General features: G+C 38.6%; 5 protein-coding genes and 1 long non-coding RNA gene across 10 annotated transcripts; 1 reads left to right on the forward strand and 5 right to left on the reverse strand.

Annotated features, from left to right (window-relative positions):
- Positions 1-13,991: 13,991 nt before the first annotated feature.
- On the reverse strand, positions 13,992-22,623 carry LOC121907120 (high-affinity choline transporter 1-like). The gene is made up of 8 exons (XM_042426499.1): positions 22,472-22,623; positions 21,854-21,967; positions 20,895-21,050; positions 20,642-20,790; positions 19,505-19,648; positions 19,074-19,227; positions 16,750-16,967; positions 13,992-15,978 (listed from the first exon to the last, which is right to left on the reverse strand). Exons 1-8 carry the CDS (start codon positions 22,521-22,523, stop codon positions 15,325-15,327), a joined length of 1,641 nt encoding a protein of 546 aa, XP_042282433.1. The 5' UTR covers positions 22,524-22,623; the 3' UTR covers positions 13,992-15,324.
- A 4,011-nt stretch (positions 22,624-26,634) lies between these two features.
- On the reverse strand, positions 26,635-29,918 carry LOC121907123 (claudin-14-like). 2 transcript variants are annotated; one of them, XM_042426502.1, is made up of 4 exons: positions 29,467-29,918; positions 28,447-28,510; positions 27,738-28,007; positions 26,635-27,617 (listed from the first exon to the last, which is right to left on the reverse strand). In XM_042426502.1, exons 3-4 carry the CDS (start codon positions 27,969-27,971, stop codon positions 27,111-27,113), a joined length of 741 nt encoding a protein of 246 aa, XP_042282436.1. In that variant the 5' UTR covers positions 27,972-28,007; positions 28,447-28,510; positions 29,467-29,918; the 3' UTR covers positions 26,635-27,110. The 2 variants fall into 2 exon arrangements, with proteins under 2 accessions (XP_042282436.1, XP_042282438.1); XM_042426504.1 differs by lacking the exons at positions 28,447-28,510; positions 29,467-29,918 and adding an exon at positions 28,299-28,440.
- A 1,762-nt stretch (positions 29,919-31,680) lies between these two features.
- LOC121907122 (F-box only protein 47-like) lies at positions 31,681-39,622 on the forward strand. Of its 2 annotated transcripts, none has more exons than XM_042426501.1 (11): positions 31,681-31,964; positions 32,456-32,659; positions 33,550-33,711; positions 33,914-33,990; positions 34,774-34,848; positions 35,541-35,649; positions 36,589-36,762; positions 37,037-37,186; positions 37,511-37,653; positions 38,686-38,845; positions 39,145-39,622. In XM_042426501.1, the coding sequence occupies exons 2-11, from the start codon at positions 32,470-32,472 to the stop codon at positions 39,243-39,245; spliced, it is 1,341 nt and encodes a 446-aa protein (XP_042282435.1). In that variant the 5' UTR covers positions 31,681-31,964; positions 32,456-32,469; the 3' UTR covers positions 39,246-39,622. The 2 variants fall into 2 exon arrangements, with proteins under 2 accessions (XP_042282435.1, XP_042282434.1); XM_042426500.1 differs by lacking the exon at positions 31,681-31,964 and adding an exon at positions 31,996-32,242 and having other exon boundaries at positions 39,145-39,621.
- A 166-nt stretch (positions 39,623-39,788) lies between these two features.
- LOC121907124 (ADP-ribosylation factor-like protein 6) lies at positions 39,789-44,969 on the reverse strand. 3 transcript variants are annotated; one of them, XM_042426506.1, is made up of 9 exons: positions 44,030-44,969; positions 43,784-43,834; positions 43,600-43,661; positions 43,401-43,469; positions 43,201-43,295; positions 42,518-42,647; positions 41,709-41,764; positions 41,558-41,570; positions 39,789-40,433 (listed from the first exon to the last, which is right to left on the reverse strand). In XM_042426506.1, the coding sequence occupies exons 1-9, from the start codon at positions 44,150-44,152 to the stop codon at positions 40,400-40,402; spliced, it is 633 nt and encodes a 210-aa protein (XP_042282440.1). In that variant the 5' UTR covers positions 44,153-44,969; the 3' UTR covers positions 39,789-40,399. The 3 variants fall into 3 exon arrangements, with proteins under 3 accessions (XP_042282440.1, XP_042282439.1, XP_042282441.1); XM_042426505.1 differs by lacking the exons at positions 39,789-40,433; positions 41,558-41,570 and having other exon boundaries at positions 41,631-41,764; XM_042426507.1 differs by lacking the exons at positions 39,789-40,433; positions 41,558-41,570; positions 43,784-43,834 and having other exon boundaries at positions 41,631-41,764.
- A 171-nt stretch (positions 44,970-45,140) lies between these two features.
- LOC121907099 (ephrin type-A receptor 6-like) lies at positions 45,141-236,744 on the reverse strand. Its single transcript, XM_042426471.1, has 17 exons — positions 236,095-236,744; positions 223,077-223,141; positions 183,975-184,638; positions 131,847-132,002; positions 128,222-128,557; positions 84,302-84,426; positions 83,239-83,401; positions 78,976-79,084; positions 65,422-65,492; positions 62,772-62,897; positions 62,095-62,280; positions 57,294-57,355; positions 56,575-56,784; positions 55,707-55,856; positions 49,888-50,081; positions 49,391-49,540; positions 45,141-47,597 (listed from the first exon to the last, which is right to left on the reverse strand). The coding sequence occupies exons 1-17, from the start codon at positions 236,171-236,173 to the stop codon at positions 47,483-47,485; spliced, it is 2,961 nt and encodes a 986-aa protein (XP_042282405.1). The 5' UTR covers positions 236,174-236,744; the 3' UTR covers positions 45,141-47,482.
- Positions 215,758-218,073, reverse strand: LOC121907100. Its single transcript, XR_006098798.1, has 3 exons — positions 217,989-218,073; positions 217,383-217,564; positions 215,758-216,948 (listed from the first exon to the last, which is right to left on the reverse strand). It is a non-coding gene; the product is annotated as an uncharacterized LOC121907100 (long non-coding RNA).
- Positions 236,745-288,358: the final 51,614 nt, after the last annotated feature.

Below are 288,358 nucleotides of genomic sequence, written 5' to 3' on the forward strand. Positions count from 1 at the left end.
GAAACCAAAACTTGTGCTCACCCACTGTATCGGGCAACCTTCACTGGATGCTGCAAACCAATTGTTGGCAGATGATAAAATAAACTTCCTACTGTTATAATTTGTAGCATATTTTTTTCCCCAACCTTAAAACTCAGCACTGATGTGGCATGGAGAGTGACTGTGATAAATGACACTGCATGTTAGTTAACTCAATTTAGCCATGTGATATTATCCATGGCCCATTATCCAACCTGATACCGTACCTGTCCAAAGGTATTGTCCAGAGTACATCCAGACCACAGGCCACAGGCATAATTTCATTACATTGTCCGAGGAAAAACTTCTTTTGGCAGAGGTATATTAGACATTAACAACCATGGTAATGATGCAGAGTATAATAAAAATATTTACAACCGTCCTGATGTGACTAATTCTTTGAAATTTGACATATCTCAGGAAAAATAAGAGAATTTGCTAGAAAGTATCTTTAATTTTATGAAATTACCTTTCTAATGTTGGGCGAAAGAGCCACGAGGGATAGTGTTTAACTGTGTGTGTGTGTGTGTGTGTGTGTATTTGTTGTGGGTAACTGTCTAATATAAGACTCACTTGGGACTGAAAGCAGACTGCTAATGACACAGATCTGAGCTCCTTTGAAACACAAAGAAATCAAGAAAAATGGAAACTTTTCATTCCCAGGGCAGCAGTAATCACCAAAATGACAGAACGTGATATCAGGAGAATCCGGCAGGGATCTTATTATCTTTTATCAAAGACAGTCTGTAGCATAGTCTTTCACAGGCCAGGTATAATGAAAGTCTAATTTGGCCATTATGTGAACAAGGCAGATTCTAGGAAGGAAGGGAAGGAAAATGAAAAGTGATATGGATAATGAATGGAGATCAGTACCTGCCCAGCTGTCTCAAAAAGCAGGATTACTCAATTATGTGGATAACTTCAGTGAGTAAAGTTGACACTTGAATATGCTTATTTATGATGATTTATGATTACCACTGACTGTATCAGTTAAGGAAATAGTTTGACATTTTGGGAAATACACATATTTGCTTTCTTTAGTTAGTAGAGATGATTGTGACCGTTAGCTTAATCTATCTTATCATAAAGACTGGGTTATGTAGCTGAAGTCTCCTGTGGATGGCTGGCAGCCTCACAGTGACTCCAACAAGACACCACTCCCGGCCAAGAAATTGTCTGGCATATATCCCCCATAAAAACACAATTTGTTGTTTTTTTCTACACTTCATTTCAACAAACAAGATATATTGTGTTACTTAGTAAATTTTAGAGGTCCTGGTAGGCCAGATGCGACTAAATACGTTATTGACCATGTGCTCCAGAATGACGCATAGGAGCATTTTCTAATCTGGCGCCCCTAACAGCAGTAATCAGCAACAACAACATCATTTGTCTGTGCTTTCCAAAACTGTTACAAGTCACTATTAAAAATAATGATGTTTTATGATGTGACAAGACCTGGTTTGAGTTAAAATGGTCACTTTTGTAAGGTTAGAGAAACATGGTGTGAGTTAAAGTTACTACTTCCTCCAATAATGTCTAAAATAATAACCATGTGTTTAAAGGTGCAATAAATGACATTGAGCCTCACTGGATGTCAGCAAACAACTATTTGTTATGTTAAGACACAGTGGAGTAATGGCGACCTGAGCAGTGAATGAAGTCACACTCCCTCTACGTGTGTTGTTATCCGAGCTTCTCTGTTCTTTGTTTAGGTAGCCAGTCCGGCTGCGCAAGCATGTTAGTGCATGTGAGTCCCTCTGTGTCCTCCATGTCCATTTCCAAGATGGCGGCTGTGTCACAAACGAAAAGAAATAGACAATGCAGTAACAGAATCTTCAGCACTGCCTAGTTTGACAGTTTGATTTGAGTTCATGAGCTGTCGCTTCAAGGACCGCTTTCTTTTTTTTTTCCAACTTCATTGAGTAAACGACACACATTTGTTTTGGTCTGAGATGCTGGTGCTGTAGTGTGACATCTAGTGGCTGAATGTTGTGTATTGCAACGTTAAGGTTAGGGGATGATTCTTTTTCACATTTTTTAAAAAACTGTCACAGTTAGAAGCAGGAAATGAATAGCGGCCTCTTGTGGCAAAGTCCACTGCTGGATTAATGCCTCACACCACCCCTCCTCCTCCAAATGAGGATATTTGTCTACATATAGTACCAGTCAAAAGTTTGGACACACTCTCATGTTACGATCTATTGTATCATTTTTCTTGGGAGGACAGTCTCCTTTGGACAGAACCAGGCTAGCTGTTTCCCCTTGTTTCCATTCTTTATGCTAAGCTAAGCTAACCTACTGCTGGTCTCATTTAAGTAAGAAAGCGAATAACTGTGTTTCCCAAAATATCACAATATTCCTTTAAGTAATCAATATCAGCACATAAAAGAATCACAACACTACTTCAATAATCAACAGTATTTAATTGTAAAGTTCAGCCAGTTCAATTCCTAGAGCGTGTATCTATTGCCTTTTTTCATGAAGAAGGAATATTTCAGTGATTAATTATTCATAGAAACAATGTAAACTAAGATCTGACTGATCAGTTCATTGAATGCATTTGAAGTTTGCATACATAACAACTGTACAGTGTGTGTATTAAGTGGTGCATATCTGTTTTCCAGTCTCTGTTTCGTATGGAGCTGTAATATTTTTCCCATAACTCCAGCTGCAATAAATTCTCCCTTAATTTATGTTCCTATCCACAGTGTTGCAAGCATTAATAAAACGTGCCCTGGGGACTGGAAGGCAATGTGTGTGTGTGTGTGTGTGTGTGTGTGTGTGTGTGTGTGTGTGTGTGTGTGTGTGTGTGCAGTCCCTTAGTATGACTACATATCTGTGTGGACTATGAAAAATATAAATTGAACAATACAAAAAAGCAGTTACACAAGAAAAGAAGCATTCACTGCCATGTACCATTGTCTGGAAGGTGTATAATCTTGAAGTGAACATTCTCAACCTGCTTACTTTAGAGTATCTGTATAGTGTACAATTTTAAGAACAATTTTTAAAAAATGCTTCCCAAAAGTCTGTCCTCTTTTATCTTATGTTATTGGAAGACAGTGCTGCTCTGTCTCCTCACAGTTTGTCTTAAAGGGTCCCCTTACATACAGCGTGGAATATAACTGGGAGGAGAAATGGTCTCGACGTGATAGAGAGTGTAAGGTTGCATATATGTACTCATGGTTCTGAGTAAAGAAACTATCTCTCCAGCTCTGGGAAGCTGAGGGCTGCTTTAAGACCAGAGAAACTCAGGAAAAGTTCATTGTTGACGAAAGTTGTTGGTAATACTGTATGTAGACCCAGATCTTCTTAAGAATAAAATGGCTCTTAAATGGTACTCACAAAACTTCCATTGTCCATTTCACTACAGCAGAGATCTACTTTGGAATAGCAGCATTTATTTATTTGATTTTTCTGTGTGCGATTGGCCTTAAGGGGCCCAATATACTCCATTAGAACTGCTTGTCAGATGGTCGAATAACTTCGGAAACTCCCTTCCCTGTCGCCTTTCTGACGTTGGATTAGGTGGAGCTCTGTATGGCCATTCCTGTAACTTCATACCGGGATTGGCCAGCTGTGTTGAGGTGAGAAATGAGCTTTAACTTCTCTTATTTTTCATTCTATACACAAATATTTCTGTCACTGTGTCAAAATGTCTGCCGTTATCCGTTATGTTTAAACAATATCATACTTCCCCCCTCTCTATGGCGGCCAATATTTCACTCCACCTTCAAGTGTAGCTTTTCAGAACAACTAGAAACACTTTTGATTTCCACTGTTGAAACTAACTAGTTCCAATCAAGCATAAACCGACCCTTACATTTGGGTACACAAATGTAAGACCTACATTATATTAATAAGAAAAACCTAAAATCAATCAATAACATCACAGTGCTAGATATAAAGTTGGATTGCAAGTCATCTGTGGGAGCAAAACAAACTATAATTATTATAGACTGAAAGATAGTCACTTCTGATGGCCAAGAAATCCTGATTTTCCTTGTTTCCCACGAGATCAACTCTTAAATGGCAAAGACAGCAGAAGGGCAGAAGCTGGTGGGTGGAGACTCTCAGTCCAGTCCATCCCTCATATGAGCTAAGGGTGCCACAGTAAATGTCTGGCCTTCCCATTCATTTCACCCTCCTTCATTTTTCCTCCTTCTATCCTGAGAAGTGGAGCACTTAGTCTTAAGTGAATAATGACAATGACTGTTTTCCAGGCTAGCCCTGATCCGCTGCCCTTATTGAAAAAGCAGTAAATGGGCCAAGATTTATTGCTACAAGTTACATCATCCTGCTCTCTTCTCTTTAGCCTGCCTTTGTTCCTCTTTTAATTTAATGTCTTATTATTAATTTTTTTTTGGTTCACTTTCTCTTTCCAGTCTCCTTTCTCTGTCTCTCAGAGAAATTCACTTCACTTTGCTTCATGGGTGAAAACATGAGATGGATAGTATAGCCAACACACCTAAATAGATTTTTAAAAGTTAATGACAATAAACATGTTTTCCACTTGTGCTACCACAATGTGCTGGGTACTGAAAATGATTTCCCACAATGCCTTTTATTAATCAAGGACATTATAAACCTGTACTCAGTTGTCAGTCAGTTTCAAGATAACTTAATTTTTTCTTCTCTAGTTCTTAGTTCGCTTCATTTCAGCTGCGCCTCTTGGCTCATAGCCATTTATTCATAGCCATTTATTCATTGGGAGACAGTCCTCCCAAAAAACCTGTCAGTTCATGACGGGAGCAAAGGAGGAAATCAGATGACGTTATTATGGAGCGACAAAGTCTGATTCCTGTTCAGTTCCTGTTTCCAACCAAAAGTCCACATTGTTTTTGTAAAACCATGACCATGGTCATCCCCTAACCTTAACCACATGGTTATTATTGTAACCATGATTACAAAGGTCTCCTAATCTTAAAGAAGTAGTAATTTTAACACATACCACATTTCCCCCAATGTGAAACCATATCGTTGTCACATATTGTCTCTTGCTGATAATTACCGGTATGGACGCTAGATGAGAAAACTGTTTGTGTTGTTTACTTTGGAGACTTGCTGTCATTATACTACTTCTTTCTATTATCCTTTCAGTTTAAAATATAAGAGGCTATACTGTCTCTTGGCTCACACTGCCCCATAAAGGAGAATGGATATTTTACTCTGCTCTAACCAGTCCGCCTTATTAACCCAAGCAGCTGCTCCTGTAGCTTGATACCGGTAGCTCAGGATACTGATGCAACATCAAAGTACTACCTTCCCCATCATCATCAGTGCTCCATTGGTCAAAGTGAAAGCTCCATCTGAATTTGGGAACCATATATCTCCATAGATCATATTCTTTCCAAATTCAGCTAGTCAGTGTTTCCATATACAGTACCAGTCAAAAGTTTGTAAACACCTTACCATTCACTTGAATGAGAAAGTGTGTCCAAACTTTTGACTGGTACTGTATATGGATGTCACTGTAATTTAACATCCAAGAAGACAATTTATACCATCTGACGGCGTAGAAAATAATTTTAAATCTTAAATCTTAAATAGCTGTTATAGAAAGTTATTAAAAGCTCAAAGCTTTTAAAATGTAGGACAATATACAATCAATAAATAAAATATTTAAGGCTTGTCCAGGACTATATATAATGTCTCTATTCATCAGTACTTCCAACTGCCCTCCTGACTTTTTTGTCATTTTAGAGAGAATAAGTCATGAGTAGTGCTGCAGGGCTGAATGTAAGTGTGTGTTTGTCTGTGTGTGCATGTGTGTGAAGTACATGCTACCGATGACGTTCAGGGAATTCTAAGTTGTGTTAAACACAGAGGAAGCTTCAGTGAAGGCAAAAAATTGAGCGTTGAAGCCTGCGGCTTGGCTTTGGGGTTGAGAGAGATACACAGAGAGAGTGGAACTATTTCAAACAGAAAATGTTTCACTCGACCAGCGGAAAGTTCAATCAGAGGATTGTGGTGATAAACACATGACGAACATACTGTAGCTCTTCAGATGTTGTGTGTTTTCTGAAGGATTATGCAGGGGGCAATTATACATTAAACATAATAAGCTCCACTTGAGAAATATAAGACCCACAGTTTGTTTATTTGAACCTCAGTGGGGTATTAACATTATCATGCAAAAATAATATTCTTGCTCTATACATGCTGCTTTGTACAACACATTGTTTTACTTTCCAGCAGACTGTGCAGCTAAGCCTTAATGCTAGCAGAGACTGCGTATGAATTTTAGCATGTCCACCTATGCTTATTGATTCTGATCTTGTCTAATCCTGGCTCCAATTATTGGCGTATTGTTTGAGTAACAAAATGAACTAAAATACAGCACATTATAAGCAAAAAACACCATACAGCATTATTTTCAGCAAATTCAGGCTGTAATAGGTGGTCATTTATGATAAATGACAATGTAATTTTTATAAATTGTTTGATTACAAGGTCAAAAGACAAAAAGACATCTAATTATTCTGTGTTAATTAGTATTCATTTGAGTCATAGTATTAGCTGACTGTGGGGTATTGTGACTATGACAAGGGACATAAAAATGCTGCAAAAAATACAAACAATTTTATTGTTAAAATGTTAAAGTCCAACATGCATGACCCCATTCCAAACACAAGTATATGAAAATTAAGATAAGAATATACTTAAGGTCTTGTATGAGACCGATAATGTATAATGGACAGATGTCTTTCCAGGTTGTCACAGGTTTTATTTCACATGTGTGACTTTTTCTGTACTTGCTTTATAACTGACTGGAAAAACCTTGGCCTACTGGTCTCCTATCCACCAGTTTCTCAGTAATTTCATTCTTTTTGCTTAACCGCCTGCTACTTGTTGAATTTACATGAATCTTGTTGATACTTTAGATCCATGCAATACAGTATAATGCCGTTTCAAGAGCTGTTATATCAATGTACAATACATTTATGTGTCTCTGACCATCCCCAGATTCAGCATATCTGAATGAATCTCTGCCCCGGAGCCTTATCACTCCATACAAAGATGATATGATCACAAAGGAGAGATATTACTGTTTTTGTGAGGAGTGTTTCTGTGAGATTATAACACACTTAACACGCTGCTTTATACATGTAGTTTTGATGACATTAGACCAATCTCATGTCTGTCACCTGCAGGCAAATCACTTGACAATGGCAGGTTTTGTCGACAGTTACACTAATAACTTTTATATCTGCTCCCATGCCTCAATCTCTCTCTACAGACTGAGTAATAGCTTGCTGTTAACTCTTGGTCTGCAGGTGTGGAAGGTGCATACATGATTCCTACAAAATGAAGCTCTGATATTAAAAGGTTGAACATCTACAATTATTTCTGTGACCTCTCTTTTCATTTTAGAGCTTGAAACATGATTCTCTCAATGTGTTTTAGACGTAGACTTAACAGTGACTGTTAGTGAAATGGCTCCATATGGAACCATAATGACTCATTGAACCTACCCGTTAGTTAATGAGGAAAAAAAGGTGAATCTGGTACGAACCCAGCGTGGAGCATTTTCAGAGATTCTTTTATGTCTCTTTGTAGATACAGAAATCCTCATTAAGAGGCAAGAGAGAGAGAGAGGCGTAAATGAAGAAACGAAAATGAACAGAATGTAGTCATGTAAGAAGTACTATGCTTTGAAATAATACCCTCATACTACATTAAGGTAAACTAGTTAGTTGAACTGAGGTTACTTTTATAGATCCTGTACTACGAGAGCTAAACATCTTAACCTCATACATAGATTATTTATTTTTGCAGAAAAGGCTTTCCTATGAAACTTACTTCTTCCCTATTCTGCAATTTTTGTGCGAATGACCACATTGTTACATTCTTTCATGTGCACTGGGAGTTCCCTGGTGTTACTTGGTTTTGTAGACAAGTATTTGACACTCTATCCCATTTACTTAACATAACCATTACTACTGAATGAGGATTCTTCTTTGTCTTTATCAACCCAACAACAATGTATTTTATTTGCTGGTTTGACTGCTGCTGCTACTGCAAAAAAGTTAGTTATACGACTGTACGACCTCCACATTCTCTTGACCTTATATGATGGCTTCATCATTTTCTTGATATACTCTGTATGGAAATATTAAGAGGGAGAATGTATGTGACAAAAAATGTATTGTCAACATGTTGACTTCTGTAGTTCTTCTTCTCTCTTCTCAAGTCTTACATATATGTATATATCCTTGTTATTTATTTCATTTATTTATCAATTTATCACATAATTTTTGTCTTTTCTGTAATCTATTTTGAAGTATTACATTCTTGGGGTGGGGGTGGTATGTTGGTTGGGAAACATCACCAGAGTAGGAATTGGCTGGAAAATAGAGGACTCACTGTAGGAGGACACACAATATATACTGTATGTAATTTGTATGTGGATATGCTATACCACTTTGCTACATCTATATACTGGTTATGTTTGAAATATGTAGTAAAAGCAATAAAAAAGTTGATCACAAAAAAGAAGATAAATAAATCAATCTTCACATGAGGTTTACAAGTTTAAAATGACATTTGGTGCATAAAGACTTGTTTAGGGCTAAGAACTCAAAGTTTAGGACCTGGACTTGACGTGAAATTACTTGCAAAACAAAAAATCATCCCACCTTTGCTTCTGTCTGCCAAGGCTTGTAAGATTTTTCTTGTGGTATGAATTTCATCTGAGAAATGAACAGGGTTTCATCACTTTAACTCCCAAATATGTTTTAATTGTGTGTTAGTAGTTAGCTTCTAACAAAAAATCTGCTACTTCAGATCTCCCTCACCTCATCTGGCACTAGTTTGAACCTTATGAAACGCAGATTACTTCAGGCAGAACATTTTTTCCCAACCACCAGATTTCAATCTTAACACCCTCTGTGTTTTTTCTACTTGGGAGGTGGAGCGTAATATTAGAAAGAAAAAACACAATTTGAAGGTTTCGTCCATCAGCCAGAGGTCAGATTGATGTAGTCATGCTGGAATCTAAGAAGTATGTGTGTGATTGCAAATGTGTGTGCAGGGTGTAGACTGACTAGTGGAGGCCAGTGGTTGCCGCCTGTTTGGCTGCATCAATCAAAATGCCCACCTCAGAATCTTATAACTGCCAAAACTGTCAGGGCTGTCAATCTCCCTCACTTCCTCCATCTCTCTCGCTCTCTCTCACACACACAGAGGGTTTTATCCATCTTTCCATAGCTCATTAAATAGGTAACATTTTACAATATGGTACACAAAATGGTAAGTAGTTACCTTGGAATGAGTGAGGAACGAACCAGGAATGACCTGATAATTGATCAATTGTTGATAATACCTCCTGAATAACTCTAGTTTGAGGACTACAGTCTTTAGTAGATAATGATGAGTTTCTAGAGAACAGACTGGGAGATACTACTGAATCATTATGTAATGATTAATTCATGGATGTATCTGTGAATCGACACACTGACTATTTTCTTCATGAGTTGCTCCTGATTAACGCTGAACCAGCCGCTGAACAAAACAAAACAGTTGTGACTCATTAATTAATTAGTTAGTTAGGAACTTTATTGTCCATGCTGTGCAAAATTATCCATGACTCATTAACTACTTAAACATTAGTTACTCTTTTTGTGCCTCTCAAATAAAGTGATACATCATACTGAGTAGTTACTAAGTAGCACCTCATTATTTCATGATTGCCTTACCAGTACCAACACTTTTTGTGCCCCATCAAGTAAAGTGGTGCATTATACTGAGACGTATGATGTGTCAACTCTCACCTGAATCAGGGTCAAGGAAAACAACGAGGGAAATGTGCATCAGCACTGTTTCTCAAATTAACAGTTTTCCATGCAACTATTTTCACGCCAGTTCCATTAACACCAGGTGCTCTATGTGTGGTAACCATGGAAACGGCTTCTGTGCGCTACTTTATCCCTGCAGGTACAATCATATTTTCTTCATAGGCTATTAAAATATATCTTATAGAAATATTGAAAGAAAGAGTCTACAACAAAATAACATAACTAACTACCAACTTTCAAATTAGTTCAGTTAGTAAGTTTGCTAGTGTAGTTGAGTACGCTAGCTAGTTCTCTGTGAGAAGGCCTAGCGTTTGGTTTAGCCATGGACCCGGTGTTGAAGAGTGCTGTTTCAGCTTTCTGATCTATCTCGAGGAACTCACAAATGGCAAGGATCAGTCTCTCATCCATTGATTTACACTGCATGTCGCATAGAAAAAATTTCAAGGCAATTCCTCTCTGGCAGCAGGCAGGCGTGTGCATGAGACATGCACGACTGCGACAGTTTCATGGGATTGTGCCCGCTTGTTGCTCTGCTTGTTGCTCTGAATTAGGCTACTTGGATGTATCAATCACTCCACGTCTGAAAAGACCATAATCTGCTGTAAGGACAACCTGAACATGTGGAAGTAGTGGACCTGAAGCTTTCCACAATATACAAACTTGACAGGCAAGTGTGCAGTGTGGTAGCTAACTGCAGGCCAGGTAAATACCCAGCTAAATACGTTATTTCTGACACCTGAAATATAACATAAAATTCTTAATAGTTGCTTGGGGGCATCGGATGCACAAGTTTAGATTTTTTGATAACTGATTTAGACTGAGCTCTAACTGTACCACAAAAACTGGTGAGTGGAATGTACCCGCACATATGTGGCAAAAAGTTAGCATTTCTGCTAACAGCAAGCATGCTAACACTACATGATGCTACGTCATGTGTAATCATCTGGGGGAACTAAAGCGACCTGATATGTGATGCTGTGCTGGAATGAGGCTTTATTTCTGCTGACATTTGGTCAGCAATGATAGTTTTCTTTGTTTTGTGGAATATTCCCATTGATAAAATACAATAAAAATACACTTAACCGCTGCTTGTTTGCCTAAACAACTCTGGTGAGCCCCTACTAACCCTGAGAGTACCAACCAACAACTAAAGGACCCAAAAGGAGTAACTAATGTTTAAGTAATTTGTAATAATTCAGAGTTAATCAGGAACAACTCCTGAGGAAATTGGTCAGTGTATCAACTCCCAGATACTAAGCATACTAATTATTACACAATGAATCATCAATATAGTATTTACCCGTCTGTTCTCAAGTGAATTATTCCCAAAGTACTTTTCTAATTATCAGGTTGTTCCTGATTTCTTCCTCACTTGTTAATTAGTAACTACTGAAAATGTTGTGTACCGTTAAGTGTTACCACAAGACTATAATTGAAAGTTGTGATGTGTAAAACAGAATCCATGTAATCTGAAAAGTATAAAACATGTAATACTGTGAGTATGTGCATATGGAGAGAGAAAACCAAATTGTGAGTCTGCTAAATAATATAATTTATTCAACTGACCTCACATATGTTTACAACTATACTCTTATAGACACTGCATGGATAAATAAATATCTGTAATTTCACTGTCAACAAACATCATTTTCAATGCTGCACTTAAAAGTAGTCTCATTTGTTCCTGTTTTTTTTTTTTTTTTTGGTACACAGTATACATTTATCACACAAAAATACAGCATCATTGCAATTTACGACATAGAGCCACAAATGTGTCAGTCCAACACCTGACACTGATTCTTTTCTGCATGTATTCAGGTTTGTGAATGAGCCTTATCTACAACACACTCATTATGAGGCTTATCTGATGAGGAAGAAAGTTTACATTCACATTTAAGTCCAATGAGATTGCCTGACACTTTGCATAGCATCAGACCAGCAGTCAGCCCATCCAGCTTGAAGCTGTCATCTTGGTGGCACACCATCAATCCCACAACTGTTATTTATATTTTTAGAGAAGGGACAAGATCAGGACTGGAACAGTTTGGGGTTTAGTGTGTCTTACTGCACCTCAGCGGATATGGTTGCATAGGGGATCAATCATCCCCCCTTCACTCCTCAGCTGTGGCAATGACTGCATCCTACCACCCTGACTGATAATGACTTTTGATAAATGTCATCACTTACACATTTGTGAGTGTTTCTTACCCAGTCATTTTCCACCACTGACTTTTTAATTAAGGCGAGTCTAAAGATTGAAAAAGACACCAATAAACCATAACAATGTTGACAGGAGATAAACAAAGAACAGATAAGTCAACTGGACAATAGTAACACTTAACATTGCCTAAAATCAAATCATAAACAAACAACACCTTTGCTTGATCCTCCCTGCACAGAGCAGCAGTTTACCTATTAGTTTGAAAAAGCCAAACCTGGGGAAATGTGAGGACTGATATTGGGGGATTTATGTATCATGTAACGCTTAAGCAGTAACCATATTTCAACTTTCATCACTGTTTGTAATACCCATAAAACTAACTTGTATAAACACTAGTTTCTAACCGTTTTGCAGGATTAATCAAATGTCCTGAGGGCTGATCGACTGGGGATCGGATCAATAATGACCGGTGCTACTGACATGAGTCTGAGAGGAACAATCATTTCCTGTCTCCACTAACCTGCTGTGGCTGGCCAGTCAATAAAACACTATCTACACACACACACACAGTCACACACAAAAATATTTCAAAATAGCTTCTGTGAGATCATTTTAAAGGACCATACCCTCCCTTTAAAATGATCTCAATTAAAGGTTCTATTTATAAGAATCAGAAAATCCTTCTCATTAGTGACGCCTGTGGCCGTTAAATGAGCTGCATGCTCGCATGCGTGTTCGTGGTGCGTGCTTGTGGGGTGTGCTCATGGCGTGAGACCATTGCAGGTGATGTCTTTTTCTTTGCTTACACTTCTCATAATTACATAAAACATCTTTAATGCTGTATTTTGCACCATGTTTCAACAAAGCATCACTCACTCCCAGGCAATCAGCTGCTGTATGTATGTGCGCTTGCTCGCTCACCGGTAGACACACACACAGAACAAACACACAAAGGCCCCTGCTGCGCTGTGGCTGCTGGCCAGTGAGAGCCAATTCACACTGCCTAACTCACAAAAACATACAATAATCAACCACCTCAACCAGATCAACCCGCAAACCGCCAACTTTTTTTACCAACCGTGTTTACTAAACACCGATAGGCTCAGTGAGCTGTGGCCGGGGAACAACGTGTTGTGGTGATTCTAGTTGGATAGCACCATTTTTGTTGTGTTGTTGTGTCATTATGCCGGTCATTTGTTGACGTTAGCGGGAGAGAGCCAAGGCACTCAGGAGTGCGCAAAAACGTCAAATTCTTTGGATTTTTGCAGAAAATCCGGCCTGGGTCCCTCATGTAGAAATCAGTCCACAGGCTGCTGAAAGTGGGGGAAGGGCTAATTTTTTACGATACATTACTACCCGTTCACTCATTGGCAATAAAAAAAGTTCAATAAATGTAAATTGTTTCACAATGCTACATATAGAACCTTTAAGTATACTATACATCAGTGAGTCCCAACCTTGAGGTCATTTCTCCCAACAAGGGGTTTCAGGATAAATCTGAGGCATTGAGAAAAATAAAAAGAATACATTTCTGCTGTGTTATCTATACTTTTAAGACTGTCCTATTTTTACATAGAGATGGTTATGCAATCATTGCCTCGATTTAAGGGGAAAACAGGTTGGGAACCACTGCTTTACATTAACGCCAACCATTTTCAAAATTTGCTGTAGTGGTTTATATTTCTGAATTGCAGCTATACTTTCCAGGCAGTCATTGGGTTTAATTCATTTAATAAACAGTATGTAAATCAACTTGCCACATATTTAACATCATATCTGCTTTCATTGATGTAAATATTTCTGCTGAGTGGTAATGCAATTAGATCAATGGGTCAAATGTTCATATTTAATGTGAAAAGGGTCGCTTGTAGTGATAAATCTGACTCTGCAGTTCCCCATTAGCTTTATGGAGCTTTTTAGCTTCTTTAAGCTCATTGTTTTGGTTTTACGGCAAGCAACGTAAATATTTGGTTCAGTCTCATTGCTCTCATCAACCTGTTTTCATCAAAAAAGCTTTAAAAAACGTACATATGCTGTTCTCCCAGCACCAAACAGCAGAAAGACAAAAATAGAAACTAGTTAGTGTAGCATTTAGTGGAGAATTTAGCGGCTAAAGAGCCAGATATGTCCCTCAGAAGTTGGTGGAGAGCAGAGTTAAAAGAGTGAATATTGGCCTTACATTCATCAGGTCGTCAGAAACATGTCTCCAAATGAATTCTAATGTTGCTCTGTGTCTGCTGAATGAGTAAATAAGCTACAGTTTGAGAACACATTCGCCATGTCAACTTTATGAGGTCAATGTTGTGTTTGCAGTTTATTGTGCTGCCCCTAGGTGGCAAAAAATCAATTACAACAGCTTTAACGCTTAATTATTACCTTAACCATACTGCAGTTACAACATTTGGATATTGTAGGAACAATTAATTTAAAAAACTTTTGCAGTTAACACTCACTGAATGTAATTTGGGGTTTTTGCAGAATCATCCAATATCAACCCTCTGATTGGTGAGTCAAGGGTTTGGTATGAGGTCTTTCATTATTAAATTGCTTTCTAGACACATACAGCGTCTGGAATTAACAAAGTGTGACAGGAGGATTAAGAGCATGGTGAACACACAACATAAAATCAGCAAAAAAAACCCAGATTTTTTTGTAAGTTAAAAACAATGACTATGACTTGCAAACTGAGTACGATGTATCTCTATACAACACAGATCCTAAAAATATTATTGCTCTATTCATAAGTTTACTCTATGCAAATGAAACCTTGAAAGTCAGGAAAAGTTTCTGGAGCATTCACTTGACGCCTCTTTGTCAGCAGGTACACATATATGCATGTACATGAACACACATACACACTGTTATGTAGACAGACACAATACCTTGGTTAAATATTGCACTATTCTCATCACCCACAGCAAACTCTTGTAGATTTCCTCACACACATGTACATCTCCTGTAGAATCCCATTGATTCCCCTTGAAAGTCTCTCTGATCACTGTAGCAGCACTTTACAAAAAGAAGTTGTAGTGGGGTTTTTCCTTTACAAAGAGATTCACAGAGTCATGATAAAAAACAAAAAAACGAGACTGAGTATGGTATGCTTGACACAGCTGATTGACAGTCAACTTCCTGGTTCTAGGCAAGGAATCTCAAAAAAGAAGGAGGCATCATGTCATTAGCATAAAACAAACTACTTGTGGAATCACTTGAAGCCAAATTTCTGGTGATTTGGCATCCAGTGTGGCAGTAGCAAGTTTCCTGAAGAATGTCTATGCCTCTTTGACTATTCCTTCTTCTTCAAATTCCTTTGTTTTACTGTAGTTTTCTTTGTGCCTTTGTCGTCTAGTTTTCATTGTGAAAAGCCTCAGGACTAGACTCCTCATTATCACTGAGGACCTCTGTGTTGATGAAGGTCCCTGCGAGTGATGCACCCAGGGCTTGTTTGACAGGTGCCATTTCTGAAAGAATGATGTTATCATGGTTGTTCACCAGCGTGGCTTTGTCCATGATCTCCTTGCTGTGCTTGGACACCACGGCATCAAGGAAATCATACTTGTGTGACAGCATACCGCTTTCAAATAGGTACTTTGTCAGGTAAGAAAAGGCCACATTTGCCAAGAAGGATGCCAACATGGACACAGACTTGAATGGGAACCTCTGCTGGACAAAGTACTCTACATCCCCAGTGAGGTGGTGGATCTTCTCCTGGTCCACCCAGCCGGGGTAGTAGATGAAGGGAGGGAGCTTGAGGTAGGGCTCCCCTCCACCAATTCGTAGCAAAAGACCAAAGATATAGCCAGCCACAGAGCCATAGGTATTAGTGCCCTTGACAAAGAGTACACTGAGAAGTTGGGGAAAAATGATGACATAAACCAGGTCGGAGCTCAGGTACCACAGACCATACACTGATCCTGTTAACAATGCCATAGCAGTGGCGAGAGCTCCGAATACAAAGATGGTGAAGCGCATCACCCAAACAATCTCACGATCTGAGGCCTAGAGGAAAGAAGAAAGGGATAACAAAATGAAAAAGGAAGCATAAAATGTATAGAAGACAAGATCAAGAATAGGGAAGTATGATAAGGGAGGTCAAATTAGAACAAGACTAACAGTCTACAGCCATGGTAGCAGCTCTTTGAGGCTGTACTAAGACACTGTGGTCCTTTGAGCTAAATGCTAACATCAGCATGCTACCATGATTTGTTTTGCAGATATTTGGTCATAAATCAAAGTATAAAATTACAATATTTTACTTAATTGAGGAACATGAATATTTGAGCCAAATTTCATGGCAAGTCATCCAATAGTTGTTGAGACATTTCACTCAAAACCACAACTGTCAACCTGATGGTGGTGCTAGACGAAAAGCCAGGGGATAATGAAAGTCAGGGTTCATCATCTGGGGACCATGAATGTCCGCATCCATCTAATAGTTGTTGAGATATTTAATTTTGTGTGGACTGACTGTCAGACCATCATTACCATTCCCTGAAGCCACACTGGTAGCATGCCTAAAATCAAACTAAACATCTCATAGCTATCGTTTGTTTGAACGTTGTCTAAAGTTTTGGAGTCTGATTGTGTATGTTTACCAAGTACAATAAGTGTAGATGAAATTTGTGCTGTTGTTTTTTTGTTGTTGTTCAAGACAAAATCAAACACATTTTAAAACCACTGGGACGGAATTAAAATAGATTTATTGATTGGTTGACTGATGCTTGCAACCATTGGTTCAAACTGAGTTAGTATTATTGTTTGCACTCTTACCGACTGCCGAAAGGCGAGGTTATAGATGTTCCTAGCAAACATGGAACTGGCTGAGAGAATTGATGAGTCTGCTGATGACATGACGGCAGCCGACACCGCCCCCAGACCAAAGAAGGAGATGTAGGGCGGGCAGAGGTGCTGAAGCACTATGGGAAGGATCATGTCTGATTCATCCTTATCCTTCGGAGGGCGGCCCCCGTAAGTCGTCTGGTTCCAGTCTGGAACAGGAAATGGGAAACACAGTTACAAATGATCTGGATCATTTTAAAAGATGAAAATGTGGAATTATTTTTTATCTGTATTTATCACATGACTCAACAGTAGTTTCTCCCCCCAATTTTGCTACACTTATACATTATAATTGTTAAATATTTTAAGTGATGGGCACTGCAAACACATCAGAGTAAATTGGTTTGTAATCAAGAGCAGAGCCACTTCATTTCGAGACTTTAAGGGCTTTAAGGGCTCTTCCATTATAAACCAATCAGTACTAGTCATTGTATACAACTATCAAGATTATCTATATCTACCAGTTTTTGTCTGACTTACGACTTCTGTGAGGCAATGTCATAACATAACCAAAGTTGAACAGGCCGTATGTTTTTAATCATAATGATGCTTGGCATATGTTCCTATGTTGGGATTAATAAAATTTTAAGTGGACTGATTACAAGATTGCAATTTTTCCACTGATCCCTCGGCTTTTCAGACAAAGGGTATGACTGTGGCACCTTATTATAATGCCCCCCTGTGAATACACCTGTTTTAGTTGCTTAGAAACAAAAGGGCTTCACATGTCTATGTGCTGTAATACAACACAAGCCACAGTAATGATGATATGTAAGAGGAATAATTGAAAATATGCCATCCATGTAATATTAACTGTTGCATGGTTAATACACTACCAGTGGTCCAACGAAGCATAAAATATGAGTCAGTGTTGAAGAATGCATTATCTAAATTTATTGCATTTTAATTGTTAATCTGATTAATAATCATTTCATCAATAATGATTCATGTCTGTGGGAAGCCATTGATTGTACTGAGACATTTTGAGCTGATTAAATACAGAAGTATGCATTAATGTGGCTTTTTTATTTTTTCAAGAGGAAACACTGAATACTTGCAACTTCAGGAATTAAAAAAGTAATATTTAAAAAAAAGAAAATTGATTAAAATATTGGCAAGTGTTTCATCCAATAAGCCATGAATATTATCAAACTTTGGCTGAAGCTTTGAGGTATTTCAATGCTCAAAGGTGTAAGAACAGTTAGATTACTGAAACTAGCAGGACTAACTCCATGGTGAAGGTGTGCAATCCATGTGCAGTTGGTGTTCGTGTCTCCCAGCCAAATTGTGAATAATGTCTGCACTTTCCTCTATTCTCCACTCCACCGCTGTCACCACCTTCCCGTTCAGTGGGGCACCATTTGTTTTCCAATCTTTTTTTTCCTCTTAAACCCTCTGACATCCCTCTTTTTTCCTTTGTTCTCCTTCATTCTCCTCACCCTCCAGGGGTATACAATCTGTGTTTCTCTCTCACTCCCCTGGATATTCAGAAGCAGTGGTTGATTAGTGCTGGTTATACATGAAACAGCTTCAGACGGACCAGATTAATTAGCTCCCCTTCAGATGTAATATTCACTAAATCTGCATGGTCTGATGGCTCTCTCCTTTGCTCGTTGTGACAAGATCCGTCTGCCGTTGTTTACCCTCCAGACACCCTATTGCATCTGCATTTACACATCTGAAAAAAAAGCTGCTGTGGTGTAAACAACCCAGTGAGTCATCGTGTTCCCTTTGATCGCACTTTCCTTTTTAAATAAAGGATCAGATTCCTGGATGTTTCGATTGTCTTGTGATGTTTCATTAACTGCTTAATCAATGTGTGTGTCTATGTGTATGCACATGATTCGTAGATCAGTGTCTGATATGTGTGTGTTCATCTGGGCAATCTGATGTAACAGCTGCAATCTTAATATTTCTGTGTATATGGATTAAAGATTAGAATAATATACTGGCTAATACTGCAGTTTGTTCATTTTTAATCAGTACTGAGTCAATACTTGGCTTACCTCCATTTACAACCTGAAGACAAGGATGTTAATTCATTTGAAGAGCATAGAGCTGACCATTAGTATATGCAACAATATTTAATCAAATAATGAAATATGATGTGGCAGGCTTGAGTTTCTGTACATTTGTCATCTGTCATCTGTTACATTTTGAAAAAGTCCATGTAAAGGTGATTTGCCAGATTTACCAGTATAGAGTAGCCTTAAGTTTAGTGATGGCCCCGAGCATAAGAGTGTGTGTATATTTACCTGTGGAGGCCCCTATAGCTCCTATGAGGACAGAGGGGACGGCCATGACCAAGCAGCCGAAGGCGGCGAGGAAGGAAAGGACCTGGGCATAGGTAGCTGAAGAGGCAGAAAGAACCCGTTGAAAATAGACTTGCCAGGGAATCCCCCCCAACATCTAGAAACAGAAACACCATAGTAAATACAGACACCAAACCAATGCATAACAGTCAGCTAGACCACCTCTGACACAGCATTGAGCCTTGTTCTTACAACAAATGTTTATGTTCAAACAACCCCCCTTTTGCTGCAACCACACCATAAATGCTTCACATAAACCCCCAGCCTGCAACATTTGACAGATAAACTGGCTTTGATGTGAAATAAAAATGTGTGTGCAATTTAATTTACTTTACTGTCTCATGATGAATCCTCTGATGAAAGGTCTGGCTTACCAGCAAAAAGAAGTTGTCCGCCCAGAGCCATTTGTCTTCAGGCTCAATCTTCCCCAGCCAGGGTGACTGGTAGATTGCCTCCTTGGCTGAAACAGTGATGTCCGACACAGCAGGATTGGACAGGGCAAAAGGCACGCTGAGCCACTGATGGTGAGGAATCAGAATGCAAATGTTATTATTGTGATATACATATTTAGTGACATGTTTAATATGCTTCCACTCTCAAAGTTGTTTACTCATTGGATCCAAGTTTGGTCAAATATTTGTTTCATTTAATACTAGCAAAACAGTAGACTGATGTCTTTTAAGGCATCAGTTAGGTACTAAATTAGGTACTGTATGTTCCCTCCAGTGTGGCCCACTTCTGATATGATGCATATAATTAATAGATTTTAATCACCATACATTGTAATCAGATTCCACGTGTGCATATATATATGAGTGCTTAGTATCGTTTTTGGCATTAAATTGAAAAAGATCAAATCAATCAGATCAAAAACACATCAAATCAAATTTTGGCTCATGACAACTTCAGGATTTAAGCTGAAAAATACATTACAGGTATCTGATTTGACCTCAAGTCTATACTGGTCAGACTGTACTTAAATGGGACATATTAATGTACATTCCCAGGTCTATATTTTTATTCTGGGGCTCTACTGGTATATCTTTGTCTGATTTACAGTTCAAAAAACTCCTTATTTATCTTATATTGACACTTTACGCAGCCCCTACGTTCAGCCTCACACATGTGCAGTGACGTCTGCCTTACATGGAACTACTCTCCAGAGACTGAAAACGTGATTGCTATTATTAGTCTTTGAAACTGTTTCCAAACAAACTATCATGACCAAAACTCCTCATGAGGAAGGAACATGTCACCCAGTGCAGCAGTGTGACTCACTGATGTGTTTCAAATAGTTTTTGGTCAACAACGGAGGTCTATTGCGTGGAGGAATAAGATGTATCAAACTTTTAATTAACACACAATACTTGTAAGTGAGATCAACTCATTGTTGGTTTTGCTCTGCACATGAGATTTGTTGACAATAGGAATATCTCCTTTAATCATACTGCATTCATTGCCAAATATAGAGTCCTAGGCTGGGTAGATGTTGATCCCACAGTGAAACTCACCAAGCCCAAAAAGATACAGAAGAGTTGAACCACATCTGTGTATGCAACAGAGTAGAGTCCCCCCACAAGAGTGTAGAAGATAGCTATCAGGGCTGAGATCACCACTGACATGTTTATGTTTATGTCCACGATCACGCTCAGAGTGGCACCTGCAAGCCAACACATTTCAGTAGATACAATCAGATCAAAGTGAAAGCATATATTTAATCTGTAGATGTTCACATTTAAGAAATCCCATCCGATAATCACCTACCCAGGGCAGATAAAATGGCCGCAGACCAGAAGATTTCTCCCATGAGTGCGGGGATGAAGAGCAGACCCCCCATCCTTTTTCCGTACAACTGCTGGAAGGGATCCAGCATGGTGACGTATCCACGTGAACGCATGGGTTTGGCAAAGAAAAGGCCACCTGGATGATGCCAGATATTATGGCAAAACAGAAAAACTGTGTCAGAAATCATTTTAGGATTTGTATTTTACAATCTGAATCAGTAAAATTGTATAACATTCCTAACTCGACATGAAGTGTAGTAGCTTAAGTAGTGAGTTTATAGTGACCCCACAGAACTTTTTGTTTATTTGAATTACTTTATGATAAATTTGTATTGTACCTATTTTAATTCCCTTTAATTCCTTTTAAATAGAACTTATTGTACCAATGTTTTTTACATTTTATTACTACACTGCCACATCCTACATTTGCTATATTACTGCTAATCAGTTTTTGAAGCATGCTAGGTCACATTTTTTTTCAGGCAGGCCAGTTTCCATTCATTTAACTGTCGTATGCAAAACAGTAGACACTTGAAATGAGCTTCAGTTTAGTAATCCAACACAATGACTATCATCTTGTCAAAGTAAGGTTATTATTGAGTGGTATGACAGCTGACTGGAAAAATCTGCACTGCATCGCCACACAACAATCATATAACAATGGCAAACATAAACAAATGTTTTTGGTGACTGATTATCCATCACCATACTTGTAATGCTACCATAAAATGAATGGATATCAATGGCTGCCTTGAAAACAGGAAAAGCATGTTCAAGTATAAGTGAAGTGATTTGTAGCAAATGCTGTAAAACATGTAAAATTATACTACTCTCTATAGCACTACACTATAAATGTCTATATAGAAACAGTTAGGCATGATGAAATCACTGTTGATGTTTTTCATTGTACCATTAACGCCTAAAGACATTGGTTCTTACCTACTACCAGACTCAGAGCGTACCCAAAGGGTGCCTGTGCCCAAGCCAAGCCGTAGTCTGGCAGGTAGACATACTCTGCTGTCCCATTGATGTAGCCCCCACCCACCCAAGTGGCTGAAAACCAAGAAAAGAACAGCAAGTAATGTTTATAAAAAAGGACATACTTTATTTATTTTTTATTTTAACTAGTCATGATTCATACATTGATTCTATTCACAAGACCAATACGTGTCTATTTGGGATGGCAGTTGTGATTATAATTAAACGAAGATCAAACAGTTTTGGTTTATGGAAAAACAGAGCTGCATTGTGGAGTCACCCGAAATTGACAACAGGTTGGGTTGGGATAGTTAGGTGATAGTTTGTACTATAAAGCGCATAATTTAATGCTTGATCGGGTGCCATAAAATCACACGAATGCAATTTAATGAAAGTTGGGGCAGAAAATTAGATTTGCAGTGCTGCCCGTGCGTAAAAGGCTGATTTATAGAATTGTCAGTCTTTCTCTGACTTCATATGACATCTATAAGTGACAGAATAACTCGACTAATGATGAATACCTACCAGCAAACAAGAATTAAAAGGTGAGACTCCTCGTGGTTGACCAACTCAACTTACCGGTCATTGTGAATCCACCCACGAACAACCCGATGTCTCTTCCCCCGACCATGATACTCTCGCTCCGATCTCCGCCATCACTGACCCCGGCGTTCTTGTTCTTCCACGCGGCCCAAATCCCCACGAAAAGAATCAGGACGTAAAAGAGCACGATAGCCACGAGACCCTCGGCGTGGATGGTCATCTTCCTTTCGTCCGCGTCCTCCCGCCGAGATCAAGTGTTATTGCGCGCGGAGGACTGGAAAATCATGGAGAGAACTGAAAGAAACAAGGAAACAAAAAAATTACTAACATTGTTTTTGTCTTTGATCTCAGAATCAATCAATTTACAGAAGCCTTACTAGTGTCACACCACTTTTATCAGTTCTATTAACCGCAGACTGTAATGACATTGCTTCCATACGAAAAAGAACTATTAAACCTATCACCAACTTTAAAACACTGATCCAAGCATTTCATTTGAGTCCACCAAATTCTGAAAAGATACAAAATTCAATTTTTAATCAGTTGACGGTATATAGTGAGTACCCACGTTATGTAAAATGCAAAGTAATCTAATTGTCCGATTATTCAATGCAAAATAATGCATTAATATCCAATCGTGACAATTATAAAATCCCCAGTTGACCAAGGTAATACCAACACACACGGACACATAAGTTTGCCGGATGCTCTCGCCGATTCAACTCTCAAAGGTGGAATCACTAAAATACAAAATGTGACTAATTAATTCCAATTATCCACATTTCCAGTTGAAAATCCTGTATTTTCCACATTATTTTTTGTTAGCAACTTCTTAGAGGTGAAGTTAAATTACTAGAGGAAGGTGTGACGAAGTTCCTGCCACCAATACTATAAGATTCAAACAAAAAATATAAAACTGCCTGTTGACCGTATCTTTGACTCAAAGTCAACACAATAAATTATTGGACAAACGACCAGCTGGAGCTGAGATTTCTAAAACGAAGATTGAAAAATACTTTCTGTCATTTTAGGTCTAATCTCAATACTACAACGACAAAAGATAATACTTGGACTCATTTGGTAAAATCTATGGCTATACCTCATCATATCCAACTGACGCGCACAGCAGTGGAAGAGAAACAATCATCACTCCATTATGAGGCATCAAATCAAAAGATATGAAGTGAGAAAATATAAAATAAGACCTGGTGGTATTGATGAGATGAGTTCACAAGTAATAAGTGTTGCCTTAGTTGTTCAGCTTTAAATAAAGGGCAGTTTTGCGCGCGCCTTACTGTCACACTCTAATTATTCACTCAAGCGATCGTGCAAGTTTGCGCTCGTAAAGTCTGCCAATTTACCATATATTCTGAAAAAAGTGTACAGGCTGCTGTGTAGCCAAATATGATTTAAAAATCTGGACCAACAGGCTTTTGTTTCTTGTAGTGCCGCCGTGCGTAAAAGTCATTTAATGCTTCCAAAATGTGACGCACCTTAAAAGAAACTGCGAACCATTAACCAAAAGAGACCTAAAAAGATGCATAAGGGTTTTATGTCTAATGTGCTGCATCACTAGAATCAAAGCGAAGGTTTTCAGCTCAATTTTGCGCTGACACCATAGTTCCAGGAGGCCAGTATTGAATTATTGATCTCTCTTTAAATCAACATCTGTCACTATGGTCAAATGACGTTATATTTGGCTAACACATATGAGTTAAACAAGAGTATCCAAAACTGACATTATCTTACCTTTCCTTCAGAGAAACAGGTCCAAATAGATTACAGGAGCAGGACCTCCAAAAGAAGATTAAAAAAGAGTGTCAAGGATGATTTCTGTTAGTCAGGTGTCAGGGGTATAAGGTACAATGTAATCCTCTTGAACGTCCAACCACAATTCTCTTATGTTGTTTTTTAAGTCACCAATGCTCGTCGGAAAGAGAGAGACAGAGAGAGAGAGAGAGAGGGAAGGAGGGAGACAGCGAGGGAGGGGGAGAGCGGGTGGAAGGGAGTGAAGGGGTGGAGATGAATGGGAGTGGTGGGTTTATTGGGTGCTGTCAGGGTGGGTAGATGGTGGATGAATGTCTTCCAGGGCAGGACGAAAATAGCACCTAATAGAGAGTGGCATGACGCACAACCTCTCCGGAAAAGCTTTCCAATAACATAATATCATATTGGCAATGGACAGAACCTTTACTTTGCCAGGTTACATTTCAGGCCTGATTTACGATCATTGCGCAGGCCCCGCTTGCTCCACGATTAAAGCATCGCTTTTATTCTGCAAACACTGGCTGTATGGTGGTAATGTCGAGGATGGTAAGCACCGCACTCGATTACATTTCATTTTATTACCCACCTTTTCGTTCAAGAGCATCAATCCATTCCCAAGTCCCTTAAATTTAAACATCAGAACTGCCATATCAACTCGTATAAACAGACGTAGTTAAGTTCTGGGAACAAGCAATGACTGGTGGCACACAGGACGATTTTGTTTGATACACCTGGTACCACTTTTAGTCGTATGTTACCAAATATGTATGAATTTAAATGCATCAGAGTTTTAAAATACTATAGCTGTTTTTATTATAAAGGTAATTACAGTGATCTCAAAACTTTAAAATCTGAAACTTCTGAAATCTGAAAGGCTATGTATTGCAAGTATTACAGCCTGAGTGACTCACGTTTACCTGTATTATCTGTTTATAGGCTGCCTTCAAACACAGCTGGAACCAATAATAATGAAATTACAGTCTCTACAACAACTACAGCCGCTGAAATCATAGTAAATGTGTTACTTCAAACACTTCGTTTGTGTTGTAGAGGTTTCTATAGAGCGGCCACGTCGCTGTCCATGGTGCTGAAATGTAAAAAACAAACTGGAACCCACAACACAAACATTTCCTCATCAGAACTTCATCGTTTTCATTCAGTTTCTGTATTTAGGCTATAACGAGTGAGTCAGTGGTCCTCAATATGGAGTTTAGTTATAAACTAGATCATAATTGATCATTTATCTTGGTATGACGACATTTCTGTCTCATTATATATCTACACTGAAGGAACTTCACTTTGATCTGATATTTCTGTAGTATTTTTCAAAAATGTATTTAAAGCACTTTGCTAGAGCAGTTTCCCACCTTAAGTTCCCAGAAGCAATTGTATAGCAATTGTCTTTACTTAATTCCAAATGACATGAAATGTGTTGTTCTGTTTACCAGTAATATACAGTAATGTAGTTCCCTGGTGTAAATGAGGATGTTGATATGTTATAGTCTGACTGCTGGAAATAAGATAAGTGACTTGCTTGAATTGTCCTCTAATTTAGTGCCTGTGCAGCTGACAGGCTGCTAGACAGAGGGCAGCTCTAATTGGAAGACTTTCTCCCAAATAAGCCCCAGAAATACATCACACAATCTTACAGTTAGTGATAGGGAGGCAGCCCAGCGAGGAATGCCTCACAGGAGTCACAAACAATCTTGTAACCAGCATCCACGAAGGATAATAATTTGAATGATTTAGACTCTAGTTAAGTGCAATTTATAAAAGTACTAAAAATCTAACCAATTCAGGGCACACATGGCAGCTTCTAACATACAGTATCTACCAAATGATGTGGTCTAAATGGATACAAGAAAGCTTTTATTTGGTGCTTTAGGCTACCTGCTCAAAAGAGCTTTGCTGCCATCCAGTGGTTTTCTTAAACTTTACTAACATCTCTGCAGAGGGTTTAAAAAATAAATCAATAACAAGACAAATTCTAAACAGAGCTCCACTGGCAAGTGAGGTGCTCCTAAACCACAGCTGGGTTTCCTGAGTGTTTAACTGAAAGCAAGTCATTCTTGATTTCAGTCAACAACAAGTGTCACTTATCACCTTTCTTTCTTTCTTTTTTTTTTTTTTTTTTTACCAAAAATTAACAATAGGCCCTTTTCACAGTGGACATTTTTGACTTGTCATAGTGGGAAAAAGCACACGAAAGCACACATTAACAATGGCTCTGTTTCACATGCCTGGCCAGTGAGTGAGCATGAACAATACAAAATGTAATGTAAATGTTATGTTGCCATCAATTAGTGTTTTCCTACTATGACCTGTCATTGGGGGGAATGGCCTGTAAAAACAATTTTATAAAAAAATATCAAAAATATTTTTATTTTATTATCTTTTAAATTAAATTACTTTTAAATTATTAGTGACTGATATTAACAGATTTTTATTTTCTTTGGTGTGAAAAGTACTTAAAGACTGAATACTGGCACAGAATATGTTTTATTTGAAAGTGCTGATATATTTGTATTGGTTGTTTTTCAGAAAGAGTTAATCCCAACGAGAAAGTGAGCTACGACAAGGAAGTGACAGAACAATTGGTAATACATTAACAAGACTGTTACAGCACAGAATATGGTATCAGAGTTATGTAGTAGCTTCTGTGGCTATGTGCTGTAGTGTGTTGCCACCTTCTGGTCTTTCAGCCACATAACAGTAGGTCAACAGGTTTGAGCTCTCAGTTCTTTTTACACACTGTGGTTCATCTTCCCCTTTTTACTACTTGTTTTGTGAGTATGAAAGCCATTAAAATATATCTAAAATATGTTGGAGAAGTGTTCAGTTGAGTGTTTTTGGATCCATGCACAGTACTTGTGAGTTTGCTGTTATTGTGTTAGAACTTTTCCCAGTCTTAAACATAGTTATTCAGTCTGTAGCCACTGCTGGACATGGAGCAAACTGAAGGAGCATGATTGCCCTTCAGGGCCTCAGGGGGCCTGTAGGGGGGAGCAGGGGGGCATGTGTTTTCGAAGGCAGGGGGAGGTGATGATGGTTGATTCCTCTGCCTATGGAGGGACCTCTGTGGCCTGTCACCACTGCTGCTCCAGCACAGCACCAGTCCTGCAGTCAGACTGAGGCAGGCTGAGGCATAACCCAGATAAACAGCCAGGCCGATCTCGTACTTCATCCCGCTGGGAAGGAAGGGGTCATAGAAATCCATAATGACATCGTTGGTGGTCCAGGACACGGTGACCAAGCAGAGAATGCCAGCACAGAGAAAACAAATCCCCCCGCTCAGCACCAGGGGAGACTTGATGAATGACCCACGGGCGAAACGGGTGCACTTCATCCCCATCACAGAAACCATAAATGCCAGGATTGAAGTGACGCATGAGAGCACCATGAGCGCCCGGGCAGCCTAACGTGGAGGAGGGAAGACAAGCATTTTAAAACTGGGATTTAAACAGGAGTCTGACTGACTAATAATTTCACCTCTACTCATGATAAAATACGGTGTTTTGAATAAAATGTTTAGTACCTGCAGATCACGTGGCAGTGCCAGAAGAGATCTGTACATCTCACACTGGTAAATGCCTGTGCTGTGCCATACACACTCCATCCACAGGCCTTTCATGTAGGCGGTGGCTGTGATGATGTTAGAGCCAACATAGGCTGTGCTGCGCCAGTGGGGGAGCACAGTTGCGACGACAGTTCCCGCAAACCCCAACAGCCCTAAGAAGAAGCCAAGGAGCTGAACCGCCATGCTGGCCATGATTGGCTCACTTTCTCACTCGCACAGATGCACAAACTGTAAAGTACAAAGTTGTAAAAACATGTAAGCACACAATTAAGAGCATTTGGAGGTCTTAAAAGTGTGTCTGATCTGGCAAAATGCAAAGATAAACATAATGTAAAAGATGTAACATAAGACAAAAGGAAAATAAACACACAGAAACAACTTAAAACAACTATAAACCGCCTTATAAAAAAATATACACTTTCACAAAAAAAACTACAGTCCCCCAGGCTGAAGATGTGGCTGGATTCTCCTTGTTATCTGCATGGTCCCCAGTAGTACAGTAAATTCCACTGAGCTTACATCCAGTCACAGATTCTGAGTCATTCCTTGTGTGTCTCTGGAGTGCAGGCGGAAAATAGCTGCGGAAACGTTCAGTATTCCGGCATCAGTCTCTGGTGAGTGGCAGGTGACTGCATCTGTAACTAATGAGAGCAGTGTTCAGCTTCACCTGTTTGACGCTCTCCTCTGGAGGGCAAACCACAGCAGTCTATTTGTTAGGCTCCCCGCCAGCCCTCAGGAAAACAGAGAGAGAGAGACAGAGAGAGAGAGAGAGGAAATTAAACATTTACAGAAACCACCCAAGCTGAGAGTACTGTTATAAACCACTAACTTTGAAAATGTTCACAGCTCTGCAGGGTATTTGAGAGAGAGGGACTGAATGACTTTGACAACAGAGTTGTAGTGGCTGGGCCGCAAACTGTGACAGAAAGAGATGGCAATGACTGACGTAATAGTTGGCCAAATTATATAATGTCTGATTTAATCTCAGACATCAGTTTTATATTTACATATATAGCAACAAAAAATCCACATCTGTCTAGGCCACGACTCAAGATCCCCCTCCCTCCACAGAGAGAGAACATGTGAAACACATACACAGTAGTTAAGCATTTACTTTTGTTCACTTCTCGATGTTTTGAACAAAATGTTCTAGGAGAAAAGATCCTGACTCATGAGCTGCCAATTTCATAACAATGACAACCCAAGACTCTTAAATATATGTCAAAAGTAAACATATTTTTTAATTAACTGACAAATAATACCGAAACAGTAACAGTAACTTTAAATTTCAAAGCAAAGACCCCAAACTGTGCTTATATCGACCTATAGTTCGGACTTCCTCAGAGAACAGATGCTCTTTATAAAGCCTGATTATTGTTCAATGTTAGACCTGGCACTGTTGGGGCCTCTTAAAAAATCAGAGATACAAGCCTCATTGTGCTCACTTAATGATTGACTACAGTGAAGGCACGACAAGCGAGCAACCGGAACCAGGGAACGGCTGTGACAAGCATCTTGTTTCACTTTTGTTTGCCTCTGAATTAGCCCACCTAAGAGCAAAGTTTTTTTTTTCTCCACTTGAAAACTGCAATATCCACACTATGAAATACTGTAGATGCAATGCTATCAATCATAACCTTTCACTTAGTAAATAATTAGTAAAAACTCTCCACATTTGAATACTTACCAATGAGGTGACCCCAGGATTAGAGAGCCATGGTTACAGGAGTCCAGACGTAAGAGAAGTTGGAGATAAACAGGGCCATTGGCACTGATGCCACACTGACCAGCTCCTTCTGTCTCTGATTCTGCCTTAACTGACAATGTGTGACCGGCCAGTGTTAGATATCTCCCTTCATCAGCAGCAGCATTATCCCTGTCGGCGTCAGGAACATCATGTCAGTTATGACATTAGTGACAGTCCCGTGATGGCTTGTGGCTCCCGACAGATAAACAGGACCGATGTTGACCGTGGAGCCGGAGGCAGAGCGCTGTTACAAAGCAGAGACAGACAGAAGAGATATTGTCCTCACTGGATGTGTTGTTTTTGTCTCAATACTACAGATCAGTGCATCTCCGGATGTGTTGATGAATGAATGTGGACAATAAAATGAAAATAATGTCTTAACTGTATGACAGCCTTATCATCTTATAACCAACTTGTAGAAAAACATTAATAGTAATTAAGGTTAAATTAGCAAATATTTAAACAGTAAAAGTCATACTACATTCAGTCAACACTGCAAAGCTGATAGCCAAACTGTACTTGACGGTAAGTTTACATTGTGTACATGTGTACGTGTGTATGATTGTGTGTGGTACATACTGTACGGCATGCCAGGTAAGGTCATTCAAAACTGCAGTTTTATCTCTGGATTCCTCTCGGGACCATCATCTTCCTCCAGAGTTCTCCTCTGTCTCTCTCCCTCTGTGGCCCAACCTAGCGTGACATCCTGTTGGTATACAAGGGCATTTTCCCAGCCCTTCCCCCGGGGTCCCTCGTGTAGTATTCAGCTCTCTGTAAGAGCTCTATAGTGAGAGGGATGATCCTCTCCAAGGTCTGCCTGTGGGAGACGCCATTTGAATGTGGAACACTTAATAGTCTTAGTTAAACTCAATAATCCTGTGATTAGCAGCTGAGCATAGCTGGTCTGTTGTGCATCGTGCAGGAGTATAACACAACCATGATGATGTGTTTGTAGCATACAGACTGTCACTTTTTGTTTTTGAGGCCATTTCTGAAAGGCCTTTTTTTGCACTACACATACCTTTATTACAATATCTATCTATCTATCTATCTATCTATCTATCTATCTATACATACATACAAACAATATATGTATACACACACACACACACACACACACACACACACACACACACACACACACACATATAGTATTCACAAATCTCAATACAAACAAGCAGATCTTAAGAGACTCTGTGCACCCAAACAGGTGTTTTGGTCATTCTGGCTGAGTAGACCTCTGCTCAGATTGAGGTCAGTTGGAGCCATGATGGGAGTTATGTGAGGTCACCAAACGTCATGAACTAATAATGAGGACAAAGGTCGGAGTTGCCCTGACCTAACAGGTGCAACAAAACTGCCAGGAGAGAGGGAGATGTCAATGACGCACAGTCTGTACATGCCCACACAGTCCTGAGAAAAGTTCTAATCAGCAACAATAACAACTGAGAACAGCTGTGTAAGCTGCGTTACTCATTTATAGTTCTACATAGGACTGGGCAATATATCAATATTATATCGATATATTGATATGAGACTAGATATCGTCTTACATTTTGGATATCGTAATATCATGATATGGCATAAATGTTATCTTTTCCTGGTTTTAAAGGCTTCATTACAGTAAGTGATGTAATTTTCTGAACTTACCAGACTGTTATATTATTTGTCTTTATCAATAATCTCATTGTGTAAATATTTTGTGAAAGCACCAAAAGTCATCCCTACAGTATTGTTGCAATATCTCTATCAAGGCATTTGTTCAAAACGATCGTGATATTTGATTTTGTCCACATTGACCAGCCCTAGTTCTACATTTTGCATATTTAATCTGAATCCCAAACCAAATCTGGGTTGTACTGTAACTTTCTAATAAGTACTACTTCTTCAAAAATATTTATATCACCCAGAGGAAAATACTTTATAGGGGGTGGCGGGGGCTTCTGAGTTCTTAAGTACTAGTAGTACTCAGCAGTATTTAGTTGTACTTATTTTTGTTCATAATAAAATTAGCATTATTCGTTGTAAATTTACACTCCATATATTACACATATTTTTCTTCAAGACATATAAGAAAGATGCTCCTCACCATCATCCAATACTCCCCACGTTAGTTTCTCAGCTTTATCCAGACAGAAATAATTAATATCTGAATATATTACCAGTTTAGTTGTTGCGCCCTCTCAAACAGATGATGATCGGTGCGTTCACGGACAATCCGTGAAAAAGGGTTGTCTTAACCTGGTTATGCTCAGCGCCTCAGCCCGTCTTAGCCTGGAAAAAAACTAGTTTCAAAAACTAAATTTCACAATTTTTTTTTACATGGAAAGCGTTAGCATGAATAAAGGCATGTGTGGCGTGAGATCTGTGTCAATGGCGTGAATCTCAGGTCAAAGTGTGAGACTTGGCAGCTCTGAATGTTAGCAGAAAATCAGAGTGTAAGTATTTTTCACAATGGATAATTTTAATATAACTTTTGCTTCACTTTATTACTACTTGTCTTGTATCCACTGCTAATACTTTCTTGCTTTCAGTGACATTTTGATGAATTTTTACCCTATAGCTACCTCTTTACGTTTTTTTTCCGTGTAGACTCAAACATAGCGAGCTAGTTATTGATTATTTCGCGCCGTTCACTGTCATCAAAGAAATGTAACACAGAACAACTGAACTATTGAGTTACTACTAATAACTTAAATAACTCATAACAATACTGGTAGGATACTCTTTTATTGTAACATTAACACGTATTCCTTTTATCTGTATAAATCTGTGGTTAGTTAAACCTATAAGTTTAGATTAATATTTAGTTCACTGTCACATTTTTTGTAGTTCGTGGCTAACTAGCTAGTTCGGTTAAGCTAGCTAGGTTAGTTTTCAAGTTTATTGGTGCTTTAAAGTGAATTTTGCTTTGTCTTTTTCAATACAGTGGGTTCAGTGGTGATGATGATGGTGAGAGCAGCTTCCACAAATATTGGAAAGTACACTTTGACACATAAGTCTCAGCGTTATAAAAGGAGTCTTCACCGGCCCGTCGGAACCATCATGACCCGCAGCCGAGTGAAGAGCGGCGGCGACTTCTTCCAGAAACTCCCGTCAGAGGTGTTTCACATGATCCTGGACAGACTGTCTGGTAGGTGTAGACCGGCTTGTCTTATTATATAAAGTCTGAATTTGCTCTTCAAAATGTGCCTCATTTCAACACATTCATCTTTAGCTATATTTAAATAAAACTGTATAAAATATCCCCCCTATGAAAAGTAGCTGTGAACCAGTGGAAGATATTTAAACAGGTAGAAGTCAAGTAGTCAAGATTGAAATCTTCTACATATAAATTATATTTAAATAACACATCTTGTGCTAAAGACATTTTGTGAAGACTTTTGCTGACTGGATCCCTTTGAACTACATTGCATAGAATAAGAAATATAACCCAGAATTTTAAAATTAGGGCTGCAACCAATGATTATTTTCATTATTAATGATTAATCTGCAGATTAATGTCTCCATTTAGTCAATAAAAAAAAAATCGCTTTTTCCCAAAGGCCACGATACCATCTAAAATGCCTTGTTTTTTGTTTTTTTTACCACAACTACAAAGAAATTCATTTTCATGTCACAGAGTTCTAAAGAAACCAGAAAATATTCACATTTAAGAAGCTGCAGTCAGAGAATTTTAGTATTTTTTCTTGAAGAAAAGACTCAAAATGATGAATTGACAACAAATAGAAACACAATATTTTCGCTCATGATATCGCCAATATGAAACCAAAAGTTTTGCATGTGTGTACCAAACATTATATCCATCTCTTCTGTTTAAAAACCACCTTTAGGACATTTTCTAAGTTGTCCCCTCAGCTGCTCTCAACGGATAAATTTAGTAAAGCAATCCCTGCTTTTCAAGTCCTGATTACTTATACTGGAACAAAATATGAATCAAAAATACATTTCAAGTTCAGATTTGAACTCAGAAAGGTTCATTCATACACATATTTGGTTAATGACGCTGTATGTGTTTGCCAGTGCTGGAGATCAGCGTGTTCAGCATGGTGTCCAAGGAAATCACTCGTTATGTTGTGGACTATATCAACACCCTGGCGTGGAAGAATAAAATGATCATCCAAAGCTTTCACCACTCCACCTGCCATGAACAGACATCCACTATTGAACACTACAGAGACCTGGGTAAGCTGAATGTATATTCTAATGAATATTTTGCTCTTCACAGTATATATGAGGAATTTATTACTGAAAATCTGTTGATCTGTGTCAGTCACATTGCTGATAACCTCTCCCTACACTTTAATAATCACCACACACTACCAGGGATAACCTGGCAACTGTTTTCCATTTTTTTGGTAATGTGTTTTTCTGTTCAATGTCTCAGGTTTACTGTTCAAGAGATGTACCCTGTTGCTACCAACAAAGGACAGGTTAAAGTTTATCTTTAGCAAGTTTTCACAGGTAAGAAAATGACAGGTGAGAAGACCAACAATAGTGTGATGTGTTTTAAACAAAAAATAATTCCTGATTTCTGATTAAGTTAATCATGCATATCTTATGTTTCTCTATATTTACAACTTCATTATACATATTTTGTAGGGATAGACAATAAAGGAAAAATGTTGCAATATTTTGTATTTTTGATATTCATAAAAAGTTGCATAACTGCATATGTGCAACTTTTAGCTTCTGTTGTTCCAACTAGACAGAAAGACAAATACTACCATTTAAAAACTCCATCATCATCATCATCTGTTTAAAAACCAAATACTTCCAAACAACAGATGTAGCACTTGTTCCCCCAGAAATTATTTTGTCTTCTTCACTCATTTTGATAGTTATTTGAAAAGACACAGTGCTCTGTAGCATGCTAAACAGATCAGCTCATTTTGAGATTGATCATGATTGGCCATTTTCTGTGTTGGTACAGTAGAAAAGTACCCAAAATGAAACCAGGCTAAATAATTTTATTTATCATAACAACCAGGCTGTTTGTCTTAAGACTCGTAATAAAATAGCTAAATTATTTAATATTATTTTATTTTTTTACCAAGCAGAAACACATTTTATATAGTGCACCATGGTGGATCTTATCTGCCTAGTTGTATGACATACAGTACAGTGACTGTTGCACATGTGTACATTGCAGTGTTGTTGCTGTAATAATATGTTGTTAAGTCCTAATATCTATTGACCTTGACACATGGTATTGATCTCATGAAATTGTCCATTGATCTCTTTCAGGTCCCCTGCTTCATGTTAGAGCAGTGCTCAGCACCAGACTGCATTGGCTTCTCCAGCTACGGAGTCTTCCTCCAGGTGAAAGCCCTCGTATAAAGACTGAAAATTACATAAGAAAGTGAAATTAGAAATCAGCCACAGCTAAGGGTAGATGAACACAAAATGATTGCTTGCAGAGTTAATGGAGCTCAAACTTAATTTCTTTCTTGAAAAGATCATCTTTTTAGTAAGAAATACTAACAACCTTTAGTTGCAGTCTGGTAAAATTACACGATGAAGATCAAAAGCAGTGATGTAGACTGTAGAAAATGCTTTTAAATCTATTTTACTGACAGATGAGTTTGCTTCGGAGTGTCTGTTTTTGCCGTGCTGCCAGCCAAATTTCCCAGCGGGGACAATTAAGACAGAACTACTTTTCTATGGCTCTGTGAAGTTTGCTCCTTACAGCTAATCTTTTATCTGAATTTTGGCTGCATAATGCTGCATTGCACACTCAGTCACACCTTTATAATATGTAATCATGTAAGACACCTGCTGTATGCAATAAAAATATGATCCTGAAACACTTAAAAAACTAAACTTCAGCTGGAAACTATTAAGCTTTTGTCACAAGGTTGAGAAGTCAGTAGGCATATCACTGACCTAACATTTTTCATTTTCATTTTAGTCCTTGTATGATCTTTCTGCCTCATCTCTGTGCCTTAGCCAGGAAATATGAATCTTTTCTGTTATTAAAAATTTTAACGTATGTTCTGTTGATTGCTCTACAGACACTAATCGCAGGATGGGATGAGCTTGAGTGCCACAGAGTGTTCATCTTCCTGTGTGACCTCACAAACCTACAGCAAAAAACGGAGTCAGTCATCAGTGGAAAACCAGGTGTTTGTTGTTGTAAAAAATGTTTCCCTCTATGTCTACAGGATATTTTTCTTTCTGTTAAAGACACCATGTGTAGTTGAGCTCGTAGGACTTGTTGTTATCCCTTACAATAATCAGCACTCCCTTCATTTCTTGAGCGGCGGTTGATAAGCCCACAACACCTCCAGAGGGCTCAACGGCTACACCTGGCATCCCAGGTGTGACCCCGTAGGGCCCGTCAGTAAACTCCCATCTCTTTCAGGGGTCCGGTGGTTGATTTGGACACAAAACCTCTGCAGCCCGACTCTGCTGGGAGCACTTGTTTCACTGCTTCAGCTGCTACGTGTGTGTACTTCAACCTTTTTCGTTTATACACTTCACTTACTGCAGCCTCCCAAGGCACAGCTAGCTCTACGATGAATAGGGACCTCTGTAAGGTAGACCACAAGACCAGGTCTGACCTGAGATTCGTTGTCATGATCTCTGCTGCTGGTCTAGATCCACCTGCATCTTCCAGTCATGGGCTTTGTCCAGCAGGCTTGATTCCTTCCTTGTAGTTGGAAGCTTTGGGAGTTGTCCTGCAGTTTTTTGTGGTTATTGTGTATTTCAAATCATTCTGATGGTAAATGTTTTTGTTTGTAGAAAAATTAGACAATCCCAGTAAAAGTTGGTGCAGTCTGCATTGCTTTTAAGCTGTTTATTTTAGTTTCCGGTGAGGTTAGCGACATGCATGGGCCTCTGAGATGGTGTCATGTCCGAATAGTTACAAAAACCACAACAAAGAAGAGAGTGGGCTGATAGCAGTGCAGCGGGCTAAAGTGGGAGTGACTATCTAGACAGCCTGTTATTAACTCAGGGCCTTTTACTGTAAAAGTCTTAAAAGACACAATAACAATAAACAATAAAACAAATTAAAAAAAACATTTGGTAATTTTCTTGTTTGTCTCTGTCTGTCCTCAGGGGTGAGGTGGTACCAGGAGCTGCAGCTCCGTCTTTTCTGCCGTCAGGTATTCTTGGACCCTTGGCCAAACCGGCCGGATTGTCAGTTCTGGCTAATGCAGCTCCTGAAGCCTTGGCCGATGGTCAGCCAGGCACACTTACTGTTCATCCTCTACGGACCACTGCTGCCTGAGGGTAAGACAACTTTTATACATACAGTTAATAAAACAATCACTTGATAATTTGATAATGAATTTGAAATTTGATTGAACCGTACAATGTAAGACTATCGATTTGTACAACTACAGTACAAGTGTTGAGTAGTTAGAAGTAAAGCATAGAAACGGGTTGTATTATGAGACCAAAATAAACCACCTACATGTTGGCTTGAATTTCCAAGTGTTCTGCTTGTTTGTTTTTTTTATAGAAATGAGCTATAGTGTGACACAGAGTTCTCTCCTCCATGCAGGCTCCATCAGTTGGCAGGATCTAGTGGAGAGGGGGCTGCCTCACAGTGCTCTGTGGGACCTGGCCAGGGCCATCCTTCTGCTCTTCAGCAAAGTAGAAGTCAAAGGCTGGACCACTGACTCGATGCTGGCAATTTTGGAGGAGCTTATTGGTATCATTCTTCAAATGTCAAAACCCCCCAGATAGACACATAGTGAGAATATAGACCCCCAGGTGGTTGATAAGAAGTTATGAAACTTAGACAAAGAGTCCTCTAGGGAAGAAGATTTCTTTGTTAATGATTTAGTATTGAAGAACTCGACAAGTCTTGAAACATTTTAAGCTAACTAAGCTAATAATTCTCACAAACAAGCTGAGTGGTGCTTATTTTGTCTGGATGAAAATACTGGATGAAAAGCAAGCCAAGAAATTAATGTTGTAGATTAACTGAGCTGATTTTAGACTTGGTTGTCCTCCTCCTCCTCCTCATCCGCAGTTATTCCTCAGCCCTGGCATGTGGAGAATGTGGCTCGTCTCTTGGTGCTGTGTGGCAGCAATCTCTGCTACACTGTTCTGGCCAGCAAAGCCCTCAACGGACGAATCCTTGAGATATCGAGACTCATCGTCTACATCATACTGGTGAGAATACTAGTTTTTTAATCATCACCTGACTTCAGGTTAAGCCTCATTATGATTTGGTATATCGGGCCATTATTGGCTTTTATTTGAGAATAAGATATTGGTGGGCAAATCTAATTATAGATTTTATGTAGATGATGCAGTTAGACAACATATTTATTGTACAGTTGATTAATATTACATTAAACATAGATTCAGGACAAGTGTGCTCGAGGTGATTCCTATTGCCATGTCTGCTTATTCCTGTTAAGTGTCATGGAGCTGGAGCCTTTCCCAGAATGCATTAGGCAGAGGGCAGGGGAAAAGGTTGAATAGATGACCTGTCCACAACAAGAAAACATAATCTTTTTTTGAACAATGGGAGAAAATAAAATTGATTGTTTCTGAATTTCCAAATAATTGCTCTAAGATGGAATATAAAAATAATGTAAATAAGTTTTTAGTTAGCATTTTGATTCATGTTGACATTAATGATTCACTACTAAAAATCTTGTAATCGGCCTTGTTACTGCTCCTCATGTGTGAATGAACATGAGGAGCCACTTGTGCTGTCCATGGTGCTGATTTTGATTCATTATTCTGTTATTTAATTAGAAATGTCAGCATCAGCCTTCAAAAACTGCAAAGTGCTTGATATAATAATGGAGAGAGTATTTTCTCTCTATCAACAGTGTGTGCAATTGTTTCCCCTAACTGGATTTTATTATATGCTTCATTTCCTTGATCTTGTATTGCAGTTTTTTTTTTTTTAATTTTGCAAATTTAAGCTTAATTTAATCAGGCAGTTTCATTGAGATTAAGATCTTTATTCAAGGAGAGACCTGAGAACAGCAGACAGAAACAACACAACTACACAATAAACAAGGGATTAATAAAAACACTTACAAGAATCACTGTGCACAATATCAGGGCCTAGGATCTGACACACCTTATTAAAATGATTGTTAACTTATAATTGTATTAATTAAAGCTATGACAACCTTTGCTCTGTGAAAAAGGTTTTTTCTGTACGGCTTCATTCTTCATTCTTAGGTGTGTGAGAAGGACGGCTATCACATGAGCTGGGCGGTAAAGTTAGTACAGCAGATCTGCAAAGTCTTCAGCACGGCTCCTGAAAAGTTCTGCTTCATCCAACATCTGGAGAACATGTTTTCAGAGGTCACCAGGGAGATCTTTGAGTTTTCCGTCACAGGTAAATTGGGGCGGCTTTCTGGAGTGTAAATTTAATTTCATAAACTTTTTTTAGTCTTGTTTTGACACTAAAAAAAAATCATCTTTACACGGGCTGGAACATGAACCTATGGGGAAAATGGTTCTTTGCATCAGGTAATATAATACAGTAATATTGTGATATTATAATCATAAAAGTATGAAGAAACAATAACTACAGAATTTAGATGGTGAACCAAAACAGCTCTCTGCTTACCTCCAGGGTGTCTCTGATTCTAATTAAATAGAAAAAAAGTCATGAATACCATCATGTGTTTCCAGGAAACCATCTCGAAGACAGGGAGACTTTCCAGACTTTGTGTATCCTCCTGGACTCCAGTGCTCGCTTCCATACTAAATTCCTCTACATGTTCCTCAAGTAGGAATGATGCAGATTACAAGTTACAACGTGTGGAAGACAAAATAAAGAGATGTTGGGGAAGAAACAAAATGTCAATAATGAACAGGGTTAGCTAAAGAAGTGAATGAGAGAGAGTGTGATGGAGCTTTGCAACAAGAACAGGATTAACAGACACGGTAGCCTTTGGAAGTTCAGAGAAATCCGAGGACGAATGTGGTTCACTGCCTGCTATAAATATCACTTTGTTGGTTGAAAATAGAGCTGTTTAATTGCCACGCTTTGGTTACACAGCTTGGTTATTTATACACATTTTATACTGTATTTTTCTCAAAGTTTTAAAAATCTTGTTCTCCCTAAACCATTTTGGGTGTAATTTTAATACTAACAGTATTTAATATTTATTCATTAATAGCAACAATATACAGTATTTATTATTTATTCATATTGAAGCTCTCTATGTAAATGTAGTTGTGATACAATATGGTTGTTTTTGTATTATTGATTAAAATTGATATTTTGAATTTACACTTTTTTTTTTGTTGTAAAGTTTTGGAGATTAAAGCAGTATTTTGTGGCTGACCTCTTACAAAAACACAAACACAGCACGCACTCAGCAAATAACAAGCTTTTTATTACCTTCCAGGTATTACAACAATCAGCATTGACAGAATTTTCCCCACAAAATGAATATAACGTGACATACAGTGGAATAAAAAAGAAGCAGGTTAAAATAAAAATGTTTAAACGTTACTGTGCGCAGAGCAGTGTTAAGGATATTTTCAGGTTAGAGTAGGTTGTTCGAGCTGCATGTTATGGAGCCCCCAAAGTCTCAAAAAGATATATATAGATAATATTTTTTTATCTTGTCCAAACAAGATAAAAAAATATAATTTTTCAGAACTTGTGGGGCTTTGTAGTGTTTTCACATTTGTGTTCATAACGATGTATCACATGGCTAACTTACTGGGAGCTTTAAATAATCACTTTATAGAGTAGTCATATACAAATAATACTATTAGCAGGATTTTTTTTTTAAAGAAACAAAGTCGGTAGCACGCGATGAAAGGACTAGGCTATTTGACATAGAATTTTAAGGCCTACAACATCAAGTGTGATGAACACAGGTGACGAATCAGATCCAGTTATCACATCCCTCTGTCCATCGTCACAGGCGCTTCAGTCGTTCATGTGGTCGCTGTTTTGATATGATCTGGTAGAAGAGAAAAAAAAAACTAAAAGATGTAAAAAAAAAAACAAAACAGAATCCAGGAAGTCTTGCTGAATATTTGTCCTAAAGTGGCGCAGACAACCATGGAGAAAAAAAACTAAGGCACAACTGTCTTCACTTGAAATAATACATTTATTCTTTGAGCATAGGCGATCAAACAGATCAAACAGAAAAGATGTATAAGAATCATATAAGATATATAATTTAATCTGTGCTTTACTACCTGATCTACAGTATAAAAGGTTTATATATGTGTTCAAACTGTACACACACATGCAAGACGATGGCAACTGTTGATTCAGTTCAACTGTGAAAACATTCACTTTTCAGTAAAGTCAGAGTAGGTTCCATTTACACAAGCTTTAAATTTAAATGGGACAAGGGAAGATTGAAAATAACTGAACAATCTACAATATATGGAACACAAGACCCTATTTGGACAGGAGTTATTTCTGTAGATGAGGTTGAGATGAAGATTTTAATATTATATGTTTTATGGCTAGGTCCAGAGCGCATAAATGTGTGATTTTTATCTCTACCAACTGTTTGACATGTTCAGTCTCTCATGATTTAAGTCCCATCCAGAAAGACACAGAAGCTGCGTCCCAAACATTACGAATATGTAGTGTATTCACACTGGAAAAATGTCAAATACTCAGAAGTGTTGCTATACATTATAAAAAACCCTAAATTTGTTAATTGTCTGCTGCTGTTGCACACTTTCCTCCCACAATGCAATGCACAAAGGAAATGGAGGAGCTACTCATAGCTGAACAAGATGAAGTAATAGTGGATGGTGGTGAAACGGCACCAGGAACACCTCAGAAAATGAAAAACAACTTGAATTTTGATTAAACATGTTTTCTCTCTTTGTTAGGTTGGTATTTTGAAGTTGCAGTTTGATTGCCTTTGCACGGCGCACATATTGCATAATTTCCTGCCTGAGTTTTTTTTTTTCTTGTGTACTAACTGCAAACAAACTTTAACAATTAGTACATAGTATATCCTGTATACAACTAGTGTGTAACAAGGAACTGGGACAGAGCTTACAATCTACCACCACAATCACTTCACATGTTGACATGACAGAGCTTGATGATACTCACTGTGCAATTTGTTCTATGAGTATGAAAAAAAGACAGGATGCAGTGAGTCACTGAAATTGTAATTCTCAGCACAATGACACATGACACGCCTGTTCTTTCTTTTAGCCCAGTGTGACATTTTTATTAAAATGTACTAAACAGACATATTTACCATGTAGCCAGTCCAACCCCTCCTGTAGGCCCTCTCCTTTGATAGCATTGCTGGCGCTGAGAAATAAAAGGAGATGTCGAGAAGTTAATCTCTTTGTGGCCCACATTCACTTTCTCATGACTTTTCAAGGAGCCCGGATGACTAAACCAGTCTATCTCTTAATCCATCCGCCTTCCGTCTGTCTAATGAGTAAACAAGGTGAAAAACAACAACTGTGTAGATATTTTAAAATAACTCTTGCTGTGCTTCCCAATAATGTTTAACCTATGAGCTGGGGAGAAAGACAAATAAGCAGACATTGGAAACAGACCAGGAGGTAACCGACGAGTAAACACACCTGGTCACGTCAGTGTTTATGTTTAAGACTTTAAGCTGTAACTTTGTACAATTCAATTCAATTTTTCAATTCAGTGGGCTGTATTGGCATGAAAATTCGAGAACAATGTTGCCAAAGGAAAATATAATTTGTCCAAATATTTGGACAGTATAAAATAACAATAATATGAACATTAACACAACATTAAAATGTATATATGTATACACAGTATATCCGATGCATATGGGCTTGGCTCAGTTCAGTCACTTTAATTCAAGTGTGGTTCCTTGAATGATTCCTGTAGCAAATGACTTTACAATGCTTAGACTTTGTCTGCCTTTGCTTAGATAAACATCATCAGGTGGTCACATGCATGTAACAGCATTAGTGCAGGATTGTATGTGTGACCAGAGCATTGTAAATGAGAAACACAGGAAGGATGAAGAAAGGGACTGTGTGCAGTCAGTTTAAAGAAATCTGACAGATATATTACCAGATGTGCCAGGGTTTGTCTTTGATGTTCTCCAAAGACAACATCTGTGAGACCTTGACAGTAGACATGGCATCCTGCAGATCCATCTTGTTAGCAAAGAACAACACTGGTATCTTTTTGCTGCTGATATCTGGACAGTAAAACAGGACCGGCACATCATCAGCCAACAATATAAAACAGATAAAAATTTGGACTGAAATATCATCAGATAGTTTGTGTAGATATATAGTATCTTTAAATGTCATTATTGTCTTAAAATAATACATCAAAAATTAATTTTGGACCATGTGCCATGATGGAAGGCTAAACCTAGTAGGTTTTCATTCAGGTATGCTAAACTAATGTAGACTTTCACTGGACAAAACACACAAACACTTCTGTGCCACATGATTTAACATGCCTAATTAAGACAATGTGACTGAAAACCAGAATCTCTAATACTAATAATAATGCCAGTAAAATGGATTAATTTGTATTTTCATGGTATCTGATCCAAATGTTTACTAAAACAGCAACATTTCTATCATTTCACAGATGAACAATATGACCCCTGAAGACTTTACCGATACTGTTATAAAAGGCCTTATGTCTTTTCATTTTGTCATATAATATTTTTTACAGAGATTAGAACGAATAGTATCCTGTGATGTCATTAAAAATGATGAAGACACTATTGCAGTTACCTTCATGCTTGAGAAGAGTATCTAACTCCTCTTTGGCAACAACCATTCTCAGTTTGTCACCGCTGTCAATGACAAATATGATGGCATGGCTTTCTCTGAGGACGACGAGAGAAGAAGTTTTAATTCAGACATGTTTACATGTTTTAAGTCGTGATGGGCATGTTGTGTGTGTTGTGTGTGTGTGTGTGTGTATTTCATACTTGTAATAATGCTCCCATAGGTTTCTGTATCTGCTCTGCCCAGACATATCAAAGACTGTAAAGGACAGGCTGCGTGCAGAGAGAGAGAGAGGAAGAATAGCTCAGAATGATACATACTGATACATGAGCCATTTGAATTTCATAACTATTAACTAGTCAAAAAGTGATAAACAAAACATAAATATCTATAAAATTCTACCTTGAACTCTTGAACTTTTCAATGTTGAAGCCAATTGTTGGGACTATTTCTTGTGCCTGGGTCTGCATGCACCCACACACACACAGAGACATGCATGCACACACAAACACACAAAAGCAGACAAGTAGCGGCAAAAGTATGTCAAAAAGGAAATAGTGTAAGGAAAGTATGATATGGGCTTTACCTGACTAACATGTTTCCACTCCTGTGACAATGGGCCTAAATGATTCGAATTCTGAAAACAAGCAATCAGTAAATGATTGCATCCCAAATCCCCAAATGTCAAGGAACAAGAACATTTCTGTTTAAGCGTGTAAAAAAGTTTGTATAACCACATGGCAGCACTAGATACACAAATCCCTCTCAATTCAACAATCATCTTTGAACAAAATTAAAAAAAAAAACCTCACAATCAGCCCCGTCTACTTACATTCGTCGGTTTCAGTTGGTTGATGATGGTAGTTTTGCCGCTGTTGTCCAGTCCCAAACATAAGACGTTGACCTCTTTCTTCCTCAGGCCAAGCCAGCTCGTCAGTTTATCCAGCAGTCCCATTAGACTCAATTCACACTACACTCATTTAAATACTTAACACATCACCCCATAGATGGTCTGATTGCGGGAAATTAAACCTACTAGATTTGAAAAATCTCATGAAAGCAAACAATAAAGATAAACATAGCTGCGAATAGTGTGTCTCCAGTAATTGCTGTGAATAGTGCCGCCTGGGCATCGCAGCTTGTGACAGGTAATCCTATTAGGGAGATTTAAGCTCTGTGAACCACCCGGTGACCTGACCATGGAGTATGGAGCTTCCCAGGCCCCCCATGTTGATGCATTTGATTTATTACTCTAAAACCATACCTCTCTGAAGGGCCCCCTCTTGCTTTGGGCTCCTTGAGGGCGCATACACACATAAACACAACAGCAGCGGCAGCAGCTTATCCTCTGTATCTTCTGCTCCTAAAATAATTGGAGCCACTCTCTCAATCCGTTGTACACACTAATTCAACCCATCTGTGAAAGAGTGTTGTTGTAGGTCTAAAATTAATTGGAAATAAAATGCACAAACAAAAGTGACAGCAAAATAAGGCAGAGGTTGTGGTCACTATAAACTCGTATACCAACATATGGTAAGCTCTGGAGATTGAGCTATAATGGGGAAATGTGTTTTAACAAGGGAGTTGAGGCAATTGTCTTTGAGAGTTGTTTTTGCTGTCTCAGGTCAAATTTGCATAATGTAAAATTTTGAACTTTTCACTTGGCACCTCTGGAGATGGTCAATGGTCCAACAGCTCCATCTTTTGGTATTAGTCATGTGTACAATGTTATAACAATAATATACATTACATTTTAGTTTTATCACCTTGTTAAGCACTTTAACATATGTTTTTAAAAAACTGTAAGTCAAGCTTATATTATTATTATTATATTTTAGAGAACAGAAAAACATTGACTTTCTACGATGAAAGAAGGCTCTGATCAACTTTGGTGATGTTCCCCTATAATTTTAGTACTCAAAACAACATTTCATAGCCTAAAAGATGTAAGATAGTCTTCATTTGAATCATCTCTGCTTTGATTCACTTCACTGTTCCTAAGTTAAAAATCGAAACCATATGAAATGAGCAGTCAACCACCAGAACTGTTCATCTTTATTTGCAAATAAATATTCGCTGTAACTGCCTCTTACAGTGTGCAAGATCTACAACATCTCTTTGGAAATTATAGAAAAATAAAATTAATAAGAATAAGAATTATAAGTATACTTGTACTTTGTACAAAAGAACGTTCTAACATTGCTCAGCAGTAGAACATGCTAAACAAACAGCATCTGATATTCTCCATATCCTGTAGAGGGATGGTGACCGTGAGCGGGTGTGTGCAAATATATGCGTGTATGTGTGTGTGCTTGGATTTTGTGCGTGCACCTTTTCTACTCCCGAAGGCCTGGATGCATAACTACACTGTGACCGAAAGTCACAGTTCTCTAGATCCAGTTTGCCTTCAACATTTATCACCGAGCCTGTTTGTAATAAAAACATAGCTGTAGTGGGCGGTCGTTCTCTTGAATATGGATTACAACTTAATCTAATGGATAGGTCCCTTGATTCCAATGAAACGTATGAACTACTCTAATGTGTTTCCGTATTGCCTGATTAACGGACTGTAAGGCATTCTGTGTGTATGTATGTCTGCGTGTGTGTGTTACTGTTGATGTTAGAGTGACACATGATGAGTTGTGATGCTGCTGTTTATGTTCACTTTCTTTCTGCCGCCCTTTAAGTTCTCTGCCAGAGGGCTCTGTCCTAAACACACAAGACTACTGCCTTTCTCACCGGTTTGCATCGACCGGGTTTTAGCTACTTCTGCTGCCTCGACTAACTAGTTATATCCTGCAGCACTGCCTATTCACCGTTGACTTAGAGAATGGAGAAAAAACATTGATTTCAATGGCAAATGTCTGGCAACATGACATCAACTACTGCAGATCCAACAGTTTTCATTTCAGACTACATTTATGTACACTTCATTCCCATACTGCCACAAATATTGTGCCACAACCTTTACATGATCACACTGTAAGAACAGACTGGGCTAGAATAACTCAAATCCGTCTCAGATGCTGTCCTGCTCTGACATCTTGGATGAGCTGAGACGTCCCAGAAGGTCAAACCACTGCCTGTATTAGTGTGTGTACAGCCAAAGAAACAGTGAATGCATACAAAAGGATTTCAACTATATCTGAAGAACCATATAAGTCCATGTTACATTTTTAGACAATTTCAAACATCTCCTATCTATATCTAAGTTCTGTGAACATTCATATGTTAAGACAGTGGAGGTTGTGTACTGTCAGGCAACGTATAACATTCACAATCCAAATAACTCGAGCTTATTATACAACTGTGAGTCCACACTAGCTGTTAAAAACTGTCAGAATAGACTTGTATGGTTATTCATCTGAAGGCAACGGATCCAGTTGTACAAGCTTAGCATGTGACAGTAAAAAACAGGTGGATGGTGTGTGAGCCTCATGTTTATAAGTCAATCATTGCACAATTCTTCGTCTCTCTCTGAGATACTGAGGTGACTGCATAATACTGTATTGCTGATTTGGATAAAAATCTTAAATAAATAAAACATTTTAAATAAGATCCAAATTTACTAGGGCTTTCACAAACAGGACTGCACATATATAGATATTAGGTTATGATAATAATTATTGATTAATTGTCTATACACTTAAACATTCAAGAAATCTCCATAACTTGCTTCACACTTCTTTCTTCAAGTATTAGTGTACCAGATTCTCTGGAGAGAGGGTAACTAAAGCAATGCAAATAATACCTTTGTAATAAATTATCAAACTCCAAAATAAAAAATAGTGAGGATATCTTTTCAAAGGACAAAACTTTTCGATTGCACACCCAATAGCAGCTACATGAGCACATAACTCAGAGCGAGAAAAGAACAAAGAAAAGAATCAAAAGATTCAGTAAATTACGTTTGCAAATCTACATCTCTAGATATTTTTGCTCCACACACAAAGTACTGCTGCTGCAACAAGGCATTACATTCCCCTAAGTGAGGGCCTGGGCCAGTCTTTAAAGTCTATCAGGCTGTCTTGTAATAGTCTGGCAGAACCAGGTATACTGGGTAAGGGGTGTATAGTAGAAAAAAGTCTGTTACTACTTGATGTGAGGGAGACCAGGGGGCAGTCTGCTGTGAGAGTCTGTCCGATGACCTCCTTAAACAGACTTTACTGGCTGTATGACGGGTTAAGACTCAGGCACAGGCTGTAGACTGTCTGTATTATGGTCTAGACTTCACTTCCGTCTTGTCCATCAATCTGTCCATCCCAGGTTGTGTTAAAGGGTGTCCTCATACATGGAAACCCTTCTCCTGTTCGTGCATTAGCTGAAGACGAAGGGTCTGTACGCTGCTGATGATCCGCCTCTGGTGGCCGATCAGCTCCACCCCAATACGCCTCACATCTCTAGGCCAAGAGGGGAAACACAAACACACACACACAAGGCACACTATAACTACTATAACTCACTGACTACATTCATTCCCCAGCTCTCCTCAGAGACCACAGAGTCACATAATGAGTCACTCATTAAAACAGCTGAGTGAGGACGATCAAAATTAGATCATTGAAGTACTTCCCTCATTATGTAAGAACATGTGAAAGAAAAGGTTGGGAATTTGACCTTTTCACACACTGTCACGAGTTAATTAGACACAACTTTTCAGTCACAGGCCTTCATCACAATGTGAAACAACACGTCCTTATATTAAAGCCACAGGCTGTATGAACCAATCAACCACAGGAGGGTAAATGGACTTACCTTGGGAGGCAGCTGGTTTCGCAAGATCACTATATCACAAGATCACGTGAGAATCCATCTTGTCAGGCTTCAAGCTATGCACTTGTATCTGAACCATCGGTGGTTTGGACCTATGAGGATTCTTGCGTGATCTCCCAATCCAGCTGCCTCACAAGTTAAGATGGTGATAGACGGTGATCGACAGATGGTTCATCCAATCACCTGCCAAGTATTTGTTGAAAGTGCTTGCCCTTTCCAAACAGTTTCCAAGGACGACTTCTCAGATGGTTCTGTGTAACAAACCATCTGGCACATCAGGTTATAAATGGACAATGGCAAAAAAAAAGGATAAGATGTTTTTAATTTTATATACACATCTACCTAGCAGGTGTGCATTAGAAAACACCTAGTTTGTAGGTAAGGACGTTCAAGGACCTGATGAAGTCATGTGTACACTTGAAATAGAATCAAATAATCCAAGTAATTATTAAAGAGGACATATCATGCACATTTCCAGGTCTATGGTTTTAAGCTGGGGCTCTACTGGAATATCTTTGCATGATTTACAGCTAAAAAAACTCCTTATTTATCTTATACTGGCCCTTTATGCCACCCCTCAGTTCAGCCTCTGTCTCAAACAGGCCATTTTAGCTCCTGTCTCTTTAAGCCCCTCCTCCTGATGAGCCCACTCTGTTCCGATTGGTTAGCTTCCATTACTTTCATTTCACTACTTTTCCTCATTCTTTACTCAAAATGTCAACTTCTCAAACACATCTCGACATGTTGAAGCCCAACTACGATCTAAAATATGAGGACAAGCTGACGTCAGGTCCCAGTAGAAAAACTAGAAAAAAATGTCACAAACGAAGCCTTCGAGGCAGGTTGTAGCCTGGGTCTTTTGACTTGCAGGAAGCATTTCTACATGTGTTAACCTCAGGTTTTGGAACTTTGACACAGATATCCGACATCAAAACAGTATATAAATAACAGAAAACCAAAAAAAGCATAATATGTCCCCTTTAATGATTGTAGTAATCAGCAATTCTGTGGCTTGTGAGGGACAGATTCAAAAAAAGAATAGTCACAATTGAAGCAGCAGAGGCCAAGATGGGTCAAACTCCAAAAAACTCGATCCTACACTCCCTACAATTCAACTTGGCAGTGTTTTTCATTTTATTTCATCTTCAGACCCTCCCTACTTGTTAAACACCCACATCTGGTGTGGAAACGGAGTGGTATGGAAGTATAGTTTCAAGGTGAAACTGATCACATCATCAGGGTTATTTTTTTAGACTTTAGAGAGCTCCCTCCAGAGCCACGCAGGACAGTCACAGGCTGAAGAGTACTTCACAGTACAATTGGTTGAGTATATTTTTAAATCACCACTCCTGCTAAAAAGATAAGTCCTGTCTGGTTTCATGCCATTTCACAATGGTTATATTTTGGCTCCTCTACTCACTCAATACTCATCCTCGCCACAGAATCCAATGTGTTGTAGCCTGCTGCCATGAAGTTGCTCTTGTACTGACTCATCTTGATGGAGTCCAGCCAGTCGCCAATGGAGATGAACATTGGGTAGTCTATTTCCTCCCCCGGAGACTCTGGTAAACTGATGCAATCAGAAACCCAGTTAATGCCAGATTCTGCGAATATTTTCAAAGCATCTCAGAGTTGGAAAACTGGCTTAACTGGTCTAAAGTTCTCAAACTGATACATATTTGGTCCTGCTTTCAAGCGTAGGAGTAAAAGTCTTTATCATCTTTCTTAACCTAGGGAAGTCTCATTATGTTTTATTCTTTAATGTAACTAAAATAACTCTCAAGTCCTACTGTGAGTTAAGAGTACTCTCAGTTTAACTTTGACATATCCTGAGATGCTTGACAAATGGTAATTTCAGCTCACAGTGCATCTACATTTCATGCATTAAATCATATAAGCAACTCTTGAGTACTGTACCTCTGAATGTCCTCCACCAGTGGCAGCAGGCTGCTAGGATTGCGGATCAGTTTATCCAAGAAGGAGACAACATCGGTGAATTTGGGCCGATGACTCCTCTCCTTCTGCCAGCAGTGCAGCATCAGTTGATGCAGGGCGACGGGGCAGCCCATTGGCGCAGGTAGCCGGTAGCCTTCCTCAATGGACAGAATCACCTGGTGAGACAATGCAATGAACGTGATAAAGGACAGCTGCTGTGTAAGAATTTAATTCTTTTGGAAACTGATCTATTTGCCTATAAAGCTGGTTAGAGATCTGTATTGTGTATCATAACACATTTACTCATGATTCAAAACCCTTTCAGCAGCAGCTTTAGCTTCCATTAGAGCAGCTACCCACCCAAAACCCCATAGAAACTGTGTCTGTACCCCGACCACTTAAATTAATTAAATCAACAGTAAACAGAGGAGGAGTTATACATAAAAAACCTAATAAAAAATAACACCACCACTGCAGTAGTAAAACAAAATATGAGAATTAAATGTGGACTCTTAAACATTGGATCTCTGTCATCTAAAGCTGTATTAATAACAATCTAATATCAGATTATCATATTGATTTATTTTTATCTTACTGAAACCTGGCTGTTTCATGAAGAATATGTCAGCCTAAATGAATCCAACTCCCCCCACTCATATTAATAATCACATTCCTTGAGACACCGGCTTAGCTGTTGATTGCCTGACACAGGCATGCAGCACGCTCTCATGCACACACTGAATGATAGGCAGACAGAGAGGGCCAGTAAAAATGGATATGTTTTGATGGTCCACCAGCCCAAAACGTATTTTTTGATGGCCCACCAGGATTTGCCCAAGTATGCCCATACACCACTGGCTGTAACCTAGTGTTGCAGCTGTAAAACGGTGGATAAAATGTTTTGAGCATCACACAACCCCTGCGAAATGACTGATCAGAATTTGATCAGTTTGGTCCGATAACATTTGGAAAGTCTAAAAGAGCCACATGATTAACGGCCAGCCAGCGTGGGAATGTTGTGTCTGATTTAAAAACTCTATACACTGTGAAATACAGAGAGATTTATCTGTCAGTGATAGGCTTAATCAACACTGTGTGAACTCATTTGGCAAGGGCTTGAATGTAACAGACATTCATTTATATGTAAAAGTTCCACATTGCAGGTTTAAAGTAGCTGTAATTAAACCTCTTCTTAAAAAGCCTGCTCTTGATTCAGGCTATTTAGCCAATTAGACCCATATATTAACTTCCTTTTCTCTCTAAGATCTTTGAGAAAGAAGTTGCCAAAAAATTGTGTGACTTTCTACATAACAATAGTTTATTTGAGGACTTTCAGCCAGGATTTAGAGTGCACCATAGCACAGAGACAGAACTGGTGAAATTGCATCGGACAAAGGACTTCTCTCTGTACTTGTCTTGTTAGATCTTAGTGCTGCATTTGACGCAATTGACCATCACATGCTATTACAGAGACTGGAACATTTAATAGGCATTAAAGGAACTGCATTAAGCTGGTTTAAATCCTATTTATCAGATCGATTTCAGTTTGTACATGTTGACGATGAATCCTGCATGCACACAAAAGTTAGACACAGAGTTCCACAAGGTTCTGTGCTTGGACCAGTACTATTCACTTTATATATGCTTGCTTTAGGTAATACTATTAGGAAGCACTCCATACATGTTCATTGCTATGCAGATGATACGCAATTATATTTATCAATGAAGCCAGATCAGTTAACTAAACTTCAAGCATGCCTTAAGGACATATAGACCTGGATGACCTGCAAAACTGAAGTTATTTTGCTTGGCCCTAAACACCTTAGAAACACATTATCTAATGATATAGCTACTCTAGATGGCATTGCCCTGGCCTCCAGCACCACCGTGAGGAATCTGGGAGTTATCTTTGATCAGGATATATCCTTTAACTCCCACATAAAACAAATTTCAAAGACTGCCTCTTTTCACTTATGTAATATGGCAAAAATCAGGCACATCCTGTCTCAAAAAGATACAGAAAAACTAGTTCACACATTTGTTACTTCTAGGCTGGATTATTGCATGTCTTTATTATCAGGCTGCCCCAACCAGTCTCTAAAGACTCTCCAGCTGGTCCAGAATGCAGCTGCACATGTACTGACAAAAACTAGGAAAAAATTCAATATTTCTCCCATTTTAGCTTCTCTGCACTAGCTCCCTGTAAAATCCTCCTCACCTACAAAGCCCTTAATCATCAGGTACCATCATATCTTAAAGAGCTCATAGTACCCTATTATCCCACAAGAACACTGCGCTCCCAGAATGTAGGCTTGCTTGTGGTTCCTAGAGTTTCTAAAAGTAGAAAGGGAGGCAGAACCTTCAGCTATCAGCTCCTCTCCTGTGGAACCATCTAGATTCGGTCCGTTTAAGAGTAGGCTTAAAACTTTCCTTCTTGATAAAACTTACAGATAGGGCCAGCCCAGGTTTGCCTTGGACCAGCCCCTAGTTACGCTGCTATAGGCCTAGACTACCGGGGGACTTCCCATGATGCACTGAGGTCCTCTCTCCTCCTCCCCCTCTCCATCTGCACACATTCATGTACCATTAATGCATGTTACTATCTTGACATCTTCCCTGGAGTTTTGTGCTTTTGTGTCTCACAGGAGACTTTTGGCTGCGGATCATCTGCTGTTCGCTTTGTCCAGCTTGACCCCCACTGTTACTGCTATTATTATTAGTCATATTTCCATTATTATTATTGTTGTTATTGTTATTATTGTTGTTGCTGTGCTTCTCTGTGTCTCTCTCTCCCCTCTCCCTCTCCCCCCTCTCTCTCAAGCCGACCGGTCAGGGCCGATAGCTGCCCACCTAGAGCCCGGTTCTGCTCAAGGTTCCTTCCTGTTAAAGAGGAGTTTTTCCTTGCCGCTGTCGCAAAGTGCTTCTGTTGTGATTTGGTGCTGTATAAATAAAACTGACTTGACTTGATTTACACTGCTGTTTCCCTATGATCTTGCAGACTGCAGCAGACCAAGACGAGATGTGCAGAGCAGACAAACACAATAAACCCACCGAATAACATAGCATTATTTGGCATTATATGGATTTGCATGTAAAGTCTGAGTATCAGGCTGCACTCACAAAACTCTCTAGGGCTGTGAGGTTGTCCTACTTTTGAAATGCTGGAAAAATTCTCAGTGTTATGATGTTTTCTATGAATGTTTCACATAAAGTGAATGGTAAGTTGTAGCACCAAGCATCAGAATACTGTAAATGGTGAACTTGAACACTCAGTTTTGAAAAATTAAACCAAATTACAGCAATTAATTGTATACTTCATACTATAATTTATTGTGTATTGCTTTACACTTCACATATATCTGCTAAGCAGGGGAGATTTACAGTTATATGCAGACTCAACTTGTAGAATAGTGTTAAAACAATAGAATGACAGTGTCACCTTGGGAATACCGAGGATACATAAAATGCCTTTCTAACCAGTCTGCAGCAAAGAGATGGATTACCAACTTAATGCTACAATGTGAAACAGAGAAATAACTGATGAAGAGAACAAATCAATAAAGGAAATAATAGGAAGCATCATCTTATTTAAGGCTTTTTGTAAGTTTGTATTATTTCCCATAACATCCTCCTTGGATGTTTGGCGTGTATTGCAAATCAGTTTGAACTTGATCAGTATGCATCAGTGAATTCCCAAACATACAAACCTGAGCTGATGGTAAGTATTAGCCCCCATACAATAGATCTCTTTATCATATCTATGGGTCTGTGGAAAAGCAGAGAACCATGTATCTTTGTAGGGAGCTGTGATAAGTGGCTGACCAGGATAAGGTGGTTTTAGGCTGGTTGAGGCTGCAGCAGACTGCAGCTTGGCTGGCCTTTTGCCTTGGAAAGCACTTCTAAGCAATTCCCAAACAACACAAATCCTCCCCAAACCCTGGGACCTTAGTGAATGTGTATGTGTATGGGTGCATGTGAGTCTGTGTGTGCGTGTGTGTGTAAGGGGTTGAAGGGATTACCGTGGAGCTTTCACACTCAGCAGAGAGAGGGATGGATCTGCTTCCTCCATGGCCATTCCAATCCCTGACCACAGCCCAGGGATCAGCAGGTTGCTCAGCCACACTGAATCCACAGCTTTAAACTCCCCCTCTAGTGGATCAAAGTCCACTGAACCTCTGACCTTTGCTGCTCTTTTCCTCTCCCTCTCACTCATCATTTTCATCCTTTTGGTGAATCTCACCAGGATTTCTGTTTCCTCCCCTCTCTCTCCCTCTCTCTGAGGTCGGTTTTTGATGGGAGGAGGTTAAAGATTTTAACAGATCTAATGGAATATAAATGCAGAAGTCAATACTGATGCGTGTTGTCGTGTTCAGGTAAGAGGATCAGGCTTGTTAGGGGAATGTTTGTATAAGCATCCCCTAAGAACAATTAGTGAGATACAGTACTTTTGAGCATTTCACTTAAAGTAACAGCTCATTCAGAAATGAAAATAAACTCATTCTCTAATTACTTTGCTTTATTAGTTTAAACATTAGCAATATTTATATGTTTAATGCAGCTTTGTCAACCCTCCAAGCCAGGAATTGCTTCTCTAAACATCTGAAAAATGACAATAAAATATGACTAAAGAGCTCATGCAGGATAATCCACTTGTTTAAGACTGCACCATGGATCTAAATTAAGTCCATCCAGTGCTGCCCTCAATTAGCTATATAATTATTGTAATTACAGGTAGCCCATGCATAAAGTAGGAAAATTGGATGCACTGCAGCCATGGTAATTTGGGGGATTTATTTCATGAAGAAAGGTTTTACACATATTACACATGATGGATTATTTAAGGCTGATTCTGATAGATTAATTATCTTAATTGACTAAAAAATAAATAAAAATAAAATGAGATTTATAATTCTCCACCAGAATTGCATCCCTGACAGTGTAGAGAGGCATTTGAAACATTCTGACCATAACGTAGGGAGATATAAAGTAAAACATAATTTTATGTGAAAAGCAGCTCATAGTGACAAACCTCAGAGTCTTATAGCTTATTGTTTTCATTTTCCAGCCCACAGCTTTACTGTCGCTCTCACCACCCTAATCAGCCTTGTTTCCAGCCACAGCAGGCAGCTGTTAAGTGACTTTCTAATGATCAGAGGTGAGTATTTACCAGTTAGAGTGAGATATATAGAGTGAGGTATTTCCCTCATGAGTTGGTGGTGAGAAAAACAGTTAGAATAAGACTCGACACCAAACAAATAATAATGTTGCTCTGTATCTGTTTAAATAAGCAACTGTTTGCAATATCAACTTTTAATGTGCAATATGTCAGTAATGTGTTTACACTTTGTCTTCTGCTGCCCCCAAGTGGCTAAAAATCAGTTAATGCAGGTACATTTACCTTGGTTAGTGGCCTGTTAAAAATATCTGGTTGGATTCTTTCTGGAAGAAATTAGAATAATTTATATTGAAATTGTATTTAATTTACTTGTCAGGGACCTATGATACTGTAACTCTATAACATACCATTTTCTGAAATAGCCACCATGTGTCTACTTTGTTTAATATGACTAAAAGTGTCTTGAATATATAACAGATTGCAGCACATGCAAGATTTACAAACTTGGTAGCAGATGATTTACGGATTAAGTCAACAAGTCCTCAGAGCTTTGTGATTGAAGAGGGAGATAATGAGGTAATCATACAGACATCAAAAAGATTAATTTCATGGTTCTAACGTGCAGTTTCAGATTGTAATTTTATATGTACTGTATTTTTCCTTACAACATGAATACAATACTCACATCCTGATTGGACATCTCCCAATATGGCCGCTCTCCATATGACATCACTTCCCACATAACAATGCCATAGCTCCACGCATCACTGGCCGAGGAGAACTTCCTGTATGAGATGGCCTCAGGTGCCGTCCATCGGATGGGGATCTTACCACCCTGTTCACACACACAAAATATAAATAAAGGCACACACACACACACACACACACACACACTTTGCAATTCTGCATCCTTAAACCAACCAACATTTCCATCTTTATCGCCTTATTTGCACCCAACCTAACTTCGCCTTACGTCTCCTCTCCTCTCCACTGGATTTCAACCGGACTCTTGTGGAGCAGAAAGCTAAACTTGGAATCATAAACACAGCAATTCCTCCACACAATAACCTCAATACAGACCAGGAAATGGAGGTCACTGTGAGCTCAGACAGATTTACAGAACAGCGTCTTTTCAGGATAAGAGTTTTTGAAGTTTTGCTATCTATAGCAGCTTCATCTTTCACTGGATGAGAGAAGGCAAAAAGAAAAAATTGAGACAGTCAGTCTCAAGTTTGTCCTTCCACCTTGAAGGTTCCATATTCAAGATGCTATGTCCATTTTCCAGAACTGCTTATCATTGTTCGGATGGAAAAGCAGTGCAGTGCAGAGTAACTAAAACTAAAAAAAAATAGGTTGATGGCTTCCCATACAAGTTCAGGACTAAGTCTGCAACACATATATCTGCCTCAAAAAGCAAATGGAAAATTCAATCTAACCCCAGACTGGTGCCTGCACTGAGGAGGTAAGGATGTGTTTCCTGTTATGAAATAGAACAGGATTCATTCAGCTTTGTTAAAACCTTAGAGGTTTGAGTTTTAAGGGGTCAGGCGTACCGTTGTGGTGTAAGCAGCCTCCGGGTCATCCTCCAGGACTCGGGACAGGCCGAAATCTGACACTTTGCACACCAGGTTGCTGTTGACTAGGATGTTTCGAGCTGCCAGATCTCTGTGAACGTAGCCCATGTCTGACAGATACTTCATGCCCGAGGCGATGCCACGCAGCATGCCAACCAACTGGATGACAGTGAAGTGGCCATCATGTTGCTGACAGGGAGAGCAGGATATGGAGAAAAATTAAATGACAGAGAAGGAGTCATTGAAAGAAAAACAGAGACAGCACACACAATGGGAGAGAAAAAGGTCTATAAAGATGGATAGCAAAAACAATACAACAAAGGGATGACACTGACAAAAACATAATGGTATGTATTGAGCAATAGATATTATAGTGAAATACTTCAGTGGTTTTTAGACAGGAAAGAAATTTGTTTTTTCCAGATCTAAGCTGGCAGTTTATTGACAGGACTGCAGTAAATATGGTCACCATTTCAGCTTCTTTGGAGCCAAAACAGAGATGAAGTTGAAGTGCCTGCAAGGCTTTAAAATGATCTGATTAACAAAGGCACGCAAGGGCAGTCTTGTTTTTACAGACTAAGGCAAAAGCCTTCATATATTAAGCTTTTCTTTCTTTGTTTGTTTCCCACATAAAATACCACCAGAGGCCAGAAACAGACACGATCTCACTTGAGTTGTCTGGTCACTGCAACACTCACCCTTAGAAATGAATCCAGTGATCCATTTTCCATGTATTCCACCACAATCATCACAGGTCTGCCTGCAAACACACAAACACAACACACATCCTTTATTTCTTTAGATATTGTTTTCATGATATTACACTGAAGGACAGTCTGCACTGGAGGGTAAAAGACAAGACAGAAGAGATGTGATAGAACTGGAATAAGACTAACAGTGCACCCAGTATGCCACAACCAGCGTCTAGGAAGTCAGTTTTATTCTTTTTGAATCAATGTCTAATCATTTGGGAGATCGTTTGAATATTTGTTACCAAGCAGAAACAAACTCAGAAACAAAACCCAGCTCGTCAGCTTTTCAGAGTAACCCCAAAGAACAAGGATGATGGACAAAAAAATAAAAAAATAAAGTACTTTTTTTGCAATTATATCCATCATCTTAGGGGCACATTATGCCGAATTAATTTGAATTTTTGAACCAAAACGATAGCACACACATTTTTGACAATTTATATGCAAAAGGCCAAAATCTCAAGTGTCTTTGCATGTTATCATTTACTATGTAAGCACTGAAATTTGCCGAGGCAAACAGACTGAATATCAAAGGTTAGTGTGATTAGGTCATAAAACTATTAGCTGAGAACTTCAGAATTCTCCTTTAAAAAAACACAAAATAATATCTGGAGTCATGTAGGGGACACATTATAGGCTCTGGTAAACACTGGCTGACAAAATCGCACTGTAAAAAAAAGTCTGGGCTTAAACAGCTCCAGGAGGGGAAAAAAGCAATAACACTACCATCCTCCCAGAGTGTATGTGTGTTTTTGTGTGTGTGTGCCACTGCCAGACTGAGAAAGAGAAAAGGAGAGAGGTTTGGGAAAAAACGCACAACCCATCAGCAGTTGATTGATGCATAAAGTCACTCAATTCATGAAACTTTTCCATCTCAACCTGCCAAACCGTACCTCCTCACTATTCCGTCCATGCGTGACATAAAGCATTAGTTAGAAAACAGGTGCAAGCACATTTTCTCTCTCCAAATGTTATTGTTTCCCCACCGAGGATCCCTATCGTGTTACAGATTGACTGGTTTACAGCTGGGAGCCAGTTGTCCAGACCTGTGTGCTGGTGAGCTGTAAACCATTCTGAGCTGCTAGAAAGAGAAATAAATGTCTTACTGTGGTGAAGCAACACCATCATATAGCACCTCCTATTTAAGACATTTTTTTTTTCTCACATAGGGATGCGAAAACTAACACGATGGAAGATGGAGAAAACTTCAACAAAAACATAACACATCCAGTTTGAAATAACCAGGTTCCTTCAGTTCATCTGAATGACTTTATAGGATGGAGGGTGTTTTTACAGATGGTGCAACAATAGTGAACTTGTTCGACATCACTGCCTTCTTTAAAGAAATTAAAGGCCAATCAGACACAAGGAGAAAGTTTACAGCTCGTGTCACGTCACAACATACTTTACTTAAATGGCATCTGTCACCACTGCTTCTCTGCATCACAAATGTAATTTTTGATAATTGATGTAACAGATAGACAGCCAATAAAAATCACACTGTTAGTGATTGATTAAGGGACCACAACATCTAATTAGTGAGACAGGATATAGCAGGTGAAGCTGACTGACCCCAGAGAGGCTTCTGTCGTATTACAGCATGAGTGAACAAATAAAACTATAAATTAATATATAACACAAAGACACAACTCATTTTAATTTTGTGTGCTATATGTTGTGAATGTAAAAGAAGATTTTCATTTTTGTGACTTAAAATGCACTGTGGAAAGCAAAGTGATGTGTAGCCGCAGTTGAGACTGTCTCATTCACTGAGTGGCAGACAGTCCTGCATGTTTACCAGTGAAAAGTTTAGGGAAGCTGCTCTTTCAGAGATGGAGAAGTTTTTGAAATCAACCACTTAGTCCTTAGTTTCTCTTGTGAAAGAGAAATTTCACTTTTGTGTGGCTTTTCCAAGTATGTTTCTGGTGTAGCCTCTTTGCCTCTCCATCCAAAAGAGGCAGCAATAAGACCATTTGGCCCATATTCGAAAACAAATCACTTTTTTAGTTTTTCCAATTGGAGTCATCTGGGACTGTCCAAAACATGAAAAAACAGATGGTGCAAGCCATGTTCATTTGGACACCAAAAATTTCAGTGTTCTACTGGATTGCCAATGACACATCCTTTACTGGTCCTCCTCTGCAGTTCACAACTAATGCTAAACAGCTGCAGGTGAAAAAGCTTCATGTTATGCACCTTCACAAATGATGGCTGCATGTTGTGTGTAATGTTTTTTAATGAAAAGCACTTAATAAATGGTAGGAATGGGCATTTTCACATTCTGAGCGATAATGAAATCTCTTGCAGTTAAGGAACAAAACTAATGAACAAGCGTACTGTGGCATTCAGAAAGTGACACAGCAGCTTAAAATCAGTGCACCAACATTTGGAGAAATATTGGCTGTGTTTATGTGCATTTCAAGAAGACCTGAGTATTTTTAGCATTTTAAATATACGGATGGATAGATGAGTAGAGCCTTACTTACTTTGGACAAAAAACTTTTAGCATTATATCCTTAAATTTGCAAATACTCTCTTTCCTCACACAAATCCAGCAGGGGATAGATGATAAATTATTTGATCAAGCTTGGCTTTCCAGAGCCAATTAGCGTGGTCTGGAAACAATATGCAGTACAGTCCATGAACAAAAACAAACACACCTGTTTACCAAAGTCTATTGTGTCACCTGTTATTTCAGTGCAGGTATAGCAGTCAGTCACAGCACAATACTCTCCATAATTAGTCTCTGAAGAACAACAGCAGATGGAGGGACTGAAAGATGGAAGGGGTGAGTGAAAGACAAACAGACAGAAAAAGAAAGATACTCTGAATTAATGTCTCTCTGTATACAAAGCCCTATTGCCAAGGACAAATGGCTTCTGATTGCGTGATTTTGTGCACATTTTATGTGTATGCACTGACAAATATGCAGTCTTTTGATACGGTCTGCTTTGATAAAGTCCTTCTTTATAAACTCCCATGACAAAAAGCTGGTAAACCTGATTATTTCTTCTTATTTTACATTTACTCCTTTTTACTAAATATGTCATGATTCTATTCTTTTATACAATATATACACACATAATATAAATGGTGAAATATATTTCCTCTGAACAACCACTCAAGCAAAATAATAAAAGTTAAGAGTTAAGTTAATTAAGAGTTCAAGGATTTATGAGGATATTTCATATAATATAAAACTGATTGCAAGACCAAAGAAAATATGAAGAACTCCACAAAGGGGTCAGATAGTGGTAGTGGTATTAGCTTTGAGAGAGGTGTTATTCAGAAATAACAGACCTTTGAATGTCTATTCAGCACAGCTACCAGCCAGTCAGTGTTGGTGACCTCTGATGTGATGAAAAGTACTTTTTCACCACAGAGACTCAAAATGTTTTCATTCTGTTACCATCAAGTGTCTTATAAGACACATCATCTTAGTTTTGTCTGCGAGTAGTACTTTAACTCAATAGAGTCTATGATAGTTTCAACAGCTTTTTATGGTGGACTATGTAAGTGTAAGTAAATTTATTGGTGCAGAATATCTGCAACCAGCAGCTTTCATGCAATAATGGCAGTATCAGTATGAGTCTTGTCAGCAGGGTCAGAGCTGAGGAGTGTCCTCTATCAAGATGCAGCGAGGGGTTGAACGTCTTCAGGGGACACATTTATATTCACAGCGATGTCTCAGTTTATGCACCCCTTGTAAAAACAACCATATGTTGCGCCGGGTGAGCCCCGTAAAACAGAGCTCCTTAACAAGTCCACACTCACACACACTCACACACATACTCACACACACACACACATACCTTGGATGGATAAAGCAGATTCCTGCACAAAAATGGAGCATTAGAACACAACCTTGCATGCATTAAATAGAAACACAAACATGCACACACACTCATACAGTCATGTAGAGGATAATATGAAGGATATTCTACATATTGTACAAAGATACCACGGATGCAAGCAATTCACCGACACACACACACACGCAGGTAAACATGTCCAAAAGAAAAGAACGCTGTGTGTATGAACAGAAGAAAGTCAGTTCAGTAACCTTGTGTATGCCAAGAAAGTGCATAGTGAGTAGTTATTGAATACCCATAGAAGTATTTTACAGCAATTTACTGTTCAAACAACCAAAAGCATAAATGTATCCATCAGACTGTCTGATGGGTAAAGAGACAGCATCTTCAAATGCTCTTGTTGCATTTATTTAGCTTTTAAGCAAAATGCTTAATGTGAAATGCAGCATTTGGGTCGCTGCCAAATGACAAAACTGATGGGAGTGATTTGATAGAGAAAAAAACATCTTGAAAACGTTTATATGACACATTCTCACAGTATATCTCACATCATGAGTTACTGGAATCCTACATGGCGAAAATCAACACACATATGACAGGACTGTATAGCAGCCAACCCCTTGTTGTTAAAAAAGCGTCAAACAAATTCACACTCAGATTTGGCAGTAACTACATGAAAATGTGAGGTAATGATGGATTCATCCCTCATGTTTAGAACCAAATGACATGTCTGTATCTGTTTATCTATTCTTACTACGTGACTGGATTTTTATGGCTGGTATAAGCAGCGTCGTAGAGCTCTATATACTGTGAATCCAAATTTAAAAGTAGAGTCAGACCCATAAGTAAGTAACTTTTTGGCTGTTTGTACTGTTCATCTCATCATGTTGGCATCTCCATAATTACAATTAATTAGATCACACAATCCGTCTTACTTTTTGTGACCACGCCCTCCAGCCTGATGATGTTGGGGTGGTCAAACTGGCCCATGATTGACGCCTCACGCAGGAAATCCCGCCTCTGACGTTCCACATAGCCTCCTTTCAGTGTCTTTATTGCCACAGCGATCTCTTTCTTTCCTGGTGTTCTGAGGCGACCGCTGCACACCTCGCCGAACTCTCCTGGACACACACATGCACACACACACACACACACACAGTAATGAGTCTATCAGCACACTCAACACCTTCAGTAGGCACCATAGTGAGCCACCTGGGGGCAGTGTTGCAGTTTACATCTACACTCCTGAAATATTGCCTCTGATTAGTTCAACTTCATAAAATTCTCTCTTTCACCTTCTAACAAAAAAAAAAAAAAAACGTTGACGTGGATGTATTCTTACACTTTCTTTTGTTCTCTAGGCTTTAATGTTCCTACAGTGTGAGGAGAGAAAATGACAATGAGGCACTGGGAGATGGAAAAGGCGTTCACGGCAATTATATGTGCGGAGTGAAAATAGATCATCTCCTATGGCCCATTTAAAGCTATTGTTACTCTAACCAACATGAAATGATCCTCTTTCGCCCATAGAACAGGCACAAATCAGTGAGATACAAGAGGATGAGTGTGTAACTGTGTGTGCAGGCCTGTGTGTGTGTGTGTGCGTGGATACCTGCTCCGATTACCCTCTCGATGCGGATGCGGGATGGGTCTATCTCCTTGGTGAACTCATGAACAGCCTGTGTGGGGTCTTCATATGTGTCAGGGTCCACATAGGTCTTTATCCCAGGGAAAGGGACTGTGGAGACAGAGAATGATACAGACACAATGAGCTGGTGTGTGTGAGAGTGAGTTTTTTTAATATCTTGATGAGGCTGGAGGGTAAAATTAACCATCATTTTAACATAAATTGTGATTTTAAATTAAACAGTGGAATACCTCCTCTGATCTGGAAAAAAAAGACATTAGCATTTGATTGAAAAATCAAATATCAACCTATTTGTGATTAAGAGAAAAATCCCCACACAGATAGGAAAGCAAATAGATGTAAGCTGATCTTTAGTATATTTATTGACAAAATAGCCAATAAACTTCCAGCTACAATAAGCGCAGCTGCTCAGGACACAACTCCCACCAACATGAATAACTTGTAACTCCTTAACATCCTCCTGTTGTGACTGAAAGAGCAAGAAAGCTAGCAGAGAAGTTAAAATACAAAAAAATGTAACAGTTTCCACTTCATGAAAAAATAATAGTGTTAAATGGATTCAAGTTTGAAATATATTTAAATGAGCATATCTAGAGCATAATGCTAGGAGTTGAGGGGGCACTTGAGATCATCTGATTAGTCTGAAAGGGGATGTTAGACAAAAAGAGGTTGGGAACCACTGCTCGACTGTTTAAAGGCAAAAAAAGCCCTCCATGCCCCACAAAAATGCTTCTTCCAAAAAAAAAAAAAAAGGATATGAAGACACAATCACACCAAGTCTTAGACAACACACCAAACAATACACCAAATACAGACATACTCATTTAATGTATTTCTATTAAAACTGTTTTTTTCATATTATATCAACAGTGCATCATGGGACATTACATAAACAAATGAAACAATGATTTGGTCACTCTTGAGACAAACGGTTATAGACACATTTTCCCACTACTATTGATTATGAGCTGGGGGGCAATTAGATGAGTTATTCTGTCTGATGTTCAATATCTCCTCTCTAAGAAAGAGTGAGAGTTAACACACTTACACACTCTGACACCAAAGCACACACATACACACACACGCCCGATAGCTCACTCTTCAGTCTTTTACTGAAAAACAAGTCTTTAAACCGGGGCAAGGCTTTAGCCCTTACTTAAAGCAAGTATCCACCCTGCTGAAGTGTCCTTGAGCAAGTCAGTAAATCCTTAACAGACTGCTGCTGTTCATGGCGCTCATCCTGACCTCCCAGTAGAGGGAGAGGAGGAGGGGGAGGGAGGGAGGGAAGGGGCTAGACAGAAGCTGTGTTTCTCCTTTAGCGATCAATACAGTATCACAACAGCAACAATCAGTTGTCTCTGATGCATGAACCGACACCAGCAAAACCCCCAAAACTCTGTCCTCCTCTCAAAGCTTCTGCTCAGCACCATAACCAATGCTGAGAACTAAGACAAGACTCAGGAGATAGAGGGTTTTGAAGACCAATATTTTAAGACTGAGCAGACATACTTTCCAATTTAATATATATTTCTTCTCTCACCTTTTGCTACAGTATTTGTCTCTGTTCCTCTAGCCTCAATCCAACTGTCCTCTTAAAACTGCTTCACTTCTCTTTGTCCTCTGCTCTCTCCCTCTACCTGTCAAACCAGATTGCCCCCACCCTTGTTTCTCTCTCCTTTCCCTTCCAACCTCTTGCAATTTTCCTCAGTCTTTGTCTTTCTGCTCACTTTCAAACATCTTCCTATTTTCACCTTACAGCTCTCATTTCAATTTGTGTCTTTTCATGTTAGGAATAAAAAGTTGGGTATTAAATGACAGCAGAAGAGACAGATAAGTACAGGAGTGCAGAAGCAGACAGCTAAGGAATGCGGCTATGTAACCAGATTAATAAAAAAAAAAAAAAAAACTCATGTAGAACATCAAATGAAACCTGAGGGGAGGTGAGTAGGAATGCTAGAGGAGGAGGAAAGAAGAGGAAGGAGAGGAGGAGGAGTGAGAGACAGAGAGAGGAAGGAGCATGGTGGTTCAGACTTCAGAGAGATGTTTTTTTTTTTTTTCTGTATATTTGTCTGGCATCAAATTCTTCAAAACTACTGCTTCACACAGTATAAATACCACAGTGGGTACTTTTATTCTTGCTATGATTTTTTAGCAATGTGATGGGTTCTTTCCCATGCAAAATCCAAACATGCACACACACAGGAACACATGGGAAATGAGCCATACAGCAGTACGGTCGCATGTTGAATGCAAAGAGAATCGCATGTGGCTAGACCCGACAAGCTGCCAACTGTACAGAGGATCTCTCTTCTGCTGAATGCCTTGCTTATTGGCAAAGACCTCTGAAAAAACCTGGTGCTTTCTTGTCAAATGTTTGGGCGTTCTGGCAAAAGTAATAAAGTCAACACTTAACATTATGAAATGTGCCAAACTGATATCGAATATGATTAAAATTTGACTTCTCCCACCATCATCACCATAAATATGGAGATTAATTATTCTTTAATCAATCTTTTTGCAACATGTTTTTTTTTTTTTAAAGATCAAAATCAGGGTCACAGTGAGATAAATATCCGAAACAATAGAAAAGACAGAAGTAGGCTGACGGATTTACCGTGTCCATTCTGATAACTGGTCCTCCTTTTATCCTCTGAGGTCATCTTGGCCTTGATGTACCACTGACACCTGGAAAACACAGATTGATGGACAGAGTTAAAGGGATCTTCCTTAAATGTGCAACAATTTTACATGGGATGTCAGAGAGCAGGGGATAGTAAAACCAACTAGGACACATGCTGTGCATGAGGAGGGCCCTCAGGAAGTCTGGAATTAAAAGTTTGATTTCATCAGCACTCATGAATAAATTATTAGTGTTGTCTAAGCAAAAAGTTTGACATTTTTTGTGTGTCTTCAAGACTATGCACTGTAACTTTTGCATGGACAGCAGTCATTGTGGTCACATGTGGTAATTGCAGGGTGATAGCATAGAGGATTTCCCTTCACTTCCCAAGATTTTCTTGAGCCAGCTGCTTTACAGACCATATCATCAGAGAGCGAGTGGAATGGGACCACAAGCAGGAAACCACAAACATGTCTCCTGGTGTGGTATGTTTCTTTTTATTTCTTTATGCTTTACATCTGTGATAAAACCATTAAAACCACTGAAATGTTTTTTCTGTGATGTGCTAAAGTATAGTGTGAAAGTAGCCCAAATACAGGTCTGGGTCTGGAGTGATTGATAACTAATTGATCATCATCTAATTCATCATCAGGAGACGTGGGAAAATTAGATTTTGGTTACTGACAGCAAGTCATGCAGCACTTTAATGCTTCTTATGTGTATATTTATGTTGACTGGTGTCAACATAAAGAGCTAGTTCAGGAGGAAATATTATTATGAGCAGTACGAGCATTATTCAACTGCAAATTGACAGAATGTTATGACATTGACCTGAATAACAGGTAGAGACAGGATGAGAAAGAGGCATCTTGTACAGCAATATTGTGAGAACACACTTTACATAAAAACAGACACAAATACCATCAATGTTATTATTCCACCTGTGCTTCTCAAGTCAAAATGTCTGCAGTGAAAAGGGTCTATTACTGTGGGAATCGACACGTCACAAACTTTTTAATGGACTCAATTAACTGCCAAAGTCCATGTACTAGCACAATCACATGCTGACATGCATATGTATTACCATGGTTACCAAATAATTTGCATAAATATATATATATGTATCGCTTATACAAATCGCATATTATAGGAATGCCTCCAGAACAGCAGATGTATTTAATAGCAGTTTAGCTTTTAAATTTATGCTAAATCACAAGTTACTTTAATAAAGTACTGTGATTGTCAGTTTTCAAGAGAAATCCTCATTTTCTCAGCCTAGCTGTTTAGTCTGCACAACAACTCGATTAACAGCTTTAACATCAGTCCAACAAACTGAAAGAGAGATGCTCCTGGTTTTGTTTAAATAGAACGAGTTAGGTGCGAAAACACTCTTACACAGCAGTGTCTAAAGTTAGCTAACGTTAGCTAACATTAGCCACCACATACTCTTGGTTAAGCTATACCAGACCAAGTATGACTGTAGTAGCAAAACCCCTGAATATACTGAATTCAGGAACAATGTGTTTTATTGCTTGTGAATTCAACTTTTCATTTGTAAGAGGAAGAATGTGTTATTCCCCTTTGAAAAGTCAAAAGCAGTCTTGACTACTGCTAAAGTTACCCTGGTACTTACATCATGTGCCTAAGTGTGTTTTAAACAGTTAACCTTAATGACCACTACAGATCCACATTTTGATTCAGGTATTTGTACTGTAAATGTGTAGACAGAAGACATTTTGACTTGTCAAAGCAGGAAAAGCATAAACATTAATGATGGCTGCATCCCATTTAGCTCTGGTATTATGCATGCTCACCCAGTGACATGGCTTACTGGGAAAATTAATGGGACGGAGCTAGCTAATTACTAGTCACACATTACTAGTCACACCTGTGCTTTTCCTGCTTTGACAAGACAAAATGTCTGCTGTGAAAGGGGTCTACTGGATGTACTAAAACAGGAGGGAGGTCCACTGAAACCGCATATGCACAAGGCACAGATTTTCATGTTACATTGCTGCTTTTTCACATTCACAAAGTAAATATATGTTGATTTATTATTAATATTACTATTGTTTTTTATTTATACTACTACTACTACTAATAATAATAATATATTGATAATAATATTATTTATATCATTTTGCAGTCTCCTCTATGGATCATTCTGAATTAAACGATGTTTAGAGGATATCACATCCTCGTCTAATTAAGATGAACACCATCCACTGATGTGATGCACTGGCTGACTCACACAGCTAGTGCATTACATCTTGTGTAAACAGCTTGACATGGCAATAACACGGGTCACAAAGTTTTGTGTGAAAGGTTTCCACAGGAAGGGAAGGTTAAATACAGGTCCTTGATATCTCTGTGTGCGCATGTGTGTGTGTTGTGTGCTCCCTCCATGTGTATGTGTGTTGAGGGTAAGTTGTTGCAGTTAACAATAAAAGAATAAAAGAGTTTAGAAGAACTTTTGCCAGCTTGTGTGTGTTTCTTTTCACACTTCTGCACAGCACACATACACATGTGTGCTGTATGTATGTCTAACTTTTAGACATTTGCTGAAATGAGTAATAGTCTGTTTTTTCTCAGGAGGACAGCCTCACTGCACACTCACATACAAGGCTGCAAGGCAGCAGGATGTCAAATTATACCGAGAGGTATTTCAACAACCTCACTCTGCAAAAACATGCTAGTTTGAATGAAAGAGTGGCACTTACAGTAACAGTTTTATGAACTGTTGGAATAGAAATGTGCAATTTGTAATGCAAATGTGTCAGTAATTAATAAGTTCGTATGGGATTATGGGAGGTTGCTGAGAGGCCATATTTAGAAATGCAGCAAAGATGGGAGAAAGAGAAAGAACAAGCCGGCAAAATAGAAACCAAGTGAAGGAGGTACACAAATATCTCAATCAGCTCACAGAAGTTTCAACATTTCCTGGTAAAAATCCCACATTGAACATGATAAAACACCAGAGCAATGAGACAGAACTACAGCTACTACAACCAAAAATTGCATACAATAAAACAAAACAATATTAAAATGTTGATTGATCATTGATTTTTTGAATCAGCTGTGTTGAGCAGTAAGAATTTGGTCTTGAATTGGGATAGATAGTTCACCAGTGGTTCACTTCTGCAGCAAACCAAAGGATAATGCACTGATAAACATTTCTGCAGAAGCATACACAGGAACAAACAGATTCACTATTCTTGAGATAATGAATGATCTGGAAGGTCTGAGTCAATGAGAAAAACACATTAATCAACTTAAAGGAAAACACATTTTTTTCCCCAAAGAGAATGAAATATTTTTTTGTTTTTCCGTAGCACATTACTATAGCAGGAAAATACTTCTGCACCCACTAATGCAAAAACTCTGTCGTTCTCCTGTGTGTGTGTGTGTGTGTGTGTGTGTGTGACTTTTTTCCATGAGAGTTTATCATCTGGGAACTGAGAGACCGAGAGACAGTCAACAACTGATAAAGAGCTGCTGCCAAGGAAGTCTGAAAAGAGGAGAGATTAAATGGCAGCATCTGATTTTATCCAAAAAGAAGCTTAGATGTTACTCTGAAATCAGAAATGAAGAAAATACAACAAACAAAGAATCACACCTAGAGCTTAAGTAATATCATAATGTTGCATAAATAAAAATAAAGTTTAAGAAATCAGTTTTTTTCTTCAATGAAAACAAAGACATTGTAGAAAATAATATTATACTGATGCTATTTCAGAGCATTTGCATACTTACATACACTGTTTTGCTGCAGAATGAATGATTTCAAGCCAATGGTATTTTTTATTCATTGTGTTTAATTTAATAATTGATGCGCACTTTATTTCTAATACTGAGCACATTTTTATCACACTTTTTTCTGTTTATGTCAAAACAAGAATTGCTTGATTGGAAACCCAATTACAGATTGCTTAAACAGTCTGAAAATAAATGAAAGGTCCACTCCAGAATAACACATATAAACATTTTCAGATTCAACGTCAATTTCAGCAGGATGACCATACAGTTAAAAAAACAAACAAAAACATTTCAAGATAAGATGCTATGGTTAAGGTTTAATAAGATTAAAGAAGCAAAAACAACTTGCAGTTTGCTTAAGGACCTTCATTGCCATGGTTTTAATAATAACAACTTTGTTACGGTTAAGGAACTGTGTCAAAATTCATAGTTTTGTTGACCCACCCATCCACCCTGACGTTCTCCCTCTGCGGACTTAACTTCATGACACTGGTTCCTCCTTTGGTCCCAGCAGACAAGATTATACCTACAGCTCCTAGACAGCTTTTTCACTTGAACTTAAACTAACTTTAAGACATTTGCTGAAAGGAGTAATACTCTTTTTTTTCTCAGGAGGACAACCTCACTGTACACTCACACACAAGGCTGCAGTGCAGCAGGATCTCAGATACTACAGGTCCTTCTACCAAAATGACAAAATATTGTAGTCCCTTTGTCAGTGTCTCATTGTCTCAGTCACGTTTTCTCATCTGCCACCTCTATGGTTCACGTTTGGTTAAGTCTCGGCAACAATAACTGCTTAATTCATGTTAGAGGAGGTTGGTGGTCATGTTAAAGGTTAGGAAAACATCACCGTCATGGTTAAAAGCAATCGATTACTGGTAAGAGACAGGACGTCAACCATGATCTAACAAGTCACACATTTTGTTGACCCAGCTATCAATCATAACCTACTCCCTAAGATGGTTTGCAATGGTAAAACAATGCCATACTAGTTCCACATCTGGTACTTAGTACATCAATTACTCTCATGACTGCTTGAGGTTGCTTGTCAGAAAAGCACAAGGTCATTTGGAGTATTTAAACAAATGAGCAATGCTGTCTTTTTTTTTGTGAGGACAGTCTCTCAAATATAGTGTAAAGAGATTGTACTGTTGACTACAAACTGCATATTATAATTATCACAACAGTAAAATACATGCAATGCAGCAGACACAGAAGGTTCAGTATTCTATATTGACTTAGACCTGTACAATTTAATGCAATCCAATAAACTGGAGTCATTAAAACGTGAACTGAATTACAATTTGTACTTTTAGTGTGTCATTTTCACAGGTTTAATGACAGAAACAGCATTTTCATGGGAACATCACTATGACCCTTAGGGCATCTACACTGATATATATATCACTTGGTGGTGGGAAGAAGGAAAATATATGTCTTTTAATAATTTGGGTGAACTCACCCTTTAAGTCAAATGTCTAGCCTGATGTTCAAAGGTTTTAATACCAGTGTGACATCAGATTTAGATGACACATGGATGTCAGGTGTATGAATGTTGAAGACATGACCACCAGTGCTTGAAATTAAAGGGGAACTTAAAAAAGTTGTATAGGGAGGTGCGTGAAATCTGATAAACTGCCTCTAGTGATGTCACTTAGAAAGAAGTGAGGTAACCAGACCTCTGTAGATAACTCCTATTCTCTGCTGAGGCTAGCGGCTCAAGGCTACATTAGCCGCTACTAGCATAATACCCCCTCATCTTCAACTGGACTGTCGGTGTTCAGGTTGCATTGTGGGTAAAGGTAGGTGCCAAGTCTTGACAAGGAAAAAGAATAGTGAAATATTTGGTTCTGCTGCATCAATTTTGACAGTTAATAAAGCAACAACTGTCCATAATGTTATAGAAGTGTAAATTGTTGAGGTACTCTTTTAATTAAAACCTCTTCTACCAATTGGCCAAATGTGGGTCACATTTCTGGCTTCATCTATTAAAGTAATGGCTTTATGTCATCAGAAATAGCTCTTTGTTACATAAATGTTCAGTAATGAAGTGTTACAAATGGATTTACATTACCTGCTACTTGGGGTCTGAGAGGTCGCATTATCACTTCTGGAAAACAGCAGTGAGATTGAAAATAATATGAAGGAAGGAAGGTGCTCCAAGTTCTCTCACAGGCTGCATCACTGATGGATTTTAAAACTTATTTTGCAGTAGAGGGCTTAATTAATGACCTTGAGTGCAGGGGACACTCACTTCCACTACTAGATCACCTAATAAATTTTTATCATATTTCATCATTTATTAGATAGAATTCTGCTGCCTATTTCATTCAGTCCCATAGTGCCCAAATGACGACTTTAGGTTGTGACTTAATTCCTATCAGCTCACATGCTGAATGTGAAGCATTTTTCTGGATCAGCAATCGGCATGAGTAAAGACTGATAACTTTGGGAGGCAGTTCAATGGTCTGATGATTATTGTAGTTTCTTGCTGTTTTCCTCTTTTTACCCACTCCACAAGAGGGAACAAAATCAACTAAGACACCAAAGTATTTTGTGGTTTTGCTTGACCCTATCCTCCAACAGAGATCATCAGAGATCTCTTCAGAGAAGAGTCCTCTCACTGTCACTGCTCCAGACAAGTCCATCTTTCACCCAGCTCAGCACATCCACACCACTGAAGCCCAGATTAAGGATGCTATCTCCCTTCTGCTCATGGAACTGAAGGATATATAGTGTAGAAACAATCAAAGTTGTACACAGACATCTTTAAAAATTAAGTATATTCAGCAGGAGACAAGGATGTCACTACCACAAGATCATTACAGCCCCAAATGAACTTAATAAACAACAACTAAGGGGCAAAATAGGGAAAAAATGTGCTACAAGTTGAAACTACTTGAGTCAAATGACTTTGTGTAAGATGTGGCATATAGTTATATAGTTCTGATAAATGCACTGTACTGTACACTTCCAGCCAAGTATCCAGAAAATGTAATTATATTAGATGCGATGCAGATATTTTATTGGATACCAAAACAGAGCAAAAATGAGAGTAATGGACTTACATTTGTGAGCTGGCCACAAACACTACTTCTACTGATTCATAATGTTACTTTGTGTCTACTGCATGTGTAGTACACCGTTAACTGCCAGCAAGTTGGCCACATAAACTTAAGCTGGAGATATAGTTTGGTCATGAATGTGACCTGTTTAATGTTTTTTAATGTTTGAAGTTAGAAGTGCTGGATGCCCTTTGCTCCTTTTGCATTACTTACATTTGATCAGCATCCACATATTGCTGTGCATGGGTTTTCTCAAATTTTCTTAAAGAATACATTTCCTTTGTCGGGAGTATGAAGTGTGGAAAGGATGCTGTCTCAGTAACTGGTCTAACCAAACAAAAGCAACCTCCACAGACTAGTAGGAAGTGCTGTATGAACAAATGAAATGACTAAATGATAGGATGATTCATGACACAAAGCAACTACTTCAGACAAGTTGACCAAGGAGTGAAAATGCCCACACCATACTAGTAGAGAAAGTATGTGTAAACACTCGCTTGCACGAGTGTGTGTTGGTTCAGGTGATCACATGTGAGCCTCCCTCTCTCTGAAGATTTAACATAATCCAGGTTGCCAGATTAGAGCAGGTGTCAGAGCCGCTACGAGCCGCAGGTTGCCAGATTGGGCTTTGGCTAAGTGAAGTCTGTGGGATCCTGGACACTGATAGACAGAGCAGATAACATGGCGGGTAACACTGGCAGAGAAGAGAAGAAGGGGATTTGGAAAGCTACTGTTGACCTCTGCTGATGGGGTCAAGCTGTTCATTAAAGAAATGGTGGCATGTGCCTTTATCAGTCTTTTCCAGTCCCATCCTCTGATCCCCTTTATCCGCCTATCCCTCTGTCTCAGTGGCTTTCATGTTGAAAAGAGGCTGCACACACAGACACTGACACACACAAGACAGTTATCACACACAAAGACCTTGGCTTCGTCCATTGCTCTCTGGCGTGCTGAGCATTGTTACAATACGTATTCAAACACACATATGCATGAGCACCTCACACCCACCCACACACACACACACCTCAGTAAAACAACCTTGCCCAGAGCCCTAATCAAAGCATCACTGTAATTCAAACTACTCCTCTCTTGCCCTTACATCCCTCACAGTTACTTCACAACGGGAGATCTCACTGCTGAAGAGGCTACAGAGGGGACAGAAGAAAGGAAGGATTGAAGAAAATGTGAAGAAACGGATGCAAGAGTTGCAGAGACAGACAGACAATTCAAGGATAATGAGTACACACATAGAAAAAACTCTTCAGCTAGACCATATCTGAGTATTTGTGGCAACTGCATATATTTTCACTTCAAATTCAACAGGAACAGATGCAAACTTACAGTGGATGTAAATTTAGGACGCTTTTTAGAGCAGCTGGGACAAACTCCTTGTACAGAAAGTCCTCTTTTATCCTCATTTGTGTTGTACAACCTTGCATTTATGAGAGCTGTATGACTGAAAGCTCTCATCTTTCTAAGGCAGCACAAGTACATTTGGAGCTTTTTTAAAACAGAAAGAGAGTCAAAGTCCCTCCTACACAGGGCAGAAGGATTACAGATATAACAGATTGCGATAAAGTCTAAAAACACTCAAACTACCGCTACTACTGCTTTTAGCTGGATTCAGGTAAAAAAGGTCCTTCTAGTGCAAGAACACAAAAAGCCTAAAGGGCTTTGCTTTTGCTCTTGCACCTGGCATATGTGTGTGTTTTTAATAAATAAAACAGAAACACACCCTCCTACACACACTGGGATCACAGCATAGAAATAAGAAAAATACTGTAAATCTGCTGCTTCTAGCGGTTTTTTAAAAAAGATGACAGACATGAAATCCACTGACATCAGAATCATTCCAACTGTAAAGGCCTCCACACTGAAGTGGTGCACCTTATCTGTTAAATAAACCAATCCCATACCTTTGAAGTGCACTGCTCGCTCATTGAAATTGGGCTCTAGATCCTGGCTCCAGAAAGACTAAAGGGCCATATTTATGAAAATGCAGGTTTGTGCTGTGTTCATTAAATTTGTGCCTTAAGCAATCACCACTTGGGATTGTATTATTCTCATTCTGCAATGAGAGCATTTAAATAACATCACTTGTTACAGTATCACCAAGTTCAGAAAGAAAATGATTATGCAGTGATGTAGTGTGTAACAATGTATATGTTTATTTAGGCTGAAATTCAAATCCACTTGTGAATAACTGTCTACTATATTTTTAGATTTTTGCAATATCCTCACTCTTTCTGAAACCAGGACATCCACATATATTTAATGCATATAAGAGTAGTTACTCCAAAATAATGCAGAGGGATATTTCCTCTTTTAGGCGTTTAAGACCATAGGTGGTGATGGAAAAATTGTGATATAGGGACTAATTGCAGGGCTAGTTGGTGAACTACTGTAGTTGTCCAGCATTTAATGGCTAACACAGTAGCCAGCCAGGAACAAGCTAGCACCAGTCAGTTGAAATCATGATCACAATAGCTGATAATAGCTCCCTGAACTAAAGCGCAATAATGCTGCTAATGGTTTTGGTTAATAATTTCAGACAATTTATTCAGGAGATATGTTTGTATGTTCCAGCAACTATTAACGAGCTTGATGTCATGCAGACAGAGCTAGCATCTGTGACCATGAGGATTATTTCGCCTGAAGGGGAGCTGGCTACCCTGAAAAGTAGCACTACGTAAGATTCCACCGTCCTCTCCACCATGCAAGAAAAACTGTTGCGTTTTGAATGAAAAATAGCAGATTTGGAGGGCCGTAATAGAAGGTGCAACATTTAGGTTCACAGTTTCCCGGAGAACATGGAGAAGGATGCTCCAATTATGTTCCTGGAATGAATGATCCTCTTATGGTTCTTGAAGCACCTGTGACCCGAGATTGAGCATGCCCACAGGATCTACAATGGTGGCCCCCCTGAAAGAAGGAGAACGACCCCGGGCTTTCATATTTTGCTGCTTACATTTCTTCACACGGTAAGCTATCCCCCGTGAGGCGAGGAAACACCACCCTTCTGTTGGCAACCGAGTGCTTCAATCTGCCGCTGATTTCAGTGATTACACAACTAAAAGCTTCAGAGTATTCTCATGCGCAATAGCTTCTGCACGTGAAAAGGGCACTGGTGCTTTCCTGCTCTGCCCTGCCACTCTCAAGATTAAATCTGGACATGCTGTTTACCTCTTTGCCTCACCGGAGAATGCGGAGCAGTTTCTGTCTAGTTATTTTGGTGGTGCCACGGATGATGAACTGGTGGTTGAGCCATCTTCACCAGCAGTGACACCTTCATCGAATCATCCAGACGACCCTCAAGATGGCAACGTTTAACAGCTTTGTGGACATGGGCTCACGACGCAGGACTAGTTGACCTGTGGCACCTGATTAACCCCTCTTTGAAAGATTTTACCTTCTTCTGCTTGAGACATAAAACCTTTTCTAGAATGGACGACTTATTTGCCTCCCCCCATCTTTTTGATAGCATTGATGTTTCTTTGCTGCCCATAGCTCTCTGCGACCATAAAGGCGTCTTTTTCATCACTTCACTTAGCAAACTCTACTCTTGTGCCCCTAGATGGCAATTCAACACACCATTTCTGAAAAATGATGACTACTGTATGCAATTTAAAGAGACTCTCACAGAATTTTTTGTTGACTGATGTAGACTCTGTTGAAGATCCCAGAATATTGTGAGACTCAGTTAAGGGATTTATTAGGAGCTATACCACTCTGTTTTCATCTAATTTACCTCTCAAAACTGGAATTGAAATTAAAAAATCTATATACTTCCCTGAATGTCTCACTTCAGTCTAATTAGACTGAACAGTTAGATCTATGGCTGAAGGTAGTTAAAAAATAAATCAGTTCTATTCCTAGATAGCGCTCCCAATTTTTGCACAGGACGAGACAACACTATTACTTCCATGGCTCTAGACCACTTACTGGCTATGAAAATCCGTGCCAATGAGCAATTTGCTGATATCCCATCTATCAGAACCCAGCAGGAGCAGATAACAACTGAGCCTAAAAGGATTAATGATACTTTCAGATCCTTTTATTCTGATCTATATCGATCAGAAGTAACCTTTGATAAAACTAAATATGAGGCTTTTCTCAGTGAGTTGGACTTACCGCATTTAACGGAGGCTGATTCCAGAAAATTGGCTGAGCCTCTTACTTTGGGAGAACTTAAAGATGCAATCCTTGACATGCAGAGGAGTAAGGCAGGAAGTCTGGTGACCTCATGTAATTCCAGCATTGCTCCAACCAGCTTCAACCTGGTCTAAACTACTAAACTAAACTTTTAAATGCTTTTGGTGTAGTTTTGATTAGATTCCTCCTAATTTTTGACAAAGATATTTTTGGAATATATTCTTGAATATTTCCAGTAAATGGTAGATGGATCCATATCTTAACAACACTTTCTGTTAATGGGAGGTTTTTCCCTGCATAAAGTTTTATCATCATCTTTTCTATAACTCTTAAGATGTTTTCAAACCTATAGTTTGCTTGCTCTGGTTTCTTCAAGTGAACCAAAATGCATCACTGAAAGCCACGTGAGAATGTTTATTCCTCACTGGTCAGATGTGTTTAGGGCAGAAACAAGAGCATAAGCACAGTACGAAGGTTTTGAAGAAGATCTTCTGGCCAAATGCAATGTATTTTGTTGCACTAGTGCAGGTCAGACCTCGATTAATTCTCTGGCAAGTTGCAAGCAGCCATTGATTTCGCTCATCTGTACCCCAGCTGGCAAAGCATACCTGGCTATGGGAGCCGTTTAGCTCAAACTTGCAGAGTTTGCCACCACAAAGGAACCGCTCCAGAATTTGTTTGGGACTGGACTGCTTCCTCAAAGGGTCTGGTTATGGTAGTTTTGGTCCACATCCGAGTACAATTACTATGTTCAGAACTGTCCAAATGAATCATACCAAGGGGGAAAACAAAGTAGAGTCTGATTCAACTGGACTAATTAAGGCAGGTTTTGAAAACATCCTCACTGACATCTATGAATGTCAGTATGGACGTTTTCTGTAGGATAAATGGTTAATTTGAGTTCCTCCTCTCCACTGCAACCTTCCATTTAAATACACCTGGGTTTTCTGCATGTTTTCAGAGGCAGAGAATTTTTATGCAAATCTGACCCTTGCAAGCAATGTGAACCGTTATAAATGCAGAGTGTGCAATTAACCATGCTTGTTATATATGTTCCTGGTTTTGTGCAATTCTCCCTCAAATGAGTCTGAGTTCACTGTTCATATGTGGAGTATACCTCAGTCAGCAGGCAAACGGTGCTTCAAAACAGACAGGAATGCCTGATAAATAACACGCCCAACTTCTGGTGAGACGTATGAGAAACGAGGTACAAAAGACTTTGTGAATGTGTCTGTCTGTCTGTATTGATGTGACTGAGTCAATGTCTCTAATCTTGTTAAAATACAAGATCATATTTTTGTCTAGTGTATCACACTCAGCTGTCGGGTTGCCACATGCTTGTACAACTCATCTCCCACTAAGGCTAAATAAATCCCTTAGTTATGTGAATTTAGGTTTTCTGGCGGCCAAATTACAGCAGTAAACCTAAATTCAATCTTCAGAATGTCCTTACAGAAACCTAAGTGTGATGTGACACAATATTTTCATAACATTGTGTTTTACAAATGATTGCACCAAAGGAGAAACATTTGAAGCAGCAGCAGTGTAGACCAGTTCAGAGAGGCTGATCTGTTACTGACTGGATTTAATTTATTCACAATAATGGGGACCAGTCACAACACAATAATTTCTTTAATGGTTCCATTTCCATCTTGTGTAGTCGGTGATTTACAGTACAGTAGTTCACAGTAGTTAGCTTACCATATGTGAACACTTAATTTTTGAATTAACTGATATGAACTCCTTTATTATTGTTTTATATGGTCTTGAATGCAATTGCTTTAAAAGGAGTGCTACATAGTTCTATTATTCTCCACATTTCAAAATGAGCCCTCTAAATAACTATGGAAAAATAAACAAAAATATAAAAAGAATGTGTAATATGTGAAAAGGTCCTTGAATTTGTGGTTTATTTTTTTTGTCAGTGTTATGAGCAATTTCATAAATTCTTTATTCAGCCAGTTCAGGGTAAAATGGCAAAATATTTTATATTCTAAACCTGCTCAACTTCATATTTCTAAAAGAAAGTCTAATTTTTTTTTTGCCCCCATGTTGCGGATTTCTGTCTTGCAGAATCACACACCTACACACACACACACGCACAGCCAGTGTGTGTGTTTGTGTGTGTATGTGTGTGTGTGTGTGTGTGTGTGTGTGTGTGTGTGTAGGTGTGTGTGTCTTCAGGGTGAGGGCAGACTTTTGCTTTGCCTTTCACGGCTTCTCTGAATATTTCGGTGCATGTTTTCACTGTGTTCCTCTTCTATCATACTATACATGAGGTCACACTGATACAATTAAGAGACCAGTGCAAATATCCTACAGCCTACACTTTCTCAAGATATCTTTGCCATCACTTCCTTGCCCAAAGGCGATTGCTGAAGCAAAATGTAATACAGTCTTTTGTAGTGTGAGGTTCTGCCAATGCCCTGAAGGCCAAAGAGTATGAAGCTCATACAGTAGGTGCAAGAAAGAACATGAAGTTTTCACAGCAAACATTCAACATAACTTTACACGATAACCATATGTGACATTAATGTTAATAACCACACAAAGGGTAGTCAAGTCATCTTACCTTCCAGTGATGAGGAGGAAGAGGGTGAGGATGACGAGGAGAGTAAAGCCACCCACTGCTGCCGTGACGATGACCAACACCTGGCCTTGGTCAGAAGCCATGTCTGATGCTGGCGGTGGTGAAATTTAGGAAGATATGGAGAAATATGGTGTGGAAAAGGAGGAAAAGAGGAGGGAGGAAAGGAATGGAGGAAGGAGGGAGATGAAAAAGAAGGACAGCAGAAAAAAGTAGGACAGAAGAAGAATATGGAAATGGGAAGAGGATAAATATGAGGAGTTGAATGTAAAGAGCAGGTAAAGATGATAAAAAAGTGTGAGGAGAAATGAAAGAGGGAAATGAGGTAGTGGGCAGGATGAAGCGAGAAGAAAGAAAAAAGAATGATATTCATTCAACATCATCTTAAATATTCCTCTCCATCAATGCACCATACATACACAGACCATGTACGCTCTCATGATAGGCAGATATTACGGAGAGATGTTTGATCAGCTCTTTGTAATGCAAAAAACCCTCCATCAGCTTTCTTACTGGAATGATTCATATGCCTGCTGCTGTTTAATTAATATTATTCATTCATGAAATTGTGATTTAGTTCATGATCATTTGGTTAAATTGGTCCCATTTGATATTCATGATTTTCCCTTTTCTGTGTCTTGTCACAAGGCTAACGAATCCCAGATAATTGAAAGATGATTGCTATTACCAAACTTATTTCTATAATATTTCATGCTTAATGAATATGAATTGGAGATCAGGGTGCGTGGTTGCTAGCCCAGTGAGTGAGGCTCAACAGTGAGTTTATACAGTACAGTATGTGTCGGTGTGTGTGTCAAGAATGTGTGCGTGTGTGCATGTGTGTGTGTGTGTTTGGCTGGATAAAAGTAATTACAGACCACTCAGACAGAGTGAAAGTGGCGGGAGCCAGATCACACAAGACAATTCTCCCGGCCGTCAGCTTCACACACTCTTCACATCACTAACTAAGCAGATGTGTTGGACTGATGCTGCTGTAATGAGGTGTGTGTGTATGTGTGGAAAGGGAGAGAGAGAAGGGTGGAGGACAGAATGAAGAATGCAAGGTGAGGGATGAGGAAACGGACGACAGAGGAGAGATAAAGAAACAGGAGAGAGAGAGAGAGAGGGAGAGGCAGAAGTGACAGACAAATACAAAGACTGATGGAAAAACAAGTGCATGAGACGGTGACTGACAGGCAGACAGACAGAGAGGAAGAGAGCGACAGGGGCCAAATCTGCTTTCTCTTTCAGATAAAAGGCCAGGCAGTACAAAGGCTTGGCCAAGCACCATCTGATCCGCAGATAAAGCAAAGCTCTGCAGCTTTGGAAGGGAGAGGGCCAGTGTGAAGCCAAATCACCCCTCAACAATACCTGACCCAACATAAAAGGGCAGCTGGACCTTTTGTATTTTATGAGTAGACTTGCAATAAAGCTCAAGCATACACACACACACACACAAAAACATTGATTCAAAATACACTGAACATCAAGGCTGTATTGTCAGACTCCCTTGGTGATTGTATTAAATTTTTCAATTGCAATTGCAACGGATATCCTGACATTTATTTTTTTTAAGTCCTTCATGAACACACTTATATGAAATACATACTGTAGGGGGGGCAATTGCATCACAATTGCAGCTGCAGACGTGAAAAAAAAAAGACGCCTGGATGCATTTTAGCATCTTTTCACAATGAAATCAGGCTTCTAATCTCCAACAAGAAAAAAGAGGAAAAGAAAAAAGGCACAGAGAATATCGGACAAATATTATATTAACAATAAAATGAAAGATGTTTCATTTAAATTTTACATAGAATATATCCTGTAAATACGCTCTGGAAAGGTTTAAACTGAATATTCATTATTCCTGTGATTTCTGTGCTCTAAACAATAAAAGATATTTCACTTATTTTTATTGTATGTGTACCAAAATTTTTCGTGCAAAACTTTCTATCTATGAAAATTGATCAAATGATCATGCTATATGTTAATGACATTTAATTTATTTTGAAAACAATTTGATGTACGAGAATGTTATCTTTTTAATTCAACTGTTTTTTATTCCATTTTATTCAATTTTTATTCCATGTAAATAAATGAAATTTAAAAAATAAACCCAACTTTACTCTTTCTTAATTATATTTAGCTGCAAGCTGCAAAACAAGAAAGTGGCAAAGATCCAAACAATTTTTGAAACATATAAAATCACTGACAAAAATTACTTGAATCTAAACTTGTTCATTTTTTTTTTTTTTTAATTTTGCTTTCCCATTCTATATTTTATTTTATTTCTATTTAATGTAAAGAGATTCATGCCTTATCCTTATTTGTGTAGTGTTATAAATTCATTCCCTGGCACTTTGTTTCCTCTTTTTGTTCTTATACATAATACATAGATTACTATGTTTTAAATTTAATTGTTTCAATTAAATGAAAAAAAAATCTTCTTAGCAAATAGTTAGTTGCTGGAATCCTCCTGTAGATGCTGTTGTTTTTGGGCTCACATCCAGTTTAATTATTTGCTATTGTGCCCTTGATACAGGCTGCCCCGAGTGCTGCCCCAGGCTACCTGAACTTCATCTGACACTGAACTGCTGCTTGGAGCACAATCGCAACTATGTAAGGTTACTTGTGGGATTCCCCAAGGCTCAGTGTTAGGCCTATTATTGTTTATTTTGTACATAAATTTAAGGAAGTTTCCAAAATATTAAAAATTATATTGTTTGCAGATGATACACATTTATTTTGTTGTAGTAAGACTTTTGCATACAGTGGGAAAGGAACTGAAAATGAGTTGGTTTGAATCTAATAAACTAACACTGAATTTCAGTCTTAATCTTTGGTAATTTGGAGTGATAATAGATAATAAATTATGCTGGAAGCCACATAGCTGCCTTTTATTTACCGTTGCCATGGTGAATCATAGTATTGGAGCTTCATTGATGATGGCTTTTTTCACTCACCTGATTGCTGACTGAAATAAATTTCAATTTCAATTTCTTCAGACTGTAATGTCTTGAAGACGAGCATATATACACAAGAAATATAGGAGATATTTTATTAAGATTTGGGCAATTTTATTGATCAATTTCCTTAGACATAACTCTAAAGTAAAGTAAAGTAGTTAGTTAGTCTGTGTTTGAGAAATTCTCATGTAGCACAAAAAGACCTGTAAGAAATGTCTGCATTATTACACATACCTTTACAGCGAGGTGTCAGTATTCATGTACTGACAGAATGTTTCCCTTTGAGGGCTGAGTAGCACTAAATCACACGTGGGAGGTGGAACTCATTTTGTTTTCGTGGTATAATGTATGAATGATAATGTCTTTCAGACCTGAAACAACTTGAGAAGTATTGTTGCCTTTCTGTAGTATAATTGTTATTTCATAATTACATTCCTTTAAAGTGTTTGACTAACAAAAAAAGAAAGTTCTTAACTGGCCTTGATATAGCCCATCAGTTATTTTAATGGATTTTGAGATTGCTCGAGCTCTAGTAATGGAAGACTGACCCTTTTCACCAGCTTCATCCCAACCTAACATTAAGATATTTTATTTACTGGTATCACCTTGACATGATATCTGTGTATCATCTTCAAAATTCAGTTATTCACAATGAACGCAGGCATTGTGAAATTGTAAACTTCAATTCACCCATTAAGGAACCTTTACTCTGCAATTTTGGACTGTCTGAGGCAAAAAACTGACAATCGTGAGAGAAATGTGGGGAAATCTTTGAGTGTCAATCCAAAATAGTGGTTGCACCATGAGAAACTTCCACCAGCGTCCAATTTGGAGCTTTGGCGACCAAAGACAGCCTGCATCAAAATTCTGACAGTGTCAGAAATTTAAGACCAAATTCTCCCAATGTGATGTCTACAAACAAGCCAATCAGAATATAACATGAATGTGTGTGATTGTTCTTGCCACTCAGTCAATAGGAGCCTTTAGCCTAACATGGACCTAATGCTACTTGTGATCTGAACTCCAAACCATAGTCCCAATCCTATTCTTGTCTGTAGCATGGGTGCGAACTAGTAACATGCTTCTGAGAATTTTCCTTATCTTGTCATTTTCCTGAGAAAACACCAGCAGAAGCACAAATACACACATACTATACAGTACACACACACACACACACACACACACACACACAAACACACACACACACACACACACACACACACACACAAACAGATGTATTGCTTCCCCAAAACAAGTGTTACAGATGACCTCAAGTACTTACAGTCTCCTGTAGTTTCATATTCATATTTAGGGGAGTAGGAGCTGTATCCAGCCGGTGTGCGGGTGCGTACACTGAAGACGTACCAGGTCGCTGGATTTAAACCTGAGATGATCACACTGGGAGCCTTGGTGCGTGTTGATGAGTAGCTCAACTGCTCATGTTCCTGTGGGGGACAGTGGAGGATGATAAAAACAATCAGCACAGGTTTTGACCAAAAACTAACTCTCTGATGACCAGATTTACCTACATGACAGGTGCAGTGCACATTAGCATTGTATACCTGTGCATTTACTGTCTCATTCACTAAGGGAGCTGCTGATTGCACAACCAGTGACAAGAACTACCTTCTAGCCACCTTCCACTAGTGAAGGAGAGTTCATAAGAAATGCTTTAGTGAACAAAAACTAAAGGCATTATGTATATTTTTTATGGCAATGTATTTTACTGTATTACCAGTTACTGTAGTTACTGCATCTATCGTTGTCTTTTAAACTTATGTTGTGCACATAATAATGCAGAGAAAGCATAACTTAATTGTCTGTTAAGTTTAAAATATATTATAACATATTATTATAAGATTATAAAAGAAAATTTTCTGCAAGGCACTTATATGTTACTTCATGTACCTGCAAGCCATTTGGCACTTAATTCAGGTGGAACATGGAACTGAATGTCAAAGCACTTATTCTTGATGGCTTCTCCTTGATCTTCTGTAGTACCTCATTATATATGTATATATATATATATATATACCTCATTTGTACATTATTTGTACGTCACTTTGGACAAAAGTATCTGGCAAATGAACGGATGTAAATGTAAATGTCTGCTATATACAGTATCCTGAGACCTATGAAAAGAGAGGAGCTCATGTGATTGGCCATTATTGAAGCTTTGCCCATCTCCACCTGCTCATACTGTTTTCCCAGTCCTTGTTTAAACAAGAATGATATTATTATATTGCATTACAAGTAATTAACATGAAAGGGCCATCTGTTTTACCTGGGTACTGCCCAATAATTTTAGACTGGACCTGGACTTAGCAGAAGTCACTGTACTGTACCTTCTCATAATATTTGATCTCGTAGTCCAGGATGGGTAGTGCTGTCTGTTCGGGTTGCTGCCAGGAGAGAGCGATGCTGTTGGGAGAGGCCCAGTCCTTCTTCAGAGACCCCACCAGAGATGGACCTGGTTTGAAAACACAATACACAGACATCAGCTTCAATGTCTTGACTCTAGTCACATTAATTTAATGACCCCAGTCATGTTTGGAGTATCTGTATGTGAGAATTAAATACCATGTTTAAGGGTTAATGTTTTTACAACACAGGTTGGCACACTAAACACGTTTAGGTCACACATGGCCTTGTGTGTGTGGACAGCACTGTAGCTGTAAAATTAAATCAGATTCTGATCAAGTCAGGATTCACTTCACAAGTTAACTATTTCATGTGACTGCACCATGACCTCTAATCAGTCTACACTTTACACTGCTCATCCACAGAGACTTTAAAGAAAGATTTAATAACAGTAAAATACCAAAGATTGTTTTTGGGTGGCGCCAAATATACATTTGGTATTATAAATATAGTTCTGTTCTGAAGAAGGCACTCTGTTGCTGAAATGTCAGCTTAACGAATAAAATCAGTGTTGCATAACTGTGAAAGTGCTCCTGCCTCTCTGCAAGTTTGTATGCTTGTTTGTTGCCTAACATTATAAATATAGTCTTTGGTGCAGGTGTGGGTGGGAGTATATTTGGCACCACCCATCAGGATAGATACTGTAAGTGTCTGTCCTTGTTCTGCCAGAAGTGTGTGTTTCATGTGATCCTTGACTACCATAAAATGTTGTGTAGTCATTCACGTTCCCAACAGGATGAATCCTAAAGATTGATCCCAATTTTTCATCTAGTGCCGCCAGCATGTTGGCATTTCTAGTTTCGAGTCAATCACCTATTGGATTGTTTGTCATGAACTTTGGCACAGATGTTTATGGAAATGTATAAAAAGCGGTTTTCAATCAAGGATTCCTGTTTGGCCCTTGATGAAGGCTTCGGCTTAAGTGGAAACATTGGGCTTTGATTCAGTACAATGCTGTTTAAATAAAGAAGCTGATGAAAAGCACAAGTCTGTGTGTGACCCTCCTTCTTCAACTAGTCAAGAGTTCCAATGCTACCAGCACTAGCATAAATTTGATGGGGTTGAGGTGTTTCTTCATTTGATACAGATGTTTATGTCATCAAATAATACATTGTAATAACTCTACTGATGCCCTGAATTTCATCAAGTGCCATTATCTGGACATAATTTGTATGTGTCCAGTACTTTGGTTTATGACCAGATATGAATTTCCCATCTGCCCAGTTGTACTTTGTGCTAATCAACAAAATGTCAGCATGCTAGCATTCTAAACTACGATGGCGAACTTCAGCATGTTATCGTTGTCATTATGAGCATGATAAAATGCTGACATTTAGCTCAAAGCACTGCTGTGTCTAAACACAGCCTCATAGACGTGCTAGCAATGCTAGAGAGTCATGTTGATCTAGGGAGGACCAGATGACCCCAGTCAGTTTGATAAGAACGTACACTGCATACAGAGTGAGGACTTTTTTTTTTTCTGTGGTGCAGCCAGTATAAAATGAGGCTATATACTGTAATAAACAGGAAATACATTGGTTGATAATGCGTGTGTATGTGCATACACACATGAAACACACACAGTACTGTGGATTAACACCTGTCTACCTTGTCAGCAGTAATTATCACACATCCATGCTCAAATTCAGTTACTATATTTCAAAATAGGCTCTAGTCATTTAAATTCACAGGGACAAACATTCACACGGCTATTCCCTTCTCCCATAAGATCATTTCGTTTTAATTGAAAATAAGTTGTGGAAGCTACATCTTCTTTTCTCGGGAAGAATTGCATTAGCTTTGCTCTGTGAATTTCCGCTGGGTAAATAATTACACTGAGCTCCCAAGAGAGGTCAGCAGATGTAACTGCCCTGAGAGTCATTATTATATGTCATACCATCTAATATTACAGAGCTGACTCATTACACTGATATGAAATGTAGGCCTGCTTTTCTCATGTGTATTCAAAGTGAAACAATGACACTGACTCTAGTTCGAGTTCATGTGGGGAAGTTGTTTTCAGGATTCACTTAGACTGAGTCTGGGTATTAGGGGCTGAAAGCCTGGGGTTCAAGGATGGGGGTTTTGGGTTTGGGGGTTCTGGATAAGAGCTAGAGTCGTGTGGTTTGGGGTCAGGGGCGAGATGAGATGAGAGCTTTAGACTGTAGGGCTTTGAGCTTGTTAACCAGATGCTGAGAGACCCACTGCTACTAATCTGATCGTAGGAGCTGAAAGTGACCACCTCTGTTCCCTTTATCCCTCTCTTACTTGCTTCTCTCTTTTCCTCACCACGGGCCTTTTTCATTCCATTCACTCCCCATCAGGCGGCTTTATTGCTCAGTGTCCTCATACATGGTTTAAACTCTTTGTCCTCTGCTCCTTCCTTACCAAGCACATTTCCAAAAACCTCACATCACTTAGCGTGGACAGAAATTAATTAGGGAGCAGGAAGTCATACAGGAGAAGTGTCCAAACTGCTGTGAGTGAAGTGGTGGTTGTCAAAAGGCAACCACCACCTCACTCAAAGGGCAAAGGTGGCTTTATATTCTGGGCCTCTGTCAATCATACAAATAATAGAAAGACAGAAACTCTGTGAATAAAGGTTAAGCTACAAGGAGGTTAAAGGCATGGGTATGCAAAAAGAAAAGTTTCTCCCAAAGTGTTGTGGTTCTCATAGGAAAAGAACAAATTTCAAAAGATCTCAGCTGAAATTGTGATTGTAGTTGATTCTATTTTATTCTATTCCAAAATGCGGACAGTATGCATTGTTTGTAGAAGTAAAACTAAATACATGTGATGCTTAATGATGACTGTGATTACAAATGACTAAAACATGCAGTTAATCGCACAGCCATCAACTCTGGTCCCTATAGTAGCTGAATCCACTGGCGATGGCAAAACTTGATGACCGAGGAAACAGGGCTGGAGGGGTTAGGTGTACTGTGCAGAAACTAGTATACACCACGAGTCACTTTTACATTAAATACATTTTAATGCTTGGCTTCTCCTTAATAACCATCATCTTAATAGCCATTTAAAATTGGGTAGGTTGTCTGAAATGTTAGCGAAAATAGAACAACATAATATCATGCGTGAGTGAAAACAGCTAATAATATTAACATAATAATCAGCAAGCTCAAAGGGCATGGCGCGTGTGTGTGTATGTTTGGGTTTATGTGAGTATGTGTATGTGCATTTTTTTTTTTCAATCTTAAAAAGAAAGTATGGAGCAGGTGGAGTAGAAAATAAACCCTCACTCATTCAGCAACACAATGCGAAAGCTGCTGACATCTTATTAGGTGTCATTATTACATATAACCTCTCAGATGACAATTTTACTCCGAGCGTGTTCATATCCTCTGCTCAGTTTGTCCTCAGTGGCAGAGAAAATTCATCTCAGGGGGATTTTATCTGATCTAACTCTGTATAATGAACCACTACGTTGACTTTTGCAGTGTTGCAGGGTTTTCTACGCTGCTTATGCCAGCTGGGTGTAAAAGTGGTGGCCGGGCAGTGTGGTTTGCGGCTAAAGTCATGCAGTAGAGGCATCAAACTAAGACACAGCAAGATGGTTGGCATCTGCTGTTAGCATATTGGCCCCTGATAGAGAACAATAAACACAGCCTAAATACGATCTCCCTCTGACTCACAGATTCAAATCAGCCTCCCACTGCAAGGCACCGCAGAATGCACACTCACACAAGTTGTGCAAACAAACACACATTAGCCAGGAAGCACATGCACACAAGACGTGTGCACACACAAACAGCGGAGAGCTGACATGTGAAAAAAAACAATGTTTGTTGGAGAGGCAGGACCACTGTGTGGCTGGCAGAAATAATAGCCAGGAAAAATATGGCAGCTCTGCTTGCACATCAAGGCAGAACTCATCATGACACAACTTCCAGAAATTCCTTCCCAGAGCAATCATATAAAAGACACAGTTGCTATAATTGAGCCATTTCCACTAAATCTAACAAAAAAATATATGTAAAATATAGCTTTCAACTGCAGCAGTCTATGTTGTTATCTGACAGATACTGAGAAGAGATCCTTACATACAATGCTTTCATTTGAGTTTAGTCACCTGATCATGCTATCAGAGTTATATTCAAGTTTAATTCTTCTCTGATTAATGTAACTTCTAGCTGTTTTTTTGAAGTAATCACAGCATGCATGTAATTCTATATCTATTAATTCTGGGTTATTTGGCACAATAGAGAGGAGGAGTATGAAATGGGTTTACACTTAATATCTATCAGTATTGATCTCTTATTGAAAATGTATACCAGTCAGTCAGTGTTGTCCAGATCGAATGTACTGTAAAGGATGTGATGCAGATTATGTGATAACAGTTGAGTATGACAAGCCCTAAACCTGAGCTGACATTTTGGATCATATGTGATTATGTCGTTGTTAGTATCACTGTTCCTACAGCATCATCCTTAAAAAACTTTTCTACCAGAGCCCAGTCATGACCATATTTATCTATACAACAACTGCAGTCATATCTATATACTTAAGTGACAATAATTCCACTTCCACTGAGACAGGCTCAAAAACACATGACGGTGTTTTAAGTCTGCCTCTTTGTTGCACAGCAGGTGTATATTGTTTATCTCCAAAGGTAGGAATATGAAACACCTTGCTGTCTCCAGGCACTGACAGGATACTTTGAGGACACAGGACACACAGCAACCATCTTTAATGATTCTGCATGGAGGTTATTAGAGCTGCAGCATGAAATCTGCCAGAGGAACTTGCTCCCTTTCACTGAGATGCAGGAACATTGGAAAGCCATTAGAAACACCAGTCAATTACGATGCCCGATGGATAGATTTTCCAGTCAGGCGTGGTTAAGCTCAACATAAACTAATGGGGAGTCTTTAAATGAGCTTGACCTGCATATGATTTTAATTAGCTTTCCTGCCCTTAAGGCTTCCATTAACTGTTTAAAAAAATCAATAGAGCCAGTATTGATGCTGTGCGAGAGCTTAAACGATGTCCTAACACTCCACTGATTCACTGCTGATAGAGAGAAAGAGTGAGAGAGAAATGCACATACACAATATAGGTACTCTTATTTAAAACAGTCATATTGATATGTCTGTCTCTTTTCTAGGTGTCTGGTTATGTTTGTCTTGCGGCCGTCCCAAATTGGTCTTTCAGAATGCATCTTCATGGGTGAAAAGATTTACTAGAACAAACACATGCATCTGTGCACATGCTGCACAAACATACAAATATTTAATTCACCTGAATTTGCTTTGATTCAATTCAAATTAGCTGAATTCAATACCATTCAACTCAATTCCAAGCGCTGCCTGCCAATGTCATGTACGTGGCGTGCTTCAGAAGCAATTCATAGTTGCTTCAGGGAACTAAAGCAATGAATGAATGACTTGAAGTCATCTCCAGTGTTGCCACTGGGACCTTAAGTAATCAGTTGGAGCAATGTCACATTTGTTGAATCTCTAATGACTCTGTGTGCGTGTGTGTGTGTGTGTGTGTGTGTGTGTGTGTGTGTGTGTGTGTGTATGTGTTTGTGTGGTTTTGTGTGTGTGTTACTTTTACAAACCACAAGACAAAACTGAATAGACATGCTTTGGGGACTATGATCATTACCCTTCATTAATGCTGGAGGTCATTCCCATTGCACTGTGGGTCATCTGCTCTCTGCAATGAACTTCCAAGCATAAACACAGATGCCACAGAGACCTGACAACGGTCAAATAAACTGTTGGGCCTCAGTCTAATGATAGAGAGTTAAAATCCAACTCAAATAAGTGACTGATCTACTCATTCAAGCACAGTTTAATTGAAACTGATGCCTAATGAGCACTGACCCCTGTGTTATCCACATGAGAATTGGATCTACCTGCTATATATACTGTATGTGCCTGTTGGACTTTCAATGTATGCACACTATTGAATGCTCGTCATCCGCATTTTGGCATCACTTCGACCCCAAGACACAATTAATGTAGTTACAAAAGAGTGTAATAATGCACTTATGTATGTATAGTGTGAGTGAAACACAAGTCGTTACGCTGCCTGTCTGGACAGCTGTATTAGTTAAAATAGAAGCAAATCTGTTTCATAAAATGATATGATTTGGATGACTGAAAAATACCTCCTAGATGAGCCTTTACAGTACATGAGAAGATCAATTCCATTCTCATGTCTTTGCATTAAGTATGGAGCTCTAGAGCCAGAAGGCATTTATCTTAGCTTAGCATTAATACTGGAAGCAGAAGGAAACAGCTCTGTCCAAAGTAAAGCACCTTTTAAAGTCAATAATTATCATGTTATATCTTGTTTACCACAACAGACAAGCAAAAACAACAATTTGAAGTTTAATGAGGAGTTATCTGCTGTAACTGTTTATTGGCCAGATGTAGTAATCTTGCCATCACCATTAAGTTGCCAGGCAACCAGTGGAGATGCCCCCGCACTGAGTAGACAGATAAACTGTTGTTCATCAAGAAATGGTTACATGGTTTTATAATGAGATTGTAATTAAAGGAGGACTCGTCCTCTAATTCGCCATGTCATTCAAGCACTTTAGCAAGTATTGCTACAATAAAAGGTTTCTTTAACAACAACTCTGTAAAAACAGGACTAGATTGACCTCTAAGATGTTGACTGATTGACCCACTGTTCTGCCTTTGAATTCAGATATTTCCCTTATTCCACCATGTTGTATTGCAGACATCTAATTCATACGCTTTTATGTCCCTCCAAGCACTTAAACTCCAGACTTATGTCAAATTCTGTGGATGTTCCAGGACAATAATATTTACCATCTATGTGTCCAACCACTCTCCTGCTCACTCATTGACTTTTTCCTTTTGTGGCATCACTGTCGAGTGTAGTGTTGCATGACTGTAATTTTAACATCTACCAAAGATAAATCATTGCATAGCACAAAACTGACAGTGTATTACAAATGCAGTGCATAGATTTCACACTGAGAATTTTGGCACTCGAATAAAAAAATAAATATAGTGCACTAGGCAGCAAATAGGGAATGATTTTGGACACATCCCATGTTAATAGTAGCTTTCATATTGGTGACTAACCATTTCCTGTACTGGGTTTCTATCCATTTCTGCAACATTTCCACTTTTGTAACAACTTTTCTTTGAGAACTTTTGGGAGCTTCTGATTAGGTCTACAAAGACCATGCAGGTCATTGCTTAGTGCCTGTGCATGAGTACATACAATAATGCCTGCTTCTGAATCCATTCCACTGTGTACCTACAGTAGCTTCACATTTCTTCCTTCTATCTCCTTCACTACAATCTCCATATAAAGTGCTGCAATTCGCCGGCCAATAGTATACAGCAATCTCTCTCCCTACTGCGGTGATATGGGCTTCTTTTTCCAGACGCATATTGTCGCTGCCTGCAGTCTCACAGAGGAAAAATGGATGTGACCCCTTTGACACTAAATAGCTGTCAACTGGATCTAAACTGGGACGGTTTCTTGTTCTCCCTCGGTACACCTGCAGTCCCCCCCGCTGTGGTGGCTGTCTTTAGTGTGACAGTAGAGAAAAGCTCCTTAGACTCCTTTGCCCCATCCAGATGGTAGCTACAACAGCCACCCACACCATTTATCATGTGTATCTGCTGAGTACAGGGAGTTAACAGGTAATTAAAATCATCAGTCAAGCAACAAAAGCAGGAATCGAGGAGGTGGAGCCAAGGAAAGAGACCTTTTTGTGAGTTCTGAGCCATTTTCCTCTGTTTGTGGCTTTCAGGTGTAGTAAGAGAGTGCAGAGTTATAAAATAGAAGCAGGGAAAGTAACACAAAAAGAGGATGAAACAAATCAAAGAAACCAAAAGTGACAAAGTTTGACTTTGGCTGGTCTTTGACTTGCAAACAGCCTGTAAGTGTTGTCTACTGTCACATAGAGGAGTTTTGTCTGCTTGCTAGCCTGTCTGACACTCTGAGGTCCTGTCTTTAATAGGGTCCCAGCTTGCCACTGATCCCTCTTGTTCCCACTTAATGGGGATGTGGAGAAGCAATGATGTGTGGGAAAGGCCGGTGAACCCGGCCCTATACTGGCCCACCACAATCAATACTCATTTGGCCTCCACCTCTCTTTCCCCAAAAGTAATTAATGAGAAGAACGGAAATATCTGGCCGCTGACAGCTGATTTCCCTGCCGGTCCCTGTCGTTAACACCCTGTCCACTTCTCATGCTGCTACTTAAAAGCTTCATTATGGTTTAAACCAAGCATTCAGTATCAGCAAGTGACACAGATATGGAACGACACAGATGTCCATACACATAATGTTACTGGTTATGGGGATAAAAACCACAATGAAGATAAGACACACATTTGTTCATCATCACATCTCATATTTTTCCTAGATAAATCAAATTTGTAATATAATATTTAGGGCAACTTGTGGCCTTTCTTGGTAAGAGGGAGCTTGTTTGATTACACATCATTGTAAGGTTGTCCTTTTTTATTGGAAATTCACACTACCATTCGAATGTGGTGAGAAATTAAATATTCTACCTGTAATAATCTGATAAATTCACAATTCTCAAATGCAACAGGCCGTTCCGTGTACTGCAGCAGGGTGTGTTCCGAAGATGTACTGTCCATCCGACCCATTCAATTACATGACTTATCGGTAAATCTGGTCATTGTTGTTGTCTTTGCTAGTGCAAAATGGAGAAAATTAGTCAGCTGCAGATAATCATGACATCAAACCATCACCATGTGTGGAAGAATTTAGGTTTTGATACCATAAATGGAAAAAATTGTGGATAAAGGTTGAGTAGTTGTCTGACTGTTTGAAGTAACATTGTCATGGAAGTGAGGCAGCAGAAGTGCCGCAAATGAACCGAACAATGTCAATTCCACAGCAAAGTTCAGGATTCAGCTACATGGTTCGTGTTCAAATTGAATCTAACATATTTGATGTTGGTTAGCATTAAAAAAAAAGTTACAGCCCAAAACGACACTGGTTGTTCATAGACACGTTCTCCTCTCCTCTCCTCTTCTCTCCGAATAGGAGTGCATAGGAGTACATAGGGAGAGGGGTGGAGTGCCACTGCAGTGGAGGTACAGTATAAATAGTCAACCCTGCTATAGCACCCAGAGCACACTTACTGCAGCAGAACACACAGCAGGCAAAGTGGCAATGCACTCTTTCCTACAGAGCTAATTTCTGGCAGGGCCATCTACACACAACCCTGCTGTCAAAGTCAATTATTCTGGAGTTAAAGTAGCCACATATTTGATATAATGCTGCATTAACAGGTCATGAAGGATTGCTTGAATATGATGATTAAAGCTGAAGCACTCATAATGCACAAGGTGACACTGAAATGTTGAAGAATAATGCAGATGCAGTGTCTGTTTGGACCGAGCACTTACAACCTAAAAATGTGTTAAAGGTCATAGTTGCATGTTTGCTGGACTGATTTCAGGACATGTTAATTTGAGCACACAACAATTTAATGTATTTACAATTTACACATAGCTATCAATAAATAATAAATATGGGAGAAACCAATATTTGACAAATAGAAGATGGTTTGACCAATCATTATTAACAAAGTAATGCTCCAGGAGACACATTTGCTGCATCAAAAGGCCAATAGTGCTCCCACTTGCAGATTTCCTAATCTAATATAAGGATGTACAAACAAATGAATGAGTGTCATGTACAAGTCATGTACATGTGTCTCACAAAAAAGGCAGAGTAAGCCTTACAAAAGAAGGCTTGTCAATGTATTTGATGTCTCACTCTGGATATATTTCAATACACTGTGGAGATGGAGTATAAACTATAAGACCTTAAGCTGAGTGTGTCTTCAGTGGTTGTTAAATTGTATAAAGGTCTATGGAGATTTAAGTTAGAACGGCTGTCATTATGAATGGTTTGATGGAGTGAGGCTAATGCAATTTCATTTAAATGAACTGAAGCGACAAAAGGCATCGGCAGCTGATTTATCTAACTTTCAGAAGACAATGGGGCTGCATTCTTGGGAGGAAATTCAACCCGAAGATTGAAGAGGGGATTGAGGTGGGAGTTGAGAGAGAGAAAACTTCAGAGAACATCCATCAGGATTGCAGAACAATGAAACCAATCACTCTGTATTAATGAGCCAATGCTTAAAATAGTTCCCGTTGTGAGGTGAAGTCAGGGGAAATGATCTTTGTAGGGGGGGAAAGAAGCTTCCTGATAAAAGTCTGGGCATAAATCATTTTGTGAGTAGAAATAGCTAATCTATTTTCCTTCAAACTCCCCACCTGCTCTGAACACTGCTGAATAGCAATCCTGGGGAATAGCTATTCTTAACGCTGACTGGTGAATAGGTGACTCACTGTATGCCTGGAGGGCTCAGAGGAGCTAAAGATATGTATGGCCACACACAACACTACAGAAACTCTATGATGGCCTTCAAAATTTAGAGCAAAAAAGCATGGAGGTCTTTCCAACATCCAGATGCTGGATGTCTGATTGAGCAGATTTTGTAGTGTCAGAGATCGTAACATACGATTTGATATCTGGTCTAGACTATTCACATAGCAACTCTATGAAGCAGGGATGCCACAACTGTTAACATCCATGGAGCGATTAGTGTTTTGGCTCTTACCCTGGCATAACAGCTTGTCTGTTATCATTGTCATTGTCACAAATGTGTCACTGTGAGCATGTTAGCATGCTGACGTTAGCATTTCGTTTTGTACCGATGTGCTTAAATACAGCCTCATAGAGCCCTTAGCATGGCTGTAGCTTTTTAATTGAAGGAAATCTCCATTTATTAGTTGATTTTACTGACAGGTATGATGATCTCCTTTTGTCATTTTCCCTTCACTGCAAAATAATGCTGGCTGAATCTGGCTTATATTTTTCTTTGTTGCAGCCCTTCTGTAACTTCAATACATGCAGAACCGCTCATTGAGGAAAAGTAAACAGACACTAGATCAGTGTGGGTGGTTAATCCTAAAAAATGACATTTATCCTGTGTAGAAAACTCCTCAAACAAATGTGTGCTCTATCTATGAACAAATTCGCCCTTTTTGAATTATTTCTGTCGCTAGCACGAGGACCTGCACTGTCTTGACAAAAGACGGAAAAATTTAGTTCAATTTCACATTGCACCAAAGCACATCAGTAAGTAACAAGTTCACACTCCTTTATGCATGTCCCTAAAGTTTGTGTTAACTGCATGACTTTGTCTCTAACCCACCCTATCTGATGTTACCCATATTAATCAGGTAGATATTTGTATGCTCTAACCTGAATACAAATAAAAAGATACAAGGCCAGCATAGGTATAGATCTTCCTTCTGGGCCCAGCTGTGCTGATTCACCCCCTATCACCTCAACTTCCCTTCTTCTAGCCCTTATCACCTCTCTCTTTCTCTTTTCCCTGACAAGAGTAGGACCAACTCTCAGTTCATCCAATCTACAACAACCTTGATACTATATCATTATCTCCCTCCCCTTTTTTACCTAAACGCAGAAAGCAGATATGCCAAATTGTTGAGAACACTCTGTATTCATGGGACCTGTGAAACATAACAATCACCTCTTGTATTCTAATTGTTTGACTCCACATCTGTTGTTTTTCACTGCTTAAAACTAAACTAATCTTAGCTTGCGGTATGTATGGTTGTGTGTGCATACGTGTATGTGTGAGGTAGCAGCAGGTCATGGGCACAGATAAAAGAGGGTGCTGAAGGGCAGAAAATGGGCGGGGGGCAACAGATGCCACAGGTCACATGAGGCCCCATGGGAAGCCAGCTAAACAAACCTGCCAACAAGTACAGTGAGCAAACACCTGCTTACACCACAGATGCATAAATTCACACACATTTACTTAGGTCACTTTTGGGGACATCACATAGACTTATATTAATTTCCTGGAGACTACTACGTGCCTAACCCTAACTTTAACCACTGACCCAAAAATCTTTTTTTTTTTTCAAATTGGTCCCCCAATTAACTGGTCTTTAGTCTGAAATTTGTCCCCGAAAGTAGCCTATTACACATAGACACACACACACTCATAGTGTTATACACTTACAAACATACTTGAGGCCATTAGCGGTTGCAGTGCTTGTTATTTTTACTCCTGTAGCACTAATAAATTGTGCCAATATAAAGTTAACCACCGCTTATAAGATGCATAATGGATGTAGTTTGTTTGATTGCCTATTTATTAAGTGGTTGTCTAGTGAATCCTAACAGCTTTAATTCTAAAGTATTGATTATGTGTAAGCTTTCAGACTCCCATATTTGTCTGTCTGCACATAAAACATCAGAGCATGAGCCTCTACACCCATTTGTCAGTGTCACTACAGGAGTTCATGTTCCTTCCTCCCACTGTGAGAACATACCTCATGTAAATTGATGCTCAATTGTCCAGAGTGATAACTATCCCAATCACAGCATGACATTCACTATTGTTGAACTTGTGTGTGCTACACTGCGTCAGGAGCAACTGTGATTAAAGTCCTTGGTGTGGGCATGGAGCAAGTGTTTTTTAATATAACAGTAACTGCACAGTATAACTTTTAGTTTATCTTGATAAAGTTTTTCGGATATTTGACATTTGCTGAGTTTGACCTGCTTAACCCGAAACCTATTAAAACTGAACAAAAGGTGCTGGGAAATATACAAATCTAGATTGAACAGGGATTTAGCAGTTGGTGGTTTATCACAGTGGCCACATCAACACTTCCACAGCTGCTTCACAATAAAAACTTTGCACAGGTATCTCATTGCAAGCATTTAATGGAGACATAAAGCATCGAGACTCCTGTCTATTAAATAAAAGTAAGAACAGGAATGTTGGAGTGAAACAAAACTCTGAACAACTTCCCCTCTCTCTTTGGTTTTCATCATATTATATACATAATTTGCTCCCCTTCTGTGACAGAGCACATCTTGCTATTATGACATGGCTGAAGAATGTAATACTGTTCCAGTAGATCAAAGAGATGTAGTTTTTAAAGTTAACTTTTGCTCTCCAGTTTCCCAGAAGACTGTGGGGGGTCATCATGGTAATATTACTAAATTATTAATGTGTGGAAGACTACTACTTTTTTCGTCTCATTGTGGAATGTTTGAGGGCATTATATTGTGGATATATTTACACACTCAGAATTCAAAAACTGAAATAAAATGGTGGACACTGATGACATTTTTTGAACTTAATTGTGTTGGAGCGCCCTAGTAGCCGAATGGTCTCTGAGCATGCCACATAACTGCAACGTCGATTCCAGCGGCGGGTGGTGGTGGTGGTGTGTCTTCCTCCAGCTCGGGTCTTCTACCAGAGGCCTGGGAGTTTGAGGGTTCTGCACAGTATCTTAGCTGTTCCTAGGACTGCACTCTTCTGGACAGGGACCTCAGATGTTGTACCTGGAATCTGCTGGAGCCACTCTCCCAGTTTGTGGGTCACAGCCCCCAGTGCTCCGATTACCACTGGCACCACTGTTGCCTTTACTCCTCACATCTTTTCTAGCTCCTCTTTCAGCCCTTGGTATTTTTCAAGCTTCTCGTGTTCCTTCTTCCTGATGTTGCTGTCGCTTGGGATTGCTACGTCTATCACCACTGCCTTCTTCTGTTGTTTGTCGATCAACACAATGTCAGTCTGGATCTGGAAGTCCCACAGGATCTTGGCTTGGTCATTCTCAACCAGCTTAGGAGGTGTCTTCCATTCTGACCTTGGGACTTCCAGCCCATACTCAGTGCAGATGTTCCTGTACACTATACCAGCCACTTGCTTATGGCGTTCCATGTACGCTTTTCCTGCCTGCATCTTACACTCTGCTATTATGTGCTGAACTGTCTCAGGAGCATCTTTGCACAGCCTGCACCTGGGGTCCTGTCTGGTGTGGTAGATCCCCGCCTCTATTGATCTTGTACTAAGTGCCTGTTCTTGTGCTGTCATGATTAGTATCTGCCATGATCCCTCCATGATGGTTCCTCCTCCTCCTCTGCATCATCGGGTTTCTGCTGCCTGAGGTATTCACTTCGCAGCTCATCTTTGGGGGCCATCTTCCTGATGTATTCCTGGATCTTGGTTGTTTCATCCTGGACAATGGCTCTGATGCTCACCAGTCCTCAGCCTCCCTCGTTCCGCTTAGTGTACAGTCTCAGGGTGCTGGACTTGGCATGAAACCCTCCATGCATTGTGAGGAGCTTCCTTGTCTTGATATCAGTGGCACGTATCTTGTTCTTCCCATTCAGCCGACTTTTCAGGACCTGCCTTACTCTGTGTAGGTATTTGGCTGTGGCTGACTTCCTTGCGGCCTCCTCATGGTTCTCATTTGCATGCGGGATCCCAAGGTATTTGTAGCTGTCTTGAACATCTGCAATGCTGCCTTCTGGTAGTTCAACCCCCTCGGTTCTGATCATCTTTCCTCTCCGACCACACTTATATAGTCCGAATGACACTCTGATGTCGTTGCTGTAGATCCTGGTGATGTGGATCAGTGAATCGATGTCTCACTCATTCCTGGCATACAGCTTGATGTCATCCATGTAGAGGAGGTGACTGATGGTTGTTTCACTTCATAACCGGTATCCAAAGCCAATCTTTGAGAAGATCTGGCTGAGGGGGTTCAGGCCTATGCAGAACAGCAGCGAGGATAGTGCATCACCTTGGTATATGCCGCGCTTGATGGTAACTTGTGCAATTGGCTTTGAGTTTGCCTTCAGAGTTGTTTTCCACAGCCCCATTGAGTTCTTGATGAAGGCTCTTAGTGTCCTGTTGATGTTGTACATTTCCAAGCATTCCAGTATCCATGTATGGCATTGAGTCGTAGGCTTTCTTGTAGTCAATCCAGGCGACGCACAGGTTGGTCTGCCTGGTCTTGCAGCCTTGGGTGACTGCTCTATCGACCAGTCGATGGAGTAGAGCAGAGAATAGGGATCTGTTGGAATGCTACATATATATATATATATATATATATATATATATATATATATATATTGAATGTTGTTTCATTGTTTTTTGGGACTTCACAGTGCTTCACCGTGGTGCACTACTTGCCCCCAAAATGTATTTAAAGGGTTGTTTCACCCAATTTACAAATAAATAAATGAAATAAAATAAAAATGAAAATGTTCTCGCTTCTCCCCAGTGGTATCTGGTCATTAAGATTCAATTTGAGATATCTGTCTCTGAGATTTCATCCAATACAATGGAGGTGAATGGACTTAAGATTTCGGTTCAGCATAAAAAAAAGACATTTACTGTAGAAAATTCAGCAGCAACATCTCTTTCCAGGAAGTATCATTGTTGCTCTTGAGAATCCACATCCACAGAACACCGTGTGTATAGTCTTCATTGAAACTTCTTTCTATTGATGAAATAATCCCTATGAAAATTTTCCACTGTGTGGTCTGTGAAAAACACCACACCCATACCCAGCCCTTCATTGGACAAGGGCTCCCCCTCCTCACAAATCCCAATTTAACCCCTGGATGCAGCCACAGACAACAACATGGTTGAATTCACACCTGGGGGTAATTTACTGTCATCAGTTCACCTGATCTACATTGTTTTTGGACTGTGAGAAACCAGGCACCCTGAGGAGAGCCACACAAACACAGCAAGAACGTACATAAATCTGTTGTGTGCGCTGGTGGTCATAAATATAACTAGGAGAATGAAAGTTGATGGGAAATACCGAAGAGCTTGATCTTATGTTCCCTCTCTATCTGGTCATCTCTGTTTCTCTTCTACTCACTACTTGTCTCTCTCTGACGGCTCTCTTTATATATATCTTTCCTCATCTCCTCCTTTCTTCCTTTGCCTGCGTCTCGTTCTTCTGTTCTGTTCTTTCGTTCTTTCTCTTCGCGGCGCTGACGGCAGAGGCTGGGTTGTGATCCAATCACAGACTGGCTGCAGCAATCACCGTCTGCTGATTGGTTTTATAATCCTCACTCAGGATCTCAGATGGGAGAGAATCAGCTGGCCAAGAAGTGCTGCCCCGAAAGCTGTCATAGCGATGCACACATTCATGCACACACACACACACACACACACACACGGTTGGTATGGCTATCTTAGCGGGGACATTCATTGACGCAATGCATTCCCTAGGCCCTAACCCTGACCTTATCCATCACAACTAAATACCTAACCCCAACCCTTACCCTAAACTGAACCTAAACCCAATTCTAACCTTGACCCTAAAACCAAGACTGAACCCTCAAGCAGCCCTATGAAAGTGTGTCAGAAAGAGAGGGCTGGCCAAAATGTCCTCACTTCCCAGGTCTAAAACTCAAACTGGTTCTCATAGTGATAGCCATACAAGTACACACACACATACACACACACACACACACACACACAAAGACTTTCTTTTTTCTTCCTTTCTCACTGCATCTATATCACATTTCTTGACTCCACATCATTGCTTTCATTCTCTCTCTAAGAATGTGTGTGCAATGACTGACCACCAAAGAGGAAAGGAGGACATTCACTCAGCTCAAGTATCTGAAATAAACTGTTATTCATCTCGTGTGCATCTCTGTACTGCATGCTTTACAGTATGTTTGTATATACACACAGACATGTACAATAGGATGTGCATCTATATATTTTAGAATATGATGCAAGACTGTGTCCTAGCTCTGCAACACCTCACTGGGGCACAAAAGTACATGATGAAGTAAAGTAAAAGTGAATGCAGTGGTGCAACACACACTCCAGCGCAAACTCCCAGATCAATAAGCTGTGCTTTAATTCTCATATTTAAACATCAAGGGAAGAAAAGCTAATCTTCAAGGCACAATATCGCGGCTAAGTCCCCAAACACTCACAGGTAACCACAGAGGTTTGATTTGCCTTCTAGCATGGATAACTATATGAAAAGAGAAAATGTAATTAGTTAATACACACAGGTACAGTTCATGAAAAATACAGTAGCTTATAAATAAATGCACATACAAGTCACCAGAGAAAAGAACAATACACATCTGTGAGTGCGTGCTTGGTTCTTATGGTACTATCCTCCCCTATAATCTTTAAGGTATATTTTACCTAATGTGTAGGTCCTTTAACACACAATACGAGGCCTTGTCAACATCCTGTGTTCATCATCCTTTTGAATCCTAATTTCTGCATCCTGCATTGGATGCTTTGGGTTTTATGTTCTGCATTGTTCAGAATGTAACATCAGCCTGTAACCTGCTGCACTGTATGTCCTGTTTACTGTGTCCTTGTCCTAAATCTGTGAAGTTGTTCAAGGACAAATAAGACTTCTACCAGTTTCTGTCTTCCTGGGTCTCTGTCAAAATTAATTTTATAGCTGTTGGTTTATTGCAAAATAATCCCATAATAATTGGCTGCTGCAATATTCTGATCCATAATAGAGGTTGCAGGTCTGGAATAGATCCAACAAATAATTAAAGGTATTATAGGATTATTAAACTGTGAATAGAGTTTTAGTTTGCTTTAAATATTTCCTGTTTAATCCAACACCTGGACAAAACCTTTTTGCATGTGTGCACAGTTTTCCCTTTTTGGTGTTGGTTGATGCTTTACTTTTTTATTCTACTGTAGATGTAGTGTTTTAGGTTCATGTGCTAGCCATGTCAGCGATGCAGAGATAAGAATAAGCTCTGGTCAGGGGTGTTCAGGCGGTACATCCAAAAATGTAACCAGACAAAAGGCTTTCTCAGTATGGTTGAAAATGTATCTGTGTAAGGACAAAACAGGCAAAGACTGTGGCAAAACACTGGCTTCAGAACTTTGTCCTTTGATTGAAGGGGATCTAAGAGGTGAAAAAGTCTGCAGGGAGTTAGTAATTTAATGGTGCTGCCACTGAGCCGACCCCCCACAGTCTTCTGGGAAAGTGATGAGAGCAAATTTTGCATTGAAAATCACACAATGTGGTTAAGAGGGTTGCTTATTGCTTTCTGACTGATAGTGTCCCGTCCACCTCCATGAGTGACCGATAAGACGAAATGACAACATAAGTACAAGAGCTACAAGGATTCCTGGAATACAATTCATTTAGGAGTCATTGTAAGTATAATTACTGTCTAGTTAAAATATGACAATTACTTTGAACTCTCCTGTGACAAATAGAAATCAATTTCAGCTCACAGGAATTGATTATTACTGCCAATAACCTCCAGGAGGTAACACTGTGGTGTAATTACCATCCTGAATCTTGTGACCTGCATCCTAAGTATCACAACCTCTGTGCTGAGGTTGTGTGTTGTGCATCCTCTACCTGCAAAGTTCTTCATCCTAGTCCTACATCCTATCTTCTAAACCTTTCTTCCTACTTTTTGAGTTGCATGTTTGTGGAGTGAGTTCTTTTTGAGTAAAACACATTGTTATCATAGAAAAGAGCGAATGAATGTATAGTAATAGAATAACTTATAATGTAGAGCTTATTTATGCATCCGTGTGTGTTTGTGTGTAATGAGTTATAGCTTATAAAAGAGTTCTTATCAGAGTATTGAAAATGTCCTTGAGTGCTCCAAAAAATAACAGAGATGAAAAATGTCTCTGTATACACGCCATGATTAGATAGATATATTATTCTAATTTTGTCCTTTTATTAAATATTTAATCTAGTCCAGTCAGGTCCAGACACTTCTGATATAATAGATATGTTTCAACTGTGTTTTATTACATTCTATTGTGTAACTGATCAAGATTATACTTGATGTCTAACCTAATTGGATGGAAATGTGGCATTTTAACAAGGTTTCATTCAAGCCTGTGCCAAATGAGTTAAAATCCTTTTAATTAGTTATTGTTATTATTAAAAAAGGTTTGTGAGGAAAGTCTATTGTAGTCTATAATGAACAATATTGATCCCCGGGAGAAAATACCAACTAACCAATTTTCAAACATCACAGGAGGGCGGCTTCATTCTGAGAATAACAGCATCAGAATCAGAGGTGTTGTTGAATTAATCAGTACAAGAATCAGTTTATGACTCTAGACTTACATTTGAATTATGTTTAAACAAATGCATCCAAATGCATGTTTTACAGCACTGGTTCCCTCTTGATTTTCAGAGATGTGATTTTTTTTTTAATGTATATAGCATTTCATTATTTTTTTGTGAAGAAAACAACAAATGTAATTGTTATTTTTAAAGTTTATATAGTTATTTAAGATATAAACTTAAAAATCTTGTAAGGATGATGACACAGTGTAGACGTGAACACAAACCACTCAGAGCTAACGGCAAACCAGCAAAAGAGCTAATAGAGCAATGGCCAAGCATCAGGAAGAAGAGAGAGAAGCCTATTAAGTATATATTGTAGTTAGAAATAATAATAAAAAATGATATTACAAACAAAAAAAGATTATTTATCTCTGATTCACTCTGATTCAATATTAAAAGAAAATAATCTGTTCAGAATTTCATACAAATTACTGGTTTTACACAAACTTCCTGCAGGTATTGAGTTCTGAATATAATATGAAAGATATGTTTTTACAACATAGTGTCCAACTTACTGTATATCTTCATGATTCTGAGAATATAAGCAGAAAAAACATTTGATTTTGGACTAAAAAAAGAAACCTTGGTAAAGCCCCAATGCTCTACAATGCTTTTTTGCTCTATTCAAGCTCATGCATACATAAAGACACATATAGCTACAGACACATGCACAAAGTGTATTTAGTATGCATCCTTCTCTGAGTACTGGTATGACTAAGAAATGGGGAGTCTGAGAGACATCATGCACTATATGTAGCTGTAAATAGAAGGCTGAATCCCATGTCACACACACACACACACACACACACACACACACACATATCTGGTCCCACAGCTTTGCCTTTAGCTCAGTGTGTGTGTGCTCACTGGGGTGAAACCAAGCCACTGGGAGCATCATTCATTTCAGGCCTGAAGGGAGGGAGAGACCACGAAGCCAGGCCCTCTCTCTCACTCTCTCTCGTTCCTCTGTAACACATACATACATACACATACACACACTGTCCCCCATGAGGTCAGCAGGATAAGCTGGTTTGAGGAAGGCATGTACCCTTCACTTCCTGTCAATGACAACATGGGCTGGTAGACGCTACGCACCACTGATTCCAAATCACTCTCTCTTTCTCTCTCCCTGTTTTGTCTATATCTCTTTACCTGACATCCTCCCATTGTTTCTATTCCTCACCCATATACTCCCCACTTTTTCCATCACTGCATGCCCAAACATTCTCTTCTTATAAGATGAAACATTAATGAAATTGGCTTGTTGCAGTGGCTAATATACAGTCATAACAATAATAGGATGCAAGAAAGAGAAATTGTTTGGATCTGTGTGTGTGTGCATGTGTGTGTTAGGGGACGGAGGCACTTTGTTGTCTCTGCTAGGGTTAGTCTAATTTCCTGGGCTGATACAGTACTTTTGTTAAATAATAGATGTTATTTACACAGTCTGCACACCGTCTGGGATTCAAGATTCCCATGGTCTCATTATGTCAAGCACATGCACACACACTGTGGTTTGTGACACAATGTGTCACAATGTGTCAATCAATTCGGTGCTTACATAGCAAATGTGCATTCAGTACATTACTTGAATGGACGACTAGTTGGTAAGTGAGTAAAGTTAGCCACTGTCAAATTTCACCTGTATAACATTGATGATTTCTAAATATAACTGGAGGGTCCTTGGTATAGGGGCTTTCTATTGTGCTATAATATATATATATATATATATATATTACAGAATAACAAAAAAGAAAAGTGTCAAGGAAAAATAAATTATTCCAAAAGCTGTTTCTATCATATCATTGGCATAAAATACTGGATATGAACACCTTAAAAAGTCAATGGAGGACCAGCCCTGTTCTTCATAGCCATGTTCTCTGTGTCTCCATTCTTTCATTTCTCTCTGGATTCTAGTCACACAAGGGACTGTCATCCTCACTCTGTCCTTTACTCATTCTGCCTCTTTTTTCTCAAACGTCAAATTTTTTTTCCATCCATCAACCCCTTCAACACATTTCTCTGTCCCTTGGCTACTGATGGACAAAACCCCAAAGATATTCCAAGACAGCTGGCTTGGACACATTTCATTTCAGAGTTGTACAGTTCTTCATGTAAGCTCATTTAGGGTGAAACTTTGCCAGGTTGGTTTGACAAGATCTAAGAACTGAGAAAACAAAAACGAGAATCACTTGAAAGACTCAAGTCAGTCGAGTCCATTTTTCTTTGTATGTTTCCCAAACAACATTGGTGGTCATTGCTTACCCACCATTACATATTGTTTAAGTACCTACTTTAACAAGTCATAACCGCATGATTGTGTTAAACCATCTTCAATGTAATTAGATAAATCAATAATATAATGCTGAAATTTGACACATAATCAATAACAAAAGGCTGAGAATACCAGCAAACAAACGCACAATTGATCTGCAGCTGCGTGTGATGTGATAACTAATTACTGTTGCAGTGTTTTCAAACGGTTATGCCTGTAGAGAAATATACAACCAAGGTGTAAATTGATGAAGAAAACTGCTGTCTTGCCTGGAAAAACTTGAGGAGGAGATTCAGTTGCTTGCCAACAGTCTGACACAATAACTCATTACCTTCCGTCTACACTGGCTATATGCAGCTCTGTACAACAATATTCACATAATCTTTCTGCTAATGTTCTTATCTGACTTATGACGAGTAACCAGGCAGAGGTTGACTGTCTTACTCAAGGACACTTTGACAGAAAAATCTTCTGGTAACAGGACTGTGTAGTCTGTGGGGATTTACTGCCAGCGAAGCATGTGCGTGTGAGTTATGTGTATCATCCATCTGTGGTACCGTTGTACACACACACACACACACGCGCATACACACAAACACAATAGTGAATAGATGGGCATTTAACGTCCACACACACATACAAAAACTAAGTGATGTGCTTTCTCCGTGAGAAGACAGCCGACCATCAACAGGCTCTAATGTGTTAACAGTGTGAGAATCAATAATGCATAAGTTGTCTAAATGGAAATAAACACACAGGAAATAGAACGTGTGTACCCCCACACAGGTCTATGGATGTTATCGCACTTTACAGAAGTACAAACCAAAACCAACTTAGATGAGTTTCTGTCCCTTTCTTCTGTGTTTTTTTTATTTCTTTTCACTACTGACTTTTCAACATCTGCCAGTGGAGATTCATCAAAATATCTCTGAGCGTTCTTCCAACTGTCCCACACACCGTGCTTCTGTTTCCAGAATTGATTTTTTGTTGAATAAACAAGACCAAAGTACAATGTAGTTAGAATACATTGGGATGTGATGTGTTTTTTTTACAGTTTGGCTTTGTACTCCAGCGCAGTGTATCTGAATTGAAACAACAAGCATGAATTTTAAGTGCCGAATTTGAGCTTTAAGGGCGTCCACATTCATAGTGGGTGAGCAGTGGAAGACTCATAGCCAACTTTTAACACACACACCACTACAGTCCAACTGAGCAGGTGTTTCACTTGCTGAAAATTGGACTGAAGGTAAAAACTCCATCAACAAGCAAAAAGTGAAGATGTTCTGGCCTAGCAGCTAATCCACAGGGAAGATATTCAGTGTCTGATGATGATGGGTTGTAAACATAAGCCGGTCATTGGCTGCAAAAGAAATCAAGCATTGAATACGATGACTTAAGTTTATCTGAACTTGTTCTACAGCTTTTTGACCACTAAAATTTTGGACTGTGGAAAGCGGGGTACAATTCCCACACTGTTCATCTGTGGGTATGATGCAGGTATGAACATCAATACAACACAACAGAAGTTGTGTTATTGCTCCACTTTCTGGCTCCACTGTTAATCTGTTCCATTTCGTACTTTAGTTTCTAAAGTCCTTCAGCATCAGCCTCCATTACAACTGACTGCTGACTGGACAATTTTACAATGTTACATTCAATGTCACTTCTAAACCAGCGATGGGATTGGTTATTTCTGTAAGATTGCCTGCTTCTATTCTGAAGGTCAGAAGCCCTTATATTGGAAGTATTGTTGTCAGAAGAACTCATCTTAAACTGAGCACTCCTTTCTTCAAAATATATCTCCCACACAGTTTATTCTACACAACTTGGAATGTATGAGGAAAAAAATCTTTGATAACTTGTGTGCATACGTTTATCATTAATTTGTAGCCTGGAAATAATTATTTGATACACTTCATACAGTAATGAACTTGCAGTTATACTTAAACATGTGATATTGGTAGTGAATTTCTGTGACTTTAGGCAAAAAAAGTAAAGTAGAAATTCTCATTATTCAGAATGGCCCATTTCAGAATATATTATATTACTGGATTATAATTATTCATGCATTAATGTGTGAGCATCACTTATGTCACAGCTGGTAAAGGTACAGCTAATTGTAACTACTTTATATACTGCTGGGTAGCTTAATTTATAAAAATACATCATAATTATCTCCGCCAGATAATTATGAGAAAGCCTGGAGGAGATCATGTGTTTGGTCGTGTGTGTCCGTGTGTGTGCATGTGTCTGTGTGTGTGTCTGTCCGCAGCTAATCTCACATACTACTGGACCCATCAGCCTAATATTTTTTGTGCACATTTGTGACTGTATGCTCAAAGACCTCTCATGGTTGCAGTGATTCACACGGTGAAAGCTGTTTTATGACATGTTTTATATGGCCATTGACTGCTGACTCCTCACTCCTCTTATCCGGCCGGTAGTGGCCGGAAGTGATCAACAACTGCAGCAAAAGGTATTTCCGGCAATCAGCTAGGCTAAAAACAAGTGTGTTGCAGGCCACATTTTGGCCTTTGTCATGGCTAAAAAACTGACATTCATAGAAAAGTTTGGTCTCATCTTGAACCGACGTATCTGCAGATTAATTCCATACCCAATATCTTATGATCCACTAAAGTTAGGCATGATATGAGATAAATAAATCCCTGTTTTTGTTAGCTTCACTACCATCTTGACTGTAAGGGAGCCAGGAGAGACAATTGAATGATATTCAACTCTTCTTTGTTTGGGAAGGGAGAAGGAGGCCCCCAGACACACCTGGCGGAGATCTGTACTCCTCTGAATACACTCTTCTGGTTCATTAGATTTTATTATTAATTTATTATATTTGTATAAATAATCTGAATCTTCAAAGTCACTAGTAACAAAAACTTTCAAATAAAAGTGGAGTGAAAAGTACAATATTTACATACAAAATGTAGTGAAGTAGAAGTATAAAGCAGCATAAAATGGGAAATAAAGAACAAGTACCTCAAAATTGTGTTTAAGTATAGAGTTAATGTACTAAGTTACATTCCTCCACCACCATTTACTGCAAAGTGTTCTTGAAATCAGCTCTTTATTTTATGAGTTTTCAAAGCGATATGAGATCATTAACTGAGATTAAGAGGCCAACTCAACTGTGTATGGGTTTGAAATCTGCACCATCCTCTCCATTCGGAGCCAGGACCTTCCACATAAGGAGTGCGGGGTGTTGCCTTTCACACTGTGGAAAGACATCCCGCGGAGTCGGGGAGAGCAGCAGGTGAGCAACCTTTCAATCACAGCTGTCAATCAGCGCCCTCACAGAAGACATCAAAGCCTTCTATAAGTCTTCAAATCTTATTAACAGAGCAATAATTTACAAAATGACCACCAGCACACTTATTACAGGGCTCAAATTTAGCAGGTGAGACCATAATGACTTGTTGAAAAATATGATTGACTTAGTATTTCTAGAAAGAAGTTGAGGCTTTTTGAATGGGAGTCAACTGGAACCAGCATCTAGTGGCTGTTAGTGTAGTTGCCACTTGCTGTGGACATATGCCAACTGCACATTTAGCAACCTAATATAAAACCACAATTGTAGCAATTCTTGCAATGGTGATTTAGTTACTTCAAAGTTGAATTGCTTTACTTTAAGAGTTGATGATGTTGTTTTCTGTGCCCAGTGTGTAGTGGTGTCTCTTAATGATGGATAAACAGTATTTGTCTCAGACTGCAGAGCTTCATATAGCTCTGTGCTCCAATGTGAATTTGTTCCCCTATAGTCTGTTTATAGGTGCTATATATCACTAGACTTTCAATGGTAATCACCAATGATGCTGCAATCCCAAACCATTTAGGTCACTACTCTACAGCCCACGCCAGTTTGATGGAGCTATAGTCATTATGTGTCTTTGTGTGTGTGTGTGTGTGTGTGTGTCTTACTCAGCATTATCACACCATTACAGGTGCAGGGTTTTTCACACAGCCCTCGTTCTGTTGTGCGTTTGTTATGCATGTGTGTGTCTGCATGTGTGTGTGTTTATGTGTAGAGTGCTATTTGCACATTTGCAAACACAGCATTTCAGTCTCCTAATACATAGAGCGGTCTCCCCTGACAAGTGCACTCAATCATGCTAATTTTTTACGAATACAGCATTATTCAACTGCCGCGGACAAAACTGTGAGTTTATCTCCATAAGCTGTTGTGAAAGGTGGACCAGCCCGCTTGTATTTGGGTTTCAGGTTGATTTATTTAAATTTTTGGAGAGGAAGTAATATGTAACCTATTTTCCTAGGGTTTTAACACTGGCAACACCGGATGTTTGGATCAGCTGTTTTGTAGCTAAACGATGATACAAATAACTGCTACAATTTTACAGCTACCGTCTATCAGCAATCTAACAACCTAATGCACAAAACACAGCTTTCTTACTGCTAAAAATGTTATTTTAGGAATAACAAGTACAAACTCTGTTTGGGGCCATGCTGTATTTTGTGACAATGACATCCAGACCTTATTAATTATCGCTTTTGTTCTGCAGTGATAATTAATTAGGTCTGAACTCTCTGGAGCACTCCTCAGTCAACTGCGTTCATTTCTATATATTATATATTATAGGAGCACTGCTTATAGAATGTAACTTTTATAAAATGCTAGAGGATGAGATGTCTCACCATCACAAATACAGTCAACTAGACACGCAGTATATCAAGTTTTATGTATTTCTAAATGCCACAGCAATGCATGCAAAAGTAAAGAAGAAAGAAACAAAATGACTTTCTGCTACATGAGCTCATTCGTGCATGACATGGATTGTGAAAGATTTAAATGCCAATTAAATCAATAGGTAATTATGGGTAAGGTCAAGCACCAGTTTTACTTTTTACTGTTTCATCTTTGGCTTTCTTGCCTGTCTTTTGTTCTTTAAAATCATACTTTTTTATTAAAACTAATAAACACAACTGAACCAAAGGATCTTTGTGCAGACTTAAATTGATGGGTTCATGACGGACAGATCAGTTTCTGTGTATAAAGTCTCTTGAAGAGAGTTGAAGAAAGTGTGAGGCTATCGCATGTGTGTATGTGTGGGTCTCCTTTCCCTGAGGACCTCACTCTATTAAAAGTCAGGAGTTATGCACACACTAAAAGAGCCTACTGTCACACACACAGGGCCACAAGCACCAACCTTTTCCCCAAAGCATCACCCAAGGCAAAGTGAAAGGTTAGCTTTAAAGTTGGTCTGCTTTATAAAATGTGCAAAACCAAACACAAATTTATGTTGAGCATACTGTACGCATAGCCACTTAGAGCTCAGGCCCACCAAATCTGCGTGCTGCAGAACAGAAGAACAAGACTCTGTTCTTTTAGTTAGAATCAAGCTAATATAATGGCGAAGCAAAACACTTTGTGTAACTTTATATTATGCGGAATAGAAATAGTTAAAATTCCAATCTCATTCTCAAAGAGAGCTTCTCCTACGGCGCCCTCTATTTTTCCCGTCAGCCATTAAGTAGACAAACGCAGTTGTTAATTCGGAGCTGAAACAACCTGTAAGTAGTCACGTTTCACAAGCTGTGAAGGATACAGAGCATAAAGGCTTGATTAGTGGTTTAATGAGAATCACTATGAAGAGAATGACATTATACTAGCATTTCAGAGTACCTGTGGAGACCAAGCATGTGAATGAAACAACACAGGACAAAAAAACAAAATTATGTGCCGTGGTACTATAATGTCTTTAAAGATAGTTCCTTAAAGCTTAAGTAGTTTCCATTTGCACATACTGTGGTAGAAAATAATTAAAAAAAACATTGGTAATGATCCAGGGTTTCCAGGGTTTTGTTGAAATAACTACAACATCATTCTGTCTGGTTATAGGTTTGCGATATGGGAAAACATGAGAACATTGTATCTGCAAGAGTGTCACATAGTTTAAAAGTGTTTGACTGAATAATATACATACAACTACTAACAAAGAATCCCATCATCTTTCAAAATACACCAAAGTCAAAGTAACAATTTAATGTCCTGGTAACATTTCTATGCTAAATTGACTTTTATCCTGCAGCACAAAAGGGATAAAAAGTGTCATCTTATCTTGTCTTGCCTCCGCTCTCTCCACTTTTTCTGAAAAAAAGTCTTCCTTTATTCTTATTCTATCAGTCGTTACTTTCTCTTTCATCTGTTTGTGTCCCACTTCAAAGGTTGCTGCCATGATTACAGGCTGGGGGGCAGAAAAATATACTGTAGTTATACAGTAGATAGACAGAACCCAAGAGAAGAAGAGGAAAAGAGGTCCTGTCAAAGGGCAAGGGTGCACTGAGGGCGAATGCCTTCAAAGCAGCACAGCTTTTACTTTTTTCTCCAAAGCAAGACAGATCCTTTGGTTTTCTGGCAGCCAGTGAGTGAGTGGTGAGTCACTTCTGTCAGTGTTTGTCCCAGTTTAACCGTCATGTGCCATGCTAGTGTGAATCTATTGCAGATACTGTAAGTGCAGCATTATCAATAAGTAAAGCTCAACATACGCTGCATATATTTGGTAAAGTGGTTTCCTCTGCAGACTGGTCCATTTACCCCTCAGCGCAGAACATCCGCACAGAAATTAAGCTTATTTAGTTTGCACAGAGAGCAAGCCGTAGCCACATCCGTCCACTATCCTCAGTAATGAGGAGTTTGAGGAAGCATTGTCATGTCATTACCATGCCATGTCTTTGTCATGTCATTGGAATAGCATTAGTAGGACACATTGCATACAATGAGTGGTCTTGAATCTCCTATGATTTGATCTTTTTTCCTCCAGGTTTAAATATTCTATAAAATATAGGCTATGTCTCATTATTTTCCACCTAGTGAAAAGCAGGGCGGGTGGGTGCAGTATGTGTGGGTTTTTCACATGTACATCCATGGCTTCTAATAATACCAAGTACATCAAAGAACAATTGACGTTATCCAGGAAGATTCAACTCAGCTGCCTGATAAGTATATACATGCAATGAGCTGTATATGCATGTCCTGTAAGTACATGTCATGGGAATGTTATGTATATACAAGAATACATGAATACATATACACAGATATATGGATGACATGCAAAAAATGTCTCGAACTGGAATGGAATCATGGGTGTTGTGGTTATATAGTATGTCTTTATATCATTGAGTCACCATGATATCCCTGCAGCAGGTAAGCAAATTAATGCTTGACACTTCCAGAAAAAGTTAGTGGACCTTTAGTTGGGAATGTTTTGTGAAATTACAATTTCCAAGGTCAAGAATGAACTTTGATGCTTAACCATAGACTGTATATAAAGATGGATGTTACGAGGTGTGACGTCACCCATTGGTTTGCATTGGAGCCATTGGCACTATCGTTTCCATTTGGAGCCAGGACCTTCCAAGGAGTGTGGGGTGTTGTATTTCACGCTCTGGAAACACGCCCAGCTACCTCAGACTGAAGCTAATGCTAGCTTACTGGGAACACTGAGCAGTGCACATTTGGGCTAACGTTAGCTACTTTACCTACATTTTGCTAACAGAGCAGGTATTGTAGTCAAGTAACATTAAACTTACCAAAATAATCTGACAATAGTCCGACTCAGTGCTAGTCCCAGAGCTGAGGAGAGCAGCAGGTAAGCCAACTGTCAATTACAGCTGTCAATCAATGTCCACATGGAGAGACATCAAAGCTACTGTAAGTCTTCAAATCTTATTAACGGAGAAATAATTTCAAAAATGACCACCAGTACACTTATTAGAGGCCATAATGACTTGTGGAAAAAAATGATTGATTTAGTACTTCTAGAGAGAAGTTGACGCTTTTTGAATGGGAGTCAGTTGGAGCCAGAGATCTTTTGGCACAAGCATCTAGCAGTGATCGGTGGCATTGCACTATAAATTACTTCTGCATTGGCTTCAGCCTTAAGCTGTTGTAGTTGCCACTTATGCTTAACATTTACTTTGTTTGTATTAAAAAAATAAAAAACTCCCAAAATGTTTTCATTGCACACCCAAGTCTAAGACAGTAAGAAACTAAAGTGCTAATAATGCTGTCAAAAAACACATTATATGTGATGCATTGTACATGACAAAGACAAACACATCTTTAAACATCTACAAACACACAGCCACACTTACACACAATCACAAATAAAATATTTATCTACCCATAAGTCATGTTCAGTTTCATCTAAAAACAAAGCTCTCTGATCTAGTATGACTAGTTTTCTAATCAACACTTCAACAAGAAGACAAGTCTACAACACATACTGTACACACACAATGTTGCCTACAGTGGAAAAAATATCCTCTGAGTTCTTCATGTAGAGATGAAAATGGGCGCACAACAACAACAGCAAACACTTGATTATTTCCAGTAATACAGCTGAAGCCTGCTCTGATCTGCTTGGTATTCCGCACCAGGATCAGTGTGAAAGGAATAAGTGTGAGGATGGAGACATGAGGACTGTGAGGGTGTTAGTGAGGGGAATTGCTGGTGTGTGTGTGATGCGATCAAACACCCCTGGGTGTTGAAGTCACTCAAATGGGATTGAATAGATGGGAATTCCAAAAGACCACAGAGAAACCATATCATTGGTGTTAGGGGGTTGCTATACTGAACAACAGTGTTAATTTCGGCACCTGGTTTTGATTTTGGTTTTTTATCATTATGACAATAATGAATATTAGTTTAGTCAAATTTTAGTAATTTGATTTCTGTTAGTTTTACTTAACAGTTAGTAAAGTTAGTTAGTACAGTTTAGTCTCATTAATCATGCATTTTTAATGTTTATGTCTTCTAAGCATTTTGGAGCCACATCTGCTGCCATATTTGTTGTGTACATTTACCACTGTTAAGTTGTTCTCATCTATATCAAGATTAGTGGAAAAGGCTCTGTTTACTTGTTCACACACACTGTGTCCATGTCACTCTGATCTGCAGTCAAACAACAGACTGAATCTCCTAATCCGGTTGTCATTTCCAAACTGTGATTGTCTGAACAGAACTGCTGACTGGCGATTCTGCTCACCTTTACCATTACCACAGCTACCTGTGCTCTCCACTAACTAAATAAACCTTCCAACACATTATCTTAGCATACTAACAACTTAGAATTATTTAAATGGACTAAGAACTACAAATTGAAATTAATAAATAAGAACTAAAATTTTCACTCTTAGTGTTAATATATAATGAGCATTAATTAGGTGAGCAAAGAGTGTTGGGGACTCTGATACAGGTATGAGCATTTCAAGTCTACATGCCGCAAAGTGATCAGTGCACAGCTTCCCACTGTCCACTGAGACCAGGTAGGCTCAGAATGCAGAGAGCAATGCAAACTAGAGCAGAGGAAATTTCCATCTCCACCATTTCCCAAAAGGCTGTCAAGACATAACTAACAAGACAAACACATTAACACAGTGTTTTGAACTGCTGAGAAAGGGAGAGTGATATGAGAGTTATATTCTCAGGGTTTTTCCTGGCTCAGGATGGGCCTTTGGTGGGTGACAATGCATGACAGTAAGCATGATCTGTCCTTACCTTATTTACCTTAACCCTAGTTACCTTATTTGACAGAAATCTATGAAAAGGAGAAATGCAGAGGAGCAAAATGAAACTAAGAAGGCCTGTTTCCACATTAAATCATCTGTTGAGTGTTTATTTGTGCTTTATAACCACCATGAAACAATCAGAAAATAACATTTTATTTCTCTCATTCACTGGCTTTCCGCTCCTTCTCTTCGCTCAACCACCACCCTGCTGTCTCTCTCTCTGTTGCTCGCTATTACTCTCAGGTCGCTTGCGCAGCGTTGGTTGCTGGGTCCTCATATGATGCTCCAAAATCAAAACAAGGTCAAAGTAGGGGTGTCAAGGCAGTTTGACACACTTCATAACGTGTTTAGCCATTTAAAACAATACGTGTACTTCAAAACGTGCGCATCAGACACTTTCAATACATTTGCCCTGAAGCCCTGAAGGCTGTCTTCTGCTAGGTGTCTCTAGCCATTTTTGCATATGAACTCTGGACAATGTCTGGAGAACAGCGGCTGTGGATGAGTCACACAGTGGATGTGGGGAGTCGACTGCTGGAAGTCAAAGATGTTGTACTCAAATTTATGTTCTGCTTGTTCAACAGATTTTCGATAAATTGCTATTAAACAACAAAAAATCCTCTATGTTGGAAAAACCTTGATTCTTATATATTCTAATTAAACTTGCACACAATCATGATTGCACACTGGACTGTTGAACTGGTTGTTACTGTTTTGAGAAATAATTCTTCCTTATACTGCACCGCTTAACTGAGTTGAACAAGTATGAACTGAAATGAAAGGAACTGAAAGATCCCCTCCAGATATAGTTGAAGACTATATATATAAAACTACTCTGGTTTGGCTAATAATTTGTCTGATATGGTTTTTCTACATTAAAAATACTTAAAAGTCATTAAAATGATATCTATCCCTTCTCCTTAATTAAAAAATCCAGAATCTATGAATATGAAAACATTTTTCATTTCGAAAGTTAAACTGCTGGGCACAAGATGTTTCCTACATCACTGTGAAGTCCATCCTCAGTGTATGTGCACTGGAAACTTGTCTAAGTTTCATACTGGACCTCGATTGGCTTCAAAATTGTTGTGATGTTACAAATCATGCTCATAGATACACGCCTCAAACTCAGATTTAAAGTGAGCACAGAGAAACGTTCCTCCTTCAGCAGGTGTGAAAACAGCCTTCTTGTGTCAAACTCTGCACATACGTACTAGTGTTGCCCCCCAGGAGCAAGAGGAGCACAGAAAGGTAAACACTTAGATTGTACCTGAAAAAAAATCTGCATGAACTGGGATCACATTATTACAGGTTTTGCTCTCAGCTTTGAGATATTTTTAATCCATCCTCTTTATCTGATTTTCCAACCACCTTCTCACTTCAGTTGAATGTTTTTGAGTTAAACCACCCTCACAAATGCTTATTAGATGGGATTCACAGGAAGTTTTTCGGAAAAAGTCAAACTTTTTGAAAACAACACTTTTTGATAAACTGCCAAGGCCTTTCACGCTGCAAAGTGTTGATAGACTCATTTCCCCTCAGGTAACACTTTCATGGTGTAATGTGAGTCTTTCATCTTGCACTTCACTTCACTGATCATCGTAAGCACTGTATTGCAGACCCAGTATGAAGCCGGGAGTATGCACATGCTGTTTTTTGTTTGCGGATGGTAAGAAGGTGCAATGTGGCACCAAGTGCGACCTCAAGAAATCAAATGTGTTGTGTACTAATCAAAATAGATTCTGAAATAGATTCATGTTGTTTATTGTCAAAACTTACGCCTGAACTGCCTCTTGAAAACAAAACATTTGTTTTAATTCAGTAAAATTTTCTCATTTGGATGCATCACTAACAGGATTACACACTGAATATTAAGATGAATGAAGACAACCATGTCATATGTCATGTAAAAGAGGAGTGATTGAAACTTTGCAAAATTATTCATATTCTACTCTTCAGTAACACTTTAATTCATTGACATGTATATTAAGCAGAACATATTCCCAGGCAACATTAGACCAGGACATGATTTAAACATTATTAAAATATAAACCATTATATAGCTTTAATGAATGTAGAAGGGAGATTTGTAGAACTACTTTAGTCAGCACTGTTGTACAGTCAGTCTGAGTATTATGTCAATATAATTCACAAACCAATTACAATAATCTTTTAATGAAAAATAAAATGTATCGCAAATTTACATTTTATTGTAGGTAATAAATAGGGAATATTGTACAATAATTATATAACCATCCTGAGGAAAAAATACATGAATGTCAACATGAATGTAACGATAAATGTCTTTCCTCAAGTATCACCTTAGAAACCTTTATTTTCTACGTGTAAAGCTTTATCAGGATTCATTACTCATTTCCCTCTTACTTTACTGCACTTATCATTATCTACAATGTAATGATGGCTGGATGGTGATAAAAAAGATGCATTAAATAGTCAGCATTCAGTGCAAAATATATGAAATATAGCTGAACTTTTTTCACAAGACACAAAGATCAGACAGGGAGAGATAAAACAAACAAAAAACCCCACAGTTGATCAGCATGACATTTAACTGATGGGATTATAGAGGAAACAGGATAACATGTCTTGGAAATAAGGGAAGGAAGCCAAACATTATGAATAAAATGAGATAAGGCCTTTAAACTTTAGCCTTAATACAGTAAATCAATGCCATGCAGCTGTCTCACCACAGTAAAATTTAATGGAATGTAGTGTCAGTGCCTATAATGATGAACACACAATTCAAGCTCCAACACGGCCTTATTGTAAAAGTATGGGAGGGAAAGAAAGATGAGGGAGAGGGAGAGACAGAAAGAAAGAGAAAAAGAGACAGATAAAGGCACATCACCAGGATAAATACTCTGATAAATCACTGTAGAGGCAGAGAGCTGTCGAATAAATTTATCCCATCCTATTGTTCCCCCTTGTATCTCCCTCCACAGGAAGCATAAAGAGTGTGTGTACGAGTGCGCGAGAGAGAGAGTGATGATGAAGATGACCCTGGTACTCAATAGTTACATTCATGTATACAACATAAGGCACATGCGCACACATGATATCCATGACACGACACGAAATATTCCCTTGACACACCTTCACATACGAACATGGCACTGGGTAATTGGGGCTCCCTGGGGGCGATATCTAGGCTTGGGTGCCAAGGGCGAGCATTCCTTATAGAGAGGCAGATAAATCAAGTGTTAATAAGCCAGCAAGCATGGAGGCCCTATTTACGACCGCTCTCTCCACAAGGCCAGTGCCACCAGCTCAGCTGCGGTCACACACACACACACACACATACACATACATACTTAATCTTTATCAGACAGAGGACCCCCATGATACACGTGCCCATATAACTGTATGTCAAGGGAGAAAAAAACTTGTTCTGTAATGTCATATATTCAGCATTTTTCATCAGCGCCTACTTTTTTTCTATTAACCCATAATGGTGTAAGGATCGCCCTGCTGACACACACACACACACACACACACACACACACAGAAAGTGGATTTCTGCTCTCTCAGGCAGATCTACAATTGTAGCTGGAGCTCAGCACAGAAGCACAGCAGAGAACAGTATTGATTCATCCACAGAAAGTCACCTTCCCCCTCATCCCAACCCCCGACCGGCGCCTCGGGGCCCCGGGTCATTCCACTCAGCCAATTTGTATGGCTGTTGTTATTATTAGTGTTTCTCTGGCATGGCACTTTGGTCTCGGGGCACGGACACACCGCTTTATGATGCCGCGCCCAATAAACATCATTCTGATTTTCCCAGGCTAGTAATTAAGTGTGGGGCTAATTTGTCATAGTTAGTTAGAGCGTGGCGCAATGCCGGGAGAGGGCTGCCTGCCTGGGAGGGGTACAGTGGCTTAGAAGGCCAGGAGTTACACACTATTCATTTACTATATAGCCCCTGCTGCATAATTGTGCTGGTGCTGGCTTAGGGCATGGCAGAGGGCCATTGCAGATCAAGTTGGACCAGAGGTTTTCTTTTTAATAGAAACTGATTTAGACAATTTTGTGTACATGATGCTATTAAGGTTAGACAGTTATGGGCTTTTAACAGCCAATAACAATATTTATTTATTTAAATAACAGTATTCTCTACCAGGACTTACACCTTTGGATCTGACCATTTGTATGCTATAATACGATAAAAAAAACAACATTCTCCTATGAGACCCACAGAACCAACACATGCGTCATGTCATAGGTACATTAAACTAAAGCTGTCAATATCGCATAGATAAATGTGAACAAATTGATGAAAAGCAGCTTCAGAGTTCAGTTGAATAAAATGCTTTTCCTGATATTGTCTAAATTCACCAAGAATTTATTTAACGTGTCAACACGCCAGTGCTTTATCGGTGACATGGCTCTTAAACCGAGAAACACTTCAGTCTTTTCTGATGCAGTGTGTTCAATTTGTACTTGTCTCTCTTTCTCAATATGTCAGCACATCTTGAAATGTGTGTGAATGTTTATATGTCAAAGAAATGAGAAGCAAAAAAGTGCAAAAAAAAAAGGTGAGCCTAATTGGAATCGAGAGACATAGATCAGATATATCACTCAGCTCATTCATGTTTTACAGAAATGATAGTAAAACAGCAATAAGCCTAAAGGGAAAAACAGCTAATATTCATGTAAGTGAGGAGTTAATCATTTTGACTTGTAGTAATTATAGGTCAAGAAAAATATAAGTTATAATTTGGCTGATGTTAATGGTGGCAATGATCAAGGTTTTGTTGTGCAGGCAGATGTTTCCAGATGTTACAATATCATTACTTTCTCTAAATACATTTTTTAAGCAATGCTTGCCACTGGACATGGTCTTTATGGAGCAACTGAACACTGCACACTAAGTCTAAATTGCTTATTTATATTTTAGCTATACACAGCTCAATCAATAGAAGTTTGTGTAACAGTTTCTACTATTTCTAATAACCAAGAAGTCTGACATGTAACATGAAAGGAGACAGAACTGCAGGCAGGACTGTCAGTGTCGATATTTCTAAGCACCATCACTTGCCCCAGTTGGTTTGTGAAATGGAGGGAAATAACATACAGTATTCATCACAAACATGAGGAATATGGGAGACATGCCTTCACAGCTCACAATATGTCTGTAGTCCTGGCTGCATTGGTTTCCCATTCATTTTAAGATTATTTTGGCTACTTTTAAAGTAAAGTAGTCCCTGGTTTGGCTCCATCAAATATTTCATATCTTCAGGTGTGCAAACCAAAGGCTGTTAAAAGACCCACACAAGACAGATGGCGGATTGTGCTTTTACTGTTTTAGCTCCAGCGCTGTAGAACAAATTTCCCTTCAGTATCAGGTCAGCTGAGTCAGTACCACATTTTAATGCTTAAAGCATTCAAAAGCATTCAAAAAATCTACAACTGAAAGACTGTTTTTTTAGTTTTAGAGTTTATTACACTAATGGTTTGATGATGTTTGTATTCAATTTTGTTTTTAATTCTCCAGGTTTGATTGTTCCTTTTGATTATTTTGTTGAATTTGTGGTACTGCATTTTTATGCTAATTAATGTGAAATGCTAACTTTTCTAACTGTGGTTTTGGGAGGTGCTTTGCTAAATAGACAACTGACTGTGAATTTCACTGCTCGTGTAATTAACGTGGCGTTCCTGCATTTTGCTTGAGCTTTTTATGTTTTTTTTTTTAATGTTTTTCTGTCTGTGTTTTGATCGCTCCCTGAGTTGGAATATGTTCTATCAAACTGATGGACTTTAGATTAACTAAAGTACTGCCTAACTTCTCTGCTAGGATTTACAGGTTTTTGGATTAATCAACGTAGGTCTGGGCGATATGACCAAAATTTCACATCCCGATACAAGTAATTTCATATCCTGATAACGATACCTGTCCCAATATAGCACAATTTAATTCAATGAAAATATAGTTGGTCCGTACCATCCATTCATTTATCCATTTATCCATCTATCCATCCATCCGCCAACAAGCAACAACCTATTAAAAATTAGTGTCTCTGACTCTCCAGAGAGAAATTTTCAGAGAGAATTGAACATTTCTCAAGAACTTGAAAATTGGGGAGAAGCATTAGGTCATCCAACAGTGATCCATAATGGAAGATGTTGCCATGACACTAAATGATATTTTGACAATATCACTACCCCTACCCCTGAAATACAACACAATACTGATAAGAAAATATGATACCTTGAGCCACAAAGTGCAGCTGTACTGGTTTGCTGTACTGGCTGGGTAACACTGCTGAATATTCTGCATCTTCAGGTTTACCATAGGATCATCATTTTTATTAATCTGTCATTACTACACCCTATTCTGCACACCATTAACTTTGTGTGCATGATGTAGTTAGTTTGCATGCGAGGTAAGCACATTCTCAAATCAATTTAGATTTTGATGAAGCCTCTGATTATGCATGGTGTTGGCATATCCGTGTGTTTTTCACCGTTTACTGGAGATGATAGATGACAGATGATGAAGATACTAATGGTTACAGTAATATAAGATTATCTAGAGCAACATGTGAGACAGACACAAGACAGACACAAGTTATATGGAGGTTAGAAACGTGAAATGTATTTTCTTTGCTGATGCCCGCAGTGAGAATTAGAATAGGAAATCATTTGGCAGCATTTTGGTTCTGAGCATTGTGTTCTTTCATCCAGTTTTCCTGTGATAATTACAGTCTACACAACCCAGTAAATACGATATACCTTCAACCCTGAATTCATCCATGGTGCAGTGTGTTTACAAGCAGATAAGCATACTCTAATCATCTTTGATTTGGTGGATGGCCACATCTGCCTTCAGGTGAGCGAAACAAATGTAAATGATCTGGACACTTGTAGTCAATGACGAGTCAGTGAGCAGCACTCCACCAGCCAGCTCCTCCCACAACATTCCTTATGAACATGCAGATCCAAGATTGTTAGTTTTACCCACTGGCTTTTCATCTACAAAAGACTGTCTGATTAGAGTCTCAAGTTGCTGTTCTGATGTGTCGCTGCAACTGAGAACCCGAACTGAGTCTGATTGCTTTCAGTGACGTACACAATTACCCAGCTGCTTCCTGTGATTAAAGCAACTCTCCTGTTTCTAGGCCATTTCCTCATCCTCCTCCTCCTCCTCCTCCTCCTCTGCCTCTTTTCTGCAGTCATCCACCTGTCCACCCCCTCTCAAAACTTATTTCTAAGTTTGCATTATGAAACCACGCTATTACTTCTGAATTCCCCTTTCCATATGCTATATATGTACATTCATTTTCAAATAAACAAAATATAACCACACACACGCAGACACACACACACACACTGGCAAAAAAAGCTGAGGAAACTCAAACTTTCAAGGCAACTTACTTATATACATTTCTGAGTTTTGAGTCCAAAACTTACACAACTTAAAGGATATGGCGATTTTCTATATTTTTCTTATTGTCAGCAAATCTCATAGACCTCCGCATTTGTCCAAAAACTTTTAAAAACACATTAATGAGCCACACGTCTTCACTGGGTGACTTGTTCCTTTGCCCCAAATTTCTCAAAGAACTTCAGCACAAGGAGGTTGTGATATGTGGCACAACAAGCTAGCGAAGCACTGTAAACACTGTCTGCCGTACAACGAACATCTCTTTTGAGACTGAAAATGTTGTTGTTCTTTTTACTCTTTGAGATGCACAAACTAAGAGTTCTACATTTCTAGTCTGTTGAGTTGTTAACTCTCTGAGTCGTAACTAAGAAGACAAAATGAGTAAGCTAAAAGTAGTTTGCCAACCTGCATCTTGGGTCTAATTGATGTACTTATGTTTTTGTAATGGATGCATTTTCAGGAGCCCAACTTTTCACAAGATAATAAATAAAGTTAGTTGATGCAAATAAATTACAATAGCTGGGATGACCACTTCGCAATTTCTTTTAGCTTTATGAAAAATCACATGAATGTGAACAATTTCAAGTTTTTACAGTGCAGACACACACACACACACACACACACACACAAAGAAATGCACAGATGTGTCTCTGTCTGCATCTCTTTCCCCGCACTCTCTTTATCCTCTGCCCACATTTCTTGTCAGCTAATTTACCCTCTTTTTCATTCTGCCACCCCTTTCTTTGCTCTTTCGATCCTCTCCTCACTCAATCATCTTCTCATACTTTGCCTCTCATTTTCTATCTTCTTTCACCTTCTTCTTTCTCTCTGTCACTTCATTTGTCTCTGTCCCGCTCTTCTCCTGCTCTGCACATTCATAACATCTTTCTCTCTCTCTCCTTGTTCATTTATTTCCTACAGGTCTATTTCTCTCTCTCCCTCTCCATTTACCTCTCGCGCTCACTCCCTCATTTCACTTCTACTCTCTTCACTTAACCTTCCACATCCTCATCCAGCTGTCACTTGTCCTCCAGCTGTGTCTGGCTCCTGCCTCTTTCTCCTGACCCAGTCACCCACTTTGGGAAGGCACATAGGGTTCCCCCAAGCAGGGCAGCACTCGGGCAAGTAAACTGCAGTGTCTGCTGTTTGGAAGAGTGCTGCTTGTTTAGTGAGTATGCAGATAGCTGCAGGGACTAAAGGTTTTTGGATCCATTTAGGAAACTACTACGTTGGTGGTGACTCAAATTTCTTCCTACAGCACAGACCAGCTGACTGTATAGCCAAGAGCCATAGGAACTTTAACATCGGAGAGGATGAGGATATATGTTTTTTTCCAGGTATGAACTTTTCTGTCCTAAAGCTGACAATAAACTAATAAGTCAGCCAAATCACGGCAGTATCACGCTCCCGGTGCTGACTTCAAGAACCGCAAATGCACACATAATTTCCCCCGTCTCTTTTGCTCTTTCTCCAAATATGAGGGGATTTACCCCAGGCAAGACACTCCCCTGCTGTTAATCCTTATGCTTTATAATTCTTCACACAGTCTCGGTGCATGTGTGTGTGTTATAGAGATTGATGATTGTGCATAAATCAGATGAGCTTCACTGTATGAATCACAAAATATTGAAAAAGGTTATGCCTGACAGGAAATTATCACAGGCCTATATAGTTTCTCTATGCTACTCATGCATGTGTATAGGACTAAAATGTCTGTGTTGGCACAACAGCCCATCATAGGGACAACAATTCATATACTGACCTCACTGTCACAAAGCATTTACCAAAAGGGCCATCTGCATTTTAATGACTAAGCCTAATTTATCTGTGACTGGTGCACATTATTACAGGAGACTCTCGATATTCCTCACAACACATAGAAATTCACATGCCTGTCTCATTTCTGCTGATGGCACCGCTATGCTAATGGTCTTAGAGTTTTCTGCGCACCTTTCCAAACAAGCCCATCACAGAGGTTTAGGTGGATGTGTCTGGGGAACCATATGTGGAAAAATATTTGTATGTATGCATATCACCACAGAAAAAAACTCATCACTGCAGCAAGAAAGTTCTTCTTTTCATTAAAAGGGCAGCATGGCTATTTGTGAGTTGAGTCAATTTCCTGACCCTATGCACACTTTTAACAAAACACTGCAGTTTTAAATTGCCGATAAAGACATTCTTCATTGAATCAGCAAGCCTGTCAGATGGACCTGATCCCTCTTTCAATGCCAAGTTGCAGGTGGTGCTACAGTCAGTGTTTGCAGGACTGTAACATTTTATGGAAAACTAGACAAAATACATGTTCTGATATTTAAAAAGATGACATACTGAAGGTGTTTATATCTGCAGGCAAGATAAATGTAACATCTATGCTGTGCATTTATTGAGGAAAGTATAGTAGCTGTGACTGTATAAGCTGTGGTGGAAATGCAGCCACATAGGTGATATATAGTGGTCTGTATTAGTTCTGTAACCATAATAGAAATAATATGTATCACTGTATTGTAAACCACAGTCTCTATATTGGTCTGGCCCATTTCCCAGCAAGTGGTGGAATCCTACTGTGCATCGACGAGCCAACTTCCCTAAAATAGAAGAGGTCAGACACAAAGGTGGTAAATGTCTTTCTCTAGCTGAAAGAGTGTAGGAAAAAGTTGTGTATTATAAGATTTGTTATATAAGATTAGGCTTATCACAGTTAAACCACTGTACCATTACAGCACACCATCATCATGACACCATCATGAAACTAGAAGCCTGAGGGTCAATAATATTTTAAAAACCTAATTTAGATAGAAATATTGTATAGCACAGCTATTGTTCAAAGTTTTAGCTATGTTTCCTAAAAACTTTTACACAATGTAAACAATCTCCATCTGTGACTTGGTTAATTCAACATCTGGTCCAGGGACACAGTTAATAATTGGCCATTTGGCTAATTGGCACTTACTGGCTGTGATACTGATCAATGTGCACTATTTCTTTAGAAAACAAACAACAAAAACAAAAAAATAAAATCTGGCAATGGGTAACATTACTTATACACTTGCAATAAAAACTATAATGAAGTTTTTATTTTTTGATTCAGTACAAGACACTCATCAGAAAGCAATCTTTGTGATCGTGCTGTATTTGCTGCAGTACTACTGTATATGACAAGACAGTAGTCAAATTATAGCCAGTTCTCACGCCCCATTTAGACCTCATGGTATAGGTCATTCTAGCAGGTTATACTAGTATTGATTAGAAATAAATCAACATGTGTATTGTTTGTTCTATTAAAACAAAACAACAACAACAACAACAAAAAAATCACAACAGTTACACAGGCTGTATCATGAGAGTAGCAGAAATAAGAAATTGGTTGCAAAACTTTGGCATCCAGGAATAGCATTCACAGGCTGAGAGAAAATGACTGTCTGGCACTGCACATCAGAAATCTGGCAAGCGATAAGCAATATCCTCTGTATTCTTCGGCATGTGAAGTGAGTTAAGTTGAGCTTACGGGTGTTCAGTTGTACTGAATGACCTCAGTAAATCAGGGCTTGTTCAGCTATGGCAAGCCCTGAGGAGAAAATGTGTGAGTCACCACTTGCACTGCTTAAAGTAAGCTGCACTTTGTCAGAGAGCTGTTGTACCTCTGTTTAAGGTTGTAAATGGTCCATCTCAATCGATGGGAGTTAGCTTGGTTACATACAAAAGCTGAGTAGGCAGGAGAAGGTGAAAGGTTTATAAGTTTTGACTCAGAGTGCCAAGCTGAAAGCACTATGTATCAGTGTGGACCCAGTATGTGCTGAACTAAAACAAAACAAAAAAAAAAAAGAACAGATTTGGTCATTCATTTTTTGCCAGCAGTAATAACAAGCCACCTGTCACGAAATGCAGAGAGTTCAATGTGAAATATTCACAAATACTTAGAAATATAAATGATGATCATCAACACATGGGCTGGATCGTGCACTGTAAGATTATAGCCTTTATACAACCAGCTATGCAATCATAAAACCTTCAAAATGTCCATAAAATTACACAGAAATGACACAGACCAGACTCTAGTTTCTGTCCATCTGATAGTCATAATCAGTGTGCTTACGACTGAATGGGGGCAAAGAATCTGACTCGTCCCTTGAGCATTTTAAATAGCAGTAGCTGGGTATATTAGTGATGAAATGAGTCTTGTGTATAGCTTAGGGACCTGCCACAGCTATATGCTAAACTGGGCATCCTAATGAAATAAAAAGGCTGGGTTTAAACATTGAGTTACCTTTAAAGGCTAGAGCTGTCCCCAGTGACACAGAATAATGCATTTAATGTGTTGTGGCTGTATGACAAAATGTATTTTTCCCAGACTCCCATAACAACAGACAGATGGAGGGAGGGAGGAGTGAGCGAAGGGAGGAGAGAACAAAGAAGGAAGAAAGAACAAACATGTTTGGAAACGTGAAACAGGACAGAGAGAGAGAGAGAGAGAGACAGAGAGAGACAGAGAGATAGAGAGAGAGAGCAAGAGAGAGAGGGAGAGAGAGGGAGGACAAACAACCGACAGAAAGAAAACAGGAGAGAGAATAGTCAAGGGAGGAGAGGAAAGGGAGGAGGGAGAAAACAGAAAACACAGTGTTTGCAAATCACAAATTAAAAGCATAAGCACTCTACACACCATACCGTGTCTCAGAGGAAATATGGGCCTTTCAGCATAAAAACCTTATTTGGAGCAAGCAGGTAGCTAGAGACAACCTCTGCCTGGCCTCCTGCCATCATTTACAGAAGTGATTTAGGATGCAAAACTACAAATGCTTGAGGAAAGTTTACTGTAATTTCTTTCTGCATTAACACTAGGCCCGTCTTTCTCTACCAACTGCAACAAAGGCGACCAGAGAGGAGAGAGGACAACACTAAAAATCATGCATTGAAAGAAGTATGCAAACTTCAAATTTCAAAGAATTCAGACAGCACAGGCCACACAATTCTTTAAATATATTTAATTCGATAATATCAAATATTTTGAATGATTTTTAATCAAAATAACAGTAAAAGACATGCTAATTGGCTTGTAGTGGCCATTTATTTAGGACAATAACTAAATCCTGTCTTGGAATACAAGTACAAGGTTGAATTGTGGAAAAATATCAAGTGAGATTGTGTTGTATTAATACTCCAACAGACTTATCTCTTTTATATCTACAGAGGAGGCATACATTGACATGCTGACACTAAACCATAACATATAGAGCTACTACAACTAATTAATTATCTAAATGAATCATAATCAATTAATTCATCACTTAATCAATATCTTATTAGACTGTGATCTCAGGTTTCAGGTTTCCTTATTGAACAGCTGCTCTTGTCACTTCTATGGAGAGTAACAAACATGCAAAGAAAGATGTGTTTCATGAATGTATAACCATAAAAAAAAATTATATAGCAGTACGGGTGGTAAGAAATTGAACCTTCTTCTCCTCACTAAACTAAAAAGAAGATATTTTTGTACAATTTCTTACATAACACGATGGACTTGTACTGTGTATTGGATGTACTACTACTAAGTTTCCATGTTTCTAAACAGAATCGACCTTTAATCTACCTTTTAAAGTGTTGCAAAAGTGGAACAACATAGAAGTGACTCTTAACATAACGCAATTAAATTTAAATAATACATACTCACCGCCCTGATCAGTACTGACAGTGATGATGGCAACCTGCCGAGGGAAGGAGCTCATATCTGACACACCATTGAGCGACTCAATCTCAAAAGTGTAGTTGGCGTGTGCTGAGAAGTCCATCACGGTGACAGTGGCGTTGGTCAGGCCTAATGGTCGTGGCAGGAAACGAAGGTCCTCCTCACAAAGCTGGCACTGGCTGGGCTCCGGGCCACAGCGTTTGCACTGGATGTTGTACGTGAGGTCTCGGCGGCCCCCGGTGTCGCTGGGAGGAGACCACTCCAGCGTCAGAAAGGATTCGTTAAGGTTAAACATCAAGTTACGAGGAGGAGATGGAGGGCCTGTCAGAAGAAGAGAAATTTTATGAATAGATAAAAGATAGATAGATAATTAACTGTGGGGAGTTTGATCATTCCACAGCTTGGGGGAAATGCATAGTCATGTGTGGTTGTTGGTCTTGACTTACAGTAGGAACAGAGAGTAAAGCTGATGATAACATCATGCTCTTGTTAGAATGAACCAGGCATGCCATGCACCATGAGAAGTCATGATGAATTAACTATTACCAGTTGACGTTTGCACCGTCACCATGGATGTACAGACAACTATCACTGTATTACTTTGATCTCAAAACATGATGATTATAAGGCAAGATATGCAGTTATGAGAAGCATCTTAGTCCGTGATTGGGACATTAGAGACATTTATAGCGTGAGTGAGAGTTACGCTGAATCAAAGAAGATATGTATTATGTCTGTGTGTTCAGGTTTGACTGAGCTATAACGCTGAGGAGTGTGCTTATTGACGCAAATTGGGATCCAAATATCACAATTTCACTTTTACATGTCATAGATTTTTTTTTTTCAAAGTCTGTGTTATAAGGGGGGGTGATTGTGATGAATCAAAGCATTTTTGCTATATATGATCAGTTTAAATCTGCCACCACAATAATTGCAGTGTTACAAGAGAGCACAAATCAGCTGGCAGATTAGTCTATAGTTCCAGTTAAAAACCTAGCAGCTGCTTTGTGAATTTACTACAGATGATCAGTGCATTTTTAATATGTGCGGTGTGGTTCCAAATATAGTAACAGTCGAAATGGGTTGAAAAACAGGTTGATTAGAATTTCCAGGTCAGGGGCAGAGATAATTGAAATAATTCCTAACTGATAAAAGGAGGGTGGAAACAAAAAAACAAAAAACAAAAAAAACCCCACAACTAAACAAATAAAAAAAATATCCTGGTTGAGCTGAAGAACATTATGAGACAACCTCTACTTACAGTTGTTTCATCGAGGCATCATTTTTTTAGAGTAAACAAACTGCCAATAATACTACGCAGGAGAGAAGGAACCTTATAAACCTTGCTATTATGTGATCAAGGACTGGGGGAAACATATTTACTAAGAAATTGACTCTTGAGGCACACTGCGGCTGAAGTGCTTCACACAAATAGTCACAATTGGTTAATCTATCAAAAAAAATGCAACTTTACATAATACAGGTATATTACTGTATAAAATTAAATAAAAATCATGTATTACTTCTGAACCACATAACTCTTCATCATGCATTGCTCTGCTGTGCAGTAAACATCCTTCACCTCCCTCACATTTCACTTCACTGTGAGGTGTTTTTGCGGTCTGTGGATGTGTGTGTTTGTGTGTCAGGGTAAGTAGCAGGCAGCCAGCTGTCAACAGGGTGGAGTTAAAAGGCCGGAGGGATTTGAACACTCCTGTCCTGCAAAGCTCACTGTCTGCCTAGACAATGGGATGTTTCCCTCTCCTTCACCATCCCTCCATCCCTCTCCCTTCCTACCTTTACTAAAAACCTGAGCAGACAGGAAAGCTCCTCCCATCCCTACTCCACTACTGTCAGCGGATGTCAATTCTCTCTTTCTTTATCTCTTTCTGCCTCTATCGGCCATCATCTCATCTCCTCTATTCTATCCATCGAGGAGAATCCACCTACCTTCCCTCCTGCAGAGTAACCCCGCTGCCATCAATCAGCTTCCATTCTCCTCTAGGGGGAGATTGGTATCAGCACCCTCCTTCCTTTCTCTCACTGTCTACTCCATCCAGTCTTTACACTTTCTCTCCCCCTTTATCTGTCCTCCTGTGACATCCTCTCTTTCTTGCACCCTTCCTTTGTCTTCTGCTCAGGCCCTCTGTCTTTAATCTCCATTTCTTTCTTTTACTTAGATGTCAAGCAAATAGTTTATGCTTTGGCTTCTGAGCTTCTGATTAAAATGAATTATGCATGTTCCAAAAAGAGTTTACAGCTTGTGGAAATAGATGTGGTAGTTTACTCATCTTAGTCTGCTGGGTTGTCATACATCTTGAGCTTTTCTGCTCCGTGTTTGTCTCTACTGGGTGCAAAAGTGGCCTTGGAAATTAAGGATGCTCTGGTGACTGGAAGATATTGTTCAACAACTAACAACAGCTTTTGAAGAGCCCTCAAACAAGCCACTAAAATTCAATATTGTTAGTTCATGGATGCTATCACCCTGGGCATGTCTAGGGCTGCATCTATTAATTATTTTCTTGATCAGGCAATTAGTTGCTTGGTCTATAACATGTCAGATAATGATAAAATATGATCACCAATGTGACATCTTAAATGTCTTCTTATCTCTCGACCAACCCTACAACCCAAAGATATTCAGTTTACTGTCATGGAAGACAAAAGAAACCAGAAAATATTCACATTCAAGTTTTTTTCATAATTTTGTAATTTTTCATATGTAAACATGTTTGATCAGCACTTTGCTTTTAAGCTTAATGGAAAGATAGGTATGTAGGACTGCTACCCGAACAGTTAAGTTAGGAGTTAACTGCTCTTATAGCTCTCCATTAGCAACAGACTGGATGCAGGTATAATTTTCCTTTCAGGATTTCTGTTAGCAGAGGCAAATTGTTGCATTATTTGACGCTAAATTTAGAGATGAAATCACTGTGACGATTTCCTCTGAAAGTAGTGCTTCTTGCACTGTAAACTTGCAACAGCCCCACTGACTTGGTTTGGTCTTGCTGTAAAAGACAAATACACTCTTCCACCCTGGAGAGTTCTCAGACATGGCCCCCGTCTATCTCAGTGACAGCTAAATGGCTTTTTAATTAAAGGAGAATTAGTCCGGTTAAACTGTAATTTAATGCAAATATGAAGTCGTAATGACAGCCAGTGAATCATCGATGAAGACGAGGCAGCTGAACAAAAGCCATGTAATTCATCCAGAGACTCTCTAATGTACAGTTTCACACCAGATAAGTCTGAGAGACCACTGGAGTAATCCACCAGCTCTATAGAGAAAGTAATAACCCTTCCAAGGTCTCAGGCATACACAAATATAGAAATTTTTAATGTGAATTCACAGTAAACAATGTTTAATCAGCCAAAAATACAATATGATTGCCTCTATCTCCTTAACATTATTCCTCATCTTCATCATTAGTCATTACTCTCTTTGAGCCGATCAGGAACAGGTGTTTGGGTTCAACCAAAGTAGATGCATAAATGGCGGTGAGGTTCAAAGTTCTCTCCTGACTCTGATGAAATCAAAATGTATGACTAAAAGCCCTGTACATCTTCTTTATGTCATCTTCTTTAGGTAATTAGTAAGTGGTATACTCACGTGTGCAAGCCATAGTTGGAGGATCTTTCTCAGCCCTGAAGAAGCCCTTCTCACAGCGGCAGATCGCAGCTCCTTCTCCATAGCTGAAACTGTGCGGAGGGCACTTTGAACACTTGATGTTTCCAGCAAATGCTTTGTAGAAGCCTGGGTGGCATGCTGGGGGTGACAGAAAGACAATATGACAGGATATGAGAACCAAGCCAAACCACTGGAGCTGAAGGTTGTCTGTTAATAATCATCCTGAATTTAATACCTGATATAGTAACGCTAACCGTATCAGGTATTTATCAGAATTAAATACCTGACAATGAATCCAAAAACTTGCAATGCATAAATCCACACATATTTTTTTAACCCTGAGGATACTGAGTCACACCTTTGATGGCAGGTGTGTAACTCTCAATGAATAATTATAACTTAGAGAGATGTGATCACAGAAAGGGTCTTTGAGAGAAAACATCCAAATATATCACCTGTAACACCCGTCACAGACCTGCTGAACTTGGTTTGTATTAGCATGTTTTAGAAGAGAATTTTAATGCAGTTTTTTTGGTTTTCATACTTCAGCTTCAAAACATCATGAGGATGAGATGAAAAGTTAGGAAAAGACCATCGTGCCAAAATAATTTCACTAAACTTAAATTTCAGAAACATTTTGTAAAACTTCATCAGAACCTTCAAAATTTCAGTTAGTTATGATATTTATCATTCTGATATTGAAGCAGAGTAAATAATATCCAGTCAAAATACATTTTAAATATAAATAAGGCTGAAAAGTTAGAAGTAAACATGTCTAACTATTCTACTCAGTCTCTGAGAACTAATTTATATATTTAGTATTTATAATTTAATAAAAAAGTTCGACAAAAGCAGCTGCAACTCACTATACACATTCCTAACAGAGAGAGGGGTTTTAAACACCTCAGTTTGGTGCATGAAAAATGTTGCCAAAATGAGTCTGTTTGTTCTAATCCAGCACTAACTGTTGAACTTATTCCAGAAACCTTGTGTATGAAAGCGTGTAATGAAGAGGTTTGCTGCTGGTTCCGTATTCACACAAAACACATGTATTGCTATCAAACCCAAGTTCCTGTATTAAAATTCAGAGAATGAATTAAAAAGTTGGCTTGGAAATGCCTGCACTGTGAGTTTTCTACTGCAGTAAAAAGAAAGTTAAAAAAGTGTAATACTGGTATCTCCTTTTGTAGGCTTAAGCACATAGGAAAGGAGGCACTGAAGCTCCTCTTTCTTAACAGTTACAGAATTCAAACAGCTCCTGTCATCGGTGTCATTAAGATTCTTCAGAGTGAGTTCACTCAGTAAAACTGAGTTAGGAACGTCACAAAAAATAAACAAAACTACAAATACAAGACATTATGGGTGAAATACTTCATGTAAATTAATATTTCACTATTGAAGTGACTGCCACTATGTGGGTGTAAATCATGCTTAAGTGTAAAACATGAATAAACTCAACCACAAACAGAATGAAGTAAACACTCTCCTTATTAAAAAACAAAGAAAACTGACTATATAAGCAAGACAAGAGTTGAAAAGATTCTGACCATTAGAGACAGCCTTTTAATAGCATTTTCTCAACCCCCAAAGTACCCCCATGTCACAGAGACGTGCAAAACTCTCCTGCCTGGTGAGATTTCCACTGCTGCTGGTTGTCACCAGGTGCATCGATTTAACAAGGTAACACAAGCTGAGCCATTTGAAGGGATTCACCTTGAAGCACTGAGTGCTTTTGTGTGACTCAATTGCCGCCTGTGATAAATGGAGCTGTAGGAAGGACAAGGAATCGCTTAAAACCACGACTACTTCGATAAAATGAGGACAATTAGGACAGAGGCAAAGGTTAGCACACTCACACATGCACACACACACACGTGTTATGAGTGGACATAAACTTTTTTTTTAGCATTGTTTATGTTTATGTTTTAGCTTAGCTATTTAATAGAGAATATTAGTGTCAAAAATAAAGGATATTTAAAAAGTTCAAATTTATAGATGATGAATATCAAGTATTTATGACTTCAGTCTCCTAATATTCAAAATGATATTGGCTTCAAAAACTGACACACACACACACACACACGCCAAGCACACAAACACACACACACACACAGAGGCTATCTGTATTAGTATGATAAGTGGCATCCCCTATGGCGTACCAAGGCTGCCTTCGTCATTAACCTCTGGTACCGGTGTGTCCTTGAGTCAAAAACCAGTCAGTCAACCACCCCCACCCCACTAGACCCTGTTTTAGACTCTGTCAACCTAATGATGCCTCTGTCCGACCTTCACTGAACTGAGGGGATGTGCCTTTTCGAACCTCGCAGCAGCGTTCTGCCTCAATCTGTCTGGTCAGGCTCTGCTCCAAGGCCACAGTGGCGCTGTACTATGGCTGACCATGCATCACCCGAGGATGGACACGCACATGGTGGCAAGGAGGTTAGCACACAGATGCTGGTATGCACACACACACACACACACCTCTGGACAGCAGTGACAAGCAGTACAATGAACCGAACCAGACAGTTTATCATATGAATGAGGCCTGAGGCCATTTTGACTGGAAAAATGCAAATCAAATACCACTGTATATACAAGTATGCAAGCATTCATATGTACTGTATTCATAAAGCTAAAAGTAAAATTGGAGTAGTTATACAATAAACCCTTATTATGAATATGACCTCTGATCCATACAGATGAAAAAGACTTGGTATTGAAAAGAGCTTGCATGTTAGACTGCTAATGGTCTGGTGATTGAGAGCCAAAACATAGACGGGGTCAACAGGGTAAGACTACATGTCTGCATCAAGTATGTGTGCACTTTTGTAACTGTTTCATGAGTTGAAGTGTCATAGAAGTTTCTCAACATGTAAAAAAATAAAAGTTTGAGAAGAACTTGCATAATGCATTAAACAAAGTTTTTATGAAGCTTCATAAGCATTATGTCCTAAATGTGGAATCTGTCTATTCAGCGTGAATATAGTGAGCATGTTTTATTTATAGAAACGTAACTTTATTTATATGATGTGGAGACAAGCCGAGAAAACCAGATGAAAGTGCTGATGTGTGGCTTTCACACAGTGTCTCATTTATGTCTGTAGACCATAAAACACTTTTTTGAAAGAACGTTTTAAAACTGTGAATTATTAATATTTTCAGTGACTTACAGCGTTTCAATAAAGAAGGCACAAAAACAAGTTGCGATAAAATCACTTTACTAAAGAATGTATTAAAGTTTTATTTACTACATTTTTTCTACTATATTTGTGACTATGAATAAAGAAACAATTCTTTATTTTTTACAACCTTGAACTTTCAGTAATCATATTTTCAGTCATCATCACTCAAAATTTGTGTCATTTTTCTTGAAATGTGAGTTCCTGGAAGCTTTATACTTTGTTAAATTGACAAAAGGTGATAAGTAATAAGTTAGATTTACAGCTGAAAAAATTAATACCTTGCATGTCAGGTAACAACAATTAAAAAGGTGCTAAACAAAGAGAAAATTAATGCTTTGAAAGTTGTCAAAAAATAACCCAAAAGAATGTGGACTCCAGAGGGTTAAGAACTGCTGTACGAATAAGCATGAATTATAAATATATGAGTATATAATGTTATAAATCATTATACCACAGTTTATTATTACATTATACTACTAAGTATTATAAGTATAATTACAAGATAGTAAAAAACAATTAATAAAGTTGCTTATATTCACTTATTATTATCTCATCTAGAAAATAAACATTAAAAGGTGTTATGAACATCATGATACCTCCTGTTAATAACTAGAGAGCTCCTGTCTGGTGTAGTGAGGCTATTTTGATATCGGGAGAACATGATGTACTGTATGTTTGTCTGTCTGTCAGACAGAGGTATGATATGACCATCGTGCTGTTTGTTGATCCTGACACCAGAGCCCATGACGGACATTTAAATTGAACGTGAGGCAGCACAGAGGAAAGGGAACCACAGCTGCTGAGTTGGAATAATGACTCAGCAGACATCACGTACAATAATGCATCATAAATCACAGAAAATTGATATTGAAGTATGAATGTCAGTGAGCTAGAATAGCCGTTAAACCTGACTTCCTGTCTATATCTGTATAAAAAAGCAAGTCCAACCCATACTCTTAATGAATTACTCGATAACCTTTCATGCAAAACAGCACAGTGATTATCAGCGATTGTAATAATTGATCTTGTAAAATACAATCATACTTGTAATGCCTTATAGTTATAAGATACAGCTATGTCTCAAATAATATACATAACACATCATGATGTATCATGAAGACTTTTACTAATTCTTATAACATGATATGCATATATCATAACGCATCAGCCAGTTATTTGTACTCCTGTGAAAATATGCTCATAAAAACAAAAGCGTTGTAGAAAAAAATCTCGTAGTAAGGTGTCACCTGACACCTGAAAGAAGCAATGTTTGAGGATCGGGATGTTTATATACTGTAGAACTGTACCTGATTCACTTGAGTTGCACATTTTTACCGAATATTCAACTTTCCCGAGGGTGAGGGAGCCTCTGTATTTTAATTTGTCAGGTGCTTGTAGTTACTGTTTTTTTTCTTACTGAAACTTTTTTTTGTTTTTATAAATAGTCTCAGTATTATTACTAATATTTTTCTCTGAACCTCACCTTCAATTATAAGACATATGTTATTTATAGCCTCGACCCAGTAGCCTGCAGTTCAGCGCACCTGCAAAGCAGCCATCCCACATTAACCTCAAACATAAAACATAAAACATGAGTCTCATTTTTTACCTCTGAGACTCATTAACTTTAAATGCCTTTGTCATTCATTATCTGTGATGTGAAAATATCAGATTTCCACATAGTGAGAGGAATAAAATCCTGGTCATAGTTCAGTAAGAAAATCCAAGCACACCACGGAGTATCTCTCCTGCATGGGTGCTGTGAGTTATTTGACTGACAAAATGAGATTCGACTCCGGGGCCTCACTACTGATGGTTCGAATAATCGACGTTTAGGGGCCAGCCCTACTGTACTCCTCAGAAGCAAGTAGAGTTGAGGAGGGGACGAGAGAATAGTTTCCCAACCCATCAGCCTTTGGGGCCTTGGTCTAATTCTAGGCCTTCAGCCCAAGGTTAATGAGATCTGGAAGTCATCCAGAACATCTTCAAGCCCTGGGTGCAGAGCCCAGAGCCGGGCCCTGAGACCCAGAGGCAGCAGATTGGATGGTGAGGCCTGCTACTTTGTACTCACTAGACCTGAACAACACAGTAGCAACTGGCAGGCAGATCATGTATGGGGAGTAGACCTGTCTGTCTCTGAACTGTATACACTGTATGACCATCTGCTAGAATTTCTACCCTTCTCTGTTGAGTTAGATTTTAAAAATTTTGAAAAAAAAAAGCTGTTTATACCTCTGACATGATGGAAAGTCCTTTCTCAAGAAAGCTAGCAAAAATATTTATGATTCTTTTATTATTGTTTTTCAGGTATTTCACCATAAATTTGTTGTGAAAGGGGTTTACGCAACAGTCTGTAAAAACTATACCAAACTATACCAAAAACCGCAACTTGTCCTTTCTACTCTTAAATTTTTGTACAGATTAAACAAACAAGATGTAACGTGCTAAATAGTGAGTTTTACAACTGCTGGTAGGCAGCTGTTGTTACCTTTGGACACAGCAGACTAGATGTTTCCATCTGATTCCAGTCTTTCTGCTGAGCTAAGCTAATTGGCTGCTGGCTGTATCTCCATATTTATCGTATAGACATGAGAGTGGTATCTGTCTTCTCACTCCTGGCAATAAAGGATTTGAGAGTATTTCCCAAAATGTCAAACTATTGCTTTTAGTATCCCTTGAAGGTTTTAATTCATTTTCAAAGATCCTAACAAGAATTGTTGAATCTGACCCATTGGTGCATCTTTACTGGTATATATGATTTCTGTGCATGAGTGAAGTTCTTTGCGGTGTATAGCCGATGATGGTGGGTTCCTCTCCCGGTGGTCAGCGAAGAAGAACAATTCCAAGAGGAGCACAATTCTGCAGCATTTACTTGCAGAACCACATCAACAAATGTTGCAGAATAGTTCAGCTCTTGAAATCAAAGGCAGCGTGGTGAGGAGGCGATGCAAAGGATGAGAGATCATTGCAGAGATGGTGGCGAGATGCAGCTTGAAACTTATTGCATATGGAAAAATGGAAGATGTGCACTTTTTTCAGTTTTATTCCACAGAAATATTTACCCTCCTCTGTGTCCCATCTATGAAAACTATAAAGTAATATAATTAGACGCTTTATTGCTTCCTCTCTGTGCTGACACATCTTGTCCACTCATATGCATATTAGCAGAAGAGTAGTGTTTGGTCCCCTTTCTTTCTCTATGCATAATAATACACCATAGCCGTAGCTGTGGCCGGTGCCAAAAACAAAACAAAACAAAACAAAGGAACATGACAATATCACTGAGGTACAGTAAAACGATACAAGCCAAAAACAGTAAATTGAGCTCACGTCTGTGGTTGAAACAACAGGACTAATCTGTGTTCTTACAGCAATCCTGCTTTCAGTTTAACAATATGCTGTGCTTACAAACCCTATAGATGATTAAAAGTCACACATCTTCTTCAGCATCTCTTAAGAAAGCAGTTGCAGTCGCACTCTGAAACCTACCTTTAAAATAGTTTGTAATCAAGAACTATAATCTCTAACACTCAGAATGAGAAACGCTTCTCTCTTCTCTCTCTGTCACTCTGTTGTTCATCAGCCCTCCTCCCTCTCTTCGTTAGCTGAAGTGAGCTCTATCTCTGATTTGCACTTGAGGATTAGTATGCCTCTCCAACACATTTCTGCTGAAGGGTTGAAAATGGTGTTGCTCGGTTAGTGACAGAAAACTTGCTGGTGTGAGCTTCAGTAAGTTATTAATAACAATACTTTAACTGTATAATTCTTTTATCTTTATTCATTGTAATGGATCACCATTCTCATCACAATCAATCACTATCTTAATCTTTAAACCTCAAGTCAAAAGTACTTTTTAATACTTGATACATTTTCATGACCTCAGCTGTATTTACAACCATTTCTGCCATTTTTCGTACAAGCTTCTGCTTTCAGTTTTCCAATGGTTGTTACCTTCATGTATTCACTCTCTCCTACTTGCTTCCTGATTTTAACCTCAATCATGGCATTTAGAAATCATAAAGTCTGGAGGCTTTGCAGAACAATATGTTTAATAGTGATGTAGCAAAGGCTGAAACTTGAACATAGCAAGCTTGACTCAGTGATGAAGTGAGCAGAGTGAGTCTCCCCACTCAGACGCAGGAAAAGCTGCGATTTAGCACTTGCAGACAAACTGTAGAATTCAGATATTCTCCTTGTCTTTGAATCCATTTAAATTGCAAAGATTTTATTTGATATTTCTTCGTGTACCTGCTTGCCACAATTTCATGTATTGTACTGTTTTTTTCAGTTTAATTAGACAGGTACTTTGTAGCATGAAGGTTGTGTTGAATCAAGCTTTGATTAGATACTGGCTGGAGATTCATTATTGAAGATCACAGGTAACATCGGCAATAAGCTCTTTTAATGCAGCCCATTTTAAAAGACAATACTGTTAACAAGGATAACCAGAGATAATTATCTCTACCTTCGACAGCATGCAGGCTAGGAGCGTAAGCGACTTAAAAGGACACTTAGAGCATCATAACATCACTGCTTAATGCAACTTCCACTTCAACTATAACAGACAATTCTTTTGTTAAATGCTTTGCCTTACTGACTGTCTCCTTCCCCTCGGCCATGTATTTTTTTTATCATGGTGCATTCCAGACCTACCTACCATTCATCATCTGTACACCAGTTGCCCCTCTTGAGTTCTGCAAATAACATCATCCTGCTTCTCCCCTTCTCTTCACCCTGCACACCTGTTCCTCAATCCCTCCTTCCTTTTATTTTTTTTTTCATATTTCCTTTATTTAACCACGTAAAAGTCTCTCTTTTTTAAGGAATTGTAACAACAATAAGTACAATCTGTCAGTACCCTGTTCCTGTTCCAGTAACTCCGCCCGTTATCTATATCCCTGTTGAAACATGTTGCCTGTCTGCGCTCTGCGTTGCTGCCTCGAGGTGTGAATTTAACTCACCATTCCTTTCAATAAGGATAGACATATTTGCCTGGGGTTTATTATTGATCATGCATTGTTCGCCTTGAGTTCAGTCTGGTTGAACTCTGGCCTGCCTTTTTAAGAGAGTCAGTTGTCATTCAAAAAATATTGATAAGCTTCTTTAAAATATGAATCCACAGTGAAATAATATAAGCAGCACAGAACAGTGAGGTCAGTTTTGCCTGCTAGTTCTCTCGGTTTTTGCCCACACTATTCCCTTTCCCTCCTGCTTTTTGCCACAGTGTGTGAGTAGATTTTTCCCAGCTAAATCTGGTATGTTTGCTTGTTTGGACTGTATTCAAGCTGCCAAACTCCAAGCCTTTTCATTGATTCCAGCTAATTCCCTCTGCTATAATTCAACCTGCTCTGCCTGCGTGTCTGCATTTGGGACCTCTACTCTGTTGCCTTTGTATCTCACAATGACTACACATTATTTCACTTCACTTGTCTAGTGCTGTGGAAAACATCAGTGGAAATTGTATTCTTTACAAGTCAGCACATTTGCAATATTGTCTGTCTGGTGTGTCAAACCAGTGTGTCTTCTCAAATCATTGTGACAAAAATCACATATTATATCCTTATTAATTTAATTATTACTTATTATATTATATTATTATAATTCTTGAAAATTTCGTGTGCCAGATTTCTGTTGTTGTGTGTGACATGAATTGCCTTATAAATGTATGGTGTTTGATTAGTCTCAAAACCTGTGCACAAAAAAACAGGTGTGCACGTGATACGAGCGTACAGAACAGTATCCGTGAACGGAAAAGCATCCTTGCGAGGTAGCATTTCTGCTCTGCGTGCACAAATGCGGCCTACATGCTCGTAACTGCTCAACACTTGCTTGCTTGTCAAGTTGACTTTTGAAACATTGGAGGCGGGGATGCAACAGAAAGTCTGCCCCTTTGATTGGTCACACTTTGAATACTGACCATGACCTTTGATTGGCTGTTTGGTTAAATGACTGACACAGTTGAAGACAGGAAGTTGCCTGAGAGAACAAAGGGAAACATAAATAATGATATCAAAACAGAAAAAAGAGTAATTTCACTGCTATTTTTCCATCCTGACCACATTAGACCAGGGGTGTATTCCAGAAAGCGAGTTTAGTGAAAACTCTGAGTTTGTTAACCCTGAGATGAGGAAAACACTTGGTTTTCAGTTCCAGAAAGAGAGGTAACTTAAACTCTGGGTCAGTTACCGCGGTAACTGACTCTGTGAATCTAACCTGCTCACTGGTAGGTTTTCTTCAATAAATCCTGAGTTTCTCTCTGTCTCTTCCTGCAGAGTCAGACACACTGTTTCATTTCCTCAAAGCACATTAATTACCAGAGATTTACTTTATGTCAGAATCATAATCCTGGTTGGATATTAGTTTGTTACTCAAGGACTGTCTAAGAGTCTCATGCTCTACTGTCGAAGCTTCCAAACTACCTCTCATCTCTTCTCTCATTTAAATCTAGTAACTACAGTACACGATTCAGTAAGTACTTAATCCCTCAGGTATGCACTAATCTTGGCACAACTGGTTTCAGGTACTTTGCACCTTAGAAATGGAATGAACTGCAAACTGCCCTCAAACATGAGTTTTACATTCCCCTTGGACATTTTAAAGCTTTACTATCTGGTGTTTTTTTTTATGAGTCTTGTAACTGGTTTTATTAATTCCTTGTTTATTGTGTAGTTGTGCTGTTTCTGTCTGCTGATTGTGTTCTTGTCTTCTGAATGTTTTTTGTTCTCAGGTCTCTCTTGGAAAAGAGATCTTAATCTCAACGAGACTGCCTGATTAAATAAAGATGAAATAAAATAATGAAAAAGGACTATTTAAAGTTATCACTTTTATGCGCATCTGGCATTTCTTTGAACATTGGTTTTTGCCTTCAAACATTACACAGTGTGAATTCACCCTCAGCTCAGAATACAACCTCTGCATGTCCTTCTTGTGAGTGAAAGCTCCTTTTTTTTTTTTATAACGTTCTGGCTGTCAGTTTGTTAGAGCAGCTCCTGCACTGAAACATAATGTGTAATCTCAGTTTAAATTTAGAAAATCGGTATGAAGCTTTAGACACGTAAGATCAATGAATAATTATCTCTATCACTCATGATGTGATTGGTCGCACTGATGGAACATCACTCCTATAATATTGGAGATTATATGTTAATATTTATGAGTCAGCAGGATCGAGCAGCATCACTGAATGCTGTTGAGCCAAGATACAAACAGATGTCTAAAAATGTAAAATCTACTGGATTTCAACCTCGATGCCTTTTCAAGTGCAAATCACCGAACATATTATTACCGGATCAGATTGGGAGCTTACACTCATGTCTATATATTTTCAAAATCTTTAACTATATTTTTCATCTTCAGTTTGCTGCCTCCTGTGTTTTGTCCCCGTCAGATTAAAGCTGAACAAATATATTTCAAATGTAATGTAGCTGCAGCCTGATACACAGTCAGATTCCACCACTTTATCATCCATTAAGGAAATGTAAGTCTGGTAAATGATGATTTTGTTTTTAAAGATAAATGTTTCCCTTCTTTCTCTCAGGCAACTGCTTATTTCCGACTGTGTCAGCCATCAAACCAAACAGCCAATCAAAGGTCATGGACAGTATTCAAAGTGTGACCAATCCAAGGTCTGTACCATCCCCACCTCCAAAATCTCAAGAGTCAAGTTGTCGAACGAGCGAGTGTTGAGCAGTTGCGAGCACGTAGGGAGGGTTGAGCTCGTGCTCGTCACAACCCCGTGCTCATGGATTTGTGCATGCGGAGCGGAAATGCTTCTCCGCTCGTAGATACTGTTCTGTGTGCTTGTATCATACGCACGTGCCTAGTTTTTATGTGCACAGGTTTTGAGACTAATTAAATGCCACATACATGCTCTGCAGGTATGTTAATTACAGCAACAACAGAGACACCTGGCACCACAAGAATAATCAAAAGTGTTTTCTCCTCCATGATTTGGTAGTTCACTTAAAAAGTTTATAATGTTAGCTTAGTAAAACGTCTTGAGACAACTGGTTTTGATATTTCTAAGGGAGGTAAAGATGAGAGGGGAACAAAGAGAGACAAACTGAGAGAGGGAAGAAAGAGCTAATTAACAACTAGACAATAAGTAAGAGGCACTTTTCATCAAAAACAGTGCTGGACGGGCTCATTCAGAGGAGACCATCGCTTATATATCAGTGACATTATCAGAGACAAAGATCTTTTTATGGACTTTTTAGAGGTCAGCCTCAGTGATCCCTTTATAGCAAAGTTTATAGCAGCATAGAAACAGTCTTGTGCCAGATTAACTAACAGAGTAGTAAACCTCTCAAAAGACATCCGTTAACTCTGAAAGAGCACAGAGTTCTTCTCTAAATCTTACATTGCAGACAAAAACACCGGCTGGTAAAGGCTTCGGGGTTGAATGTTAAGCTGTGTTTTTATAGTCTGAGCCAGACCGATGACATAATTTCCTGACCGGCACCAAGACCAACTATAAGGATATCTCTTATAAAAGATCACAAGACATAAAGTAAATCACATAAATCTGATTGTGTTAATTGTTGGCTAGTGGCGGCTCGTGGGACTACCTTTAGATGTTGCTAGTCACTCAGTCAGCGCGTGTTTGGTGAGTAACTACAATTTAGCACTGCTGTGGGTTCAGATGTTTTTGGTCACAGTAATCAGATCAGTCATATGCACAAGGGATGTTCAACAGCGAAACGAAAGTCTTTTCACCTCACTTGAGGGCATGTTTCCTTTCCTCTCCTTGTCTTCTTGTATCTGCTCCCCTACAAATAGTATTTCCTTGCTGTTAAGATAGTGCCGTAAACCTCACTGCTCAGATATCAACAGAATTAAATGCACCAGCTGTTGCTTCTGCTCCATTATTATTACCAATTCGCTAATTAGTAAGTGACTACATGCCTTTTTAGAAGATGAACTATATGTTGCTGTTGCTGCTGCTCCATTATTATTACCAATTTGCTTTCGCTTTACTTCAACTGTTCTCATTTATGTTTACGTTGCTTCTGTCTCTTGCTCCAACAAAGAGACCTGTAGTATGCCTGCTTAGAATCGGTTATAGTGTCAAAATTATTCTTGATTCAATAAATAGAAGAGCGGCAATTATATTTAGGCTCTTACTCCAGTGAATTGTGTACCAAACCATTCACTCATTTCCTTTGTCCATTGAGCTACAATGTGAGACATAACTGGAAGTTAACTGGTCTTGGAAGCATTTTGAAGTCACCCTTAAACACCGGTGCTGCGCTTTTGAAATGAAATGACTGTGGGCTGAATTATTTTCTACACCTGACCAGAGCTGGTTAAAGTTTTGTAAAGTGATGCGGTGCGTGCTGGTTGGTCAACTCGTTTGTTAGTGCTGTAGTTCGCTGTTAATCTCTGCAAGACGAAGGTGAAGTATTTTGTGAATACTCTGTAACCCATTACCTAGAGCTAATTATCAAGTAACTAAATCCTATATGCCTTTTTAGAAGCTGAACTATAAGCTAACTCTAGCATGTGCACACTGGACACCATCCAGATGCTGCACCGCCCTCATGCTTGACTTCCACCTTTTTCTCTCCGGCAACATAGAATCACAATTCTTATCTTCATCTTATTTCAATGTAATTTTTCACCCATATATACAAATATGTTGCAGATTCTGTGATACCACTATGAGACATCTCTTGGATAAAAAAAATGAGTCCTATGTTTTTGTACCTTTATTTACATTTTGGCACATCTGTATCATAGAACTGATTTTGTTCAACCATTTATTCACTGCCTCTAAAACTGCTTCTTTATATTTATATTTATCCCACTGCTTTCAGTTTAATTATAAATCTCAGAGATCACAAGTCTCTTGAACAAGAGAGAATGTGTGTCAATGTGTGTGTGTACAAAAGCCTAATGATTTTATTGTAAGGTGTTATGAAGATTAGCATGACTTAGCTCCAAACTTTTCCCTCACTCCCAGCCTCACTTCTGCATGATTGATGTTGATTGTGGTTTTAACACGCTGTTAAATCGACAGCAAATCGTCTTTAGCAGAGGTCGCATTAGCATAAAGGCCTTCTTGTGGAAAATAAACAACGGCAATGTCTTCTCAAAAACAGCACAAACAAAAGAGGGAGATAATGACATGGCAGCCCTTTAGTAACATCAACAACATAATGGAGTTGGAGTGAAATTAAAATGGATCAGTCAATGTAAATGCCTTTGGTGATGCTCTCTCTCCCTCTCTCCATTTTCTTCTCACAGACTTACGTGAACAAGCTCATATTCAGTCACGTGTATAAATAAGCAAAATATTTACAAATGCAAGAAAATACTGTGCAATGCACCATGAGCATATGCATTAAGATTTGTCTCTGTAAATATATGGTCCAGTTTTTTCCCCCTCTGAGACAAGCAGGCTCTTGAGCATCTCTCACAGTCATATATGAGAGGAAGAGAAAAGCCCTCTCATTTGTTAACAAAACTGAAGGAGGTGGCAGAAGAAATCATGAATAAAATCCCAAACGGGGCCTGAGAGGCTTTAAAATAGTTATTACAGGTATACTCCTCAGATATAGAATATAGCCAGCATATAAAAAAAAAACAGACCACTTTTTGAAATAAAATAAAAAGGTAAAATAAACAATGGTGATAAAAGTAATACTGATAACAGATAACTGGTAAAAAAAAACAAAACAAAAACAAAAAAACAGTATACCGCTATATTTCTAGAGAGGCAGCTGTAAAGATGTTCACACATGCAGCATAGTGAAGTGAGAAAATCTTGCCGTCACACCGTAAGCGAGTAGGTGTTGTATGTATTTAGGAACCACTTTGTGAAAAATGACGAGAGCAAAAAGGCAACAGAATGCATCTTTGCTTTATTACACTGTTGAGTCTACTGGGTATCTCTGGGAGAAGCATAGTCCTCGCCTTTGGCATCCAGACATGTTAGAAGACTGGAATCATGTACCCAATACCTGTGATTTTACACAGATAACTGGCATCTATTCATGGTAAAGACACAATAAATTAAGTTCACTTTAAATGACAGTAGGATGGTTTTGTGTAAACAGAGCTGAGGTGCTGGAAATGTTAATTGCAATCTGCCTTTGAGATCACAAAGGTTAATTTAATATAAATCTGCTCATAAAAGTTTTATATAGAGTACAGTTTTGTTCATTTTCTTTGCTGTAGAAGTAAGTGTTTATGTGATGTGCATGGCAATTAATGAGAAAACTTCTGTAGGTATTTGGGCCAATGAATGAGCCAGAGGCAGGTTGGTCAGCCTAGCCAATGAGGTAATGGGATAGGGCAGTTCTGACCAATGAGAGTGCAGGAGAAAGACGCTCTAACATGTACACACCTGCTCACATCTAACACATCAGATCGTGTGTAACAAATGAGACAGAAGTATTTTATTTAACCAGACTTTGCAAAAATTAATGTTTGATGATAATGAAATATACCGAGCATGTAAATTGACGGCTAAGAAGTGGATAGTACCACAGACGTCAACCCTGTGTCCTTTCTGCAACAGCAAATATGTTTCTCTAGAAAAGTAATGCTGGCTAAATTACATTTTGTCTATACATGAGAAAAGAATGAGAAAATGTTGTTAAGGAAAGTATTTGGCAAGTTGCAAAAATATTGATACTGAACGAATGAGTGAAATGTTCAAAGACAACGTATCTAGTAGGGGTGTGCCTGAAAACAAATACATGATTCGGCAAATACAAACACAAATAATTTTTCTGCCTCAACAAATACAGATATACATACAGATACTGGGCCCTCTGCACATCCCTAGTATCTAGTTGTTTTTTACCCACCAAAATATCCGATCTTGCAGCACAGTATCCGCTAGTAGAAACTACAGCATTATTAAACTTTTTATGGTCATCTTTTGGCACTGGCAGCACTTGCTTAGGTTAGGGAAAGATCATGGTTTCGATATACAGAAAAAGTCTTCAATGACTTGAAGCACAACATATTTATTAACATTTAAGCAAAACCCTGATCTTTCACTAACCTTAACCAAAGTGTTTTTGTTGCCTAAACCAAAGCAACATAATTGGGAATGCAAATTAGTGGTATATGAACGAATTTCTAAGATTTCATATTGTCAGGTGGGGCATTCCACTGAGTTGTGGCTTTTAATATTAAAACATCATGATTGACTGTGTTGAATACTTTACTCAGATCTAAAACTATGGCATCAGCCACCTGCATCGAGCCTTGATTTAATTTGCTCTATTAAGTGCAAGGTAGCAGTTTCAGTGGAATGATTTGCTCTAAAGCCAAATTGCTTACAATGTAGACCAAAATTGCTTGTACTTATTGGTCTGTAGTTACTGGCTTCAAGGCGGTCTCCAGATTTAAAACAATGACAATGGCACATTTCTAGTTATCAGGGAAGGAGCTGTCTTTACAAGTTAATGAAATGAGCAACTGGGGGAGTTAAAATATCTTTGTTTGATTTAACAAACATTTTGTCAAACTGGAAAGCATCTCTACTTTTGGAGCTTTTTAAGTAAGCTGATGATTTTGTTTACTTGTAACTCATTAGTCTCTACTAGCTTGAAAACCTGGCCAGTAGTATCAATAGGAACAATATCCAGTTTCCTTTGTTTTTTTTTTTCCTAGATCATATACAGATTCAAGAAAAAAAAAATAGAGATGGAAGCAACAGCAAGATAATCTTCAATTAACTTTCCCTGTACTTTCAGTTGAAAATCTCTTAAAAATTTTGGGTTACTTCTTGTGAGATTATCAATGTTTTTCCAGATCAATTTACTGTTGCCTTTTGCCTCATTCAAAATATTGAGATAAAAATGAGATTTAGCTTCTCTGAGCTCTTGGATGACCTTGTTCCTTGAACCTTTCTAAATCAACATGTCAGTATCTCTTCTAGTTTTAATTGCCTTCCTTGGTGCAGCATCTCTAGATTTCATTAGTTTCACCATTTTTTCATTAAACCTAAGTAAATTGTTTTTATTTTTAGATTTTATCTGTATCCTCATATTAAATCTTTCCCTCAGAGAGTTGATTGTGTGTGTAAAAGTATCACAGCCATAGTACAGATCATCAGAGAATAGTACATCATCCCAGTTCAAGCTGTTAATTTCACTGACAAAGTCTTCTTGGTTAGCTCTGGGTATGCACTGAAGGATCATTGTCTTAGTTGCCATGGTTTAGTCAGTTTTCTCACACATAGGGTTAGGTTATGATCTGATAAGCCAGTGATGAAATCATAACATCTAGTTATTCTTTCAGGTTGGTTTGTTAGTGAATATCAGCTCAATTTGTGTACTGGTGCATTATTCAATCCTATTTGGGCCTTTTACTAGTTGTTCTAGTTCTAATTCTTTGTTGAGATTGAATTCTTTTAAAACTTCTGTGAGTTGATCAAAGCTGCTGCTGCTCAACTCAACAGCATTCCACTATTCAAACTCTTAATTGTGTATTCATTATGGTGGTGCATAATTAAATATTCTATTAAGTGTTTTGTTCAAGTGTTGTTTTATTAATTATTTATTCATTTGTTTTTTTGTGTGTGTTTTCTAATCAGACCTGTTGAAGGAATGATTAGTTTTGTTGTTTTGTCTAAAAAGAGCTACTTCACGGTGAGAAAACAGTGTGTGCACAAGTGTGAGTGTGTGTGGGTGGAGTGAAGTGAGTGGAGTGAAGAATATCTACGAGTGGGTGGAGACCATGCACATGTAGGTAGGTTAAGTATTTGCAAGCCTCTCTCTGTGCAGCTAACTTACAGCCAAATCACACACATCAATGATTTGTTTGACATAAAGATGATTTTGTGTTTCTCTGTTGATTATTTTATAGGAGGTTCTAATCTTGTGTTTAGACTTTCTATGTATGTAGATATATGTTTTAAAACATCTATACATTAGACCTTAACATGCATTTAGCCTCCACTACAGCTCTGATTATGTACTATTACTGTTATTTAATCAATATTTAGCTAATTTTAACCTTTTAACTAACCCTAACCCTGAATCATATTACTTCAAGTCCAGGGTGAACAGGATTGTGGCATGTGTGTGTCTGTGTTTGTCAGTGTGTGTTCAATAATAGCTTCTTTCTTGCTGCTGTAAGAGCCAAATGTTGAGAGTTGAACTTGCCTTCAGGCTCAGCTGCCTGGCATGTAATGTAACACACTTTGTCTGTTGTGCCAGCTCTCGCCTGTGCTGATTCTCCAATGGGAAATCAGTTCAATTTCACCTGAACAACATGATGCATGATGAGATGTCTGAGACTGTGAGTGCTGATGTCTGTGTTATATAGCTAGGTTAAAATAAGCACTACTCTTCACCTAGTATTCTCCTGCTGAACCTCATTGGATAGGAAGACTAACATGTACAACCACTATAGCATTAACCAAATATTAAATCAACCAAAGTTTGACGTGAGGATGACAACAATATTCCATCAAAATGGGAAAAAGAGTTATGTTGTCAGGGTTACAGGATTACATTCAGAGTCAACAATGACAAAACTGATCGTCCCGTGGTTCTTATTCCAAGAGAGTCAAGTGAGTCACAGCTAATCATGTGCTTGTTAATATCAATACTAATCAGTTATTTTCCAACAGTTGTTCATTTATTTTTCATTCCTTTTATTTTGATAAACAGCCAGTATTGGCACTACAACCGACACATGCAGAATAGCAGCTGGTCTGTCTGGCTGACACAACACTTTAAAAAAGCAAACACCTATACAGCTACTTTGATCTGGCTCTGGGTGATGGCATGTAGTGCTGGCACAGACCACCTCCACCCAACGAAAACATCTTTTACACCAAAGTGTCGAGTGACATCCCTTCCATACTAACAATTAGAAAATCAAAGAGAAAATGAAAAAAAAGAACAGCCAAGCATGATCAGCCTTATGGTACGTTTGATAGTCTCTGTGTGAATTTTGAATCATTTTGCTTGTTAGTGAGACAGAATAACCATATGCATCGTTGTAATGGCAGAATCTAACATAAATGCAACAGTCCTGAATAATTAATGACTCCGTTGTAAATAGAAAGAAGTTGTTTTTTATTATCGATACTATTACTACTACTACTTCTATTACTATTACCACTACTGCTAATACTTCTAATAATAAATCCTGAAACATATTGGATTGTATTAGAGGTGGACCACATTCACTGGATCAACTCTAATGTTTAATAAAATGCTCTCATTTGTGGGCGTATAATCCAAATTTACACACACTTCCACACACAGATGAGCAGGCAGTATATCCTTTTCAGATAGCTCTCTGATCTATAGAGTGTAATAGTGTTTAATAAGGCTGACATTACGCTGGGATAATCCCACTCTCTCATGCACCGACACACAACCAATTCCATTTCCACTGCCTCAGCTGTTTTCTCTGTGCTCCAAAAGCTCATTTCAAGAAAAGAAGGCCGGGGTGCAAAAAGAGGCCTCAAATATCAATTACCACTGATGGGAGAGAGGGGAAAAAGCTGATGGATGCTACATTTCCTCAAATCCTTTGCTATTCTATTAATTTTAGTTTAATATATTTTTTCTAATAGAGCGATAACAGCATATGATGAGGAAAAATTAATACTGATTGGTTTAATATGAGACCTAGGAGTGGCAAAAAATGCAGAGCCTTCAAAAGATGTGAGGACATGTGTATGTGTGTATCCAAGTTTATACGTGTGTTGACAGAAGAAAATGACAGTTTGATTCTATTGCATGTAGGGAGGATTCAGGGAGACTTCTGCAACTACTGGTTTTGAGTTTCATTTCCAACACAGGATGTATTTAACACACTTTAAATAAAAGAAAAATTATAGTGAAAACATGTTAACAAGATAGATACTAACATCCACTTTCTCACAGCATGCATAGAAAAAACACACACCATCTATTAAGTTACAAAGAAGAAATAGTGACTCTTGTGAGGAAACAAAAAAAATTGAGCCACATCTCAAGTCCTCAGGAAAGCTGTTTTAGGAAGCATAAATACTAAAGGCAGTTCAGCAGACTTCACCAGATTTTACAGATGGGACAACAAGGAGAGAAGTGCCAAATGAACTGAGAGGTGTGTTTGGCTCATAGCTTTTAACCATGTCTAACCTTGTGGGACCACGTAATTCATTGCAAAGACAAGCAAAAGAAAAAAAACTTGAAAAAATGTAGTGTGTAACAGGGGTAATATGCTCTCTTCTTTAGTCCCTGTCAAAACTCTCCATAGTCTTGTGAGGTCGGCTATTATAGTAGTTCTTCCTTCTTTGTCTTGGTCAGACCAACAGACTGCACCTCTGTTTGGTCTGTTTTCAAGAGATGAAAACTGGAGCACACCCATACTGGTGTAAGTCTGTAAGTGTATCAATGGGACAAAACATGTTGAGAGGCATACCACCGGGCTAATTATGGTAATGAACCTCATGTTCCTGTACGGTATCCAGTATGTCTGGAAACATGTAGAGATTAAATAGAAGAGACTATGTGAACAAATTCAGAGTTGCACCCAGTAAGACAAAATATGATTTTTTCAGTGGATCAAAAGTGAGTTGGGCTTCTTACTTACTAAACACAACATGTCATGTGGCTACACTGCCATCTGGTCTGCGGTAGTTACTGTTGAGAGAGAAATCTGTGTGTCTGTTTCTCCCACAATTCTTGTTATTGTCAGTAAAATGAGTGGATTTTGGTGTGAAATTCTGAACCTATAAAGAAACTCTTGTTCTTTGATTCTGATGCATTTACACCTTTATTGTTGTTGATGATTCAGATTCTCAAAAGGGGCGTATTATGCATATTTCCAGGTCTATATTTGTAATCTGGAGCTTTATTGGAATATCTTTGTATGATTTACAGTTAAAAAACTAATTTATCTCATACAGACCCTTTATGCATCCCATCAGTTAGCTCCTGTCTCTTTGAAATTTGCAGATGACACAACAGATATTGGCCTCATCCGAGACAGAGAGGAGTCTGCATATAGTCATCTGAGGTCTGCGTGTGCAGCAGTGTAAAACTGAGCTTTAGTTCAGTCGTCAGTAAATTCAATAAATTTAGTAGTAGTGGTTCAGTAAGTTTCACTTGAATTGAGAACATATGCCATGCCCTCTAAAGATTCTTTATGACAATATATACTCGTTTTTTGTTTTTTTTGTCATATCAGTTCAGTCAATGTCCACCTCCAGCGAGAGAGCAACACCTGACCATCATGAGGACGACATGTCACCCACTACCTCAAGCAGCAGTTTCACCACCACTACAAAAGATTTGACCACATCTGCACACACTGCACAATGGCCAAGTGTCCAAGGCCATGCTGAACAGTGCAAAATAGTAACAAGAGGACCTGTACAGGTCAAAGATATAGTTTTCACCCAGAATTCTAAGAAAAATCCACATAGATTTGCAAAGGAAAACTACTAAATGGTTTGTGGCTTCTGTATTCAGTTAACACAGACTCAGTCCTCTGATTTGCGTACAAACTTTTTGGTAAATCGGACAATACCCTTACCAAAGGGGGATTTAGAAATTGGAAGAACCTAGCTAGTCACTTAAAGGAACATGAGTATTCAGACACACATTACCAATATAATGAGTTGGTATGAACTCCAGATGAGGGTCAAAATTAAGACAGTCATGGATCAGATCAACCAGGATTTGATGCACTTTGAAGTGCAGCACTGAGGAGGTGTAATACACAGAGTGATTGCTATAATATGTCACCTAGCTGAAAGGAACCCTACTTTGAGAGGGCATACAGATTTCCTATATGGCCCACATAATGGCAATTTCCTATCACAGGTGGAATTTGATAAACCAAACAATTTGATCCAGTCATGAACAGACATTTGAGGAGGATTCAAAGAAAAGAAATAAAGGTGCGTTACCTCAGCAGTCAAATTCAAAAGGAAACCATAACACTAATTGGAGACAAAATAATTGAGATAAAATAACTGAGATAGTCAGAGAGGTGAAAAAACAAAGTACCTTTCTGTCATAATGGACTGTACTCCTGACATTAGCCACACTAAACAACTTTCTACTGTCTACTGCAAGCCATCAGTTGGAGCATCTATCTCTGAACATTTTGTAGGATTTGTTGATGTTAAAGACACCACTGGAAAAGGTCTGTGTGACATGTTTCTGGAGCAGTTGGACAAGCTCAACCTGAACATTGCAGACTGCTGTGGACAATCATACAATAATGGGAGCAACATAATGGGCTGTAGACAATGGGTTCAAGCAAGAATATTGCAACACTTAAAAGAGAAACACTTAACAATTTCAGGGAAAGTGGACTTGCTGCCTCTCCAACTGATGCTAGAGACATAGCAGAAAACCTTGAGATTGACAGGACATTTCCTGAAAAAAGACAGCAGAAAACAACCCGGCAGTTCCTGTATGAGATTCCTTTATGAAAACCAAACAGAGAGTTTTTTCTGCCCCTAGTGGACACAGCCCTCAAAAGCTTAAATGACAGATTTTCGAAACTGTAAGATGTCCTTTATGGTTTCCTATCCTCAAAAGAAAATACGTCAAAGACTTTTCAGAGTGGCAAACTTGCAGACAACTGCAAGAAACTGGAGAAAACACTACACGACAAAAGACTTTGGTTCTGGAGGTCAGAGCTGCTGTCCATGCCTTTTCTGACCATGTATCTTCCTCCCCAAGAGAGATGCTTGATTAGATTTACAAGGAGCAACTTGTGGATCTCTATGGAAACCTCAGCATTGCCCTTCGTCTGCTATTATGTAACTCTTCCGGTCACTGTTGCCTCTGGAGAGAGAAGCTTCTCAGCTTTTAAACTCATCAGAACCTATCTCAGGTCAACTGTGTCCCAGGAGAAACTTTCAGGACTGGCTCTTCTTTCAATAGAGCACAAGGTGCGAAGGTCTTTGGATTTGGAGGACATAATGGCAGCATTTTCACTAGCTAAGGCAGCATTTGTAGAATCAATGGTTAAAGGATGTTGATGAGCATTGGCCTTATAATGTGGGTTTAGTTCCCTAAGAAAACTATTCAATTTTAAGATATATATGTTGTACTATTTTTATATTGTTTATTTGAAGTTATAATAAAATTTAGTTCTATATATTTCTATAGTGCCAACGTATTACATTCTACTAATGTGAACACTGGCTCTTTTTCAGTAGAGCGCAATTTTTGTCATTTGACAAAAATCTTTTGATGTGGACATAGTGGCAGCATTTGCACTAGTCAAGTCCTGTAAGTAGCATTTGTAGAATCAGTGCATGTGTTGATTAGCACTGGCCTTATGATGTAGGTTATTCACAATGTGACAATGTTGAAGTTATTTATTTCTTTTTTTTAGGTTGTTATTGTTCTGGTTTTAATGTTCTTTATATTTATATTTTGAAAACTACGAGGTTTTTCATGTTTTTTATATCTATATTTTGAAAATTCTACCAATGTGAACATTTGAAATAAGAAAAAATGTTTAGATTTTGTACATTTTTTGTTGATATCAGATTATTTATAACATAATGGTGATGAACATTGGTTGGAGGCCCCAACAGACTCTAGAATTGCCACTGACAGGCAGAGAAATCACCACAGACCCGTCACACCCTGGACATAACCTGTTCCACCTTCTCTCCTCTGATAGGCACAACAGAAAACTGTAAAACAAAACCACCAGACACAGGAACATTTTTTTCTTCCTCACCACCACACTTATGAACAGTTAACTCAGGCACCTTGCAGTAAACTTGGGACACTATAATACCCACTGTACCTACTATACCTTTTTTCTTTCTTTCTTTTTGCCCATTTAATATTTATATCATCACTCTTCACTTCTTTGCACTATTTGTACTCTGTTTACAGTTCACAGAAGCAGTTTCACCTGTATATAGTCTTTCCTTGTGTCTGAAGACTGTTGTGTTGTTATTTTGTGTGAGTACATTGAGAGCCACTAAACTGGAGTCAGTTTCCTTGTATGTGTAAACATACTTGGCCAATGAAGATGATTCTGATTCTGATTTAAGAATGAGCCCACTCTGTTTTGATTGGTCAGCTTCTGGAAGCTGCGTCATGGCCGACTTCCTGCTGCTTGGGCTAAACAAACCATGCAACAAACCATAGTAGAAGGATTTTACTGCTTTTCTCGTTCTTTACTCAAAATGTCAACTTCTCAAATACATCTGTACACGTTTGAGCCAGAATCTGATCTGAAATATGAGAGCAGACAATGCAAACAACACATGGAAAAACCTTAGCAACAACCTTTACAACGAAAGCCAGTTATGGGCAAAAAGAGAAGAAGAAAAAAACTGTAATTTCAGAGCAGGTTGAAGACGGGGCTTTTGAATTGCAGGGAGCATTTCTACATAAGTGAACCCCACGTTTTGAAAGTTTGACCATTTTTAACATATATATCAGACATCATAACAGTATATAAATAACAGAAAACCAGAAAAAAGCACAACATGGCCCCTTTAAAATTACCCACCAATTGATTTCAAAGGAGGACAGTTTCAGCGACAATAATAAAAGATGAGGCTGTTTTGGCATGTAAACACAAACACTTTCTCTGCCCTATGGCTCAATAAGTGAATGGAGAGCGATAAGGTGTGTATGAATTAATCATATCTTGGTGTATTACTTTCAATATTCTCTCGATCTCTCCAAAGCTGGCTCAAAGTCGGCACACAGCTCAGGCTTTTACAAATCACATCGCTGTCCCCAGTTTGTGTAATTAGTTTAATGTTATTGCATTCGCATGGAACAGAGGGTGTAAAATGTGTTATTGCTTTTTAACCGAACACAGTGGGTAAACTAATGTGCTCAACATGATCAATAAATCATATCTGAGCACATCAACTCCCTGCCAACTGGAAAATGAAGCAGTGGCTGGTCCTCTGCGTGCATATGAAATAAAGGTGTATACAGTGTGTGTGTGTGTGTGTGTGCGTATGTAGAATATATTTTGTTAATTTTGTGCATGTCTACATTTCATACACCTTGTTCAATGTAATGAGTACCTTATTGTGCTTCAGTGTTAGTGTGTACTGTGAGTGCAGGTGAGTGTGTGTGTGTATGTGCACTTTAGAAAAAGGTTCCTCACATCAGTTTCTTAAATTATACAAAAATAATACCAGTTAAGAGCAGTGCCACATGTTCTCCACACTCTTCTCATTGCTTGTCCTGTGCTCCGCTCCTCCCACGCTGTGGGCGGCTGAGGCAGTAAGTCCACTTTGTAAAAGCCTCCTGCAGTTCGCTAATCATATTGGCCGCCGGCTACCAAATTAAAGCTGTCACTGTCGCTGCTGGACACCGTAGGTCCCAGCAATGTGGCTTCCAATGGTTAAATGGATCCACCATAAGGGGCTGTTCCTATCATAGTCTGTCATACAGATATTGCTTTCATGTGAAGGCTTTGTGAATTCAATTTTTGGTAGATTTTCTTGTTTTCTCTCCAGATGGAGGATTAATGTCACATTCAACCACATACAATGTGTTACAATGTTGTTAGTGTGGCTTCAGTGTCTTGTTCTGTTTGCTCAATAGGGCGTTTATCAACAAGTTTTTTCACTTGGGAGGCTACGTCAACAAACCATGAAAGAAGTAGGATTTCACTACTTTTTCTTGTTCTTTACTCGAAATGTCAACTTTTCAAATACATCTGTACATGTTCAAGCTGAAATCCGATCCAAAATATGAGAGTAGACAATGTAAACAACCCATGGAACAACCTTAGCAACAACCTTAGCAACCATGGCTGTGGTACGGACGGCCATTTATGGGCATGCGCAACGAGCCAACGTCAACTCGTTAGGAAGATAGAAAAAAATATTGCAAACAAAGCGTTCAGAGCAGGTTGAAGCCTGGGCTTCTGACTTGCAGGGAGCAATTCTACATACAAGTGTTGGAAGTTTGACCATGTTTAGCATAGATATCCAACATCATAACAGTATATAAATGACAAGACTTACATAAGACTGGCATAATGTTGACACAACATTAATGTAAAGCAGAATAGTGGTGAAGCAGCTTTCAGTGATCTCATAATACCCTGTGCCTGTAGGAAAATCTAAAGTTCCTCTTTGGTTTAAGACATATCTAAAACGTCTAAGGCTTGGTTAGACCATTAATGTGCCTTTCAATCATCTTACAAATACATGTTGGTTCATTTGTAAGTACTGTTATACTGTAGTATCATCAGAAGCAAAGGGAGAGAAGCTATGTGAAACTAAGAAAAACAAATACAAAAAAACTCAAACATTTTTCTGCCTTCCCACAAACCCTTGAGGAAAGAGAAAGAGTTTTCAAAACAGTCCTTGATAAGTGCATCTAAACTTTGACATTTTTGTTATTTTGAAGTAGAAATCATACTTTGTAATTTGTACGCTTTGGAAAATGTTGCAGAGGCAACAACAAAAAATATTTAAAAGATTTGATTGGGAGATTTGATAAGCAATAAATGGTTGTTTGCTGAAAAACATTGAAGAGCAGCAGGAAATATGGGGAGAAAGATAAAGTGATTATATGACAAAGATCCCTAGCAGGAGTGAAACCAGGGCCATTTTAGCTACATATGTTTTAGCTTGTTAGGCTGTCATCACCCTGACGCTTTTGTATACATTTTGTTTACAGCATCGTCCAAGCTGTCATGTCAGTTGTTATACAAAGAGGTTCAGACTGAGGAGCCGAAAGTGCACAAATGAAGTGATTCAAGAGCCAAATATGAGGTTGTCTCTTTTTCAAAGGCTTTATTACCATGATATGTCTAGCTTCACACTGCAGGGAACTGCTTTCTATTCACTGAGTTTAGTGTATTTGCCATAATGTGGCTATGATGCTGCTCAAAGACTGCATAATAAAGTTTAATACAGTCACAAGGCTCTAGGGCAAGGTTTTCTCTCTAGCAGGCATACAGTATATCAAAATAAGCATATTGAAATCATTTAAAAGTTGTTGAATGTGCAGCTCTCCAACAAGTTCACCGAGCCAAAAATCTCCCTTGAGCCAACGACCGCCTCTGCTACATAAAAGACAGAGACTGAGAAAAAGAGATATATATAAAATATGTCATGATAAAGAACTGAGGAATCCTTCTGTAAATCACAGCATAGTTAACAGTAACTCCACCTCTAAATAAAATGCAAACATAAGACAACATTGCTTGGTAAAGGGATTTAATTAAGTACATATCTGTGTACTTCCCTTGCAATTAAACCCCAGTGGAGTCCTCCAGCAGTTCAAACATATTAGAAAAATGCCTCATGTCAGAGGATGATGCTGCAGCCCATTAGCCTATCCACAGGCACATAGAGGGTGTGGAGAAGAATAAATATAGTATAAGGCTTAATTTCTGTTTCAAGCAGCACTTAGGCTGCAAGTGTGTGTGTGTGTGTATGTTTTCAGGATCAACTCCATAGATCCAATGTAATTAGATCAACACAGAATATGGGTAGGCCTTTGGCACATAGTAGCATCAACATATAAACACTTATGAACACATAAATATGCAAACATAGAAATACACAGTCAATACATATATATATATATATATATATATATATATATATACACACACATATACATACTTTACCTATACTCTATATCCTCCACCCACACACAGACACTGCAGGAGAGTTACAAAATGAAAACTCCCAGGCTATCTTCTCTCCTGTCTCCCTGTTAAAACATTGCTTAATGACAGAGCGGGGGAGAGGAAGATTTTTAATTAGCCAGCAGAGGAAGCTTCATTAAATCTCTCTGCCGGCCTCTTTCGTCCTGCCAGGCGCTGTCCTGACACAAAACTCTCTGTGCCATTAGGTAGGACTACATAGTGACGAGAAGAAATCAGATAATATCACTCAGCTTGACACTGCTGATGACAGTTTGGTAATTTTCTTGGTACTATATATCAGGATGTAAATCTTCGGAGTGTCAATGCCGTCAATTGAAACATGTTCTTTAGTTATATACACTATGTGGGCCTGTTTTCATCCATGATTATCTGTTAAAAAAGCATCTGTGCATAGAAAGGACTTAAATAAGTAAATAGTATTTTAAAACAATTAAAAACTAGAACAATCTAAAACATTAAAATCTGAAATTACCAATCAATTCTGTTAAGATTTAATCTCATATATAAGGTCAGATCTATGACTTAAAGCAACCATTTGTAATTGAATTGCACTCTCTTTCACACACACACAGTTTCAGATGTTTCTTCTTTTTCCTTTTCTGTATCCACTGTACTTGCTCGCTAACGTCAATCAAATGGCCAATATGCGATCATCTGTTTACAGCTGGCTCCATAGAATGACCCATTGTATTTTGCAAATTCAAGTTTATGTGACAATAGAGTTTAAATCATTCATCTTCCACATTTTTAACATTTCTATATTTATATATGTATAGTTCTGTGCAAAGGTTTTAGGCAATAGAAGTAAAGTGAGGATGCTTTCAAAACTAATGCCATGAATAGTTTTTATTTATCAATTAACATCATACAAAGCGCAGTAAAGAGAAAATAAAATACAAATACATCAAATCGATATGTAGTGTGAACACACTTTGCCCGTAAAACAACACCATTTCTCCTTGGCACAGTTTTTCAAGGTACTTGGCACATCAATTGTTCCAAGCATCTTGTACAACTTGCCACAGTTCTTCAGTGGATTTAGGTGTCTCAGCTGCTTCTGTCTCTTCATGTAATCCCAGACTGACTTGATGATGTTGAGATCAGGGCTCTGTGGGGGCCATACCATCTGTTAAAGGACTCCTTGTTCTCCTTGCAATGAAGGTAGTTGTTTATGACTATGGCTGTATGTTTGGGGTCATTGTCATGCTGCAGAATAAATTAGGGACCAATCACAGAACTCCCTAAAGGTATACTGCACAATGTGTAAGAATCTAAATATCTAAAGTGCCTAAAATGTTTGCACAGTACTGTATATATAACTGTGGGACTTAGGGAGGCAGTGAGATATTATGCAACCAACAGTGTATCCTGACTCTGAGAATCATGTGTTGACAAATTATATTTGCCTCAACAAACAGTACTCATACACTAATAGGGATTGTCAGTGTTCATATCTCAACAGAAAACATGTCCCAAGACCACCACAATTCTTGACACAACTATGGAAATGAGTTGTGTAACAACTTTATATTCTAGCACTATCGAGGAAGCAGAGGAAGGTAGCACTTTGAGCTTCATCTTTGGAGTGGTTGCTAACAACATGAATGTGCGTTACAGATGATGTAAGTAGGCTTTCCTATAAATACAAATGCACACAGACATTTGCACATCACATGTACCAAAAGGCTTGTGATGTAAATCGGAAGAAGTGTTCGGGCCCTCTCTAAACTTGAGGATCTGTCACAAGTTTTTTTTTAAATTAATTTATTTATTTCCCAGTGATGCCTATTGGAAAGTGAGTGTACATTTTCAGGATGGCCAATTAGTGAGCAAGTCCAAAATAGGGGGAAAAAAAAAAAAAAAATGAGCAGTGGAAAGAGGATGAGCTGTTTGAAGAGGGGGATGAGTAACAGCCAAATTAAAAAAGTAAATAACTTCTATAATATGTGTGCATCCTTGCTCACATACTCATACACACTCATACATAAATATGATCCAATCTACCACTTCTCTCTTTATGTGCTTCGATAGATAGCATAAACAGCTTCCACATCTGTCAAAGGAACACAACTACACACACACTTTTCCTCCTCCTCCTCCTCCCATAATCCTGCCTCTTTTCTATTCCTCTGCCAGCTATCACAGTATATCACTTTATCCCTCCTTCAAAGCTCCCCAGAGACGAGGGTTACAGAGAGAAAAGTGAAATGAGAAATTCCCATTGCCACCTAATTGCATGGCCAAATCGATCCCGTAATAGATTCCTTCTCTCTGACATCCAGTCTCACTGACAGCGCTATCAGACAGACAAATCAGAACACTGAGTGTGTTTCTATGTGTGTGTGTCCGTGTGTGCGTGTGGGCTGCTCAGCCTTCAACATGGCAGGCTCTGGACATCGAGACATCTGTGTGATTGCTTAGAAATGAGAGAAAGGCAGATTGAGGTTCTGCAATACTCACTTCAATTCCTACCGTTTTGTTGGAGATGAGCTCAAATGTGGGCAATCCATTACAAAACAACAAAAAGAAAAAAACAAAAATGGATATATGAGATGGAAAGTGTGAAAGTGCTCAGTAAAATATGCTCTGGAGGGATACCTTGTGTAGAATGGTATGCAAATCCAGATCTATACAGAATCATCTTCAATTGTATGTAGAATCTGTAAGCACGGTTCAGCTGATATAGGGTTTTGCGTTATAGGGTTATGTGTTATATTAAAAATCTATCCTATTGATTTAGTGACTTGCCTGATAAAGTAGCACCAGCAGTTAAGAGCCAGATATTTCGCTCAGGATTTTGTTGGAGACCAGAACAGAGCTAAAAAGAGGGTGCATTATGGACATAGATTTGTCAGGTGGCCAGAAACATGACTAAATGTTGGATGCTGGATGTGTAAATATATTTGTGAACACAACAAGTTTATAAGGTAAAATTTCAGCTTGTTGTGCTTCCCCAAAGTGGCCAAAAATCATATTAAAACAGATTTAACACTAGAACCCCATGGTGGTTTTTCAATTGTATGTAACTATGTTTTAATAAAATATTCATGTTCTCCAGTCTTTGACTTTTCATAAAAAAATGTTGTGTAGTACCCTTTATTTTTAAAAATAATGAAGATGAATCCAGATTTAAAACACAGGCATTTACATCTATAACCACAACGGGGTAAAATTTACCAGCAAATGAGATGCATTTATGTTTATGTTAAAACTAAACTCTAAATTGCTAGGCAATGGCATTCGTTGGAGTGTATGATCTGACAACTATGTGAAGTCATAATTAAATCATAAAAAGAGCAGAGGAGAATGACCAGCAATGAAACCTACGCCAAGTGCCTGAAGAGCAGGAAAGCTGTTTGTGGAAAATGCACAGTCAAGGCGCTGGATGTCTGCTCAAAGTGTGTTTGAGGGACACAAAGTGTTCAAATGAAGATGATTTAGCCTCCTCACAAACATTTATTGTGTTTAAAATTTAGTTGTAGTTAGCTGATTATTCATTCAATTTTGTTTCACCATGTTACCGTTTATTGTTTATATGCAAAGGCAATGCCTTTATACAAAGACAGAACACATTTTTAGTATTAGAAATGCAGTGGTCAGGCGCACAGGTAAATTTTACCCATTGGCGGTCCACATAGGTGACATATCATGGTCATATGAATTGATTTTGAAACAATCATATGTGTTGGTTGGTTCTGCATTCTGTCATTTGAAGTATGAGGACACACCATTGTCATGAGCTGCCCTTTCGTAACAAACTACAGAAAGCTGTGACTCTAACACCTGTTTTCCAGTCGGTGACCCTCCTGTGTACCCAAACAGCTGCAAACCATTTCAAACAGACAAGGATGTGAAACCCCTACTTCTAAACCAACCAAAGCCATTGTTCTTTTCTCCCGTCTGTTTTCTCTTCTCTTGCCTGCTGGATTTCCAAAAGAGGCTGCGATTTCCCCTTCTTGTTCTTTGGAGCAACCTCCTTGAGTGGATCCCACAGAGAGACCAGAGACCTGTGCTCCCTCTTGTCTCCTCAGACTTACAACAGGAAGCCTTTTCTCTTCCCTGCAGAGAAAACTGCTGATGTAAGGAAATTGTCTGCATAAAACTGACCAATGTGCAAAGAAGCACACAAACCCTGGCTCTCTGTCCTTCTCTCTCTCTGTTTTGCTGTAAGAAATGGTTTAAATGAACAAGACACGATAAAGATTTCCCCTGGGAAAAACAGTGTCGAAACCATAAGCTTTGAACTGTGCAAAAATGCTGTTGAACAACGCAACCAACCAAAGGTCTCCTTGTAAGGCTATAACAACATACAGGAACAGCATTAGAAATGCAAAATTTATTCACAGATGTAAATGAAAATTGTTTGCTGATGCGAAGTTGCTATAATGTATTATACTGGCTACATTCCCATACAGTATACAGTAGATTAGACTAGGGTGTAGGTCAGACTGCATCTGTGTCTATATCTGTTGTTTTTTTTTACTGCCATTTTCTTCATACATACTATATCCATAAGTTTGGCTGCCAACAAACAAAATAGTATAATATTTTTTACTTTACTTTATATTTACCTAAATTAGATAACTAAAGTAAGTCTAAATTGGCATTAGGTCTAAATAAAATATGTCTAACTGTTAATGAACTGGGTTGAAATAAATAGTGGCAACAGAACAGGAGGTTTTAACAGTGTAAATATATGAGCCAGAATTGCAGAGTTCTTTCAAAAACTGGAGCATAATGGAAGGAAGATGGATTTTTTTTTTTGAAGTTTTTACGAAAAAAATTAGAAAGCTTGCATGCACTTCTGAGGGTCATCAGTTTCCAGTCTACTATCAAGTTTGGTAAGATGCCATGCAGACTTGAGTATCAGTTCATGAGGTAAAAATACACATGTAAAACATCAGTCAAGCTTCATCCTGAACTGCACAGCTAATTCTGAAAACAAGCATGAACCTCACTGAATGTCTGAATATTAAACTTACAACTATCTACACCTCCATATTTTTAGCCTACAGCCCATTTGTTTACATTCTGGCACACCAGCGTCATTAGAATTCATGCTGCGTTGGATACTAGCAGTTAAACCTTCACCTGGATTACTTTTGATATAGAAGAAAACATCTGAATCTGATGATTATGAGTCAAGATCTGAAGTTATGACGAACGCCTGTTTGTAGGATTTCACAGATTCATGGACGTCTATCCTTGATAGATATCGTAGATCCTGACACCCCTGTAAAGAGTGAATTCCACTGACTGATTGACAAGGTGTATATGATGTCTGTGTGTTTCAATTTGAGTGAGTTATTATTTGAGTGAGAGAAGAAGTGATGTGACATTTGTGGTGAATCAATCAGGTGACAGGTCAAGGAGAGGGGGAGTCAGGTATTACTGTGAAAATTCTCATGTTTTTCACATCTGTTCATATCTGAATAATGTATTCATATTTACACCCTTATCACAAACATATACATATGCATAAACTCTCACATTCCCACATATTCATCTATGTATAATTTGTGTTTGTATAAAAGATTGTACTTAAACCATAATGGTATCTAAGGGGATACAAAATCTGATGACATTTTTGAAACATTTACATTTTTGTGAATTTATTTTTTTTGTTGTTTTTATTTTTGTTAAAGTTTTCTTTGCATCAGTAATATTTGTAAACATTTGGATTAGAAGTTTGAAATGTGATCTTGATAAACACAAAAAATGTCAATTTTCCATCTATGACTGAAATTATGATTATGGCTTTAAATTAATTTTGACAGGTTACATTATCACTCAACAGTGTTTGGTTGTTTCTTGCCACTTGTTGATAAGCAGTTTTTCCACATGAAGCCTTAACCAGCTGCTCTGTTATTATATTTCAACCAACTAATTTCTGGGTTTGCAGCAGCATGTCTTAGGGAGAATAAAGAGTTTTAACTAAACTGCAAAAGCAGGTAAGGGACAAAGTTTTGGTCATAAACTTCGTCTGAAATGCTTTTTTACTCTATTAACTTAGTGCTGGCAGGAGTTGCAGGAGTTCGCTATACCGTCGATTGCAAAACTTCATTCTCCCACGCACCTGTCCACCTGGTGTGCAATAGACAGTATTCAGTTAGGTTGTAGGTGCTGCATAATTTTTCTTGTGAAACCTGACAGAGGTATCTTTTGTTTTCTTAATGAAAGAACCAAAAGCATGGTTAAAATTCAATAAATCTAAGACAAGCATTAGGCCTTTGCTTTGTAGTGCCCTGCTGGTTAATCTAGTGTCCACCCCTCTAAGAAAGTAAAATGCTTATCATACCATCTGCTGTGTGTGTTATGTCAACCAATAAAAAAGGGGCAAAAGAGGACAAACAGGAGAGGAAAGAGACTGGGAATTACAGTACATTGACCAGGTATGTGAGTCAATTTTCACACATTTAAAACATGTTTTTAAGCAAGAAAAATGAGACAGTCCAACTCTTACTTCAGATTGTTGACTTTCAAATACAGTGAAAAGCACACAAAACAATGAAAACAAATGAAAATACAATCTTATAAAAAATGTTTTGCTAAATTTGCTTTGAATTTGCTTTGCCATGTGATGGTTTAAATGGTTTTAAATAAAAAAAACAGTTCACACCAGCAGGTGTGAAGACAGGTGTTGAAGACAGGGTGATCTTAGAAATTGATCGAAATTGTTAGTTCACCGGTATATGAGCAGAATGAAATGAAGCAAAATATTTTATATGGCACTTAACTGTTTTATGAAACAATTTGTAGTCCCAACACACCGTACATTGGCTTTTTAACCAACCTTTTATGTTTTAAAGTTGTCTCACAGGCAATCAGAATCATAATGAAACTGGGGTATAATACTATGAATAATTTGAGGTTGTGATGTAAATATACAATAATGGTCAATGTTCAGACTCTAACGATACTGTATGATGTTAAACATAAATGTAACAAAATCATAACATTTCAGGTAACATTCATTCATTGCATACTTCAATTTCCCAAAGTTTTAACTAAATGCTCTTGTTATCATCAGTCTAGATAAGAAAAATGAGTCTCATGATGTCATAATGTTACAATGTCAACAAATCAAGATGTGATTTTGTGAACACAAAGAACTGAATTATTGCCTGGCCCCACTGCCCATCCTAATTTCTCCCTGGAGGAGAGATCAGCATCTGTTGGATAAGGGCAGGTGTGCACTGACACACAAACACAAACACACACAAACACACACACACACACACACACACACACACACACACACACACACCTACACACACAAATACCCAGCATGAAGTAAAATTATTCCTTTCATATCCCCACACATGAACTGGACCCCACTCATTTCTGCACCACTGCAACTGAGAGACTGAGACTATGTGTGTGTGTGTGTGTGTGTTTCCTCTGTTGTCTGGAGCTTTGAAAACCACAGCAGCTGCAGGTATTTTTCACTTACAGTGCCATTTCTGTTTAACTCTGGTTGATTGAAAGGAGACAAAGAAAAAGAAACAGCTAGAGAGAACCATAGTGGCTGGTAAATGGCTTCTTCATTGATTCTGTGTGCATGTGCATGTGTGTGTGTATGTGTGTGTGTGTGTGTGTTTGTGAGAGACAGCAGACAGACGGTAGTCGGGTGCAGAGGTTTGGGTCTGACACCTTGGGGTCCTCTGGTGCCCTGACACCCACATACTGTTAATCACTGCCCATGATCCCGCCTTGCTGCTGTTAACACTCAGGAGGAAGGGGCTCCTTTTACAAACTTATCTTAAGCCATGCGGTCATGCACAGAGTCCTGGGGCCAGATGTATAAATCATGCGTATGCACAAAAGAGTATATTGGGTGTTTTCACAAACAGAAATTGGCATCCATAAAAGAACAAAACAAATTTGCCGTCTTCACGCTTAACACCATGGCTGTTATGAGTCAGCTGAGATGAGAGATGCAGCAGAGTGGAGGATTTCAAAGACAGAATTACTCAAGAGATGAATTAATGGATTTAAGATGCATCCATTAGCAACCGCTATGTCAACAGTATTAGCTGGGTGAGCATAATCACTTAAAATTTACATTGCACTGCATTTTTAGATGCTGGTAACAGATTAACAGGAAGGTACCGCTTGCCAAAAAACAAAAAGTGGAATGTGAAGCAATACTGTGACACCTTCTCTTACAATATTAAGTCAAAGTTTGACCTTTTTCTACCTTATAACTGTTGAATACTTTAATACAGACATATAATATATTGCTGTGTTTAGATTAAAAAGGCAAACTCTTAATGTCTATAACACTCTGTAAAAATAAGGGCAGATATATTGTGTTTTTGATATTTTGGCAATATGTTACAGAAATCATGTATTATATATGGCTGTACTGGATATATTACATCATAAAATCTCCTGTATTATTTCATATATTACTGTCTATCATTATCACATGCAGTGTAACAGTCATAAAGTTGTATTGCAAATTACAATTCTCAGTTCTAGTGTGAATAATTTACTAGATCATATTTGTATTATTTGTATTTTATTGTATTTGTGTTGCTCCATTGCATTTTCCTGTAGTACAAAAGAAGAATTTTTGAAATGTCTGGAATGCAGCTTAATATATAAATGTCAGAAAAGGTGATGGCACTAAACAGTATAATTGCAAACACTCCCATTGTTCTCTTTCACCTGCATAACTTTATTACCTGCTGTCACTCTGAATAAAGACAAGGAGAATGCTTCAGTGATGGAGACACAGGCAAATCAATCCCCCATAAAACAAGCTGTATTGGTTTATAAATCAGTTCTCCAGTCTCTGCCTGTGGCTGCTCAATAAGCATACATCAGCTTTAATGTAAGGAGTGGGATGAGCTGCCTACTAGATGCAGCTGCTGATAGATAATAAGCATGCACAACCACATAAGTATACACACACACACACACACACACACACACACACACACACACAGACATATATATAATAATAAATATAAAATATTGCAAAGTGCTCTTTTGTCTCTGTAACTGTTGGCCTTTACTGTAGTATAAAAAAACACTTTGCATTTTTGGAGGTTATACTCTGCGAATTTCAGATGAACCACCCGTTTGACTAGTTGCTGCCTAATGGTGCAGTGTTACCATTACAAAGAGTAATGACAGTTTGAAATGGCTCCACAAAAGGCAATATTCTACCATTCAACTGATTTGTAGCCAAGCACTACCACTTAAATCGCAACCTCAAATTGTGCACGGGTGGAACCATACAAGTATGAGTTCAAAGTGTACACATAGAGAACAAGAATGTACAGCATGTATTTTAACCACATACTTGTTCAGTTCATTCACCTTTCCATTTTCTTCCGTCATTATGCCATTCCTGCTCAATGACTGAACACAATCTGATTGTTAAATTAAATGGGATGTCTGAATTATCCCACGGATGGTGCTGTTTAAACCAATGAGATTAGCTTCCTCTGTGTAGTGGAATATCGCCATTATTCGACTCACTTGGCAAGAGAAACAGACACACACAGTATGAATATCGCAGTGTGGCTGCCAACATTCAAGCCTTAGTGACAGATGCTGTGTATTTGTTTAACATATTGGTGGCTACAGACCAACATTTCTCTCCACTTTGCCTATAGTTAGGGACGTTATATTCAGGGCACTTCATGTGTATTGGTGATGGTGTGTTCCTGGCTAGGGACGGGATGATATACGATTTTATCACGGATCATGTGAATTTCCATTATCGGGATAATCGTGAATCTGCATAATCGTGAATATTCTCATATGAGTGACTTGAAAAAGCTGCCTAGCTCGCTAACTATCTTTCTAGTCATTCCAAAATCCTAAGTCTGTCACCATGGCTGAAGACTCGGCTTGCCCATTGTATCCCCCAGAAAAAAAGTTGAATTGGATGTGCGGAAATACAATAGATTCCAATCTAAAGAACGACAGGGAGATGAGTATTGATGCAATTGATGAAATTGTTGTCTGTACCATTTTGACATCATGGTAGAGAAGTGAAAAATAGAGCCTGATTTACAAAATACAGGAATTATCACATACAATTATTGTACAATGTTGCTATTTTTTATTTATGTGTTTATCGATCCTTTATTTATGCAGGGAAACCTTATGATTTATGATTACCTTATTTAATATAGTTTGATGGTTTGTTTTTTGCTAAAAAGAATGTTCACTAAAATGTGTGTCTGGTCTGAGATGCAATAAAAATTATTGCATCACAGATAGGACACACATTGCCATTTTAAGAGTTTTAAGCATATTTTGATGATTATTGGGATAATATCGTGAATTGCAATTTTTTTGGCCAGGATAATAGTGACATGAAATTTTGATACCATCCCATGCCTATTCCTGGCACAGGATGTTTTGTAACTGCAAATAGGTGTCTTTTCTTTATTATTCCAACTGCACAATCCATGTCTGTGAGTACGCGAGGGTCCTCTAGGGTCTGCATGACGTAAATTTTGTCATCAGAGGGTGTATGTGTAGGCTCTGTGCAGACATCCGTGCACTTCCAATTTGTTGTGACCGTGCAGATTTGTCCGTACAATCAATAGCTGCCGATTTACTGCGCATGTGGGGAACGCAGCCTCCAAGCAGACTCTAGAAAGTCGTATAAACAGAACTACTATACGTCTGTGGTGTCTGCAGCTGTCTGTTTACACCTCCGCTTGGGAGTATATTCGGGGCTTTATCCTTTGAGCTTCAAATAGTGTATATGTTTTAATAGATAATTTAAAGTTACAATAATCAGACACTGTTGAGTTGTCAAAACAGGATCACATGCATCTCAAATGTTGGTAAGAATCATTGAAAACATGTTGATGAGAACCTTTTCTTGGAATCTGGGGTAATTATTTCTTCTTGCGTTTCTCTCATTTAAATATGTTCCCTATAGCTGGGTGTGTGTGATTAATGTTAAACTGAAATATGCAAAGTTTGCATCCCTCATTGATGCAAATTACATTACTGTTCTTGTCAATCATCTGATACTTAGGACTCTCAAGACACTGAATTCTCAACCTGGAAATTATTTCTCAAAAACACAATAGCTTACAAAATGTATGTATTAATTTCTTTTTATTCAGGGGGTCTCTATTATGGATCTGTGAATCAAATGTATGAATTTACTTCACACTGTAAAATTTGGGGAAACAAATATAGTTATATATGACATACAGTACAAAATAACTGACATACCTCAATATGTCCTTTTAACTTGAACTTTTACCTTCTGTAAACCTCGTTTTGGAATTCATCTTGCCTCACTGAACGGTCGAAAGTGGACTAGTAGAGATACAAGAACAGACGGATATATAAAATACAGGCTTAATTCCTAAAACGTCAAAGCAAAATACAAGCCACAAGAGAAGTGAGTCACCATCGTTCCCAGCTACTCAGCTTTAAACTTTCTCCCCTCTAGTTAATCTCAGCATGAAGAAAACCCAATTACAGCTACTCTACTTTATCCATGCCCAAAATACTCTTTCCTATGGCTTAAGCCTACGTTTTAGCCTGATCAATGAAGTTGTCAGCATTAATTCAAACAGATTCCATCCGGTAAGTTCTGGGGTTTCATTGTATGTCTGTACTTGTGGGGGGTCAGCCAAAGTTCAGACCTCAATCCACCTCGAGGGGAACGGTTTCACGCCACGGTCTTCTCTAGAACTGACCCAGTTCTGCTATCACTGCTTGCCGCATTCAATGGCTGGATTAAGTCTATCCATGGTACACTTGTGTATGCGTGTGTGTGTGTGTGTGTGTGTGTGTGTGTGTGTGTGTGTGTGTGTGTGTGCGAGTGCATACGCCTGTGTGTGTGTGTGTGTGTGTGTGCATGTGAGTGTGTGTGTGCATGTGCATGCATGCGTGTGTGCAATTCCACCAGTGTGACTAACAAGCTTGGCTGTTGCAGTCCAGCAGATTGAGAGACACCTACTGCTAGTTAAAGCCTTTCGTACCCTGCGGTCACTGGCTCACTTTTTGCGCTGGTGCTGCTCATATATGGGAAGATAGAGGGATAGAGTGAGGAAGAGCATCAAAGTCAAGTAAAGTCAATTTAATTTTATAGCCCAAAATCACAAATCACTAATTTGTCTCAAGGAGCTTTACATATTGCACAGCGTATGACACATTTTGTCCTTACACCCTCGACCATCAAAGAGGTGATAGTACTGTCACTGTGGTGATATTTTTGTGAAATGCAGCAGAGTATTTGATCAGATCATCATAGTTTTTAAAAACATAAACAAAATATCATGATGTAAGATTTTTTTTTACCAGTCTTTGTGACTTCAAACAACAAAACTGTACAGCACTCAAAATACGCTCACAATAGCAACACTGCCTTACTTTGTCATTCTTCACTTCAGTCACTCATATCTGGGTACACTTCCATGTGCACAATACTGCCATTACAGCAAATTCTGTGAGGCACAATTGCATGAAAGCAGCAAAACTCACCTCAATAATTGCCTTGACATGACAGAAAATAGAACGTTTGATTATCCAGAATGAATGGAGTTTCGACTTTTGTTTAAATTAAAAATGTCCTGCAGTTTTGATAGAGCTCAGATTGCCTGCTCTACTCCAAATGATTTCACTGTCTGAACTTGTAATCTATGTGTAATATTTTGGCCTGTTGTGTAGAAACGAGTAAATTTCAATTTCTGTCACATTTCAGCACCGTGTTCATTTTAATTGCACACATGGCTCATGTTTTGCGATTGTAACAGAGACATGTTTGTGTGCCTACACCAAGCCAGAATGCTTGCATTTTTGATAATAGGTGGTCTGAGCAGGTGGAAACACAAGTACAGTTTCATGCCAGTTGGAGTACCAAAATAGAACTGTACAGTCTGCTCTGCAAAAACAGAACCTCGTCTGTGCCATGCTACCCATCTTGGCGCAAGTAGGTTCGCTCGGAGCCAGGAAAATGTGCAAGTGTGAAGAAATTAACAGGCGCCCAACAAAAGTGGTATTGGTGCAGCACCATCAGGTATGTTCAAGCATATAAATAAAGACTTTTGAGTTTAGGGACAAGAGAACCATCTTTCTTAGCCAGTATATAAGAATTATGTCAATCTTTCAACGACAAACTGGTAGATCCATTACTGCTCCATGTTTTGTCGAACTGCAACACTGATGTCTAAGATGCTGCATGTGACGTGTACACACAATTAAAAAAGCAAAATCAAAAGTTTCTTTGAAGCCAACATGGTAAAAGTCACTTACATCTCTGCACTAACACAATAATATTGTTGCCTTGGAGTGATGATGGGATAAATGCATGGATAGGTTGGTACTGTGATTGGCCAAAGGAAATGATCCCTGTAAACAGGTGTGGAGGAGAGTAACTGTGTTTGATGGAGCTGTGCTCATGCAAACAGTCCATCAGTATGTATGAGAGAAATCTGGATAGTTACAGTGATATCTTAATTAGAACAACTTTCAAAACCCCATCTCCACCCCTCTCGCTAATGAGGGCTGCTTATAAATCATTCATTTTTACATGGCAGATGAAACGCACATATATATTTATGTTTAAATTATTGTACACTAGAGTATTAAGTCGTTTACTTTATGTCTGCGGGGTAAACAAACTGCCACTGAGGAAAAACACAGTCATCATTGACGCTGGACCCCCCATAACCCCTGTTTTCTTTTTTAAAACTGGGTAGAGGCTGTCTCCAGCTCCTAAAATGGGCTTTCATTTATGACAAGTCTTCTCTTCAATCCAGGCCTGTGATGTGTTATCTGGGCCATGTCGTGCTATCCATACCCTTTAATGACTAATTCAGTTTCTTGGCTTATGTACTGAAATAGAACACACACGCACAACAGGGAAAAGGGAAATCAATTGAAATGTTGCAATGTCTGACAGGACTGTGCTCGAGGAGACCAAAAAAAAAAAAAAAAAAGAAAAAGAAAGAAAAACATCAGACGGTGTCGCATGCTTTTGTTTTCTGAGTGAGAGAGTATGCCGTGTCGAGACAGGCAGAAGCTGTATGTATGTATGCAGGGTGCTGGTACGTTGGGGAATGTATTTTTTCCCACTGTCTTTGATCACTTCCCGGCTTTGAAGTAACTCTCAGCGAAGGGGGGAAAAAAGCCAAGCAGAAGTCACCGTAAGTTCACATCGCAACTAGGACTCTCAAAAACTGCAATCTACATAATTTATTCTTTTAAACAGTTAAAATGTGAAGAGATGAGGAGATCTCTAGGTGCCCAACAAACCCACCCCCCCTTCTTGACAAGCCCAATTAAACACTCTCCCTTTCCGCATTTGTTCTCAATTACAGTTTGAAGAGCGACAACATGAAAGCCTCTAATGCTCATCAAGTGACTGATTTAAAGAGAGACAGTGGAACGTATAAAGCACCAGCAATATGGAGATATGTAATTGATATACAATGTAAACGTTGTGCAGCACACACATAAAAGAACACATTCATGCTCATGTACATGAACTCCCACTCACTTCAACATGTCTTTCTTCTCTCCAGCTCTATAAATACACTGCATTTCAGACATTTAGACAAGCCTTCATGTTCCAAGATAGTTTGTATTCATCTGTGTTGTCTTATCTGTATTGTTTAATGTTGTATGTTCTTTCTTTTTGATCGTTTTTTTAATGGATTTCTGCTTGTTAATGACCTTCTAGATGCACACATGTTTTTTCAAGGCTATTTATTTTAGTATCAAATCCTATTCAAACCCTGAAATTAAGTAAAACTTTGATCCTGACATTAAATTTTGGACCAAATATTCCCACACACAACACTATATAGCACAGTAACACTAATTATAACCTTAAACACCAAAGTTGAACTTCCTTAATCTTAACCTATTTCTAATCTAACTAATAATCTCTAACCATTAATTTAATCTCCAACATTACATTTTTCACTGTGAAAAGCTGCCAACACATCCTCACAATGGGCTATCAAATGCAGGTCCTCACAAGGATAAACCTGATTTCACAGACACACAGCATCTCCAGCGAATGATCTAGATTGAACGTCATTGCATCACACAGATCAAAGTATGGAGTACAGTAGCTTAAATCAGATTGACTTGCACAGTGTTTATATGAAAAGATTATGTAGAGCACATTAGGGAAACCGGCAACATTTTTTCCCTGCACAGAGAAATTAAAGATGGTTGCCATGCTCAAATTTTGCATTCCCTGACAGGCTATCTTATTAGCATAGGCCTTTAAAAGCAAAATTCACATTACACAGACAGAATACAGGACAGCTGCTACAGCAGAAAGAAACCAATGATGAAACGGAAAGTCAGAGTACTGGTGTTATACTGTAGTCATTTGTTTCTATTTTGTACATGCTCTGCTATCTAAGAAACTTTGTTACTGGTTTAGAGCCTTGTCAGTGATGCACAGATCCACCAGTTATCTGCTTGTCTGAGTGGTGGCAGCAATTAAGTCAGCTGAGTGCTGGAGAGTGAGGCAGCAGCAGTTAGTGGAAAGATCAAGTTGTGGCATGAGTATGACAAGATGACCACTGAATTTACAAAGAAGACCCCACCACCCTATTTTTCACTGCCACCCACTCTTCAACCTCCCTGGCCTGCTCCAGATGGTGCCTATTTTTCACTATGCCAAGCTGACCGTGGACATTGATCCCCACTGCACGGTCAACACCTATCAGTGGGACAAAGGAGTTCCACATGTCGAGGATACAGTCAAGGTCTGCAGGGTTCGAATACCACGCAATCTTAAAAAAAGCAATTATTGGTCAAGGTATTAATTTGAACTTAAGTTTAACTACTTCACTTTTGAGGTTTTATGCAAATCAATTTTGGCCACAAAACATTCTGGCAGTCTTCTTAATTCTGTCTATTTAATTCATGATGTACAAACCAAAACAAAGACAGAATAAATAAATGATGGGGCGATATATTAAATATTCTGTTTAATTGATTAAAAGGATAAAATCATTCTTAATTAACAAATGTATTCTCAAGTTTCCTGTGCCATTAAGTAGTCACAATGGGCAACTCTGCCTTAGAAAGTTAAAGAACCATGTAAATCATTTAATTATTCTGGGTTTCAAGTTGACCCACACTGGTCCGAGCGATTTTTCAGTCTAACAAAGTTAAGGGTCCCTGGGACACACTAACTGCTTGTGCTTTTGGTTATTAGAATGGGCAATTTCCAACACTAATAATGAACCACGCATACTGCATCCATTATCAGCCCCAAGATAGATGTGTGTGACATGACAGACACCACATACTAATGGAATTAAATTGGTACAGTTTAATTTCACTAAAACTGAAGCTACATTATTAAAAAAAGACTTTGTCAAGAATAGTTTTTTATACATCAACTGTTATATATGTTCCTTCTACTGTATCCTCCTGTGTTGTTGGATTCATCAATTTTCTGATTACTCACAAGACATAAATGTTTTGATTATATCTAATAAATGTTTTTCATTTTCAGAGATTATTTACTGCGCATGTTGACAGCATGTAGTGACACAGAACAGAGTGGTGGGCTGGCAGCAGCAATTTACACTGGGAATTATTCAAGCCACATCAAGCCTTTGGCAGGGGAACTCCACGCCTTTCAGTGGTATATTGAGTTTAATGACAACTCAGGGGAAATATGCATTAGCATACCGTCAGTGTTCAAAGAGCATTCAATTACATTCTTTGTGATAGCTGCAATAGCAAATGCTAATACAATGACGGTGCAGACAACAAACAAACTCGCGTTCAAGTTCAGCCGTACTATATGATATGCATTCACAAAAGTATATCAGTTTTATCGAGTAAAAAACTCAGCTAAATGATGGGTAATTTACAAATATTTTCATGTCTGATGACACATGTTTTCATTTACTAATGTCTGGAAAGCAATGGGTGGGTAGGCAGAGAGAACGATAAGAGGGAAAAGCTGGATTAAGAAATGGTAATGAACCTGCTTTTGATACACCTCAGCTTTGTCCTTAAGAAACTCTTCAAAACTGTGGTGTATGTGTGTGTGTGTGTTGATGCAGAATGAAGTGGGGTTAAATTTATCTGACAATTCAGGATCCACTACCAGCATGCTCTCTCTCTCTCTCTGTCTCTGTCTCTCTCTCTCTCTCCAGACACTCCCAATTAAGCCTGAAGGGCCATGCTTGTTAAACTAAAACCATCCTTTTCTGAAATGTCACAGTGTCTCCCTGCAGTGTGGCCCGTCTGTAAACAGCTCTGTTGCTGATTCCAGCCCAAACCCCCTGGTGCGTCTCCTTGTGTGTGTTTGTTAGAGTGTGTGTTCTGAGAGCAAAATGTTGTCTCTTGCATTAAACACTCACGTGAATGCTTGGGTGCATTTTGGGGCTTTGTTTGCGTGTTGAGTTTGTCGCTGACCACGATGCCAGATGGTTTGGCGTGTGGTACGGTTTAAGCTGTTGTATCTTTGCCTGGGTGTGTGTGTGTGTGTGTGTGTGTGTGTGTGTGTGTGTGTTTGTGATTCATTACGGGAGTCTTTGCCTGTGCATCCCCTCTCTGTGTGTGTGTGTCTGTGACATCTCATTTGGCGGGCTGACAGATTGAAGGATATGTGCTGTAATTGTTGTCTGACTGTCTTCGTGCTGTAATTGAAAATGTCTTATAAGTGAAACTTTCTTCAGGATGTTTATACCAGCATGCCAATTAACATTGGTCTTGTTACCTGCCCAATTACCTGTGTCTAGCTTACGTTAGACACCTCATTTAGTGCCATGCAAGGCTATAGAAAGTGTTGATAACAGAACATGTTGTTGAAGAATTAAATCAACTTATCAAATGGATATTATTTCAGTACACACATGATAGATATATAATAATCTTTCACCTTTTCTGTCCTCACATCATATTAGTCTGAATTTCTTCAATCATTTCACAACATAGTAATTTAAGTGCCATAATATTTGACATAATCTCCTTACAAATGTTCTATTAGAAATAAAATGTTACACACGTTTAAAACTTTTTTTTTTTTTACAACTCAAGTATAAAAGCTAATAATATCCAAGGTTGCAAGTATTTTTAGTCCCCTTATCTTAACATCACAACTTCATAATGTCATTATCTTATCATTATCGTGACCATAACTTAACTATTTCATTATCTTCAAGTAATGGATTATTTATGAGTTTTGTTTTTTGTGTTTACATTGACTTATTAAGACTGTGATAGTGAGATCATTTAATTTTCTTGTTATTTCAAGATACCAAAACAATAAACTAGTGATCCAGTCTAATCTAAATCTTGAGATAAAAAATGGTGGTCTTAATGGGAACAATGAGTGAAGTTTTAAAAAACTATCAGCACATTTTGTGATCTTGAAATGAAGAAATAAGTTGTGATGATTGCGAAACAAACAAACAAAAAAAAAAAAAAACGCAATCAAACAAAAAAAAACAAAACAAACTGTAGCACCCAAATGGAAACATACCAGTGTACACACATAAATAAACACACACAAACAAACTCCGATTTCATTATTCATAGCACTGCAGAGAGCTTTTACACAGAGCCTGACAAACACAGACCTGCTGTAAAACACTGAGTGGTAACAGCATCACCTAGATTGTCTTACACTGAGAGAGATGGAGGGATGGAGAAAGATGGAGAGAGAGCGAAAGAGAGAGAGAGAGAGAGAGAGAGAGATGTATGAGTGTGTCAGTCATTTAGGTAGAGCAAGACACCCTCTTGCATTAACACCAAGGATTGCACATATTGATGTTTGGTCTGTGTGAGTATGTGTCTTTGTGCTTGTGTGCAGGCCTATATTTAGACGGATATATTAGCTGGTTGCCTAGAGTGCTGCTAGCCAGGTGGGGGGAAATATTATACAATATATCTTAAAGAAAGAGGATATTTTATTCATCCCAACACAATGTCCACTTATATCTATGTTAAAAAAATACCTCATTTACAAAATTTGTTATAATGCAGACTATATAAAACCAAATATTGATTTTACAGTCCAAAGAACAATACTCCGCCTGTAATAAAAGGTATAGAGACAAAAGTAACAAATGGAGATAAATTGTGTAAAAAAGCATCTCTTTCTCTGCCTCCCTCAGCTCTTTCTGTCTCTGCCTCTGTTGCCTCTCTTGAGAGGGAATGTGCAACATCCAATATGAAATCTTTATAAAGCTACATTAACTACAGTCAAAGCTAACACATTTCTGTGTTAAGCAACAAGGAGCCCAACGATGCAACATGATGAAATCAGTGATAAAAAGGCTGCATAGTGAATACTTCTACAGAAATTACATCACAAGTGTAGAAAATTCTTCCAAATCTTTATACACATTACATGGGCCCAAGTCTGACATTTACAACACATAATATAGCCTCCGATCATATAACCTTATACATTAGTTTTAGTCAAGTTTCCTTCTCCTCCTTCTCAACATAGTCATTCTAACAGAAATGAATGCCAACGCACACACTGAACAGGAGATTGGCAGCTTTTCTCTATATAAATAATTATAAGAACAGCAGCAGCAACAACAACAGTCATAATAGTATCGAAATTATTATTATTTGGCATATAGGTGCATTTCACCAAAAGAGGACAGTGGCCACTGCTAGCCATTGTACTTCCCATGGTGGTCTGGGATAAGCCACCAGGGATAAGGTTAGAAATGGCCCTGTAGTGCATATATGTATGTTTGTATATATGTTTGTGAGTCCTTCTTAGCCATAACAATAAATTGCTCCTATTAAACTCAGGTTCCTTAGCAACACTATCCAGTGGGCAAGGTGACCATCAAGAGGTCAAATGTAGTGCATGAGCTATCAATAGTGTGTGTGTGTGTGTGTGTGTGTGTGTGTGTGTGTGTGTGAACGAGAGAAAAAGAGAAAAAAGAAAGAGAGGCTAGAATATAAAGAAAGCAGCATTTTGTATGGTCTGGTGACACCAAAAAACCCCCCCAAAAAACAAAAAACAAAAAGAGAGTTGGGTTATTGTCCATTTATTTGTGCAGATAAAACAAATCCATTAAGAGTTGATGCATTGCTGCCACCTGCAGATTAGTGAAATAGTGTGAAACTATTGGCATGACTGTGTTTCACGTCACCCACATGCGCAGGCATGTGCATCCTCCTGAGTGTGCACAAGAGCAAACAAAACTCTCATAAAAACATTGCTCCATAGTCATTAGTGGTCAAAAACTGGGTACCTTTCAATTCTAGGCATATGGTTTAAAATGGTTTTAACTCAACTGCTGTCTTGTGATCACAACCTGAAGTTTAATATTTTAGTCCCATAACCACGTTGGTGCTTATAGATTAAAGTCCTAATGGAATCTGAAATGCTCCTATTTATTCAGGCTCCATTCAGATAGGAAATGAAATTGTGAGAGAGACAGTATGCAATAATCTCAGAGAAAAGAGGTAAAACAAGAAAAAATGAAAATGAAAAAAATGAAGAGGTGGCTAGCATAAGTCTATATGTGTGGAGGAGCATGCTAGTAGTAATGTGGGTTATAGGGGTTATTGTTAGCTACAAGATTTGATTAACTTCAGCCTTACTGCAGTGTATTGACAGTGTAAACTTCTTTCAGGAGATGGATAGGGGATTAGTGTACTATTGTGACCAAAATCACTGGGTTTGAATCAGAGATTTATTTATTTATTTTTTTTAATTTGGCTTTAGCTGGGTGGAGAGAACGTCCCTTTTTCCTACCTCAGTAAAGCTAAAGCCATTTATTCAGACTTCAGACTGCTCATCTTTTCTCTAGGATAAATGAGGTGTTTGTCACATATCTGTAGCTGGTCTAGTGTTAGGAGATATTTAAGGAAAATCATTTAAATACTAAACTGATCTGTGGTGCTATTTTGTGAGATGTGATAGGGAGAACTTTGGCTCACACCTCTGCTCATACCACACTAATCGTTTTAATTCAAAGAGTAAAAAATACTCTCAGTAGAATAAATAATTAAATATCTCCTCTAAAACACTTTCAGGATGGGATTTTTAAATTCCATTTGACTTATGTACAGTGAGTTCATGAGCTGCATTAAATGCCAAATTTATGTCATAACATGAGCAACCAGAGATGAGGAGCACAAAGGTCAATGTTGTGCTTTTAAAACACGTATCAACTATGGTATTTTACTGAAATCACAGATCATTTAAACCTGTAATTTCTTTCCAGCCTAATCAAGCAGCGACAGCATTTAAAGGACCAGTTGGTTGTAAACTGGGGGATTGAAGTATTAGCTTAGCCAGCCACCTCAGTCTTTCTCCCTCAATGCCCAAGGCGCTCTAGTGGTACCTTATGCGGAGGCTTTTAATAACGAAGCTTGTTTGAATGCTGGAACAATGAACACGGGCTGCATTTCAGGGCTGACATTGCAGTAAAATGCCATCACATTGCCCAAAGGGCCAAACTTAACCCAAGTGTGAAATCTGCCTCTCAGAGAGTGAGGGGTGATGGATAGAGGGGAAGAAAGAGGGTATGCAAATTGAGGTAGTCTCTACTGTGACAATAGGAATGCTGATTGCTGATGATATTGTGGTTGCTTATTGTTGTAAGTGACAAAGAGTAGAAATCAATGCCTCTTTTTTACCTTGATGGATGAGGCAACAGCCTTTAAAAAATAAATATGCATAATAAGTATGGATCTTGAGTTCTGTGAACACAGGGTAACCAACAGCAAACACATCTAATACAGATTTAAGGTAAATACTTGACCGCTTTTCGCTATTTAAATATTTGGTATGGTATATGGACATTTCTTTTTTTTAAACCTGTGTTTTTAAAAATGAACTCTGTGGTTTTGTTGTATTATGTTGATGTGCACGTATTTGTGAGTCTAGTAAGGCATGCAACAGGGCTGGATGATGCAGAGCAGACGGCAGGATTGCACCACATCATACCATCATCTCTAAGATAAAGAACATGCTTGAAAACACATCTCAAAAACAAACAGACTTTGCCATCTGTTCTCCCCAAAGTCCTCAAGAGCAAGTTTATCTACCATTACTAAGCTTTTTCTGTCACACAGCAATTAACACATATATAAGATACAAATAATGGAGTGGCAGACTTGAATGAAGTAACCATTTTGGTACAGTCCGGCTTTAATCACAGCTGCAGTTACACCCCTGGCCTGTTGATTGTGATGCAGCTGCGAGTGCAGCTGGGAAACCTTGCTTACCCGTGTCACAAGATGAATCGTAATCAACTGTACAAGGACATCTGGTTCTATATGGTGGAAGAAAAGTGGCATAGATTCTTGAAAGCATTTTCCAAAAGAGCACTAAGTAAGGCTGTAGTTTGTGGTGGTGCTGGATAGCAATAAACTGTTAGATCTACCTGATATTTTTGACGAAATTGCATTATGTCACGCAATTTGTGTTGATACTTCCATATATCGTGCATCTTGTACATTTTAGCAAAGTCAGGATACATTGTCTTTATCTAAACCAGTGTCTAAGCCAGTGTCTTTCTTTATGTTAAAGCACATACAGCACCACACATAGGTGATAAAATCATTATTAAAGTAACATCATATTAAAAAAAAAAGTATAATTGTACATGTCAGGATGACAGAATGATCAGACATCAGCATTTAGTCAATGAATGGAGATGTGTATTTACATTCTACATCTAACACTTTTGCACTTTTATCTGTAAGTCTTTTGGACACTATAGATTTCAAATCTATCTGCTGTAGATCTTAGACATGTGTACTTGTTGACCTGACCTTTATAAGGTTTGAAAGGAAGTTATGTTGGGCCTTCATGAAGGTGAGTTTTTTTGTACTATAGTGTTCCCAGTGAGTGGTGCTGCCAGCGATAACCCAAAGCTCATATCAGAGAGTTGGGGATCAAACTGCTACCAAGCCAGCCAAGATGATCTGTCAGACCGAGGTGGCCCCTGGGACTGCGGGTGGTAGACCACTGATAGCGACAACAACATACACCTACACGGACGCCTGATCTTATATCACACACTCCCTTTCTCTGTACATATAAATCACACTCACTCACTCACACACACACACACACACACACACATACACACAACACAGTCACATGCAGACAGCGTTCAATCTCCACATCCTGTGAAAGAGCTCTGAATCTTCAACTTTGACACAGGACACAGTACTATTAATTTCTTTCCCTGTCACAGTTCACTAATGCACTGCTCACTGTCGATTACCCACATACAATCATCATGTTTGGCGTTTCACATCATAAGCAAAAGATGGACTTAAATTCATCAGCATAGAGACATACAGACGAATCCAGGTTTTAGGCCAAAGGAAGTCGCCCAGTTGCCATTACTGCAGTGTCTGCTCACTTGTAAACTGCATATAACACTGTGATTTATGTACAAGGATCTCACTGTTTGGACATTTTTGCACAGAAATTTGTCCAGACAATCCAGTAAAAGCAGTTATATGTCGAAAACATAGCCATCGTATATTTTTCAGCAAAATTTAACCACTAGTCCAGTTTTTATAGATGGCTCTTTTCTGTGCTGTGAGCTGTTCTGTTATGAGGTACTCTTACAAGAAATTGAGACTTTGAAAAAATGGAGGTGTAAGTCACAAGCCTCTGCTCCATGGAATCAATTTCACTTTCATATATCTCCATTAAATCCTCATGTTTCAATCACATTCAGACACACTGAGTGATCTGCCTACCTGGGGGCTGTGTGAGCTGCTAGCCGACTGATCTCTTGCTAGCTTGGTATGTTTCCTAGCCAAAATTCTACTTTTACAGTATCATGTGCTTCCCATTTTTTACTTGCTTAAATTATGCTTTTATTATGATTAAAATGCAAAAAATCATGGAATTAGGTGAATTAAATCATAAGTTAGCAAGTTATTCCTGCTTGGTAAGATTAGCTACTCCACACAGCACTTTCACATCCAGACTTTGGGGGTCGAACAGAAGTCGTTCACTAATATTTTATTATTTAATGGTGGCGGCACTTGAGAGCGCAACTCATAAATGAGGTGCCCGATTCATCTATAACAATGTCTATAGAGCCATTTGGTAGACATTTTAAACCTAAAACAACTATTCAAGTGTTCACCTCTCTTATCCATCTCGATTGCATTGTTTAGGTTTTCTGTCGTCTTAGGAAACCTCTTCATTAATCTTGCATGTACTATAATCAGTCACTGCTGAGTACATTTTAGCCTTGCAAAAATGATCTCTTTTGAATCTCTTCAGTAATTATTGTCTAACAAAGGGAAAACAGAACTACAATTAATGTGACAGTATAAAATATGTTTGATAGGCCTTGCAGGAAATATTTTAAATTACAAATATTTTATATGCATTTGCACACACACGCACTCAAATACAGACAAAGACAGCATCAGGAGGCTCTCTACCATCATACTAACAATCCTTAAGACTCTGATCCACTCACGTTACTGTAGATCTCATCTTAATCTCCAGAGGGTAAACAGCTAGCAACAACGGAGGGAGCAGAGAAAATTAAGGAGGGTGATGAGGAGCATGGAGGGATGAAAAAGGCAAGTGAAATAAAAAATCTTTCACCGAGGAGGAGTTTGTGTGGTCTATAGAATATAGGGGCTTGTAGAAAGATAACACTGACACAAAGGTTAGTGTTTCTAGTTGTTGAAAGCATTCTTACAGTAAAATGCATGAAGGAGATGGAAATAAAGCCCTGAAGATATTTATCAGCCATTCCTTCTATCCACAGTGCTTATCTATCTGACTGGCTGATGCCTTAATACTTATGTTAAGTAAACCAAAGAAGAAATTGACTTCCTGTCCAAGTTACTATATCATACTGTGCATCTTCTGATATGGCTTACCATTTTTATAAGACAGTATTATATAAAGACAGAAAATTATTGTGAATAAGATAAGAAGAGAATATACAGAAGGTATAGAAGTAAGCAAAGCATTTGAGTAAAAATAAGAACAATGTTGCTTTTTTGCTAGACGGAAGGTATGTGCCTCCTACTTGACAATGCAATTCACCTTTTTTCAGACAGCAAATAGTGTTAGAAAATGCTGTTACCCTCAATTTAAGATGGCAAACACTGAAAGAAAATAACATTTAACCTTGATTATGAGGGTTGGGTTCATATGTTTCAAGTGGGAAAAAGGGATTAGGATCAGCTACCAATGTTGAAAAACAATGTAATGATATCTAGACCTGGGGATGGGCTACACGAACGACCCCAAAACCAACCAACATCAGCATCCAAGAATCAAATTGCCCTCCTGGAATGACCTTATTCTCGATGGATGCTACATTGATGAGAACAAAAAGCAAATGAATGATAAAAAGATGAGGAAACTCACCACCGCACAAGCCATCAATCTCCTCATACCCAACGCTGCAGACGCATCTTCCCAGTGGGACCAACCAGTCACCATCAGCTCCACAGAACAGTTTGGGTGTGTCCCGTTCTTCAGCATGGTCAATACATGCCCCCCTCACCTCCACTAGTGAGGATGAGTCCACACGAGGCACTGTGTCTGGAAACGAGGCCAAGTTCCTCAGTGTGAACGGACATTTCTTATAGTAAACCCTCACTGAAACCAAGGCAATGCAGGCGCCAATGTCCTGGAATGCCAGATAGAAGCCCTTCTTGGTCATGGGTCCCACCTCACGCACCTCTGTATTGAGCTTGAGAATGCGATCTCCGAGATCCATCTGAGTAAAGCTCTCATCGGCGGCAATGGTGTCAATCTTGGTGTACTGTGCAGGCTTAAATTTGACACCATGAGCCTCATCAGTCTCATGGTAGAAGAGGTTAAATGTCTCCTTGCAGGTGCCAGACACCCAAGGGATGGAGTTGCAGTCGCGCAGGGTGAAGCGAAGCTCTACGTAGATCTTTTGGGCCGCCTGTCGAGAGATCCAGTTGGAGCGAAGCCAGTTGTTCTGGTTGGGCTCCATCACATTGCAAACCTGGAAAGTATGGATGGGTCGGTTGTGCTCGTCCATCTCTGTGATGGCATCCCACTAAACAGGAAATATGAAGGGGTTGGGAGAATAGAGAGAAGAAGGGGGAAATGAAGGAAAAGAAAATGAGTTGTAATTAAAGATAAGACCAAAAGCCTAAAGTCCTGCTCGTGGCTCCAGTAGGCAACAGTGTTCAATATTATTGGCAATATTCTCGATATATTTTATTGGGACCAACTAACTACCTCTGTGCACTGATATTGTACTAACTTAGTGAAAATTCTAGCCTGATGGTGGCACAAGGGGAAGAACCAAGCGTCACTTAAACAGGATTCATCCTCTGGGGACTACTGTATGAATATTCACAGCAAATTCCTTCAAATATAGACATTAGCTTTTGAAATACCTTGGCATGGATCAAACAGTCAAGCTGAAAATTTCAACCAACCATGAACATTTAAATCAAATCATGAGAATCACACAGTCTTGTTCAGGCAGTGACAGTTTTTGAGAAAAAGTATCTTTCTCTGGGCCAAACAGACTGATTATCCTTGGCTTCACCACTGGCAGGAAGAGAAAATCATTAACATCCTAGGTGGAGCAATCTTTTTTTCTTCTTGCTCCTTCAGGTCTTTCTGGATACAGTAGGTTTTTTTTCTATGAATGATGTCTGACTCACGCTGCCTAGCCATCAGCTCTGCAATTCTCAGGTCACATTATCAGGGAGTATGGCAGCTTTACAGGGTCACGAGGTTACCTGTCCTCATGTTGAGTTAATGGGGGTTTTTAGCCTGGTCCTGCACCATTCCCTGGTTTTATTAGCGTGGGGACTGGCTACATGAGCGACCCCAAAACCAGCCAACATCAACCTCCAAGAATCAAATTGCCTGCCTGGGAGAAAGGGCTCTCAAATCACTTTGCTTACAATGCAGCATTGTACCCTCCAAAGGCTGCAGAGTTTGCTTTTACGTGTGTGTGCTTTGTCTTCAGACTGATATGCAGACCGTCTTGCTTATACTGTACAGTATATAGCTGGGGTATGTTATTTCACACACACACATTCTGCTACTGTTACTGTAACTCTCTTTGAGAAACACTGAATAATCATTTTCATGGGATTTTCTTTGGAGTTGAAAAAACTCAATCAAATTCAATCAAATTTAAACATGTAAAATATGAACACAAGCTATAGGCAACATTTGCATCAATCTATAACTTTCATTTTGGGCATTAAAAGCCTGATCCAGCCCCTAGACATTGCAAATGTACACTGTTTTCACAGAGACAAGCAAGATATGCATTTGCGAGGTTAGGTGAGGAAAGCCAAGCATAAAGCCATTAATTACCAACCAAAACATTCACATAACTATCATTCTGTATTTACAAGCAATCATACACACATGCATTTCATGTTCGCATTCTCAGGTTTGGGAGGTGGGTGTCCCTATTCTAATTAATAACCAGAAAACTTCTTAATAGGCAAACACGGTCCAGAGGGTTGTGATAGAGCTGCTGGTTAATTTACCAATACTATTTGCCTGATAATCTCACACTGCATTTAATAAGCTGTTTTGCACCTGGCTAAATATTACCTGTTGATGAGAGTAGTAATCAAAGCGTAATGTTTGCTTTCACATACTCATTATCCTTTTTAATAACATGTTCTAATTCAATCATCCAAAGACGACAGCCTCTAATCTGCTCTTCCCTCAAGGTGTAATTGTAGCGCTACACTCAAACAAATTGATTTTGATTAGATGTGATGTTGCCCAAGCAGTAAATTCTGGTAACATATGGTCATAATTTACTTCTTCCACCAAAAATCAACATGAATTGAATTGGAGTAAAATTTTACTCTTTTCAGTTTTCTTCATAATCCATATCAATGTTTAAGGTAAATTAATAGCCCTAAGGCTATCATCATCCAAAGGCTATCGTCTTTGGATGATTGAATTAGAACATGTTATTATTCATGTTATTATTCATGTACATAGCTATATATTTACCTTGATAAATGTATGCTACAATAGAGTTTATGACTTTGTTTTACTTTAAACATCTAAACATGTGTAAAACTTGGAACCTATTGGACAATTCTGTGTGTACATGATTAATAGACTTTTTGACAGGCAGCCCACAGTAGTGATGTGAAGGATCTCTCATCAGGATGCCCTGGTGGCTTAAGCCACTGATATGCTTGCTTTTTACCAATATGTACGTGTAAACAATGGCTGCCATTCCAGCATCATTGTTCACATTCTTGCTTGCATACTTTATGTATACATAAAGGATTAAAAATTGTATCCATAGGATTGAGGCCTAATCATCCCTTGTCAACACCAGAAAATCATCTTAAACATAAACTATGGTGACTCTGACCGTTTCTAAGGATGTGCACAAGCAATGCTCCCAAAGGAATGAAGGAAATGTGAGGTAGCCATGATGCGCATGTGAATGCGTAGTTAAATGCAAGTATATCAATGGCTTTAGGGGCTAAGACACTAACCATAACTGCAACTTCCTGGGTTCACATCTGGCCTGAGAACTTTGTTGCATGTCATTTCCCATCTCTCTCTACCCTCTTTTCCTGTCATCTCCATAGTGTTGTCTGTCTTATAACAGCATAAACTACCCTTTAAAAAGGATTTCTTGCCACAAGAAACACTGCCTGAGACAAGTGATCATCATCGACTTTAGGAAGATGAGAGGCAGATAATATTACTATTTCCATCCGCATGTCATTTGTCCTTTTTAATTAAATACTTTAAGGTATACATCTGTTCCTGGGGTGTTTAAAAAATTGGCACAGGATTGATCACAATATAGATATATAAAGTATGTATATATAGATAGCAGAATAAAGAATTATTAGAACAGATCTACTAACACTTCACAATATCAACAAAATCACTTGTTTGAGAAATGAACACCAGCCACCCACCTTACACCTGTAGTCACACTTGTCATTTGGATATTTCTATATGAAAACATCATAACCCACCACCCATTTTGAAGACTGATAATAGTACAAATGTAGGCATACACCTACTGTATATGCAAGATCTAACATTACTATACATACAGTACATGGTAAACCAGTATGTCACTTATAATGGTGCCACATGTTTGCATAGTGGCCCAACATGTAACAAGTTTATGAATAAATATGGCATTGTACTAATACTATTACTGTACTACTGTACTAATTTATTAAAAAATATGTTAGAGCCATATTATTTTTTATATGTCTAATATTATTTAAAGTCACAAATACATTTATGGATGAGAATAAACTAAACTGATCCTACACACCTGTATATACTGACCAACCTACGTATTCATCATTAACCTTCCTTCAAGCTCATCTCATCAACTTCATCTCTAGAAATGACCCCTAAATGTTGAATGTCAATCAGCCCCTGAGTCAAATCCCATTTTTATTTTTTGTAATATTATTGTACAAAGAGAAATGCAGGGCAACATCATGGCAGACTATAAAACTTCACAAAACTAAACTTCTTTTGAATCAGATGCAGTCTTCCAGTGTGAGTGTCTCTTCAACTGACAGGGCTGTCAGGAGTAGGAGACTCTCTGTGGAGCGTTATAATATAACTCAACTATGACCAATCTTTTTTATTTCTTTGACTACGTGGAAATCTGATATTTGCACATCACAGATGATGAACACAGGAGGTTAGTGTGGGGCGGGTGCTTTGCAGGTGTGCTGGACTGTACTGGAAGAGGCAATGAACAATAAAATGTTTTCTTCTTTGTATTTTATTGTGCTATGGAGTCCCTCATGAGCTGTGTCCTAAAAAAAAGTCTGAATTGAATACATCTCTCATATTTATAGGTAGGTTCCAGTGAACAAATCACATTAGTAATAAAATTGAGTATTTAAAAAATAAAAAAATATCCACAGATAGAAAACTAGGATCCATAAACATGTGGCAAATAAAAATACCAAAGCTGAGTGGAAAAGTGTTTTCTACAAGGCATATTGAGTGACTGCATCAATAGCATAGATGATCAATATTTCCTGCAAATTGAGAATATTTGTCATAATTCCTAGACCTAAATCAACAAACGTGTTCAGTCTATGTCTACTATTTCAATTTAGGACAACCTGTTTCACTGTCATGAAAATTAAGAGTTATGTTAAGTGTCTCAGTTAAACTTTGTTTTCCTACAATGGCCACTAAAGGACTGAGCTATTTACTGTATGGTACAAATGTATTTAACTGTGTGACTGTGAGGTAGGACTCTGCTTGAAACGAAACACACACACACAGGCACACACACACACACACACACACACACACACACACACACACACACAGCAAGGTTAGACATAGCCCTTAGCCACTGTGCCCAGGATTTTTTTATAGTGCATCAAGGATGTTTCTGTTCCGAAGGAATTTAGGATGTTATCTAACATCTTGGCATAAAACTGAAGACATTCATCCCATTAGACTGCATTCTTTCATTACAAAGTAATGTGTAAGAGATGTGAGACAGATAAAGAGAAGAAAGAAAATAGGAGACAGAGAGAGAAGATGAAAAACAGAATGTGTTATGAGGAAGTATGGAGGTCTGTGCTGGAGACAACGTGTTCATTGGGAGATACAAGATAATTACTTAAGTTACGAGGCAATGAAATCAGCTCAAATCCCATTGTAGATAAACTGTGGCCACTGATGTTGAGATAGAGGCAGATATATCAGTGTGATTTGTCCAAAGAAGGAAAACAATCCACTGTGATAGGAACACACTACTGTTTGAATCCACAACTAAACACCATCCAAAACTAATCTACAGGCTTCCAAAACCTTCACATTTTGTCAGCTAGCTGATAATGTCAAGCAGTTATGTGACAGCTGCACTTTAAAATGAGTCACTCTGCAGCCTTGCAGTAAAGTAACAGTAATAATGTTTTCCTAAATTGTCTTAAAAGTGATGAAATGTATCTCCTCTTAAGCGACTTCAAAAAAAAGGGGGCATTTAGGTGACAGCATCATACCTTTGTCTATAATTTTGACAAGAACCAGCCACTTTACTGTGTGTAGTGCTGACTTATAATCCAAAAGTGAACTAACTTCTTTTTCAAAGTAAAACAAAAACTTTAAGTGAAGTCTCACCTGGAAACCTCACTACCTTGCTATCCAGCCTTAACATGCATAATTGAAAAACAGTCAGAAAATGTGGTTGATTGACTGCAGCCTGAGACCAATGTCGTTATAGCCCATCTCTCTCTCACATGAAAGAGAGCCAGTCATTTTACTGGCCACTTGCCCAGAGGTGAGCTCCTTTTATTAAAACTGTGAAACCTGCAGCCCTATTGAGAACTTCACTTTTAACTATAGTGTCATAACCCACTCTACTCATCTTTGATCAAAATTAAACATTTATTGATCCTAAATGTTTCCACCACTTGGTTGGGTATGAGGTTGTTAAAAAAAGGAATTAAGCACAATTTAAAAGTCAAATGTCCCTTTGTGTGCGTGTGAGTGTGTTATAACCCACTATAAAGGAATTACTTAATAATTATATTACTGACAGAAACTAGTGGGGAGGTTAAGGAGTGGTGCTTTAAAAAGGTTTACTATCAGACCAGCAGACGTGTTACCTTGAGAGACAGCTGGATTCACAAAATCATGCAACAATCCATCTTTTCAGGCTTCAAATTATGCCCTTGTGGCTGAACCACACTGGTTCGGACCAATCAGCTTCCTATGAGGAACTACTGGCAGCTACATGCCTGGTTTAGGTGTGACGACAGCGAGAAGCGACTGTTCATTCGAAAACAACAATGGCAGCTCCTAAAGAGGTTAGCGTAGAAGGTGACTGCCCTTTTCCAAGGTCAACTTCTCAGCTGGTTCTGTGTAACAAACCATCTGGTGCGTCAGGTTAGAATATGTGTGTTCACTGTGTGAAAAAATTTAAATTTCTATAGATTTGCCTGAGACACACACACACACACGCACATGCACACACATGTAAATGTTGTGTATTTGAATTCTACAGAACAAATTTTCATTCCTAACCACATATTCAGTGACTGTTCTTTGTATAGAACAATAATGTACTCTTTTACACAGGTGGACAGAAAAGCAGTGAGTCATTTTGGTATTTGGGAGAGTCGGTGTCATGCAGGTAGCATGGCTACTGTTTCACTGAACAAACTGAGTTGTGGGAGTAAGTGGCCACTGGAGATAAAACTAGCAGCTGTTGTATTTATATCATGAAACAGTGTCTATGCATGCGTAATATTCCCAAACTCACACACACACACACACACACACACACACACACACACACGCTTGATTCACCAAGGGATGCATGTACCACACACACAGTTGTGTGTTTCACTTAATGACAAACACAATTAACAATCTACAGTCTAAAGAAATGTGGAAGGGATTATGCATCAGAACTTATTAACTTGTGGAAATTTTCAAATTTAAAGATGCTGAATATTACAGAAATAATGTATATCAGCTTTTGGTTTGTCTAAATAAATGTATACACCTCATCATCCTGTGGCTGGAATTTAAGGGCTCTCACAACAATTTTAGGAAGGAATTTCAAATGTCCTGTGGGACACAAGCAGCACATTGCTGTTATATATTGATGGTGGCAAAGAAGAATACGATGGAATCACAGGTGTTCATTTTGACCACAGGGGATTCTGAATACATATTTACATATACATCTCTTTTTTGTCCTCACCAGGGATTGTAAGACTGTATCAAGTGTCCTGAATCCTCCCCTCCTTTACTTAGAGCAAGACATGATTCTGCTGTGGTTACACACACATACTTTACACACACACACACACACATTCACACATAAGCTGTGTCAAAGGAGTTGGAAGCAGGTGTGTTTTTCTGTGGTCTCTTGAGACTTCTTCTCTCAATTAAAGTGAAGATAAAGACCGGGGACAGGAAAAAAAGAAAAGAGCAATATAAACATGCACAGCTTGCTCTCTTTCTTTCAGTCATTCCTTCCACCCATACTGATGTCCAGCCCAGCATTGTAGCAGACACGGGTTCACATGCTCCGTGTGTATGATATTATTATCATTAATATGCATTGCCTTGCAGAATGTTATATCACATTACAGTATGTCTGAATAAAGTTACCACTCACTACCATTTGACACCAAAGCTGCCTAGTGCAGCTGTAGATAAATGTTTAACTCCATTCATGAGATATTAACACCTGTTCTGTTTCCGACAAAGATTAATTGAGACGTTTACAGTAACACGTGCTGTGTTGTCTCCGAGTGGCAATAAGTGATTTCCTCCTGTCCTTCCATCACCAGTCCCTTCCTACACAATTTTGTGTTTGATGGATCTGATTTGATTATTTGCTCTATAGAGTAATTAAACTGGAATAGCATTTTTTTCAAACATTTGCTAAAAACTCTTGCTTGTTGTTTTATCTTTCTTTTTCTGTGCCTCATAGATCACTTTATTTTCCCTCATTCTTTCTCTTTTTTTTCTTCCCTCTCTATTCCCATGTCTCCCCCGTTGTTTGTCTTATTCTGTCTACCTGATGCATTCTTTACTCTTTCTCTCTGTCTTCCCATACACTTCATACTGAAGAGTGAATGTGTGTGTGTGTGTTGTGCCACTGTCAGTGGGATTGAGAGATTTTTATTTAATCCCACAGCTTCCCTCTGTGATGGATGAAAAACCTCCACCTCCACCTCCACAACACGCACATGCACACACGCACACACGCACACACACACACACACACACACACACACACACACACACACACACACACACACACACACACACGCACACATACACAATAGTAATCCCTATTAAGGAGATGGATGAAGAGTCTTTGCTCACAAGGGAACTTGATGTCAGGCCTGTGACTTTATGAGAAAAGAACAAACAATGAGAAGGAAGTAAAAAAACTAAAACTGAGCAGGAAAAAGTGAGAAAAGAATGAGAAAATGAACTAAAAAAATAAGGTGTGAACACAAAATGAAAAGTCTGCCTCCAACATTTTTATGACTTATGAATATTAATGATCATTATGTGGAAATTATAACTGTAAGAGAATTAAATTGTGTGTGTGTCAGAAGTTGGTCTATAGAAGGCTCATTAGAGATAGTGGAGCTTTACTTGGGGGATTTTGTCAATATCTGGTAACCTCAGCCGAGTCATTGTGTTTAACTGAGTGCCAACAAGCCAATCAATACTTTGATTAGAGAATTATGGAAATTGATTTTCACTATGTACATTAGGACACCGAATTCAATTACTAAAGGTTTGCCAATGAGGAAATTGGCAGGAGGTGACACTGGACAAAAACCTACATATCAGACATGTCAGAAAATCTTTCACATTCACACCTTAGTAAAATAAAGGAAACATTTTCAATATGACAGCATGTTTGTACAGATATTCATCATACTGTACATGCATAACATAATGTCAATATTTAGTTTGAATCCCAACCGTGTAATCTGGTTTCTCTGTCTTTTCTTTTCAATGTCTCAAAAATACTTAAGAATGGTTGACTGTTTACTTTGAGACAATCTCTTTAAGAGTTAGAACAACGTGTTAGTTTGGGTATACATTGATATTTTTTGATATATTGTCCTTCACCTGCCAGCTCAGCACCATCATTGAAGTCACACCACATACACATACTGTAAATACACATACATGTACCCATGTGTCTATAATTGTCTCTTATAGGTCTATGATCATTATTACTTTCTAATGAACGCATTACATAATTAAGTGGCTTTGCTGGTAGGTTGCAGAGCTATAATTAGGAGATGAATCTGCAATAAGCTGACTTCAATTAAAAGACAATGACAGCAATGGATATTTGACCACAGACAAGAAATGACACGTCTGTGCAACAAACTTACAAGTTAACTCTTGAAAACCTAAGGAGAGATTCCTCTCAATGATATGCAAGAAACACTTGAATTCAAGGGGAGCAAGCTACACTATGATTTGAATTGCTCGGTAAATTAGCAGATATTCATCATTTTGACCTGAGTCAATCTGTTTGTTTACAACATTAAGGACAATAAAGTGCTCTAAAACAGAGTTACATGATTCAAATTGGTAGTAGATTAAGAACCTGTTATATTATACCAACAATTCATGCATTGCCTTGTATAGCTCTTGTGATACGTGGAGACTTTTCAGCAATAACCAATCCTCAAGGCCATTTCCCTGATAGATTTACCATAAACAAGTACCAAGTAAAATAAATACCTTCTGTTCTCCCCAGAGTATTAAATCCTACAACAAAACATCAGCAATTGGCAGCTATGACCCAAACCTATTGGTATTACTACTGCCCTCTATACAAATAAACTAATAATAGTACCATGTGATGTGGTACCAGAGCATGCTGCTTATCATTTGATTGGTAAGTTGGTAGCCTGTTGATAGTTCTTCTTAGATATACTGGTTGTTTTTCAATCATCAATTAAAAAACAAGTAAGATGCAAGTCACATTACTCTTCCACACACACACACACACGCACACAGAGTATCCCACTGTCCATCACCAGCACACCCCTAAATCAATAAGAGCGAGTGAACAGCGGTGAGCAAATTAAATCCAAAGACCCTGCGCTCTTCTCATTCCTGCATCCATCATAGTGAATGGGTAGCCAGCAGGGTGGAGCCAGTGCACCCATCTGTCATCCTGGTGGCACTCTCACAAAGTGACACCCTGTTGGTCACGGCCTCAGTCATCCTCCAAAGATGGCTGAGGGCACTGAAGATAGAGTTCAGCCCGTATGACTTCTTGAAGACTGCTGATGTTGAACTGGCATTTGGAGCCGATATTCAGTGTCTCTGTATGTTGACCATTTTCACATCCAACTAAATACGCCTGAATGACACAGATTAAATGTTTCCTCCAGAATTGTATTCTGGTCATGGTGTAAAAGCCTGAAAATGAATGGCTACTAGTGAGAGCAAGACTAATAAAATTCAGTTAAGTGTGCGCAGTCCCCGTCAGGCACATTTGATTACAGCTTTCATTGACAGTTGAGTAAAATCCTCCCACTAAACCTGAAATGATTTCTTTAGTCCGACATTGACATTATATTAATTTAGCCGTATCCACCAACTGTGGGAACCCCCACACACTTTTAGAGGTGTGTGCAGCACAGACTGGCTACTCACTGATTTTCATTAAATGTAGAATATTAGCCAATGTATTGACTAAACATATACCAACCCCAGCTTTCTATACCATTTTTAAAACTGATTTTGCAGCTCCACTTTCACCATCTTGTTTGGACAAGTACTCTTTCATGAAGCAAACAGAAAGAAACTGCAGCACACAGAGCAAACTATCACAATGCTTAGATATGAGAGAAGACAGACCAAGGCAAACAAAACAGCTCACTGCTTAAAGTATACGGCTTAGGTTATTACATTTTTTGCCCTCTGTGACACTGGAATTGTATACACCTATTTGAGATAAACAAGAAGATGTTATGTTGAGGCATTGGGGTAACAGAATAAAGAAGAGATAACAGTGTCACAGTTCTAAATGTATTAGAGCTGCCAGTCTTTTAGTGTGCTCAGCCTCCAGCCTTCTGCTTGAGACCAGAGAGACAGAGCCTGCTATGTGATAACTACTCCAACAGCCCAGTGCAATGATCAGGGCCATCAATCAAGTTTTATTGATTCCTACATAACAGAACTGATCTATGCAAAATTAATTGGCCCTTGTGAATTCACAGATTTGTTTTCCTTAAAAAGACAGTGGAATGGCTGATAAATGCCATCATTATAATGAAAAAATAATAAAATTATAGTGACACCTTTTATGGAAATAAGCCTAAGAGACTGCCAAACAGCATGCTTAGACAACATGTTTGGCCCTGTCATCGCCTCATGTCTATGTTGTATATTATATTTAATTTAGCACTGGCTGTTGCAGTAATGCATTTATGTCATTTAGTATGGTATAATGTCCATTACAGTCATGGCCTCTGGAGAGGATCCCAATCTATCATGCATCTGTGGCAGCCACAGATCGCTCTTCTAGCAGTTATATCATATCAATCACAGCTTGCATTAATATGCAAAGCTTTACCTCTAGCCTTTAATTGGATGCAAAGAAGCAAATTTATATTTTGACGAATCGTCCTGTGATAAAAGGCAGCCCCGATTCACACACTGCGTCAGAAACATCCACCCTGCTAGTGTCATTGAGCATGACTCTGAATCCACCTTTGGGGCTATAGCTGAACCTGAACTCTTGTGACCCAGTTGTTTCAAATAATTTGTGCAGTAAAGCATGCATGACATGATCAATTCAGTATTTAGTGCCTACTTAACATAGACCAATCTGAGTGGGACTGATATTGGTCTTTCATTTGTGTCACACCTCTGATAGGGTGGAGGATCTTTATTTTAAATAATGAAGCTTTTAGTGCAAGTTCAAGCAGGAGGACGACTGTCCATCTATTTGGCCATCACACTATTCTATCCATCAGCTATTATCTTAACTATTATCCATTGATTCACTGAGTATTCATGGGCATTCCTCTCATCCAGTGATCCTCGTCTCTCTGCTGTCACAGCTTCACTCTTCACTCAAGGTCCCCTCTACAGCTCCCAGGGATCTCCAGTTGGCTGCTGTTCATAGGGATCTATATCTATAGGTCAATCTAATCGATGGGGCAATGCCAAAGTCCGTCTACATTCATGCTAACTTGTGTTGTGTTTCCTGATTTAATTTATTTTAATTTGTTTCTTATCATGTTAATATGGTTCAGAGACACTACTGTTATACTCAACTAATCAAAAATCACACATACAACATTGTTGTCCCTTTTTAGCAACAGAAAATGTGTCTTGTGCAAAAGTGAGCTAATTAATTGTGGCAAACAGAATTAATGTGTTCAAGCAGTCAGGTAATAGTGCTATCATGCAATTAGAAAAATGTATGTCTTCCAATTACAACGCCTATTTGGAATTAAATGTTGTCTTAGACTAAATTCTACCCTTGGGGTAACAAAAAACATTTAATTCCTAAGATCTCAAGTTATAGTAAACACATGTTATCTTTATTACTGGCAAAAATATCACATGTCAGCAGCTTCAGACTTCAAAAAAACGCACGCCGGTAAAACCCTATCTATCTGCAAGATCAACACTGGTTAAGGGCATGAACCTTGTCTCCTTTCACCTTCTTCCCCTTTATGTCATTTGCCTAAACGGTGATGTGTCAGTCCTCTTCACACACACTGACTTGACTTCTCATCTGAGCTGATACAGACCAGAGACCTTTCTTTTTTTTCCCCACCAGCTCAGACAAACTATGCGTGGGAAAACAGGGGGGAAGAGCTTGTCGTTTTACATATCTATTTTTGCCAGAGAGGCAGGCAGGCAGGCAGTCTGGAATGTCAATGTGTGTGCTCAGCAGCCTCTGACTGATGTGAGATCACAGTGACGGCTGACACAGTGGTACAGCGAACACACACACACACACACGCACACACACAGACTTTGCCAGTGGGTGAGGTAGCAGGGTGCAACCATCGACAGCTTAGATAAGACCAGGTCACCCAAGTAGAGGAAAGCATGCTATACAGACACACACAAATAGAGTCTGCACAGAACATTAACTCAATGTCAAGCTATCCTTGTGTTATATTCTAAACAAAACAGGTTCTATGTGTCTCTCAAGAGGGGTTCTTGGGACCTATTGGGAATTTTACAGTGCTTAATTTTTTGGGTCTTTAGTACATAAGAGGTTTCTCTGAGACTTTATAATCTGGAGAACATCTAATCCACTCAGGAGACCTTTGGAAAACTAGTCTCTTCCTGGGTATCTGATCAACACTCCAAACTGAAGAGTCAGAAGCAGGGTCCTAACTGGTTTCAACTTTAGCCAAACACTAGAGCCAATGATAAAGACAACTCTGACATTTCATGCAATAGAAAAGGTCACCACTATCTCATTCTCTCTTATGTCTTTCTCTCAGTCACAGTTCAACTATATGCTTTATTGGTCTGACACACAAGAAACCTTATTGCTGAAACAATATTGTATTGATTGAGGTACAGTAATATTATGCTACCGTCAAGTACTGTTGATGACATATGAAGGAACCAACAAAGTCAATAAAATGTGAACCTTATGGCAAAGAGAATGGATACCATAAAAACAATTTACAGTGAAGGTTATGTTGCTCATTTTATCATTGTTCTGTTTCTTTTTTTCTATCTTTGCTATCTTTGGGTAATGAATTTAGCATTCAATCAATACAAACATATGCCATTTCCTGTTCAGTTAGTCAATGCAGCACCTCGATAGACTTGCTTAATTTTTTGAAAAATAAAACAACACATCACCAACCAAAACAAATTTTGTTGCAGGGCCCATATGGTAAACATTTCAAACTAAAATCTCTTGAATTGAAATCTCAGAGTGCACCTGAAGGCAGCAGTACTATAAGATGACAAGCAATGATTAAACAGAAATAATAAAAGAATGCTGTTATCTTGAGTAACATAATAAATATCACTTCAATTCTAATGTTTCATTTAGTTAATTATACTGTCCTCCCTCTGCAGATATGCAGGATGAAACACACGCAAACACATCCACAGCACATTGCCTCTCCCCTGTTTTCACAGTCTGTTGCTCTCTGTTAAGAAGAGGCTGTCAGAGAGACAGAGAGAGGGTATGAGAGAGAGATAGTTAGAGAGAGAGAGATAGGGAGAGAGAGAGAGAGAGAGAGATAATGAAAATGAAGACAAGAGAGAGAAATATCAAGAAGATGGGGAAGAGGGAAGATGAACAGTGAGGGAGCCACGTAACAGTAAGACAGGGTGGACAAGAGTTAAAAAGGGGAGGGGTGGAGGGTATAACACCATGGATGATGTCTGTCTGTGTGTGTGTGTGTGTGTGTGTGTGTGTGTGTGTGTGTGTGTGTGTGTGTGTGTGTGTGTGTTCTGCAGTGCGAATGTATGCTTGAGGGAAAAAAAATATTCTCTCATAAGAAAGGATAAGATGAGGAAATACTCAGCAGAGGAGTGCTGAAAGAGTGCTTTAGAATAAAAATTGAAGGTTATGGTAAGAATAAGGACTGCTGTAGGTCTAGGTTGGTTGCACATAGCTGAAGCACAATGATTTCTACAAATAGCCAATGACACATGGAATTGAATTTAAGGCAAAAGTAACAATTCAAAATAGTGAGAAAAACAAAACAGAGAATCCTGAGCTGGCAAAGCCATAATTTGTCAAAAGAAAGTTCCAAAATATAATATGAATATTTTAAGAAGACTAAGAAGTCCTCTGATATTCATTTGTCTTGCCTCTCTGACAGATAGATAGACAGACAGATTTACATACAGCGATGGTAGACAGGCTTAAAAAGATCAATCTTGTACATTTTCCTGACAAGTGACCTTTTGCACTCATGGAAATAATGACTGTCCTCTTCAGAAAAACTGGTCGCTTCGGCAAACAGCTTTAAACAACCCAGAATTTACATTCAGAAGCAAAACACATAGTGTGACATTTTTATACCACCGCAGAAAGTCTTGGGGAGGATGTTGGAGTGGATCGATGTGTGTGCAAAGTGTTGTCAACACCCAATGCAGTACCTATGCAAGACTACCTGCTCAAACCAGTGTCAGAAAGAGGTGCAGTATGGTGTGACCTAATCTGCAGCTCAGAAAAGGGGCACTCACCAGTTAAACCATTACCAAAAAGCTATGTGTTAGTTTCGTCTGTTAGCCAACGACCATCCAATCCATTCATTATCTATCCTGTCGGACACCGGACGAGAGGCAGACAGCCTAACGCAGGGCAGACACATATAGACAGACAACCATTCACACTCTTCCCTACAGGTGAATTAGAGTCTCCAATACAGATAACCCTGTTTTTGAACTGGGGGAGGAAAGCTGCATACCTGAAGGAAACCATGTGCAGACATGAGGATAACATGCAAACTCCATACAGAAAGGTGCCAACTGACCACCAGCCTGACCACCTTCTTACTGAGAAGTGACAGAAATAGCACTGCATCATGACTAAGTTCTGAGCGGTTAAAAAAGTGCTGCTCATAAGTTTCCCTCCTATTGAAAAGGATGCAACAATAATGGAACATAATTAGTTTTAAAAGGTAGGAAATGCATTCAGCATATTTGTAAGGACTAAATATACACACATTGTTTTTCGGTAAGAGACTTTTAAGTAAAACTTGAATTGAAATGCTGAATTATAAAACAGTGTTTGCATTAAAGATACTTAGCCCAAACATCCATTAGTACTCTTCACATCCCAGAGCTACTTCCAGGGTGCACAACATTGTTTTAGGTTCGTCTTCTGGGTTTGAAGTTAGGGTGTTGTTGTCTCCTACTCATCTCTGTCTGTCTGTCTGCCTGTCTTTCTGGTAAAATTAGGAGACGTCTTCCCTCAGCAAAGCCATCTGACTCCAGTGTGTAGCGCTTAAACAAGCCTGACTGGAAATGAGTGCAGACAATATGGGATTGTCTGGGCTGTTCAATCAATTAGGACAGAGAGAGCAGCATAGAGAAAGACAGAGAAAGCGTGTGGTGAGGCACAGCTTTCAGTATCCTCGAAATTTGTATAAATTGTTAAGTGCATTTTAGAGAGCTTGCCAGACAAATCATTCATCTCCAGTGAAATCATATCCCTCTAATAGGCACCATCCTCTGACCCCAAATGCCCCAACCCACCTTCTCATGTAGGATCCTAGTTTGAAGTTAGACCCAAGAGCTGAGAAGAAAACTAAATATTTCTCTCTCCTATTTGTGCTTCTCTGCTTGTAAAAGAGACAGACGGAGGTTATAAAATGCGGAGCTTCAGGGGATAGTCTTTGCCAAGTGACCCTGTCTCTCTTCTCTCAGACCATTTCATTGACAAAGGAAAAGAATTTAAATGAGGAACACACACACACACAGAATGGTAACTTTGGGAATATTTGCATGTTTTCCACTTCAAAACTATTATAGTACAACATTTACTACACAGAACAAGTATTTGTGTCAAGCTTTTAGGGTAAATAATCATATCGATGTTGTTGAATGTATAGAGCTGTATGTGGAATTTTGAAACTGACATTTACTGTATATAATCATCGTAGTCACATCTTAAAATAATTTCCTGTCCAAATCTCCACATTAGAGGAGCATTCAGTAAAAATGTTCCCTCTAAGATGACAGCTTAGTGACTTCCACCTAATAATTTATTACACAAGCCAAATACCAATTTTATATTTACCAGTGATCTGTCTTTGCTTCACTTTCTCCTCAGACTGGTGGTCCATAAGAGGGTTTTTGAAGTCTTGGAGACAAATGATATTAGATGCAGGGATTTTGCAATTGTTTAAGGTTTACTAAATTGATAGCGTGGGTGAAAAGGAGGAGGGGGAGGGAGAAAGTTTTTCTCCTCTTGTGCTGTGATCAGTCTTTTACCAAAGCATTTTGCTACACCATACAGCAGAACTCCTATCCATCCACAGGACTGAATTGGGATTTACAGAGTTAGGAAGCAAGTGGTGACTAATATTCAGATTGAATATGTTCGAATAGAAGATTTCTGTTTGCGCTATTGGCAGTTTTGTTATATAAGCAACATATAATCTCTACTCAACTACCAAAAGACATAGGCTCTACTATCATTTCAAGCTGAGACCCTGTAAACTGACATGTCTCTCTCTGTCCCCCTCTATTCACAAGCCTGGTGCAGACACACACTATGAATATGGATGCAAATAATTTGAACCCATTGCAAACCATTTGACTTTTTGAATATGTATGGAAATCACTTCAATTTTCAGCATGACAGGATACATGACCTTCACCAGCTGCAACGGTGTACTGATGGTGCAGAAGCAGCTGTAAAAGGTGTAATCTATGTGTAACAGAGATGGATGGTGGTCATCTTTATTTTATGAACTCCTGCTGAGATGCAACAATGTGCCACGACAGAGGGAACTGATTGGCGGGGAAGATGGTGGGTGGTAGAGGAGTGCAGGGGGAGAGAGGTGTCACGCACAGCTTGTGAGTCAAAATTTACACTGTATGGGATTTGATCTTATCCTGTTATCAAACACTAGTAAACCGGTGGTTGACAAAAATAAATAAATAAATAAAATCAATAACAATAAACAGTAATAGATTTTTATTTGTGAAAATCGCTGTAAAATATGGCCCAAATCCAATGTTCCAATGTCAACCCCTACTGACTCAAAAACAATGAGCACTTTTGAGCACTTCATGCACATTTTCCATAAATCTTCGATTCAGCAGACTTTGCTCAAGGGAAAACCCAGAATTCATTGCATTTTGAGGTTAAAAAGGGGACGACAGTGGAATTCCAGAAGCACAGAAGAAAACAAAAATGTGGAAAGGAGTTGGCAAGAAGAAATTTCTCATCATAAACACACCTTAACCATCAATATGTGATCTATCTTTTAATATATTATTTGTCTTATAATGATATGATGATGATTTCCAAATAGGTTCATTTAGTCTAACACTACTATTTTCCTTTAAAAGAAAAAAGGAACCAAACACAGTATATTGAATATGATCCTCACTTTACTGGTTAACGCTGTTGCATTCCTCATACAGCATTGGTGCCCTCACACTCTCCTGTAGGCACTTGCACTGATCACACAAGTGACATCAATTAACGTCTATGAGGGTTCAGTGCTCAGTGCTGGGCACTGGAACAGGGCCCAAGTAACACATTTTCCAGCTACTACATTCTGTATTAATGAGAGTCCTTCTTAAAGTAAAGAGTGGGTGCAATAATGATCCTGACTGCCATCCTGCTGGTTAGAGTGCAATACTACAATAAAAAAAGAGCACATAGGGTAATCTTGGTTGTAAATACTAACATGTCCTGTTTAAATTTAACTGTGTTGTAATTTTTATTTTATTTGTATTAATTTTCCAAAAATTCCTTATAATGCAAAAAAATTAAAATGGTTGATTAATGCAAAAGGAAGCAATGAAGTGATATTTGGGAAGGGATTAGATCTGCTACTGATGATGCATCTTCCTTTTTAGCTTGTCACTGTATTGACACTCTGATCAGACACAGTATAAAATGTCAAGTTAGCCTTGATAAATCTTTGTTTGGGACATTTTCTCTTCCATTTGAAAGTGTCAGATTGGATTTTCTTCAATAGTTTTTCAGCAGTACACTGTCATGTCCATGTCCAAACAACACAACAGGTGAAGACGCATTTTGTTCTGTTTTGACATCAAAATACAATAAAACAATATGTACTGCAGACTGGGACATATTTCCTGGAGTTACATCCTAATGTGTGTGTTTGTGCATCTGCTCTTGGTTTTCTATCTGACCACAGAGAGTGTGACAAATGGATGTGTCAGAGCTTGATGGAGCACAGCGATTGCTCTGCTTGGCACAAAGCTATTACAAGACTATATAGACAGCTCCAAAGAAAAACCCTGTTTCAATCAACCACACATAATCTGAGAGACAAAGAAAGATGCTCAGCTGTTGATAGAATGTCAGGCTCTTGTCCTGAAGGAGGATCATTTTCAAATATAGAATTTGAATCTGTTAGCATCTTAGGAAGTTGAATTGATATTTGTGTACATTTCTCTGTCAGTCTAGCAGAAGGACACTTGCAAATGTTATCCAGGACATGGGAAAGAAATACTTGCCAGAGCTGCTACAATGATGATGAATAGGAGATTGATTTCTTAGACCTATTTGTGGTGTACCCTATTTGCCAACCTTCCCACCTACCACTCACTCTTTATTAAGTGCTGTCCCTAGACTAGTACTGGCACTGTTCTCTGTTAAAACAATACATGTACCACAAAAGCCTTTAGCATTTAACAGTGGCAATTAAGTTTTTTAGTCTCTGAAAACCATTATAAGCAGTACTGTAAAACTCTGTCATGTTGGTAAGCTGTTTGTTTGTCTGCTTTGGTCGAGACATAATGTGTTTTGGGGGCTTGGGTGAATTAATTGCTAGAAAAGCGCAGACTTCAGGTTCAGGTAATGTAATATAGTGTATGCGTCAGTGTCACTGTTATGTATTTTTCTGATGCAAGTCAAGTGAAACAGACGGGTAAACAGCCTACTAGAGATAAAGCACCATGACCTTGGGCTAGTTTCCTCTAACTGGGCCACCTCACTGTTCTTTTGGTATGTGTATGTGTGGGTGTGCGCACATGAGAATGTGTGCAATCGTGTATGTTTGTGCACATCTGTAGCATCCCACACACAGGGAGAGAGAGACACACACACACACACACACACACACACACACACACAGTGTGTGAAAGGAGCTGGTGATGTGTGAGAAAAAATCTCTATGTGTACCTGCAAGTGCATGCCTTTTCTGTCTGTGCATGAGTTTAAATTTTGCTAGTGTTTGTGCACCATGTGTGTGTGAGAGAGAAAGAGAAAGACAGAGACAGTGAGAACTGTCAATGTGCACATCTCAGTGTATGTGGTGCTATGAGTGTGTGTGTGTGTGTGTGTGTGTCAGTAGGCCATCCCCCCATTACAGTGTACTTACCAAGAAGTCAATAGCCAGATGAGAAGAACCGTCCTACCTGACTGGCTGCACTACCCAGAATGATTAACTAGCTTTTACTTAATGTTTTAATAAAACATGTTCCCTACTTTTACATAAAACATATGTAATGATTATAAGAACCCATAGTTTACCAAACCATTTATGTGTTTATCTGGTAAGGGACCACTACTACACTACACCTCAACAAAAAGACAATAACGCTGAAGTAGTAATAGAAAATTTCTGAGAAATTTTGAGTGTGCCTGCTGTTTGGCATGTTTCTCAATAGGATGGGATGTGGTCCTGAAGATGAAGATGAATAATAGCTTATCTAAGTATGGAGGATAATATAAGTGTGGCTTTGCATTGCAAAGCAGGCATATCAACTAATACATATAAAAATGAGAATCAACAGAACACCTGAAGGATCTGCCTCACTATATTAAATGGAACATGTCATACACATTTCCAGGTCTACATTTATATTTTGAGGCTATACTGGTACATCTTTGCATTACAGTTCAAAAGGCAAAACTTAATGCAGCCCCTCGTTCAGCCTCTGTCTGAAACAGGCCGTTTTAACTCCTGTCTCTTTAAGGCCAGCTTCCAGAAGTTGCCTCTTGGCTCGGGAGGCTACGTTAACAAACTATAGTTGGAGGATTTCACTTATTTTTCTCATTCTTTACTCAAAATGGAAACTTCTCAAATATATCTGTACACGTTTGAACCTGAATCTGATGTGCAATATGTGAGTGGACAACGTGAACAACCTTAGCAACAGAGGCAACGAAACGGACAGCTGTTTGTGGGCATGTGCTGACAAGCTGACGTCGTCACAAGGAGGAAGTGTGCAGAGCAGGCTGAAGTCTGGGCTTTTGACCTGCAGGGAGCATTTTTACATATGTTCACCTCAAGTTTTATAACTTTGACTGTGTTTAACATAGACACCCAACATTACAACTGTATAAAAATAACATAAAATCACAAAAAGCACGTTATGTCTCCTTTAAAGCATCATAATGTAGCTACAGAGAATCTTTAAGAGACCCACTGCAAACACAACTATTTCTTCTGTCGGAATTTATATGAACTATAACTATCTGTCACAATGGCTGTTCTAGTGTTTGAATATATAACTTCTGATTATTTGCCTGTCTGTGCCAGTTCATGTTTGACTGCTTGAATACTAGTATAAGTGCATGTGGAACTGTGGAACTGCTTGTCTAACTACCTATTAAAAATGAATGATTTCCCGGCTTTAACCTCACTCTCGTGAGTCTCTCTCTCTCTCTTTCTTTCTCTCCCTCTGTCTCTTTTTGGATATGCATTTAAGGAAGTGCATTTAGTTTCTGCTAGCATTTGTCGACTCATTTTAAACTAAACACACACACCTAGTTTTTCCCTTCCAGGGCAGTGACATCAATATGCAGCGAAGGTAAGATGAAGTGAGGGGGAGGAGTAGGGGAAGTGAAATGGGTGGAAAAGGGAGGGCAGGTGGATGAAATCAGGAAATTCAGGGAGGAAGGAATGAGACAGGAAGAGGAATAGAAGGAGATGGAAACGCAGACAGGCAAAGACAATTAAAAAGAGAGAGATGGAGGGTTTTGTATCACTTCTTGATCTTATAGTCTCAGTAAAAGACAAAGACAGATATTTATTCTATAATCAGCTAATAACATAATTAATGTTCACAACCTGTTGCTACGATTTGAAAATGAGGTTAACATCCTTGCATCTGAAACATTGATTAAATATGTATCTGACACACTCAAATAACAGGTGTAGCCTACTTTTTATGCACAACCTATTATTCACAAGCTACTTGCTCCAAATACTGGAGTTTGACACTGGAAGGCTACTTTCAAATTAATCTAATAAAGGAGGAAAGTTTTTTCTGTCTAACCGGGAGATTCCAAACATTTAAATTGATCAGCTGATCATTTCACTAAAAAAGACTCAAAAAAAAAAAAATGATCTTGAGCTAACACCAGCTTGCAGAGACAACCCTGTCTCTTATAAATGATGTATACTACTAAATTGTTTTCCCAAATACACTGTGTTGGCAAATGCAACTGGTGCCCAGGTTATATTTTTGAATGAATAAAGCGATACATTTATATACACTGAAGGTGTAGGGAGGAGGTCAGAGTGGACCAAGGTTCACACATGTGGTGCGTGTGGTTAGGTTTAGGTAAGAAAAGCAATTTGCTTAAGGTTACTGAAAGATCATGGTTTCAGTTAGTTGTCAGTAAACATGCTGTGCTTCATGTGACTGAAGACGTTTTTCTGTTTTAAACAAAGATGTGATCTTTCCTTGACCTTAACTAAATGCTGCTGGTGCCTAAACATGACCATAGAAAAAATTTAATAATGCTGTAGTAACTACAAAGGGATATAGTACTGCAAGATTGAATATTTTGGCAGAAAAAGAATAAAATACCTTGAGTAAAGTGAATGTTTTACTTATAGGTCTGGTATTGACACTTTTGCAACTTGCAAATACATTAATTAACAACATTTTCTCATTTTGTTGAAAGAATGTGTAATTTGGGCAGCATTACATTTCCTTCAAAATATACTTGCTGTTGCAATTTAGTAGTATATAAACGTAATTTCTAGGTGACAGGTCTGGCAAAGAGCATATAAACTAAATAAGGCAAGTTACATTTTGGCATTTGGGTGACAGCTAGCAATTATGTTAATTAGTTAGACCTGAAATAATCTGCCATCAGCACCATTTGACAGTCAGCGCCAGCAAAAATGAGAAATTTGTCACTTGTATGTTTCGTACATTTCTCTCTCTAATAAAAAGACCCAAGAGAGAAACAACAACCTAAAACCAGATCCAAGATGGAACCATTTATCAGAGCCTGTCAGTCATTGTCATTACCTAATCATGTTTAAAGGATTGGTTCATACTCATTATATTGACTGAAATGTATTCTAAAGTTCAGCTGAAGCTAACATGACACCAAAGCTACACTCTTTTCAGACAAAAATTCCCTCTTTGTGTTTCCCGGAAAGCATTGAGCTACAGCGGAGGGATACTTCCTGGCACTTGCATGGTTTGTTGCTTGAATAAAGCACTAGTAATAAACCTACACATGATTGCCAGGACAATGATACCCATTTGATTCAGCTAACTCACACTGATGAAGCCTAATATTAGCTTCTGCTGAATCAGAATGCACTTTAGCACAGAACGAGGACTGTAGATTTTGTTCCGATTCTTACAGTGCAGGTACATTAGAAAATGATCTTGAGTCTCTCTAAAGTAATGATTGCATTGACCAATAACTCTCAATCTACACATGGCATGTATATATTGTATTAATACAGATGTGTTCTACTGTACCACTGTTTTATATTTTTTTCAATATATTGTTAGCTAGAATTATCCTTTATTTAAACTGAATCATTGAACCATTTGTATTTAAAACACAGTGTTCTACAATGATTCCACAGCTTTTCACTCTCTAAAAGAAGTATGTCTGTCTAAACTCTACCACTCTTACAGCAACCACTATTACATTTTCTCTCCTTGGCAGCCATTACTTCCCGTATTCACGTATTCAGCAACTGCGTTCTGCTAGGCACTAATAACCTCCTCACTCCTCCCTCCCTCCCTTTTCTCTTCCTCTTTCCATTTGCACCCATCCAGTACCTCCTACTCACTCTCTCTCTTTTTCTCTAACTCAGCTTCGCTATATTCCTCACACGGTGAGGGTTAGCCCAAAAAGCTGTCAGGATATGTTCTGCTGTCAGCGAGATGCCGAGTGGGAGCGCATTAGATATCGGCCTCGGTGTGTCCCTGACAAGAAACAAGCCAATTAAGGAATCCCCCGGCACTGCTTAAGCCCGGTTATGGCAGAGGTCCCCGAGACGAACACTAGTGTGCTAAATCATCATACCTTTTTTTTCTCCATGGGGAGAAATGGAGTGATTCTGGATTATTCTTTTTTTTTTTCTTTCTAGCAGCGCTGCCGGCCATCACTCAGCAGAATGCCTTAGAAAAGTTTATCTGAGCTATAAAGGACATTGACATACAGATTTTCCTCTCTTTCCTCTTCTCTGTTGTTCAGGCTCACTCTCAAGGCTAATAGTATTAGGCAGAGAGGAAGTGCTTTGAGATAAGCCTTAGGTCGCATACTTGCAATCAATTACTGTGGTTAAACATTGCAATAAAAAGATTAAGGATTAGTATTGGGTGAAAGTAAAGAGGCTTGATAGGGTGTGCAAATGCCTTCGTGAGTATGTAAGCACTTAAATGCATGTGTGATGTGTTTGTCATCTTTTTCATTTACGCTTTAACAAGTTATATTCAGTCATTCCTCAACATGTCCTTCTATCTTCGTCTTTGTCTCTCTTTTCTTATTTAACCCTGTCTTTTTAACTCTGTGTCTCCTTGCCATCCCCCTCCAAACTCAAAGCCTAAATCTGACGGCAATCCCCTGAAAACTTATCCCGTAACTGACAGAGCGGTTTGTTCAGGGGACTTTATGTCAATGAGCGGCTGCCTGGGTTTACCCTTGTTGTATTGGGTGAATGATAAAGAAAGCTGGGTATTATCATGGTGCAATATCACACAATAACACTGTGGGAGGTTGCATGACGGAAGTAAAAGCTACATAAACGATTTGGCACCCAAAACTGAATGGATAGGGGCAGGGTCTTTTAAGGCTGACAATAACACTTTCATACTGAGGCAAACTGAAGCCAACAATCAGGATCTGTAACTCCAAGCATTAAAGGCTAAGGCAGCTGGTTTTCTTTATTTTTCTAATTGACAACAAATACCAAATACCAAATAACAATGTGTTTGTGTCTGCGACTACCCCGTATTGATATGCATTTGGTACATTAGTGAATATGTACACTTTCCTCTAAAATTCTAATGTTAAAAGAATTAAAGAAAAACACTGGTAACATGGCATGCACTTGAAGTGGGATACTAATAATTAATAAGTTATAATATGATACTTTACCAGGTTAATGTGGTTTGTGGATTAGAAAAAAATAACACAATATTTTTATGGCATTAATCACTTCTCACTGTGTCATCTTACACACACCACAGTAATCAATCTACAATTACTGATTTACAATCTCTATGTAGATGCCTGTCCTGAATTTTGGGGCTTCATGACAACCATACTGTGTACTTGAAGTGACCTTTAAAGTGACCTTTTTGCAACACATTAAGATCAAAACTGCTGCCGCAGCAGTGGAAACTATTACTGAAACAGTTTAGTCGTGCTGCAGTGAAAAAGGAAAACAACCTTTTTGTTTCTTGCAAGGAGTCGGGACACCTGCTGACAGCTGTTATATGCTGATTTAAGGTCTAACTGTATATAAAGTAGTTGAAACTTGCTCTACCTCCAGCAGCTAAAACAGAAACATGCTTCTTACACACTGGTGCTTCAGTATTAATAATCTAATGATGTCTTATTACGTTTTAACTACATTTCTTCTCTCAGAACCAGTTCTTACGACGCGCTGTCTGACCACGTCAAAAATCAATGGTCACTCGGTCAGTGTTATGGGTCTCTCGTTTGTCATTCTGATGGCAGCAACACTACAGGGTAACCAGGGTAACCAGGCTACCTTGGCTAAGCAGGCTAGCATACATCCATGAGCACGCAACACCTAAGTGGTGGACTGCCAAAATGTCCTGGGTGGAATTAGCACTCTAACTAAACTGTTTCAGTAACAGTTACACCCCATGAGCCATTGTTGGATGTTTTTCAAAATAAAAGACCAAAATGTTATTTTCTACTTTTCTTTTTTTCTGCTCTACTGAAATCATACCGAACCGTGACTCCAAAACTGAGGTACATAGCAAACCGTGAATTTTGTGTAACGTTAAGCCCTTAATCGCTCTGAGCTGAACACTTGTGAGGTATCGAGGTTGCACAGCCTAATATTTGACTGAGCAGTGTTCCGGCAGCAGTAAACCAATGTGCCACCGTTGGGCTCCCCGCTTACATAACGCTGTGTTTATACGCCCCCGGTAGATCTGACTTATTGGCTGCTTGGGGATCTCTGACAATAGATAAAAATAGGATTATTCCCTCCCATTATGATGGACAACTATCATTCTTTGTCATCCAACCTGCCTATGTTCAGTTGCCATCATAATGTCAATGACTGAAAACAAAAGGCAACATTTGGCATTCTTAATCCCTTAAAGCTGTTTCATGTAATTTAATAAATAAGATGCTCCTCTCTATTCTCTGCTTTCTTCCCCCCACCCACCACTGGGAAATGACTCATGCATATTTCAGCAGTGTGTCTGCCCATTCTGAGTGAAGCTTATTGTGGCTGCATGCAGACAGCAAATCAACCCTCTTTTCCTTTTCTTCACTCTGTCTCTCTCTCATTCACCCGTCCACTGCCCTGTTCTTCATCACTATTCAGCATCTCAGAACACGGAGAGAAAGGCAGAGAATAGAGACATGCTTGCCTCATGAAAACAACTTTTCAACATCTGTTCCACTTAAGTATCAGTCTGCTGTTGGCATTTTCAAACAATTATTAATTTCTACTGGAAGAAAAGTTTGCAGCATCAAGGTGCTTGAAAGACATGGTATAGATGAATGTGTTTTCTAACTCTGAGCATATTCCTACATTCAGTAAAGTCATTAACAAACAAAACAACAGTCCTCTTTACACTGTTTCCCCTTGTGGGCCAATTCAAAAAAAGGTTTATTTATTTTCCAACCAGAGAAGATATAAAATAATGCCATTATATACCAATACCTTACATTGAAGGTCGGGCATGACCAAGACATATGGTTGTGTTTACTGTGTGTAAACATATGTTTACTGCTTTCCAGTGTGCTGGAGATGCCTAGAATGTGTATCTATAGGGAAATGTATTCAAGTGATGAGTGAGACCAAGCACAATTAATTACTGGATTGAAGCGCCTCAGTCTTGTCTCCCTGTAATTTTCACTAAGATTAAAACTATTCCCAGGCAACTATGATAATAACACATACGTAAGTGTGCCCACAGCAAGAAATTAACACTCCCGCATTGCTAATGAACTTTTACACTACCCATATACCCACATATTGACCATTAGTCTATGTGTGTTGATTAAAATGACAAATTTACTTAGCTAGGAAGTGTTATAAAGAAGAGGAGTGTTGTAAACTTTTATGTTGTGCTTGATGCTAGCTGTAGGTGTACTTAAAACAACTAAGTCTCACAACTTTGAGTTACTGCTGCAGAAAGGTGCAGAACAACTTTCCGGTTTCCTTTTCTATCTTTTGGCACTGACTTCTTTCCATTCTCAACAATAGATTTTATTGTATTTTTTTAAATGGCAGATGCTCTCACCCAAAATATTTGACAGCGAGTAAAAATGTAGGGGGGATATAGTGTCAAGCTCAAGGACACTTTAACATCACTGTTGTTGAGATTATGCAGAAAGCCACAGTGTCCTGTGTTGTAATTCTGGCAGACCACCACGGTGTACTTGTGGTTAACCCTCATCCTCTACACAACCACTCACTTTCCTCTCGTTACAAGAGTTGTTTACTGGCTTTTGATAAAAACTCATCCATAAATATACACCTCATTTCCACTTCACCTTCAATTTCATATCATATGACCAGCTATCCTGGCAAACTCATCATCAGGTAATCATGCTGGAGCAGTTACTGCATATGAAATTATTTTAAGATGTGCACTGGACAGGAGTGAGTGAAGGCTGTTTATATCTGGAACCAGAACTAGTGTGGCTCTGAGAGGCAGCTACATGGTGTGCTGCTGTATCAGCCTGATACCAGGCTGTGTCTAATATGGTTGGGATTGACTTATTCTTGCTGGCTCCCAGGTAGTGAAGGGGATTTAAACTATTTTACCTCCCCAGATCTTCACACCTTCCCTCAGGCCCTCTCACCTCGATGCCTTAAATATTAATGGTAAATTGGAGGATAGTGGATGAGTGAAGAGGGGAGAGGGCTGACAGCTTAATCATGGAGGCAGCGGCCCCCCTCTCTCCTCTTCCTCAACGCTGTGGGCGGCTGTCACCAGGACCTACATGATGTAATCACCTCCATAACCCTGATATGGGGCACTGTGGGCCTTGCAGGGAGAGATAGAGACACAGGGAAGGGAGGGGGGGTGGGACCTTAGGGATCCTCCTGCAGAGGATCATTTAAAGTCAAACCCCACATAGAGTAAGTGTGAAGTGTGGGAGGGCAAATGTGGGAGAAACTGCAAAGCTTTGTGGGGCAGGGCGTGTCCCCACTACACTTTAAGCAAAAAGTACTGCTACTGCTCTCAAACACTTAAACACTACCTAAACAGAGAGTGATAACTACTAGCTCACTATTTCTAATATCTCCCTTTCGATGTTCTTGTTACTGTTTTTCAGAAATGTATTATCTGTAGATCACAACTCAATTATCTTGTTTTTTTTTTTCAACCGGTATAGCACTTTCTCATTATAATCTTTAATACTATTACATTGTTGTGAGATATTGTGCTCTTGAGACATTTTAGCGAAACTAGGGTAATTATTTTAGCTTGGAGTGATGCTGTGATGATCAAGATCAACCCTACTAATACTAATGTGCTTTCTGTGGCTTTATTTGCACTGTGCTTGCTCACAACTGCACGTCTTAGCTATGTATGCCATATGTTATTTTCAGGATAAGTCAGAAATGTCATTATTTAACATGTATGTGCGACTATACGTGTTCAAGGATACATAAAAAAAACACAATTCAAAGTTGCGCACAGAAAACATATGTACAACATCTTTTTTACCACCTGCCACAACAGTGTCAGCAATTGCAAAGATGTCTTTTCTTGAAGAACTTAAGTTGTTCATTTTTATCTATTTTTTAAAATATAATAAATAAATATAATAATAAATAACATCTAATTTTACAAATGCTTCAGGCTATTTTATTACAGATCGAAAAGGTCAAATACTATTTAAAACTCATCAATAAACTGTAGGCTACAACAAACAAACAACAAAGTAATTAACACATTTAAATAATTTAATTATTGTAGAGGAAGAACTTTAAGTGAAAGTAAAACACAAATTTTTAATTATGATGTTTTAGTTACACTAATGGGAATAAAGAAATGGAGTGCTTGCTGTTTATTAATTTTACAATTGTTTTCTTTTATTACAGATCAAAAAGTTCAAATGCATTTTAAATTCATCGGTAAAGAGTGAGCTACAACAAACAAACAACAAAAATAATTAACACATTTAAATAATTTAATTATTGTAGAAGAAGAAAACAAATTTTGGATAATAACATTTTGTTTTATACTGGGAATAAAGAAAGGGAGCGCTCTCTCTCTCTCTCTCTCTCTCTCTCTCTCACACACACACACACACACACACGCACACACACACACACATACCAGCTTATCTGGAGAATTTCCAGATAAGAATAGAATAGATCCTTTTACAGCCAACATCATCAAAAATATGCGTGCGCATCTTGGCATCGGAGTTGTTGTTTTGCCCCTGCCATCCAGACGTGTTAGCAAGCTCTAAACACTGAATCAAAACTGTTACCAGCATCAAAATGTCTGGGTTTTGCGTGCACGTTGTCAAAATCAATATTCCAACAGCAGACTCAAGTTATACTGAATTCTGACAGGATCATGACCGTTTCAGAGCAACCGACGGCATCTATGGCTGCAAGCTATTAAATGTGTTGACTATCACTGGACTAAGGAAACAATCAAAAATGCTCATGTTTGTAGCGTCCATTTTATATCAACTGAAGTTATCTATCTACTCTTTGATTTTACTGGAAAGCCTTGTTTACATAAAAAAATGTCTGTAAGATGTAGATTAATAATCTAATGCAGCTAAAGTTTGATAACCAGCGTTAGCTGGTGTTAGATTTGGCTAGTAAACAATGAGGAGTGTGATTTATTTGCAGGTGAGGTGTCAGTGGACTCGTATAGTCCTGATTCTGTGTTTGTATACACAAAACAAAGCCAGAAACCCAAAGCAAAGATGGATCGGTATGAATAATTAGTCCTGCCCCCTGTTAGTCATTTTTAAATGTGTTTTCTCTCTTGCATTTCCATGATATTCAATATGCTTTGGTGTTTACAGCTACTGGCTTTGAGATACTGATAAGTGTAATTGTATATTACTTTTGTTTTTACTTTAGGTACCCGAGGAGAAGGAGGAGAGATGACATGGTTAACACCCCACCAAATAAACCTGCTCCTTCTGAAACTCTAGAATGAGAATGCAACATGGATCATTGTCCTGGTATGAATATATTTTGTCTTACAATTAACTGATTTATTGTGAACTTGTGCCTGCCTTGGTTGCTGCATATGCTATCTGTTCACTTTTCTATATTAAAGCTGAAGAGGATATCCCAGTCCCAAGGAGAGAATATGATCATCTTAACCTGAGACACACTCAACTGAAGGATGAATATGTCAACCTGCAGCAGGAGTTTGACACACTGCGGGCTGAAAATGAAAAGCTAAAGGAGGAGCAGCAAAACTCTATGCTTTCCTTCACCACTGTTAGGTGCAACATTGGACAGCGGATTTTTCTCACAGGACTTACCTCTGTGATCTTTGAATGGCTGCCTACAAAAATAACAGGCAGCATAGAAAGAATTAGCTAAAAACTTACTCTAGAGGACCATCTATTGGTTGTGTTGATGAAATTAAGTCTGGGCCTAAGTAATACTGACTTAGCATATAGATTTAAGGTATCAAACAGCACTCTATCAAATATTTGTCAGAGCTGGATACCAGCTATGGCCATGGTCCTCAAGCCCCTCACTAAATGGCCAAGTAAGGGAGCCATACTTAAGAAATCCTCAACCAGAATTTTAAAAGATGCTGGCACATAGTAGATTGCACAGAAATTTTCATAGCTAGACCCAGCAATCTGAGGGGTCAGGGCCCAGACATGGTCAAATTATAAACACAACAAGACCATGAAATATTTGATCAGCATCACTCCAGCTGGGGAAATTTCATTTCTGTCACCTGCGTGGGGTGGAAAGGTTTCAGAAAAACAGATCATTAAAGTGTTGGGTTTCTTAAGACTTTTTGAGCCTAAGGATGAGATTTTAGCAGATAGGGGATTTCTAATCAGAGACAACCTTGTAGTTTATGGTGCCATCCTTCGTATCCCTCATTTCACAAAAGGAAAAAAGCAACTCTCTGCACAGGAAGTGGACTCATCTAGACAACTTTCTCGTGTTAGGATCCATGTGGAACGAGTCGCTGGTCGATGGAAGAACTTTGCAAACAGTTATTCCAGTGTCACAGGTTAACATACTAGATGATGTTGTGACTGTGTGTGGTGCCCTCACAAACCTCTGTAAGAATGTTGTTCCCAAAGTCAAAGTTCCCAAATGAGTGAATTCTATGAATTATTTATTGAGTCATTTAACAAACAACATTGCATTGTGAATTGTCAAAACATGTACCATTGTTTCTGGATTTTCCCCCCTAAATGATTCAAATGAGGTAAAGCATTTTCCTGCTTAGCAAGGAATATTTCATTGTATCCATGTATGAATTATAATAGAGTGAATTACATTTTTAAAACATGTACTTACTTAGGACTTCATGGGTGATAATAAACCTCCCAACATTAGCTGTCCCTGATGTGTATAATCATCCTTTTTTATCTCAAACTACAACAATTCAGAGTGCAATATCACTTTTGTTTATAGTGATGTTATTAACAAAGAGTTTCATCCCAAAATTAGATATGTACCATTGGAGAAATGTGACTCTTTGAACAAAAAATATATAGGTGCCATTAAAGTAAATCATATTATGGAGATACTGTAGATACTGCATCTCAAGCCTTTTGCCCACATTTTTTTAAGGTATACTGCCCCCAGAAGAAATCTGTCATAGAAATATTTCTTGATAATTTTAAGTAGCAAAATATCTCTAATGGATACATATATAGGTTTATGGAATGAAACTTTAAATGTCTTGTTGCAGTGAAGTGCATCTACATACAGACAGCAGTCAATACCAAGAAACACAATATAAAATGTAAGGAAAAAGTTACTAATGAATTTTCCAACATTGTCAATAAGGCATTCATGCCTCTTCTCTGACTTTCTCTACATAACCGTGTTGCTGGCTTCCTTTTGATCTGTACACAGCTGTGATGAAAGTGGTTGTTGCATTTGACACAGTTGATCATTTTGCCAAAATCTGGCCTTTCACAGTACTGGCAGGCCTTCTGTGTCTCCAAGGCAGGGTCGTATCTTCTTGTCAGTAGTTCAAGCAACAGACTCAAGATAAAGAAATCTTGTGCTTTTGGCAAAGCCTCCTGCAGAAACTCTTGATTTCTCAGGATATGTTGCACAGTGAAGTCCTCCTTCGTCCACAACACAAAGTCACAGTAGCTAACATCACACACAAACATGTGGAGTTGAATTTGATAGTAGTATGGGTGTGAATGCTTCAATATGAGTGACTTGTCCAGACAAAACTGCTTGTCTTCTGTAGTTCCCTGAAGGCTATCACGGTACTTGTAGGGACACTTTATCTTTACATCCCTTTGCTACAGCCGGTACATCTTGCTATCCCATCTGGCAATGATCCAAGGTGTGGCTCGGAAAGCCGCACCACTAAGCCACAGGTTGTGACCCTGAAATCTTGATGGCTTTGGGTCATAAATGCAATGTAGGCTTGTCTTGCCATCTCCTCCATATTTTCACCCCAGAGCACAGATAGGACATTTAACTATTCTCCAGACTTGTCAGCACTGCAGCACGTGGGACCACAACCTGCAGTTCCCGAATGTCATCATCTGTCAACTCTGATGACAGAGCAACAACAAGACACAATTATTGTGCTGCATAATATTCACATTTTAAGAATCTTGACTGAATTCTTACTAAAATCATTAAGCAGAGCTTAAAAAAGGCACGTACACAATAGATAACAGACAAACTTGTTTCCAGAATCAGTAATCCGAAGGCAAATGCACAAAACATCATATGATACTGACATTAATCAAACTGTGTCTAAAGGCCTTTATGATTTTCATTTCTGCATTACCAAGAAACGCCGTCTTTCTCAGTCTACATTATGGTGTTAAAAGACTAAGGGGAAATCTTCAAAATCATCAAAATTAATTAAATGCACTATGGCAAAAGGAAACTTATATAGGCTCTGTCAGCTATTACATGCCTCTGGGTGTGACACTGTTCTTCCTAGCACTTTGAAGCTGCTGGAAGCTGCCTGCCTAACCTCTTTGGTTTGTGGAAGCTGATTTCCCTCAATGCAGCTGGCTTGACTTCTTTCCTGCTTATGTCTTTCCACATGCACACTCCAGAAGTAATTGCTGCTTTCTCTGTCTCTGCCTTCCTATCCTCACACAGAGCTCATCTTTGAATAATATTGCAGTTGAATGACTGCAGCATGACCCAAGCCTGAAAGGTCAAAAAGACATAATAAAACTTACTGGCTAATCCAATATATATGTTTTAATATTATGACTTGACTTGGGGTTTGAAATTAACACTTGCTCTCAGCCAAATTTTGACTAAGTCTGTAAATTGTACAAGACATTTTAGCATGTATAGAACCTAAGCTCAATCAGGTTTTGACTGCAAATAAATAATATCTGAAACCACTTGCCACTGTGTGTAGTTCACGAAAAAGTTAGTTTTTTGCCCTGGTTATGACTAAGTTACAGGGCCAAGGCACATATGATTTTTGATATGTTAAGGAAAGTCGTAAGTGAAATTTTAAATTACAGTAAAACAGAAGGAGAATTCAAGTTTGCATAACAACAATATCATGAAGCTCTGAACTATGCTAGCTAGTAAGCCAACAATACAAAATTATACTTACCCTGCCATGCAGGTACAATTTGCTGATTGGAACAAATGCCCCAAAAGTCATGGTCCCATGGGAGGTAATTAACAGCCAAGAAAATGTACCGTTTGCTATGAGAACACATCTGGGGTGGATTGTCAATGGACCTCTTGGACATCATGATTGCACAGACACATTCAACAGCCATTCAACAGTCCAATGCAATAAAATCTCAACTTCCAAGGTAGAACAGCTCTTGATCAGTCAGTAAAACCAAGACTTCAGTAAGAAAGCATCTGAGGACAAACCTGAGATGTCGATGGAAGACAGGATATTCATGAAATATACAAATGGAGGTGTAACACTGAACGATGGACACTATAATCTGGATTTGCCTTTCAGAAGAAATGACTTTATCATGCCATAACTGCTCAGTTGAAGAACAACGCCTCCAACAAATTTGAAAGAAATCTACTTTCAGAGCAGCTGGAAAAGACAAATGGCAGAGTTTGGTACATTCCACACCATGGAGTGTATCACCCCAGGAAGCAAACCTTAAGAGTAGTCTTCGATTGCAGTGAATCCTATGAAGGAAGGTCACTAAACTCTGAGCTGCTACAAGGTCCTGATTTGACAAACAGCTTGGTTGGAGTCCTTCTAAGATTCAGACAGGGGCTGTAATGGCAGATATTCACTCACTGTTCCACCAAGTGAGGGTGTCAGCAAAAGATAGACTTTCTAAGATTTCTGTGGTGGCCTAATGGTGATGTCAAAGTCCAGTTGAACACTGCATGCTTGTTTACCTATTTGGAGCAGCATCTTCACCCAGTTGTGCAAACTTTGAATTGAAAAGAACAGCAGAGGACAACAAAGCTCACTTTCACCCAGAGGTAATAGACACCATTGAGAACAGCTTCTATGTCAATGATTGTCTAAAGTCCATGGCCTCAGAACAGGATACTCTTCAACATATTAAAGACCTGTCAACTGCCTGTCACATGGGAGGATTTCACCTCACAAAGTGGGTGAGTAACAGCAGCACTGTCCTCTCTGCTATTCCTGAGGAAGACAAAGCCAAAGAAGTAAAAATGTTGGATCTGGACAAGGGTGAACTGCCTATGGAGAGGGTACTGGGACTACAGTGGAGTATTGAGAATGATGCATTCATGTTTAACATCACAGTGAAACAAAGACCACTCACTTGAAGAGGAATGCTGTCTGTGGTGAACTCAGTGTACAATCCACTTGGATTTTTAGTCCCACTCACTCTTCCTGTGAAGACTATGCTCTAAGGGTGTGCCCGGATACAAATACATTATTCAGCAAAGCACAAATAGTGTTTTTTTTCCTGAATATTTGTTTCATACAAATATTTTAAAAATGATTTGTTTTCAGGAAAAAAAAAAAAAACCCATGTCAAATTCTGTGTGCAGGTCGGTTACATTGCTACCTCAGTCTCTCTCCTCTGCTCAGCCTTTACGTCTATCAGCAAGTCTCAATGAGAGGAGTCACATCCACCTGCTACATGACACACATTTCCTATTTTGGACATCACTTCCGGAGTTGGGGGTGTTCCCCAGAGATAAAGTTAAACTACTGACATGCACGAAGTGCTTACAAGGGACTCTCCGTAACCTGTTGTTCCCCTTCTCTTTTCCACAAAGTTAGGTTGTAAAAAATAGGCAATAAATGAAAAGTGCAAAGCAAGAATCGCCTTTGAAGTTTCTCCCTACATGTTACATGGTGTGCTGTCTCTGTTTTATGGGTGTGTAAATAGGTAGAGGTCTGTCTGCAATGAGGTGATGAGTAAAGTTCTAGCTCAGTGGTCAGCGCAGTCATTTATGATCTGGGAGACTCCAGTCCAAGACCTGGTGTGAGGACCTCCTTCGTAAGGTAGTTTATTCATGAACATTTATTGTAACACTTTCATTTTCTAAAATTAAAAGCATAATAAAAACAAAAACAGGATTTTTAAGCCTCTCTCCACTTTTATTCGAATACAAATACAAACAATTTTGCTGCCTCAACAAATATAGACACAAATACTGAGCTATCTGCACATCCCTACTATGCTCTAAGAGTTGTGTAAACAGAATAATGGAGGGGATGAGATAATTCTACAAGCAACATCTCAAAAATCGACAGCTGACTGATTTCTGTGTGCCTCACTGCATCAAGCCAAAGGCCTTTAGAACCAATGAGCATCAATTTGCATCACTTTTCAGACTCCAGTGAGCATGGATATCGCACTGTGAGCTACCTGTGGATGAAGAACAATAGAAGTGAAATTTCGGTTTCATTTATGATGGGACAAGTAACACTGGCTCCCTTGAAGCAGATCACAATCCCCAGGATGGAGCTGACAACTGCAGTATTGTCAGTAAGAGTAGACAAAATGCTTAAGTCAGAGCTACAACTGGAATTTGAGGATTCAGTCTTTTGGATGAATAGTCAGACGTTACTGAGATACACCTCCAATCAACACACACAGTTCCACACCTCTGTCACCAATCGCATAGCTGTGACCCAGGAGAACACCGATGTGTCACAATGGAGGTTTGTAGACACAAAGTCAAACCCAGTTGAAAAGAAATCTGAAAATGAATGGCCAGCTAACCCCACTGATTTCTAGTTCAACCCGGTGGATGACCAAGACGTCAAAAGAGAAGTTGTCGCATATGGAACCAATGTCCCAGACAAACAAAACCCAACAGACCAGCTGCTGTCACACTTCTCAGACTGGCTGAGACGCAAGAGGGCAGTGGCATGGTACTTGAAGTTCAGAGATGTTCTGAGGATATTTACAAGAAAAAGAAACGGAACTTAATGAAATCGCTGTGAACACACGTCACCAAAGCAAAGAAGTTCCTTCAAATATGCAAGTATTCAAATCCACATTGAGTGGTCAGAACATCACTGTAGACAACATGGAAAAGGCTGAGAAAGTCATCATTGGGATTAGCCAGAGTCAAACATTTTTTGAAGAATTGGTAAATGATGTCATCATGCATACTAAGAGTTGGTGGATGACACAACTGCATCTCGAGGGTCTCAAATGCTAGGAAGAGTAATGGAAACCATTCCAGAAACAAAAGGCCTAGTTCGTTCACTGAAGACCAAGACCAAAACCAGTGTTCTTGAATGACCCATCACAAAGGTCTGTCTGCTGCTTGAAGACTCCTGTCTGCTGCTTGAAGACTCCTGTCTCCAGTAGTACATTTTCAGTTAAATATTTTTACAATTTTATGTTGATACATTATATGAATGATATGGTAGGAAGAATTTTTAATGTAAATCATCAGCTCCATCCATCATTTTTTAGTAATTATATTTTGTTATATACGCCATACAATTGGGGGCCAGTGTGTAGAGGACGATTCTCATTTTCTTGCCAGTGTGTTTTTTGCCACCCTCCACAGGCTTGGAGGAGAGGGGATAAAGGCCTGGCCAAGAGAGGGCCTGGTGTTGTTGATTGGAAGCTCACAGCTTTTAACGTCTGGTCTTTGTTGCTTCTGCCTTCTGTTTGATTTTGTGTATACTACAAAGTATTAAAGATACATTTATTTTATTTTTTATAAACCTAGAATCTGGGATAAAGCTGTTTTGAGTTCAACTTTAAATTCATTTTTAGACATTCCTTATTTCCTTTTCTTTTTTATTTGTTGCTGCTCAAAGCCAGTCAGTATTAATCTACAGAAGTACTCTCAATCAGCCACCACAAGAAGGGACAAAAGGTCTCTACACAGCCTGTTCACACTGTAACCATGGATGCACTACACAGCAATCAACTAAGATAATTTTAAATAAAACACAACACAAGCACTGTCATGACAGACCATAACTGATAAGGTGTGACAAATATCAAAATTGCAGCCACAAGCAGACACCTCATAAAGTAAAGCACTTCAGACTTGACATTTTGAAAGACAATAAAAAAAAGGTTAAAAGCCCCAGACATTTTCGTGACAATAAACAACACCAGGGTTACCAATCCGTCGATGACCGAATGGAAAATGATGAGTTGAACATGGACAAACAAGGACTCAACACAGTCAGAGTGGCATAGACTCTTTGGATAGCTTCTGCCTCTTTCCTGTAATCAGTCTCCACCTTGAATTGGATTGTGCCATAGTTAACAAGTATGAAAAGAGGACCGGATAAACAAAGAGGTGGAGGTTATCCAATGCTGCCTTTGTTGCTTACTGTATATAACAAGAAGAAATTTCCAATCACTCCTTTAGGTATCCTGACAGCACAGAGAAGGACACGTTTGTGATGTAACACAGTTTTGATCTGAGGACGTTACAATTTGTTGTCAGCACATCTATATTTCATCATGCTAATGCCTTTAGTTTGGAACTTGCTGCTTTTCCAAAGTTCTGATTTTCAGTCAGACAAGATATTGCTGTGGAGCTGGAGGCACTTACTGCCACAACAAAATGGCAATACCCCTTTTGGGGTAGGTGACTGACAGAAATACAGAGTAAGGTAAAGTACATGCAGTCATTGTTTCTCTAGTACCTTGGATCTAACTGGAGGTGAAATGAAGACTAAGCACACTTCTTTAACTCATGCTCTCCTGAAGATGAAGAAGTTTAGGGATGGCAGATGGAAAAAATTACTTGTGTTTTGGAGTTGGACTTCATTATGGGTATCAAGATGGTAGTCTTGTCATCTCAACAATTCATAATTCATATGCAGAAAATGCAGTCAAAACATTTATATTAAATGTTGCAATTACAGAAGCTTTGTAAGCTTGGCCTAGACTGATTGCTAGTCTTTGCTTTCCTTTGGCTATTTAAAGAGTCAGTGAAATATTTATGTGGCTGTATAGTGACATAAACAGGACAGGAATTGACAGTGGAAGATTGAACACCTTTAGGGAAGTCTCCTCAGAGATCCTGGCTCATTATCTGTCTCCAAGTTACATTATTTCCCATGTGGACAGAGGGGGCTGAACAAAAACAAAGATGTGAATATGAAACAGTTCCTTGCTACCCGTTCTGACCTGTTACCATCAATATAATTGATCTTGTTGATGTAGCAATGGCCATGCATTTTGAACAAGACACACTGGACAGTAAGACCGAAGGCAATAATTGGAAGCAGAGTTGCCGTCCTTACCCCGTTTATAGGATATGTCTTCCATCCGAGCTCTCCAAGCACAGACGTCGTATCCAGCAGCACAACTGAAATGAGAAAAAGATGAGTGGGGAAAATACAATCATTAGCAATCTGTCAACACACAAAAAGTCCTATTTTCACACTGGAAATTGAAATATCAGTCATAAACATGTTCATTTAGACATTTTTTATATTAACAGAAATGAGTTTCTTGGATGAATATTTATGAGTGTGGCGGCATATACAATGGGAGCAACATTTTCGGCACATGCGACACAATGTGAGGACTGATAGATTGCAGTCAGATTGCTGTCAACAATCCATTCCCTGCCCCTGCCATCCCTTTCTCCCATCCACAGCTTTACTTCAATCCCACTCGCAACAATATGCTCTTCTTCTGCTTGTGACTGAGACTGTTCATGAGATATAATCAATGACAGATCTGTCATCATCCCTTATGCCATGAAAATATGTGTATTCAAAATCCCTTGGGGTATTAATGTATGGAAATTATAGCTTTGGTATTGTATTTTCCCAGAGTTTAGTATACAGTGATATTAATCTTGGTACAGCATAATAATAATATTGTCAGTTGACTCTAACCTTCCAGGTAGTGTTAAAAAACAATGCAATTTTACCCAGGAAAGTATTGCCATCCTTGACAATATTTTGTCTTGTTCTCAAGGACAGTAGATTTAATAATTCAGGAGGAAAGTGACTCTCCCAGGAACAAGTGATTTATAGTGAAAAGGAGAAGGTATTCCTGAATTTACCCTCAGTGTGATGCCAGCATAACACCACTAAATTTAAAATAAATAATTTGTTTTTACCTACACTTGTGACAACATTACGAAATAGGCAGTAGACACAGTTGCATTTTCATAGTCCATAAATATTAAATGGAGCCCATCCAGTCACCTTGTAATATGCCAAATTCATAGTATGTCTGACAATACAGTTATATCCTAATTATGTGTGGATGCAATGCATGTAGGTATAAGAAAACAATTGATGTTCTGTATTTGTATTCAGGAGCAGTTATAACTTGCAGAAAAACAGCAACACTAGACTCAAGAGGCTTGTTTAAAGCCACACAGTTCACTCACAAACTATGAGTCATTGTTGAATCTGATGATAAGGAGCAGAGGATTTCGTCTTTAAACTTGTCCTTGAGCAGCCATTGACTTACATCTTAAATGTTACACTGTGAATCCCACATGCTAAATAGTGACACTGATTTCTGACAAATCACATAGTATTTTCTCCTTGAATAATGACGTTTCAAGTGTCAGTCAATCACGAATGTCCACTTGGAGCTCTGTAAGTGGTCCTTCGGGGGCTCATTATGTCATCACAAATCTCTATTAGTGATAATATTTCCTGAATAAATCTCCATTAACATCCTCATTGCTCTGGGATAGTTATTACAACTGACTGTACATCAAATGAGGTAGTTTTGTGCTGTGATATTATAAATAACAGTGTCAAGGCAAAAGAAAAGTGATATTTAATTCTCTGTTAATGTACTCTGACAAGATCAAGACAAGCAGAAAGGAATTGGAAATACCGCCTCACAGTTGTATGCCTCTGTCAACCAGTCAAGTTGCAGTTTACATCCATGTCTGTCCAGACTGATATTAAGACTTTGAAGGAATTAAATAAAATCACCATAGTTTCAAGGTGGGCAAGATTACTGTCATCAATTCAGTATCTGACCAAATATGAAATATGGTCACAATCTCCCCTTCTGTTCCTTACATATGACATTGAATAATGGCCAGAAAAGTGTTTTTGCAGAACATTGTGATATCACAGTGAAGTTGACCTTTGACCATTTATATATAGAATGTCATCACTTCATCATTTTATTCTATTAGACATAGACATTTGTGTGACACTTTGTCATAATTAGCGTTATGAATTCTTGAGTTATGGCCAAAAATGTATCTTGTGAGGCCACAGTGGCCTTGACCTTTGACCACCAAAATCTAATCAGTTCATCCTTGAGTCCAAGTGGATGTTTTTGCAAAAATTTGAAGAAATTCCCTCAAGGCGTTCCTGAAATATAGCCTGAAAACATAATGCCTTCGGCCACGGCTGTTGCCAGCACGGAGGCATAAAAAGGGACATTTTCGAATCTGTCAGTTTCCTAGTTTTGAGCCAGTACACTTATGATGGAATCTGGCTGACAAAGATTGTCCAAGCATCTGCTCACTGAGATTTTCATTGTGTTTGCTTGTATGTGTTTGTCATACACAACTAAATGCTCCTCTACTTCCCCTCATCTCCCAGACAGCTGGTATAGGGCGCACTGTAGTGACACTGTGTAACACCTGTTTTTGGATCAAGCAACACGGGTCTAGCACAACATCTAAGAGTTAAGAAAAACATCCAGAATACAGGACCCCACTGTTGTCAGAATCAACAAATGTAACATTGTCGAAAAATACAAGTTGACGCTCACAATGCTGCAATGGAGCTGTACAGCAGACAGATGTATCCAATAACTATAACAAAGGAAGAAAAAAGAAAAATTTTCTGTTACTTTGTGTCTCTGAATATCTCTGTATGGGTGTGGTGATGTGTGGCATAAGAGATGAATAAAATAATAACTGCTGAGCGATGTACAAAATATTAAAGTCAGAACTGTAATACAACCTGTTTATATATTAACTGGCAGACAATGAAATTATCTTAGGACTGAACTGCAACTGTCATATCTCTAGTACATGCTTTTAATTTTTAAATCACATTTAAAGGAATAGTTTGACATTTTGGGAAATACCCCAATTTCCTTTACCACTCTTATATCTGTAAGGTATTAAGCTATTCCCAGCGGTTAGTTAGCTTTAGCTTAGCAAAGACTGGAAATTGGGCACAGCTACTCTGCTCTGCTTGGAACTAAAATCTGAAGACTCTACTCCAGTCTTTATGTTAAGCTAAGCAAATTGATAAACTTAGATGCTGCTGTTAGAGTATATTTATTGTGCAGACATGACAGTGTTACCTGTTTAATTTAATTTAAATTAAAGTCCCCTCCACTCATAAATGTGTTTCACTTTTTGTTCTTTCATTTGGATGTTTGAGCTTCACTGTGCAGAATGACGTTTGTCCAGAGTTCGACGCTAGAAGGCTGTTTCACATTCACCTGCTGAAAATGGAAAGTTTCTCTGCAGTCACCTTAAATCTGAGTTTAAGGCATTTGCTTACGAGCATGTTTTGTGACATCACAATTAGTTTGGAGCCCATTGTGGTCCAGTGTGCAACTTACACAAGTGTGATGTGGAAACTTGAAAACCTCAAGTACACATACACTGAGAACTGACTTTTCAGTGAAGGAGGAGACATTTTGTGTCCAGCACTTAAACTTTTAAATATTCATAGATTCTGCATTTTTCAATGAGGGAGAAGGAGGAGATGTAATTTTAGAGATTTTTAAATAGATAATTGAACTTTTTGCAGAAAAAAATCCCACATCCCACATAAATTATTATTCAAAGTATTTTTATATGTTTAAAACTGTCTGGAGGGGTTCTTTAACTGACTAAAATGTCAAACTATTCTTTTTAATGATGTTTTCATATTTTAACAATATTATTTATTATTAGTTTTAATTGCTCCACTAAAAAAACTGGTCTGATGAGCTGCTGTGGTCATGTGGGAACTCCTGTGCCAGAGAATGTACGCTAAAACATAACATCTACGTATGCTTCCTGAAACCTGGATTGCAAGTGAGGTTTCAAGGTAACATTATTGAAATTTCATCTGTAAAAATCCATGTACTGTACATGACTGACAGCTGGAGAGCCGTAAAAGCAGTTTCCCTGAGCTGAGAGGGAGAACACAGAGAAAGAGACAGACATACTGTGTATCAAGAAAAAAAAGAGAAGAAAGAAGGAAACATGTTCATGTATTTGACAGTTTACTAGTTTTCTAGTTGTAACACTTGTTTGACAAATATGCATTTTGAGTAATGTCAGTATTTCCTGATCAGGTTTCTGTTCTTGTTATATTATGTTATATTATGTTATAAGGATGTTTTTGCCCAAGAATTACTTTCAGACAACCAGGGACACAAAAATGCACTGAATTGCTGTGAACTTGCACTTTTCTAACCCCATCAAACAGTATGAGCAGAATAAAATATTTTCATTCTTTGATTTCTGATGAGAAAGTTTGAGTTGCGGTGCTCTTCTCTTTGTCTGACCATAGTGGTAATCATGGTTCTTCATCATCATGCTTCCTACCCAGTTAGTTTCTTTATTCCAGAAAAAACGAACCCCTCTATTCAAAATGTGTTTTGCTTATTGTTAATGCACTTAGATGTTTGAGCTTCACTGTGCAGAATGATGTGTATGTGCGGAGTTTGCTACTGGAAGGCTGTTTTCATATTCATCTGCTGAAAGGGTAAATTTATCTGCCAATATATGAGATGATTTGAACAATGTTTGCATATGTATAGATTTTAGATTTTTCAGCAAGGGAGAAAGCGAGATGTTCATGAGTACATTTCATTTCTAACTAGGTAATTGAACATTTTTGTGGAAAAAATACTAGACACAAATCATTATAAAAAAAAGTATTTTTATATTACTTAAAACATCAATATCATATTTCATAATAAATACCTGGTACTGATCATGCAAACATAAAAGGCAAAGCATTTAATGTTACATTGATGTGTTATATCAGTCTGAGATAGTGGAGAAGTGGAGAAAATGAACACTGATCTATATGAAAATGATGCTGAATTCTATTGATTGAGCATCCTGTCCAACACAGCTAAGGAAGGCGTCATGCTGATCCTTTCATGCTTCAAATCCTGTCCTCTCTGCTCTACTAGCTTAGTTTAATATTTTCTCCATGTTGGCTTTTTTTTTTGGATCAGGTCCAGTGTCTCTGTGTCTTTTTCTGCCCACAAATGCCGGGTCTGTGCCATGTCAATGCCACAGGCGGACTGGAGGACTAGCTGGCAAAGCCAATGGTTTTAATGGACAACATTAGGCTACAGTGGGCAGGTAAGCAGCACAGTCCCTGGTGGATGGCCCAATTACTGAGAGCTGGCTGGGTAGCTCAAGTACTGCAGCGAGCAGTTTCACACTTCACTTTTCCATAAATAAAGAACAGCTGATGTAAATTAGGAGGCAGTGTGGAAAGGTATCCAGCAGAGAACTTTGCACTGTTGAGTCACAACCTTGTGTTTCGAACTTTATAAGAGCTAAGAAAAATAGTCTGATCTTGATGGGGAGGTTTTATGAAGTGTTTACTTGTATAAACCATTGCAAAACTTGTAAAATGTATCATACTGTATATCACAATGTGACACTACATAGGTTGTATTTGATTTGTGCAAAAGACAAAACATCCTTGAAATGAAACACCACTGGTGTGCTCATACTGTGTTTGGGTCAAACTGTGTAAATATAGCACCAATACAACACTGGGTTAACTTTACCCAGTAGCAATCTGTTATTTTGACCCAGTGTTACACACAAGCTTTAAATGTTAAATGGACTGCACTTATATAATGCCTTCCTAGTCTTCCGACCACTCAAAGCGCTTTTACACTACAAGCCACATTCACCCATTCACACACACACTCACACACCGATGGCGGCAAGCTACCACACAGGGTGCTGGTGTAGCCTTCGGGAGCAATTTGGGGTTCAGTATCTTGCCCAAGGACACTTCGATATCTGGACTGGAGGAGCCAGAAATTAAACCAATCTTCTGATTAGTGGACGACCTGCTCAACCTCCTGAGCCACAGCCGCCCCAGCTAAAAACTGTCTCAAATTCATTGTTTCTGGTGCAAAACAATGTGCATGACTTAAAAAAAAAAAAAGAAAAAGAAAAAACTAAAACTGGGTCAAAACAACCCCTTCTCTTGAGTGGCTTTCTAGTTAACTTTAACCCAGTACTGTGTTGGTGCTATATTGACCCAAACAGGGTAAAAATTTAACCTAGTGATTTATATTCTATTATCTATCTATTCATTTGAAAAACCTACATTTTTATATTACAAAATGTAGGTAGAGTGTTTCCAGACAACAACAATGGTGTGTGTGTGTGTGTGGGTGTGTGTGTGTAATTGACTGTGCTTTTGCTTGTGTCTGTGTATTCTAGTTTGGGTATATGAACACTCAATGGCGTATACTAAAACTGCCTCGATGTACATATCCATACATTCTCTCTCTCTCTCTTTCTCTCTCTATCCCTCCATAGAATTATCTTTCAGGACGGCACCCACAGACTGCCTGAAGCAGAGGGTCCTTCGGGACTTCCACTGGTTAGATATAAATAGAACATGAGCTGGCCAACTCATAAATATATGGAGCTCCAGTAGAATGATGACTTCTTCTGTCTGGCCTACAGCCCTCGCAGGCTACACAAACACCCCAAAATAACTACAAGCTTAACAACAGACCCAAAGGCAGTCTCATCCAGCCTTACCTCATGTAAATTTGCATTGAGAGCAGTTTGAGGAGTATTCAGACAACAGTGATACTGGCTGTCTACAGGCAACACATCCTCAGAATGAAATGACCACATAGGTTGATTGTACGTGCACTCCAGTATGACCCATAAGAACATAATATGCCACTTTCCAAAACTGTTACAAATCAGTGTTAAAAAGTAATTATGTTTTATGGTGTAGTAATGCTGTGGTTACAGTCTGGTTAGATTTAAGCACAAAAATCACTTGGTTAGGGTTAGGGAAAGATCATGGTTTGGGTTAAAATGATCACTTTACATGTGGTTAGTACTTCCTTAAAGTTATGCAACCTTCATTGTCGTGGCAACAGTGAATACCACCCGACTCGCATTTGAAGCAATCAGTGGTCTCCTGCAGCTAAGTCCACATTCTGCCACTTTTTGCCATCTAACTATCAATCCATTCACCCAACCCAGCTCCTCCTAAGAGGGAAGTAACCTTATACTGACGTCATCCTAACTGCATCACTTCCCCCTAGATGTTGTCTGTCACTTAAATGTAACTATAGGTCATTTTTGCCGGCCTGAATTTTAAACCTACTGTATACTGTTGTTTTCATGTGAGAAAAGGCTGCTACAGGTGTGTACGTTGCTGCTTCTTTTAATCAAACTAGCGTGAAAGTTGGTTTTGGTTATGGTGGTAATAGGTCTACATATGATAGAACTACCTTGAATAAAAGATCCATCTGATTTGTTAAGACATAAAAAGTGGAATAAATTAAGAACCTAGCATGGCTCTTAAAACATTTGTCATCATGACTGATTTGGTTTATGATATGGATTTTTATTTTGCCATAAAGGTTTGGTGTGGATATATTTGGGTACGGTGAAACAACGAAGTTGCTTATAGCAACACAAGCAAGGGTTTCTGCTGTGGTGGAAGATTGATGAAACATTTTGGTATGCAATAGAACTGTTTTTCTAAGGCCGTTGTGGTTCAAAAAGCAAAGAAGCCTGATTTCCAAACAAAAACAAAACCTTTTTAATTTGAAAGCTCCCTGCATACCCATTCCGGTAAATAGCAAGTCTTGTTAAAAGACAAACAACAGCATTTGAGAAATGAACACAGACTTGTGAAAATTGATTTCAGTCAGTATTTCAGTGCGGATTGCACATTGTCATTTAGTGGTGTAAACAAAGTGCTGGGCTCTCACCAGATGAGGGGATGATATGCTGTGAAATGGAAAACTATCCATAGCAGAGGCAACCTGACAGGCATGACAAGGTTTTCAACACATCTCCACACTTCACTAAGATCAAACATTCAACAACGTAATAGGAGCAAAGCAAATCTTCGAATGTGGTTGATTAGATCGGATACAGACTGTAAGTGTTTTAAAATGAGAGCTTAGTGAAGGGAATTCATGGCAATAAGATGTGATTCAGTGTTGAATGGGTAATTAAACACTGGGTCAGGTACTGCTGCTGTTGCTGCACTGTTGAGTATAAGCATGCTATAGTACTGGCCACACCTCAATCAGTAATACCACAACAGGTGTTTTCCATCCGTTATCAAATGCAAAACACATGTCACTGCAGTGTTGGTGCCTGAGGAAAGTAACTGGCTGGCCATTATGTTTTTATATTATGATTTTATACAATTATTCTCAATTGGAAAGTGGCCCATATTCAAACAATTAACCTGCTTTGTCATTGTGCATGCGGTAAAAATAGAGTTTGAGGCTAGATATTGTGTAAACTGTTTGGTCATATGGTCAGTATTCACCGGGTTTTACCAGCCTACTGTCTGTTTAACTTGTGACCATCAGTGTGGATACTCAAGCAAAGCATTTAAAAAGACTGATTTCAGAAAAATAAGTGAATAAATGTGAATGCTTCTTGTTGGTGACATCATTTAATTTACATAATGTAAAAAAAAGGACCAGACGAATATATACTGGGTTGAACATATGATAATATAATTAATAATTAAATTTTTTAATTTAATTTAATTGATAATTAATTGTTTGTGTTTTCAACAGTTGCCGTCACCACAACAACCACAACACATTCAGCTGAAAGTCACCACTTTAACACGGGCACTGGTTACACTGAAAACACTGGCTAGTATGCTAACCTTGACCCTGTATTTATTATTGTAGCCATGATGACAAAGGTTGTCTAACTTTAAAGAAGTAGTAACCTCCACCCACACCACATGTTTATTTAACCTTAATAAAGTGACCATTTTAACCCAAACCATGATCTTTCCCTAAACCCTACAAATGATTTTTGTGCCTAAACCTAACCAGAACTTAACCACACCATTTTTCACAGTGATTTGTAACAGTTTTGGAAAGCACAGACAAATAATTTTTTCCTGCCGATTCCTGCATAGCCCCTGATTAGAAAATGCTCCTGTGTGTCGTTCTGGAGTACATGGTCAAATGACGTATTTGGTCATTTAATTGGAGGACTTGCTGGTTTTCCAAAACTGTAAATGTCATTGGTGTTGCATTTGAATACTTATCTCTAACAAGTTCGATAGATAGATAGAATGATGGTATGATGGTAGACTATCAGTCTGAAATCTTACCGGTGAACAATTCAAGTCTTACAAATTAAAGGGCTAAATACATTGTACATGGTCCATGCACTCCAGAACAACATATACAAGCATTTTCTGATCTGACACCCCTATCAGGAGTAATCACCGAGATGACATCATTTGCTTGTGCTTTCAAAAGCCATTAAAAATTGCCAGTAAAAAAATAAATAGATAATATGATGTGACAATGATATATTTAGGTTTGGTAATTTTCAGACACAACAACAACTTCATAGTTTTAGGGAAACATTTGATTTGGGTTAAAATTAGTAAATGGTTAAGATAAGGGTTAAGGTCAATCGTCATCATGTTAACAATAACAACCAAATGATTAAGGCTAGGAAATGATCATGGTCATGTTTTAAAAAAAACAATGTCTGCAGTTTTGTTGACCAACCCATCCATACCAACCTCCTCCCTACATGAACTTTGCCGCTCTATAATAACATCACCCGATTTCCTCTTTTGCTGCAGTCTTATTTACTACCACTGTTAGAGGTCCTCTGTCACTTGAATATAAATATATGCTGTTTTAGTGCACTTATCTAAACAACTGACCCCGTCTTTTCTCTTGGGAGGACCGTCTCCAACCATAATTTAAGTAAGTATATGCTATTTGTAGTATTTGTAGTGGCTAAAAATGCAAAACCACCAGCACGAAAGCTAAATTACACTAAGGACATTGTATCTTTGCATGGTGATTTATGACTTTGATAGGAGTTATTGTCTCAAGAGTAGTGAAGGAAGTTTACTTGGTGGCCTTAAAGCTCAGATACATCTCCACAGTCATCTTGATACTGAATTCCTATGAGGAAGCCAAGTTTTTACAAAATTAACTTCAGCCTAAAGTAATGTCAGTCTTTCTAGGTAGATGACCTTTGTGGAAAGACCTTTTAATTCCTATAGCAGCATGTGCACCACTTAACAGTAATACAATAGACACTTTCAAATGGATGAAACTACATTTTATAGGACTAATATCGCTATATATGTACAACAATGTACATATATGAAAAAAATAGAAGAAAACGCATCTGCAGTGTTAAGAATTATATTGAATAGTTTATTTTATGGAGTAGTGGTTTCAAAATAAGCCTGAAAGCATGCATAGTAAAACTGAGTGTGAATACACACAAAGCTCTTGCTCCTGCATAATAAGTATTCACATGCACACAATGGCTTGCAAGTCAAAGGTGCAGAGTTAACATTTTTGTGGCTGCTCTGGATCGGCTGATTGATTGATTTTCCTTGACAGCACACTGCTGGTGAATATCTCCTTCATCTAAAGCAGTGATAGTGATCTCGGGACTCTGCGGATGGTGTTGGAGAGAGCAAAAGTTGTTTTGATGTTGAATTCATGTCTAGATCCTTTTGAGTCTGGCAATCTCTAAGTGCAGTCCCAACAGTTTTTCTGCGTTTCTGAATGTGTGTTTCTGAATGACTTCAAACTTTCAAACATCCAGCGATGTCTCAGTGAGATGCATTTGACCAACAAAAAAACATTCACATGTTGTGCTTTCATTTGACTCATTCATTTCCTTAGGATGGATTGCCTCTCTGATTTGTCTCGCCTGAATCTCTCTGTCAGGAAAAACAATCTGAACAATGTCAGAAGTGGGGAACAAAGACATCATCTTCCAATTTTCTTGGTTTAAGCAATCTTCTGTTTAGGAAAATTCTACAAGGGCTCAAGAAATCAGGTTAGTAAATGAGATTTGTGAATTTTCATTATCATGAATATTGGTACTGCCGGCTTCACAAGAGAGGAAAATGGAAAAAATGAATAAAAATTAAGGGAAGAGATATATTGATGGGGAAAACAAGCTTGTTCAAAGTTGGCAGTGAGTGAGGAGAGCTTTATTATTTGTCTGCAACCCCAGTCGGGTTGATGTGACGGATTGTCTGATATGTAGCTGTGAGAGGAGACAGACAGGCGAGAAGCAAAAGGTGATTGGTTTTTATTGTTCCTCTAACAGATAAAAACTATCCTAACTTTGTCTGTGAAATCCCCAATTATTGGAGTTCTGTTTGTCTTTGTTCGAAAGCATCAAACAACACTAAACCACCTCTGTGTAGTGGTGTTAGGCTTTGTCCTTAGCCTACATACATACAGTGTACTGTTGCAATAATATTTCTTGTCATGGTCAGGGGATGGCTGTAGAAAGGTCACCGCTCCAAGTGATACAGACACCTGCATTCATGCCGCTGCTCGAGTTAGAGTCTCAATTCATGCAACCCCAACATAGAATTGTCACGAAAAACTAAGTGTGTGAAGCCACCGAGTCTGACGTTAATTTGGTACAGTAATAATGAAATCAATACAGTGAGAAAGTGGCATCAAGTGGCAAGGTGTGAAACTTTTATGGCACACCTCATAATAATGAGACATTTTTCTTCGTTATCTGAGTTATTATCAGATGTCCACACTGAACTGCACCTCTCTGTGAAAGATAACCGCCGCAATTGTGCTGCTGAGGTCCCAGACCAGTCAATATGAAAGACTAAAGTACAATAGCGAGCAGACATCAGTTCAATCATTCAATCTGTGGCGGAGAAAAACACAGAGTGAGGCTGTTATGTAGCAGCTGTCTAGGAGAACAGGGAGTAGCATCGCTCTTATTGAACTGAGAGAACAATAAAATATAACCTGGAGGGGGGGCAGATCTTGCTGTGTCCCCGCACAATCAATAAGACTATTTTAAACCTCCCTGATGCTGCAGCTGTGTGTGTCTCTCTCTCTCTGCGTATGTGTGTGTGTGTGTGTGTGGAGCCAGGAGGAACACACACACACACACACACAAATCGTGTGACCACACTCTTGCACAATCCCAGACACACACGCGAGACATGTGGACCGCACACTTTTGCAAAAGTAGCACACATGTAGGCGTGTTGTCCTGTGCACATGTCCACATGCACACACACACACACACACACACAGTACACACAATGTACCTCTGCCCCCACATACAGACACACAGGCACACAGCAAACAACACGTGTGGTCATGTGCATTTAAGCACTTACACAACATAAAGTGCACACACAAGTATATTTAGACACACTCACTCTCGCTACATAAATTCATCTTTGGCAGCTCAGACCCTTTTTTCTGTATGTGGCAAAAGTTCTACTGCAACCCATCCAGCATAAAACAGACTTGTAAACCTACACACACTCAGACACTCTCAAAGAGATACACACACATCCTCACTCTGTCACCCACTTAATGATTTAATCTTGTTGCTCCCTCTGTCTACTGTGTGTTTGTGTCTGTGTGTAATGTAGAATGTGTGATTAAAGCAGCCTTAGGGTTGTCACTCCCGCAGCCGATTTCCATAAAAAGTGTTTTACATTTTATTATCGTTTTCAGTGTTTGGATGTCAACGGAGAGCTGGGGCTATACACTTTAAATCAGTCTGAATTAAGGCATGGAGCATTTTGGTGCAAACAGAATGCCTAATTTGAAATGATTAAGAGGATGTAATGACAGGAAAATAATTTTAGTAACAGGAATATACAGCTATATATTTGTTATCTAAGTAGAGTTTTGTTAATGTCTTGACACTATATTCTGCATCACATTTGATTTCTCTTTACTAATAAAACAAAGAAGACTGATGTAGACAAAGGCAAAAAAAAAACTGTCATCTAACATTTCAAACTTCTCCGTTTTGGCGCACTAAACGCATGAATGTCGGTGGCGCAGGGCATTTTCTCAATGATGTTTCGCTCCAAATGTCTGAAAGTTATCACATTTTTTGGAGTTAAGGATTTGGTGCGGTCGTGTTACTTTATTGACTCTTACAGTAACTTAAGTGGAGCTTTTATCCTAAATAGTGTCCATAGTGAAAATGTTTAAAAGCACAAGGGAAGAAGTGGAAAAGCATTACAATAGGAAACTAATTATCAGTATTTAGGCTATACAAACTCAGGTTCCTGAGGAGGGGATTATAACACTATGCATTTGTCTCACCTTGGTTGCAGTGGCTGAAGCGAGTGAGGACAATTCCAAGAAAGAGTGAAACGAGCAAAAATCTGTTTCCAAAACTCATGTCTGCTGCAACATCTATCACCGACTTTATCTGAGCCGAGAGGTAACGTGGTCAGAGAAAAGCGCGGCTGGATCCTCCACAAGCACCGATCCACTGGTTCTGGTCCTTACGTTTGGCCCCGGTTGGAAAGATCTACCGGGTGACGGAACAAGACGAGATCCATCCCTTGGTGGCACCGGTGGCGATGGTGCGGAAGGGTCGAAATTTGGATGAAATTAAATATCTAAAGTAGAATTAAAATTTCAGACAAGATGAAAAACACTAAGCTCCCACAAACTTTAAAGATTTCCCATGGACTTCAGTCTCGGTTGTTGCATTATTTCAAAGATATATACTAAAATCTCCTTATCAATCTAGTGCGTCTCCGTTGCACACGGAGTCGTGACAGACTTTAAAAATCCTGTTGTTGGCACAGCAATGTGCCGCGGACTGCCAGTTCCCTGTCTCCAGCCCGGACCGCTGCAGCAGCGAGATGGAGGAGGTGAATAGAGGAATGATTGGGATGCAGCGGAGGAGCAGATGAAGCGGCGGCTACTGTGGGAGACTGTGCGCATCTGTGCAGGATGCTCGGCACTAGAGGGGGTTAGCTGACAAGGCAATGGCATGTGTGTGTGTGCGTGTGTGTGTGGTTGTGTGTGTGTGTTTGTGTGTGCGTGTGTGTATGTGTGTTTTATCTATTGGTTCAAGTGCAGAGCTTCCCAAATTTTTCAATGAAGACTTCTAAATGGTAAAATAGCCGTGCGTCCCTATTTGACATGGTTTTGACCCATGAACCCATTTGAGAGTACATTATGTTGCCTTGTATTATGTAATACAGAGGTTTTAAAAGATTAAGTTTACCATCTTTCAGCTTTCAATTTACCAACTTTCTAGTACATGGTTTGGTGGATTAAATAATGGAAGTGTACTTGTTGGTGATCCCTTTGAATCAATGAAAAGGAAACATTTAAAATATAAGTGAATAGATGCATTCACTCTTGTTTTAATATTAAAATATGAGCCTTATACTTGTGTGTCTATACAAATGCTTCATAGAGAGGACATAGGCTGCATAATGTGGACCTTCTGTGAAACTTTGTATTTGGCCAAGTGGCCTTACCGCCTCTTGTACCACCAGTTATAGGGAAAATACAGCAAAAATAATTTTACGTGATATTTAGCTTAGTTTCATTCAGTAAATTTGAACATGTCTCTTAAGTTGAACAGCAAAGAGTCAAACTGTGATGATAATGTTATCTGGAGACAAATCCTGGAGCTGCTCCACAGAAAGTGAATAATATAACATTTCTAGGACACTATGCCAGCATGGTGATTTACTGAGATATGGGCACCATTTTTGATTCACAGCTTGAAGAATCTCAAACAATATCACAAACTTACTTACATACAATTCAAATTATTTTTCAGGGTGGATTTTCTCTTTCCCTTGAGCTTCATTAAGCATGTCTTTTTGAGAATAGTGTTGATCATCTTATCTCCTGAAAATGGATATTTCATGGATAATAAATATCCAGAAACAGTAATAATGTAGAATATCCATTTTATTTTCAGTATGTCCATACAACAAATTTTGTCTCGGAGGAAGTGTAGCTTGATCTCCATCCACTTACAGTGGAAGAATATGCTTGCCAAGTCGCCAATGTCAGCCAAGATTAGGGAAGGTCTTCCTCTCATCTTCATGGACGTCTCATTGAGTGAGTAAGCAAACCCTCCCCAACCTGACCGGGTTAAACAAAGCAACGATGGCTGCTGAGATGAGACCCAGTCAATCAGGACAAAGGAACAGCTTCCTGTCAGCACAGAGGAGGTAAATACATCAACATCACAACCCGTCACCACCACTTAGCTCACAGCCAATCACCAAGCAGGAGAAGCAAGCAGAGAAGCTGCCAACTGACTACTGACTTTGTGTGGCGCAACGTGCAAACACATTGGAGGACGGAGGGTTGTAGAGTATATATTGACCACAGTGGTCTGTAGGTGTCTATTGTTGCTGGAGGGAGGCTGCACACTCCACAGAAATGGATCAAGCTATTAACGTCATGGTGCAGATGTATTGTAGCTATAAAAAGATAGATAAAAGTTGTGGTGCCTCTCAGCGAAAGAGGTTAAAAAAATTTTAGACTAGCGGTGTGTACTATAGATTTGTCATTGATGGGGATACAGAATTAAATATTCTAAGCACTTTCACAACTGACACTACTTTTTGCCTTTATACCTCAAGAGCAATCCATAACATTACTTTATGCCTTTATACCCATTACTTTACAAGCGGTAGCATGCCAGCAGATGTTTCATTTCTTGTCTGAAATGCTTTATTTTATTCATATATTTATACCACATGTTTTGTGGTAGTTGTATTTTTCTCACTATGTATAGATACTTGCTTTTTCTCTTACCTTCTATTTTTTGTTATGCACCACCACACCAATTCTTTGTATTTGGAAACTTACTTGTGGATAAATCTGATTCTGATTCTTCTGATTCTGATTATTTCCTTGCTATATTCTGTGTATGGTTAGTAAATAGTGAGCCAAAGCCTCTATGATTATTACTGTCCTTCCAATACTTTACCACTACTGTGCCTCTTACAGTGTTACTAATACTACCACTAAGAATAACATGACAAATATAACATACTGCAATGACTTAAATCATCTCACATCCATCTAGAGAGTGAAAGTGGTGATGACTTAGAATTATGACCAAAGGGGCAAACTGATGAGAGGAGGGCCTCTACTGCCACCCCCTGCAATGATTTGGTTTCCTTTGCTGTAATGGTTTTCAATGAGGTGTGACTGTAGTGTATAGGGCCTAACTGTGAGCTATGATTCCCCCTGTCCAGAGAGAACAAGCTCCGTCCATCTGTACTCATCACAAGCAAAGAGCTGAAATGAGACCACATCAGCACAACTGACAGAGACAATGAGACTTTATAACACTAATGTGTTCACTGATGTCCTGTTCACAATGAAGTGCCAGCCCATAGAGACCTGCCCCACACGTGGATTGAATCCAAACTATTAAAAGTACTTAGGGCTAAAGGTAAATTCCAACCCAAAAACCACTTTACACTGTCAACAGTGATTCTGCAGCACACCTTTCTCTTCTTGGTTCATTACAGTTGTTTGGTTGTGTATTCTTACTACATAAAAGTGGACAAATGGATATGACATGATTTCACATTAAGCAGCATGTTAGTTTTTTATTGAGGTGTGTGTGTGTGTCTCATTCTGAATATGATCCAAACAAAGTTAATCTTCAGTAAGCGTTTAAAAGTTGTGGGGCCTTTTTTTGTACCAACATTCATACAGACAGGAATCCATTATAAAGACGGCACAATTATCGATTTCTCCACTTACATTAGCCTCGATAACCCTGAATGCACTGATGTTACAAGATGAGTTTTGAGAAAGGGGCCTTACTTTTCTTCATCACTCCTCTCACAGTTGCTCTTTCCACTTACATGTAAATAATACTGAGAGTCTACAGCCACGTGCGGCTCCGTGAGGCTGTACTTCGGCACAACGGTGTTTGAGTCAAATTTTCAGACTAGATATATGAATTACATATATACAATTTAAAAATATGAATTCAGTAACATTTTAATTCAGCTTATATATACATGTTTTTCCCATTGTAGAGTTTATGTTGCATCTCATCCTCAATAAATATTTTAGACTGAAAGGGTTTGCACTGCAACAGTGAACCCATTTCTCTATTCTTGATTATTGCTTTGGCCCTGAGGGAACACTTCGTTATCTATATAAAGCTTCATTTTTTTGCCCAAGGCGGGGATGACATTGAATATTTTCAAATAGCATAACACAAAACAATGACAGAGGAAAAAACAACCGATCAAAAACAAACCATGATTACAGTGCTTCAAAATTGCCTGCAGCAATTCACAGCCTGCCTTGTCTTCCGATTTGTTTTTCAAAATCAAGCTCAGCTTTTGATTTACATAATGTGTTTGTATGGAGCTCTTTGGCCTGTAAACACAGGCCTCTGAGGGTGGAGCACAGAGGAGAACATTAGCTTACACTTGAATAGGCATGGGTGCCTGCAGTGGTGTGCACAGACTGTCAGAGGCTGGGGCAAAAATAAGAGAAGGACACCTTTGTCACGCACAGGGTTAAAGTAAAGGTTTCATTTTTAATGCCACAAAGGAATCTAGGCAAACAAGACGGACATTAGGGAAAAAAATGAAGCAAAGAAGTGCAGAAATTATTAAAGCTCTCTCTCTCAAAACAAAGAAAAACAAACAAAAACAAGGGGCACTTTAGCAGGTTGTGCAGTGGTCTGTAACAAAAATATATTTCGTGCAACTGATGATGCGCAAATTATTTGGTGTTAAGTAGTGTCAAGCTCCATTTTCTAAAGCTTAGCTTTGACAGAACTCAGGGCTTTTTTGGTTAACTTTAATGGTGGCGTCTGCATGAACAAACACAAGGGGGGACATTGAAACACTGGGCAACCACTGAGCCTCTACCTGGAAGCCACTCACAGTTTTTTTTTTTTTTTGACGTGATCCCTGTGACCAAGTAGGAGGAACTGCTGTTAGGAGACCCTGATCTCTAGTGGTGGACATGGATTTTGTGTCTGATCCATCTATGCATACCCATGTGCCTGATGTGTCATGAAGATTTGAAAACAGGTTGATATGATGGTCAGCATAGTCTTTATTTTCCTCTTACAAAGATGGTGTTATGTAAAGCCTGCTGTTACAGAGAGGGGAGAGATGCAATATTTAAACATAGGGATAACATATGTGTTCAGACAGTCTCTCCTGGAAGGCCTTTATGGTGTTGTACTCAATTGTTCACGTGAAAACTGACAGAAATTATTGTAAACAATTAAAAAAGAGAGCTAGAGAGAGAAGTAAAAACCCCGGCTCCATTCGCATCTCCACATAGGCAGGTGTGAATGTTGGATCGTCAGTTTCAGAAAGTTACAGAAGAGTAAGACACAGCCTCCCCTGATCTGATGTCGGAAAGTTGTAGGGAAAGATGGGTTTCTGAAGCTATTTGACCATCCAACAAGCAGTTGTGACAGGATGTACTGGCACCTTTAAACTAAGTCGTTTCAGCTCTGATCTGAGGTAATCCTGCTGGCACTTCCCTCTCTCCTCAAAATACTACTTTTTAAAAACAAATTTAGATGGGAGACTAGCAAAAATGACACATTGACTTCTGGTGAGACATGGCCACATGTGTCACGAATACAATACTGTACTAATGTTAATTGTGTGGTATCCCAGACCACAAATGGGCAATACAGATTAGAAAAACAGAAACCCGGCTCACCTTCAAATTTCTACTGTATGCAGCACAATATGTCAGACACTACAGTATGCATGTTTTGGTTTCCCTCCCTCTGTGCGTATCACAGCATGTGTGTCAGAATGATTGTATGAGTTTGTATCAATGCATAATTGTGTGCATGTGTCCAAAATTGATAAACTGATAAATAAAGACACAATGACTTCAAAGGCTGATACTGCAGTATGAAGCTGAAAGCTTTCCAAAATGGTTTGATCATCAATGGTGTCATAGCTTTAGCCAGTCGGTGGCTGCATCTCAAATAGACTGAACCTTTATGTTTTGTATTTCATCTTTTTACAGTCAACAATTTCCTGTGAGATGGTTGAAATATAAAATATAATAAGCATTGTTCACACAACATGACTAAATTTATGCCTTGATGACTAAATTGGGTTTTCATACTTGATTTCTTCCACACACAGCTCAAACTCTATCTGCACATTCACATATACTTTGAGGACATGACTACATCGATTATATGTTTTAAATTTCAAATATATTTTTTTAAAATAGTAATTTTGACATTAAAATAATAAATTTCAGTTTTAATTCCAAAACCTTCTCGGAAATACTCAACAGCAACAACAGTTGAATAAAAATGGGATAGTTGGCATGAGCAGTGATAGGAATGAGTCCAAACACAACATCATTCTGTTTAAACCTTAATATATGTCCTACTTGCTAAAATAACTCCTTATGGAAATGAAACTGGTCAAAATGAAATGTTGTTTCCTTTGGTTTCTGTCCATGTTAGTACATGTGGTCCGCACAAAGAATAGAAGTACGAGAGCACAAACTGTCAAACAATTTTTTTTCCAGAATGTCTTGTAGTGTCTGTGTTACCACACACAGACATGCACACACTCACACACACTTGTGCTACATCTCTGAGGTTGCCCACCTCCCTGGCTGCCTAATGGGGCATAGGCTCTAATCTGGATGGCCACGGTGCTCAGGAGAATGAGCAGAGCAAATAGAGAGAGCAGCTCATCAGGCCTGAGAGCTAGTATGTCGGTAACCCCAGCTGTTAAAGAGATATCTGCCCATCGTTCAGAGATGAGGGAAGGGAATGGGACGCCCTCACAGGCTGGGGTAATTTCCAGGGACTGACAGCAGATAGCTCATCATAAACCTTTTTTTTTTTTTTTAAACCTCCATAACATCCTATCAGCTATTCAAGAGGCTTTGTTTCTCCTTTTGGTCTCCTGGCTTTATTTATTATTAGTAGCATTTTACCGTAGTTTATTACCCCTTACAGTATCTTTTTTGTAGGGTATAGGATGACCTTAAATGTGTGTATATCACATAATCAATAATTAAAGGAAATATATTATACATTTGTACATAGGTAGTAGAACCTTTTTATCATTCATAAAGGTATTTTACAGCTGTAAAACAGATGGACTGTTGAATGGTTTTCATTGTAATGCAGGAAGTGTGACTATGTGTTCTTCTACTACTCTTATTTTCATAATCCCACATAATTCCTACACATTTTCTTTCATTAAAGCTGTTGTCATTCAGTTTGTGTGGGAACAAACCATCTCTGTTCTCCATTGTTTCCAAAAGTGATGTAGAGACTGAGTATAATTTGCTCACTCAGCAGAGTGCCATCAGCAGAGCACTTGTCTTGAAGTGAATGGCACTCAGCCTATCCTGTTCACAATAAAAATACAAAATGAATTCCAACTGGAAATTATGTTAGTAATAATAGTGAATGGAAATAAACATCATTATCACCCGCTGCACTTTTTTTGGGAGCGTTTCTGCCACTTTTCAGACAGGTTCTGTAATTACAGTCAGTGGTGATGCAAGGTGGCATTCAGCGACTTGACAGTTCTTGAAACCTGCACCCCATCCTCAACCCCAAAATTTCCATTAGTAATTGACAAATGGATGGATTAATGGTGTATAAAATGACCCATCCATCATAAGGGCTAAATGGGGTGAGAGAGCACCATTCTGTCAGACATGCCTTTTTAGAGATTGGTGCTCATGACCTCTTTGTAACTGGATACAGCAGGGAAAGAGCTATCTTAGCTTAAAAAATGGACACATTTCTCTGCTGTTATGAATAGTGAGTTAATTAAATTAGTACTGAAAACAATACTGAGTGTGGAATTTACTGAATTTGAAATTTTATCATGGTGATTTACTGTAAGTCTGTATGGGGAATGGGGGTGGGGACTGGAGTGGATACTAATCTTCTACATATGTGGCATTCTCCTTCATTTGTATCAGAGAAAAAGACTGAGGACACATTCAAGATCCACGCACAAAATAAGAACAACAAAGTTCAAATGTGTAAAATCTCAAAGGTGGTTTTGCAATTTTATATTGATGTTTAGTTTATGTGATACAAAGACATTTGATTAGTTGATGTCCCTAAATTATATTACAGGTTTTGGCTACCTCTAGGCTGCTATAATCTTCCCTACTGGTAAACCATAATAAAACAAACCAACATATGAATAAATAAATAAATAAATGTTTTAAGCAAGGGGCAAACTTGAACAGTGAAAAATCCTCAAAATGTGTAGACCTTTTCTACTTATGACTATGACTTTTTCTGTTTCTGATCATCTCTGCCTTCTGTCTCAACTAAAGCTCTAACCTCTCACAGTCAGGGATTTTATATTGTAAATGATAATGATTACATTCTAAGAGAGTATATTAATAGCAGAAGGAAATCTCTTTAGTTTAGCCCTTTTTAGACCTTAATTGTTAATTTGAACAAACTGTAAACAGTTGGTGTCAGTAATGGGCATCAATTCAAAGATATCAATTCATCAATAAAAGATGAGAAGAAAAATGCAAGCCACTCAAAAAATGCAGGTTTCAAAACATAAGAAAAAAGTCTTTGCAAATTTTTAAACTGCCTAGTTTTTGACATTTTGGGGGATATTTACTAAACCTGTCAAGCCTGTTATGAGAAATCAGAGAGAGACTTTTGGTAAAACTTTTAAACTCCTTTGACAAGATTGTTTTTTGTAAAAGGATAATATAATGGCCTACTTAATAACTGTAAATGGCCGCCTCAATCATATGGCACTCGACTGGAGCTGCTGAGCTATTAAGGAAAAAATAGGCTGCTCTCTTGTGTTGTATTGTTGAACAGAGAGTGCTTAAGTAACTTAGAAATGTGTCTTTTAAATTGTGTGTCTCTCTCTACATCTCTCTCTCTCTCACACTGTTTTTCTCTGCTGTAGTCTTTCTGCCTCTGTATATGCGTGCTAAAACAGTGCCGTAAATTTTACACCTTTTTTTCCTCGACGTTTAATTTCAGACGCACTTCCCTCTACTGCAGTGGTCAGTCCGTGGTGATAAATCAAGTCAAGCTGCTATCTGTATGAATTTCCATTCCCTCCTCCCATATTTTGTGCCTCTAAACAGGAACACTCTAATATACATATCACATGAGCCCAAACATGCAATTTTCAGCTGTGCTGCTTTTCTTCCATTTTACCAGCACAAAACCTCAGTGTAGCCCTTTAGTAAATAAGGTGAAACACATGTCGGCTGTTTAGGCCACAAATCCTAAATACCCCCCGTATGTTTGGGCTTCATATTACATCATCAACAAGACCTGTTTCTTTTACAAGCATTTTTCTGTACAATTAGTGTAGTAGTCGTATCCCTAGTGTCAAACTTTGAGTATATTCTTGAACTTTAATCTTTCTTGATGCTTTAAACCATGTAAATGAGTTTGTGCTCTGGGATCATTAATGTGAATGTTGATTTTAGGATGAAACGATTTAACTCAAATGAAAAGAAAGAAATAGTGCTTTAGTGAAATAATCTTTTTGACATGCTCCATCACTGGATTGTGACCTGATTTAGAAATTACATACTGCAGGTTATTTAATTCTTTGGTAGGAATAAAGCATCTTGATCGTGCTGGTTTCAAAAAGCATGACAAAGAAATTGTGGTGATCTTATATCATTTTGTCTTTGCATGTTAGATAAAATCATCAGGACAAAATATCTTGTCCCTTTAAGATGCCTGTCCATTCCCATAAGCCTTTTTTTTTTAGCTAAATTCCAATAACCCCAGGGATTAGAGGGACCCCTCCAACTCAATTAAATCAATGGTGTCAGGTAGATAAACAATGACAAGGCAAAATCTTCAGTCGGTCATGGACAGGTGCAAGTTTGTGTGAGTGTGAGTATGTGTGGCCAGGCATGCAGATAGTGCCAGCATTTATGTGTTCCTGCGTTTGTGTGTGTGTGAAGTCAAAGGCCCCAATAATAGTTAAGTGCTGCAGCCTGATGAATAATGTAATAACAATGTGTCTGTGCTGCTGCCTGCTTCTGCCCCCATCGCTGGATCGCAGGAACTATAACAACCACGACAAAGGTAGCCATCACATAATCATAGGCACAGTGGGATAATCATAGTAAGCTAATGTGCAAACTGAAACAATAATAACACATCTTAGAAAGGATCTGAAAATACACTTATGTTCCTGCCACTTACTGTCCTCACTATAGTAGGTTTTGCTACTATTCATGTATGTCTTGCAGTAATGTTTACAGTCGGTATTTAATTTCCATCAATCAATGCTCCTTTCCTGCCTTTATTAAATCCTTCAAAAGCTGACATTAATTGACAACATTCATCTTGCAGTTCACAATATGGAAGCGTCAAAATGATATAGATTATGTGACGACAGGATTATTTTAGAGGATGGATAGAAGCAGTCAAACATGAAGAGCTGTCTCATTAGGCTAAAGCATCATATGTGAGGAAAACAAAGTACTTGTAAGTAACTTCACTGAGAGGGAAGATCAACATAAAATCTCTTAAGCCACTTAAATACATCTCTCACCAGGGGACCACTAATTGTGAGCAATTGCAGAATTTCTGGATGACCTTTGAGTCGAAGTGATTTTGATGAGAGGATGTTACTCTTGGTACTTGTTAAATTTTTTAGAAGTTTTGTCCTCAAAGGGAAGTATTTATAATCTGTTCACTTCAAAACAGGAACACGGAAAACCAAATTTATGTAGCAGTGAGGAGACTCCTACCTTTTGATGAGCATGGAAGTAAACTGAGTATTTGCTGCAAAAATGCTAATACAGGTGAGAAGAAGGTGACATCCACAAAAGTCTTTGAAAAAGTAAGAAACCCATACTCCATGGCTACTTTTTTTTTTTTTTATTAAAAATAGAATTTACACTTCAAACACTTTGAGACAGCCCTTTAAAAAAACATCTTCAGCAAGGGATCTTATAAGATAGCTGCTGATGTATCTCTCATGAAATGTAAACTATAGAAGCCAGTGTGAAACATCTTTTATCACATATCACATCTGCATAATTTTGCAGCAGATAATATATTTATCATACCAGAGGTAAAAATGGGTACTGTTTTGCAATGGTTTCAGGTGATTGCATCACTCGTACATTGACAAATACAGTAGGGTTTTCAAAGTGACACCAGTCAATCTCAATTAAAGCTACTGATCCCATATCTGATGTCCTCAAGGACAAAAAATGATCTTTTTAGAATTACTGTTCAAGCAAACAGTGTCAGGCAAACAAAAAGCTGTCGGTCATACAATATGTGTGCTGATACAGTGAAGCGTCATTGTTCACTCGATAAATCTTTGTTTACTAATTATCTGACATTTCTCAATAGCACCACATAATTTACACAGAATATAACATTTAAAATTTCAACATTTCAGCTGTTGCCTGCAGTGTGTACATTACAGACTACTATTAACATGATAATATTGCATAACTCATATTTGGTCAGTTTAATACAAATGGAAAACCAGTGAAGTGTCTATTGTAATGGTGAAATATACTGTAACTTAGCGGTGACATCAAATTAGATGAACTGGCATACAATATAATTTTTTTTTTTTATCAGCACTATAGATAATATAACAGTAGCAGTTAAGTAGTTAGTTAAAATATGGACTATTTGGACTATTTCCTATACTACACCAAAAGAAGTGCTGTATAAAACACTATTGGATTTTTCTTGCAAAATCCCAGATGTGGTTTCTTAGTCTATATTTGATCAAGTCAAGTTAAAAGAAAGTTCTATTTGACTCAGGTAATACTCCTCCTCAAACATTATTTTTTTTACATTTATTGGAGTTGACAGGAGAGACAGGGAAGTGCAACAAAGGTTCCCCACTGGGCCACCAAGTCACCCTTTTATTACTCTTTAAGCTCAAGATAGCCAGATGAGGGTTGTGATGTATGTTCTGTTTAGTGCTCCTCAGAGCGATGCCCATTATTCTTGCCCAAATTCAACTCTAGTAATCATCATTATTCACATATAAATACTTTAAGACAATTTAAGTATATAGGCCTCCTTGAGTCCCCTGGTGGTGAGGCTACAGGATGCAGCCTAGATACGTCTTGACTGTAATCCAGCAAGTATCTCTCCTTCTAGCGCAAAAGTATAATAGTATTTTCACAAAGCTGGAAGAATTTCAACATTTGAGGATCAACACTGCATATTTAATCTGTCTTCTATTAGATTCATTACCTCTTTTGTCAATTTCACAGTTTCTATCTGTTTCCCAGTCCTCCTCCTTCTTCCCGACTGAACAAGAGAGTAAATAATTAGCTTGAGCTATTTTCTTCATGTTAGCATTATAGCAGCTGACATGGTAATTGCAGCCTTTCAGAGAAGGGGAATGTGTACAGAGAAGAGTGTAGCTACTGGCTTATTTAAGACCTCTTCACTTGCCTCAAGTCGGGCTCTCTGTCAGCAGCTGTCACACCATAATCACCCTCACACAGTTGCACGCACACGCAGACACACATATGCACAGGCACACACTTTAAAACACACACACACGGATGCACGTGCAACGGAATAATAGCCCCAATCAAACTTTTTCTTTCATTTCAAAGCTAATTTTGTTGTTTTTGTTTGAAGATAACACACTCAGATAATACAACATCAGCCACATCCACTGTGTAGTCTATTCTATCCTATTTCTAACCCTGTAAAGCACTCTCAAGTTTTGGAATAGATCACAGATAGCGTATAGTGCCAGGGACAGTTGCTGAGCCCAAGGCATAATCCTATAATTAGCGCCATAATAGATAACCACAGTCTGTACTCTTCATTTCTCCATACCCTGCGGCTGTAGTGATGGAGCTGTTACCACTTCAATTAGACCAGTGATAACACACAGCAGTCTTTTCAAACTACCGTAACACATTCTGGGCCACTGTTTATGTTTTATGAGAGACATTGTAAAATGTGGATTTTGTCATCAATTTTGTGATGATCGATATGTTATAAATTGTTGTATTTTATCACAGCTCAGTGCACATAGCTTTTAGTGGTTGGGTTAATTGCCATTTAACAATCTATTTGGAGCTAAAGTGGCATTTATTCACTCAAGGATATGCAAAGTCTAGACAATCACGTCGTATGAGTCACTCTGCCATTTGATGGAACACTCTACTTTGTACTGACAGTGTTGTCAAACAATCAGTCACAGTTGCTCAGTCCAATCCCTCCAGTCATCAGGAGGAGCAGCACTCTTAAGCAATTTGATCCAGAGCAGCAGGCTTTCTCCAGTACTACAGTTTGAGATAAAACAGTAAGTACGGCTTCTTACGAAAGGCAAATATGCAAACTTGACCTTTTCTCCTGACAAAATTGATTAATTGGAGGTCTGCATGGATGGCTTTCATGAGAGCAGCCAGGAAAAATCATAGATTTGTGATGGCTGGCATTTTGTTTAAAAGAACTGCCATACTTCCTAATTCATAAAATGCATAGTGTATGTCCCATGTGTGAGTGGTTTGCGAGATTTGATTCTTGTTTTGATTTTTCATCCATACTTTTTTTGTCATGAATTAGAGTAGCCTCTAAAAGCCAAAAGTCAGATGACAATCAACATGAAAGAACAAGACGACAAAAAAAAAAAAACCCTGAAACAGTTTGACAAAAATATAATTATTATGAAAGAATAAATTGTTGACAGATTTTTTTTAAACATAATCATTACCAATACTAAATATATAATTATTTTCTGATTCTACTGGAAGACATTTGTTGCTGTAATTTAAGTTATCTTATGTATATACTGAGGTTTATATATATCATTAACATAATCCAGGCTGATTATTAACAGGTTAAAACAGGTTACACTGAATTATTTGATGAGTTTTTATTTAAAAGTCTATATAAATAAAATTAAAGTTATGGTTGGGAAAAATGTTAATATATTTTGAGTATGAATGTTTCCCCACCCTGCCCAACCCACGTTTATCAAAATGCTCCATCTGCAAGTTTCCCAGGCCCCTTGGAGGCTTGAATGGTAACCGTGTCCTCACTGATACACTGAAACTGTGTGACCCTGGAAACAATTCTAATAGTATCAACAAGCTCCCCCAAGAACTATATCCAGAACAGCAATTTAAAAACCAGAGCTTTCCAGTCTGGTGACCCCAAGGGACTGCTGCTGAACTTGGTCTGCAAGTTAGCTGGTGCAGCTGTGAATGAGTGACACTGCACATCATCATCATTCATTCATGAGAAATCTGATATAAAACTTTTATACTTAAAGTGCAATAAATTTTAATTTTTGACAAACTTATTTTAACAATTCAAGCTATAGGCTGACCAATAGCTCAACATCAGCCACATTTATTAAACTTGTGTAACATAATATGTTTTGGATATGGCACATATAAACACAAAATAAACGTTCATCATATATAAACAAGTTTGAATAAGGGTAATACTAATTATTGCACTGAAGAGGGAAAAAGGATTGTGCTATCCACAATGCTAGAGCATTATGTAACATATGCTGATGCGGTGTTTAAAAGAAACGAATGTAAACCTCACTTGCATCCTTACATTGTAGGAAGTTACATATCTCTGCAGTTCAGAATAGTAATTTTCAATATGTCTTCCCCACGTCTGGTAAAAATTACTTCACTTAGATAACATCCTTTTAATCCACCTTTTAATCCAATTCCAAGAGAATAAAAAGCAATGCTGATCCTTCAGTGTTGCTTCTTTTGTAAATTCATTTTTCATAATTCAATAATGATCATAAAAGACAACTCCAAGAATACAGTTAAGATTACAGAATACACAACAATCATCAGAATTTGGTTCCTATTATCGATGCATGAAAAGAAAATCAAGCGCAATCCTGCATTAATGTATGTTAGCTGTTGTTACTATAGCATAAAGCTAAGGAAAGCAATTAGCCTGGTCATGAAAGAGGGAAGTCCTTTCATCTGTATTCGACCCAGACTGCCATCCAGTGTGTGTGTGTGTGTGTGTGTGTGTGTGTGTGTGTGTGTGTGTGTGTGTGTCACACTCTTAACATGCTCTCACTGCTGTCATTCTGTGCACATTGGTGTGGCAGATAAGAATAATTTAATTTTTCAGAAAACATAATTTCATTCCTTTCAGAGTTATGCAATTGTATTCCATTTTCCTAACACATAATTTCATTGTTATTTCAGCCATGTTAGTAAGGTTGTAAAGTGAAGAATATGCAGCCAGAATTTAAATAGTACAAACAGGTAATGCAGGTTCTTGTCTGGGTTAATTGTGTGTTGATCCATTGGTACCAGTGACGGCGACAGCTGTGTGCTGGTTTCTTCATCCCTCTCCCCTCACTTTTTCCCCCCGATTAAGGTAATTATCACACGCATAGCACTATAAACTTAGTGAAAAGTGTTGTTGATAATTGCTATTTTGTCATTTTTTAATTGTGAATTTTGTACTTTTATGTTGTTAAAGAGTTTCTGACTAACTCTGTCACTGTGTAAGCTAGCGACTGCTATTGTCTCGCCATAGCGTCTGACTGTTCTGCCATTGTATTTAAGCTTGTCACCAAGATACTTTCTGTGAAGTGCTTAAAAACATTTTATCGTCACTGGCTGGCTTTACAAGGTGAAACTTTCATGTGACTTGTTGCAGGTTGCAAATTGCATGAAACATAATTTCCATGCAACTTGACAGTCACACAAAGCAATTCAAAAATAATCAAAGTCTCATGCAACATAGTTTAATGGTCTATTTCACTAAGATTAGCTAGCTAGATTAGAATTTTTCATCTGTCGTGTTGTTTTCTTGCTAGATTATATGAAGTGGGAAGTGTCATTGTAACGACATTTGCATCTTTGTATCTTATTTCATATTATTTTCTCGCTGGATAATATTAATTTGGACATGTTATATCACTACTTTGTTTCATAATGGCTGTCCCGGAGAATACGAAGAGAGCTACCGGTGCATTAATGCTTATTGATATGCTGGAGGAAGAAACACATTGTAATGCAGTCGCCTAGACATAACGGGTCTCGTTTCCGCAACTAAAAGGTACCAACTCAGTTGTGCTCATGGCTCTTGTGGATGCAGATCTAAGATTCATCTACATGGATGTTGGCATCACCGGCAGAGTCAGTGATGGTGGTGTATGGAACAAGAGCAACGTTGGGACAGCTCTCCAGAGAGGCAACCTCCAGCTACCAGACCCAAATCCTCTGCCATCCAGGACCGCACCAGTGCCTCATGTGGTGGTAGCTATGAAACCAGAGTTTTCAAATAAAGGTCAGTTTTTCACATTAACTTGACTGTATTGTAGTATTTGTGTTAAATATTTTACTTTTGATGACCAGTATAATTTTGATGCTTTACGTGATTTTATGTTTTATTCAGGCTTTCAAGAGGAAGAAGATGCTGGCATCATGGCCAATTGGTGGAGGGTGTTCCACACCATTATCCTCCTGGAGCCAAAGAAAGTCAGGGATCTGGTTCTTGCTGATGTGGCACTGCACAACTAACTCCGCAGCCAGAGGAGCACTCGTCAGGTCTACACCCCACCTGAGCTGACGGACAGGGAGGATATTGTCAGTGGAGAAGTGATCCCTGGGGAGTGGTGTCTGGATGCACCTGCACATTCTATGCTACATGTTAGATCAGTCTGCAGCAACTACACCACAGCAGCAAAGGAGTCAGGAAAGAGTTCAAGAACCTCTTCGACAATGAGGGCGCTGTCAGTTGGCAAGCAAATCTCAACCACCAAAGACATCAGATTCCCGAATCCTTTGTTAATGTTATGGGTTCGGGAACAGCTCTTTATATTGTTTACTGTGGTGCAGTCCTTTCTTCTGTAAATTAGGGCATCATCAACTCCTCCAGAAGTATTCCCCTCTGGTCAACGCCTCTGGACCACTCACCTGCATTTGTATCCCAGTCTTCCCTGTCCTCTTTTCACCACTGGATCCAGCCACCAATCACCAGCTGGCCTGATCCATCACTCAAGATGATAAAAGCCGCTTCAGGCAAAAGCCAGGGGTGACTGTGATTTAACTTGTGTGATAGTTAGCTCTGAGGTTAACTTAGGTCTTTTGGTGTGTGAAATAATGTTAACTCGATTGAGACACTAGTTAAGTTGTTTTGGGATCTGGGCAGTAGGCTTACTTTTTTAAAATTTTCATACATCCTTTACTCCGGCACCACACGCAGGTAATTTAATTGTCTAGTTGAGCACTGGGACTAACGGGTGGCTGCTAAAGTGTGTTTTATTTTGACAGGTAAGATTAGTGCAGCTAGTTAAGGTTTTATTTAGTTTCTTTCAGCTGCTTCCAGCTGTAGTGAGTCAGTGGGGATCTGTTGGGTTTGTTTTGTTTGTTTTATGATTTTGCGCCACCCGCAGCCTTTTCTCTTTGTTCCTCACTTCACTTGACTCCATTTTCTGTTGGTTACTCTCATTTCACTATTGAGCAGAAAGCTTGTACTTTTGTCATTTTTGTTATTGTCGGCCCGCCAAACAACAAACGGCAGAGCTTGCCTGACTACATTGGCAGTGTGTTGCTTCCCAGCAGGGTTGTAACAGTAAATAATGCAAATATTAAACATCAGTATGAATAAAAACATTATTGACTACAAACTTTTTTTTTATTGTAATTTTCCCCCCATTCTTGCTGTGTTAATGTCATTGCTGCTGTGCTGACAAACCGATGCTGGTAAACACCTGTTTCACTCTGGGGGAAAAATAAAAAATAATCTAGAATTTTGGGAAAATAATTATTTAATAAATAAATTAGAATACAAAGTAACAATAACAAATAACATACAAAAACCTGTTCCAAAACCTCATGCCCTTCAGAGTTTCAGCAACAGATTTGCCATTTTTGGTATCAGTGGGATCGACCACTGTTGGCTGCTGCAGACAACTAAGTATGCTACTATAAATTTCCGTCTTGGTGGCATCATTCTCTTTATTATCATCTGCGCTTCTTTTCCTTTGTTTTGGTGTTGGTGCTTCAAGGGCCGTCAAGTTGGAGTCACTGGTACTTGTGTGAAGGAATTTTCCATATATCCAGCTGGCTGTCCTTCTTCGGGTCAGGCTGACTTCCCTTTTTGGTTGTTCTCATAGGAACCTGTGCTAAAGTAAATTATGTTATGACTCGGGCTAAGGCTGCCTGGTAAACAAATCCCTATCCCTTATTTATCACACATCATAACATTTGTAAATTCATATTTTAAATAGGCTGTAGCTCATGCCTTGCTGATCCTGCCCAAGTGGGGCAGCAAATTCATCCAGGACCGCATCTCTGTCTCCCCATCTGTAACCGGTTTCATCCTTTGGGTCCCAAAGGAATCTCTGCTCTGTGTAAAATTAATCGGGTGTCAAGAGAGGAGCAATTTAATAACCTAATGTTATATAGATCACGATTACAGCATCAGATTTCAGAAGATTAGCAAGCAAAACAATCAACAAACGTTAGCAAAATGTTCAAACAACCGTCATGTTAACGTTAGCTAAGCTAACTGTTAGCTAGTCACTAGCTAAATACAATGTAAACAAACTTTGCCCAGCTCATGTTTGTTTGTTGACATGGCTCAGCTGATTGACAAAATGAAAAAACTTGAGCATTACCAAACTTGCATGAAGTCTATGAAGATAATCTCCTTCTGAACTGTCCAAGAGACCATCTTTTGTTTTATTATTTTGTTCATTTTGGTGGAAGTTGACAAGTCAGTTGAAGTCAGTTGAAATTGGTTGAAATAATACCGCATCAACAGTAGTTTGACATCATCACCTGACACTTTACCAGCGTTTTGATTGGCTGTTGCATGAAACTGCAACAGTCTCACAAGTTGAGAGTTTTGCAACTGTTGTGGCTGAGTTGCCGAATAGTTTCAAGTGTGTTGCAGAGGGCTTTACACCATGCAACTCAATTGCAACTTAGTTTCACCTAAGTTTCAAGCAACTAAAGTGGAATGAAAGTTTCACCGTGTAAAACCAGCCTTAGAAGTTCAGTTCATGTGTCAGCTAAAATACACAAGTTAAAAAGGTAAATGTATTTTATGTAAGTTTCTTCATCCCTCTCCCCTCAGTTTCCCCTGTTTAAGGGCGCAACATTGGTGGATCCCGACCAATCATATCATTTCAAGCTGCAGTCACAAATAAACAGGTCTGTGTTTAGGAAGCCAAGATTCTGTCTGTTAAAGCCAGGAGCCAATAATCTTTCTCTCTCTCTCTCTCTGTGCGTGCGTGTGTTTGTGCGTACATGCGTGCATGTGTGTGTGTGTGTGTGTTGGAATGTGTGTTTGTGTGAATCAAAAGGCCAAATCGACAATGTTGGACTCAGCTGACAATCATCTGGTGCACTGGACCAAAGGCAGGTGTTGAGAATGACCTTGAGTGTCCTCCTAAGGAGCAGACTCACACAGTGTCTGAAAATATCACAGGCACTGCAACTCTTCCTCACTGCACAACACGGTGAATAATAAACAACCTCGTCTCATAGAAATTACATTTATATTGAACCAATTTGCAACAGAAAATATTTTTTGAAGGAAAATAATGCCAGCCAGATTACGTTTTGTAGTCACATAATGAGAAAATGTTGTTAATAATGTATCTGGCAAGTTGTGAAAATGTTGATACTGAATGTATTAGTAAAATGTTCACTGGCAATGTATTTAATTGGTTTTCTGCCAAAATATTCGATCTTGCAATACAATATCCATTTGCACTGACTCCAGCATTGTTAAAAAAAATATTTAGGCACTGGCAACACCTGGTTAGGAAAGATCACGATCTTTGTTTTATACAGAAAATGTCTGCAGTAACTTGAAGCATAAAGCATTTAGTAACGTTTATTAACCAAAACCTTGATCTTTCACAAATGGGAGTCATGATGCAAACCGCAGCCTCTGCTGTCAAGGCCCTTCGTTTTTTCCACTGACTGTCCACCTCGACCACTGGCAATATCGGGTACACATAAATTCAGTGCTTCCTTCACCCAAAAGAACATTGCCTCTGAACATAGTACAGGCAGTGATTACATTTGTCACCACAATATAATTGGCAAAAACAATTGAGATAAAATACAACTACTGATCTGTTTATAAATGTTTTTTTGTGAGCTAAACATGGCCATATTTCATGCCTTTACTTGAAAATCAAATCAAAGGCATTGTAGTTGAAGGAATGCAATACCTCTGGAGCCTCTCTGTCCAAGCACCTGCATTTGGGATACAACCGCTCGGACATGGCAGCTCAATGGAGGCCAAATCCAGGGAGGAACCACTGACAGTATTCTTTGTTCTAGTAGACTAGTAAAGGAAAAATAGAAGTTGGGTACTTTGGTCATACTATCTTTTTTCATCATTGTAACTCTATTCATTATCTGTATAGTCCATAAAATGTCTGAAAAGAATGTCACTCTTTTCAGACATTTTATGGACTATACAAATAATGTGACAAACATACTCATTTTGCTCATTGTGTTTGACCAACAATTCCAAACCTTAACATGTTTAATTTACAATGGTATAAAACAGAGAAAGTACTGGTAGCAGACTATTGATAGGTCAAGGAATACATATTCACCCCCTCAAAAGAGGAAAAGGTTTAATTACCCATATTTTATCAAAACAAAATTGTTTCTCTTTTGATTGTTGTTATGCCATTTAGCCAATGTAAGATGTTTAAAACATGTCTGGTTCTTCTTCACAGTGATCAGAGAAAATATATCATATTTTTATGGGGCATAAAATTATCACACAGCAACAACACAACATTGTTAACATCCTTTAACACACGCTGTGTTTGTGTGTGGTAGCATGACTGATTTTGCCATTAGAAGCCCCTAATGATCATTTTACGCTCATAATACCATAACTGTCCGTGGCGCCACTGTTATCGTCAAATACTTCATTATGCATCTCTCTTTCTCTCATTCACACTGCCTTGTGTATTCATGTACACAAGGCTTTCAAGCTGACCATTTTAACAAACACTTGATATCCTGCACAGCTTAGTTGTAATTACTGTTGTCTTAAACCGTTTAGGATAAATTACTGCTTGAGTACTTTATGAAAGCCACAGTGTGCCATAAGAAAGTTGCAGATAATTACAATAAGTGGCAGGATTTTAGGCATCGGGCATTAAAAGCAATGAATGGACTAGAAATAGAGGACTGGTTCACGGGCCTGGTTGACAACCAAACATAGGGGCGGTTCACGGGATAGAGATTTAAATTATATTAAGTGAATATCAACCTGTCATTATCAACCATCTCGGAAATGATGGATGTGATGCTGTTTGTTTGGTAACATATTCACTACACTGACTTTCCATAATGTGATATTTATATTTGTTTCCATACAGATATGCATGATTGTGTACTATAATTATGACCATGGCATAGATATACATTTAAAAAAATATATACTTTTACTTCTCTGCACTGTAAAATTCTCTTTCACAAACTTTCATGTGATGCTAAGAAAAAGTTTTGGGAATAAATAAATATTTTTGGCATTTTTATTAGCAAGTTAGCCTGTTAATGATATATAAACCAAATGTCATTGGCAACAACATTCAAAAACATGGATACTAGTGACAGCTTCCTAAAAGAGACAAAGCAAAAGGGATTTGGGTATTAGGTACTGTATTATCCATGACTGGATAGTATTATGTAATAACAATACTACACAATACACAATGTGTATCTTGTGTATTTTATAAGGGATCCTTTTTTTTTGTCTGTTAAATTTGTTCTCCTCTTATTCAGACAGAGAGTTAAAGACAGTCAGGGAAGAGGACAGCCTGCTCCTCCTCTCTGGCTTCCGTGACTATCACAAGGATTCAGAGCTGACTCTAATTCAACAGGACTGTCATAGCTCATGAAATAATCATGTCGTATAATCAAATCGGAGTAAAAACCCTGCGCTGGGCCTCACGGGAGTCTCCATGCGCCCTGAATATTTCATGTAATGGAGGCTCTCACCACCATGGAAACTCTCAACAGTTCAGGATTGCGTGCAAATATTGACTGTACTGTGCAGGGCCGAGGGCCGGGAGAGGCCGACTACGCAACCGAGCCTGAGTGAGTTTTATAAATAATGGTAATCACATGTGACACCACTCGCAGCAGGAGGGCTCGTGGCCACTCATATCCTCATATTGGATTGATGTTACTGAGTGCAGTGGCAGAGTTAAAACTGGGGAAGACACAGCTGAGAGAGAAAGTGGCAGCGGATGAGAGGGAGAGGGGGAAAAAAGTGCCCTGATGCATATGAATTGACAAATGTCTGTTTTGGCTGTTGAGAATGGAGCTCAATTGTAGGTCTGAAGAAACATCAAAACACAATTCAGGGCTGACATCCAATGGGCGGCGGAGAGGGGAGGAGGCTGACAGTGTGCCCAGGCTGCAAGCACTGCACTGCGGCTGAACTGCTGGTTTAGCAGGGCCTTCTCCTGGTGCTCGACACAGAGAGACTGCGGGCATCCAAGTAAAGAAAACTCAAAAACCCAAATTGGCTGTAAGATGATATTTTCTCTAATTTTTATGAGCACTTCTGGGACAAGGTCAAATCAAATCGCAAGTCTTTTAGAACTGAACTTAAGTCGAGTCTCAATACATTCAAGACAAATCCAAGTCAAGTCTCAAGTCTACCACCAGGTCCTGGAGTCTCAAGTCATTCAAGAAAAAAATTAAGTCAAGTCTTGAGTCCTTTAAATTAAATCCAAGTATTATAATATAATGTTTGGTATGCTTCGCTGTGCAATACCTGCCTGTATTAATATGGTCTCATAGTTTGATGCTGGCTTTTATTTGAAATGTGCATTTTTTTTTTAAATTTTGTTTTCATTCTAAAAAATGATATCAACAAAACTTGACCAAATCATGTGTGCTATAGTACTAAGGACATGATGGACAAAACTACTGTAAATCATGTTTTGTGGCTTTGGAGGAATCTCTGCCAACCATAGCTACAGATATTGCTTGGCATTTGTAATAAGAGGTACTGTTGCGCAACCCCTGGCTTAGCACTGGCAGGAAAATATGGCCCAGAAATTATAATAATAAGTTTAGGACTAACAAAAAAAACAAGACCAGGAACCATATCAAGCAGGAAAGATACTGCATATTGCATATTAAACTTTACAAAGAGAAAGCTAATGTTTTACCATGTTTCAAATATTTAATACTTCATTTTTTTTTATTTCAAAGTAATTTAATCCACAAAGAGTTTAAAATTTTCCCAGCTGCAAGTAGCTCTTCCCTTTCATTTGTGCATTGCATTTTGGTACCAAAGTGTCCATCAACAGCACACTTAGAAAACATGTGACTTTAACATATACATACTAACATCACTGAGTTCAGTACCAGGACCAACTTTGTCTCTATTTCAGTGTGAACGCAAGACATAATAGAAACCAGGTTGAAATAGTATGTAGCATTAACTTGGAACAAAGTGCAAGAGTCCCAAGGCCAAAATTGAAAAAAAAATCATATTCTTAAAAAATGTATTTCTACTTCTTTTCAGATGACATATTGGCCTGCAGCTTATTAGCCCTCATACATTACTAATACTCCATAAGTAAGAAGGAAACGTGACGAGAAAATATATACTTGGAGCAAGCTACTTTATTACACAGTCTTGCCTGGAGTGGACCTATTTTAAATGATGTGATTTTGATCAAAGAAGTGTATATTATATTAATAGCACAAGGCAAGAGATCATAGGATATTTCTATTTCCACCATGTATTGGCATGTAAATGCACATGTTCAAATACATGGAACAAACACACTCGTACAGACAGATGATAATCACTGTACTGTAGATGTTACAAATATTGTTCAATGAAGTGCAGCTTTCGACAGACAGTGTGAAAAGCAAACTGTATATGTGTGCTGGTAATGGTTGGGAGTGGTGCCGTTTGCATGTATTATTTGCACCTCTCAGACATGGTAATTGAGGCTCAGTGCTGTTATGAGTCTGGGTGAGAGGCAAATAAATGCATCTCCTCACTGCTAATGCCGAAATCCGATCCTGTCTGCACATATTTACTGTGGGCTGCATGCTGTCTGTGCCCATAAGCCTGTGCATTACGCCTGATTCATCAATCGCCTGTTTATCTCGCCAAGTGAGCAAGGGAAAAAAGTCCTGCAGTAAATTTCCGTTATTAGATGAAGTGTGAGAAGGCCATGGGGGAGAGGAGACAGACAGCATGGCTTTGATACAGCAGCAGCCCTTCAGACAGCGTGCATCGTCTGCTGGGGCAGATCATTAGTGGCATCACTCTGAGATGATGTTTTACGGTTTGGTGAGAGTTGATTTACTCTGATCAATGAGGGACCTGACTCTGGTGAGTAGAAACACAGTAAATTTTAATAACAGTGATGTTATTAGCCTCATGGTTCCTGGGCTGTGAGGCCAACAAAGAGTTTACGACAAGCTGCTTCACATTAGACCTTGGCACAGATGGCTACTACACAATCCTAGTGGATATTTCATGCACCTTTCCAAAGTTGTTAGAAAGTGCACACATACACTTTAATTTTCTTCACCTACTTTGATCATATCAGAATTATTGTCCTGCTTGATGCTGCATGCAAACAGTATTAGCGGTATTAGTAAGCAATTTACTCAGAGGAAGTGTAACTTGCATTTGCTGCATGCAAATGACTGTGTGACTGCAGACCAAACCACCTATTAGGAAGTGAGTCAATCTTGAGTTTAATGCTGAAAAATCATCTTCCAGTCCTACAGATCCACACTAGAAGTTTCCTTCAGACAGGTATGACTCTGTCTCCTACTTTAATACTCAATTATCAGCAGGTTACCTTATGTTACCTTAGAGTGAAGCAAGAGGAAGAACAGAGAGATAGAGCTGAAGTCTGGTGTAAACCAACAAGCCAAAAGCCAAAGTTAACCAGTTTGCAGTCAATGCGACAAACTCAACAAACCTTGCACAGACAATGCTATACAGGGCTAAGGATGCAAGTAGGAACATATGAATTGTGAAAGATAAGTCTAAATAAATAATAAATAAATAAAATAGATAAATAACATGGGTGTATGAGAACTGGATACCAAGCTCCAAGGTGGTGTCTTTTTATTCCAATGACACCAAAACCATTACAAGAAGAAGATACCAGCACAGGCCTCCAGAGGCAACTTATAACCAGTGAATAGGAGAAATACAGTACAAGGACAGTACAGAGTGACATAGCCCAAATACAGCAATATACAGCAGGTCTGTCAATATCACCAGCTGACTAGCTGGCTATGTATCAGCTAATGTCTATGCTGTATGAGAAAACACACATAACCTTTCTCATCAGTATGTCTCTTCAGTTTTTTTCAGTCCTGTATGGCTCCTTCAGCTTCCCCAGTCCTACTGTGAGGTACCTGTGAGGCATCCTTGAATTCTTTGCACCCAGTGCAGATGCCTAAATAGCTGGATGTCCCTGAAGAGGCCTCAGCTGATCGGCCATAAATGTCTTGTTCAATCGTATAGTTTTCCTCTGAAGTATCCTTGTGCAGCCAAGACAAGCACTTTACCTATCCAGGCACAGTCAAACATAATATCTTCAGTTTGTGCTGCCAAGGGTGAATTTGCATCTGTTCACCTTTGTTTGCGTATATCCATGATGTTTTCATGCCGCCACTAAATTTCACTTTGCCTTGTATAATGCAATTGCAGAATGCAGAATTCTACACATTTGACAGACCAAACTAAGCGCGAATAGAGACATATAGGGAAACATCAAATAGACAGCCCGAGGCGGCTGGGAGTACAGAAATAAAGAGAATTCTTTGAGTGAGCAGCAGAATTTTCTGCCACTCCACTTCCTTACTCGACTCCTCAGCGGCTTTACTCATCAATCTGGGCAGCTTTTAAATTCACAGATGAATATAAATGTAATAGATACCTGAACGTAGACATCAAATCATGTTGTTGTCAGCATGTACAGCTACCAGCTGTTGCAAATGTAGCCTTGAAAAGGTAGGAAATGAAGCTTTCGTCAAGGAAAAATGTGGCAAAATGTGGAGGATAAACCACAGTGTTTAAAATGGAATGAAAAATGTGCCACTATGTTGAACCAGCAGTTGCCCGGCATGCTGGGAGTTCTATACTAAAAGGATCCAGACATGGAATATGTAACATCGCTGGCTCCATCTGTTAAGGTGATGGCTTTTTGTCATTCTGACATAGGTGCTTTCTAATGTTCCTTACAGCTTTATTCAGACATGACAGTAAATTTACAGAAAGAGGAGCATACTGCGTGAGAGCGAGAGAGAGAGAGAGAGAGAGAGAGAGAGAGCTTAAAGGACTATACTGTAGATCCTGAATAGCCGTTTCACCAAACCCAATTAAAAGATCATCTGTGCAGTTATTATAATGACATGTTTGTGCTTTTTACTCAGAAAAGGTACCCACTTCTATTCCAGAAGAAAACTTTCCTGGTTAGAACAACCAATATAAATAAATCTAAAGTTAGACAACATAGAAAACCATCTGGCATTTAAAATCAGTCCCAAGAGAAAGTTCTCTCTCTCTCTTCAAAGTGCAGCGTGGTGCTTCAGTGCCATCACTTGCCTTTCCCTGATGTCACGTTTGACCTCTTTCTGTTGCTCCTCCTAAAAGGAGGCAAGCACGCGATCCTGTGCTGCAGGAAAAATGCAACCTATTATATCATTCATAATACATGCATTATCGCCTATGAGTTCATGAGGTCTACTGTAATTCCAAAGCACTGTGATAACATATGTTTGTACACACAGTACCTCTAGTGTTAAAAGATTTACATGTTTGTATAATGGTCTTTTTTTCCTGTGAAGGTCCACCTTGATATTTACAGTGTGATCCAAGAAAAGGAGGAATGCCTCTCAATTCGAAATACGGCATAAAAACACAGCAGAAAATGGCACATGTAGCTTAACTCTGACCTCATATTGTTTAAACAATTATCTATATTTGCAAATGAGTCAGCAAAATTGTAACAATCTGTGAATTTAAAACAATTTATAATTAATCATTTTAAATGAGCCTGTATATCACTGTGCAAGCAGTCAGATTTTGTACTTATTGACTCTTGTTTACTTCACCTGTTTACTATTGCACAGTCCTCAGGTGTATGTGAAATGAGCTCTGGGAGATATGCTGTTTAGACAACGAAAGCACACAAACAGCTTTGCCGACACCATTCTGTATGTAATTACTTTTAGAGGTTGCACAAATAACAGATGGAAAGGTGACCTTTTCAAAATATTTATTTATGCTTGAAATTTAATCTGTCCCTGTCTGGCCTTTGTGGAAGAGAAAGAGGAAAATGCTCAAATATCAAAAGGAGGCAGTGTTTGACAAAACATTCAGAGAGAGGCAGAGTGTTCTGATAAAGGATGACTTTGTTTTAATACATTTATGAGAGTTTTCATTAAATATGCCATTGACATAACACAAATCCTGATATTATTTGTTTTTGATTACTGACATTTGATTTCAAAGAGTGCCTTTGACTTTGAAGACATTGAAAGTCTGGCACTCATTTTTTACTATCAATAATAACATATCTGCTGTAAGTTTAGCAGGTTGGTCTAATTTCCCTCATGTTTAACTCATTGCTCATTATTTTACAGTTAACTGACCTTGCAAAGCCAGTTTGCAGCTCGGTGGCATGTTAATTTCTTCCTGGCTGGAACCTGCTCGGCAAGACCCCAACCACATTGGAATAAAGCCAACACAGCATGCTGCTCTGATGCAAATCGTCACTCATGACATTAAAACACCCCAATTTGTCACACTGAAAGTCTATCAAATTTCCCAGCATTGTTTCTCTCCCACTGCGAGTGAGGGCTAATTCAAACATACTCATCAGCTTATCTCTTCTCCGCCTCCTACTCCTGTCTCCTCCCATCTCCTCAAGAGCTAACTCAAAGCTAATTTGCAATTCTCAGTGGCAGAGGAATTGATGTCTCATCTTGGTGCTAGGTAATGGAATTATGTGAGTAATGAGAGAAGGAGGACAGAAAAAGGAGACAGAGAGAGGCAAAAAAAAGAGAGAGACATTTTGATATGAAGAATCGGTTGCTTTATCTTGATTATGTTTCCATGTGGGAAGTTGGAATCCATCACAACTTTCATAGCAGGGTTTGACTTCCTGACATGTATGGAGGGGACATTACTGCTCTTGTCTGCTTTGTTTTTTAATTTTGACAATTACTTCTTATCTATATGTGAGTTAAAATTTTTGAAAAAAGGTTTGGATATGGGGTTTAGGGTTTAGATATGTCTAATCAAAAATGGCAGTGGACAGAATAAATAGGAGAGTACTTATGTGGAGTAAATCATACAGTTCTCCATGGGCAAAAGAGCTTTACTCAATTTTAGAGGAGGTGGATATGCAGTGTATCTACATGAATAATCTGTGCTGTAATGTTAACTCTGTTAATAATAAGCTTTTACTGAAATTTGAAGAAAAATGACTTGAAAACATTCTGTCAAAGCCAAAATTAAGGACATACGTGCATAGTAATTAAACTGAATTTTGGCCCAGAATTATATTTTACATCTCGTCTATCTAGAAGCCAAAGATCTCTGGTTGCACAGTTGAGAGCTGATATTCTTCCTCTGGCCATTGAGGTTGGTCGATTCAAAAATATTCCAGAGGAAAACAGATTGTGTGACTTGTGTGATTTGGATGAAGTGGAAAGTGAGTCCCATTTTCTTTTGTGCTGTACAAATTGTAATGAATTAAGAGAGTTGCTGTTCCATGAAATCGCTCAACAAAACCCTGAAATATTCTGGTGTTCAGATGAGCAAAAACTGGAATGGTTATTTAATTTTGATGTATTTAAGTCTGATAACTTTATCTCAAAAGCCTGGAAAAGAAGGCAAGATAGATTGTTTAATTAGTATTTATCTACAATTTTCAGTAAGTTTCTGACAGTAAATTAGAAGTTCTGCACGACTTAATGATGGTCTGTAGATCTGAAGGTGAAAGATGCGGGACAATGTATCAGTGTATTCTGGTCCTGGCTTCTCTGAATTTATGGTGTGCTGTAAGCCAATGCAGGCTAGGCAAACAGTTCTATGCATGACGCAGTGATAAAAATTGAATTCACTCATTCATATGTGTGAACAGGCAACCTCTGATGTGTCACTACAGTCAATTAAAAGGAGATTGTTGGTTGCAGGTCTGTGACGGGACACAGACCTGCTTCCCTCTTCCAACACCCTGACCTCCACACCGTTAGTTCTTGTGTCGCTACATAAAGGACCCACTTCTCCCTGTTTCAGCACTGACTTTGGCACTGGACATCGTGAGGTGCGGAACCAGCCAATATGGATGTAATTCCTAGGGATATTGGGCTGCATGAGTGTCAGTATGAATTCGGTGCCATCCAAGCGTATTCAGTGGGCAAGATGTAGTGAGGTTTGTTCCATAGCATTTACCTCAGCCTATGTTCAACTCCAGCTGAGAAAAAGTGTCTTTTACAGTAATAAGATGCACTAAAGATGCAGAAAGGAGTGGGATGTGTGATTAGAATATTGAAGTTAATACAGCCAAATAGACTGGAAATATCTTGTGAAACTGTGTGTACTGGAGTGATTGGCAGCTTGCAATCCCTGACCCTTTGAACACACAATTTACCTTTTTCCCCACAAAAAAAGATAAAAAAACAATCAATACAAATAGCATTAAATATCAATCTCCCCTCCCAAATGTTGATAATGGACAACAGAAAAAAAAGAAAAGAAAAAAAAGTAGATTAGATTAAGAGCAATAATTATAACAATATTGACAATTATGACAGGCACAACATGTGTTAATGGGAGAAAGACAGAAAGAGAGACAGTCTTTTAACAGCTTGATCAGACAGTACTTTAGTAGTTTCCTACTCTCCATGGATGGTCTTCAGTAACTTTTTGGCAAGCTTTCAGACCTGCAAGACAAACAAGTTTTTTGTTCATATTTTTTATATTCCTCATGATAAATCACAATTCACAACTCCCTTGCCTCGCGTCCTGCATCAGACAGTTTCTGTATGGCAGTGGCTCTCAGGCTGTGGTTGGTGTAAGTCGTGTGTGTCCCTGCCTCTTTGCACATCCTGGGTAACATCTGTGACAGCTGGTTTACTCCCAGGGGAACGGTGGTATACCAGAAGCTGTCTGTCACAGCTGTTACCCTCCTGGGCTGCAGATAGAGGGCTTTTGCACAAGGTGGAATTTTGCTCAGAAACTTTTCGAGAGATGCCACCGGGCAGAGGGGATTTCCTTGCTCCTCAAACATAGCGGCGGCCCTCTGATTTTCTCTGTGTCTCTCCAGTGGGTCTTTATGGTTTTTTGTTTCTTTGTTGAATGTCATGGTGAAGTACTTTGCTCCATTCTCGTCACGTTTTAGGATGACTGAGTCAGGTTTGAGATCCTGATTCCCCTCTTTGCCCCCGTGTTCAAAGTGCAACTGAATATCTTACCAGACCCTGTTCAGTAAATCTTTTGGATTGTCCGGACTTAGTGTTGCACAATATTATAAGATACACTGGTCTGTAGGTGAAATCGGGGGTTGGTGTGTTGTTTTGTCTTTCCCTGCACTTCTAATTTCTTTTACAACACCTCTGAAAACATTATTAGCTGATATGAATTCTGGGTCCTGTATTAAATACCATGAACTGCTAACCGGAGGCTAGTTGATATAACAATTTAAACTAACCCGAAGCCCAAGGTAGCTGTAAATCCTGTATAGCTTCCCTTTAGTTGTCTGGATGGATCCATAAAACTGCCTCAATACTGTATTAAGCTTAGTCTTGGTCTGTATTAAGCTTAACGGACTGAATGTCGATGTTTATAATTTTGAGACTTAGCCAAGTCTGAAAGCTGTTCAAAGCCAATGCTGTTTGCCCGACAGTGTTAGCTTCATTTCTGCTCTTCTCTAATTTGTCTAGGTCAGCTGATGTCAAATGACCACACTTGGAGCTTTGAGCTGAAGTATCCAGACTTCTTTCCTTCCCTTCATCCTCTTCTGTCATCAGAATTTCATAATTTAACTCAAATGTTATTTGTAGAAATACCGTAAGTTCATCTTTGCGGCGCAGAGTTTGTTACAATCTAAGATAGATAATGACCATTAAACCTGTGGAACCCAATGTTGAACTTTTACATATAAATGAAAATCTGTAACATTCAAGCCCTTACCAAATGAGTTAACTCAATGTTGATTAAGCCGACAGGTAAATCTCTCTGTATTTTACAGTATGCCAGAGTTTTTACATCTGATGTTGGGTTTGACATTCCCTCGCTGGCTGGATGAATGCGTACTCTATGGGCAGAACATGTGCACTAGAAACTTCCACTGGCCAAGCTGCCAAATGAATGAATGGGAATAAAATAATTCAATTGTCCAGCTCTTCTAGACTTTCCAAATGTTATTGGACCGAAAGGATCAAATTCTGTTAGTGAAACAAATTATGTTGTTTTTCAAAACATTTTATCCACTGCTTAACAGCTGCAACAGTAGCGACAGAGTACTGAAGCCTATAACAGCCTTATGTAACATAATGCATTATGTTATATAAGTTAGGATATTGAGAAATGCCATCATTTTGCATGTAAGTAGTAACTGTTTTGATATAGCGTAAAGAGAGAAAACAGTAAACAATAAGGAGAAAATAAATGTGATAAAATTACATTTGTTTAGTCCTGAATCCCTCGTGTGTGAAGGCAATTTGAACGGCAATGAAAAAAAAACACACCAGAAGTAGTAAAACAGGCATTAGATCCAACTGTTCGACTCCAGTTTAATGTTTTATTATATTTTTCATATGAACATATTTAGCGACATTGTTTTGCACAACAGGAATTCCATAACATGCTGTGAAAAGCTTTGTGGCATAATTCTGGCACCACCTGCATAAAATACCAAAACAAAGACAAGGTCAATGACACTGCAGTACAGGTTGCCAGATTTACCAATTAGTAAAATGGTAAGTCACAAGCCCTTGTCTCTTTGCCTGTCAACACCCACAATGTGTCTGAAAAACATGAAGCCATAGAGAAACTGTCAAGTACACCAGTAATAAACCTGTGACAGTGTGAGTGTGACTGTGTGTGGAACAAGGAGAAAATGTATTACAATAATTATCACCCTTCCCTGTGTTTCCAGATTTTTCATATTTCTGCCCAGAAAGCCAGACAGAGAAAGTCAGTGAACTGAAAAGAGATACCGAGGGAAAGAGACGGGCTATTAGTGGCAGTACAGTATGCTGTAAGATCCATTTACAGTTTAGAGCTGGCAAGTATTTGAAAGTGATCCTGTAGAGCAAAATTATGTGTCAACTGCTCTTTCTGACACCTTTGATCTCTATAATAAAGATAATGAGGAAAATGTTATCATAACCAGTATCAGTAATGACTAGCACCTAGGCTGCAAGTTAGTTATTTTCATTATCAGATAACCTATTATTATTAATTATTTTCCTTGATTAATTGATTGGTTCTATGAAATTTCAGAAAATAAAATAAATGAAAAATGCCCATCACAATTTGCCAAAGTCCAAGATGATGTCTTCAAATTAATTGTTTAGTCCAACCCACATTACAAAGCCCAAAGATATTCAATTCACTATCATCGAGGATCAAGAAAACCTGCAAACAAATGAAGGTACATTTGAGAAGTCTGATGCAGTGAACTGTTGGCACATTTGCTTAAAAAATTAATCAATTATCAAAATAGTGGCAGATTATGTCGCTTGACTAATCGATTTATTTGTATTTGTTTCAGCCGTAATATAGATACTATGAGTGAGTGAGTTTTAAGAAATAATATTCCTAACCCCACTTCTCAGCCCTATAAAGAACCGGCTCTGACTAGAGTAAGACCTTCCTCCTCAGATGTCTCCTCAAACAATTCACTTTGAAATTTGACTTGCAGAGTAATGGGAGTATAACTGTTTTTGCTCATTTTTGGCTATCAATTTATTTTTTATTTCATTTAAAAGATAGCATCACCAAACTAATATCAGTCTTACCGTGTGTGTGAGTAGATACAAATGAAACCAGGTGGGTGTGAGTGTGCACCGTAGCATGTATAAGTGTGTATTGCACACGTGAATGCCACCTACTGAGAAGGCATCTGTCTACATAACAGCCTTCAGGTAATAACAGTAAAAGTCCCCACCTGCTGTGTGAAATGAATGCAGTGCCAGTCACACACACTCCTCACACAGACAGGTTGTGCTTATATTGCTGGTTACCACCAGCAGCTATCCAGGGGGTCTCACAAGGCTCTAATTAGGTGAAGGGTGGGCTATCCAAACCAAAATTAACATACCCAGTGACTTGACTGAGTTTGTCTTGACCTATCGTTGTACTAGTTCACCTGGAGGATGAACCTGAGCAAGGGGGTAATTATACTCTTGTACATACTGTGGATAGACTAAACACAGTGTCTGGCATGTAGGGTTAAATGAATATATCAATTTTCGAACATATCTTGCCGTAATTCATGTGACACTGTCAGAATCACCCCCTCTGATGTGTCATAAATCTTTTGTTGATTGATGGGCACCATGCTGGTTGTTAATGGGAAGTATTTAATCCTGAGGTTAGTCAAATGTTTACACTTGTTTCAGACCCCCAAATTCCCTTGACTTCATCAGTTTTAGAGTTGTCAAGTTGTTAAGTGAATGTGAATAAGAACCATCATCATATTCTGTTAATGCAGATGAAGCTTCAAATTGATTATGTAACATGGAAATATATTTAATGTGTTTTATGTTTTTTTTATTAAAGATAAATCAAACAAATGTCAATGATCTTTTTTTTTATTCTCACAAGGTGACTGCATGTCTGGGAATCCAATTAGCGGTAGTTTATGAAATATATAAATAGCTACAATATATAATAGCTTTTTGCTTGTTTTGCTTGTTTTGCTTAATACTGTGTCAAGTTTAAGGACCCACTCTATACCATTCCTGTGCTTTGCCATGTTTGTCAATTTAGTCATCTGTGACCATGCCATTAAACTGGAGAGGGAATGATTGTAGATCTTGGTGGGATCCTGCACAGTAAACAAGTGCAGAGGAATAATATTTAAAATTCCTGTTTTTACCCACTAAAATAAAGGAGATATATTGTGTTGTATGTGACTTTTTGTTATTTTTATACTGTTATGATTTCAGATGTCTGTTAAACATATTCAAGTTCCAAAACTTGAGGTGAACTAAGTAAAAATGCTCCCTGCAAGTCAAAACCCCACGCCTCTGAATGCTTCGTTGTCTACTTCCTCCTCGCGATGACATCAGATTGTTTGCGCGTGATCACAAACAGCTGTGTTGTTTGCATTGTCCACTCACATATTTTTGATCAGATTCGGGCTCAAATATGTACACATGTATTTAAGAAGTTTACATTTTGAGGTTTTCAACTTCCAGAACCTCTGAAACTCTGCTGTGAGTGAGCTTAAAGAGACAGCAGCTAAAACGGCCTTTTTCAGACAGAGGCTGAACTGAGGGGCCAGTCTAAGATAAACAATGAGTTTTTCTGAATTGTAAACCATGCAAAGATATTCCAGTAGAGCCCCAGAATATAAGCATAGACCTGGAAATCTACATGATATATCCCCTCTAAAAAGAGGCGTAATTGCGAGTGAAAGACTCAGGGTTAGAGGAATCCACAGGATTAAATCAATGAACATAATAAAGGCAAGGCTAATAACATAAACCATAATAGCATAAAATACAGAATATTTCAATGGAGTAAAAATGTTATTGCCAGCATACCTATCTTTCAGCCATTTGTCAATATTGATTTAGCAGCTACATGATGTGCACTAACTAAAGTGAACAAAAACCATTCTGGTGATCCCTAAAGGGGAGCTGACAGAGCAGAGAAATGAGGAGGAGAGGTCAGCCTGCAGCAAGATGTATGGCTCTCCGGGCATAACGCTAGAGGGGAAACAGACTTCGGCTTTATCCGGAAAGTAATTGCATCATCAATTATATCTGCTAAACACTTTTTAAGTCACCTGCTGATGTGGCCACCATTAACCTCTCTGCGCTTGACCAAGGTGAACACTACATCGCACGACATATGTCAAACATGCCATCAAAGCACACAAGCACACAAGCCAAGAGTGATACCGATAAACATGTTTTACCTCCATGTACACAAAACTGGCCATATATTTTCCACCTGTATAAATGTACTTTACAGTAGGATCCAAAAAATTGCGTTCCTTTGATGGTAGTGGTGTTTAAAGAAATGCGGTTTTAGAAAGTAGTTTGTAGAGGTTGTAATGTGGTGAATGGAATGCAGCTGACTGTGGCGAGTTAATATGCCTCTCTCTCCTCCATGCTGTATGCCTCTGTCTCTGCATCTCTGACTGGGAAATCAATACTGTCTCCAGCCCAGCATAAGTCAATATGTGTCACAGTGCCTTTTTTCTCAAAGCATTCATATGTGTTGCATAGCCATGATCGTGTGAGTGCGTTCCCAAAGCATACTGAGGCTAGTCTAATATTAGGACTCCTTGTTGTCATACAAATAGAGGGAAAACCCTCCAATATGAGGCCAATGTGCCGGCTTTTATCTCAAAAGGTTGTAGTTTATTAGTCATAATTCTGTTTCATTGAACCTAAGGAATGGTGGTCACATGAAAAGGAGCAATAATTCACAGTCTTGTTGCACTAAATGGCCATAATGTATCACCGGGGATTTGCAACTTTTCTCATTCAATGTCCGTTGGTTACTGTATTAATAACCATTATCCAGTTAGCTTCTATACAATCACACTTCCAGGCTGTTCAGACTCTACCCTGAATAGTCTCCACCCCTGCTTTTTGAACTTTGCTTTAATTCTTTGATAAAATCACAACCCTCGTGGAGAGAGGTATTAGCATGAATCAGTGACCCTTTAATTGACAATAAAGCAGAACTCCACTTGGTAAGGTTGGCATATTTTATTTTACAGAAGAACAAATAGTTTGTTCACTTGTTTGTCCACATGGCTGTCTTAGATCTTATTGTGTTTGTGTGTTCTTGTGTGTGCTCATATTTTGTACTTGAGGACATGCTGCAGGTTCATGTGTGTGTGTGTGTGTGTTTGTGCATGTGTGTGTGTGGGAGTGAATGTGCCTGGGGCTGTCTCCTCTTTTACCTTCTCACCCTTGCTCTCAAGGCACTGCTTGGTCACGCTATATGCTAACTCTTCATCCCAGGTCACAGCACACACAACATGCTATGGGGCTCTTGGACCATACCAAGTCTCCCAAGGGCCTTACGGCTAATATGTTATCCACGAAAGCCTGCCTATATCTGTCAAGCATGGTTTTGACTATGCTTTTAGTCTCTAACACATCCAGTTACAAGTAATTAAGGCCTGTGAGTTAATGAGATAAAACTATGGGAAGCGGTGAAAGGTCCAGCACCTCCTAACAATTTAAATTTGTATTTTAAACTATGTGTATAAAATGTAGCTTAATTGTGCAAATGCATGCCCTTTTCTTCCTATGAGCTGCTTTGGTGAATAGTATAGTGGATCTGACATTTCCTAAGCAGAAACCAGAGGCAGAGATTAATGTCAGCCCAGTGAGTTATGTGAGCACCAGTACTTCATGCTATAAAATTATGACTGACAAGCAAATGCCTATTGAGCCTTGACAGGCCATAATGAGGAAAGCAAAAAATTGTGGGCTGACTGTAAGCCTATGTATACTGCTATGTATACATGGTAGTCTTATTTAATGTGTCACTATTAGATATCATACTTTAAACAATCAAACAATGGAAGTCTTCCTCCTTGGATTTTACTTTCTAAGTATGAATTTACTGTAGCTGGAGTGTTTTTTGTGCCTGTCACTGCTCATACCAACTGCTCACTTCTTCCTAAACAAACTGGAAGTAAAAAACACATAATTTCTTGTGCAGCATAGGAGTGTTTCTAGGAAAACCTTCCAGCTATTGTGTTTATATAAATAGTCTATTATTATTATTATTATTATTATTATTATTATTATTATTATTATTGTTATTATTATTATTATTATTATTAAAGTCCTCCTCCACTGAGAAATGTGTTTTTCGTATTGTTACTTCACTTGGATGTTTGATCTTTACTGTGCAGTGTGTGACACATTCATCTGCTGACAGACGGACGTTTCTTGGTGCTCATCTTGAATCTGAGTTTAAGAGGTGACAACCATGCCGCTAGCCGACACCAAGCAGTGTTAATAGTTTTCTTTTTAGCACAGTTAACATACAAATATTGCAAGTATTTTTTTTTTTTTTTTTTTTGACAATTTGTTTGCTAATTTGATTACATGTATTTTAGTTAACATTCTGTCATCAACTTTCTTATTTGATTTCAATAATGTTCTACCTTTGTTCTTTTTCATGGATGCCTGGTGAGTCCTCCCCTGGTCACAAGCAGGAAGTGGAAGAGGCCAGATGGGTGTGCCAAAGGGGAATATGCTTTTGGGATCCAGTTAAATCTAATTATTTTGGATTATCTTTAAGTTTTGTTGGTTTTGTTTCATAGTTAGATTTCTTATACATACTTCATTGATTTGAATCTTTGTTTGTATTAAGGTGCATTTGTAGTATTGAGTTAATTCATTTCTGCTGGCCTTGTGTGTCTGTGTAGGCTATCTTTGTCTATCCTTTGTCTCCCTCTGTGTCATTTGTTATGTGGGGCCTAATCCCGATGTACCCCCTGAGGCCTAAGCCCTGAACCCTCACAGACTCAATTGACGTCACCTGGTAAGTGCTTGAGTTTGAAAGACTGCAAAGGCACGAAATGGTATAAATAGGAATGGGACATCTCTTTGTGACATATCATGTTACCTTGACGACACCAAAACATGTTATGTATGATTGTGCGTTTGGGACTTTTTATTTTACACTTTTTTACTTTCTTCACAGCCAAGGCACTTAAGGGACTGACTGCCTGATTTGAACGTCTTCCAGCCTCTTGCCTTCCAGAGTGGATGAGAGGTAATTGTCAAGTAATCAATTTACTAATTTTGTCAAAACAGCATCATTAAGCAAAAATTGAAAGAAATGGTTGATGAAAAAAATAGGTGTGTCATATAACCTATGCTTTCATTTCTCTTATTCCATGTGTTTTTTTGTATCTATCCTTGCTAATGTAGTGTTTCTTTGTAAATGTAGGCATACATTTTTTACTTGTAGTTGCTTCTTCCATGTTTATTTACCATTTTTTTTAACACTTCCGGGCTTCCGCTAATAACCCCATATTTAACGTCACAACACTATGAATTGTGAGTAATTGCCTCAGGTAAAGTCTGTAGAAATGCGGACTTATAGAAAGTGTGCATAAAGGGCTCAAAACGTCTGCAAGAGAGCCCTCATGCACTTGATGATTTGACAGCAGGACAGCCCTAAGCCCTTGAGGATTTAGCAGGAACAAGCTAACGTCTGGGAGTGTGGACATTGGGACTGGGCCTCAGTTATGTCAGTTTGATCCTAAGTTGCTGTTTGTTTAGTTGACCTCAATTGAAGTTTAAGGGCTCTAGCTTTTGAAATTATTTTCTCTAGTTTTCCTATTTTTCAATTTTCAATCATTAACTTTGTTCATTTCAAATCAAGTTGTAAACAACCTACTATTTTTGCTTTTCACATCTTGTGTCTGAGAGCTTTACTGCTTGCTCCCTGATAGATGTGTAACTGTACAAGCAAGATTTGTGACACCACAACTAGTTTGGAGCCAACAGTTGTCCAGTACTCACAGTACTACACAACTTACACAAGTATGATTTGGAAACTTGAAACCCCGAGTGCACATACACTGAGAATGAACTTTACAGTGAGACAGGAAACATCTTGTGCAGTTAAACTTTTGAAAGGAAACACATCTGCATATTCATGGTCTCTGGATTGTATAAGGAGGCAGAAAGAGTAGATGTAATTTTAACAATTTTTAATGAGGTAATTTATTAAAAAACAAACAAACAGAAGAAAAAAAAGAGAAAAAAACATATCAAACACAAATCATTATCCAAAGCAAAGTATTTTTCTATGTCTTGAAACATGTCTGGAGGCGGGCTTTAAAACAGAAAATGTGAAAGCATCTAGGTACTGGTTAAAGCTCGGATCACTGCTGTGATATACAGTATAATTTAAAAATAGATATTTATTTATATGTAAATGCGAATATGTAAATCCCAACAGCATGAAAAGCAACACAAATTCAGCTGACGCTACCATTTCAGGACACAAATTGTCATGAAAGAGAATGAATAATATTTCCTTCTTTTCGATGATGCTTTTTACCTTCAACTGTTAGTTTGTTTTCACTGTAATCAAGTCAGAGTATATTTAATACTTCAATTTAGATGTTTATATAACAAATTTTGTAATATATTTAATATTAAAGCATATATTCAGGTTTAAATAATTAAAGCTCTTGTGATTAAATACAGCAAATCAATTAGGTAATATGCAGACAGATCGATGTCATGATGATCTGTATTTCTTTCAGAGAGAGACAGAAAGACAGAGACTGACCTCCTGTGTCTGTAAGCCTCCAGGCCTAGCTTTCAACTCAAAATCAATGTTACTCCACTTAGAAGTAAATTGAAACTGTTTTTCCATCGAGTCCCCACCATTTTAATTTTCACCTGAAGGGGTCAGGGAGAGGACACTTTAGTGATGATGAAAGACAATTTCCCATTTTCACAGCTTGGTCACGCTTTGACACATCATTATCCCACTGACTTAATACATGGTTTCCCCTCTGCCTCAACCTACCTCCCTCGTCCATCTCTCTCTGTCTCTCATTCTTTACCACTTCCATACCTCCATTTACTTCTACCTGTAGATCCATGCATGCTTTCCTACATTTTGCCTCTACTTTACCTCCCACAATGTTCCTTTAGCTTTCCATCTCTTAATCCTCTCTCCTCATTACTTTGTCCATACCTCCTCTTAATTTTTTGCCATTTCTTCTTCCCCCCAAGATTCTCAAACATTTAATCCACTCCATCGATCTCCACATTGAGTGCCTCTTCTTTTATATTATCCTCCTCTTTTGTCACTCTCCCCCTGCACCTTCTTTGTTTTCTCTGCTGCAGTTCCTTCACTCTTTACCATCTCCTCCATCTTTCTGTAAAGACAATTTTATGTCCCTAAAAGAAAATTGTAATCCCGATGTGAGGGAGCTGGAAAGCACCCCCCTCACTAAGGTGAAAACACACACACACACACACGTTGACTGTGTAAAGTTCAACAAAACAGACTAATACAGGAAGTTCATTTTTGTTATGTTGTATTTTATATTTATTTTATTACTTCTCATTCTCTCTTTGAGGTCTGCTTCCAGGGGTGTTTTCATAGAGTACACACATGAGAATGCAGCCACAGGACTCCAGCAAATGTCAATTACCTTGTTAGGCAGAACCAAGTGGTCAAGAAAGAGCAAGGGAAGTGGGTATAGGGGATTTTTGTTAAGTTTGGCTTTTGTTTGGTATTTATTCAGTTTATAATGCATTTTATATAATCTGTATTAGCCAATAGTCATTTGTATATTGTATATGGAAATATTGGTAAGGTAAATACATTTTCTAAATTTATTGTGGGAGTGTCCATGTGTCCCTCACTGTATAATGGTGTTGGTGGAGACTGTAGCTGTATATGCCAAGTGGGAAAACAGTGTAGAGTGTCAGAGAGAGGGGTTCAGGTTCGGTGTCCACCTGCTGCTGGAATCTGATGCACCTGCATGACTGCTTTTGTTGTTCACCAACCTGCCACATGTTTATGAGAGCTGTGGAACTTTTTGTAACTTGCTTAAGGTCACTGGTAAAAATCAGAGCTCTGAGGGAAAAAAAAATCCCTGCTGGACTGATGCTGCTCATTTCTCCATCATGTTTTACACCTCGATACTGCTGGCTTTCATCGTGTTCGTAAGGGTTCATCACCATCAAAACCTTACACCCAGACTGAATAAAGAGAGTCCTTTGCTTTTTCTCAGTAAATTATAATGTGCATTTCATGGTGTTTCCATTTGCAAGTCTTAATTGCCATCTATAACACAAATATAAAGGGCTTCCTGAGCTCCAGAGGCTCTCTGCACTTGGAAAAGGCTTTGACAGCCCAAAGGTGCAAAAACACAAAAAAACAAAAAAAAACCCAGCAATTAAAGTCACAGACAGGTGCACATGCACTTTATCCATTTATCCAGAGCCCAGTGTATATCTCTTCCATTAGACTATGGACAATGTTGTCAAATAGGAGTTCTTCACTGTTGACTCATAATGATGTTAGCAGACCTTTCCATGGATACACCCACATCTCTTAAATTCCTGAATACTGGAGTTTCCTGCATGCAAACAGAGAGCATAAGCAGAGCATTTAAAATATCCTACAATAATTACCTTTATTTATCACACTTTTTGCACATAAACAGTTGTTACAAACATAAAAAAGTTTTGACCTGGGCTGCAACACTACACTGATCAAGAGGTGAGGATTTCAAAGGCACACTAGATCCCTAAGCAAGAGCAAAGAAAATCCAATGACCTAGACAAGTTATCTTGTGAGCCAAGAGAACAAAATCACTGCACTGTGGAAACATGCAGTAGTGCTGTTTCAGCACCATAGACAGCTACTGCCCAGTGGCAATGCACTATGTTACTAAGCAATGCTGTCAGCACCTTCTACAGAAACATCAGGCGGTGGATCAGCCTGATGTCAAGTAATAATCACGGTGATATATTCTATGCAATTAGACTGACGGGTCCCTCTACTATAATAATAAATGAGTTAATTAGGAAGTATTTCCTCATAGAACTATATGGCTACAATGCACAAACTTGTTATTATGTGATACTTGTGAATATGACTCCTTTTGCCAAATGTGTCATTCTCACACCACATTTAATGCACAGTGAAGACAATTACAAATAATATACTTGTAGATTACATTATATGATTTCAAATCTGAATACCTGTACAGAAATATGACATTATGTGTTACAAAACTGAAAACACATCCACAGATAGATGTGAGGCTGTCACAAGTCTGAGTTTAGAGAAGAGGTGAGAAGTCTGGAACTCTTGTTTGAATGCATGAAGAATTTCCTTGTTTGTTTCACATCTTTGAGGTCGCTTTAAGCTTTGCATCTTTGCTGAATCTAGTTGTTTGGACATGTCTTTTTTTAACCGATAAGTGGTGTTTGGGTCAAATTGACCCATTTCAAATTTTTACTAAAAGAAAAATGATACAAGGATATGTTTGTTCAACCTGAAACTTCATGGCCTTGGCTTATTTTCTGTAAAGAACATGTAAAAGAAAAGTAATTCATTGAGTACACATGCCACAGTCCCTGACACATTTATGGCCTCCATACGATGTTTGAGTCAATTTAACCCGTATACACACAGAAACACACACACACACACACAAATGGAGAGAGAAACATACACACACATACACCTACTACATTGTTACAATCTAAGCACTGAGAAGCTGTTTGCTCCCACTCTCTCACTCTCTTTACCCTCTGTAGAGTAGGAACCTGCACAATGTTATTCTAAAACATTTTGAACTTTCTCTCACTGTGCCCCCCAGATAAATAACCCTACATCATGTCAATGTTGAGTTCCATATTAGATTGTCTCACGTTGAAAATGACATGGAAATGATTGAAACGATCAAAGTTTGGTTCTTGTGTTTCTGTTGCTGTTCATCACCTGTATTTGCCTTACAGCTTTGATTATAATAAGATAAAGGTGGAAATCAATTGAGAATATCAGTTCAAAATAATAAACATCAATTAAAACATTGTTTCATTTTGTTTTTTCCTAGGTAAACATGATTTATGCCACCCAAGTCTTTATTATAATAGATTTTTTTACATAAATTATAACTTTATCACGAAAAACAAATGACACTGTTAAATGTGATCTAGCAGAGGTTAATTGCAAACAATAATCATGTATGTTTATAATATTGTTTAGAACTGAGATACACAATATATGTCATGGAGTTTTTTAATGTCATTTTCTATTTCTGTATTGCTTTTAAAACCCCAATAATGTCCTGTGTCAATTTGACCCAAACAGTGCCAAGGGTCCAAAAAGTGACATAAAACACAGGTTAATTATGTTAATTCCTATTATTTCTTCCTTAGTTGACCATAGCCATGCATATTTAGTTGATTATATATTGTTGTGTATTATGTATTGAAGTAATTTACACAGCATATGTTTTGTTCTCTTTATTCAGATTAAATAGTCATTCAACAGTTTTTCATCATCAATGTTAAAATCTTCCAATAAAACTGTCAGGCGGATCCATTCATCTCCTGTGCTCACTGTGCCTGACTGCACAAATAGTGTGCATCCTCACCTGGAATCCTGCTAAATCGTGCCAGCAGTCCACAATATTTTACACTGCTGCACAGCTGTGTAATGGAGTATCCTTCTGCGTCAAATAAAATATCTAGTTGTGAGAATTTTGTAATGGTAAATACACATTTTTTCATGTTTAATTTTGAAGGGATGATGACCAAGAAGAGTAATACTCTTGAGCTAATTATCAGAATTATCCTTCCCCATCCTATCCTATACTCTTACCCAAGTTCTGTATTTTTTATATTATTTTATTTTACAATGAGATACCCAAAACATTGCCCTCTCGATCAAGCCATTTGGTATTTGATCTTGCAGTTGAGTCATTTGGTATAAAAGCTGTTCATCAGTGATACATATTTCACTCTAAACTGTGTACCTCTATTTTATTATTATTTAACTATAATGAATGGTAAACAATTTGAAAATACCCATCAGCAGCACAGGAAATTATACAGTGAAATTCATTTGTGTGTCTTTGCAAACATATTTGACTTTATGACATAATGAATACTTATAGGGCTAGTTGGCAAGCTAACCACTAACACAGTACCCAGCAATAGCTATTCTATCTTCTGTTCTGCACTGGATCATTTACCCACCTTATCTGTTCTAGTTAGCGCAGTTAGGGATTTACTTGGTTGTGGATTTACTTCACCCTCCCAGGTGAACACACTGGTTGCTGTGATTCCACTGGAAATAATTGATTATGGCTCAAAATGTTGCCCTTTTTAAATGCTGGTGTCACCTGGCTCTTTGGCAGAGGTTGCACATTTGTTCCTTTGCAATGCTCCTCTTCCGTCAGGGCTCTTGTCAGCACAAGGTCTTTAATTTCTGCCTTGTGTTTCACTTATTGATTAAATGTTTTGCATGAACTCTACGTCCTCTACCAGCTAGTTTCTGTGGCCAGCTCAGCACTTAGTATTTTCTAACTGTCCTTTATGTCCCTTCCATATTTTAATGGAAGGAAGTGATGTGTGGGCGTTGAGCGAGGGAGGGACACTGTGGAAGCTCTCTGCTCCCAGGATAATTAAATCAAGCTTTAAAATATAAATATACCGTAAAACAATACTGAGCTCCACTGGTTTTAATTGATGCCCGTCCTGAATGCTTGTTGAGGCTGTTAATTTTGACTGATGGCTCACTACCGTCGCATGATCACTGACAGCAGGCCAGGAGATGGAAACCTTAGACTAGATCAAGAACTTTTTAGAGTGGAAAACCAAAGGTGAGTTTTGCAATGGCTGAAATATCAATAGATGTGTTTAAGAAACTTTTTTGATGGGCAGAGCAGATAGTGATGTACAATTATGCACAGCACAAGCACGCAGAGCCATGCACACATCTTTAAACACACACAGCCACCTGTATGTGTCATCCAGTGTCTCCAGAGATCATTTAACTAATTCCAACACAGCAGAGGGATGCAGGTGTGCCAGACTGAGGCAGGGCATGCCAAGTCTCACATGTGTTTCGAGTGTCAGCCAATACCCCCCCACCCCCCCTCGCCCCAACCTCACTCACCTTGATCTTTAACCACCTCCATACACATCAAGCATTGTGACAGGGCTCTATGCCATACAGACAGACTGGGTCCTATTGGATGAGAAAGACAGACTTACGTAGATGTTTTATTGGAAACCAATGACAGTCCAATTTGCAGTGCTTTCACACAGCAGAAATGAATTGATTTATTTATAACCTCCTCTATGTTGGTATTTTCTGCCAAGCTTTAGAAAATACCATCTGGCTGATGAGTGCTTTTGAAGACCGATACCAATACTGACATTTCCGAAGCCAATGATATCTAAGAGCTATATTCAGCATATGTAAATCCAACCATTAATATAAAGATAATTAATATCTTAATGAAATATCTAAAATATGACATGCATATTCTCAAAAAAGCAGCATGTGAACCAGAGTATATTGAAAGCGTTTCGGTTTTCTTTGGTTGAGGGCTTACTCCGTGTCTACGCAGAAAGCGACGTTTTTACATCTGTCTCACGTGCATTATACAGAACAGATATGCTCCTATTTTATTCAATAAAGCCGTCTAGCATTTTTTCATGCTTCGAATTCATTTTCCAACATTTTAATGAGCACTTCAAAAACATGGGTGACCTACACACAACACCATAGCTAGTGCTAAGGCATCGGCCCACCAGTGCTCCTGATGGCCAGTTTGACTCTGGCTTAACCCAAGACTGGCAAGACTGGCACTTAAAAATAGGAAAGACCTCATCTAGCTGAAATATGACTCAATGAATCTTATTCAACTGCGACTCCCTTTACATCTTACATTAAAATGGTGATCAGATTGAAATCGGATAGTGCTTGACCACATGGAAGTACAAGTGTAAATGCACCCAAGACGCCTTGAGGACGGATTGTGATATGATTGGCCAAACCACCTCCGGAAGTGGTCAGGGATGCATTGTGAGCACATTGAACACAAGTGTAAATACAATTAAGTTGTCAATCCACATACAACAACTAAGTGGGCAGAAATACGTAATCCCGCACAACTGTTGCAAACCAGTGAGGTAGCAGCCATTAGAATGTGACATTTGGTTGTTTAAGCTGGACAGAGCAATTGGATCTCAATCAGATCTCAATCGGTTCTCAATCGGATCCCAGTGTGGACACTGCAGAGAGATATTAATATCAGGTGTAAATATAATCATGTTAAATCACATCCAGATACAATCTGGATACAAGATGCATTTTAATGGTAGGTGTAAAGGCACTATGTGAGCATTTGACTCAAAATTACAATCAAATTGCGTCTATAAGCTGCAGCTGGTAGACAGAGGATCTCAAACTATACTTATTATAACCTTTTTTATTTTACCAACATATTGTAGACATAATTCATAGTGAGTTGAAAATGAAAATAATCATAGCTTTTTCCACCACAACAACTACTATCTAGCAGACAGCACACCAGATCCAATCAAAACAACCATGAAATGAAGAGCTATGCAAGTGTAAACCTATATTATTGAGTGCTAAGATAGTCTGCATTGGTCAGTATTGAAATAGAATGAGCAGAAATAAAATTCATAAAAAGAATGTACAAAAAACAATGTTTATGAAGTTTGAAATAATAATAATAATCCATACGTAGGCTCACGGTTATTTCCTGACATATACAGTGTTAAATCACTCAGTAAGTGTACAGTGGTAAAGGGGGCTCAGCAGCAAATTTGTGTTAAATATGTGCTAATGCCTAATATCCAAGAAATCTATCTATCTAAGAAAAGACAGGGGAAAGAAGCAGTAAGGTAATGGCAGAATATACTTTTTTTTCATGTACCCAATATATTGATGTATATATAAGACTAAAACACCATCTCTTGGTTTTAGGCAGCATGAGCTAAAATCCTCCCTCTGAAAGATTTTTTTTTTTGTTCTGGGTCAACCATTTGGCCTACACAAGGAGCCAAAAATGAATGTCCCTCACACTATCTAGTTCCAGATAAAACTGTACTGTAATCTTAGGTCAGACAAATGAGGACCACTATCCTTAAGGGCAGCAGGTGTTGGCAGCATCTTTATCTGGTTGAGAGCAGCAGCCGGTGTTAGCATCTTTATCCGCCTGAGTACCCACCTGCGCGAGAGGCTCAACCTACGTGGCTGACCCTCGTTTGAAGCGGTTAGATTCAGAGATGCCTTCTCAACTTCCTGTTCTCCATCATTGTTGACTTTTCTATGAAAAAAAATTGAATGTCTTTTTCCTGACTGTCCTACTAAGGGGTTCATTTCTTTTCATTGTTGTGCGTGCCTTATTGGTGACTGCACTGCAGCTGCTTTTGTGCGCTAATGACGCAGGGCCAGGAAGCCTAGGTAACCTTTCAAAAACAGATAAATAAATACATAATATCTTAAAATTAGTAGTGAGTTTTAATGTTTGCCTGTAGTAGCCTATACTGCCCCTTCCAAAAAAAAAATCATGATTTTGTTGAATGTTAATCTTTTTTAATTTTTCAGTGACAATTTTGGGGAAATTATAAGCTTCCCCTAGCCTCTTAATAGCTCTGCCTATGCTCAAGACTGTCTGAATGCATCCTATGTGGTCACACAAACAGAGCAAGCTACTCACGCTCATGCTCACCCCCCATGTAGACACGGTGTTGATATGGCTTTATGTACTGCATATTATTTGCATTGGCTTACCAGTATGACTTTAGTTCTATGTTGTACACAATTGTAAGTATTGATTGATTGAGATTTTTTTAGAAATACGTTATTGTTTGACCATTGCCTACAACTGTGTTTCCCAACCTGATGATTAAAGGGATAATAAAAATTAAAACTCTGTTACGGATTTTTTTCTTCCTTTTCTCCAATTTTGGCTTTTTTCTTGTTTACTGTTTCACTTCTTCAAGCCTCTGTCCTTCAAATCAGACAGGAAGAAAAAACCTCTACTCACAACCTATGGACATACAGAGGCCATAACATGTGTCACAAGTAGAAATTGTTTCATTTAAAGGGGTCACAAGCCAAAAAGGTTGGGACCTAGCCTACCGGCCTAGACCGTTCTTTAAAAAAATAATAATAATAAGGTGTGTGTGTGTGTGTATGTGTATGTGTGTGTGTGTGTGTGTGTGTGTGTGTGTGTGTGTGCACACGTGTGTGTGTGTGTGTGTGTGTGTGTATGTTCCCCTGCCTCAGATAATGATTTATTAATGAAGGAAAAAAAGGCAACATTCAGCCCTCACTGCTTCAATAGCCCTTACCAGAACCAAAAAGAAAATATATAATTCATAAGTGCTAATACAGTAGCCATTTTGTATTGTTGAGTGCCATGATGTAACTTTTGATGATGCTTCAAGATAAACCTGCATTTAAGAATACATATACTGCTGTGTCTTCAAAAATGTTTTACTCATTTCAGGAGTGAGAGACTAGATGAGAGGTACCTTTTACAATTACTGCGGATCCAGGTTTGTTAATGGTGTGTGGGCAACAGTAAAATCTCTACCTGTCAGAGACTTAGACAGGCTTTTTGAAAATGGAGACGTTAGTTACTGCTGAAGAACTGTGAACTTGCCAAGAACGTAGGTGCTCACTCTCCTCTTCCTCCTCTTTTCTTCCTCCTTCTCTCTTTCTTCGTTTTCCCAGGCTGTCTCGTCCTCCTTTCATCATCTCCTCTCATCTTTGTCCTCTAGCTTACCTCCATTCTCCACGTCCTTTTTTTTCTATTCCTATTAAATCCCTTTGTATATCCCTATTTCTCTTCCTCCTCTGTTTACCAGCATCAGTCCCTCCATTTTCTCTGCTCTCTACTCCTAAATTTACTTCCCTATCTTTTCCACTTCTATAACAAGGCATAAGTATTGGTGGGGAAGCTTATTTATTGGTGACATTGATGTCTGACAGTAATGATGATCATGATCATCACTTACGCTGTTTGTTGGACAAACTGTGTGGGAAACTGTTGATGTTATGCCTTTTACTCTTACGCCTAAATGTAATATTTTAATACCAACTGCAAATCAATCGGTTGGTTTGAAAAATGAAAGTTAAATTTGATTTGTTCTGGTCTCATTGCCACCTGAGTCAGCTCTTCTCTCTTGGGAAACACTCATTATGTTCCAATTCCTTCAATTACATACTCAAGGCATAATGCACAAAAGCAGCAAAATTTCTGTGTTAGAACCACAGCATTAACATTTGAACATCTGCTGGTGTCATTGAGACGGAAGAAAAACAAGGTATGGATGCAGCACATTATAATCGTCACCACACTGTAGTATTAACAATTTATGTTGATAAATTGTTGGAAAACAACTTTAAAGGTGTCAACATTTGATTCAGTGGTGCTTGCCTTTAAATAAACCAATCCATTATCACACCAGTGTGAGTGCGACACAAAGGGTTTTGTGACATTTAAAACTGTTTTAAGCGTCAATGTAAAATAAGGTACAGAGTAAACTTAGAACCTCTAGCATTTGAACTACGTGACTTCCCTCAGCTCTGGAGGATAAAGAGCTGTAGTACCCAGATTAGTGTTCGTCTTAACTAATTATCCACCTCTAATTAATGTGAAGAAAAAGCAATCAAAATGGCTACACTTGTCTAATTATATACAAGTCAAACTGTGTGGGGGTTGGATCCAAAAAAAGGTGAGTGATGAAAGTCTCAAGGCTGGACTCCGGTGCTGACAACCTGTTTAATTAGATTAAATAGGAAGTTGTTAATTAATTAGTGTATCATGGTTGACTGGCATTGAATTCTTCATGACCAGAGTTGGTAGCTGCTTTGAGGACCTGTGGTACAGAAACTTCTCAGGAGCACCGAGGCTCTTGCAAGGACACTCTGTTTTCTATGTTACCTCCACAAATTTTGTACAAAATCACGTCTAATAACACACAAAAATTGTTCTTAGGAAGATTCAATTTGAGCTTTTAAATGATAATTTCAGACTTTTTACTCACATGCCTATATGTTCACTGGAGGAGCCATTGGTTGCTTGATTCCACCTGTCAATGCTGGCCATGAGATGATGGCTTTGTAAAGCAATTCCTCTGTATAAGATGCCAAAGTTCAGCCAAAACTCATCTGAGGCTTCAGCAGTCTGTGTTAGCCAGATAAAATGGGTATCTTCCAAAGTTATAGACATTTTAGTTAGAAATTCCCACTTTATTTTGCTATCTCTCTGCTCCAGTTCAGCAAGGAAACACTGTCATTGTCATTAAAATGAGGAATTAGGACATTAGATTTTGGGCCCTAGCTTTACAGTGTAGTCATGCTAGGAAGGGATCACTTCACAGCTATTATGACCAGGGGAATGATTACACCTACCAATATTTCTTTCAGTCTACATGTGGGCATGTGAGTAATGCATTAAGTTAGGCCTAAAAAGAAATCAAGGCATATCCTTTAAATTGGCCTGATTTACCATCAAAGCATGATGTGTATAACCTTCAGAAATAAGAACATGGTACTGAGTCAGAAAGTAACAATTTGTTACTTTGATTCAAGACCAGTGTCGTCACAAAACAGTCTTTCCAAACTTCTAATTTAAAAGCTGTGTGGTTATTGCATTACATCAACACTTTTTTCTTCACTTAAGTCATCTCCATCCCATGCTGAGGTGTTTCTGTCTCGCCTTCCATGTTGCAAAGTGATCCTCAAAATAACTGCTCTGTTCAGTTTTTTAAACCAAGGCAACACGAGCAATAAATAGCCCTGCTTTGTCCATCATCAGTGCAGTCCAGAGGGAACCTTAAACCTGGGACTTGGTTCCCATTGGCGCTTCTGTTGACATATTAGGCATCCTAAGAGCTGTCGCCTGGAGGCTGCTGATAGAGTGACTCCTGTGCTGTGGCGTAAAGGAGCTGATTGAAATCAACTGGAAATCAACCCCCTCCACCTCTGTTCACTCTTCAGCAAGGCAGACTCCAGATGGTGCTGCCATTTATGTCTCTTTTTATTTTGCCTTACTGGCACATAGACAACTGGCACTATATAGAAAGGGGGGGCATGCAGTACCACTCCTTTATGAGGAGGCCATGAAAGAGGAAGAGACTTTAACCTTAAGCCCCCTGTTGTCCTCGGGTCAATTTTGACCCAGGAGGACAACAGGTGTCATTATGTGCTGTCATCAAAAAAATTGAAATGATTTCAAAACAGTATCCTGACTAAGAAATTATGAATTATTTTAACTATAGTTGAAATCAGAGGAAAATATGATGATGAATTATGGCAGACTGGTATATATAAAAGTTTAGTCAGGATACTGTTTTAAAACATTTCAATTTTTTGATGACAGCACATAATGACACTTGTTGTCCTCCTGGGTCAAAATTGACCCGAGGACAACAAGAGAGTTAAACACTGGATGTCAATATGCATTCCTGTTGTTGGAGGTGGTAGATGCATCTTTTATATCTACAATAGGCCTAAAATGTAAATATTCCAGCCCACTATAGCAATTATGTCCATATTGCATGTTTCTGCTCCTCATGATTTGCCAAAACCAAAGTTCAGTACCAATACAGGGAATACAGTAGTGTGTCATGTATCTAGGGTGTGGATATGGGATTGGTGATCTTTCCCTAACCACAAGTGTTTTTGTTGCCTAAACCTTAAGATACCTCAACCATATTTTGGTTACCACAACCACAATGTTTCCCTAACCTTTAAGGTTATTCTGGTTTATTTCAACTTGGCATATTTGCCATAAATGTGGCCACTGTGACAATATGGGCAATGCTAACTTTGCACTCACCAGGCCTATTGCAGAAATTCGGAGAAACAGGGGATCTACAGTACATCCGAGGCAACTTGCTGGCTGACCTAACCATCCTGCATATTCATCCATGCACACCAGTTTGTTTTCATATGTGAAGCTGACTTTCATTGTTACATTGTTTCATGGTTACACTGTCTTCTAAGGACATTGAAAAGTTAAATGCAATGGTGGATTATCTCATGGACTATTATGAGTATGATCGTGAGTCATACATAAACCAGGAGAACTGTCCTGAAAGACAATGTATGTCAGGACACTGTTGGTGTACCTGGTCACTGCTCTCCTGCTGAGTGAGGAGGAAATCGTTTGCTGCAAAGACTGGGAGCTGCTGATGCCAGACTTGGAAAATCTAAGATGTGTCCACGGATGAGAGTGATCCCACCTGTGTAACTACACCAAATTATTTTGCAGAACTTTATCAACAATATGTGTGACCCTCCTTTTCCAAAATTACATTGGTAGCTGAGAGAGAAAGTCACAGTTGTGCTGGATATTAATAATATAATAATAAGATAATTTCCAGAGCAATTAGCCACCACTGGTCCAGCAGTGGTCCAGTGGTAGTCGATAAAAACTGCATGGTACATATCTTGTAATTTTACTTTTGCAATTTAGTAATTTGCAGACATGAGCAATTTTACCTCGTCTACTGCTACTTCTCTGGCATGAACTTTCAATGGAAATTGGCGATCCACATCCTTACAAACGAAAACAAACTGTGGTGTAAGGTGCCCTGGATGTAGATCCCTATGCAGTTAGCCAAAATGGCCATTCCGCAATTTTCCTTTAATCATACCACAGTTGCCATGTACACATCTTCTAGAAAGTGAGAACTTTAAAAACACTGGATTTTAGCCAGCTAACTAACAGTCACAACACCATATATTTACCTCATTTTAGATTGCTGTATTGGAAGCAAGCTGACATTTTTATTTGTGTTTGTTGTAAATAACATAATCATGAAT

Source organism: Thunnus maccoyii, chromosome 11, assembly GCF_910596095.1.
Source record: "Thunnus maccoyii chromosome 11, fThuMac1.1, whole genome shotgun sequence".
Lineage (NCBI taxonomy): Eukaryota > Metazoa > Chordata > Actinopteri > Scombriformes > Scombridae > Thunnus > Thunnus maccoyii.

Excerpts from the sequence above, each read along its gene's own strand:
- LOC121907120 (XM_042426499.1), bottom strand. The coding sequence starts at position 22,523 with ATGGTCGGGGGAAGAGACATCGGGTTGTTCGTGGGTGGATTCACAATG. Across the intron at positions 21,968-22,471 it reads GGGTGGATTCACAATGACCG|CCACTTGGGTGGGTGGGGGC; the intron begins GTAAGTTGAGTT and ends CTTGGTTTTCAG. Across the intron at positions 16,968-19,073 it reads AGCTATAGGGGCCTCCACAG|ACTGGAACCAGACGACTTAC; the intron begins GTAAATATACAC and ends TTCCTGTTCCAG.
- LOC121907123 (XM_042426502.1), bottom strand. The coding sequence starts at position 27,971 with ATGGCCAGCATGGCGGTTCAGCTCCTTGGCTTCTTCTTAGGGCTGTTG. Across the intron at positions 27,618-27,737 it reads CACTGCCACGTGATCTGCAG|GCTGCCCGGGCGCTCATGGT; the intron begins GTACTAAACATT and ends CCTCCACGTTAG.
- LOC121907122 (XM_042426501.1), top strand. The coding sequence starts at position 32,470 with ATGATGATGGTGAGAGCAGCTTCCACAAATATTGGAAAGTACACTTTG. Across the intron at positions 37,654-38,685 it reads TCATCGTCTACATCATACTG|GTGTGTGAGAAGGACGGCTA; the intron begins GTGAGAATACTA and ends CTTCATTCTTAG. Across the intron at positions 38,846-39,144 it reads CTTTGAGTTTTCCGTCACAG|GAAACCATCTCGAAGACAGG; the intron begins GTAAATTGGGGC and ends ATGTGTTTCCAG.
- LOC121907124 (XM_042426505.1), bottom strand. The coding sequence starts at position 44,152 with ATGGGACTGCTGGATAAACTGACGAGCTGGCTTGGCCTGAGGAAGAAA. Across the intron at positions 43,296-43,400 it reads CTATGGGAGCATTATTACAA|AGAAAGCCATGCCATCATAT; the intron begins GTATGAAATACA and ends CGTCGTCCTCAG. Across the intron at positions 41,765-42,517 it reads GACAAACCCTGGCACATCTG|CGCCAGCAATGCTATCAAAG; the intron begins GTAATATATCTG and ends TTTATTTCTCAG.
- LOC121907099 (XM_042426471.1), bottom strand. The coding sequence starts at position 236,173 with ATGAGTTTTGGAAACAGATTTTTGCTCGTTTCACTCTTTCTTGGAATT. Across the intron at positions 65,493-78,975 it reads TTCCTCCTCATCACTGGAAG|GTGTCAGTGGTACATCAAGG; the intron begins GTAAGATGACTT and ends TGTGTTTTCCAG. Across the intron at positions 50,082-55,706 it reads GGGAGATGTCCAATCAGGAT|GTGATTCTGTCCATTGAGGA; the intron begins GTGAGTATTGTA and ends TTGTCTCACCAG.